This window comes from Phacochoerus africanus, chromosome 15 (assembly GCF_016906955.1).
Source record: "Phacochoerus africanus isolate WHEZ1 chromosome 15, ROS_Pafr_v1, whole genome shotgun sequence".
Taxonomy (NCBI): Eukaryota; Metazoa; Chordata; class Mammalia; order Artiodactyla; family Suidae; genus Phacochoerus; species Phacochoerus africanus.
The window spans coordinates 130,561,071-130,849,428 of NC_062558.1; the positions used below are offsets into that span (position 1 = coordinate 130,561,071).

The 288,358-nt window shown below is 45.7% G+C and overlaps 1 protein-coding gene across 2 annotated transcripts; it reads left to right on the forward strand.

Moving 5' to 3' along the window:
* The first annotated feature begins 39,682 nt into the window (after window positions 1-39,682).
* On the forward strand, window positions 39,683-187,855 carry PLPP4 (phospholipid phosphatase 4). Of its 2 annotated transcripts, none has more exons than XM_047760732.1 (7): window positions 39,683-39,932; window positions 93,076-93,184; window positions 104,050-104,140; window positions 109,341-109,404; window positions 111,400-111,524; window positions 175,320-175,490; window positions 187,292-187,855. In XM_047760732.1, exons 1-7 carry the CDS (start codon window positions 39,877-39,879, stop codon window positions 187,489-187,491), a joined length of 816 nt encoding a protein of 271 aa, XP_047616688.1. In that variant the 5' UTR covers window positions 39,683-39,876; the 3' UTR covers window positions 187,492-187,855. The 2 variants fall into 2 exon arrangements, with proteins under 2 accessions (XP_047616688.1, XP_047616689.1); XM_047760733.1 differs by having other exon boundaries at window positions 39,799-39,932; window positions 111,435-111,524.
* The last annotated feature ends 100,503 nt before the right edge of the window (window positions 187,856-288,358 follow it).

The following is a 288,358-nucleotide window of genomic DNA, read 5'->3' on the forward strand; positions in this document are numbered from 1 at the left end:
TTTCTGGCTCATTTCACTCAGTATGAGATTCTCTAGTTCCGTCCATGTTGCTGCAAATGGCATTATGTCATTCTTTTTTGTGGCTGAGTAGTATTCCATTGTGTATATATACCACTTCTTCCGAATCTAATCATCTCTCGATGGACATTTGGGTTGTTTCCATGTCCTGGCTATTGTGAATAGTGCTGCAATGAACATGCAAGTGCATGTGTCTCTTTTAAGTAGAGTTTTGTCTGGATAGATGCCCAAGAGTGGGATTGCGGGGTCATATGGAAGTTCTATGTATAGATTTCTAAGGTATCTCCAAACTATTCTCCATAGTGGTTGTCAATTGGTATATTTTTCGTACTCCACGGGGAACTCAATTTAACCTTTGAAACAAATGCAGCTTTATCTGGACCAAGCCCAAGTGACGTTTGTTCTCCTTTATTCATAAGTGACAGCCTTGAGAGCCACTGTTCCTTGAAAGCCACTGTGCTGGGTGCTAACATTTGCAGCCTTGTCTTAGCTTGGTTCTAAGTTAGATGACCAGCAAACAAACAGTGGGCCTAATTCTTGCTCAGTAGTCAAGGAATTATTTTTTATTTTTATTTATTTTTGATGTTTTTGCTTTTTAGAGCTGCACTTGAGGCATATGGACGTTCCCAGGCTAGCGGTCACATTGGAGCTGCAGCTGCTGGCCTATGCCACAGCCACAGCCATGCCAGATTTGAGCCATTTCCTCAACCTACACCACAGCTCACAGCAATGCTGGATGCTTAACCCACTGGGCAAGGCCAGGGATTGAGCACGCATCCTCATAGATACTAGTTGGGTTTGCTACCACTGAGCCACAACAGGAACTCCTAGGAATTAATTGATCAAACAGGCACACCTTGCCAGGAACCTACACTGCTACACTTGGCCCTTGGGATATAAAGACAAAAAGGTTATGGATCTGTCCTCAGAGTGGGGGTAGGGGGCGGGGAGACAGATGGGTCAGTGCTGTGTTAGGTTATTATACCAAGAGTCAGTGTAGGAGGCCTTTGCTTTCTCGGGAGGGAAGGGAGTTGGCTTGAAGTAAGTCCCTATTCATTTTTTAAATTTCATGTCATTGTTTTGAGGCCAGATAATTTGTTTAAACGGGATGGAGAAGAGAGCTTATATCAATACAATAGCATGGCTGTTTTGACACCTAAGTGCTTTATAGACGCCATAGAAAAATCCTAATTACAACGGTTTGCAACTTCTCTGATGCTCAAGCTGTTCCAGGCTCCCTACTAAATATATTATTCTTAACCCTCAAGTAAACTCTGTAACCTGGTGGGGCGAGAAAGAAGCTTCTCAGCCTACTTTTGGGTTTAAGCGGCTGCCTGCTCCTGTCACTGCAGTCAGTGACAGGGTAAAAATGAAAGTGAGAACCTCACTCCATAATTAAAGGATGCAAATCGAGGCAACTGAGAGATGCCATTCTTCACCCATCAAACTGGAAAAGAATTAAAGGAAGTGTTGCTGGGGACGGGGAGGGAGGCCATGGGGCTGTCAGTTTGGGAAGGTTGGTGGGAGTGGACATGTCTGCAGCCTCTCAGGGGGCCAAGCTGGTAAGCTGGTAACATCTAGCAGAATGTTAAATGTGCAGTTTCCTGTAAATAACAGGGAAGTTCCTGCACAGGTATGAATGCACCTTACGGTTATGCTTTGCAGAAATTCGCTGTTTCATGTGCAGGGATGCTCATTGTAGCCCTCTCGCAATGGACAAAAATAACTAGAAACAAATTGTGATAGTTAATTTTACGGGTCACCTTGACCAGACTAAGGGATGCCCAGATAGCTGGTAAAGCATTATTTTGGGGTGTGTCTTTGAGGGTGTTTCTGGAAAATATCAGCATTTGAATTGATAGACTGAGCAAAGATGATCTCCCTCATCAATGGGGGTTTGGGGGTGGGGGGGCAACATCTGATCCATTGAGGCCTGAATAGGGTGAAAGGGCGGGAGCAGGGCGAATTTGCTCTCTGCTGATGCGGGGACATCGGTTTCTCAAACGGTAACGCACTTTCAGACTTTGGTGCTTCTGGTTCTTGGGCCTTCAGTCTCATACCAGGACTTAGACGATTGGCTGTCCTGGCTCTTGGGCCTTCGGATTTAGACTAGAAACATGCCAGTGCCCTTCCTGGGCCTCCAGCTTGCAGACAGCAGATGGTGAAACCTCCCAGTCTCCAAAATTGGATAAGCCAATCCTCCTAATAAACCTCTTTCTACCTATCCACATATATCTTCTTGGTTCTGTTTATCTGGAGAACCCTGACTAATGCACAGCCTAAGTGATTTTCAGTAGAAGGGATCAGTTTATCCTACACGGCTGTACAATGAAGTACTAAAATGAATTGGGATTCTTACTCTAAGGCAACGGCGCCACTGGATGGAGTAAAACTAGTTACAGTCACCCTGGGAACTACCACTAAGGTTGAACAAGCGTGCACCATATAACCCAGCAGATCCACTCCTGTGTGTGTAACCCATGGATAGGCCTGTGTATGGTTAGGTGTTCCTAACAGCTCTCTTTGTAATGGCCCAAACTGGAAACAGTCCAAATATCTAAAATTTGTAGATTGGATCAGCAAACTATGGAATAGTCCTCATATTGGAATACTATACAGCAATGAAAACGAATAACCTACTGCTCCATGAAGTAACATAGGTAAATCTCACAAACATAATATTGAGTAAAAGAAGCCAGACAGAAAAGAGAGAGTAACAGTACACACCCATGATTCCTTGTGTCTGGGGCTGAAAATCAGGCAGTACTAAATGATAGTGAAAGAAGTACAGGTAGGGGTAATCTTTGCTGGGGGTAAGTAATGAGTGAGATGAGGCATGAGGAAGCCATCTCAAGTGCTGAGTAATATTCTGTTTCTTGACAGGTGGTGGTTCCTTGAATGTGTTAACCTTGAAAATTCAGCAAGGTCCACACAGATGATTTTGGCATTTTGTACATGTACAACTTCAATTGCAGATTTACTTGTATAGGAATTCCTGTCGTGGCTCAGTGGTTAACAAACCCAACTAGGATCCATGAGGAGGTGGGCTTGATCCCTGGCCTTGCTCAGTGGATTAAGGATCCGGCATTGCCGAGAGCCGTGGTGTAGATCGCAGACTCAGCTTGGACCCCACATTGCTGTGGCTGTGGCGTAGGCTGGCAGCTACAGCTCCATTTCGACTCCTAGCCTGGGAACTTCCACATGCCATGGGTGCATCCCTAAAAAGACAAAAATACAAAAGAAAAATTGCTTATATGTAGATTCAACTCAACAATATAAAAAGAACATACAACCCAATTCAGAAAGGGGCCAAGGGTTTGAATAGATATTTCTCTAAAGAAGATATGCAAATGTCCAATACACTCATGAGCAGATAGTCAATATCACAATCTTTAGGGAAATACAAATCAAACCCACAAGGAGATACTTCACACCATGACTACTATTAAAAATGGAAAATAACAATTGCTGGTGAGGATGTGGAGAAATTGGTAGCCTTTTTGTACATTCCTGCTGGCTAAAATTGTGTAGCTGCTGTAGAAAATGGTTTGATGGTTCCTCAAAAAGTTAGACGTAGACTTACCATTTAATCCAGCACTTAGACCTCTAGCTATGCACTGGAAGCATTACAAGCTTAGACTCAACGATACTTGCATATGGCTGAAAGGTGGAAGCAATCTAAATGTCCGTCAACAGGTGAATATTATCTATCCATATAATGGAATATTACTCAGCCATCAAAATGAATGGAATTGTGGGAGTTCCCATCGTGGCTCAGTGGTAACAAACCCAACTAGTATCCATGAGGATGCAGGTTCAATCCCTGGCCTTGCTCTATGGGTTAAAGATCTGGCGTAGCCATGAGCAGCAGTGTAGGTTGTAGACTTGGCTCAGATCCTGCGTTGCTGTGGCTGTGGGGTAGGTGGACAGCTGCAGCTCTGATTTGACCCCTAGCCTGGGAAGCTCCATATGCCGCCGGTGTGGCCCTAAAAAGCAAAAAAAAAAAAAAAAAATGGAATTCTAACACAAGCTGCAACATAGATGGACCTCAAAAACATGCTAAGTGAAATAAGCCAGACACAGAAGGACAAATATTGTATGATACGTTTGCCTAATGTATATAATATAGACAAATTCATAAAGACAGGTTATCAGGAGCTTGGGGGAGGGAAAGACTGAGAAGTTATTATTATTATTTTTTTTGTCTTTTTTGCTATTTCTTGGGCCGCTCCCGCGGCATATGGAGATTCTCAGGCTAGGGGTCCAATCGGAGCTGTAGCCACCGGCCTACGCCAGAGCCACAGCAACGCGGGATCCGAGCTGCGTCTGCAACCTACACCACAGCTCACGGCAACGCCGGATCGTTAACCCACTGAGCAAGGGCAGGGACCGAACCCGCAACCTCATGGTTCCTAGTCAGATTCGTTAACCACTGCACCACGACGGGAACTCCGAGAAGTTATTATTGAATGAGTGTGGCATTTCAGTTGGGACGATGAAAAGTTTTAGAGATGGACAGTGATGAAGGTTTCATGTAGTTATACATTCAGCAGGACGAATGTACTTGATGCCACTGAAGGGTACTCTTACAATGGTAATTTTTATGTTACCTATATTTTACACCATAAAAAAGTAAAACAGACCAAAAATAAAAAATAGAGATGTATGTGATATGCAATGATCTTCAACACATATTAAGGGAAAAATCAAGAACAGCATATATTTATATATATATGGAATATAATGGAATATATATATAATGGAATATTTTAAGAGCATATGCAAATATATGCAGTTACGTGCATTAATATTTTACTGGAAGGATGTGTAGGAAATACTGATAGCTGTTGCCTTTGTGGAGGACTGGAAGGAGAGAGAAAGCCAAGGTCCTTTTTTGTTTTAAATTGTCCTCTGTACAGTTTGAGGTCGTCTCTCCCCTTCCTGGGCAGGCCTGTCTTTCTTTCAACAATGATGATGCAGGGTGGGAACAGGGCAGCCGTGAATGTTCTCTCAGACTCTCTCTCTCATATTCACAGGCCAGTCCTCTGTGGAGCGGTCCTGAGCCCAGAGGGGAGCCAAGCCCAGCAGAGCCACTGGCTTCACTGGGCCTGGCATCCCTGAGCCTCCCCAGGATTGCAGGACACAGGGCAGGCCCGCTGCTGCCGTTGCATCCTGGAAGGAGCCGAGCCTGTTTGCCTGGGGCTCCAGTTTATGGAGGACCCAGTGCATTTCACTTTACAGGCCAAGTTATAGAAGAACTCACCTTTGTTTTATATAGTCATTTCCGACATCGATAAAAGGGCACCATATGTTTACTGAAGTATCTTGCCTGAGAGAGTGAGAGAGAGAGAACCAGTTAGGGCTTTGAACAATCATCTCTTGTATATTTAATGCTTGCAAATCACTGATGTTAGCAGAGTCACTTTCCTGGAAGAGCCTCCCACGCTCCTGCATGTGTTTGGACTTTGCAGAGATACAATGGAACTGTTTATATTAACATCACTGGGAAGTGCAGTCATTCCACCTCACCTGGGACAACTGTGACAATCCAGTGGGGCCCTGGTGTCCCTCCCCGCCCCCCCTTTCTGAGGGGAAAGCAAATGCCTTGGGCCTGAGCTATTTGGTTCAAGGAATTCTTTGCTGAAGTATATCACAACCGGACGAGGAAGAACTACCACAGTGTCCTAGAAATTCAGGGAACATGGTTGTCACTTGTATAGGACAGCTGTTCCAGGAGTGATCATCGCCTGGAGTTTTTGAGCATTTCACACCATCAGGTGGCCCCAGAAGACCCAGACAGACACCACTCCCGAACCGCAAGGATAGGGTTTTCGTGAAATGTCTGATTACTAAGACGTTGCCAATCGATTCAAAAGTTTAACTCCTCTTTGGAGGAGCACTGATAATTAAAAATATATATATATATATTACTGGGTGGGGAGAGAATCAAGTGTTTCCATAGCAGATTTCAAAGCTGGATGGAAAACATTTTGTTGCATAAACAGAAGCTTTTCGTTGTCCCCAGTCAGGGGCCTTTCGGAGCACCCAGTCAGTTTCTGCGGTGCTTCCCTCAATGATCTCAACATAAACTTAGCTCTAGCAACATCCTCCTTGAGGCTCCCTCCTTCCTTCCATGAGATGCTGCTGTGAGGGTGCTTAATGACAGAGCTGGCATTGCCACGTGGCAGTTAACACTTAGAGGTGGGAGCTTTTTCTAGCAGGAAGGAGGTGCCCGTTCATTTCATTGGAGGAGGCATCGACTCCAGGTAATTATCACTTCTCCAGCTCCCCTCGAAGGGGGCCCAGGAATCTGATCACCACTAGCTCCTTTGGTGCCTGCACTGTGGCTCCAGCTCTGTGATGGCAATGAGCATGTTTGGAATTGATCTGGATGTAAGGTGGCATCCTTGTTCCTTGTCACTTAGCTTTGGTTAATCTCCTACCTCAAAATTCGAAGTCCCCAGGTGCGCTTTCTCTGCAAACACCTAACACGCAGGGAACAGACTTGACATCGGTGTTTGGTGGGGAGACAGGAAGGTGACACAAACCCAAATTCTGTGATGCTTGGCGACTCAGAGGAAGTTGCAGCCTCAAAACTGCATCTTCCCCTCCTTGTGAAAGCAGCCAGGATGAGATAGATGGAGGGCCGATGAGAGGGCTGACCAGGCGATGGATGCTTCTGGTAACCAGGCCTTGCTGCTTTGCTTGTCAGAGCTCTGCTCTTGCAAGCTGATCTCACCTGTGATGAGAAGAACACAGCGGGCCTATTAGCAAGTATAAGTTAGACTAATGTGGTCATGACTGTCTGCCGGTCCTTTTAGGCAACATACCAAGACAGAGTACAGCCTTTTTTTAGCAGAATAATCTGGAGACAAATCATGATTCATTGTTGTGTGCAGTTTTATCAACCGTGAGTGTTCCCTCCCCCCACCCCCTGCACCTAAGCTGTCATGTGCATCATTTCTTGGTTTTTATTAGCCTGCTTTTGTTTTAGACTCAGCAGTTTTGTTTGCTCACTGACTCAACATTGTCGTAAAGAAGGAAAAAGGAAGAGCAGATCCTTCCAAGGTTTAGATCCACAGGTATTGGGGTGGGAGGGATGGGGGCAGTGAGTTCCCCATTGGAAGTTTCCTGGGATCTTCCTTCTCGACATTGCCCGTCTCAGCCCCTCAAGCAGGCTGATGTCCTGCACGGCCCTGACCTCACCGTGCACGCCTGTGACCCTGCTCTTTCTTCAGACGTCTCCCTGCTTACCCCCCGGGTGTCTATCTGTTCATGTTGAAAACATCGGAAATTCTGTAATAGGCACTTGCTGGGCACTGGAATGCCAGGTGGATAGAGCAGACCTAGCACCTGGAACTTAGAGGTTAGTGAGGGTGTAAGACAAAAAAAGTAAGTAAATAAATAATCATAAATGGTTTAAATGGTGGTGGGTTATACAGAGATAATTGGATGCAAGAATGGAGCATGAGAGAGGAAGGCATAAGTAAGGGGGGTGCCTCTTAGAGGAGGTAGCTTTTTTTTTTTTAGGGCTGTACCTGCAGCATATAGAAGTTCCAGGCTAGGGGTAGAATCAGAGCTGCAGCTGCCAGCTACACCACAACGATGCCAGATCCAAGCCAATCTGTGACCTACACCACAGCTTGTGGCAACGCTGGATCCTTAACCCACCGAGGAGGCCAGGGATCGAACCTGCATTCTCATGGACACTATGTTGGGTTCTTAACCCACTGAGCCACAACAGGAACTCACACGATGGGAAGAGGTGACTTGTAACTGACCCTCAGAGGGTGACAAGGGCCAGCTGTCCTGGAGCAGGAGGAGGGCATTCCAGAACCCGAGGAAGCAGAAGGACAGAGCCTGGGGACTCTGAGGGACCTAAGGAAGCTGGTGGGGCTGGGGAGAGCCAGGACTAGGGACTCCCCGTCTGGGCCCTTGAACCGTTTGTGGATTCTCACAGGCAGGGGTGTTACACTTCCCCAGGTCCGGTGTCTGAAAGTCTGTCGCCTGTCTCTGTGATCTAATCACCTGGCGGCATCAGCTTGGTCACGTGCTGGGCACAGGGCAGATACACAGCGGTTTTTGAGCGGAGGAGTCCACGGTGCCTTGTCAGTGCTGGGGACTGGTTGTGTGCCTCCTTGGAGGCTGCTGCCTGCAAAGGGTGTTGCAGATCCCCTGGACAGTGGCCCCAACAGGCTGTCACAGTTTCTGGCGGCTGGGATCATCTCTGATACCCTCAGTGGACACAGAATTGCCCAGGCTGTGTTTTGTGGTTGGTGTGTTGATATTTCCACCTGAAATCCCTGCTCTGGTTAATTTTGGTTGCTTGAATAATTTTGCAGCAATGTTGGCTTAATGCTTTACGTGAATTCCATAGCCAGCAAGGCAGGAATAATGTAGATATGCTAGGATTGGGGGCTGGAACAGCCATGGGAGATCAGCAACCCAGCCTTCTCATTTTATGAAAGCAGGAAGGTAGAGTGACTCATCTAAGGTTACCCAATGAAGTATTGGCAGGAAGGAAGCTTGTGCCTGGAGCCCTTGACCCCCAAGCTTTGTAACTTCCACTGCATTCATGGTCTCCCAATTAAGCCTCAACTCTCTCACTGTCGTGGGAGAGTGGGTGAGAGCTTGGGCTCTGGAGTCAGGCTTCCCAGCTGCCTATGCTTCCCTGCCTGTGTGTGGCTATGACATTGAGCAATGCCTCAGTTTCCCTGTCTGCAGAATGGGGTAACAGATAAATTTATCCTTTCGTGCAGTGATAATTAAATAAAATAATGTGTGCAAAGAACCTGGCCTTTAGTAAGAGCTTCATAAATGTCAGCTATTATTATTCTTCTTCCAAACGCTGTCCTGGAGTTAAGTCAGTACAGGCTCAGCGCGTATTTTCAACGACATTTTCCTCTATTTATGCATTTTTTTTCTAGCATATTGAACTGGCTCTAATTTCTCTGCCTCTCCCTGGGCAAATGCCTGTACTGTTGGAAAACTTATAAATCCTAAGCTATTGTTTCCTTATTCGATTTGAGGAAATGACACAATGCGTAAGATGTGTTCTTGCCTAATGCTGACAGAGTTGGAGGGAGGCTTATTATAATTAGAGAAGTTAATTAGTCATGCACGAGCAATGCAGACAGTGCAGAGGAGAAGGGGCCTCTGTGGAGAGAAGAATGGCTTGCAGTGTGGTCTTGAAGATGAAATTGTAAATGAGACAAGGGATTTACGTGCATAAAATCCATCGTGATAAAGAGGAATGGAGAAAATGCAACTGGAAATGAAAAAGTGTGAAAAGGCTTCAGCTGTCGAAATGAAATGCTAAGCCTCATGTCTTCGATTTATCAGGCGCTTAATAAGGGTATAGAGGGGATGGGAAGATGGGTGAGTGGCAGACCCAGGGGACAGCTCTCCAACCTGCCCACAGCCTCCTGGTTCCCTGCTCAAGGCTGTTCTTTGGCCCTGGGCGTGGGGACCAAGTGAAACAGCAGAGCCATCCTGGGTCAGTAGGGGCTGGGAGTAAGAGAATAAATGCTTTTTTTTTTTTTTTTTCTGGCTGCAGTGTGCAGTGACTTGATGTGGTATTTCAGTTCTCAGACTAGGGACTGAACCCTGGGCTGCAGCAGTGAAAGCACTGAATCCTAACCCCTACACCACCAGGGAACTCCCAAGCAGTTCTGATTCTCAGACTCCTGGCTGGACTGAGCCTCAATGTCCACAGCAGTGAACACAGCCTCTGTTGACAACTGACCTTTCCCTGAGTCCCTTTCCCAGGCTCTCATTGTGCTTTTTCAGATCCACCTCCCGAGCAAACTATTTGCGCCTAAATCTTTGCTCAGGGTTTTCTGTCTTCAAACTATGTCCCAAACCCACTGGGTACCCCTTTCATCACCACCACCCCAGCCTCCGCCACCTTCATCTCTCTTCCCTAGAACCTCTGGGAGGAATACAGTCCTGCCAACATCTTGATTTTAGAGCTCTGCCCGTCAGAAATGTACGAGAATAAATTTGTGTTCATTTTAGGCACTGAGTGTGTGGCAAATGACAGCAGTGACAGGAAATGAAGACACCCTCTGCACACCTTCAGCCTGTGTTATCTGCTCCCAAACCTGATCAGTAACCTGTATGATTTATGTGTTTGCTTGTTTATTCCCCGTGACCCAATTACAACATGAGCTCCATGAAGGCAGGGACTCTGGACTGTCACTGCTCTGCTCCCAGCAGCATGTGGAGGGTGGAGGTAAGCCCAGCTTTGCATGGTCTGTGGTCATACATGGGCCCTGCCAATCTCATGCCTGACAGGACTCATCGAATATGTGATGAAGACTCTTCTCCAGCACAACCATTGAAACAGGCTCTCCTTTGCCTCCAGAGAGAGGCTGCCCTCCCTCCCTTGATCACACCTGCAATTGAGTTGTTTTTCTCACCAGTATCGGTAGGTTAGCTTGAGCCAGCCATACCTGCCACCTGATCTCCTCATGGGACCGTGACAGCAGCTTGGATCTTTTGCTTTCCAGGACCACCCAGGTTACCCCCAATGATGGGGGTGGTTATAAGTAGACTTCCCAATTAGATAACTCAGTGGAAGAGCTGGGCCTCCTGGGGGAGTGGGAAGCCACTTGGGTTCCACTGCCATTCTCCAGGCCACATTATTAATCTCCCACTCAAGGTGGTCGTTCACTGTTCCCTTTTCTGGAGTTCAGCCTTCATGGGACAATCCTTTCTGCCTCTGTTTGCTACTGCAGTGAATGTCTCTCCATGCTCCTTCTATTCGCCTTAGAGCTTCTGTGCACATGGAATTTCTACCAACTCACAGTTCCCATCACCTAAGATTACTACACTCTGCCTTTCAGAGAGGAGTAGACGCTTGATTTACCACCAGGCAGGTTCCTTGTTGTGACCAACCATGAAGGAAATGCAGGTTCTTGTAGGTTCGCAATGCAAACTACTCTTGATCAAATTAACACATAAATGAGCCAAACAGTTTACATTGGAGTCAAAAATTTACCAAGTCATTTCCTCATTAAAGGAGAAATCACCTTGAAGAGCCACTGTAGACTTGGCGAAATTAGCATTTTAAAACAACTGAATGCATTCTTTCATGTTTTATGCTGTTAGAGACTTTAATGAGTAAACACAGAAGGAAAAAAGTTAGTAAAATATGAAAGGGAGAAATTAGGCAGACTGCTGCTAATCCTTTAGCAGAATGAAACACAGATGCCTCAAAGGTCCTTCTAGGCTGCTTTACAGAAAATAGCTAAATAATTAATTCACTTTATGAATCCTCTTGTGGCCGCAAACGCTAAATCTCTTAAAAATGTTGCAACCATTTCGTTCTGAGTTTCTCTGGGAAGCTACAGGAGGAAGGGCTTTTAGGTGGCGATGTTCAGACTCTCTAGACCGTTTCAGCCCTGTCCTGTCATTCAGAGGAAGTGGAAACTGTCCTGAGGGACTCTGCAGCCATCCGTGGCCCCAGGGGGCTGTGCTCGGTGGAGGAGGAGGCAGCAGATGGCCCTCACTCCGGTTTTCTGGGGGAAACATCTTCCGATGACAGAATGGGGAGACGTGTTGACTCTGTGCAACTGGAAGCTTGGTTCTGGGATTGTGGATCCTTAGGCAGGACGGCTAGAGCATCAGAGGCAATCCTGGCGCCATCCCCAAACCCGAGTCATTGACTTTGGGCAACGCATTCATTCACCCACAAATGTTTCTGAGCACCTGCCTAGTGCTGTACTGGGTGCTGGGTGATGTGGTGGTCAGTGGGCGCTGCCTTCTAATGAGACAGTTACTGAGCCCCAAAATACAGTTTGAGCTGGGCTGGGGAAACTCTGTGTCATGATGGGGATCAGCAGAGGCAACTTATTACATTTAAGCTGAAACCCGGAGATGAAGCTGGGCAGAGATGGGGGTCCTTTCTAGTGGGGGATGAATTTGCATGGGAGCAGAGAAGAGCTGGGGAAGGCGGGCATGGCTGGGTCAGAGCAGGCAACTAGGAGACTGTCAGGGAGGAAAGACTTTCTTCTACCCTCTTAGGTGCAGTGCCTGGGGGCTGTGAATTTAACCGAAAAGATAGATTAACTGGTTACTATTTCATGTGCAGAGGTTTATAGGAAGGAAGTGAAACTCAATAAAAGCATCCTGACTCAGGGGCTTATATACCATTTTAACAAAGGAAGGGGGGTTTGCATTCTAAGAGATGATAAATTATGAGGACGTGACTAGGGAATATATGGGAGGAGCACGCAGAAGATAAGGGTTATGGTAGTGAGGTGTGTTCATGCAAATTCATCTTGGTGCTGACTTTCTATCTCAGGTGATAAAGTGTCTGAGGGAAGGGCACCATCGCCAAGGGACATTTATGATGTGATTTTAGGCAGAACGGGGAGGTGAGAAAACTCTTCCTGCATCTTTTGACTGAATTGAACAAATCCTTCAGTTCAAAGTAATCTTTGTGCCAAAGGGGCATATTTCAGCACCTTACAACCCAATCCCCTTCAAGAGGCACAGATGATGGTGACAGGGGACAGAGGCTCTACTATGGAGGGCTTGGGGGCCACGGTCAGGCTTTAGGACTTGGTTCAGGATGTGATTGAAGGGTTTTGAGCTATAGGGAGTAACATCATCTGATTTACATTTTAAAAATGTCCTCTGTTGTCTGAGTGGAGAATAACCCTCTCACTCCTCTTTGTTGGGCTTCAGGGCTCCTTCAAGGAGACTGAACTCAAAGCCTCTGGCCAAGACAAGAACGACCAGACTCTTATCATCGCCCCACCTGTCTCCACTGTAAAGCCCCTTCTCCCACCTTGAGCAACTCCTTCCTTCCAACCTTGGCCTACTCCTTCCTGCCCCTACTAGGAAAGCTATGTGGCCCACCCCTCACCCCCAACCAACCAGCAAGTGTATCCTAAGACCCCTCTTTCTCCAGCCAATCAGCAGGTCAGCAGGTATATCCTGAGCCCCCTCCGATCCCTGGGTGGTAAAAGCAGACACGACACCATGCCCCCCTTGTCAGCTCTCCCCAGTTGTCCTGCTGTGCTTGGAGCATCTCCTGTCTCAATAAACTCTACTTCCTCTCCACCTCGCCATACTCAATAAACTCTTCTTTCTCTACACCCGGATACAAGTCCAGAAATTCGTCTCCTGACCCACCTGCACAGACCCTGTCCTGTCCATTTGGGAAGAAAGCTGAGGACACCGGGTGTGGAAGCAGGCATGAGGTCAGCCAGTCAGCGGAGAGCCACGGGGGTACTTGGGGCAACTGCTGCCCCTGGCCACTAGAGGCAGAGGCTGAGCAGGCTGCCTGCCGCAGTGGCTACTGCTGAGATCAAGTGCAGAGGACACTCTGGAGGAGGGAAGAAGAAGTCAGGGTCACTGTGAGGCAGACTCTGCTATTGTGCCTTCAGTCCCCCTACTGGGAAGAGGGCCATGGGTTGGGCGACCTCTATGGGACCACAGAGAGCTCCAGGGCTCCTGGGAGAGGAGAGGAAAGGAAAACCACCTCCATCAGTTCTCAAAGTTTGGAGAAACCCTTGGGGCCAGAATGATGGAGATCCATGGAAAGAGGGCAGATGTAGTCTTTCCCATCTGCTGGGCCAATGCCACGGCCAAACTCACCTTTTTTGCCTAATTCCTGCCTGCGTGAGCGCACGTGTGCGTGCGCGCACACACACATGCACACTCACCCCCCAGTCCTGAGAGTGAAAGGCAGGCGTGGTGTGGAAAGTGGACCCTGGACCTAATTAACTCTGGTGGGAGCTGGAGGCTCCACTCTGGGTCAGAGAATGTGCCCGACGTCTGAGGTCCTCTCCACAGCAACGGGGTTCATAGCCACCTTAGAAAGGGGGCCCAAGGGCCTGACCTTGAATAAAGGTGCAAAGAGCAGGGCACAGTCCCTCTGCCCCAGGGGGAGCTCTCCTCACTTCTTTCCCTTCTCGGGAAACCAAAAAGAAGGGAAAGGCACAAAGTTCCCAGGCCTCACACCAAATCTCTCCCCAAACTGAGTCTCTAGTGGGCAACTAAGTGGGTCTTAAGATAAAGATTCACTCTGTTGAAATATGAGCTCTTAATCACAATGAGTAAGTGGGAAAAAAACAACCAGGAAAACTATGTAAAAACACTAGAGAAGAGATCAATGGAGGACGGACAAACGTGCAAAAGAAGGAAGAGAAAGAAAGGGAAGATTTTCCAACAAATGCTTTGCTAATAGAGAAGAACATATATATTCAATGAGATAAGAGCTTAAAGAAGAGATAAAAAATATTTTATTGGATTACAACATATAAGGGAGATTTTGAACTTAATAATGAAACTGCAAGAAAGAGAGTACACAATAGAATAAAATGAGCTAGAATAAAAAGCTGATGTAACCTTAGGAATGAAGAGACTAAAAACAAAGATGTTGAAACATGATCCAACTCAGGATTACTGGTGTACTTGACAGAGAATGCAATAAATGGAACAGAAATATTATTTAAAGATATATTGTAGGGAAAAAGAAAAAAACCAAACCATTTTCTTTGTAACTTTGTGTTCTTCTTCCCAAGTACACAACTGGACTACGTTTAGCAGATTCCTTTGCAGCTGGATATAGCCATGTGCTTGAATTCTAGCCAACATGAGATAAGACATTTCTGGACCAAGGCTTTTATTTTTTAATTGCTGCCTCTGCAGCATATGGACGTTCCCAGCCCCAGCATCAAATCAGAGCTGCCGCTGAAGCCTACACCACAGCCACAGCAACAATGGGTTCGAACTGCATTTGCAACCTACACTTCAGCTTAAGACAACACTGGATTGTTAACAACTGAGTGAGGCCAGGGATTGAACCCACACCTTACAGAGACCACATGGGGATTCTCAAAACTTTTTTTTTTGTTTGGCCATGCCTGTGGTATGCAGAAGTTCCCGGGGCAGGGATCAAACCCTCACCACAGCAGCGACCTGAGCCGTCGCATTGACAGTGCTGGATCCCCAACCTGCTGCACCACAAGGGAACTCCTGGGCCAAGACTTTGTAAGAAGGCCACTCTGCTTCCTCTTCCCCCAAGGCAATGGCAAGACTTGGGAAATGGAGGAAATTCAAGATGGGAAAAGCTGGGTCTTTGAATCACTGCCTGGAGGAGATCCATCTCATGATGAGGACGTTTTAGGAGAGCAATTCAAATAAACTTTGAATTGCATTTGAATCCATGTACATTTTGAGGTCTTTCTGATACAATTGTCTAGTTTAAGAAGTAGGTGAAATAGAGGAAAACATACCCAAGAACTTAAAAAACCTAAGAATTAAAGTGAATCAGGTCAATTTAATACATATATTGGCATATCGGCTGATGGAGACCATCCTTATTTTCAAGTAGTAAATCACTAGATAATACTCATGGAGAAAAATCTCGATAAATTCCGTTAAGTCTAAAGGGTAAGACCAAATTTCTAACCACTATCCAGTAAAAAAACAAAAAACAAAAAAAACTGACCAAAAAAATAAAAAAATAGGATTCTGCTTTTCCTCCCAACCCTAGAACTTTCACAAAAAAAGAAGGAAGTATTTCTTAAATTACTCTTTCTCTCTCTTTTCATACCTGTCTGTAATATTTGAAGTTTCTTACTGAGTAAGTGGGATGGAAAATTCAGTAGTATGCATTGGTTTCCTGTTCGTATTTACCAGCCTTCAGAGGCCTTTTATCTCGTGGCTGGCTTTAGGGAAGTCCTCCAGAGGAAGTCAACCCTCCACCCAGGCTGAGTTGGCCTGTTTGTTGTTGTTGTCATTTTTTTTTTTTATGACATCTTCTTGTTCATGAAACTTTCTGAATGTGAAGTGCAGGGTTGCCATGGCAACTGGTGTAAACAAAAAACCTCCTGTAACTTGAGGAACAGCTATCTGGTACCTTTCTCCCTCCGGGGCTGCCTCTGCCTCCCTGTAGTCATTGCTTTATGGGGGCTTCGCAAGACGCAGCTCTATATTCCAAGCCTAATATAGGTCACACCGGAAGCCCCTGCCATACTGCAATGTCAGGACCAAGTCGGTGAATGGCTTACATCTTACAGTATCTTCACCACTATTTTCATTTGTGTCGTCATTGGACTTGGCAATGAAGTGAGAGACTGGAGTGATGGTAGAATTAATTTTCTGCCTGCAGGGATGAAAAAAATCATTTCTTGACCTATAGGAGCCTGACCTGAAAAACCAGAGAATAGGAGAAAAGTTCATATTTTTCTTAGCTTTACCTTTTATAAGACGGATGGCTCTAGAAAGGGTACGAACAATGCTCCCTAAATGGGGAAGGAAAATGGACCATCTTTCACTTAACATATATTTATTGAGCACCTGCTGTGTGCTGGACACTGTTCTAGATGCCGGGGACTCAAGGTGCTAGAGGCAGGTGGTCTCCAGGTTAGCACCTTGCTAGCCATGTGTGAACAAGGGTACTCAGTGGAGACAGGGCCCTGGAGTCTATCTTGCATAATGTCCTGCATACAATAGGTGCTTAAACACTAACAAAGAGCAGGAAGGCACAATGGATTTCAACCTAGAAAGCCTGGGCACCCCAGGCAGGTCATTTTGGCCTTTCTGAGCCTGCTTCATTTTAAAGAATGGGAACAGTAATATGTCAGTAGCAGAGGCACTGTGGGAATTTGCCCAGGTACCGTCCCTGAGGGGGTGCAGTGTAGTGGCAGGTGCTTGGGAGCTCTCTAAGGGAATGTCTGTGAGGCTGGAGGGGGGTGAAGGGAGGAGAATGGGGGAGCACCAGGAGCCAGATGGAGCAGGCTGCTAAAGGGGTCATATTAGCCATTTTGGACTTGCTCCTAAAAGCCACAGGGAGCCCTGGAGGGTTCTAAGTGACAGGGCCAGCCTGGCTTGGCCTTGTGGGAAGCACCCTCTAGCTGCAGCCCGGAGAGCAGCCTAGAACCGGAAAGGACAGCCAGCAGGCGTCTACCCAGTGCCGATGACTTCTGATGATGCTCTGTGCGAGGGAACGGGTCTGGAACAGAGAGCAGTGGGTGCATCCAGGTGGGTGCGTTGGAGCCAGAATGAGCGGGACTTGGAGATGGTGAGGTCTGGGGAGGGGCGGGGATGAAGGAGCCGTGTGAATGCAGAGGCAATGAGACAACATCCCCACATCCGGCTGCTTGGCTTGATCTGCTGGGTGGAGAGTGGTGCCTCCAATCTGACATGTGGAATGAGGAGGAGGAATGAGTTTGTGGGACGAGGGCAGAGTTTAACCTGGAACACGTGGAGAGTGAGGGGTCTGCAGGCCGACCCTGGTGGGATGTCCAGGAGCTGGCGCCAAGCCAGCCAGCCCCGTGGGAGTGAGGGAGCATGTGCTTCTAGAGCCTGGAGTCAGCAGGTCTGGGCTTGTGTTCCAGTCCCTGCCGTACTAATTACATCACTCCTGCTTACAGGTACTCACCTGTGCATGGGGGGCAAAGGCAGGTCTGGACCTCTGGAGTCTTCAGTCTGGTGTGGGGGCAGATAGCCAGCATGGGACCAGGATGTGGATAGGGTAATTTATCCCCATTTGGGGAAAAAGAGGCCAAGAAGTTGGAGTGTCTGACAGTCACTCTGTGGGTGGGCGCTAGGGTGACTTTATATAGGGGGTCAGGGGAGACATTTACTATCGGGAGGAGGTAATATTTAAAATCAGATCAGAAGAATGAAAGACTTCGGGCAAGTCACATGTCTCTTGGAGCCTTGGTTTCAGCATCTGTGGGGATGATGGTGCTTTCTTTACAGATAAATGATGCTGTCTATCAAGGCCAAGTCTGAGTTCCATAAATGTTTACGGGCAACATGGAGGTGTGGGAAGGTTTGGGCCCTGTCCTAAAGTCTTTGGTGGCAGCGGAAAGAGGGAAGGGCATTTGCTTACTGCCCAGCAGCCTCCTTAGAATCAGAGGTTCTGGCCTGGTGAAGGAGTCAGGCCTCAAACTCAGACTCTAGCCCCCAACACCACCTGCTCCAGGACCGGGGGGCGGGGCTTGCGACGGAGGCCCTGGCTGCGCTGTGCTCTGTGGCCACAAGAGGGCTCACGGCTCACAAGCTTTTCCTCCAATAAATCTTCCATGTTTTCTTTGGACACAGTTTCACTGAATGGGGACAGTCTTGTACGGTTTGAAATTGCTGTCTGATTATGGATGACGATTGTAAGCACTCCCCTAATAGCTGAACAGTAGTTTTAGCATCTTAATTTTATAAAGGTTTCAATGAGTTGCTCTTGCACAGCTATTCAAATGCAGATGGTTAAATCCGATAATCACATTTATAATTTTCTGGAGGTTTTTCCCTTTGAAGTTAAACGTCCCCATTAACAGTTTTCTTTGTTGGAGTTACCACTGCGGTTCAGTGGTACAGGCCAGCGTCTACAGCCCCGATTCGACCCTTAGCCTGGGGACCACCATACGCTGAGGGTGTGGCCCTAAAAAAGACAATAAATAAATAAATAAATAAATAAATAAATAAAGCATACATAGTTATCAAGGAAATGTTTAAGGAGTTCCTGTGTGGCTCAGAGGATTAAGGATCTGGTGCTGTCACTGCAGCAGCTCAGGTCACTGCTGTGATGCAGGTTTGATCCCTAGCCCCCAACTTCCCCATGATGCGGGCATGGCCAAAAGATAAAGGGTTTAAACTACGAGAAAAGAAACGACCCCCTGGCATTCATAGGTGAATTAAGTATAAAGCAATAATTTATCAGCAGGTTGTGTCCTTAAAAGGTACCATAAATTGTGCTCTTTGTGGCATGAAATAGCATTGACCCACAAAATGGGAAAAACTTGCTTTCCAGTTCTCTTTGGGGTCCAATGATGTCAATGAGGACGCTTCAGTTTTGTGCTTTTTCCTTTAACACCTCTCAAAAAATGCTCTTTAATTTCCTCTTGCAACAAAGCCTCGGGACAGGCAACAGTAGCCTGAATTTAATACCCTGTCTGTTTTTATTGATGGGGTTTGTTTTGCCTTTAACTCACATATACCCTATTTAAACAGCGTGGCACACATTGTGAAGACAGATCGCCTGGGCTTGAACCGGTTCTGCCATTTCCCGGCTGCGGACAAAGTTCTGAACCTCCCTGGGTTTCAGTTGCCCCAGTTTTCAAGGAGGATAGGCTCCACTTTAGTGTTTTTATAGGAATGCAATGAGTTAATATTTATAAAGCACTTAGAAGATCGTCTGGAACAGCGAAAGTGCTGTCTAAGTACTTCTACGTAAATCAGTGAGTAAATAATTCACAGAAGTATGAAAAGTTTTGTCTTAAAGCAATTAAAGGGCAGAGAGGGCATCCTGGAAACCAGAGTCTGTGCTGTCTCTCGACCCGTGCCAGACATCGCAGGGCCACGGGATGCCCAAGCAGCCGTTGAGGCTTAGTACACAAGACAAAGTCCACTTGGTAGCCCTGGTCCAGCCTCTGCAGCCGACCTGGAGGGGGTTCTGGGTGAATGAGGTGTGGACTGGCAGCAGCTCTAGTCCAAGCAATGCCCACAGGGGTGAGGCCAGTCAGGAAGGCTAAAGAAGGGCGGTCGAGGCTCCTGTAAAGTTTGCCATTACTTTTTTGTCCTCATGAACGAAGGGTCCCCATGGAGCAGTGCTCTGCTGTCCGCTCAAAGCCAACCAAGGGGAGTGTCTACAGTGTTGGAAGCGGGGGTGCCAGGGTCAGGAGGGACATGGGATCGTCACCAGGGGAGGGGTGGGGGCTGTGGAGCCAGACAGGCCCGGGGCCCAAGTTCCTCACTAGCCAGGCTTTTGACATGATGCCCTTCTGACCAAAACCCAACTTCCTCATGGCTACCATCTTGCTTACCGTCTGGCCTCCCCTTAGTTACCAGGGAGCCTGTGTAATACAAAGCCGAGCCAGGGCCAGAATCCTCTGGGATTCTGATTCCGTAGAGCATCTGGATCTTTCATCAGCACATCTGTGATTCTGATCCACATAGTTCATGGGACACACTTTTTGGAAATCCTGCTTCTTTCTCTTTTTAAAGGGGGATGTTCCTTTGTTTCTATTGTTTTCGAATTTCCTGTCAAATTGTTTGCTGGCCCCAAGTCCCTTTGGAAAGTGCAAAGTGAAGAAATGTGAAATAATGCTGCCAGATAGATATGAGTGATGGCATTATGAAAAATGAATTTATACTGTGTGGAGAGCTTCAGAAGCATTAAATCACTTGCTCCACTTGACCGTTTCATTCCTTATATATTATGAAAAATTAGACATATTGCTCTTAGGTTATTAAGCAGAAAGTTGCGTCTGCCTAAAATCTTTAGCCAAAAAAAAAAATCAAAGCTTTTGTTTAACCTGGAGTTCCTGTTGTGGCTCAATGGTTAATGAATCCGAATAGGAACCATGAGGTTGTGGGTTCGATCCCTGGCCTCGTTCAGTGGGTTACGGATCTGGTGTTGCCGTGAGCTATGGTATAGGTCACAGACACGGCTTGGGTCTGGCATTGCTGTGGCTGTGGTGTAGGCCAGCAGCTACAGCTCCGCTTAGACCCCTAGACTGGGAACCTCCATATGCCGCAGGAGTGGTCCTAGAAAAGGCAAAAAGACAAAATAAATAAATAAATAGTTTTACCCAGTGAGTTTCTGTGCCAGATTTCTAAAATAGGAAGCCTGAGGTGTAAGGATAGTACAACTTTTTGCTTTTTTTTTTTTTTTTTTTGCATGCAGTGGAAAGTCTATGGAGCTTCCAACTTAGAAAATGTGAGTTGCCAGAAAAGAGCACCTTGTCAGGCACAGAAAAGAGGAAGTGAAAATGCAGATGTGAGTGCAGATGAAAACTGAAAGGATAAACAATAAATATGAGCTTTGCAGGATGCTGAGAATCATCACTCTACATGGTTCCCCGGTTGATGGGAAGACACCAAGATGGGAAATTCTTCCGGCAGGGGATTTTTTTTCCCCCACTGTGGTAAAATGGAAATAACATAAAATTCACCGTCTTGGAGTGGCTGTGGTTCAGCAGGTTAAGGACCCAATGTTGTCTCCATGAGGATGCAGGTTCAATCCTTGGCCTCACGCAGTGGGTTAAGGCTCTGGTGTTGCCGAAAGCTGCAACATAGCTTGTAGATGTGGCTCGGATCCAGGGTTTATTTTTATTTATCTATTTTTTTTTTGTCATTTGTCTTTTCAGGGCCTCACCTGTGGCATATGGAGGTTCCCAGGCTTGGGGTCTATTCAGAGCTATAGCTGCTGGCCTATGCCAGAGCCACAGCAACGCCAGATCCAAGCTGTGTCTGTGATCCAGCAACGCCAGATCCTTAACCCACTGAGTGAGGCCAGGGATGGAACCCGCAACCTCATGGTTCCTAGTTGGATTCGTTTCTGCTGCACCAAGACGGGAACTCCCTGGATGCAGTGTTTTGGTGGCTGTGGTGAAGGCCTCAGCTGCAGCTCCGATTCAACCCTTAGCCTGGGAACTTCCATATGCTGCACATGCAGTTGTAAAAAAAAAAAAAGTAAAAACATATACCATTTAAACCATTTTTAAGTGTACAGTTTTGTGGCATTCCGTTCATTCTCATAGTTTTATAACCATCACCACCATCCATCTCCAGAATGTTGTCAGTTTCCCAAACTGAACTCCATACCCATTAAAACTACCCTTCCATTCTCCTCCCCATCCCCAGACCCTGCTTCTCTCATCTCTACAAACTTGACTCCTCCAGGTACCTCTTATTAATAAGTGGAATCATACAATACTGGTTGTCTTGTATTGGCTTATTCCACTTAGTATAATGTCCTCAAGATTTATCCATGTTGTAGCCGGTGTTGCATTTCCTTCTTTTTAAAGGCTGAATAATATTCCATTGTATGTATCATCTCACTTTGTTTATCCATTCATCTGTGGACGTTTGGGTTGCTTCCATCTTTGGCCTATTGTGAATATTGCTGCTATCAGCATAGGTATCCAAGTCCTCCAGCAGGAGATTTTAATAATAAAAAGCAATGACCCTTCCCCACCTCCCCCTGCCATGTCTGGCTTATATTCCGGAACTGGCAAGACTACTGTTTGAGTTCCACTCAGCTTGAGATACACTGAGTGAATGGCTGAGATCGGAGTCACAGATCGAGCTCTTCATCATTTCTCTGGAGGCTGAGTTTACTCATACTTCAGCTTGGATGTTCTCACATTTCCCCCAAAAGGAGACACTCCACAAATCCTGTAGGCAGAGAGGTTTGTTTTTGTTGTTTGTTTTTTATTGAATAAGACCTAAAAATGCCATCAGATGATTGGAAACCACAGAAAATAATGATGATGGGATGGAGCTGATAACATTGTCAGCTGCAAGCTTTTGCATTAAATGTTGCCCCCTGTCTGTGTGTTGCATCTGCTTTGCTGATTGCACCCAGAGTTGGATGAACCAGGCTGGAGTGGAAGAGAACTCCTGGGGCATTTTGTTTGATGTCAGGTGAGAGAGGCGTGCTCCTGGCTAATTGACAGATTTATAACGTGTGGATGCGAGGGTCGCTAGGGTGGCATGACCTGCAACACAGAGGTGGCAACTTGTAGGAAATGCCCCCTCCCAAAAAGACAAGGAAGGAAAAGTCAGATGAGAGCCATGGTGTGGCCGTGTAATGTACCTCTGTCTGTACGGCTGTGGTCGAAGGGAATGGTGGTCAGCCTGTTCCCTTTGAAGGCAGTTTTCAAAGTTGTAGGCTTCTCCTTGGGAGCCGTGGTGGGTGGTCAGACCACAGCACTCACTTTAAAGGATGTTTTCCTCTGGTTGGTTCTGGCCCCTTCAGGGTGCCTCTGCCTCACTCCTCCCTTTAAAACTGGCACAAGCCCTCCCATGCAGCGCTTCCTGGGAGGTTGGGCTTTTTTCGAATTCAGATTTTGAAAAGGGCTTTGAAGATAAAAAGAGGTGCTTTCTCTTCAGGCTGCTCTCCCCCTTAATTGAATCTCTCACAGCCCCTCCTTAAAGCCAGCCTTCTGTCCCAGCAGCCATGGCAGGAGCGCAGCGAAGATGCTGCAGCACCTGCCTTCACAGACCTCCTCCTCCTCTACCTGCTAACTCCCCAGGGGCCACAGAGCCTTCCCCCAAAATGATCCCCTTGGCCCTTCAGCCATTTCTTTCCATCTGTTCCAAACTCTCTTCACTGCCTTGGAATTCTGCAAGGAGGAACCCAGCTCTGCCAGAGCATAGATAATCCGGATTGTTGAAATAGACTCTTCCTAAGCACAAACCCGGATGGGGCTCGTGATGCTTACCGGAAGTCTTTCAGAAACCATGTAGCATCCTTATGTTCCATTTAAAAGAGGAGTACTGAACACACTTTAGGCTTTATGTGATTACTTGTGCCGGGTGTTTGTCCTCAGGCTGAGCAGTCCTGCAGCCAGATTGCCTCCGCCGTCCCTGAGTGCTGACACGCAGCCGCCGCATGCCTAGGTGTGGCATTTTCATTTCTAATCTGCCATGGGATAGAAACTAGAGTAACCAGTTAGTTAACATCATACGAGACTAAATAAGACTGAAATTTAGTGGTGTCATAAAGGGCCAAGATTTTTGAGATCAGAGAGCTCTGGGTTTGAAAGCTGAATCTGTACTTGATTGAAGATGGCATCACAGGCTAATTATTTAATCTTGCCAAGCCTCAGTTTCCTCATCTTTAAAATGGGCATAGGAATAGGGTCCTTTTCATGGGGTGGGTGTGAGGATCACATGACGTGTCGTAGGCAAGGTGCCTGGCACACTGAACTGTCACTATAATGGGGGGGTAGCAGATACTGTTTGCGCCTCACCCGCACCCCACATGGTCACCACCTCTTGGGTAAGGGGATCCAGATTCCAGCTGCAAACACCTGCAGCTTTTTGCTGGGGGCTTTTTCTGGTTATTGTCATGTGCTTGGCCAGAGCTCAGAGAAGGCCAAAAGTGTCCAGAAGTACCCCTCCCTTGGCTCTCCAGGACTGACAGTAGTTGGCGGGTAAGAACCCTGGCTCTGGGGCAAGGCTGACAGCGCAAGCAATGCTGAGCTGCTCTCTGCTGGGATTCCCAGCAGGACCGAGTCTCAGAGGTGCACAGTGGTCACGTGTCTGAAAATGACCTTGCATCAGCTTTCCCCTCTTCCCTGTCTCATCTCCTCACCCCCCTGCAGGGCTTCCCAGAGTCACTTCCTAAATAAGCTGCAAGCACTTGCACCCTTGTCTCAGGGTCTGCCTCCAGACCGAGTGTGTTAGGATGGATAGAGGCCGCCCCACTTCCCTCTCGACGCCCCATTTACTTCGTTCAGTGTGTTGTTTGGTTTGCCCTGAAGAGAAAATATTGTGTTTTCACACAGGTACATAGTTACAAATCTAACAATGGTTTTTAAAGATCTCATTTTGCAATCAGAGTATATTTTCTTCAGCTAAACTTCCAGAAGCATGAGAGACCAGTAGTAACTGTTTTAGGAATTGACAAGATCTAATGATTAGCAAGATTGAACAAGCACTTGTTGGATGGGAGGCGGGTCACTGAAAGGACAGGACAGTCAGCTGAAACACAAGCTGGACCTGAGAACCAGGGGCTCCACACCCCCCTCCGCTCGTCCTTGGAATGTGCATTCTGCCCCACTGTTCCCATTGTCAAGGACAGCAGCCCCGAGAGAGTCATGTGTTGGTGAGACCATCTGGCCGGTACACGTGACTGATCCCCGTTAAGGCTCATGCACAAAATTTTAAGATTCTGGCAGGTGGGTATGGAGATCAACTCATCTTACTCCATCCAAGACAAGCCTGGCAGTTAAGTCTCCTTGCTTATTAAACTGGCCACCCATCCATCTGGAGGGGCCTGCCTCTTTCTCCCGTCTTTCCTTGGCCTCTGTGTGGGAGCCAGTTTCAGATTTCACCCAGAGGAGCGCCCCAGATTTTGAACAAACATCGCTTTCATTCCGTGCATCTTAGTTCAGCCAGAAGCAGCAGAACCTTTCGAGGAAAGCAATACCTGCCCGGACACAGTCTTATCTTGATGCAGCAGCTCACAGCATGCTGGCGTGAGTGCCCCTGCGATCACCTGTGCTTGCACAGCTGACTCTTTCGAAGTGACAAGTGCACACACGGGGCAGGCAGTGGAGTCCTCACTTGTGCATTGGATGCAAAGAAATTTGCAGAGGCCGGATTTTGAAAAACAACCAGCCAGAGTGCAGCGCACCTAATTTGTGCCACCATCATGTGAAGGTCAGACCAACACAGAGATGGAAGATGGGTTCTTTCCTCACGTTTGCCCCAAAATGAGCCTCTGTAGCTGCACCAGTTCATGCTCTGGCAGTCTAGGATGTATTAAGATTTAGTATGCCACCCAGGCAGGTGTGTGTCCTTCATGCATCAGTTTTGAAGGTGGTTAAACTATATTTTAAAACAACACCCATTTGACTACAGCCCCCTGAAGCAGTGCCTGCTTTGAAACCACCACATTCTGGCGAACAGTCTGCAGAAAAGCCGGCCCCTCCCTCCTCCAGTCTGCCTTTGGCGCTAACTCTGCTTCCCCAGCCCTGGCCGTGTGCCACAGGCCAGGCATAGGGCTCAGCGCTTACACGCTTCACCTGGCTGGGTGCCCCAAGGGCTCCGCATGGCAGGTATAGTTACCATCATCATTTTATAGAGACCAAAGCACAGAGAGGTTAAGTCACTTGCCCAAGGTCACACAGTGAAAGAGGGGCAGAGCTGGGGTTCAAACCCAGGTCTATCCAACTCCACAGGTTTCATCAAGACCACACCCCCGATGGGCCTAACTGCAAAGCACATGTTGTGTCTCCTTCATTCCACAGCTGTGTTAACTGCTCCTAATGGCACTGATGAGACAAGGCTGAAAATAAGGGACTTTCTCCTCTAGGAAGAGGGTGTCTTTGGTCTACACATTGTTGGTGGGACTCGGTAAAAATTGGTAAAACTCATGTCAAATCATGTTCCGTTTTTATTTTTATTTATTTATTTATTGTCTTTTTGCCTTTTCTAGGGCTGCTCCCGCAGCATATGGAGATTCCCAGGCTAGGGGTCTAACTGAAGCTGTTGCTGCTGGCCTACAACAGAGCCACAGCAACGTCAGATCGGAGCCATGTCTGTGACCCACACCACAGCTCATCGGATCCTTCACCCACTGAGCAAGGCCAGGGTCTGAACCCACAACCTCATGGTTCCTAGTCGGATTCATTAACCACTGAGCCACGCATGACGGGAACTCCTTCATGTTCCCTTTTTAAACCAAGCCATTCAATGTATGGAATATACAGCCTCTGCCTCCCACAGAGATCCAACTGCCCCAAATGTTTATCTATTATCAATAATTCTCTGGAGGTGTATTTGCAATAAAAACAATGTGGTTGTTGCTAGTGCAGCCCCCGCCCCCAGGGCGTTTCTGCTGGTGACTAGTGGCTCATGCACTCACCTGCCCATCCCCCTCCCCAGGGGCTCCTGCTTTGGAGATGCTCTTAGTGATTAAAGGGACATCTGGTCACCCTGCCTGGTGTGGCCACTGGGACTTTGTCCTATTATTAACCTTCTGCTTCAACTCACCAGGACAAAACCAAAGAAAATCTTTGTTGGCATCTGGAGTTTGCTTTCTCTCTGTATAGATTAAGGATGTTGGTGTCTAGACCTACTGATGATGAACTTGAAACAGGGGGAGGACGGTTGCCTTACTACGCGGACAGAGGCTGCAGAGGGGAGGAATGGCACCCGTTCTATTAGCACCCTTGGCATGGAGAAGGGGAAAACATCTTGTGAATATCACTTATTACTCAAGTGTCGGAACATCTTGTGTCCTGGAAAGTTGTAACACAGACCTGTGAATTGAATAAGGAGATGAGCTTCAGGTAAAGTGGTGCTTTGTCTTGGTGCTGTCACTCTTTCCTACTCTGACCTCTGCTGACAATTCCTGGTCATGTACATGGGTCACTAGAGGCTCAGGAGGGAGGGGTCATTCTGGAACGTGGAGTTTTACTCTGCGGCTGATGAATGGACAGAAGAGCCACTCTTGACGGTCCTTGCCAGTGTCTGCGAATGTGGCTTTTTGCTTTGGGGGTGTCGATCTTCCCAATCCCTGTATCCCCGATACCTCTGCGTCCCCTGCGTGTCCCAACTGTGCTTGGAACACGGAAGATATTTGGCAAACACTCTGTGACTGAGATGAGAGATTTCAGTGATTCAATCAGGTCTCAATGACAGAAAAAATTCCTAATCTAACACTCTTAACCGAAACCAGGAATGCAGTGGCTTAGAGAACTGGGAAATCCACAGATCAGTAGGTTTAGGCATAACGTCCCCCAGGGACTCTTACAGTGTCAGTGGGGCCTGATCTCTCTCAGGCTTGTCGCTTCTCTCCTCCATACCAGCTTCATCCTCAAGATCTTTGTGGTGAAATATGCCAGCTCCAGTCCCACCTCCTCCAAGGTCTATGTTGAAACAAGAAGTGGCCTTTCTCATCGGTAGGAGGAGTTGTTTGTATCCCATTGGTTCTCACCAGGTCACATGTCCATCCCTGACCAATCACTGTGGCTGGAAGAATGTGTTCTCTGATTGGCCAGGCCTGAGGCAAATGCCAATTCCTTTGTTCACTCGGACTTGTCATCCTTATGCTGACTCATCCTTATGAGTATCTTGCATAAATGCCTCTAAGGTCTCGATGGAGGAGGTTGGGCAAGAAAGGTGGATGGCACAGGACAAAGCCCTGGGGACACCCCTCCTGAGAAGGTGGGTGAGTCCTTCTGGGAAGAGAGCCCTAGTTACAGACAGCACTGTGAAATGTCACCCTTTGGGGACACCCTGGATGTACCCACTTCTCTACCCAGGCCACTTCACTCCTCTTTCCTCATAGTCAGGAGCCTTTGACCTACCCAAATATAGTTTGGTATTTTGGTGGACTTAGGTTAGATGCCCAGGTGGACCTGAATCCAGGTCTGACTATGGGAGGAAATCTTTGCTATCTAATTAGAATCATTTTTTCAAAAGTCTGTTTTTTTTTTTAATTAAGTATAGTTGATTTACAATATTGTGCTAATTTCTGCTGTACAGCAAAGTGATTCAGTTATTCATATATATATATTCTTTTTTATATTCTTTACATTGTGGTTTATCTTAGGAAATTACATATAGTTTTCTCAGCTATATAAGAGGACTTTGTCATTTAAAAAAAAAAAAGCTATTTATTGCCTCTGAGGCATGAAGCTGGAGTTGCTGTTGATCAAAGCTTATTGAGGTCATAGGCGGTTTGATCTGATAATTACTAAAGCAGAGGTACTTGACTTTTTTTTCCCTATGAAGCTTTCTGAGAATCAGATAAAAATGACAGGCACTCTTATCAGAAAAATAAACACCTAGTCCAAACTTTACAAAGAATATGGTTTTTTTTTTTTTTTTCCTATGGCATTCTGAAAATCCCAGCATTTTACATACATTATGATGAGAGAACTCCGTAGCTTCGGGAGTCATGTGTGGAGAAGTTGGTGAGAAGCAAGTCAGATAAGGCCACTTTTATTCCCAGGAGGGAGGCAGTTTTATGTTCATGTCTGCAAAGACTGAAGCTTTGGAAATCCAGAAGCCTGTTCTATTGGTCACCTGCAGTGCCGTTTGGGGACCCCGTGCCAAGGTGTGGGTATATCTGCCCAACTGCTGCTCTAAACACACTGTCCCCTTGTGACAGGTTCTCCTTAATCTCTTGGTGGGAGAACAAAGGGTAGAAAGAGTTCTTTAGAAGTTGGGCTCCAAGATGCAGTCTTAAGATGTATATTAACTTATGAGACTCATCACTGTCACCTGCACCATGATAGAAAAATGACGTGTGTGGCCCGCTTTAAGCTCAAGCAGCAAATGGACTTTTAGACACGTGGATTTAATAGCAATAAGCATAGGTGGGGCGGTGGATGTGAACCCAGCTTTTTCCTGAAATCTTGGTTTGGGCAAAGGAAGAGATGAGCAAAACAAAACCATATGATTTAGCAGCTCCTCTGAAAGCCTGAGTTTCACTCATTTATTTATTTATATGACAGATATTACTGGTTACTGGGTACCTGCTCTTTGCAGGTATTTTTCTAGGGCATATGGCAGTGAACATGGAAAAGGTCTAATTCTACTGGTATTTCCTCCTAGTGAGGTCTGTGCGGTGGGCATTTGAAATTTGACTTTGCGTATCCATTCACCCATCTTTGGTCATAGAAATGACTTTAGTTCAAGGTTCAACCTCTTTTTCCACTCTCAATCCTCTTGGTTTGAAAGATGGGTTTATGACCCAGAGTTATCCCAATCAGCATAGTCCCCCATGGACACATGACCCCAGCTGGTCTAATCAGAGCAAATCTCAGGACTTTTGCAGAAGCTAATTGGAAAACAGACACACACACTTTTTTTTTTTTCTCTCTCTCTGCTGAACTTGAAACTGAGAGACTATAAGTTGGAGCTATCCCTCAAGGAGAGAACTCATTTGAGTATGAAGACAACAAAGAAGTAATAATTGAGTGATGTGCAGAAGAGACTGAGTCTTTCTGACATTGTTTGAGATCTGGATCAAGCTATGCCTGAATCCAGCCATTCCACTCTGGACATTTTCCAGGTCAATTTGAAATGGGTTTTGTTTGTATCAGTTGCTACTAGAGGAACTGTAATTGATTCACCTCCTGGCCTGGAAGACTTGGTGAAGTAGTTTCAGCTGTAGGCATTTTCTGAGTTCCTGGTGTGTTTAAGGTTCTCTGAGAAGAGATTCGCCAAAGTGTGGAGTAGGTGAATGTGGGCCTGGTCACCCCTTCCTTCCTTCCATCAAGCCCTCTTCTCACTTCCGACTTTTCCCAGGCACGGGCCCTGTGTTCCGTTTCTTCTCTTCCAGTAGCCCATCAGTTGCCACTTGGGGGACTGGGAATGTTGCAGAGGCAGAGGGCCTGTTACTGGAAGGTTTGCCCCTTAATTCTTCTCTGCAACTGACCATCTAGATGGTCTGGGTGAGCCACAGAAGCATAAGTTTTATCTTCCTCCCAAAAGAGGTGGAGAAGAATAATAATAAACAACTTTTCCTCCTTATGAGCTTGTGGTGAGGATCAAAGGAGGAGGGTGTGTGTATTGTAAACAGCAAACTGACATATAAAAAAGAAGATATCCTTGTTAATAAACAGCCTACGGAATGACTCTGCTTGGGAGAATTTGTACTTTAAAAGGGGATTTTTGAAGATGAAAGACCTACACAAGTGAAGCTGTAAAGGTGAAATACCAACCTTTAGCAAGGGTTGATGTTCTGAGGGTATTAGACCCTGCCTCGCTCTCCGTTATCTGATGTAGGCACCTGCTCCCCCGCTCAGCCCTGCCGCCCTTCACCCCCGGGATAGCAGTTATGACCTGGAGGAATCTGGTTCATAAAGGAGAACAGTCTTCTTTGCCTTGGTGGATATTTTTACAACACGCACAGAGCAAGAGGTGATAGTGAGGAAAAAGGATGGCAGCCTGGTTTCTCCCGGGGACAGGAAGGTAGGTGGGGAGCTGTGGGGAGCTGTCCTTGACTTCTTTTGGAGGTAAGGAGGCAACCAGCATGGGAAGATTCCAGGAGGAAGATTTCTGGCTACTGAAGGCTAAAAACTGGAAAACAAAGGAAGAGCTGTTCCCAAAGAACGGGCTGGGAGCACTGAGTCAGATCAGGTCCTTTGCTGCGGAAACCACCTGTACAACAGCGCTTGCAAGAAGCATTTGAGCAGCTTCCAGAAACTCCTGGAAGTGACCATTCATTTTGAGTCACTGCAAGACAACCATGGCGTCTTTTTTTTTTTTTTTTTTTCTGAATGCATCTGATTTCGTGGCCGTGGCAGAGCCAACACTGGACTAACTGAGGTGTTGCCTGGGGGAATCCCACTGAGAATTTCCTCTGCCTCCCGTGACCTCTTTTTTTTCTTTTGTTCTTTTAGAAAAAAATGAGATACAACTTACACACAATTAAACACATCAATTTCGAGTATACAGTTTGATGTATACTTTCAAGTGTATGCACCCATGTAACCAGCATCTCGGTCAAGCATTGAATATTCCTAATACCTCAAGAAGTTCTCCTGTGTCCCTTGCTTGTCTCCACCCAGAGGTAACCACCTTTTCACTTGCTATCACCGTAGCCCAGTTTTGCCTGTTCTAGAAGTTCGTATAGATAGAATTGTATGCTATGCTCTCTTTTAAGTTTGGGTTCTTTCGCTCAAAATATGCTTTTCCGATTTATCCACGTGTTTGCATGTATCTGTAGCACATTCCTTTTTGTGACTGAGCCGTATTTCATTGTATGAATATGCCATCATTATCTATTTCTGTTAACAAACACTCGGGTTGTTTCCAGTATTTGGTGATTATGAATAAAACTGTCCTGAACATTCGTACAACATCCTTGGTGTTGCTTAGCCCAGAGCAGGACCCCAAAGAAATGGGTGGAGAAATAAAAAGAATCAGGGGGATCTACACAAATTGTCAGTTTTTAACAAAACACCAAAGTAATCCAACCTGAAAAGATAATACTTTTTTTTCCCCCCATACCCACAACATGTGGAAGTTCCTGCGCCAGGGATTAAACCTGAGCCACAGCAGCAACCTGAGCTGCTGCAGTGACAACGCCAGATCCTTAACCTGTTGCACCAAAAGGGAACTCCCTGAAAAGATAATATTCTTAACAAGCAATGCTGGAGTAACTGGATATTCTTATGAAAAAAAGAACTTCATACTACATGCAAAAATTAATTTGAGATATAGCATAGACCTAAATATAAAAGCTAATATTATGAAGCTTCTAGAAGAAAACATAGAGGAAAATCTTTACAGATCTGGAGTAGGCAAAGATTTCTTAGGACACAAAAGGAAAAACCATAAAGGAATGAACTGATCATTGGACTTTATCAAAATTAAAAATGTGTGCTCTTCAAAAGGTCCTATTAAGAAAATGAGGAGTTCCCATCATGGCTCAGCAGAAACGAATCTGACCAGCATCCATGAGGATGCAGGTTTGATCCCTGGCCTTGCTCAGTAGGTTAAGGATCTGGCGTGGCTATGAGCCGTGGTGTAGGTTGTAGACATGACTCAGATCTGGCGTTGCTGTGGCTGTGGTGTAGGCTGGCAGCCACAGCTCAGATCTGACCCCTAGCCTGGGAACCTTCCTATGCCACAGGTGAGGCCCTAAAAAAACAAAAGACAAAAAACAAAAACAAAAAAAATGAAACAAAAGAAAATGAATTTAAGGCACAGGTAGAAGACATTTGTAATATTTATGTCTAAGAAAGGACCAGGATCCAGAGTATATTAAAAATTCCTTCAAATCAATAACAAAAAACCCAATTTTTAAAACAGGCTCCAGACACACAGCGATACTTCACAAAAAAAGATAGACAGATGGCCAAAATGCACATGGAAAGATGTTCCACATCATTGGCCATTAGGGAAACACAAAATCACAATGAGATTTCACCCAAGACACAGCTAGGTACCGTTAAAGGACCCAGGCCTGTGCATGAGGATCCTTGGGCTCTGGACCTGCCCCGGACCTGCCCCTGACTCTCTGGGGGGTCTTGGGCCCACCCACAATCAAAGGAGCAAAACCAACTGTGCACTGAGGACAAAGGCTTCTTAATATTATTTTTTTTCTTGCACTAATATTCCAGGATTCTAACTTGTGCCACAGTCTCATTGGCAATGAGCATCCTACTGGTGGCTCCCACGCAAAGATTTCTCTTTGAATGAAGTAAAGGTAGTGATACTCTGACTTTTCATGTAATGAATTTGAAAACGAGAGACAAAATCCTCCAAAAACAAAGTTTCTAACGTAAAGCTTTCTAAGGACTGAGGGAACATTTTCCCCTGAAGCCGTCATTGATTCATGTTGTCTCCATTGATGGCCTACTAGTCTAAAGATATGGAAGGGTTAAATCACTTTCACTGTGCTTTATCTCTTTCCAGGAAGTAGGAAAATTACCTCTTATTATGTGGAATTTGGCTTAATGCACTTCAGTGCTGGATCTGCAGTGCAATATCCTCCGAGGTCTTACAAATGTTACTGCCCAGAAAAAGGTGAAAGAACTGAGAATATTTAACTTGGGAAAGAGAAGGCTTGCTCTCTCTGGCTTCTTCCACTCTTCTCTCCATCTCTCTATCTCTCTTTCCAGTTGTAGAATAACTAAAGGGCTATAACATTGAAAAAATAGGCATTAAATTCATTCTATGCGGTTCCTGAAGTACAGTCAGGACCCATGGATATAGGCTACAGGCAAGTCTCTTTGTACTCAAATATGAGCAATAATAGATCTCTCCCAGGATGGAGTGAGTAGTGAGTGAGTTCCACATCCCTGGAGGTGTTCAAACAGACAAATCGTTTTACATTCATTCATTAATTTAAACAATTATAGTTGACTTACAATAGTGTGGTAATTTCTGCTGCACAACAAAGTGACCCAGTCAAACATATACATATATTCCTTTTCCTATGTTATTTTCCATCATGGTCTATAGAAAGAGACTGGATATAGTTCCCTGTGCTATGCAGTAGGACCTCATTGCTTATCCATTCTAAATGGAATAGTTTGCATCTACTAACCCCAAACTCCCCATCCATCCCACTTCTTCCCCCTTGGCAACCACAAGTCTGTCCTCTATGAAGCAGACAGATATTTTTTGAGACTGTCGTGGAAGATATCCATGGACCAAGTTGGACTTGGTGACCTCTTCTGAAATTCCTCTTTGATCCCTGGTGTTTTAGGCACATCAGCAAGTTTATACTAGGCCATCACTGTGGAAAACCCAGATGGGTGGGTCTTCATAGTTAAGGGTCTCCATGTTGGCTGCTTGTTGCCAGGAGCAGCTAGGTGGGTGTCATTGAGATACAAAGTATAACTTTTAGAAATGACATTATAAGAAGTTGTTGCAGGAGTTCCCGTCATGGCTCAGTGGTTAGTGAACCCGCCTAGTATCCATGAGAATGTAGATTCGATCCCTGGCCTCACGCCGTGGGTTAAGGATCCAGTGTTGCCATGAGTTGTGGTGTAGGTCACAGATGTGGCTCAGATCTGGAGTTGCCGTGGCTGTGGCGTAGGCCAGCAGCAACAGCTCCGATTAGACGCCTAGCCTGGGAACCCCCATATGCCGTGGGTGTGGCCCTAAAAAGACAAAAGACATAAAATAAAAAATTAAAATTTAAAAAATTATCTTAAAAAAAAAAAAAAAAAGATACAAGGAGTTCCCGTCGTGGCGCAGTGGTTAACGAATCCGACCAGGAACCATGAGGTTGCGGGTTCGATCCCTGCCCTTGCTCAGTGGGTTAACGATCCGGCGTTGCCGTGAGCTGTGGTGTAGATGCGGCTCGGATCCCGCGTTGCTGTGGCTCTGGCGTAGGCCGGTGGCTACACCTCCGATTGGACCCCTAGCCTGGGAATCTCCATATACCGTGGGAGCGGCCCAAGAAATAGCAAAAAGACAAAAAAAAAAATTATCTTAAAAATGGAAGCACAGGAGTTCCTGTTGTGGTGTAGCGGAAATGAACCTGACTACCATCCACGAGGATGTAGGTTCAATCCTTGGCCTCACTCCATGGGTTAAGGATCTGGCGTTGCCGTGAGCTGTGGTGTAGGTCACAGATACGGCTTGGATCTGGCATTGCTGTGTCTCTGACATAGACAGGCAGCTACAGCTCTGATTCAACCCCTAGCCTGGGACCTCCATGTGCCGTGGGTGTGGCCCTAAAAAGGCAAAAATACAAAAAAAAAAAAAAGTTGTTGCATAGTGGCTTTGGTCTTTGGAAATGGTCAAAAGTCTGATCACTATAGGATCATTGTATTGGATGATACCAATGAAATTTAAAGAAAAAAATGTCCAACAGCAGAGGCAAGACTACAGAGGGATGAGGGTGACTTCCTTGGCATGTCCGCAGGCTCAATATGAAATATGAGAGATTTTCCCCAAGTGGCATTTGATAGTGAGTGCAGCCACAGAGTCACTGGGGGAGCTGCACTCATTTGAGTGTCTACATTCTTAGTGATCTTTCAAAGATCAACCTGACACTTTAGAGTTAAGGCGCTCATGTTGCCTTGGCAAGGGATGGACGTGCCTATTTTAATTCTTATGATAGAATGTTTCTGAGGTTACTGGAACCTCTGATCCATGCTTCTTTCACTAGAGAACTCATCAATTCTACGGCAGTCTTCTGAAGACCCAGCAGGGGCCTCCCAGCTGGGCCCCTGGCTGCTCTGGCTGGATGGCCATATCTGTTCTCTGCAGCAGCCCTGGCTCTTTGAAGGGCTCTACTATTTGGCACATGTTCACAGCTAGACAGCTGCTGAAGCCAGCCACCTCCAGACTCACAAGAGTGACCTCCTGCTTTATGGGATTTGGGACATGGAGGGTGCCATCTTTAGTCCATTTCCTAGGGCCTGCCCTTCAAGGGGGACCTGCCTTTAATTCTAAATTCTGTGTGGGCACGAGAGCCCAGAGAATATCTTGATCCAGGCTTACATAATGAACAAGGCTCAAGTTTCCCTGGACAGCTGACTGGTAAAGGAGAAAGAAGAGAATTAGGGCAGATGACAGTATTGCCAAAGGGAGTGGAGAAGTAAGAGACTGGGCAGCTGAAGGGAAGCCTCTGGGTGACATCATAGCTTTGTTTAAGGGCACTTAAGCAAAAGAGAGCAGCCTGTCACGGAGCCCCCAGGCTAAATCTTCTGCTGCTTCAAGATGGAGGGACTGGACGAGAACTCAGGGAAGCACACTAGTTTTCCTCAACCTGCATGGTTGTGGCAGGGGAGGGGATGTTCCACCCTATGTTTGTTTGCTTTCCATCAAACATTTTCCCTCCTCCAAAGCACCAGTTCTGCCTTTGTGGGTTCTCCTCCTCCCATTCTCAGCCCTGCAGCCTTGGGTGAAGTTTCTGTTCCCAGCTTAGGGATGAAGCATGAGACCCAGTCCTGAGACCATCATGATTCCCCCCGACCAGAGTGACTGGTTCACGGCTGGGCAGTGGCAATGACCTTCAGTGAAACTTTTGTTGGGACTGCAGGCATCAAGGTAGAGGTTTTTCCCACCAGATTTGATCCTGAGAGGCTGGAAAGCTAGAATTCTTTGTGTGTGTGTGTGTTTTTTTTTTTTTTTTAAATTTTTAATTTTTTTGCTTTTTTTTTAGGGCCATACCTTCATAATATACAAGTTCCCAGAAGTTCCCATTCTAAGGGTCAAATTGAGCTGCAGTGCCACAGCCAGGGCAACATGGGATCCGAGCCACGTCTGCAACCTACACCACATCTCGTAGCAATGCTGGATCCTTAACCCACTGAACAAGACCGGGGGTCAAATCCAAATCCTCATAGATACTGGTCAGGTTTGTAACCTACTGAGCCACAACAGGAACTCCTTTTTAAAAAAATTTAAATTCATTTTTTTTTTCTTTTTATGGTCATATCTGTGGCATATGGAAGTTCCTGGGCTAGGGGTGGAGCTGCAGCTGTGGCTGCCAGCCTATGCCACAGCCACAGCAACACCAGATCCTTAACCCACTGAAGGCAGGCCAGGGATTGAATGTGCATTCTTACAGAGGGAACACTGGGCCTTTAACCCTGAGCCACAGTGGGAACTCTGAAAGCTGGAATTCTTGCAGTTATCTTGCGACTACCAGGAACCTGCGACGGAAGCCAGTATAGTACAGGCAGAGCAGGGGGTGGAAAGAATCCAGTCCTGGTGACATTGTTTGGATCCTGAATCCAGCTGTGCCTGAAGCCCAATCTTCCCCTGAAATTTTAATTCTTCTTCTTCTTCTTCTTTTTTTTTTTTAACAAAATTAATTTGGGTTGAGCCATCTGTTCTATGGCATCACAAAATTCTGACTGTGTCAGTTCTGTGCATCTGGCAGGCAAGGGGTGGGTGTAGGTGGGGCAGGACTAATGCATTGATATAAGGTACAGGATTTTTTTTTTTTTAATTATTCCCTGTTAGGAAGAGATTTCAACAGAGCTGTCTGAAAAGGGTACAAGTTCCCTCAAGGGTGAGTTCCTTATCCGTGGTGAGATTTCCAATACGAACAGGATGACCATGTGGGAGGAGAGCCCAGAATAAATGCAAGCAACAAATGGGGTTTTGCACTGGGCAGCTCTTTAGAACTATGTGCTTCAAAATCATTTTTTAATGATGACAACAGTGAGGCCACATGTCCTTTTTCTAGGCATCTCTGATACAAGCAAGAAATGATCAAGAAAATGTGGTGCAAAGATTCTAACGCTGTGATCTTGGTAACAGTCCCTGGTGGGCAGGACCAAGACAATAAGGTCTCCACCAGGAGCTTAACCTTTGTCTGCCCTCCTGCTCTGCCAGCGAGGTCGATTCATTCCACCCTCTAAACCCCCTTCATCTACTTCTGCTCTTGCACTCACTTGGGATTCCCTCCCTTTCCGTTTTCCTACTTTGCCTGCTAAGCACCAACTCTCCTGGAAAGGGTTTGTGCTCTGGCCACCCCAGAACAAAGGAATGATTCTATTGGAAATTACAATAACTCTGGCTCGGGTCGTCAGTGTCAGAAAGTGAGACACATGGACAAGGAAAATCTCGACAAGGCTCTTTACTTCTGCAGAAGGGCACGGGCACTCCAAAAAGTGTGCACGCCAAACAAAGGACCCTCCCCTATTTGTTCCTAATGCAGGTGATTTACCTGTCCCCTTCCCATGGGTCAGGTCAGGGCGCACACTCTTCCCTGTTGGCTAATTTGAAACACGTTGTTACTGGGAGAAGAGGAAAAGAGGAGGGGTGGGGGTCACAGGAAGGCGAAACAGGAGCAAAATGGAGTCACCAAGATTTCCTTTGATAGCAAAGACATTATGTTACTTTCCACAATTCCAACCTCTGATCTCTGAGTGATCATTTTCTGAAGCACTCCTTTGGGACTGATTAATACTGCTTTGCATAGTTCCTTGATGTTTCTTCGTGGCTCTCTGTCTCTATATCTTCTTGAGGGCAGCTTTGGATTACGAATCCTAGTGCCCAGATGTGGCTTGACAGAGACTGTGCTCAATTAATGCTTATAGGTAAGTGATGTGTTAATATCATGGGCTCTTGTTAGTAACTCCTCCTGGAATCTGGCCACCTGACTGTCTCAGATCTGGGTCATTGGAGTTCACTGAGTTGACCTTGGGCTCTTCTACATGACTTTGCCAAACTATGGGAGCCCACTTGTATCAAGAGTAGTTGCAGGGCCCGGACCACACAGAGGAGACAGACCCACACCTCCTTCCTCCAAGTCCTTCCCACTCCACCCACACCTGACACCCCATGTGCCTGATTTATATAGTCATTCATTCCTTCATTCATTCACTCACCAAATGCTTATTGCACAGCGCGCCAGGCATCATGTATACGGTAACAAGCTAACTAGATGTAGTTCCTGCTTCTGGGGCTTCAGGGATGGAGTCCCTTCCACCCAGAGCCAGGAATTTTCCTCATCTGTCTTTCTCTCTCTCCCTAGACCCTGCCATGTCTGGACTCAGGAATCTTGAATCTGTCATATGTCCTTTGGGAGGCATGGTCTGTTTGCCTTTTGCTGATGCTTAAGCCCTCCTCCTAAGGTCTTCTTTCTTCCTCCAGTAGCTCTCATCTAAGGCTGAGCTATGGCTCCGTATTCCCAGGAACCACCTTCTAATCCACTTTCCCTGCTTACAAAACCCAGGGGAGGTCTGAGATCTCCAGGGACAACCTAATAGTTAAGGTTAATGCGAGTTTTGCATCTTGACTGTCCATTTGGTTTAAATTAGTAAAGGCAAGAAGTTCAAATTCGGAGAAACATGCATAATCCTGACCGGTGATGGGAAAGCAGAGCGAAAACGTCTTCGCTGGGCTCTGGCTTGAGGTCTTGACCCTCAGGCCAACGGAGAGGATCTGGCCTTTGATCCTGAACCCTGAGGATGAGGCTCCTGGTCCTACCTGCAGCCCCTACTGCCTCAGGTGCTGGCGACAGTGCTGTGTCTTCCCTGAGGGACTCTGACCCCCTGCCGGGTAGGGACTGTTCCAGGTTTTTTTTTTTTTTTCCCTTTCACATTTCACATCCCAGTCCAAAGCTGCTGGCGGCTGGGGCAGGGGTGCGCCTCTGGCCTGGCGCTGGTGGCATGGCCAGGACCTAAGTTCCCCTTTGCCTTCAGTCTGTGCCAGGACCCTCAAGTCTGCCTGGCTCTTCTAAGCGCAAAGCAAAGACTGCGAGAGATCTCGGGGGAACTTCCTGGGGCGGGGAGGTGGGATGGGGGTGGGAATCCAGGTTGGAAAGATGTAGGAAGGGCAGAAAACGGGAGGAAGGCTGCGCTGCTTGGCAGGAACAGTGGGTGCCAGGGCTGCCCAGAGCCTGAGAGAATCCCCAAAGCGCTCTCCTACTACCTGCCCACGTGCGTGCGTGTGCCAGGGAACAAGTGACCGGAGCCGAGAGCTGGAGGCCGGCCGAGCCAGGAGACGCAGAGGGGCCGCAGACAGAGACCCAACGAGCGCTGCCCCGGCGCGGAGCCCAGGGGCCGCCCACTGGCGGGGGAGCCGAGGAGCGTGCAGGGGCGGCGGCGGCCGGGCTTCCCCGGGCTTCCCCTCGCCTGACCGCGAGCGCACGGCGCGGGCCCGGGGCGCGGAGGCGGCGCCCGGTGCCGGAGAGCGGGGAGTCCCGGAGGCGCCTCCCGCTTGGCGCCGGGCCGCGGGGCCGCGGGGCGGGGAGCATCGGGAGCTGTCAGCTCGGCGTCCGCTAGCCCCCGAGCCTGAGGCGGGAGGTTTGGGCTGAGCCCCGATCCGCCGCCCGCCCGCCCCCTCCCGGCGCCCGCCTCCCGCCTCCCGCCCCCGCCCGCGGCCTGGAGCGCGCCTCCCTCGCCGCCCCGGGTCTGGCGAGCCGGCGCTGGCCGAGCTGCGGGAGCCGCCGAGAGCACCAGCCACCGCCGCCGCCGCCGCCGCGGGAGCTGCTCCAGCCGCACCATGCGAGAACTGGCCATCGAGATCGGGGTCCGAGCCCTGCTTTTCGGGGTCTTCGTGTAAGTAGTGGCGCGCCGCGGGAGGGAGCGCACGGAGTCGGGGACCCGCGGATCGAACGTCCCTGCGCCCCAAGTTTGCCAAATCCCGCCGGGCCTGGATTCGAGGGCCCTTCCACGCCCAGTGCCCCGAGTGTGCCCTAGGGGATCAAAAAAGACCCTCCTTCATGGGACTCTGCGAGCGAAGGGATCCACGCGCGCGGGGCTGAGATCTGCCCCTGGCACCCCTATGGCGCCGGCGAGCGGGTCCGGCAGCCGCTCGCGTTCCTCGCCTGCGCCTTTCGCCGGCTCCGCACCAACTGCCCGAGGATCCAGGGCTGCTTCCCGGGACGCGGACGCGCACCATCGCCGGCAGCCTCGCTGGCGCCCTCGGGAAGTTTCTCCCGATGTGTGATCTCCCGAGGAGCCCGACGTTTGCAGTCTTTGCTCCAGGCTGCCTCTCTCATTGCCCCCCGCGGTGCCCAGGGCCAGGCTCGGTCTCCTTTCGTGTCTCTGCTTTGGCGCCCGGGGTCCTGGTGACCGTTTCCCCAGGAGACCTTTGCCGTATTTCCACGGCTGGAAAACTGTTGCTGCGGAGGCTCACGAGGCGGGGGCTGCAGCCTGAGCTGTGGGCTCCGTACGCCTGCAGCTCTGTGCTGAGTCCCTGTCCTCTCAGGGCTGCAGCGAAGTGCCCCGAGGGCCCTGAGCGGCACGTACCTGGAAATAGCGGTCTTGGAAAGAGGCTGGGGCTCTGGCGCAGCTTCTTTCAGAGACGTCTGAGCCCCATTGCACCCCCCCTCCCCGCCCACCCGACCCGCCGCCCATCTGCCTCCCAGGTCCAAGCAGCAGGGAGCTGTCGTATCTCTTGCCTTTCAGATCCAAGCCCAGAACACCTGCTCAGACCCAGCGCACAGCCCCTGGTCATCTCCTGTCACCTAGGCACTCACTCACATCTCCAATTCTCTCTCCATTAGGAGGTCAGGTTCTCTCTCCTCTACCCATGACGATTTTCAGACATTTAAAATATATTCAAGTTGCCTGAACTTTCTGGATTTGCCAGGGTTTTTTGTTTTTAAAGCCCACTGAGCGATTTCCAAACAGGAAGCCCCTCTGGATGTCTGCCCCAAATCTGGAGCCGTTGGTGGCAGGTGGGAGGCTGTGAGATGACTTCTGTTCTGTGCAGTCCAGGGTACGCACATGGAAAGAAATGTCCTTTCTTGCATGTTTTCCTTTAGGAAGGACTGAAGGCATCCAGAGTATTTAGTCACACCATCAGAAAAAGCGGTGAGCTCCCCCAGATGCAGAAAAGCCCTCTCTCCTGGCTTCTCAGTAAACACTAGTGTTATTCACTGGGAAGAAGGAAAGGGAACTTTGGTTGGGTCCTGATGCACTTGGGAAAACAGAAAACACTTTTCCCTCCTCTTAGTCTGTTTTTCTACCTTTGGAATATACGTGAAAACTAGTACTTGCCATGTGGTCAGATGGGGGCAGTTTCCAATTGGTGGACAGGCTAATCCCCCTTCAATTATTGTGTGATGGAAATGATAGAATAGTGTTCAGTGCACAGTAAATTTACCATTTGTTGGGTGAATGTGTGAGGAATGCTGAAAGAAAGTGAGGTTGGCTTTTCAGCTGGCTTGTTTTGATTGCCTCTGGGAGTCTTCAGATTAAAAAAGGGGTCCAATAATATGTAAGTATTTGTATTTCCAGATATTTCTTCAGATAGCCCCCCCAAACATTTATGAAATGTTTACAAATATATAATGAATGGTTCGTGCAGTGGATTTGAAAGTTTGATAATCTTTTTATGTGCTTCTTGTTTCCTCTAAGGGTGTTATTTAAAAACCAAGCAATTTATATTCTTTTCTCCAAATTTCCCCTGTGTACTAATTACTCAATGGGGGGTCCACTGTCGCCCGAAGGGATACACTTGGGCACTGACAGCATTTTTGGATGATTCCCTGGTTTCATAGCAAATTGGAAATATTAGTGGCATGCCCAACCTGTGGCTCTTTTACATGCAAAGACCAGCTCTGATATGCCCAGTGCCCGACTTCCTGGGTGGGAATCTCGGATGCTCAGATGCTGTTATCAGCAGGCAGATAACCACTTCCGGAAGGACTGGCTTGGAGCACGCAGATACAGATGACCCTTTGTTTTCTCAGATAAGCTTCTGGCAAGATAACAGAGGCTGACTTTGGTGGGGGGGGTTTATTCTTCCTTTTGCTGGTGCTGGTCTGAGGGCAAGCTTCAGTGGCGTGTACCCACCTCTGCTTGGTGAAGATGGTAGTCTCAGGAGCAGGGCTTTACCCCAATAGGCTTAGAAAGTCCCCGCGGGCATGTTGAATCCAGTTTCTCTGCTCTTGGGTCCAACTTAGCTGATATTATCTGGTTCTTGTTAGTATATACTATTTCTCAGGATAAGCGAATAAGCCTTTTTAGGGGGATACCTTACTTCTTGGCAAGCTTGTGCCTCTGGGGAAACATCACCCCAAATGGACCTGTTCTCTGATCAAATTTACGCTGCCTGAGAGTAGAATCCCACCACCCAGTGCCTACCTGCTCCCGTAGATTTGAAGTTAATACTGATGAAGTGCATTTTTGGACCCAGGGGTAGTAGGATATACTGTTCCTCTTGTTCTCTTAAGGAATCAGTTCTCCATCCTTAGATCAGGTTTAGTACTGAGGTTTGATGTGCAGGATTCCAAGAGGATGCTCACCATAGATCACCTGGTAGGTGCTCACCTGCCTGAGAAGCTCTAGTCACTGAGAAGAAAATTAGTAACAAGTAATGCAAAGCCAGGCTAGCATATAAAGTTTAACCTAACAGGACATTAATTAGTTTGAGGAGTCCATGCTTAGGAAAAATCCAGGTACGATGTATAGCTTTGAGGTTGAATTTAGTCCTGTGCGGCTTAAGGGTTTCGAGGCCTCTTTGCTCTTACTTAGGGACTGTAAGCAGAGCAGAGAGAGGGATCACCCATGGGCCTCCTCCATGCTGCTGCCACCAAGACCCAACAGAGATTCCATGAGTGTTTCTGTACCTGCCAGAGCTAGCACTTGACCTTGCTAAGCAAGCGCAGTTTGGAAGCAAGGAGGCCCCACAACCACAGTGTAATGGCCCCATGACCAGTAGCACGTGGACACTGATGCTATTCTGCTTCCACTTTTACTACTGTCTCCAGTAGAAAAACTACCATTTATTGAACACTTACTATGTGCCCGGCACTAATGAAGACAATCGCATATGCCATCGAACCCGACACACCTCTGGTGAAGGGGGTGTATTTTTATTTCTGCTCATGGATGAAGAATCTGTAGCACAGACAGATGGAGAGATGCCTGCGTCACAGAGCTGGGAAGGGAGGTCTCAATCTTGATGCTCCAGCCATGTGGTCTGGACTCTCAGTCACCCCACTGAAGTGCTTCAAAGAAATAGCCGCAGCCAGGGTTGGTCAGTCGAGGGCTCGCTCTCTGCCAAAGGCATTCCTTGTGATTTCTTTTAAGCCTCGTTTCCCTGGAGGGGATCCTCTTCCTTTTCCCCACTTCACAAGTAAGGAGATCAAGGTTTAGAAAGGCTAAGTAACTTGCCTGCAGATCCTCAGCAAGAGGCGAAAGGTGCTTTCAAACAGGCAGTTACCCCACCCCCCATCCCTAAGCTGCTGAGCTAGACCGTGTCCAGCACCAGGCTTCCAGCTCAGAACCAAAGTGACCACCTCCTAGAAGCCTTAGGTGGCCCCTTATCCTCCAGAGAAGCAAGTGCACAGCCTGGACTCGTGTGTGGGGAGAGATGTCACTCGAGTCCTAAAATCCGACTCTCAGGATGACCCCTCTAGGATGGAGGTTGCCATCGTGGCTCCCATTCCCTGAGCAGTGGGGTTGTGCTTGTGGCAGATGCTGGGGGGTCTTCTGAGCCCAGAGGCCATGATGTGGTGAGGAAGCTGCTGGTAAGAGCGTGAAGGAGCCAGTGCTGCTTTGTCCTGCTGCTGCTGGCCATCGGCCTCCAGGACATCATTTAAATCGGAGAACCCAGAGCTCCTGTGGTGGCTCAGCGCGTTAAGGATCTGGTATTGCCACAGGCTGTGGTGTAGGGCACAGCTGCAGCTCCAATTTGACCCCTGGCCCGGGAACTTCCATATGCTGCAGGTGAGGCCTGAAAATGAAAAAGAATTCAGCAGAAAGGACCCTGGAATTGGATGACAGTCTGAAATGCTGGGGTCAGGGGTGGCGGGGGGAGTGTGAGCTGCCTGTTGCCCCCTGTTCCTCCATCCCTCCCTCCTTCTCTCTCCCTCCCTGTGGCCCCTGGAGGCTCCCTGTCTGCCATGGCCCTGCCCCTCTGGGAGCCGGGAGTCTGTCTACTCAGGATGCCAGGCTGTCAGGGAACCCAGCATCCTTCTTTGAGCACTGCCTGTGCAGGAGGCCTGTGCCAGGTGCTGGGAAGATGCAGGGAGGAAGGCCGGGGCCTCCGAGCGGCGTACAGCCTGGCAGAGCAAGCGCACAACGCACCACTATTTGTTATTTTTCCCGGTGCGATCGTAATCATTGGTCTTGAGAGTTTTGCCTCCAAACATTCCTCTTTTGTCATTCCTGTGGTTGACAGATGCGTCCTTGGCCTTTTCTAGGTGCCTGCCCATGTAGTCGTTTTCTTTCCCCTTCGTTAGTAAACTTGAGTTTGTGTTATTCCAATCATACAGCAGGAAACTTGGCATTTTTAGCCCATCCAGGTGACTTGCTTGAGGGCACTGGCTGTCAGGTGGGTTTTTGGAATACTGACAGGCACACATCTTTCTTTATTCCCTGTAAGAGGCCAGTTTAGGACTCTCGGCAGGGGATGGTTATGGTGGTTGGAGCAGAGTCTGTCCTCCGTTTTACTGACGTGGAGGAGGAGTTGATGAGTCTTGGGAGGAAGCAGAAGGAGGAGACAAGTGCCAGGCAAGGCTTTTTAGAGCTGCCGTCTCACCTGAGTCTTGAGCAGTGCAGGGCGCTTGGGCCCAAAGATGTTCCTGCAGATGGAGCGTCCTGGAGCAGGAGGCACATTTTGGCTGGGATCAGGGCACTATGTGGGGCCTGAGCCCAGAGTGCGGGTTTTGAGGGGGTGGTAAGAGAGGCAGGAAATGAGCCTGGAACAAGCACACGGATGGTCTCGGGGGGCCCTGCCTGGAAGGGTGGAGGTTCCCTTGGAAGCACTAACTAAACAAAACAGCACCTTGATCAGATCTGTGCCCCGTGGGGGGTCGGGGGGGTGGGGAGTGGCTGTTCCCTTGGGCACATAGGGCCTGTTTCCTCCGTGCACAGCTGTGCTGCTGCCCTTGGGCCCCACAGTGCTCTCAGGAACCCGAGATTATTCTGCTTGTCGGGCAGGTTACACACCTGGTCTGGAGACTGCGTCTCTGCTGTCTTTGTCTTCCCTGCCCTCCCACCTGGGCCTGGCGTGGTTGGTGCCGCCTGAGAGCTCCACAGGTGGCACCTCGTTTCCCTCGGTCATGTTTATAGGCCTGAATCTTCTGCGTCCATCCAGAGCAAGGCTTCCCGAATTACCTGGGGCTCGGTTCAGACCTAACTGCATCAACCCCTAGAGTAGAACCCAGGAATCTTCCATTTCAACAGGTGAGCCTCCTGTCCATCACCTTCGGGAACTACTTGTATGCAGTTTGTGGAGCTCGGGACCCTCTTGTGGTCAAGGGTTGGTCGCCTCTGGTTATTTTCTCTTTTCTGGCACACAGGAGACTGTCCTTCCCAAACCCCCACCTTTAGGTGGAGCCATGGGGACCATGGGTGGAATGACAGGTGTCACCCCCAGGTTGAGGCAGCACCAGTTCCCTTTAGTGGCCTGGCACTGTCCTTCTCCATTGGTGGCAAGCATGGGGCTCTGTGTTGAGATGGCAGAGCTGCCCACTGCCAGCAGCAGGACCGCTGCTCTTGGAGGCGGATTCTGTGGGACAGAAAGAAACATTTTGCATATTCCTTGCAGTTCTGGGACCCAGTAGCTGCTGTTGCAAACATCTATTCTATCAAACTCATGCACATGAAATAACTTTGCTTGTGCTCTCCAGAGCTGTTTGAGGCAAAGTGTAAATGACAGACCACGGGCTTTGGAGCCAGGCAGATCTGTGTTAGGATTTGGCTCTGCCACAAACCAGCAAGTTGCCTCAAATCGCTAAAGCTCAGTTTCTTCCTGTGGGAAATGGAGATAATTCCCCCCTCATTTCATTCTTTTTTTTTTTTGGTCTTTTTGCCTTTTCTAGGGTGGCTCCTGCAGCATATGGAGATTCCCAGGCTAGGAGTCTAATCAGAGCTGTAGCCACTGGCCTACGCCACAGCCATAGCAACGTGAGATCTGAGCCGCGTCTGTGACCTACACCACAGCTCATGGCAATGCCGGATCCTTAACCCACTGAGCAAGGCCAGGAATCGAACCTGCAACCTCATGGTTCCTAGTCGGATTCTTTAACTACTGCGCTACGACGGAAACTCCTCATTTCATTCTTTTAAATAAGGTGCTGTCAGTGCCTGTGGTACATATACCAACAATTAGCTGTCTTCTCCCTACTCCTGTGAATTCCTATTATACGTGGTGTCCTAAGAAGGGCAGGGTGGCGAAGTGGTTACAGTCTTGGCCTTGGGCCTTGGGTTACTGACTGGGGGCTTGAATCCTGGCATGGCCCCTTAGTGGTGTGAGCCTTTTAGCCAGGTATTTATCTGGCTTCAGTATGTGTTTCCCCATCTGTTCAATGGGAATATTAACAGCATCCTTGGACGTAAGGCTTGTGAGGATTAACCTGAAGCTCAGCAAGTGGCAATGTGATTATTATTATCCTTTTATTAAGATGAATCCACAACCTACACTAAAGGGACATGCCATAGGTAATTAGTGATGCTCTTATTATAAAGGACTCACTACCGATTTCTGTAAAACAACAAACTCCTTTAAATATACTTCAGACGATTCCTTTTTGCCTGCAGCAAGTGAGGTAGCTTGCCACAGGTTCATTCAGTGAGCTCTCCTTCCATATCGCAGTGTGGGCTGCTGTGTGGTGGAAGGGACTGGTCTCAGCTCTGTAGCTTCTCAATGGCAATAAACAGCTGGCCTTTCGCAACTGTGATTCTAGGACATTGAATCAAAAGTGTTAGTGGCGGAGTTCCCGTCGTGGAGCAGTGGTTAACGAATCCGACTAGGAACCATGAGGTTGCGGGTTTGATCCCTGGCCTTGCTCAGTGGGTTAAGGATCTGGTGTTGCTGTGAGCTGTGGTGTAGGTCACAGAAACAGCTTGGATCTGGTGTTGCTGTGGCTCAGGCGTAGGCCAGCAGCAACAGCTCTGATTAGACCCCTAGCCTGGGAACCTCCATATGCCTGCCACAGGAGCAGCCCTAGAAAAGGCAAAAAAAAACCCAAACAAACAAACAAACAAAAAAAACAAAAAAAAAGTGTTAGCGGCATAACTGCATTAGATAATGTGTAAGGAAAATGCTGTGTTCCCATCATTTACTTCCAAGCCCATGTTCATCATACAGAGTTCTGCTAGAAGCCTGGGGCAGACACAGCTCTTTCTTTTCATCAGACACTCTCGCCACCCCCAGGTGGTACGTGCTGGACCAAGCATGCCCGGTGCTTCTCCCCCGCCTGGGAAGGCATCTGCTTTGTCATCTGATAAATGGAGCATCCTTCTGTTTGAAATATTATTTGCCACTGTAAAATGAGTCGGCTGTACCGAGAATTCTGAGAATTGATGATGTTTTTGTACAGGGAAAGAAATGCTTAGAATGCCACAAAAAGCCCAGGAGTTTCCTAGCTGGATAAAGTTATCTCAATTAGTTATAAAGGTAAGATAAGGTTATGCCTTTTATGACGCCCACAAGGCTCATAAGAGCTCTGTACCTCTATTTTTCTATAGTGGGTTTTTTTTTTTTTGTTGTTGTTGTTGTTTTGTTTTGTTTTGTTTTGTTTTTTTGTTTTTTGTCCTTTTTGCCATTTCTTGGGCTGCTCCTGCGGCATATGGAGGTTCCCAGGCTAGGGGTCCAATGGGAGCCATAGCTGCTGGCTTGCGCCAGAGCTACAGCAACGTGGGATCTGAGCCGCGTCTGCAACCTACACTGCAGCTCATGGAAATGCCAGATCCTTAACTCACTGAACAAGGCCAGCAATCGAACCCGCAACCTCATGGTTCTTAGTCGGATCCGTTAACCACTGCGCCACGACGAGAACTCCTATGGTAGCGTTTAAGTATGAACATCATCTTAGTAATATTGCTTCTTTAAAAAATATAATCTCGAGGTTCTGCGGGTGCGTTAGAAACACTGGTGCACCATGAAGAAGGGATTGGCACAGGGCTTGGAGATGCCCGGCTTGGGTGAGCAGGAAGCGAGGAGCAGCTGGGGCTGTGGAACCCGGCACGACTTCCTCCCAGACTCTCAGCATGTGACTGTGAAAAATTGTCCCACCCAAGTGATGGACGGGTGGTTATTCTGTCTCCATTGAAGGCAGAGGAGCACGAAACAGGGTCAGAAGCTGCAGGAGTGTCTGGACTGGTGTTCAGGAAGGTAGCAGTCTGCCATCAAGGCTTGCTTTCTCCTTTACTGGAGGGTGTTTTGAACCTTATGTAATTGCTGATATTTGACAGTTTTGACCTACATGAACGGGAATTTCCTTTAGTTAGTCCAACCTAAAAATCATGCACACAAAGAAAAGGGCATGAGTCATAATTGTACAGCTGCCCAGAATACCCCCCAGCCTCCGAGCCCCCTTGCGCCACCCCAAAAGTCTCCAGCACTCTGACTTCTAACACCGTTTTTGAACCCTGGGGACACAGGATCAAACAGTGTGTCCTCGCTTCTGCGCTTTTTGGTTTTGCCCGGCGTGCTTTTGAGCCTTGAGTTGTGCATCGTTGTCATTTGTTAGTTCTCGTTGCCGTAGAGTGTGTTGTTGCATGACGGTACCTCTTTATTCATTTTATGGATATCATTTATGGATATTCAGGTTATTTGTCATCTTTGGCTATTAAGCCTAATGCTGCTGTTGTTTTTAATGAACATATTTATAGTTTCTGTGGGGTATATACCAAAATGTGGGAATGCTAGGTTAGTCATCTGAGGTTTTTAAAGAGGGTTTGGCCTCTTTCTGTCTGGCTCACATTCTAAAAGAGAGCAGCTAGTCTGTATGCTGCTTTCATCTCAATGCGTTGATCACTTACCCGGAGTAAAGCATGTGGTGGCTCTGGTAAATGACAGGAGGATGCCTAGAGTTCCCCTTGTGGCGCAGTGGGAATGAACCCGACTCGTATCCATGAGGATGCGGGTTTGATCCCTGCCCTCTCATAGTGGGTCAGGGATCCAGCATTGCCATGAGCTGTAGTGTAGGTCACAGACGCACCTGTGATCCCGTGATGCCATGGCTGTGGCTGGCAGCTATAGCTCTGATTCGACCCCTAGCCTGGGAACTTTCATGTGTTGTGAGTGCGGCCCTAAACAAACAAACAAACAAGCAAATAAAAATAACCAAAAGATGTCTAGAGCTGTGTCCCCATGGGAGGGCAGGCAGCATGGCCGGGAAGTCAGCTCATGGGTGTTGGATTTAAATCCTGACAGCTGATAATAAAGCTGTGCCCTGGCTTCCCCATCTGTAAATTGGGGACAGGATATCACTGCCCAGGAGGCTGTAAAGCTGAAGGTATGTTATGTGTGACAGGCAGGGGCCTACCACGAAGCTGGGACATGCATGGTAGGTATTAAAGCCAGTCTTTCCTTTCTCTGTCTCTCTTTCTTCCTATGGGGAGGTGGAGGGGCAGGTCAATAATAGATCCCTAATGTCACAATGTAATAATAATAATAAAATGAGTGCTGAACCTGGAACTAGGATTTTGGAAGTCCGAGGGAGATGTTTTGAATAATTGTTCAAGAAGCCATTGAGAAAAAGCAGTGGCTGGTGTGTGTTGTGTACGTGTGTGTGTGTGTGTCCTTTAACCTGTTTCTCCATCTTGGTTAAAGGAAACAGGCTTTAGCATTAACCATGTGCCAGCTTTGTACTAGGCACTGTCACACCCTGGATGATTTAATCTTCACAGCCCCTGACTCTCAAGAGGTGATACTGTTGTCCTAACTTACAGAGTTAAGAGTTGAATGCTCCTGAAATACAGAGGACTCTTCCCAGTCAATATGAGAAGGAAAAAAAAAAAGGACCGTGGGCAGGAACACATAACTAATAAAAATATAAATAACCAATGCTCATGTAAATATTTGATATCTGTAAACATGCAAGATATGCGTCTAAAACAGTAAAATACATTGCATATAGATTAGCACAAGGTTTTTATGGGCAACAACAAACAACTGCGCAGCCATTGAAGTTAGATTTGTAGATAACTATTTGTTAGCACAGGAAGATATCCATAAACTGTTGTTAAGTAATAAAAAGCAAGTTGCATAATTGTGCATAAAGCTACTGTAATGTGGTAATGTAATAAAATCAACTTGTGTCTCTATCTGTAAGAAAAAGAGCTATAAAGATAAACAACAAAATCTTAATGGTGGTTATTTTGGGCTGATGGGATTACATAATGTTTGCTTCTTTCTTTATGCGATTTATTGTCAAAATTATTTTACAGTAAACATTTATTACTTTCATACATAATTAGGAAAATTGATTTAGAAGTTTCCTGTTATGAGAAAAAAAAGAAGCTCAGGAATATCCTTAGAGTGCTGGATGATTCTTTTGTGAATGCTTTAGAAATATCTGAAGTGGGAATGTCCCCCAAATCAACCTTTCTATATTTTATATCAACTAAGATATTTAAAGGAAAATCAGAAAGTGAGGAGTAGCACGGAGGATGTGTAAGATCCTGGTGAAACAGATGTGATTGGATGCTGCAGGTGGAATTGTAAGTGGACATAACCCTTTTGAAGAGCAATAGTGCAGTGCACGGACAGCCTTAAAATTACTCTTGTCCTTGGACATAGAACTTTTTAAAAAATACGCCGAGGCACTGACGTAAAAGATGCAAAACCCTCATGTACAGAGATGTTCATTGCTGTGTTCCATACAAAGCAAATATATTTGCCAAATAAAAATAAATTGTAACTCAAATTGCCAACATTGATAAATTATGGTTACACATAATAACATGGAAATAACACAGGAACCCTAGATAGCTACTGAAGAAATACTGGATAGCTATTAAAATAATCATTTTGAAAGTCGTAAAGACCTGGTAAAATTTTGTGATGTAATGAAGAAGGAACTGTATAAAAATACATCATATTTGCAGACAATTGGAAATATGTCTGATTTGGGCAAATATTAGAAAGGAGGACACGAAAGTGAATGGGAATGAATTTGCTTCCCCTCACTTGAACGTTACTTTGAGATTATAAAAGAGTTGTAAAAATTGAAACAATGAAAAAGGCTGTTTCCCTGAACTCCTGACTTCTCTCTGCCAATTCCATTACTTTCACTTTTTAAAGGCAATATAACAACAACAACGAAAAAACCTGAGAACACATTTTATCTATAGTTTAATTTTTTTACTTAATGTATCTTGGAGATATTTTTTATCTCTGTAGATCTACTTGATTCTTTTTGCCGGCTGTGTGCTGTTCCACTGTATTAACCTATTCAAGGAATTTTAGAGTTAGTTTCTTTCTTTCTTTCTTTTCTTTCTTTCTTTCTTTCTTTCTTTCTTTCTTTCTTTTCTTTCTTTCTTTCTTTCTTTCTTTCTTTCTTTCTTTCTTTCTTTCTTTCTTTCTTTCAAACAGTATTTTATTTTATTTTGTTTATTTATTTTGTCTTTTTAGGGCCAGACTCAAGGCATATGGAAGTTCCCAGGGGGCGAATATAGCTGCCACCCTACATCACAGCTCACAGCAACACAGGATCCTTAACCCGCTGAGGGAGACCAGGGATTGAACCTGCATCATCATGAACACTAGTCGGGTTCGTAACCTGCCACAACTGGAACTCCTCTGGTTGATTTTTTTGTTTGTTTGTTTTTTTTTAAGGCCACACTTGTGGCATATGTAAGTTCCCAGGCTAGGGGTCAAATAGGAGCTGCAGCTGCCAGCTTCGCCACAACCACAGCAACACTGGATCCAGGCCATGTGTGCAACCTATGCCACAGCTCACTGCAACGCTGGATCCTTAATTCACTGAGTAAGGCCAGGGATCAAACCTGCATCCTCATGGATATTAGTTGGGTTCATTAACCACTGAGCCATGATGGGAACTCCTCCTCTGGTTGACTTTTAAGTTTGTTTGCAATTTCTATTATTGTGCACATTTTAATGATATAGTTAAATCTATCCGTCTCTTCCTTTACAGTTTCAAAGTTTCTGTCCTATTTAGAAAGTCCTTTCTCATCTAAAACAGAAATGGTATTTTCTGTTCAGATCTGTATTGCCTAGTATTTTATACTTTCATTCTTTAATTATAATTCTTTATGAGAATTTTTTTAATTTGTGAAGGGAGGTAGAGGTTTTAACTTTTTTTCTTGCATGTGGTTTGTCATTTATGAAACAGACATTGTTTTCTCAGTGACATCTTCATCACAAACAAATTTTCACATGTCCATGGATTGCAAATGAATTCTATTCTGCTTATCTGTTTGCCTGGTTGTGGCTCAATATAACATTTTAATTATTGTAGTTTTATAGTTTTTTAAGGTAGCTAGGGGGAGATGGCTCCTACTTCCTGAGAAGGAGCACAGTGCTTAAAACTGTAGGATCCTGTGGGTATAGATGCCGCTCAGATCCTGTGTGGCTGTGGCTGCGGCATAGGCGGTGGCTACAGCCTCCCGTTAGACCTGTAGTCTGGGAACTCCCATATGCTGCAACTGTGGCCCTAAAAAAACGGAAAAAAAAAAAAAAAAGAAGAAGAAAAGACTGCAGGATCCAGAGCCAGGATTCCAGAAAGCACAAATCTGCTATTTACTAGTTATCTGATCTTGGGCAGGTTGCTGTATCTCTCTGTGCTTCATTTGCCTAGTCCTAAATATGGGCATAATTACAGTGCTAAAATAGTTTCATAAACTGAGATCAGAGGCTGTGGCTTGTGTGATTTCTGTGTTTGAGTTTGTTATGATTTTCTGTAGGGCCACATTCATAGTCAATTTTAAAATATACATACAGTGTACATTTTTGTAAATTTACATAGTTCGAATATAATGAATAGTTTCTGTTTGGTGGGTACAAAGCTCTAAATGTATTAAAGCAAGTTAGTTGTGCTATTTAAATCCTCATGTTTTCACTTTTTTGAATTTGTTCTTTTTATTTGTTCTTTTTAATGTGAAGCTATGCTTGCTCCCTCTGTCAAACTAGGGTAATTAAAGCTTTCACAGTTTTTTGGAAATAACTAATATTTCATCATATTGCTGCCAGCCTCTTCTTTGTTGCTGTTCTTTAAGTGGTGCTTCATTTTTTATGTTTCCCACCTCTTGTTTCTTTCTTTAGCTGAATAGCTAGGATTTTCTTTGCTACCCCTCAGGGATTTGGAAGCCAAATTCCCATGTCTACATTTCTACTTAGTATTCTTAAATTTTCAGAGTGTCCACTGTGGCACAGTCTGTTAAGAATCCGACTGCAGCGTCTTGGTCCCTGTGGAGGCGTGGGTCCAATCCCCAGCCTGGCACCCTGGATTAAAGGATCTGCTATTGCCGCAGCTATGGCATAGGTTGAAACTGCAGCTCAGATTCAATCCCTGGCCTGGGCAGTTATATTTCTATGGGTGTGACCTAAAAAGCTTTTTTTTTCTTTCCTTATGCTGAATCGAACATTTTATTATTATGAGGTTTCCATCTGTGTGTTAATAGTCCTTATTTTGAAGTCTCCTTTATCTAAACATATAGCTACATTAGCTTTCTTGAGATTAATGTCTGCACAGAATATATTTTCTCGTCCTTTTGCTTTGAACCTATCTCTATTTTTATGTTTAATGTATGATTTTTGTAAACAGCTTGTAGTTGTACCTTTTGATTTTGTCTAGTCTGGCCAGTCTCTGCCATTTATTGGAGTGGTTAAGCCATTTACAGTTAATGCAGTTGATGGGGTGGGGTTTAAGCCTACCACCTTGGCATTTGATTTTCACTTTTCCATCTGCTCTTGTTCCTCTTTTTCTGTCTTCTTTTAGGCTTATGAAATACTTGTGTTACATTTTATCTCCTTTTATTTTAGTTATAACACTTGGAAAAAATTTTAGTAGATTCTGCATGCATTATAATATGCATTGTTTTACTCGTCATCTTTAAGTCAGTATTATACCGTTTCACATACAGTGTAAAAATCTTTCAAAAGCATTTTTCCTCATACCTTTTGTACATTGTCATGTATTTCACTTTTGCATATAAGTCCTGTAGAAGATTTAGATGATTTTTGTCTTTAGCCCTTGATATAGTTTTATAGAAATTAAAATTTTAAAATATATTTATCCACATGGCTACCATTTCCAGTACTCTTTTTTTAAAATCATTTATATATATATGTATTTTTTTTCTACTGTACAGCATGGTGACCCAGTTACACATACGTGTATACATTCTTTTCTCTTTATTGCTTCTTTTAGATTTGGTTTTCCCTTTAGGATTATATCCCTTCGGCCTAAATTACTTCCTTTAGCATTTCTCCTAAGGTAGGTTTGCTAGAAGTGAATTCTCTTAGTTTTTGTTTTATTGGCTTTGTCTTTATTTTGCCTTTAATTTTGTTTTTGTTTTTAATTAGTGCTTTCTCTGTGCTGGGCACCATACGGAATGTCTTTTAAAAAATTTCATTGAAATATAGTGCATTTATGATGTATGTTTCAGGCGCACAGCAAAGTGATTCATTTATATATATAGTATGTAGTCTATTTCAGCTTCTTTTCCTTTATTTCAAGATATTGAGTATGGTTCTCTGTGCTATACAGTAGGTCCTTATTGGTTACCTATTTTATATATAGTAGTGAGTATATTTTGATCCCAAACTCCTAATTTATCTCTCTCCCCTCCTGCCTTTGGTAACCATAAGTTGGTTTTCTGTGCCTGTGATTCTAGTTCTGTTTTGTAAATAAGTTCACTTGTATCATTTTTAAAGATGCCACATATAAGTGATATCATATGATATTTGTCTTTCTCTGGTTTACTTCACTTAGTAAGATATCTAGGTTGATCATGTTGCTACAGATGGCATTATTTCATCCTTTTTTATGGCTGAGTAATATTTCATTGTGTATATATAACACATTTTCTTCATCCGTTCATCCATCCATGGGCACTTAGGTTGCTTTCATGTCTTGGCTATTGTGAATAGCTATTTTGCCTTTACTTTTGAAAGATATTTTTATTGGTATAGAATTTCAGATTGATAGGTTTTTTTCACAACTTTAGAGATGGCTTTGAATTGTCTTGTAGATTTTATTATTTCTGATGAGATGCCAGCTACCACTGTTATTGTTGCCACATGCTTTTTCTCTTGGCTGCTTTTAAGACTTTCTCTTCATTTTTGGTTCGGCTATGATGTGTCTAGGCTGGCCTCATTTGAATTTTTCCTGCTTGGGTTCATGGAGATTCTTAGAGCTATGGTTTGATGTCTTTCATTAGTTAAGTATTTTCAAGACATTATTTTTTCAAATATATCTCTTTTGCCCCCCTCCCTTCTCTATTTCTGGTTTCCAATTACACATATAAAAGACTGTTTGGTATTGGCCCACAGATCTTGAGTACTTTGTTTATATATATATGACATATACATGTATTATTAAAGTATAACTGATTTACAGTTTTGTGCCAATTTCTGCTGCACAGCATAGTGACCAAGTTATACATATATATGCATTCTTTTTCTCATAATATCTTCCATCATGTTCCATCCCAAGAGATTGGATATAGCCCCTTGTGCTGTACAATAGGACCTCTCATTGCTTATCCATTCTACATGTAATAGTTTGCATCTCCTAACCCAAAACTCCAAGTCCACCCCACTTCCTCCGCCTCCCCCTTGGCAACCACAGTCTACTCTCCACATCTGTGAGTCTGTTTCTGTTCTGTAGAGAGGCTCATCTGTGCCATATTTCAGATTCCATGTCTAAGTGGTATCATATGGTATTTGTCTTCCTCTTTCTGACCTGATTCACTTACTATGAGAATCTCTAGTTCCATCCATGTTGCTGCAAATGACATTATTTTGTTCTTTTTTATGGCTGACTAGTATTCAATTGTGTATATGTACCACATCTTCTTCATCCATCCATCCGTCGTCAGTGGACATTTAGGTTGTTTCCATGTCTTGGCTATTGTGAATCATGATGCAATGAACATAGGGCTGCATGCATCTTTTCAAATTAGAATTTTCTCTGGATATATGCCCAGGAGTGGGATTTCTGGGTCATATGGTACTTCTACATTTAGTTTCCTGGGAAACCGCCATACTGTTTTCCATAGAGGTTGTATCACTTTACATTCCTACCAACAGTGAAGGAGGGCTCCGTTTTCATCACACCCTCTCCAGCATTTGCTATTTTGTAGACTTGTTAATGAGGCCGTTCTGACCTGTGTCTGGTGGTATCTCATTGTAGTTTGATTTGCATTTCTCTAATAATTAGTGATGTCGACCTTCTTTTCATGTGCCTCTTGGCTATTCATGTCTTCTTTGGAGAAATGTCTATTTAGGGCTTCTGCCCATTTTTCAGTGGGGTTGTTTATTTTTTTGTTGTTGAGTTGTATGAGCTGTTTGTATATTTTGGAGATTAGACCCTTGTTGGTTGCATTGTTTGCAAATATTTTCTCACATTCTGTGGGTTGTCTTTTCATTTTTTTCATGGTTTCTTTTTCTGTGCAAAAGTTTTTGAGTTTAGGAGTTCCTGTCGTGGCGCAGTGGTTAACGAATCCGACTAGGAACCATGAGGTTGCGGGTTCGGTCCCTGCCCTTGCTCAGTGGGTTAACGATCCGGCATTGCTGTGAGCTGTGGTATAGATTGCAGATGTGGCTTGGATCCTGTGCTGCTGTGGCTCTGGCGTGGCTACAGCTCCAATTAGACCCCTAGCCTGGGAATCTCTATATGCCATGGGAGCGGCCCTAGAAAAGGCAAAAAAAAAAAAAAGAAAGTGTAACTTGGGGAAATTTCACCCCCACACTCAATCTCCTAGCACTGGGTAGCTGTTGAAATCTCTCCTTCACTCTTTAGATTGTGGCTGTTACTTTCCATTGGGGTCTTATAGACTTTTCCTGCACATGGAAATTTCTGCATTTGCCTATGTCATTTGAAGGAAATTTGTACATGGAATTTTGGCTTCCTTCTCTCTGTCTAAACTCTTTAACAGGCATGTCTCTCCTTTCCTATTATCTATTATTTTCTTTCCATCTGCTTTGTCTTTTCCATAATTTTTTTAATATTCTGCTGATTGATACCCCTTGAGGCTCTTCAGCCTGATTACGGATTTTATGTTTTTCATTCTTTTAAAAAAAAAAAAATTAAAAATTTTGTGGCTGCACCCACAGCATATGGAAGTTCCCAGGCCAGGGATTGAATCCAAGCCACAGTTGTAACCTATGCTGGCAGCTGCAGCAATGCCAGATCCTTTAACTCACTGTGCTGGGCCAGGGATTGAACCTGCACCTCTGCAGCAAACTGAGCTGCTGGAGTTGGATTCTTAACCCACTGTGCCATGGTGGGAACTCTGTTTTTCATTCTTTTTTAGTGGGGATTTTGAAAGGGAAGAGATTTACAAAAATGTATGGATTCAATTAGCAATCTTGAACTAAACATTTGGTTAAAAAACATATTCCAAATTTTCCTTTGATACAATGTTTACATTTTTATATTTAAAATTATGTTAAAATCTGGAGTTCCCTTTGTGGCTCAGTGGTTAATGAACCCAGCTAGGATCCGTGAGGATGTGGGTTCGATCCCTGGCCTCACTCAGTGGGTTAAGGATCTGGCATTGCCGTGAGCTATGATGTAGGCTGCAGATGCGGCTTGGATCTCGCGTTGCTGTGGCTGTGGTGTAGGCCAGCAGCTGTAGCTCCGATTCAATACTTAGCCTGGGAACTTTGCCACACTCATCATGCCACACTCATCATGTAAGTAGCTTCTTTGCCTATCTAAAATCCTACCTATTTTCTAAAACTTGGCTCAGAATGTTCTTTTTTACTTTTTTTTTTTTTTTTTTTTTAGTCTTTTGTCTTTTTAGGGCCACACCCACGGCATATGGAGGTTCCCAGGCTAGGCGTCTAATCGTTGCTGATGCTGCCAGCATGCACCAGAGCCACAGCAACGTGGGATCCGAGCCGCGTCTGTGACCTACACCACAGCTCACAGCAACGCTGGATCCTTAACCTACTGAGCAAGCCCAAGGATCGAACCTGCAACCTCATGGTTCCTAGTCGGATTCGTTTCTGCTGTACCACGACGGGAACTCCAGAATTTTCTTTTCTGTGATATCTTGTCTAAATATATTAACTCTGGCTAAATGTATGTAATACTGATGATAGAATGATATAAAGGGCCACATATATCTTTTGCGAATGCATGAAATACTTGCAGTCCTGGATGTATTGTGTTTTAATTCAATCTTCTGGGCCAGTGAAAATATCTTCAGTCATGTAATGATAATATGTTAAATCAGATTTTAAGAATATGAATACCATATTTATGAAAAACCACGAGAAACAGAGACACTTTGATTTTTTTCTGGCATAAAAGATGCTTTTGTTGTTTCCTAAATGTAGCCAACTGGGGTTGTTTGGCTCCAGAGACGATGATGATGGTGATAAGAATGGAAATAACTAATATTTATTGAGTGCTTTCTGTATGTGAGGCAGTGTGATAAGGCGTTTTTACTCTTAAAATCTTCAAACAATCCCGTGAGGCAGGAATATCATAGTTCTTCACATTTTTGGATGAGAAATCCAAGGCTTAGAGAGGCCAAAGAACTTACCCAGTGTCACATGGTTAATCAGTGGGAATGAAAGTGCTTTCAGTGAAACATTTAAATGGAGTGTTTAATGTGCTGGAACAATTTACATCAGCTTTGGGTGGGGAGGGAAGAGAAGGGACTGGTGGTGAGGCTTTCTGATAATTAAATGGCCCTGACAACCTCAGTGAAATCACGGACCTGAAGGGGATTGACATACGCTGAGCAAATGGAACGCTGACATTTTATCAGAAGGCCCCACAGAGTGAATTATATTCCACCCTGTGTCTGACCTGGGAGCACCTCTAGACCTTGTCTCATCTGTCTTTCCTTTTTTTTTTTTTCTTCTTTTTTTTTTTTTTTTTAACAGAAGGCCTTAAGCGCATCTTCATTGTTCAGTGGCAGAAGCAAACCTAGAACTGCTGTCTCTTGACTCTTGTCCCCACAGGCTGCTTGCTGTCGCACGTGACTTCCTCTGTCCCTAATAAGGCACCCATCCTGCCTATGGGGGCTCATCTTTTCCCCATCCTGTTGTGATCATTTGAGTGCAGCTGTGTTGCCCCACAGCCTCTGGGGGGCAGCCAGTTGGGGAGCTGCTTCATTTATTTATCACAACACATTCTTGCTCAAAAGGAATTCCTTTGTGCAGCATCTCCCCATCCTCCCCTTCCAATTATAAGATGAATAAATGCCGGAGATCTAATGTACATGGTGATGATAGCTGCTAAGACTCTACTGCGTCCTTGAAAATTGCTCGGAGCCAAGATCTTAAATATTCTCTTTGCAAAAAAGAAATAGTGGTTGTGTGACATGACCCAGACGCCAGTAACATTCCTGCAGTGATCACTGGGCATCATATGTGCATCAAACCAATACGTTGTATACCAATGTCAATTATATCTCAGTCCATCTAGGGAAAAGAAAAGAAGCCTTGACAGTTCCTTCCCATGTATTTATCACGCTTCCATAGGACACGAGAGAGAGGGGGTGTCCCCAGGCTGAGAGAACGTGAGGTGACAAGCTAGCCATGCCTGAGGGTCACCTCCACATTGACCTGAGGCTTCCTGGGGACTTTGTTCTAAGTGTTGGAACAAGGGATGGAACCTAACGTTCAGGGGTGGTGTTTCTGGAGGTATTTTCTCTACAAAGTCCGGCTTTAAAAACTGGGGTAGGGGCGCCACATGTCGCTCAGACACCTTGGGCAGAGTATCTGCAGATGGTGACACATCGCTTTCTTTGGTCCAGTTCCGTTGTCCCAGGAGCACAAGTAGATACACGTGGGGCAGGGAGTCCACTCCCCTCCCTGAAGATGGTGTTGAGATACCTTCACTCTTGCAGCCCCAGACTCACTTCACCAGTGTCCCACGGTGCCAGATACCGTGTCAGGCCTGGGACCACAGAGATGGAGAATGCCACACTAGCCCGGGTCACATCGCCAGTGGCTTGTGGATGTTGAGGTGCAGCCAGGCCAGTCTTGCTGGCTGGGGAATTGCTGGTGCCAGAGGACTTGCCAGGAGTTCTGGGGCCGAAGTGGAGTTGGGAGCCTGGGGGGGAGAATGGCAAGGCTCCGAGTGGGATGACAAAGTGGAGTGGAGGACATCAGGGAGCGCTGTGCCTGGGGCCAGCTGTGCCCTCCTCCTGGTGACCTTGCTGCAGACTGTGCCCCCAGGGCTGCTCTTAGGACTGCTTTGCAGGGAGAAATGACAGCTTCTTTCTTTCTCCAGCGCTTGCTTTGTACCAGGTGATGTTCTTACACTTTGTGGGCCATTAGCTCATCTCATCCTTATAACTGGATGTGGGGGCTCTTAGTTTGTTTTTACTTGGCGGCGGCAGCAGCGGGGGTGGGGGGGAGGGTACTGAAATGGGAGGGGAGGGAACTGTCCCTAGTCATTTATTTGCCAACAAATGGCAGAGATGGAATCAAAGTCTAGACCTGCCTGATCCCATCCCTCTTTGTCCCCGTGGCTCTGTGGCTACAGTTGGGTGGGGGATTATCTTTGTCCCCAGCCACCTGGCCTCCTGCCCACCGTGCCTGCCGGAGGTCGCAGCAAACCTCTAGTCAGATGCGGCCGATTCCAGTGCTGAGGATCCCAAGATCTGGAGCCAAGGCTGCCTCCACCCCTGCTTGGGTTATGATCACCTCTCCTTCCTCAGTTTACTGATCTGCAAAGTGGGGTTAGAGGTAGGGCCTGCCAGAACCTGTCAGAGGGGAAATAATGCTGGCAGGTGGTGATGGGCACGTGGGGAGCATGCCTCAAATATACACGATTATTGTCATGCTTGCTGGTGTTCATCTAGAAATTTCCCCACCTTTCTTCTTGCCCCGTTTTCAGAGCCAAGTGTCTTTTTCTGTGTCCTTCTCCCATTGCTCTTCTTGTCACCATGATCTTATCTTGCCTGTGAGCGCTGTTTGTAAGGATTACGTGTCTCAGTCGTCCTTTCTTGACCAAGTGGAACCTGGCGCTGAATGTCGGCAGGCATTGTTGCCCTGGAATTGCCAAGATAAAAGCACTGGATGAAGCTTGATTAATTATCTGTATACTTTTTGCCTAAAGTGTGAATCATGATTTTCATTTTCCTCTCAAGAATGTCAGTCGTCTGCTTTGAATTAATCTGGGAGGACAGTATTTTTGTGTGTGTTGTTTTGTTTTGTTTTGTTTTTAAATCTCCCTGCTGCTATGTCAGCACTTAGAATTGCTGCCTGAGAGTTTTCTTTTTTCTTCTTAGAGACTCTAAAGGTGTGTCAAATAATTCGGGGATTAAATTTCATTATTTCAGGCTTGAAAAAAAGAAGGGAAAAGAACTTTGTGAAGGTTGTGCTCTAGAAAGATGTGCTCCCAGTGTCCATTTTGCTGGTTTGTTTCTGAGGTGTTTTGAAAATCGCTCTGGATTTTTCTGCTGGCTGAGCTGGAAATCCTAAGTCATTGCTTACAGTGGGAAATCAGAAAGGAGGGCTCGCTCTGGACTGAGCCGGGTTTGATTTCACGCTGAAAAGAGTCAGGTCCTAAGTACAAACCAATGTCAGGTATAAATAAGTCCTGGCAGAATCTCTCCATGTGGCCTTGGGCTATGAAAGCATTTTCCCACCTGATGGCAGGCTTCGCAACTGGAGGACCCTTTTGTGTTCACCACGCCCTCTCCCGCCCCTGATCTGAGCCTGGCACGTAGTAGAAGCTCAGGAAATACTCACCGAGGGAATGATGCAACTGGGGTGAGGTGACTTCAGATCACGCTTCCACCAGCCGGGACCTCCTGGGCCTGCATCCAGGAAGACAGAGGCCAAGACTTGTCCTTCAGATGTACAGAGAAGCTTGGAGGAAAAGCTGTGGGAAGACCGGGGGCACAGAAGGAAGACAGCGTTTCATCCCCAGCAATAAATGTAAGGAAGGGCCCGGAGCTGCATGGAGATACCCTGTGGGTTTGCAGCTCTGTCAGTTCCTGGGGAAGCATGGCAGACCCTTGGCATGGCCCCATCGGGCTCTGTCATTTAGAGGTTGTGCAGGCTAGAAACAAGCAGGGAGATGGCGAAAGTGGCAGTAGGGTAGTGTGGCCATGTGTGTGTTTAATTAAATATCCAGACATGCACCAGGCTTTGCTGGGGCTCCATTCCCCTCCCCCACCCCAGGGCTCAGGCCCGCAGCTGTCTGTCCGGCCTTCTCCTAAGGGGGCCTTAGTGGACTCACACCCCTTTCCCCAGGTGCAGGCCGCATGCTCAGTTACTTCCCGTCTCCTCTTAGGGGTTAGTTCTTTCATGTGGCTGCATTACATCTGAGCGGAGTTTACCTCTTCCGGAACCACAGCTTTTAAACACCTTATCTTTGCTAGAATTCTTTCCTTTTACTTTATTTACTTTTTTCTTTTCTTTCTTTCTTTCTTTTTTTTTTTTTTGAGGGCTGCACCTGCGGTGGTTCCCAGGCTAGGGGTCCAATCAGAGCTGCACCTGTTGGCCTATGCCACAGCCTCAGCGATGCCAGATCCGAGCCGTGTCTGAGACCTACATTGCAGCTCACAGCAATGCCAGAACCTTAACCCACTGAGCGAGGCCAGGGATCCAACCCATGTCCTCAGGGATACGAGTTGGGCTTGTTACTGCTGGGTCACAAAGGAACTCCTCCTTTTACTTTAAATAAATGCTTTTTAAACTTATGAAACAAATATAGGATCAGTACAAGAAACTTATTTGAAGAGAAAAAAAAGCTGAAAGAAAATGAAATCATTTCTGATCCTACTGCCCAGGGAAAACCAGACTTAGCATTTTGGTTTGTATTCTTTTAGTCTTTGCCCACGCCCCCATCCCCTACTCACAACATAATACATCTTACTTTTTTCTGTACAAAAGGCATGCCTCCTCTGAAATAAAATTTTGCAGGCTCCTGTCTTCATGTGGCATTACACCCTCAGCATCTTCCTCTACCAATAAATAGGCTTCTCCAAATTGCTTTTTTAAAAGCTGTGGGTGGTGGCAGAATATGCTGCCCCCAAATATGCCACTTTGGTATAAAAATTATTCGGGGCTGAGTACAATTGAGAAGAGGCAGATATAGGATGCAGGAAAGGCTCCCTGCCTTCTCCCTGTTTGCCTAAAAGCAGGACATTGACTTTCAAGGGTGTCCCTCCTCCCCTCTCTGCCGGGAAGGACAGGGATTGGTCCCTGAGGACAGCACAAGAGGAATCTACATAACAAACTCTATAACTAGCCTTTATCTTCCATTAATTTCCTTTTGTATACTGAACATCCCCCAGTTTGCTGCCTTGGAAGCCTAAAGCTTCTTTCACTTGTCCTATCGCTTCTTGACGAATTCATTGTTCCATATAAGCTGGAGTTCTAAGCCACTGCTTTGAGTTACTCATTTTTCTCCCTGGGCATCCCCTATCTATACATGAGGTGTACGTATTAATACGCTTCTGCTTCTTTTTCTCTTGTTCATCTTTTGTCTTTTATCATAGGAATCCCAGCCAAGATCTCAGAAGGGGAGAGGGAAAATTGCTTTTTCCCTCCCCTACAGCTGCACGGCCCATCAAGTTAGGCAGATCATCTCATGCAGTAAGGAGACCCAGGCTGCACCTTAGTGGTCTGTCTCCAGGTAGTAGAGTGCGGTTGTGAAGTAGACAACACTGTGCTGAACATCCTGGCACTTGCCTTGCCACGTGCATCTCCGAGGAGATTCTTGGGCTTCATTCTTGGATGAGGACGTTCTGGATCAAAGCATTTTTTTTCTCCTCTGCTTTCACCAAATGGCCCTCCAGAAAGTTTGAGCCAATGGACATCGCTCCTTGCAGTGGTTCTCCTCGCCATTTCTGCTCCAATGTCCCTTGCTGGAGAAACGCTCACTGAACATTTTGTTCTCTGTCTTACACCCGAGCCTATCGCATTATCATAGTACCCTGTTTTATTTTTTTAATAGCACTTATTTTAATCAGACACGGTGTCCATTATTTATTGGCATCCCTGCTCATTGGCAGCTCTCTCAGCTGCTGTAAGCTCTGTGAGGACAGGGACCTTGCCTGCTGGGGGTCACTGCTCTTCATAGTGCCTTTCACCCATTCAGCCATTTCTACTGCACTAGTGCGTGACCGTAGGCAGGACAAGATTGATGAATGAACATTCAATGGCACTTGTGTTGTCAAGATTTCTTAAAAAGGTGTTACCTTTAGTCTAAAACAAAGGATGCCAAACATAACTTAACACATCGCTGTGACCCCTGGCCCTCAGGTGGGCTTGTGATTCCTTTCGAGGTCCTGAGGTGTAAGGCTTCTTTCCCAGCACGAATGGAGGTTTAAAATTACTGCGGTCGGTGTGCTTCTTTGGGTTTATTTTTTTCTCTGTTCTCGAAAGGCTATAGAGAGTTTGCCTCCTTGAAGAAACTTATGTTTCCACTTCCATTCTACAGCTACTCATCTGCTAGGACTTTGAAAGGAGAGAGTCACCTTATTAAAAATGTGTATAAAATAAGAGGGAATAGGTTTAGCTTGAAGGTCTGAATAGCTCTGCTGTATTTAAAGGCTTGAGTATTCTCTGTGCCCAGAGGCTTTTTTAACTGTTGGCTGGCTTTTACAGGGGAATGGTGTCGATAGTTAAGGTCTAGAGGAGGGAGGTATTACCATTCCTGAGTCTGCACCTCCCTTGAGTAAAAAGGGAGAATGACTCCTTCTGGCTAATGTACTGGTTCAAGGTTGAGCAAGTATTGTATCCCGAGAATACTGGCAGTGGCCGTGCAGCTGGAACACAGCTGCAGGATGCTGTCAAGGGCCATGCCTGTGGACTCTGGCTCTGACCTCCTCTGTCCAAGGTTTTTATCAGCAACTTGGATAAAGACACAGAAAGCAGGCTTATCAAATTTGCGAAAGACACAAAACCAGGATGGAAGGCTAATATGTAGGATAATAGAATCAAGATTCATAAAAATCTTGGCAGGAATGATGGGTCTGAAACTAACAAGGTAAACCCTAACAGGATTACATGTGAAGTCCTGCATCTCACTTCAGCAGAGCCAGCGGCAGCCGCCAGCAGTGGGAGGGACTTGGCTCAAAGGCAGGTTGTGTACAGAAGACCGCGTGAGGCCCATGGGTTTGTTTCCTAGAGGTTACATTTAAACATTAATTATGCCTTATATACTATTAACAGCAGTAGGACCTCCAGATCTGCAGGACGGTGAACTGCCCCCTAGCAGCTCCCTCCTGGAGCACTTCTCCGGCTGTCCTTCTCCCCACAGCCTCATGCAACGCACCCAGTTTTCAGGCCCCAGCTAGACTCCTACGGCCTCTGAGGAACTTTCCCTGAGCCTGCAAGATGGAGCGAGTCACGCCCTCCCGAGGCACAGACAGCAGCTTGTTTTCCCCATCACAGTCTCCCCAAACGGTGCAGCCACTGTCTGTCTCGTTGTCCCTCTTCCTCTTTGGACCCGGGACTCCTGGATGGCAGGGACTGTGTCTGCCTTGGTGGTCGCTCTGCTCTGAGCAGCGCCACTGTGCGCAGCACACAGCAGATGCCCAGGCCGGGGGGAGGTCCAGTCTCAGACTATGCGCCAGGGTTCTGGAGCCCACACGGTTGGATTTCAGACCCTCCTCACCACCAGGTAGTGACAGGTTAAAAGACTTTGTTCCATAAGGGACAGGCAATGAAACTGTGGATGCTTAGCCTCCACGGGGGTTCCAGGGCAGCACAGGGGACAGTAGGGAGAAGGGGTGACTTGGTTCCTTGAACGAAAGAGCGTGAGAACAGTTGGAGCTTTCCAACCACGTAGAGACGGCTTGCCTGGTAGGGTCACTCATCAACTGTGAATGCTGAGTCGGGGAGAGGATTTTTCAGTGGGAAATGGAGGAGTTGAAAACTAATGATAGTAACAACCTCGGCAACAGCGAGCCTGGCAGGGCCTCCCCGGCTTCCGGCACTTGCTGTAACAGTCCTCACAGCCTCCCTGGGGGGCTTGATGCTCCTTTTGTCTTCATGGGGCAGAAGGACTCTCAAGACCTTGTGTCAGGCCACCTGACTAGTAAGCAGCAGACAACTAGAGTCTGCTCCCACGCCGTGGGCCTCCGATGCTGTGATTCTGGGGATTAAGCAGAACCTGCTTCAGGACCTGCAAGTCTAAGAATGCATAGGCTATGGAGTTGTGCCTGCCTGGTAGAGTCTCTTTCCGCCTCCTCCATCGGCAGCTGACCTCTCCCTGCCTCTGAGGGTGACTCACTCTGGTAGGACTTCCCCTTCCCCCACCCAGAGGCAGCAAGTGGCCAAGTTCTGCTGCATTTTTTTATTTTTATATTTATTTATTTAGTCTTTATGTCTTTTTAGGGCTGCACCCGCAGCATATGGAGGTTCCCAGGCTAGGGGTCTCATCGGAGCTGCAGCTGCCAGCCTACACCACAGCCACAGCAACGCCAGGTCCGAGCTGTGTCTGCGACCTACACCACAGCTCACGGCAATGCCGGACCCTTAACCCACTGAGCAAGGCCAGGGATAGAACCTGGAACCTCATGGTTCCCAGTGGGATTCGTTTCCGCTGTGACACAACGGGAACTCCTTGGCTGCATTGTTAACTCACGGACGTTGGCCTTCCATGGGCCTTGAGGTATTGTAGGGTCCTGGAAGACATCTGCCCTCTGACCTCGAGGTCAGACAGCCCTGGTTTTGAGTCCTCACTACACCTGCTGGCTGTGGGACTCTGGTCCAGTCGCTGAGCCTCTCTGAACCTCAGCGACAAAGTGTAGCATCAGTCTCCAGTTCAGAAAAGCACTTGACCCAGGGGGCGCCCTGAGAGAAGAAGACTCATGCTCCCATCTGCTGTCAGTTGTCAGGTTCTCAGCTGTGTTGCTCGTAGTTGGCGTGGTTAGAAATCTGTCATCCTGATCAGCCCACGAAAATGAAATTGCCTCAGGGTTTTCACAGTGTGTGTGGCACGTGGAATTTTCCCCGCCTGATAGATGTCCAGGCAGAAGGAAGGGGCCAAGCTCTGCTGGCCTCGTGCGGCTCGGAGGGGCCTGTATCCAGACCTTGCTGCCCTTTGTCATCCTGACTGCCCTTGGCCTTCCCTGTGGTCTGTGTGTGTGTGTGTGTGTGTGTGTGTGTGTGTGTGTGTGTAACCCCTCAAGGTGTAATACATTTTCTGTAACTCTTCTTGGTAGCCAGAAATACGGTTACAGACCATTTATTAGAGGTGATAGTAAATATGCGAGCTATTTTTCCCTCTGAAATTATCCTCAGCAAGTTCGTCTGAACCCCTGTTAGCCATCAGGCAGGACTCCAGACCCCAAGGATCCGGCAGCAGACAAAACAGATAAAGTCCTTGCCCTCATGCAGCTAATATTCTACTCTGGTGTGAAGGTGCCGGATTAATAACTGCAATCAAAATGCAGTCTCTTGGATGGTGAACAGTAGAAAAAAACCTGTGGGTGAGGAGGAGATCGAGGGCTGGTTTGGGTTGGGTGTTGCTATGTGAGGTAGAAATGTTTGAGGAACCCTGGCTGACGAGATGTTACTTGAGCAGAGCCTGGAGGAAAGTGAGGAGCCAGCCATGCAGGTGTCGGGAAAGAAGGAACAGCGTAGACAAAATTCCTGACACGGGGGCTTGCTTGGCAAGTTCAAGGAGCCTCAGGGAGGGCAGTGTGGCCAGAATGGAGTAGGAGACGATGGCTGCATGGACCGACTGGCAGTAGATTCTGAGCCCTGGGCTCAGCCGCCTTGAGTGTCTCTGTGAGTCCCCGCAGTCCAGAGCCCTTGTTCTCTGCTCAGAGGCAGGCTGGGCAGGTGACACACCGAGGATCACAGCTCCATGTGGGGAGCTGGGATTCTAACCCACACTCACGTGGTTCCAAAGTCCTCTCCGGTCCCAGCCTGCTGGGCTGGAGGGGCCTCCACTCTCCCTCTGCTCTGCAGAATCACACTCCTGGTTCCCTGGGCCACCGCCCCCCTCCAGCCTGGGGGCCTGAGTCCTGCAAAAGCCTCCCCCACCCAGCACTGTCCCTGACCAGAAACAGAGCCTCTCCCCTCCCCCTCTCCATGGGGCTCTCCCTGCCCAGGCTTCAGCCTCGTCCCCGTGGAAGTTCTGCGGGAAGAGTGTTCATCCAAGTTGGAACTGGAATAAATCAGAAATTACTGTTTGCAGAGAGGATACGGAGTCAGCACTGGCCTCCGTTAGCAGAGATGGGTGAGAATGCCAAGCAGCCCTTTCCAGGGCCCTGTGGGTGGCTTTGAGAGAGGTTGGCTGGAGAGCTTTGCTCTTGTGCAAACAGTGGAGCTTGATAATGCCACCCTCGGAGGGGGTCTCATCAGGATTGAGTCAGTTAATGTGTGTCAAGCCCTCAGAACGTGAGTCCTCACTCAGCATCCACTGTGGTCACTGCCACAGCCTGGCCCTGCTCTGGGCCCTGGGATGGGAGGACAGAGACAGACCAGGGCTGTGTTCTCATGGTGCATCTGGCCAGTGGTTAGCACCCATCTGCGTGGTAGTAAGTGCTTTCACATAACCATGTATTGTCACAGCTCCCGTGTGGCAGGCTGATGTTCCCACAGAGATGTCTCCATCCTAATCCCTGCACTGTGAATAGGGAGTTAATATAGGGAGTTAAGCTTTCAGATGTAACTAAGGCTGCTGATCAGTGAGCCTTGAGGTGGGGAGATTATACTGGATGATCCGGTGGGATCAGTCTAATTACGTGAGTCCTTAAAAATGAAGAAGCAGAGGCAGAAGATAGGGACAGGAAGATTCAGTGTGGGCAGGACTGGACCTGCTGTTGCTGGTTTTGAAGGTGAAGGGCCCACGAGCCAAGGATGCAGGCAACGTCTAGAAGCTGGAAAAGGCAGAGGAATGTATCTCCCATAAGAACTTCTAGGAGTTCCCGTCATGGTGAGGTGGTTAACAAATCCGACTGGGAACCATGAGGTTGCAGGTTTGATCCCTGACCTTGCTCAGTGGGTTAAGGATTTGGCATTGCCGGGAGCTGTGGTGTAGGTCGCAGACACACACAGCTTAGATCTGGCATTGCTGTGGCTGTGGCGTAGGCCGGCGGCTACAGCTCTGATTAGACCCCTAGCCTGGGAACCTCCATATGCTGCAGGAGTGGCCCTCGAAAAGGAAACAAACAGGAGTTCCTGTTGTGGCGCAGTGGTTAACGAATCCGACTAGGAACCATGAGGTTGCGGGTTTGGTCCCTGCCCTTGTTCAGTGGGTTAACGATCTGGCGTTGCCGTGAGCTGTGGTGTAGATGCGGCTCGGATCCCGCGTTGCTGTGGCTCTGGCGTAGGCCGGTGGCTACAGCTCCGATTAGACCCCTAGCCTGGGAACCTCCATATGCCGCAGAAGTGGCCCAAAGGAATAGCAAAAAAAAAAAAAAAAAAAAAAAAAGAAAAGGAAACAAACAAACAAACAAAAACTTCCAGAAAGGAGTGCAGCTCTGCTAGCACTTTGATCTTTACCCAGTGAGATTTGTACCAGACTTTTGTCCTCCGGAATGTGTGCTGCTTAAAGCTGCCGAGTTTGTGGTCATTCGTTACATCAGCAATAGGAAACTAATGCTGTTTTTTTCTTTTTCTTTTGCGGCCGCACCTGTGGCATATGGACGTTCCCAAGCTAGGGATCAAATCTGAGCCAGAGCCGTGACCTACACCACAGCTGCAGCACACCCACTCCTTGAACCCACTGCATTGGACCAGTGATCGAACCTGTGCCTCCACAGCGTTATGTCAGATCATTAACCCACTGCACCACAGTGGGAACTCCCATTCAGATTTTTTTTTTTTAATCTTTTTGTCTTTTTAGGGCCGCATCCACAGCATATGGAGGTTGACCGGTTGGGGGTCGAATCAGAACTATAGCTGCCAGCCTATACCACAGCCATAGCAACCCCAGATCTGAGCTGTGTCTGTGACCTACACCACAGCTCACGGCAATGCCGGATCCTTAACCCACTGAGCAAGGCCAGGGATCGAACCTGCGTCCTCAGGGACACCAGTCAGGTTCGTTTCCACTGAGCCATAACGGGCATTTCCCGCCCCCCCACCCAGCCATATTTTAAGCCTATGCCTTCCCCCTAGACGGTGAGCTCCCAGAGGCAGGGGCTGTGCCTCATTCACTCTGGATCCCAGGGCCTGGCACAGCCTTCGAGCTCAGCACACATTTACTAAACTCTGCACCTGCTAGGGAGCTGCACCTTGGAATTAGGGCTGGAGAAGTGTCTTTGATTCTCTTCCCCAAATCTGAATTCTAGTCTTGATGCTGCCCATGGGGAAAGGCTTCCACGGCTTAGGGACCTGCTGCCAGCCCATGCCAATCTCAGCCCATAACAGGTGACACAGATGGAGAGAGAACCGCCTGCTTGCATAGTTCAGCACTGATGGGGCCTCCTTCAAAAGGGGACTCCTCATGAAGAAGGATTCAGGGGCAGAGCTCAAAACATACGCATGGTTTTTTTTGATGCTGGATTCGTTACAATATTTTTTGAAGAACTGTTATTGATTCATTCAGCAGGGAAATAAATGAGGTAAAGACAAATCAAAGAGAAAACCCGAACAAAAGAGAAAAGAACAGGACAAATGGAGAGAATAAAAGATGTGTCCCATTGACCTTCCGAGTTGCCTCCTGCCTGCCTCTTTGTAAGGAGGCTTCAGAGCAGGGGAGCCCCATCCTGGATGCCCAGAGATTCTGATTTAATTGGTCTGGGGAAGGGCAAGGGCAGTGATATTTTTAAACATTCTTTGAGTGAGTGTAATATACAGCTGGGGTTGAGAACCACTGCTCTAGGGCATTCTTTTTTTTTTTTTTTCTTTTTTTCTTTTTATGGCTGTACTCATGGCATAGGGGAGCTCCCAGGCCAGGGATTGAATCTGTGAATCTGAGTGGCAGCCACAACCCTGGATTCTTTAACTCACTGTGCTGGGCCGGGATTGAACCTGTACTTCTGCAGTGACCTGAGTTGCTGCAGTTGGATTCTTAACCCACTGTGCCACAGCAGGGACCTCCTTTCCAGAGCATTCTTGCTTTTCTCTTTTCTCCAGTTAAGAACTCTCCAAACCCCAAAAATAGTATTTTTTTTTTTAATTAAAAAAACTTTTTTTAGGGCTCCAGGTGCAACATAGGGAAGTTCCCAGTCTCAGGGTCAAATAGGAGCTGCAGCTCCCGGCCTACCCCACAGCCACAGCCCCACCATATCCTTAACCCACTGAACTGGGCCAGGGATCGAACCCGTATCCTCATGGATACTCATCGGGTTCGTTTCCACTGAGCCACAATGGGAACTCCTAAAAATGGTATTTCTTAGGGACTATTCACGCATTTGACTAATGGAGAAACCAAGGTCAAAGGGCACTGGGTGGCCCAGGCTTTTTTTTCAGTTTTTTAAATGTTCTCTTGTTTCTTCCCAGATGCTCCCTTAAAAGATCAGCTGGTGCTTCGAGTGAACGTGACCCCTCTGTCCCCACCATTTCCTAGATGAGGCAGGACCACTTGGCGAGTAGGAGCACAGGCTCCAAGATCTGGCTGCACTAATACTGTGTGGCCTCAGTTTGACCATCTGTGAAATGGGTATAATACTAATAACACTCCATAGGGGTTGTGAGGTTCAAAAAACACATCTGAAGTGCCCAGAACAGTGTATGGTACGTGAATACCACATGTTATTAATAATATTAGTGTTTTCAATTACTATTAACATGGGGGAGAGAATGGGAGTGGAAGTCTCAGAGCCAGCGTCCAGCGTCAATGGGTGTGTTTTCACTGTTGCTTTTTGGCTTGCTTTGGCCTTTGCCTGGTGGTGGTCAGTGTCCACTCCTTGACCAGACACAAGCGAGTCCTCTCTCGGAGGTGGTAATTGTGAGTTTTCAAGCGAGGGTAGGGCACCAGGAGCACTCGCTTTGGAGCGAGGGCTCCACAGGCATTTGTCCCGGTTTATCTTGCCCGTCTTGTGGGCAGCCTGCCCAGGGCCATCTCCTGTAGGGGCCCAGGCTCCTTGGACAGAGCTGAGCCCATGCTCACTGCAGGATTCAGAAGGGCTCTGCTGCCTTCTCCTGTGTTTCCATTACATAAAAATTTTCCATGCAAGTAATTGCAGAATGGGGTAACAAGGAGGATAATAGGGGGAGATAATTGTGGATAAATCAGCTTGATTACACTCTTTCCCAAACTTGATTATCCAAATTTGCAGGGCTGTGCAAAATCTCGAAAGCCAATTAAGACCTTCCAATAATGACTGCGGATACTGAGGCAGCCTCTCTCCTCAGTCTAGCAGGCGGGCCCGTAGGTTGAGAATGGTGAGGGTCACTCTTCTGCTTTTGATTTTTTATCTTTCAGAGAGAGCCGAGGGAGTCTGACTGTTATGCTTTTAAACAAAGCAATTGCATGTACAGGTGGGAGGGTACCCTCTCTCTGGCTGATGGGGCATACAGTGATTTAGATGTACCTTTGGTATTTTGCAAGGGGGCCATTCTGGTGGGCAGTACTGCCAGTTGCTGATTTATTTGACGACACATGGTATCACTTATAAAATAAAAAGTTAGAGGACTTTGGGAAGTCATTTAAGGAGAGAAGCAATAGTTGATTTATTTAGTAGCAGACTGTTAGCCTCCTTTTACCAACACTGCTTGCCCTTTAAACTCAGGCTTGGTCCTTTTTTCCGCTTCGTTGGGGCACAGTTGACATATAACGTTTATGTAAGTTTAAGGTGTACAGGGTATTGATTTGATACGCTTATATATTGTGACATGATTGGCAGTAGCTAACCCCTGCATCACATCACACGATTAACATTTCTTTGTGTGGTGGGAACATTTAAGATCTCTCTTGGCCAATTTCAAGTATATGATGCTGTATCGTTAACAATAATCACTGTGCTGTATATTTGATCCCCAGAACGTATTCATCTTAATAGCTGGACGTTTGCACCCTTTCACCAACATCTCCCCATTTTACCCACCTCCTTGGTCCCTGGAAACCACCACTCTAGTCTCTGTTTCTATGTGTTGACATTTTTTTTTGTTTGTTTTTTGCTTTTTAGGGCCACACCAGAGCATATGGAAGGTCCCAGGTTAGGGGTCGAATCAGAGCTACAGCTGCCAGCCTAGGCCACGGCCACATCCACGCTGGATCCGAGCCGCGTCTGCGACCTATACCATAGCTCACAGCAACGTCAGATCCTTAACCTGTAGAGCAAGGCCAGGGATTGAACCTGCATCCTCATGGTTACTAGTTGGGTTTGTTACCACTAGTAACAGCACAGCAATGCCACAGCTCACAGCAACGCCAGAGCTCACAGCAACGCCAGATCCTTAACCCACTGAGTGAGGCCAGGGACTCATGGATCCTAGCTGGGTTCATTAACCCCTGAACCACGAAGGGAACTCCTGTGTGTTGACATTTTTTTTTTTTTTGAGTCTTTTTAGGGCCACACCACAGCATGTAGATGTTCCCAGGCTAGGGGTCAAATAGGAGCTGGAGCTGCTGCCTTACACCACAGTGCATGGCAACACCGCATCCTCAACCCACTGAGCAAGGCTAGGGATTGCACCTGCATCCTCATGGATACTAGTTGGGTTTGTTACCACTAGTAACAGCACAGCAATGCCACAGCTCACAGCAACGCCAGAGCTCACAGCAATGCCAGATCCTTAACCCACTGAGTGAGGCCAGGGACTCATGGATCCTAGCTGGGTTCATTAACCCCTGAGCCAAGAAGGGAACTCCTGTGTGTTGACATTTTTTTTGAGTCTTTTTTAGGGCCACACCACAGCATGTAGATGTTCCCAGGCTAGGGGTCAAATAGGAGCTGGAGCTGCTGGCTTACACCACAGCCACAGCAACGCCAGATCCGAGCCGTGTCTGTGACCTGCACCACAGTGCACGGCAACGCCGGATCCTCAACCCACTGAGCGAGGCCAGGGATGGCACCTGCCTCCTCATGGACACTAGTCAGATTCACTTCTGCTGAGTCATGACGGGAACTCCTATGTGTTGACATTTTTGATTCCACATGTAAGTGAACTCCTATAGCATTTGTAAATGAAATCATATAGCATCTGTGGTCCCCATCAGGCAGTGGGGACCACACCTGCTCCCAGAGCCAGGCCTGCCCTGACTCCCTGTCTTTCCAGATTGACTTCTCCATCCCTGAATTCTCACTCCCTCTCCTGGACCAAATCTCCAGGTGCTTCCGAGCTGACAGCCCTGGGTTTCCTTTCTGACCAGCAACCAGCCTGAAGCAGCCAGGAGAGGGGAGCACAAATGCCACATGACACAGTTGGGCTGGGGGGAGTCACAACAGGAATGGGTGGGCAGGACCCTGGACAGGTCTCTGTTCCACCTGTGGGGTGGGGTGGGGTGGGGGTTGGTGCTGCTTCTCAGCTCTCCTGACTCTGGTGCCCTGCAAGGACCTAGGCCCAAGATTGCTCGACCACATTCCTCAACGGAAGCCAGAAATTCAGATTTTGCTGTCAGAGCTCCTGGTTTTCAAGTATTGGCTTCAAATTATACATCTTTTTTTTTGTCTTTTTTTAGCTATTTCTTGGGCCGCTACCGCGGCATATGGAGGTTCCCAGGCTAGGGGTCCAATCGGAGCTGTAGCCACCGGCCTACGCCAGAGCCACAACAACTCGGGATCCGAGCTGCGTCTGCAACCTACACCACAGCTCACGGCAACGCCAGATCGTTAACCCACTGAGCAAGGGCAGGGACCGAACCCACAACCTCATGGTTCTTAGTTGGATTTGTTAACCACTGCGCCATGACGGGAACTCCCAAATTATACATCTTTAAACAACATTGAGCAGCTGAAACCAAACACAGCCGCAGACTGCATCCAGTCCAAGGGCGACTAGCCACCAGCCTCTGACTTAAGATTCCATGTGGCTCAGGATTGGATTTTTGTTGAAACAGCTGGATTTATTTGTTTAGTCTTGATTCAACAAATATTTATTTTTTTTGTATTGAGCTACAGTTGATTTACAATATTATATTAGTTCAGGGGTACAATACAGTGATTCAGTAGTTTATAGATTATACTCCATTTACAGTTATTACAAAACAATGGCTCTATTCCTTGTGTCATGCAATATATCCTGGTAGCTTATTTATTCCATACAAAGTAGTTTGTGCCGCTTCATCCCCTCCCTCTCTCTTTCCCCTCCCTGCCCTTCCCCTTGGTAACCTCTAGTTCGATCTCTTTATCTGTGAGTCTGTTTCTGTTTTGTTGTATACATTCATTTGTTTTATCTTTTAAGATTCCACAAGTGATAACATACAGTATTTGTCTTTATCTGACTTATTTTACTAAGCTTAATACCCTCTAGGTTCACCTACATTGTTGCAAATGGCAGAATTACATTCTTCTTGATGGCCAAGTAATGTCCCCTTGTATGTGAAATCATATTTTCCTTATCCATTCATCTGTGGATGGACACTTAGGTTGCTTCCATGTCTCGACTGTTGTAAAAATGCTGTTATGAACATTGGGGGTGCATGTATCTTTTCGAGTTAATGCTTTAATTTTCTCTAGATGTATGTCCAGGAGTAGAAGTGCTGCGTCATATGGTAGTCTTGGTTTTTTGAGGAAGCGCCATACTGTTTTCCATGGTGACTGCATCAATGTATGATCTTGGCCAACCGTGTACTAGGGCTCCCTTTTCCCCACATCCTTGCCAGCCTCTGTTATTTGTAGACTTTTTCATGATTGCCATTCTGATGGGTGTGAGGTAATATCTCACTGTAGTTTTGACTTGTGTTTCTCTGATGATTAGCTATGTTGAGCTAATCTTCACGTGCCTGTTAGCCATCTGTATATCATCTTTGGAAAAATATCTATTCAGGTCTTCTGCCCCTTTTGAATTCTTTGAACTGAGTTGTGTGAGCCGTTTGTATATTTTGGATATGAATCCCTTATTGGTCATATTGTTTGCAAATATTTTCTCCCATTCAGTAGGCTGTCTTTTTGTTTTGTTGATGGTTTCCTTTGCTCTACAAATATTTATTGAGCACCTACTACCTACCAGGCACTGTTCTAAGCCCTGAGGATATGGCTATGATTAAACATAGACAAGAATCCCAGGGACCTTTTGGAGCTGATGTTCTGCTCTGGCCTTTCTGCTCCGTGCTGCTGTATCTTTGCAGCTGTGATGATGACCTGGTGTCTCCATCCCCTGCTTAGGAAGATTTCTAGGGAGCAGTGCCATCCCAGCTATAGAGCCCAGTCATCCTGATGGGCAGCCGTGGCTTGGTCCTTGACTCAGGAGCTGGCCGTTGTTGGGGCCCTAGACCCAGCATGTCCAAGGTCCAGAGACCCACGTGTCTCAATGTGACTCTGTACCGAGGTGTTCAGGGTTGGCGGTGCAGATGGCCACGAAAATGCTTAGTGATGCTCAATGTCAGCAACAAACTTTGGGGGCAAAAATGAGGATTTATTTGCTTAAAAACCACAGAGCTGGCCATTCTTATTCTCAACCCCTAACCTGGGCCCTGCCATCAGCGTCTCATCTCATCACTGCCGTCTTCAGGCCTTGGCTTTTTGATCTGTGGCTCTTCCATCTCATGCATCTGCCAGCCCCACTGAAGACCACTTTAGGACCGCACGGCCTCATCCCTCCCCTGGGAAGAATAGGTCACAGAGAGAAGGTCAGGGTCTTATTTCAGGTCAAGACTTGGCTGATTTCTGCAAAGGACTCCGTAAGAAAGGCTCAATGTGGTCTGTCACCACTGCTAACTGACACCAGGGGACATCCGATGAAGTTGGAAGGGAGAAAAATATCAAAGTCGCATTGCAGGCTCCTGTTTAGGAACAAGTGCTCTCTGGCTGGTGTATTTTAATTAAAAATTACATCTCTGAAGCCTCTTCAGATTAAGCTCTGTCTTCACTGTGTTTCGCCTTGAGTGCTGGGGGCGGGGGGGCATTTTTTCTGTCCCAGTCTTCTTCTCAAGTGCTGTATTCTGGGATCTTGTTGTGACCTGGTCTGGAGGTGGATGTGCAGGATGTTCCAGAGTGCTTTAAGCTCTGGCTAAATTCCTAAGGACTCAGGAATCCTTAATTTAATCCAGGAATGAATGGTTCACTGGGCATTGCAGAGTCATAGATTAATTAGAGACTGAGGTCCCTTAGCAAAGAAGTATACACTTTTTCCTTTTTTTCCATCTTTTACCAGTTTTTTCTTTGGAGTGGCTTTTGTTTGCCTGTGACTCAGATACAGCACGGTGGTCCCTGCACCAAACATCATTTCTGTTGGGAAGTATGTCTGGCCCAGAGAGTCAGTCCTGGGGGGTTCTGGGTTGCCAGTCCTGCTGGGAGAGGAGGCCTAGCCTGTGCTGGGGTGAGGGTCTGGGCTCTAGGAAGTCCTGGTAGCCACGTTTCCTTGTGTCCCAAGCCCAGCAGCCTGGCTTAGTCATTGGCCACTGCAGGGCTCAGTTCCAAAGGCCCCTCTTTACCCAGCTTATTAGGCACCTCCTTTCCAAGGCAGCATCTGAGCCAGGAAGAGGGTTCCTCATCACCCCAGACCCTGGGGCACCTTTAACCTGAGGGTTTCTAGGTATGTCCAGGTGTGTGGATTTTTTTTTTTTTTCTTTTTGGGGCTGCACCTGCAGCATATGGAAGCTCCCAGACTAGGGGTTGAATTGGAGCTGCAGTTGATGCCTATGCCACAGCCACATGGGATCCAAGCTGTATTTTCCACCTCCGTAGGAGCTCATGGCAACACCAGGTCCTTGACCCACTGAGCAAGGCCAGGGATCAACCCCACATCCTCATGGACACTATGTAAGGTTCTTAACCCACTGGGTCACAACGGGAACTCCCGGTATGTGGATTTTTGAAGGCCACTTGTTTTGTGAATGACCTGATGACCTCTTTCCATTACTCTCCTTTCTCCTTTCTGATTTTTTTCATTCCTCTTTCCATTGTCACACTTTACTGAAATCCATTTAAAGCTAATGACACTTTCCAAGTGTATCGGTGTTCCTTTGGCTTTTAGGACATTTAATTTTGTAGTGTCCTCATAGCCAATGAGCAAAACCATGAGGAAAGAGAAAATCTTTTTGTTGTGGAGTTTTACAACAGTGTCCGCCAGTTGTCAGCACTTTTATTTCATTTGTTTCCCTCCACTGCCCCCCTTCTTCAGTCTTTTTGTGCAGTATATTACGGCAAGTTCCAAATATGGCATTATTTCTCATCTAAATACTTCAAAAAGTTACTTTAACCAATGGACACTGAAAAAATAAGCAAAACCCTCGATTCCCACCCCCCCCAGCCCCCGCCAGACCACAAGACTGTTCGTAACACCCAGTAGAATTCACGCTAATTTCGTCGAATCAGGATTCAGATAAGATCCACGCATGGTTACGTGGTGTTCCAATATTTTAGGAACTTTTTTTTTTTTTTTTTAGTTTGGACTTTTTCAGTAATTAGTGTGTCAGTACGAGTCGTCGAGTGCTTCTTGTGGGCCCTGACAGTGATCCCCAATCCTCACCACACCCCAGCAGGGTGTTCTGCCTGATTTACAGATGCAGAAGGGGATTCAGCAGTTGGCCCCAGGTCACGAAGTCCTAACTAGGCTTGGTGGCTTGAATTTCTGTGGACCAGAATGTTCTGTTTGCGTGCAGGCAGTGTAAACAGTTTCATTTTTCTGTTGCTTCCTTCCGAAGGGAAGGAGGGCACCCTTGGTAGAAATGTTTGGAAATAATTGCTCTAAATGTTTGGACTTCGGGGTTGATGCATGTGGTTTCTCAGCATTGTGCTTCTGCAGAATAAGCTTCCATTTGTGCCCGTCCTCCATGGCAGGTGTGCCCAGGTGTGCTCTGCTTCTCTGTGAAGCAGAAGTCGTTTTGATTATGCCATTGCTGTTGGAGGTGATGCCACGAGGAAGGGCACGTCTAAGCAGAGAGCAGCCTGGTCTTATGCTGAGTCCCTGCTAAGGCCTCCCATTGATTCCTCATCACAGCCCACCAGGGAGGCGGTCAGGTTGTCTCCATTCCCAGAGGAAGCAGCCGGGGCTCAGGGAGGAAAAGTAACTCCCCTGAGGTCGCAGCTGGTTAGTGGGGAGGGCACACAGTGTTGGCTGCCAACATTGTGCCTTCCTGGCAACACCACCTTCCATGCTGCTCCCCCCACTCTCAGGGTCCTGCTCGGGGACCACCTGTGCCAATGTTTTATTCTGGAAAATTCCAAATATACAGAAGAGTTGGAAGAGCCCAACGATGCTCCGTATACTCCACCTAGAGTAAGCAATTAACGTTTTACCCTGTTTGCTGTATCTCTGTATTTATGCTGAGGCTTTATCTCTGTATTTGTGCATACATTTTTCTGAGTGATTTGAAAGTAAGTTACTGACAGAGTATGATCCTAAATGCCCTCCATGTTCCAGTTACTTCTCCACAAACATTCTTCTCCATTTCGCTGTCGTGTCCACGTTGCGGGAAATTGTAATATTTCCTTATTGTCACCTAATATCCAGCCCATCCTTCAGGTCCAAAATGGAAAAAGTCATTCTCAAAGTTTCTTTTTAATAGTTTCTCTCTCTCTCTCTCTCTCTCTCTCTCTCTCTCTCTCTCTCTCTCTCTCCCTCCCTCCCTCCCTCCCTCCCTCCCTCTCTCTTTTTTAAGCTACTTTAGGGCTGCAACCTCAGCATATAGAGGTTCCCAGTGTGGAAAGTGACATCATGTCTTTTCTATCAAAGGAAACCTTGGTGACTCCGTTTTGCTCCGGTTTTGGCGGAAACACCCTGGCGAGCCCCTTCCTCTTTCCCTCTTTTCCCAGCAAGAGTTTGTTTCAATGAGCCACCTGGGAAGAATGTGCGCCCTGACCTGACCCATGGGAAGGGGACAGGTGCATCACCTGCGTTAGGGATCCATAGGGGAGGGTCCTTGGTCTGGTGCGCGTGCTTTTCGGAGTGCCCGCGCCCTTCTGCAGAAGTGAAGAGCCCTGTCGGGATTTCTCCTTGTCCACGTGTCTCACTTTCAGACACGAACCACCCGGGCCAGCATTATGTTCATTTCCAACACTGGTCTAGGGGTCCAGTCGGAGCTACAGCTGCCGGCCCACGTCACAGCCACAGCAATGCAGGATCCCCAAGCTGCGTCTGCGACCCCACAGCTCAGGGCAACACCAGATCCTTAACCCACTGAGCAAGGCCAGGGATCGAACCTGCAACCTCATGGTTCCTAGTCAGATTCTTTTCTGATGAACCACAATGGGAACTCCTTTTAATGGTTTCTTTTTAAAAGCTTCTTCTTCTTCTTTTTTTTTTTTGGACTAAAGATTCAGTCAGAACACATGGTTACATTTGGCTGTTTTATCTCTTTAGATTCTTGTAATCTGGAACATTCCTGCCCACTGTTCCTTTGGGAGTCCAAAGTCCTAATCAGGTTCAGAGTTCGTGTGTTTGGGAAGATGCTGCATGGGGACCCTGTGCCCTCCATGTAGCCTGTGTCGGGCATCCAAGAGGGGTCTGTGGTCCCGGCTTTGGGGACCTCAGGTAGGGCATGCAGGTGCGTGTCGTTTTTCTAAATGCAAAGGAAGAGTTGGTGTGAGCATCTCTGAGTCCATAGCTTTGCTTTATCCATGCAGCCTGTCTGGTCCTCTCCCCTCCTTCGTGAGCCGCGGACATGGAGACTCAGGCTTGGAGGACATCTCCAGGCTTGGCCCCCATGTTGCCACTGTCCCACCATTCTCCCCGTCAGATTTAGGAGGGCACAGCCCCGTTGGCGAGGAAAGAATTCCTGTCCTGGAGTTCGGGGGGTCCTGACTGTATGCGACAGCCACCCCTGGACAGATGAGGCTGAAAGCAGTTTGTGAGTAACACACTCCCAGCCCAGAGGAGGAAGACGCCGCATGCCACACGGGCCACACAGGAGCGCAGTGAGCAACCAGGGCTGATGGGAGGCAGGCTTTCTAGCATCAAAGGGATGGGATGCTCCCTGGTTCCTGCGGGAGGATGTGACTGGCTTGTGAGAATAATCCCACGGGCTGGCAGGGGACTGAAGCCTGCTGCTCGAGGATAAGCAGGTACCGTATCTGGTCCTCTTGATAAGGAGGGTCGATTGTGTAAGGGAACAGGGCTGGGGGGACTTCAAATGGTTAGGCCATTTGAAGCTTTTGTAGTTTCAGATGTCAAGAGGGGGCATAACATGGGGCCGTAATTTAAGGCTTTTCTCTGCGGTTCAACATCACACCCGCAGTATGTTTTCTATATGCAGGCACCTCGCCTCCCAAACCCTTCATCTTATTCACTCTGTTACCTGTCACACCGACCCTCGCAGGTAGGAGCTGTTATCAGCACCCCTTTATAGATGAGGAAACCAAGGCCCAGGAGGTGACGTCCCTTGACCAAGGTCCCAGAGCTGGAAGGGGTGGTGGGAGAGCTAACCCAGAGTCTGCTCTCCGGAGTCTGTGTCCATGAAGCGCAAGAGGCTGCGAGATTTAGAGTGAGGACGGGAGGATGTGGGTGTGAATCCGGGATCTTCCTCAGGTGGTTCTTACTCACTTGCTAATCCCCAGCGAGGCTTATGGCAGAGCAAGAGGGACCATCCCCAAGAGCCGGTCCTTGTCTGGTCCTTGGCTGGTCTCCTGGATGTAATTCTCTTCCACCAGGTGAGGGGCAGGCAGCTTTAAGTCAACTGCTGCCAGGCACCTGCTTCTCCAAAATGATAGGGAGGCGGGAGGAGGTGGGAGCAGCTTCCTGGGGGCTTCATTTCTCTTTCCAGCTCCTTCCCAGTGTGTTATTCTTTCCATCTCTCCTTCGCAACAGCGAACTGCTCTCTGCAAGAATCTGATCTCCGTTGTTCACACTGCGTGAGAATTGAGGTCGACACATTGTGTTTCCCAAAAGGAAGGAAATTGTATTTCTAATTGTGGGAAAGCTTATCTCTTGTTAAAGTAATTGCAGATGCCATCGCACTGGTAGGAGATGTATGTGTTTGCATGTTCCTCGACCTCCAATTCTAGGGTCTGTGCTAAGGAGGACGTGGAATAGTGGACATTCTGTGGCCCAGAGACCTGTGCAGACTTGGGCAAAACATCCTATGTCTTATGGCCTCGGTGTCCTCATCTCTAAAATGGGAATAACAGTAATTTCTACCTCATAGGATTCTTTTTTTTTTTTTTTTGACAGGACGCATGATTTCAGTTCTTTTTATCTTTTTAAATTGAAGCATAGATGCTTTACAATGTTGTGTTAGTTTCAGTGCTACAGCAAAATGATTCTGTTCTATATACACACACACATATATATTATTTTCAGATTCTTTTCCATTATAGGTTATTACAAGATATGGAATACAGTTCCACCTCATAGGCTTCTTATGAAGATTAAATGAAGCAGTGTTGGAAAGCAGCAAGCACAGGGCTTGGTACAAGATGCTTCCAACATGATAACTCGTTATCCTTATTCTAATGGTTACTTCTGTGTTTGCGGGTGGCCAACCTCCCTGACCCACAGTCTAGCCTGTCCAGAGGCAGGCCGCTGGTTTACTGGCTCCCAGAGAGAATCCATCAATATGTTCTCTCAATGACTTGTCCCCAGGACTAATGGAAAATCCAATACGCCTCCTCCTGCCAGGAGCGGAGCTGCCTGCCTGTTCTGCTGACCGCATCCGATGCCCATTTGTGAGCGCTTTCCCTCCTGCCTGGGAGAGGCCACTAGAGGGGGGAAGTCAATAGTGCTATTAAGAAACACGCTTTGCTGTTTGCTCTCACCTGGAAAGTTCTATCATGGGTCTCATTTGTGCCTCCTTGCGGAGTTCAGAAGTGACTTTCAGGGCCATTGTTTGCTCATAGAATAGCCAAAAGATGTGGTAGTGGTTGACATTTATCTGTCCTGTCCCATCTCCTTTCCCCAACAAGCAACTTCACTGGCCCCGGGTGGGGTGTGAAGCGGGAGAGGAAGGCTTCTTAGCCTCAGTCTTCATGTCATCAGCATCGCTTGTCCACATTTGTAAGGACACCAGCCACCCTTGATTGGGCCCCTTTTTACCCAGGTTCATGACCAGATCCTAAGATTTGTTACTGCTAATGACAGCAGGATTATTACTGCCCTCGGAGGGACAGCTACCCTCAGGGGCCGGGAGGGACATCTGAAATCTTAGGGTAAGTGGCTTTTTTTCAAGTCACCCAGTTGGCAAATGTCAAATCAGGGATTTGAACCATGCTTAAATGTCTGATTAAGTTTATATTTCCGTGTGTGTGTGTATGTGTGTGTATATTTGTGTAATGGCTGCACCTGCAGCATATGGAGGTTCTCAGGCTAGGGGTTGAGTCGGAGCTGCAGCTGCCGGGCTTCACCACAGCCACAACGATGTGGGATCTGAGCCACATCTGCAACCTCCGCTGCAGCTTGTGGCAACCCCAGATCCTTAACCCACGGCACGAGGCCAGGGATCGAACCCGCATCCTCACAGACATATGTCGGGTTCTTAACCCGCTGAGCTGCAATGGGAACTCCTTTCCATATACTCTTAAGTTATTTTTGGTGGGGGGAAAGCTGCAGAAATCTGAGTTTAGTATGTCACTGAAATGTTAACCTGTCTTGCAAAAAGCATATTATCAAGGTACATGAGTTAAAGGTCATTGACAAATCCCTGGAATCTTTTCGAGGATGATGGGAAGATTCTGGGCCTCGAGAACTTCACCTTGAGTCAGAAGAGGCCCAGGGGACAGTGACGTCACAGTCCCTTGTTCTAGAACTTGCTATTCCTGATAGTGTGATGTCAAGATCGACCTTTCCTGCATGGGAAGGTATTCTGAAAGAGAATGGATGTGTGTGTATGTAGGCGTCCCTTTGTGGCAGAGGAGAAATGATCACAACATGGTAAATCAACTGTACTTCAATAAAACTTGGAAAAAATTGACCAGTCCTCTGGGTCTCCAGCTTTGGGCTGAATCGCTTGCCACATTCACAGTGTGGACAGTGTAGATACACCCCCTGGCACATGCCTAGATGGTCATGGTCTCCACAGGTAGCTCCAGGTTGGAGGCCATCTCATGGGTCCGACTAGTGAGGCACCCCAAAGGAGAGTGGGGTGGCGAGCCCCTGTGTAGTCCGGGTTCTGACTTACAACTAAAGGCCTTGACGTCTCAGTCCCCAGTCGGTTGGCACTTAGCCTCCTTTACTGTAGTCCTCACAGGAGTATGTGGTTTATACACCAGGGTTCATAGGACAATGCCTGGTATATCACAGGCCCTGAGTAAATGTTTGTTGAATGAATAAACAACAGGCAAAGGGACACTCTCTGTCCCTTCCTGCACTCCTTCCTATGTAAGCAGATAGGCTCTTAGGCTGCGTGAGGTCATGTTGAGCTATGCAAACAGAACTAGCCCTCAGAAGAGTGTGTGTGTACATGTGTGTGTGAGTGTGATGTGTACCAGTCACCACTCTAAATGCTAACCTAGCTGGCTCTAGTTTGGGGATCCTCCAAGGGGCAAGGTATTGTTTTTATTTGATGCCAGGCTGGGCCTGAAGAGCCCCCCCGCCTCCCGCCCCCATGGGGCAGTCTGTGCCACTGGAATTGCATCCTCTGCTCCTGGGTGAAGGTTCAGATGACCAAAGAAGGGACAGACCGTGTGTTTGTAAATTTGCGTGGAGTGACCAGCCGCCTACTGGAGGGAAAAGGGAAATCCTAAGATATTTTTATCTGCTTGACTTTGGCTTCGCTTCTCCTTTAGCTTTTCTACCTGCTTTTCACTCCATGTTTCAGGTCTCCTCCTGCCTCTTTGCTATTTCAGATGCTTTTGGTGGATTCTCCTTATATTTTAAAAATTGCTTGCTTTTGCTTGTGTTCTGCTCAATTAAGTTCTGACTTTGTGTGTGTGTGTGTGTGTGTGTGTGAAATGTAGGTAAGAATCTGGTCTACGGAGGATTAAGGGTCTCTACTACGCATGAACTGCTCATGAGTTAAAGAGAATTTCTCAATGTTAAGTTACGAGAATGTCTTTGGGTTTTCACAGTGTATGTTTTCCAAATTCTTCAAACTGTATCATCAGAAAACCAAGAAGAAAACAAGTAACACTGTCCCAGCTTTGCCAGGGAGAAATTAAGTTAGATTAAAACCATTGTCCAATTCAGGGAGTTCCCATCTTGGCGCAGTGGAAACAAATCAGACTAGGAACTATGAGGTTGTGGGTTCAATCTCTGGCCTCACTCAGTGGGTTAAGGATCTGGCATTGTCGTGAGCTGTGGTATAGGTCACAGACATGGCTCAGATCTGGCATTGCTGTGGCTTTGGTATAGGCCAGCAGCTACAGCTCCAATTAGACCCCTAGCCTGGGAACCTCCATATGCCCAGTGTGCGGCCCTAAAAAGACAAAAGACAAAACAAAACAAAAAAAAAACCATTGTCCAGTTCAAACAGCAAAGAAATTGAAGGAGCATGTCTTAGATCAAAATCTCACCGCAGGTTACATGACTTTGGACGGTTACCATTTTCATGAAAGAAAATTATCTGTTTCCTTTAGTAGTAACTTCATGCTTTTCACATCAAAACAGGTTGACCTATGCAGTTTAGATATTTGAGTTTTGAATCCCTGTTAAGTGCAGTGATGTTACTGACAATAGTTTAGATTCAGTGAATCCTGGAGTTCCCGTCGTGGCTCAGCAATAATGAACTCAACTGGTGTCCATGAGGATTTGGGTTCAATCCCTGGCCTTGCTCAATGGGCTAAGGATTCAGTGTTGCCATGAATTGTGGTGTAGGTCAAAGACATGGCTTGGATTTGGCATTGCTGTAGGCTGGCAGCTACGTCTCCTGGGACCTTCCATGTGCCGTGGGTGTGGTCTCAAAAAAAAAAAAAAAAAGATTCTGTGAATGAACGCATTTTGAATGCCTCTGATGGAGGCAGAAATCATTTCATTTGAGGCCAAACTGGCCCTGGCTGCGGAATAGAATTTATCGATGACAGTGGAGAAAGCACTGCTTTCACACCTTTGCGTTCTCTTGAAGTAGCATTTTTTCTTTGAAACGATGAGTACATCCTTTCTGATCTGTTTTATTTTCACGTCTCTTTCTCACATAGTGCCCTTCCTTTCCTTTCCTTTTGGTCACCAAGCCTGACGAAGTCTCCACCACTTCTAAGCCTATCATGAGATGGAATGGATAACTGGGGGCAGTCAGCCACATAATTGGCATAGCGATCGTGACACCAAATCTCCTTTAAAAAAGGAGATTTGCTATTTGTTGGGCCACTCCCGCAGCATATGGAGGTTCCCAGGCTAGGGGTCTAATCGGAGCTGTAGCTGCCAGCCTACGCCAGAGCCACAGCAACGCAGGATCCGAGCCGCGTCTGCAACCTACACCACAGCTCACGGCAACGCCAGATTGTTAACCCACTGAGCAAGGCCAGGGATAGAACCTGCAACCTCATGGTTCCTAGTCGGATTCGTTAACCACTGCGCCGTGACGGGAACTCCTAAAATCTCCTTTTCTTGACACGTCTCTGCAATGATGGGGAAATGCCACTCACCGTGAGGACAGTTTTGATTTTCAGCCTTGGAGCATGAGGAGCTCTGCGTTGGTGGATCTGTCGGACCTTTTCTGGGCATCGAGATGTTTTTCTCTACATTGTATTTATTGGAAATAAAAGGAAGCTAAATGGTTTTATGCACTTGGTAGTGGTCAAACAGTTGCTACCCTTTCTTCAGCCTTTTCTTGAAAACTCGAGGACGTTGGTCTTTATACTGGTGCTTATCCTGGGATATGCTGATGATGCTGGCAGGAGTTGTTACAACCAGTGGGGCTATTTTCTTCTATGGCAGAGAGCATCCGATCATTGTGCTTTTGAGTTGTCATTTTTATGTTTCATCTTTTGTTCTGCCTCTCCTGTGACACACGTGGTGCTGGGGATGCCTGTTGGAGCTTTGCAAGGTAAGCGACCCCTGTGGCTTTGCACCACGGAGAGGTTTGGTCCACAGATGAGCAGCTTTGCTGCTGCCCCCTCTCTTTCCATCCCCCATCGTGTATAGGAAGGTCCTGTTGACCCTCCAGGGAAGGCAGGTCTCCACCCAGAGGCCGAAGCCTCAATGTAGAATTTAACAGCATGCCTAGGTTTTCATTGTATTTATTATAATGTTTACCAGCTGTTTATAGAGGGAATGGTGACTTCATAGTCCCGCAGTGGCATGACGTTTCTGCTAAACTAAACACCTTTTGGTAAGTGAAGCCTGAAGAAAAGTCATAGTGCAGGTGGAGGGGGAGTCAGGCCGCCTTGGTTCTTCAGTGGCCGCAGTTGGGAAGATCTGGTTTTCCACAACCTCCCCCTGCCACTTCCAAGCGCGCTGCGTCTCTCACTTAGTGCTCTCTCTCACCAATCTTGTTAAAAATGAATCATCTAGAAGTTCCCATTGTGGCTCAGCAGTTAACGATCCTGCCTCGCACCCATGAGGATGTGGGTTCAATCCCTGGCCTCACTCAGTGGGTTAAGGATCCGGCGTTGCTGTGAGCGGTAGTGTAGGTTGCACACACGGCTCGGATTCCACATTGCTGTGGCTGTGGTGTAAGCTGGCAGCTACAGCTCAGATTCGACCCCTAGCCTGGGAACCTCCAAATGCCAGGATGTGGCCCTAAAAAAGAAAAAAAATCATCTGATTTAGTGTATCTGGACTGGGGCCCAAGAGTCTGCATTTTTAACAAGCTCCCTCCTGGGTGATGCTGATGGTTTGGCCTCTTGTGGCTCCAGGTTTGGTCCACAGCTGAGCAGCTTCAGCATCACCGAGAGGCTTGCTGGAGAGGCTAGTCCTCGTTCCTGTCCCTGGACCTAATGTATCTGCAGTCACAAGACCCCCAAGTGGGTTCTGGGCACATTAATACTTGGAAGCCCTGATCGTGCATGCTGCTCAGGCACCCTCAGTATATAGTGAGCCATGCTGAGCTGGCAGCTGGTGCCCTGTCTCAACTTACTTGGAAGCAGGTATCCATTTGGTGGTTTGCAAACCACTTTATAAAGAGCTCATGGAAGGATGTTTCAAGGCCTGGCATGCCCTCTCTTTCATGCTTCCAGAGCTTTCCGTTCCACCACATGCCCACCTCTGCTCCCGTTTGCATTTTGAGACTCATGTCCTCTGCGTAGCTGCCTCGCTGTCTGGATTCTGAGAGGCAGGCGCCGGTGGCAGGTGCATGGCTGGAGAAGGGACATCTATCTTCTTGGTGCTGCTGCTCCCAGAGGATGTCATTTGCCTGACAGATGTGTTCAGGCTGCAGCCACTCCAGGTGGGGTGAGGAACTCTGCAAAGGGCTGGGCGCACGAGGCTTTCAAACACTGCCGTGAGGATATTAACTCCTGGGAAATAAAGTGGGCGAGGAAGGACAGGGCTCAGCGGTGGGCCAGGGAGGAACTGGGGATCCTGGTTCTGGGGTCTGCGAGTGTGGAGGCTGCAGTACCGTCACAGTGACGACAGCCAGTGGGCAGCAGATTGTATTTGAAAGGGGGCTGCCGCCCCATCTCTCACCTCCCCTGCTTTTCCACAACGGGGCTTTGCCACATCCCTGCCAAGAGGTGGGGTCAGTTCCCTTCTCCTGACTGTGGGCTGACTTGGTGACTGATAACCCAGTGACATCACAAGACTTCTGAGGCTGGGTCAGAAAAGCCACTCAGCTTCCACCTGGTTCTCTGGGGACCCCCATGGTGGAGGAAGCCAGCAGCCATGAAGAATTCTGACCGTGCTGAGACTGCAGTGCTGGAGAGATACGTGAGATGCTCAGGTGGCAGCTCCAGCCAGGCACCCATGGCGGCCACTTGAGCAGCCACCCTGATGTCCAGCCTCGTCAAGCCTTCAGGGGACATAGCCCCAGCTGATGACTGCCTGCTGTGACCACACGAGAGATTCTAAGTGAGCTTTGCCTAGCTGGACCCTTCTCGATTTCCTGATCAAAACAAAATGAATGATGGGTTTAAGACTCTATGTTTGGGGGCAGTTTGTTATGTAGTCATAGCAACTCGAGTATTCTGAAAGGTTTGGTTTTCAAAAGTAGGTCATATCTTACAAACACCTTTCTTTTTTTTTTTTTTCTTTTTGCTATTTCTTGGGCCACTCCCGCGGCATATGGAGGTTCCCAGGCTAGGGGTCCAGTCGGAGCTGTAGCCACAGGCCTACGCCAGAGCCACAGCAACGCGGGATCCAAGCCGTGTCTGCAACCTACACCACAGCTCACGGCAACGCCGGATCCTCAACCCACTGAGCAAGGGCAGGGACCGAACCTGCAACCTCATGGTTCCTAGTTGGATTCGTTAACCACTGCGCCATGACGGGAACTCCACAAACACCTTTCAAACCAAATTCGTTTTACTTAGTTGTGTTTAAAATGTTTTAAAAACACCCAGGAGCAGTGAGGAGGTCATCCCCCAAATTAAAAAAAAAAAAAAAAAGTCTGAAAACTGTCTAGTAAAACTTGCAGGAGGCTGAATGATAAGGGTGATGAAGTACTAAGTTTCTGTTCATTCTTTGTTAAATATTTTATATTCTTTCATTTAATTTTTATTCCCACTCTATAAGGTGTGCCCATTTTACAGATGGGCTGATTGAGGCTCTGAGATATTAAGGTACGAAGAAACTCACTAATCACAGCTAGGGCTGGGATTATGAACCCCGATGGGCCTGACTCCGGAGTCTGTCCTGCAGCAGACAGGAGGATTGTTAAGGTGGAGACTTCAATCTCCGAGTCTCCTCTCCTTGGGGACAAGGGTTCAGGACCCTGAGGAATCATCTGGTTTAGTGCTGGGCCCTTCAGGATCACCTGGGGGATGTTTTAAAATCCACCTGCCAGGCCCTGCCCACACCAAAACCATGGGTCTGGGGTGGGGTGTCTCCAGATGCTTCCAACCCACCTCCGTTTGTCATCTCTGACCTAGTCCAACCTCCCACATGGCAGGTGAGGACACCGAGGCCCAGTGAGGAGAAGTGACTCGTTTTGAGGCCCTAGAGCAGCTTCATGGCAGAGCTGGGGCAAGAGCAGTTTTCTCGGCACCCAGACAGCAGGCTCCCCTGTGCCTCATTTGGAGAAGGCTTGGAGGGCTTGGCAGAAGTTAGCTTGCCCATCAAGGAGGGATCTCAGTGCCCTTTTACAATAAGATGCTGCGGTAGAAATGTTTTGGGTTCAGGAATGGTGAAGAGTTGGCTCATTAAGTCGCGCAACAAACATTTTACAAGCAACCCTCACGTGCTAGGTGTGAGGGCCCCACGCAATGTTGAGAACAGTCTGGGGCTGGCATCAATTTTTTTTTCTTAAAATTGTCATAAGGGACAGCATTTGAGGACTTAAACTCTCAGCTGAGGGAGGAGAGAAGGGGGGGTAACAGGAAAGGAGAGAGACAGAGGGAGCGACATGAATAGAGACAGGTTGGCTTTCAGGTCTCTTTTAGATAGAGGGTAGATTTCAGTGGGAGGCTGATCTGAGGACATTGTCTGTGGAAGCTGTTCCCAGTCCTGAACAGACATCAGATTCTGCAGTCACCGAGAGGCCTGTCCTGCTGGGCTCTGAGGACACAACCCTGGAGGGGCCCCCACCCTCCACGCCCTCCCAGTGTAGCTGGACCTGCAAACAGATTGTGACCATACAGAGCCCCAAGTCGAGGCTAGAAACCGGGGCGGTGAGACCCTTAATTCTGTCTGGGGGCTGGGATGGTTTAGGTTGACCCTCCATCGAGGTTTGTCCTAAGACTGTGGGGTTTCCTGGGACGCAGGGCTTTTGGTGCTAAAACCAGCTGAGTCCTGGGCAAACTGGGACCTTTGGTCACCTGGGTGGTTTCCTAGATGAGATGAGAGCTGACCTCAAGGCCCCTCCCCCAGTTCCCCTCCTCATCTTGGCCATGGTACCCCTCTTCCTGGACGCCCAAGCCGGGGCCCTTGGAGTCCGTTTTGACCCCTCCCCACCTCCTGCGTGCCTGTTCTTTGTTCTGCCCTTGTAGCTGTACCCCGCCTCTGTACACGGACACCAGTTAAGTCTGGGAGATAGAGTTTTGGGGGAAACAGAAAGAACAGTTTTATTGGAGTTCCTGTTTTGGCTCAGTGGGTTAAGAACCCAATTAGTATCCATGAAGATGTGAGTTCGACCCTTGGCCTTGCTTCGTGGGTGAAGGATCTGGCATTGCCATGAGCTGCAGTGTAGGTTGCAGACACTGCTCGGATCCTGCATTGCTGTGGCTGTGGTATAGGCCGGTGGCTACAGCTCCGATTCGACCCTTAGCCTGGGAACTTCCATATGCCTCAGGTGTGGCCCTAAAAAGAAAAAAAAAAAAAAAAAAAAAAAAAGAATACCTTTATTGCTTTGGCAGGCAAAGGAGACCACAGCACGCTAACACACTCCAAACTGTGTCCTCCCTGGAGAGGGGATGGCAAGGGGTTTTAAAGGTTTAGCTTGAAAAAAGGGAGAGGGGGAGGGCTGTTGATAAGGCTTAGGGTGCCTGGATTCTTCTCCCTCCATAGATCATTTCCCAGTCCTCAAGGCTGGAGGCAGGTGGTCCAGTGATGGTTTCTGGTGGTCTTTGCAGCTTGACCTTCTCTCTGCAGTGAAGACAGCTCACAAAAAGGAAGGGGTGTTAGGGGGTGTTTCAAAGGGAAAGAAAACCGCCAGGTTCAATATAACTCTAACTACAAAGTAACCATTAGAAAGAGAAAACAATTAAATGAGGAAGAAATCATTTGTGGAAAGTCAGAGTAAGTTAGTGGCCAAGGCAGGGATGCCATCATGGAGACTGTTTTACCTTGTTTTTAGTTGTAACAATATTTCTAAACCCTTAACTCTCCGAGTCAGCCTTTTGAGAGGGAGGGGAGGCCTGGGAGGCTAAAGGAAAAAGCTGTTTACTTTAAAACACACGGCTCAGGGGCTTGTCCATGGTTTCCCCCTTTCGTCTCCCTGCGGGCGTTTGTCGCAGGGCCAGCTGTCGCACCTTCCTCGCTGTCTCTGCCTTCCCTGCCCTGTTCTCCAATTCCTCGTCCTCACCACCATCTCGAGTTGAAGCTTTCCTTCCATGCACCTCATTGGTTCAGAAGCCAAGCTCCTTAGCCTGATGCCCAACCCCCGAGTCACCCGGCCCCTGTGTTCTTTCCAGCCACATCCCCAGCCATGCTGAGCTGAAGTCACCAGGTGGAGAGCTGGACGGTTGGCCGGATGGCCGAGAGCTGAGCAAGCGAACGGTCCCTGCAGTCTGTCTGCTCTTCCCCCGGCTGTTTCCCTTGGTGGTGATTCTTTTCAACCTCCGGGGTGTCATGGGTCCCCAGAATGTGAGAGGGGTTGGCGGGTGGAGGCGGAGGCTTAGAGCCCTTTGGTTTCTTGGCAAAAGCCCCGAAGGCACCTTATCGCCCTCTTTGCTTCCTTCTTTCCTTTCTGCCTTTCACTCCTGTCCCAACCTTCTGTCTTCTGGAAGCGTTTCTTTCTCACTCTGCCCCCTGGCGGTGGCGAAGGTGGCAGGGCAGCGTCTGGGGCAACACGAAGGGATAAGCGCTGTGGTTCTTGCTCTCGCCCTGCCCGCCGCTCCCTCTGCTCCAGCTCAAGTCCATTTCCTTCCTGAGACTGTGCTGCTGGCCTTGCCTTGCCCAGTCCGAGCCATCATTCTGGACTTCAACTCTCAGTTCGCCTGGGAGCCCTAAGTTCTTAGGGTCTCCCTATGCCAGCCCCCCAGCTGTTCGCGTAAGCCCAGAATTGGTTCTAGCGGGTAGGTGGCCACAGAAGGTTCTAGAGTCTCAGTCATTCTTCCCCTCTTTCCCTGGTTGGAACCGGCCGAGAACCATCTGCCGCGCAGCCAGGCCGCCAGGCCTCCCCTCCCCTTCCCCAGAGGGTGGAACAGTTCCCCAGAGCGCGTGCTGGATCCGCTTTCTCCAGGGCTCAGCCCTCATGCCTCTTTCTTTGTTGTGTTTCAGTTTCACAGAGTTTTTGGATCCATTCCAGCGAGTCATCCAGCCGGAAGAGATCTGGCTCTATAAAAACCCTTTGGTGCAGTCAGACAACATACCTACCCGCCTCATGTTTGTAAGTACCCTGATTTCATGGCTAGTTTGACCACTCTCCCAAGTCGGAAGCAAATGGGTTTTCATTGCTGCTTTTCCAACCCTGGGCTGATGAGGGTGAGCAGCCCCCCAAAACAGAGCGGCCCATCAGATTAAAATTCAGTTCCAGATCAAGATGGGTGTCGCTTGGTCACGTGAGAAGTAATTACCTGACACGTTGGGAAAGAAGGGACCTGCTTGGCTGAGCTCTGCCAAGGAGTTTCCAAATACTTAGAGTGAAATAAGCAATGGGTGAACAGACTTTCCTGCCCAATGTGCTTTTAAAATCAGCCTCGACTTCACCCAGCTCAGGCACCATAGATGGTTGTGTCAACCACTTCTTTGGGTTTTGATGGTCAGTTGACCAATGACGAGGCCACTGTGTGTGACTCAACTTTTAGATGGAGTCTCTGCTCCTGGGTAAATGGGGGACCGCCCAAATAGCTAGTGGATCTACTGGGACCGTTTTTACCTTTTGACTCTGCTCCATGACAGTTACAGCCTTTTATACTTCACCTTCTGCGTGCTGAGCCCTTCGCTGAGAGCTTAAGAAAAGATGCTCTCATTTAGTCCTACTTGATAGCCCAGTGTGGAGGATGTCTCTCTGCCCGGATTTTGCAGGGGCAGAACCACATTCCAGAGAGGTGAAGGGACTTGCCCAAAGCCACACAGCTAGGGAGCTGCAGAGCCAGGATTCACATTGACGCAGCCAGGCCTGGGCCCCCCTCTCAGCCAGGAGGTTGCTCCGTAGTCAGGAGCTGAGTGTCCAGGACGCCTTGCTGATGCGCACTGACTCCTAGAGAACTGCCACCAGGCCTTCCTGTAGCAGAGAAAAGGTTGAAGCTCCCTCTCATTACAGAACAATAATACAGATTTTTTTTTTTTTTTTTTGGTCTTTATAGGGCCGCACTTGCAGCATATGGAATTTCCCAGGCTAGGGGTCGAATCGGAGCTATAGCTGCCAGCCGAAGCTCTAGCAATGCGGGATCTGAGCCACATCTGGGACTTAACACCACAGCTCATGGCAACCCCAGGTCCTTAAGCCACTGAGCAAGGCCAGGGATTGAACCGGCATCCCCACGGATACTAGTCGGGTTCATGTCCTCTGAGCCATGGCAGGAACTCCAATGATGTAGTTTCTGGGTGTGGGCAACCTTGTGGCTCCAAGTGTCTTCCTATTGACCAGACATTGTGTCTCCTGCCTCTGGGAGCTGAAGTGACGGGTCCAGAGCTTTCATAGAGCACGTGCAGAATATTTTTGCATTTTGAAAGAAACCCCTCTGATCTTGCGGAGTAAATCTTGTTCGTCGGTGATGATGGGAAAGATTGTTGTGTCTGCAAACATCCCAAAGGGCCCAGAAAACTACATGAGCATTAATGTATTATTTTAATTGCTTTTGAGTAATTATTTTTCTGCCGGGAAGTGAACTGGATTTTTGTAAATATCGGGGAAATTACAAAATGTGGCATTTCTTTGTTTTGTCTTTTTAGGGGTGCACCCTCAGCGTATGGAAGTTCCCAGGCTAGGAGTCTAATCAGAGCTGTAGTCACTGGCCTACACCACAGCCACAGCAATGCTGGATCCGAGCCATGTCTGTGACCTGCACCACAGCTCATGGCAATGCCAGATCCTTAACCCACTGAGTGAGGCCAGGGCTCAAACCCGTGTCCTCTTGGATGCTAGTTGGGTTCGTTAACCACTGAGCCACGATGGGAACTCCAGGCCATGTCTTACTTGAGCATTTAATACTCAGTTTGAGTCTGAAAATTAGGTTTTTAAATTTTTTTTTTCCCACTTCTGCTCTAACTCAAATCTTCCATAAACCCTAGGAATAAAGTAACTAATGTGTTTCTAACTAGTTCACTCCATGGTTTTAACAGGGGGAGCATCTATTTATCACTTATGCCCATTCTTCAAAGATTTCACATTTCATGTGCCGTGAGACACAATTTAGAGATGAATGTTCATGTAGGGTGTTGTGAGAAACTTGCGGCTGTGTCCTAGATTTATGAACAATGGGTTGTTTGGAAGTCTAGATACAAATGCCACAAATATTCTGGCTGCAGACACAAACAGGATGGAGCACATTTGCATGTTGGCAGTAGAGGGAAGGAGGCAGTAAAGGAGTTATTCAGGGCTGTGATTCTCAGAGAATAGAAGGGTATTCAGCCCCAAACACTGATTCATACCCTCTAATCTCCTAATGAAATAAGTTCAACCTTTGGTTTTGTTAATAGTAGTTGATGAATTTCATTCATTGGGTCACAAGATTTAGTGTGATTCCACAACCACACAAGGCAAGCAGTGGATACGTTTAGAATACGTGGAACACGAGATGAAAAATACTTTGTCACCACATAAATTAGATTTGTTCTCCTGGGTTTTATTAAGAGTTTAATACAAGGTATCATTTGTCTGCATTTGATCCTTTCAAACCTTCTGGTGTTTAGAGCAGAATCTGTAATACAATATATTTTCACTGTTTTTAACAAATAGCTTGATTTCCTTAGAAAGCTCAAATTTCCTTTTTTAATGCATAAACCCAGTCCTGGGGTCTCCTCTCTCTGGGTTGGGATATTTGAATCTAAAGGCAAACTTGGTAACTTTCTAACCCAAATCTTGGTAACTTGTTTGAAGGCAGCTTCTTTTAACCCAGATGTTTCTTTATCTGGGAAATTAGTGTTTCTGGAGCTGTGCCTGTGTGTATGTTTGTGTGTGTGTGTTTTAAAGGAGCTACTTGGTTAAATGGCACAAAAATCATACCAGAATGTTAGGGAATTAAGTGAGGAGTCAATGGTAGTGACGTCACCAGGAAGCCCCTGATTGGCTGCTTCTCTGTCCTTGGCACCAGCAGCTGAGGTGACTTGATCTGTCAACAGGAAACTTGGGGTGTGGTTGGGCCCTTTGGTTCCAAGAGCTTGTTTCTCTTGAGGACTCTGGGTTCCTGTTGACCAGAGAGCCAGGCTGAGAACTCTTCTCTCACCCACTGGGTCTTGACATAACATCTCCTGGATGTCCCCAAGCCATCAGTTGCTCCTTTATTCAAAAGAGGTCATGATTCCTTTCTGAACATGCTGAGTTCAGCAGAGCATCTTTGAAAGAGATGCTCCCGCACCTACTTTTCGGTGCGGGAAGCCTCAGTCTGTGTTGGGTATTGCTTTTTAGTACTCTCTTTGTTGTGGTCTGCAGTAGTTGCATCTTTGTGCGTGCAGAGAACGCTTCCAGGATGAGGGAAGCAATAGGAACTGCAGGTGATGGGTGGGTACTTGACCCATGTAGGTTCCTGGGGGCCATACTTCTCTAAAGCAAAAGAGAATCTGGAAAGGGCCAGAGGAGAGGCTCAGGTCCCTTTTTAGGGACCTTCGTCATCATCATTGTCATCATTGTCCTTGTCATTGCTGTCATCGTGGATGTAGCATCGTGGAGAACAGGCGCTGTGCTCGTCACTTTACAAACAGCATCTCAGCGACTCCTCTCAGAGTCCTTGAGGTTGGCCCTTTTGTTAGCCTGTAATTACAGTGGAGAAAATGAAACTGTCAGGAGATTTAACAACTTATCCAAGTTTCAGCACCGTCAGTGACTAGACCAGGATCCGAACGCTGCCAACTGCCAGGGTGTAGACCCTCTCGGAGCCATTCAGCTGTGCTGCCTCCTCGAGAGGCGCGGAGTGCAGCGTGTCACACACCAAAGAAGCAGGTGTAAAGGCCCAGACACAGCAGATGCCAGGGCCGTGTGGGCCGCGTGAATAGGAGTTCAGACTGCTGGGTGGCAAAGGGGGCTGGGATAGAGGCAGATCGTAGATGATTTCTGGTGAGTTAATTATTACCTAATTCAACAGGCATTTACATGAAGCACCATCCTTGAGCCAAGCCTGGCGGCAAGTAGTGGAGGTGCCAAGCTGCATGAGGCACAGTCTGGGGGGACACACATAGCAGCATGCGTCAGACTGGTGGGCATCACAGGAAAACCCCAAAAGGACAGGCCAGACCGAGGGAGGAAATTGAAGGTGTTTCCCAATTTCTTTCCTTGGCTTAAAAAAAAAAAAAAAATCTACCCTAGACCTGTCCTTTGCCCTGGTCTCTTTTTGCTCCAGCCATGGTTTATTTCTGTCAAGTAGTACTGATACCGAGCTGATTTGATGACAGGGTTTTCTCTTCTGGAATAGGATGCTTCTCAGGAAGACAGAAATCAAGTCAGTTTGAGGGGAAGAGGGAAGGGAAAGAGACAAAGCTGGCTTGTGAGAGACAGTTTAATTTTTAGACATGTTTGAAAAGTCTCAGCTCTTGGCTCTGCGAGGCTGTAATTGTTGGCCCGCAGCGGGCCCTTTCCCAGGTGTCTGCGCACCCCAAGTTGTTGGAAGCACCGTGCGGCACGCCCACCTGTCAGACGCTGGAAATTAAAGCACTTTGGGCCCATTGTTTTGTCTGATGTGGATGAACCCCAGTGACAAGCTCCTTGGCTGACATCCTAACATCCGGGGCTCTGGCTCTGACCCCTTCAGTGGTTCCAAGTCCTTGGCACACTCATGCCCTTCCCTTCAGACATGCTGCTCCCTGCTCAGCTGATTCCCAGAAGTGCCCCGGCAGCATCAGCACCCAGGGGTTACCCACTTCCTGGGCGTAGCAATGGCTGGGGACCGATGGCACTTCCCATGTTGTTTTCATTGGTTGCCCGTATTGGCGATGTTGGTCCTGGAGGGCATGGGCGAGGTGCCTGGGCCAACTAGGCTTATCCCTGTCCCTCCACACCCAGACCTGGGCACAGACGAACTGGAGCTTCCCATGCTCTATTCCCGTGGGTCTGGTCACAGGATCCTGGCTTGGGTCCTGTGTGCACAGGTTTCTCTGGGAACAACCATCAGCATGTCCTGGATGCTAACTCTGCTGGGCCCTGTGGGTGACTGTTGGGAGGGGCCCCAGAATGGACCTCCTCGGGCAGCTCCCAGCATTGCTAATGACTAGCTAAGTGCATTGGGAAAATCACCTCCCCTCTCGGTGCCTCAGGGACCTACTCTGTAAAAGGGGGGCTTCAACAGCACTTGCCTCCCTCCCCAAGGTGTGGAGAGCTTCAAATGCAATGACAGACTTGCAGTACTTCACTTCGTACACAGCAGCATTCAACAACTCAATGAATTTCAATCCTTGCAACCATCACTATTATACCCATTTTAGAGAGAGGACACTGAGACGCAAAAGTGAACAGGTTAAGTGACATATTCACGGTTGCAGAGCTGATACATGCTGGAGCTGGGGCTTGAGCCAGGCTGTCCTTAATCTGAGTTCGTTCCCCACATGTTCCTCCACAGAGTTCTGGCTTCCTCGCCTCTGGAAGAACATCATGCAAATCCGGCCATGTCCTAGACCCTTGCTTAATGATTTATACAGACTGTCCTGATCTGTGGCTACTGTGCGGTACCATTAATTAGCAGTTTACAAGATGTTCTTTATTATAGGAATGATCTCAGCCTCCGTTTCCCCATCTGTAAGATGGGGCTGTTGGGCTCAGGTGATCTCTGTGATTGCAGACCCCTGCCCAGGTAGCATGGCAGCCCAGTTGGGGTGTCCTGGTCCCACTAGCTGCATGCATTTGTGCATTCACTGTGTTCCAGTTCTGTTTTCTGTACAAGGAGGATTTTCCCATCCACAGAGTGGTTCTGGGATTAGACAATGCGAGGAAAGCCTCTAATACACAGTAGGTGCTTAATCCATGACAGCTGCCACTGCCACTTCTGTGACTTATTCACGCTCCCGGAAATGAGCCTCTTTCCTTCCTTCTCCAACTTCAGAGACAAGGCATTTATTACATTTTATTTGTGCTTCTTACTTCTGACACGAGAACTGCTATGACGCTGTGGTTGAAAGCACAGAGCTTGATGCTTGGTTTCAACAGTCTGAGCGCATATCTCCCCTTTACCACTTATTAGCTGTGTAACATTTAGCAGCTTGCTTCCCCTGTCTGTGCCTTCCTTTTCTATCCAGTAAGTAAGGAGCCTACTTCACAGGGTTGCTGTGAGGAATGAGTGAGTTAATTTACAAGAAGTGCCTGGAATAGACTCTGGCATTAGTAAGTTTTTAGAACATGTCAGCCGTTGTTGTCTAACCTCCAAATGTACATTCAGCGGCCCTGTTCTCATGGCTACTGCGGAAAACGCAAACACAGAGGGGGCCGGTGTGTTCTCTGCACCCTGAAGCATCGAGTGGCTCAAGTTCATTGTCCTGGTTTCTCTCAGGTCCCATTTAATAATCACAGACCATCCACTGTCTTTCCACGGGGCCACTCCCAGGATTTTCAAACGTTAAAAAGCCCTGGGAATATTAACCTAAGGGTAAACAAGCTAAGGACACGTTTTTGCTGGTCCCCTTGGGTCCTCCATGTCCACGTTTGAAGGTAGAAGTTACCAGCCTCCGCCTCGTTATCTCTGTGTCCATCTCCATCACTCACAGGCTCTGGCAGTGGGACCGTGGCTTCTAATGGCTTTTGTCAGAATGTGGAAGGGCTGTGCGCTGGGGTTAATGCAGTCTGGTTTTTGGACTGAATGTGGGGTGCTTGTTCTGTCTTCATTCCTCTCTTACTCGGTTCCGAGGTACTTTTGTGCAGGGGGAAAGTTGCCTTCCTAATGTGTCAGTTTCTGGGGCTCATCTCTTAATTCCAACTTTTAGTTGAAAAATACTGATAAAAGAGGGACAGGTGATAAACGTAGCTATGTGTTTGTCCTGTTTGAGGACTGCGCTGCCCAAGGATATGCCAGATGCGATTCCAGGAGGAAGACCTGTGACCAGAGCCCAAATGCCATTAGGATGAGAAGAGGAGAGAAGGACCACCCCCTACCCCACCCCAAGTCATGTGCAGACTTTTTTTTTTTTGCCTTTTTGTCTTTTTCAGGGCGCCACCTGTGGCACATGGAGGTTCCCAGGTGAGGGGTCTAATCAGAGCTGTAGATGCCAGCCTACTCCAGAGCCACAGCAAAGCAGGATCTGAGCCGTGTCTGCTACCTACACCACAGCTCACAGCAACACCAGATCCTTAACCCACTGAGCAAAGCCAGGGATCAAACCCGTGTCCTTATGGATGCTAGTCGGGTTCGCTAACCACTGAGGCACGACAGGAACTCCTCATACAGACATTTCTGTTGCAGCTGCCTGGTTGGGGCTGGGGCGCTTGTCTGATGGCTGCAATTCCCCACCTGCGAAGCTCCTGAGATGAGAAGCCCTGAGCCCTCCTGGGTGCTTCGCACTGGCCCAGGAAGCAGCCAGGGTGGGGATGTAATTAGAGCAGGAGAGCTGGGGCAGCGAACAGGGCTCAGAGAGACCCTCCAGCAGTGAGCCTGGAGCCACTGGGCAGCTCTATTGCCTTCTCCAGCCCCCACTCCTGGGCTTGGAGCCACGTGTCTCCCACACAGTGTCCCCACCCGCTGCTTGTCAGCAACATCGTGCTCAGGATCATCTCCTGTGAGCAGCCTCAGGAGCCTTGGCAGGAGCATCTTCCCAAATCATATTTCCTCTGGGGTTCCATTTCTGCCTAAGCTTAGACCGTGCCATCTGGGATTGTTCTACAGTATTTTCTTAAGTTCTCTTGTCTTCTCGTATTTAAGTTTCGACTCTAGGTGGGGTCATTGAAGTGCTATTCGCCATTCAGTGAGCTGCCTTCTCCTATTTGGGGGTGGGGCCTGGTCTGCGGGGCCCAGAGTGAGAGGCAATGAAAAGCCAAGGACGCCTTTTTTTTTTTTTTTTTTTGGTCATTTTGCCTTTTCTGGGGCCGCTTCCTGTGGCATATGGAGATTCCCAGGCTAGGAGTTGAATTGGAGCTGTAGCCACCGGCCTATGCCACAGCCACAGCAACGCGGGATCCGAGCCGCGTCTGCAACCTACGCCACAGCTCACGGCAACGCCAGATCGTCAACCCACTGAGCAAGTGCAGGGACCGAACCCGAAACCTCATGGTTCCTAGTCGGATTCGTTAACCACTGCGCCACGACGGGAACTCCACCAAGGACTTCTTTGACCTTGCCCTTCAGGCTCATGTAAGCAGGGCCTTCAGTCATCGCTCTTTAAGCACCTAATGTGTGAGTCAAAACCAACGCAGTTTCTCAGCCACCAGCATCGGCATCATTTGAGGTGCTTATTACATAAGGTAAATTCTCGGGCCTGTCCTATAAGAGTGTTTGAGGGACGCAGCATTGGAACAAGCCTGGCAAGTATTCCAGTGTGAGAGCCTCCCAGGCCCTCGTGGAGACTCTCAGATTTGCTGAAACTGTTAACTCACAAGTGAGTGTTGCCTTTTTGAGTCACTCCTGGGGAAACCCTCTTCTTCTCTGCTTCAATTCTGAATCTTCTCTCATCCAGCTGCCCATAGCTCTGTGCCCCTTGTCATCTAAATACTCTCCATGGCAATAGGACGCGCTCTCCATGGCATTTGCATGGCCACATCACCCAGGGTCACTGCTGATAAGGAGGATCATCTGGCTGATTACTACCCCGTGTGGTCAGAAGGAACTGGCCAGTGAGAAGGGATTTCTCATGAACTGACTCTGAAGACAGCTCCCAAACAGATTCCCAATGTCGCTTTGAGCTCTGGCAGTCTGGCTGTAGCAAGTGTATAGGGCATCTCCAGTTATTTTTTGTTATTATTTTATTTTATTTCTTTTTAGGGACTCACCCGTGGCATATGAAAGTTCCCAGCCTAGGGGTCAAATGGGAGCTGCACCTGCCAATCTATACCACAGCTCATGAAAATGCCAGATCCTTAACCCACTGAGCAGGGCCAGGGATTAAACATGCATCCTCATGGATAGTAGGCAGGTTTGTTACTGCCAAGCCACAGTGGGAACTCCATCTCCAGTTATTTGAAAAATCTGTGTTTATTTGGATGGAATCTTTTTTTTTTTTAAGGAAAGTATCTTCCAGCTGTGTCTTAGGTCTACTTAAAAGGCCCCTTTCCAGGAGTTCCCGTCGTGGCGCAGTGGTTAACGAATCCGACTAGGAACCATGAGGTTGCGGGTTCGATCCCTGCCCTTGCTCAGTAGGTTAACGATCTGGTGTTGCCGTGAGCTGTGGTGTAGGTTGCAGACGCGGCTCGGATCCCGCGTTGCTGTGGCTCTGGCATAGGCTGGTGGCTACAGCTCCGATTGGACCCCTAGCCTGGGAATCTCCATATGCCGCAGGAGCGGCCCAAGACCAAGAAATAGCAAAAAGACCAAAAAAAAAAAAAAAAAAGGCCCCTTTCCAAAATGTGGTGAGCACACAGGTGGAGACTTCCCAGAGCGTGAACACTGTTGCTCAGTAGTTACCACGTACCCCCTCCCACCACTGTCTGTGAGGCCAGTTGTAGATTTCTAAGATATTGAATCACTTTTGATATTGTTGCAATCATAAGGAAGTATCATCAATACCCTTTCCCTGGTTGTTTGAATGTGGAAAACAATGTATTAATTATAGAATGCTGAGCAAAGACTAGTTATCAGAGGCAGAAAACCTGGTTTCCAAAGCCTGGCCTTGCTACTTACCGGCTGGAGAGCTGAGTTCTCTTGTTTTAAAAGGTTTTTATTATAGTTGATTTACACTGTCCTGTCAATTTCTGCTGTGCAGCAAAGTGACCCAGTTATACATACATATATATACATATATATATATATATTCTCTTTCCCATATTCTATCATTTCTATCACAAGTGATTGGATATAGTTCCCTGTGGTATACAGTAGGAGCTCATTGCCTATCCGTTCTAAATGTAATAGTTTGTATCCACTAACCCAAAACTCTGAGTCCATCCCACTTCCTCCCACCTCCCCTTTGGCAACCACAGTCTGCTCTCCATGTCTGAGCGTCTGTTTCTGTTCTGTAGATAGGTTCATCTGTGCCATGTTTTAGATTCCACATATAAATGATATCATATGGGATTTGTCTTTCTCTTTCTGACCTTATTCACTTAGTAGGAGAATCTCTAGTTCCATCCATGTTGTTGTAAATGGCATTATTTTGTTCTTTTTTATGCCTGAGTGGTATTCCATTATGTATATGTACCACATCTTCTTAATCCATTCATCTGTTGATGGACATTTAGGTTGTTTCCATGTCATGGCTATTGTGAAGAGTGCTGCAGTGAACATAGGGGTGCATGTTTCTTTTTGAATGAAAGTTTTTCCTGGGTAGCCAGCTGTGCATTCTTGGGCACATTGTGGAGTCCCCAGGCCTGGCAAAGACAGTCCCAGAATAAATAAGGATTTAAGAGACTCTGGTACCTGTTGGTACCTAACAGTTCCTGCCTCATAGAGAGTTCAATAATGAGTGTTGCTCGCATCTGAATTAAGCACTTACTTCGCTTCTGAGTGCTTTGGTCCAGGGGAGGAAAGGGGAGGAAAGAAAGAGGAACGACTTCATGCAAAAGGACTAACTTCTGCTCTGCCATGGAAATGAATATTCAACAAAAGAACATCAAAGGGGAATGAACCAATTGACTCAAAGCAAGTCCCACATGCTGCCATGTTGCTGGGACACTGGGGATGCGAGGCTAAGGGTTCTCCCATCCCTCCGCAGAGGAGGCGGGGAGGAGGGCTACTGGCAAAGATGAGTCATTATAATGCCAGCTTCTTCTTTTCTGTTTAAAAAGTCACCACTTTAAACGTGAATCCCAGCAATTACAAATCAGTTATAACCCATAATCAGACCTCTGGTATTTCAAGTCTGTGGTGTCTCTAAGAGTAGATATAAATCCTTCTTAGTTTGAGGTTAAGAGTTCAGTAAGATCATTCAACTAGTAAGTCTAAACGAAGCTAACGGGAACTAATTATCAATCAGCTCTCTGAGAGCAAACTGCTGTCCTCATAAGGGATTATTTGTTGTTTCTTCCAGGCAATTTCTTTCCTCACACCTCTGGCTGTTATTTGTGTGGTGAAAATTATCCGGCGAACAGACAAGACCGAAATTAAGGAAGCCTTCCTAGGTAGAGTATTCACGGTTCCTGCTTTAGGGGATGGGGCGGAACTTGATTAGATTACTAGATTTTGAAACTCTCAGTGACACCCAACTGGTTTTTCTCTTGGCCAAATGAAGCTTGGGAGACACAAGACAAGGTAAACTTTTAGCCCCAGGAAGAGCCAGTGCAGGGATGGTTAACTGCCTTTATCTTCAGGGCCAGCCTGTGGCCGCTGTCCCTAGTGCTGAAAGTAAGCTCCAGAATCCACATCAGAGCTGTGCATCCCAAGCACAGAAGGGCAGCTCTTGGCTGCAAAGCAAAGTGAATCTGAAACTTTATCACCACTAAATGTCCAATCCCACATGTGTGGCTAATAAGCCCACATTATGGGCAATTCAAAAATCAGCCGAGACTCCTTGACCAATCACCATTGGCTTGAGGCAAAAATGTGCAAAAGCAGATGTAAGATATAATATAAATAACTCATCATCAGTTTGGGGACATTTTGGCAGTTAATCAATTGTTATTATGTAAAGAATGCTGCAATCTTTGCTACTGGTTATAAAACCACTGTTATAAATTCTTCCCAAGCTGAGCCATATCTGCATGTGGCATGAGTTGGACATTTTTAGGATTACATCCTTTTTTTTTTTTTCTGATGTGTATATTAACCAAAGGACTGAGTAAATGGCAGCATTAAGAGAAAGCAAACCTAGCTGGCTTGTTTAGCGACCAAAATAAAGTGCCTGGAAGCCAGATTTTGATCTTTTTGATTGCTGGGAAAACTGAATTAGGTTTATTTTTGGACATGACACATTCAAGTTACCCAGACCCTCACACGCATTCTGTTGTTGGTGTGTTATATATGCTCACCATTCAGTTAGGTAGTAAGTCTATAAATATGAGATTTTCCACTAAAGGTTACATTTGTTAATTACTGGGTTTTTAGGAAGTGACAGTGTAGTCAAATGTGACCTTCCCCCCTTTTTTTTGTAAGGGAAAGGGGTGAGGGTGAAATCTAGGGTGTGCAGAGCAGTAAAGGGATAGGAAACATTTCCTACATAACCAGGCTTTGGTCAGGCTCTATCTAGTTGAAAAGGACAGAATCCTCTGAAGTTTTTTTTTTTTTTTTTTTTGGCTTTTTATGGCTGTACTAGCAGCATATGGAGGTTCCCAGGCTAGGGGTCCAATTGGAGCTGTAGCTGCTGGCCTACACCACAGCCACAGCAACATGGGATCCGAGCTGCATCTGCCACCTACACCATGGTTCATGGGAATGCTGGATCCTCAACCCACTGAGTGAGGCCAGGGATTGAACCCTCATCTCATGGATACTAGCTGTTAACTGCCGAGCCATGACGGGAACTCCCATGAAATTAGATCAAATGTATCAGTAGAGGCTTGGTTCCAGGTCTGTTACAAGCAATCTCACAGACACTCAAGAATAGGGAAAAAAAAATGGGGAGCCTCATGGGGACAGAAGAGGGACCCAGGCCACCAGAGGTGGAGGCACCCCCATCACCTCGCATCTTCTCTGCGATGTGTCTTCCCTCTCCTCTTTCTCCCTGACTCCATCTCCTGTCGGCACCTTTGGTCTATATGAGGCTTGGCCATGGGATTGGGGGTGCCCCTGGCCTACACCTGCGTGTCTGTTCCGCTCTAGTGCCCACCTCTGAGTATCACTGCATCTCACGGTCCAGACTTCCCAGGCGGAGACTCTGGCTCCACTCATTTCTCAAGCCTGGACACAGAAGTCATGAGTCTCTGGCCAGCCTGTAGGTGGCTTTCCTGAAGTCAGGCGCATCCCCCAGATGCTCCTCTGTGGTTGAGGGTTTGATGGTCATGTCTCTGCCTCCCCAGTGGAGGTGGGAGGAAGGTCAGTTTTTCCAGGAAGGATGTAGGTGCCCCCCGTGCGTGGCTCGAGCAGCTGGGGAAGCCTTTGGACATATATCACTGTGGTCCCCAGAATGTCCCATCAGAAGCCCTCTCAGGTGTCATGGAAATTCCTTTGCCTCGATTGTAATTTTCATCACTCCCCTGGCACAGAATCCCAAGACATGTGACGGTAGGATTGTCTTTCATGGTTCTGGTTGTAATTTACTGCCCGCTTTGGGAGTCAGGCTGTTGTTATGGCAGCAAGTGGCTGACAGGTACTTTCTCTAGCCCTTTTCATTTTCAGCTAAATCTCCCGTAGGATGACATTTCAAAATTGCACACCAGACCCGGCCTTCTATATGTTCACAGAGAAGGTGGCGTTATTGGATGGTCTGTTTGTCTGAATAAACGAGAGCCTGCCTTGTACAAATGATGAAGAACTTCCCATTGCACCAGTTTTTTTTTTTGTTTTTTTTTTTTAATCACTGCTTTTAGGAAGCTTTGGAAGTAGAGGGTGGGAAGAAGTGATCTTTAAAAACCAAGGACAGAAATCTAGGTGTAGCTTTTCCACTGTTGTCTGGAATTGAGGACTTTCTCAGTCAAGGGGGTTTAGTGCTGAGATCCCTTTTTCATCCAGGCATCTTCGGCAGACCTGAACCCCAAGAGCATGTCCACAGCGGCCCCCTTTGTGAAAACAGTTGGATGAAAACAGTGAGGCCTGCCCCACCCTGCATCAGGCTTTAAAGGATTTAGGCTGCAGAACAGCCAGGTCTGCATAGCCGAGAGCCCCGTTTTAGAAGGTCTGCAGTGCTGAATTCCCAAGAACAACACAAGTGACAACTAAAGCTCTCTAACCCTTTGGGGTGCTTCTAGGCAGGAGTGCCCTCAATATAGGACCCTTGTGGGCCAACGCACGTCATCATATGTTGCTTTGAATTTCTTTATCCAATACAGTCTGGCTTGTCTTTCTGACTTTTAAGCCCGCAGTGGTGTGAGATGCTATAAACACAGCCCTTATGAACCCATCCCCCAGGTTATTGTTAATCAACAAGCTCCCTGTCCGCTTACCCCCGTGCATCTAATCTCAGCCCAGCCTTCTCTCTGCTGTCAGTGAGAGGTCCCCTGTCTTGGTCTCCTGGGGGTGTGCTTTTCAGATGAACATAATATTCGGTTCAATTTACTTTCGGAAGGCTGCGATGACTTCTGCCCTAAGTATCGTCGCTCCTGATCCCCGCCCCCTTCTGTCTCCTTTGGGCTTTTGGATCAGAGAGTGAAGCCGCCAGGTGTTGGTGGTCATACCACATCCACACATTTTCTAGCTCAGCTCCTTGAAGCTTTTCAGAGATCTGCTCTGTGCTCCAGCAGGCCCAGCCGGCGCAGAGGTTGGGGACACGTATGGTGTTCTGGATTGATATAGTGGTCTCTGAAGTTCCCCACGGGCATTGGGAGATCAGCTGCTGATGCTTGTTCCCAGAGACCTCTGTGCGGAGGCTGGGCTAGGACCAGAATAAGAAGGAGAAAACCCAGCAGGGAGCCCCCTGGACCAGCCCTAACAAGAAAAGATGCCAGTCATTTGAGGCTGTCTTGCAGCCTGTGAATTGCCATGGCTCTGGGAGAACACTGCAGTGAAGACAGCCCAGGAAATTTCCCCTTCTCTCCACAGAGGAGACCTCTCAGCAGTGCTCTGAGCTTGGGAGAGAAAGGGGAAGCCAGCGTTTTAGGAAGGAAGGGTCTGTGCCTGCAGAATGTAATCTGAACATCTCTCCAAGTCCCCCCATGCTTGCTCCCAGTTTCTGCACTCCAGTTGCATGCCTGGTGTTTTAATGGTGCTGCTGGGCTGCTGACTCATGCTCTGCTCTCCCTCCCAGTGGCCTAGCCATCCTCTGCTGCCACACTCAGATATGGCGGTGTTGCCTACCCCACGCTTAGTTGGTTCATTTCCCTTTGACAAAGCTGTTCATTTGCACTGCTCCCTCCTAAGCACTCTGTTTCCCCTGTCTTATAAAAGGCAGGTGGGTTTTGTCTCCATCTCAGTGGCCTGTGCCCTTGGCGACTGTGTTGACTGTTCAAATTTGTAGAATAACACATTTGTCTCCCTTGATGACCATGATTTGCTCCAGGCAGCTCCTTCCTGAAAATATCCCTCTATTGCTATTTTCTTACATAAATCTCAGCTGATCTTGAACAGCTAATATTTGCCAAAGGGAAATGGTAACTCGTATGCTTTATTATTCAACAAAGCAATGGAATGGGGCATCAATAGGTTTTTATTGCTTATGCAAAGCACTTGACCTTCCATCACATTGACCTGCTTTTTTGTGCCCTCTTGATAAACATGTGAGAGAGCTGCAGGGTCCTTACAGGGAGAGCTCTGTGACTCCTTTCATCTGCACCCTTTGGGCAATCTGTGCTTCATTCAGCAAAGTCCTTCCAAGCTGCTCCGAGAAAGTCCCCACGCTGTCTGTTTTTTGTTTGTTTGTTTGTTTGTTTCTTTAATCTTTTTAGTATTGCACCCATGGCATATGGAAGTTCCCAGTAAGGGTCGAATCGGAGCTGCAGCTGCTGGCCTACACCACAGCCACAGGAACGTGGGATCCGAGCGGCATCTGTGACCTACACCACAGCTCACAGCCACGCCAGATCCTTAACCCACTGGGCAAGGCCAGGGATCGAACCTACATCCTCATGGATCCTAGTTAGGATCGTCAACTGCTGAGCCACGAAGGGAACTCCCTATTTTTAAATAATGTAACCCAGAATTGCCTATTATTTCAGGTGGCAGAAAGCATCACCTTTCTCTGGGCAAACCTTTCAAAAACCTAGTGAGGCTTTGGGACACGTCACCTTCTCAGAAACAGTGACTGGTTGGATAACAAGTTGGCAGGAGACAGGTCAGCAGAGTGACAGTGGCCAAGGGGGCGCATCCTCCTTGCAGCAGGACTGCAGCAGCTGCTGATTAGAATTATATCTGAGAAGGTCGCTAGAAGGGAAAAAAACAGTTATATTTCTTGCCACCAGTAAAAGAAGTTCTACATGCGGTAGTATTAAATCTGTTCCTATCAGGCCAGAACATGATAGATGGACTTCTCTAGATACTGAAAATTTCAGTCAAGGAGGAGAGAGAACTTTCATGTTATAGGGGCTTGGAATCTTATGAGTCACTCTGCAAAGTCCTGTTCTAATTACATCTTACCCCAGCCACTCAAACTTCCCTTGCTTCTTTAGACTGCTGGTTCATATTTCTGTGGTCCATAAGTTGCACGGTATTACGATGGGGCAGTGAGGATGACAATGATGATGGTGAGTTGAGAGCCAGCTGGTTACTTTTCTGTCTCTCGCTTTTGTTTTGTAGCGGTGTCCTTGGCTCTTGCTTTGAATGGAGTCTGCACAAACACGATTAAATTAATAGTGGGAAGGTAAGTTCCAAAAAGAAACAAATAGTGACTTAAGACTCTCAAGGTCATCTCCATAGAAACCTGGGCCACAGGACACTGAAGGGACAGATAGGAGCTCTTCTGGTTTCCTCTTAAATTGTTGTCCTCCTGGGAGTTCTGTCCTAACACGGATCTTTCCTCTCCCATGTGAACTCACTCTTTCAGTAGCCAGGACATCAGCAGTAAAGAAGTATCCATTGATTATTCTTTCTTGTGGGTCAAAGCCCCCTGCTGGCACCCCCAGTCCATCCACTGCTGCCCCCGGGCCTCACCAGACACCCACTCAGTTGTTTGGTTTTGGCCTCCAAAAAATAAATAAGATTGCTTATCTGTGGTTCTCTTTTGGATAAGAAATATGGATTGGCATTTGAGCTTTGGCTCCTGGCACATTTCTCTTCCTCCCCTGGGACATGATTTCTGTTCTCCATTTATCTTGCCTTCTCTCCCAACTGCTCTGGAAGTGAGTTAGTCTCGGTGGAAACAAACAGTCAAAAGACCTGAATTCAAGACCTGACCTTGGCCCTGACTCACTGTTGGCCTTGAACAGGTTACAACCCCTCTCGGAACCTCAGTATTCAGCGATCATCTACTTGGTGTGGGGTGCTCGTCAGGTACCGGGGGCAGAAGATGGAGACAGACTGGGGGGTACATGACCTGGGACTGCAGTGTCCTCCCAGATTTCTGTGCTTGGAGTTGCTGTGGGGCCCTGATAAAATGCCAATTCCCAGGCCTCATCTGCTCTGAGGTTCTGGTTCAGTAGGTGAATAGCCACACTTAGAGAAACACTAGCCACATGGGGACGGGGGGAAGACAGTATGCCAGCTCTTCTGATAGATTAGTGATCACTGATATGTTATAGATATTGATTGATTGTTATTAGGCCTCAGTCCCAGAGCTGGAGGACCAGTGAGTCCGTTTGGGTGAACTGTAACCCAGTATGTGCAGAAAACAGGGACTGTGTTTATTCCATGGGCAGAACTTCGTCCATGGCAGGCAGTTGGCAAAGGTCAGTTGAATTAATGTGAACTCTCGACTGTCATTGTATCTGTGTGAGAATCTGCACTTGAAGGAGGCGGACAAGCGTGGGGGATGGGGAAGGGTGTAGGTGCAAGAATCTAAACGCCGGGCTTCAGAGCTTCTTTGCCACTTACTGGTTGTATGTGACCTTGGGCAGGAGTGTAATCTTTCTAAGCCTTAGTTCTCACACCTGTAAAATGAAGTCCCAGGGTCTGTCCCAGGTTTGTCATAAGAATCATATGATATGACCCATGGGCAGTGCTGAGCACTGGGGCTGGTACCCAGCGAGTGCTCAGGACATGTTAGCTGTGATTGCAGCAGGAGGCTGGACCTCAAGGCTGGCTTCTACCCCACTTCCCTGTAGAGTGTCCCCCAGCCCACCCCCGCCAACAACCTCCAGGACCGGGAGCCAACCTGGTGGCCATGTGCTCTACATCTTGGAGCTGAGTTTTCAGGTCTTGTCCATGAGCTTAGGTGAGACCTGCTCTTTAAGGAAGGGCAGGCACTTGGCCATCCAACTTCAAGATGTTGGGCCATGAGGAGCCTCTGAATAGCGGAGCCATAGATGCAGGCGGGGACTACCTTTCACTCCGCTGGTGCTGTGCTTAGGAGGCTCCTGTCAGTCATCATGCTTGACTCTCAGCTCAGCTTTGGGTAGGTATTGCTCTCCCTCTTTTATAGATGTGGGAACTGGGCTGGGGGAGGCTATGTGATCTTCTCAAGGTCATAAAACTAGTACGTGGCAGAGCAGGAGTTCTAACCCAGACCTTTGATCTGACGCTGAAGCCTGAGCTTTGCCCAAGCCCACGGTGTCTTCCTGGGGCTGGGGGGTGGCGGGGGGGGCTCCAGTGTGGATGACAGACAGACGAGCTAGGGCAGCAGGGCACAGCAGGGGTCAGCTTGGGGTTTGTCTGTGATGGCAGCATTTTATAGTGAAAATGTCCATGGTGTCTTTTGTAGACCTCGCCCCGATTTCTTTTACCGCTGCTTTCCAGATGGAGTGATGAACTCGGAAATGCACTGCACAGGGGACCCCGACCTGGTGTCCGAGGGCCGCAAAAGCTTCCCCAGCATCCACTCCTCCTGTAAGTTCAGTGCCTGGGACACTCTTTAATTCCTGGGTCACGGCTCCTGATCACGCTCTTTGGGCGTTTAGGTGGAGAGAGGAGTGTTGATCCACGAATGCTGAGCACAGGTCACTCTTCTTCCCTGTAGGCTGTTGGCTGAGACGCAAGATATTTCAGGGGAAGAATTAAGCCTGAGGACGAGGCTGTGGCGTTTACAAAACATTGCATGTGTTCCTTTTGTGAACTTGGCAGAATGTAACATGTGACACTTTTACCCTTTGGCAGTTCCATTCAGAAACTTGTCGGTGCCAGGCAGTTAGTGGTGTTCCCTGGGGCCGTGTGCCCTTCAGCGCAGTGTTCACTCTAGTTTACTCCTTCAGCGAAGGTTGTGTGTGTGTGTGTCTGTGCGTGTGCACACACGCACACCTCACCATACAGTGTATGTATATGTATATCCCTGTCCTTACACCCGAGGATACAGTTTGATTATGGGTGTGTGAGCTGGGACCAGCCTCAAAGCAGAGACTAAATAGCATGAACCAGATGCAGTGTGGTGCAGTAGAAAGTATACAGGTTGTGGAAGTGTGACAAAGCCTGGCTCCGCCAGGTATTCGTTCTGTGACTTAACCTCTCTGTGGCTCAGTTCCTGTTGTCTAACGTGGGGATGACAGGGCCTTGACTCTCGGTTGGGTTGGAGTGAGCGTTGAAATAAGTCATGGGACACACCGATATTTCTGGAGTGTCCACCGTGCCAGAATGTTTAGGCGCCTTATTTAATCCACCCAGTGTATGCCAAGTACTTGGTCTCATGCTTTTAATAACCCCCGTTACCCCTATTATTGTGCATGGCCAGAGCTGAGGTTTCCAGAGTGTCCAGGTCATGTCTTCATTCGTTCCGTCAACATTTACCGAGTGACTTATGGGTCACTTTATAGGTACCAGAAACAGTGACGGGTGGTGGGGAAACAAAGATAAATGAGACACAGCTGGTGTCCCGGGGAGTCCACAGACCACGGCAAGTGTTGTTTTGTTTGTTTGCTTGTTTGTTTAGGGCGGGCGCCCCCGTGGCATATGGAGGTTCCCACTAGGGGTTGCATCAGAGCTGTAGCTGCTGGCCAACCCCACAGCCATGGCAACTCAGGGTCTGAGCCACGTCTGTGACCTACACCACAGCTCACGGCGATGCCAGGCCCTTAACCCACTAAGCAGGGCCAGGGATTGAACCTTCGCCCTCATGGATCCTGGTCAGGTTCATTACCGATGAGCCACAGCAAGAACTCCTGTGGCAAACTTTATATTTAGGTTGGTGATTCTGGGACCACTGGACAGGAATGACCACTGGGGAGAGGACTGACTGGCTGCTCTCATGACCCGAAGTCCTTGCTTCCCCACAGGGCTGGTCACTGTTTACCTTTGGTAAGCCTGTTACGCTGATCCTTGATAATTTTTCTGAGTACCTAATACATACCCTGATGGTGGTTGGATTAAGGAATAACTGGACGGCCTTTCCTGCAGAGGTGTTGTTGAGCATCTTGCTCGGAGTCATTAGAGACTAGGGCCTGTCAACAATATTGGGGTGCCAGGCACTCTCAGTGACTCTCCATCAACCTGTGCAACAGTCCTGCCAGGTCTGGTGGTCCCCACTTGGTGCACAGGGACAGTGACTTAGACTCAGCAACTTGTTTAGGGCCACTTAGCTGACCTTCATGCCAGCCTCTAACACCATAGCGTCTTGGGCTTTTGGTAACTAAATACGGCAAGATACTCATGGTCCATGTTCATTTAAATAAATACCCCATTTTTTCCTCTTGCTTTTTGGAGACTGTAGTGGGTTGAATAATGCCCCCCCCCCCAAAAAAAGATATGTCCTATCCCTAGTCCACAGAATCTGTGAGCTTGACCTTAACTGGAAAGAAAGTCCTTGTAGGTGTAATCAAGTTCAGGGGCTCAAGAGGAGGTCGTCCTGGATTTAGGGTGGCCCCTAAACCCAGTGGCAGACGTCCTTGCAGAGAAAGGCAGAGGGATGTTTGAAACACATTCCGGGGTGTGTGTGTTTCTGTAAAATGCCGTCTGAGGTTGAGATGAACAGGGTCACGGCAGGGCTGGAAGCTGTGGAGTTCATGGTTCGTCCACGTGTCAGTCATTCCTGTTACTTAAGGCTGCACCTCCATTTGGAATCACTTCCTCTCTGAGTTTGCTCTTCCTCTCTGAAGTCATGTTTGAAGTGAGTATCTGTTTTGGGAGCAGGGTAGGTGCCAACTGGAGGAATGCCTGCTGTATTGATTTTCTGCCTCCTACTGTCCGGGATTCCTGTGCTGGCATTGTTTAGAGGTCCCTGGGGTGGTATCCACCTGGGGCCAGCTGTTTGGAGGTCCCTGGGATGGTATGCGCCTGGGGCTGGCTTCCATCTGCTCTCCATCTGTACCCTTGTGGTGTCACTTCAGCTCTCTGTTCTCTTCTCCCAAAGACTTGGTGTTGGAGTTCCTGTCATGGCTCAGTGGTGAACAAATCCGACTAGGAACCAAAGACTTGGTGCTGAGCTTTAAGGACCTTCAAATATTAAAACTATCTACCAACTCCAAATTCTGAACTTAGAATAGATAAGCAATGAGGCCCTGCTGTACAGCACAGGGAACTGTATCTAATTCCTTGGGATAGACCATGACGGAAGGCAGTATGAGAAAAAGAATGTATGTAGATGTATGACTGGCTCCCTATACTGTGCAGCAGAAATTGGCACGATACTGTAAGTCAGCTATGCCTTAATAAAATAAATAAATTGACCTCATCAAAAGCAAAATTTTCATCATAGTCATTAAATCACTAAGAGCAAAAAAAAAAAAAAAAAAAAGCCATCAGAAGTGAAACCTTATGGGAAAAACCTTCATCCTGGCTTTCCAGTGGTTGACTGAGGATTGCAGCAGCATTTTGTTATCCACTGTTGCATTTGAACTTGGGAGGGAAATAGCTCTCCTGTGAATAACTCGAGTTCAGAAGACTGCTGGACTCAGGGAGTAGAGGCCAGGACCCACAAGAGTGTGTGTTTGAGAGACACAACCTTTCTGTCAAATGCATTTTCTGACAGGTCTATCCACCAGCTCCCTTGTCAGATGCAAGGCTGGTGTCCCATCTGTGCCAGACAAGCTTTTTGACAGGGGCTATTACTGTCTTTTGCTTAAGACATACTTAAAATGTTACAGATTTTTACTAGTTGGCAGACACAGAAACCTTCCCAAGCCTCTAGGCTTTGGTGAGTATTTTCATCTGCTCTCTTTCTCTCTCTCTTTTTTTTTTTTAATGACAGGTCAATGATTTTCTTGCAGGGAGCTGCCGTATCCACTTAGAAAATCCGCCAGGGCTGGTTCCTGGATTTCTAATTGTAGCTGATCAGAAGCCTAGTGGTTGGTGGGACTTCTTACTCTTTGGAAGTGGCATCCTCAGAGGGGGTGGCCTCCGGGGACTCCTACTATGACACATGCTCTTCCTCCCTTTAATAAAGTCAACTTTGTAGGGTGCCCTTGAATGAGTGGACTCAGGACTAAGGGATCTCCTGAGATGAATTCCTCATTCTAGGCAAACATGGCTTTGCTTCTGTTCTGTTCACAGATCATTGGTGGCTGGAAGGTAGGCAGTGTCCACCCTGCGGAACAGTTGGTTTTCTTTGAACTTAAGAACAAACATTGATTTCTTTTGGAAACAAAAGCCTCTTATCCTTAATGTACCATAAGCAGTCAAACAGCACTGCCCTGAAAGACTCAGGTGACAGACTTTTGGCAAAGAACTTGTTCCCTCAGCAGCCATGACATTGCAGTTTCATAGAGCGAGTAGTTTCCTTCAGAGTTTTGGGACGTTTGAAAAGTGGAGAAAGGCAGTGTGGCTTTAAAAGCAGGGATACTCTGAAAAGGGGATTTTCTTTCATCACAGGATCTCAACTTTTGATTGAGTGTTAGTTCAACTTCCAAAAAGAGGATAGATGGCAGAGAGAAAAATGGGGGGGGGGAGACACCTTATTATTGCTAAGTCAAGCTACTAAGGAACTTCTTTTCTGTAAAAATGGTGGGAATGAATAAAGTGGTGCTCTTGTCCAGGGGTCGACAAATGACAGGACATGGGCTGCCTGTTTTTGTAAATAAAGTTTTATTGGAATGCAGAGATGACATCATCTGCATATTATCTATGGAGGCTTTCTGCTTTAAAGTAGCAGAGTCAAGTACTTGCAAAGGAGACCTGGCCCCCAAAACTGCACACATGTTGCCATGCTCCAACCAAATGGTATCAACAAACATGACCACAGGGCTTGGAGTGGGGGAGGCATCAACAGGCAGAGCACAGAGATTTTTAGGACAGTGACGCTACACTGTATGACTCTGTAATGGTGGATGTGTGTTATTATGCACGTGTCCAAACCTGTAGAATGTCTAACACTGAGAGTGAACCCTAATGTAAACTTGGACTTTGGGTGATTATGATGTGTCTGTGCAGGTTCATCAGTTATAATGAATGTTGTTAATGAAGGAAGTTATGCGTGCTTGGGGGCTAGAGGGTCTCTGGGAAGTCTCTGTGCTTAATTTTGCTGTGAACCTAAAACTGCTTTTAAAAAACTCAGGTCTTAGAGTTCCCATCGTGGCGTAGTGGTTAATGAATCTGACTAGGAACCACGAGGTTGCAGGTTCGATCCCTGGCCTTGCTCAGTGGGTTAAGGATCTGGCGTTTGCCATGAGCTGTGGTGTAGATGAAAGACACAGCTCGGATCCAGCGTTGCTATGGCTGTGGCGTAGGCCGATGGCTATAGCTCCGATTAGACCCCTAATGTGGGGACCTCCATATGCCGTGGGAGTGGCCCTAGAAAAGGCAAAAAGACAAAAAACAAACAAAAACCGAAAACAAAAAACTCAGGTCCTGGGCGTTTCCAGTGTGGCTCAGTGGTGATGAACCCGACTAGTATCCATGAGGATGTGGGTTCCATCCCTGGCCTCGCTCAGTGGGATAGGGATCTGGTGTTGCCACGAGCTGTGGTATGGGTCACAGATGCAGCCCGGATCTGGTGTGGCTGTGGCTGTGGCATAGGCTGGCAGCTACAGTTCCAACTAGACCTCTACTGGCAACTTCCATATGCTGCACATGTGGCCCTAAAAAAAATAAAATAAAATAAATAAAAATTTTTAAAAATTTAAAAATAATAAAGAAAACCCTAAATCTAAAAAAAAAAAAAAAAAGCATTGCTAAAACAAGACCAATGCACTTGAATTGTGCACATAGAGGTTTCATTTTTATTTATTTTTTAACTTTTCTAGGGCTGCACCCGCAGCATATGGAGGTTCCCAGGCTAGGGGTCTAATCAGAGCTGTAGCCCGCCGAATCCTAACCCACTGAGCAAGGCCAGGGATCAAACCTGCAACCTCATGGTTCCTAGTCAGATTTGCTAACCACTGAGCCACGACGGGAAGTCTGAGGTTTCATTTTTAAACAATCCCTTTGTGGTATAAAAAGGAGGTGTTTATAGAATAATCAATGCTTGTGGGATGCATTCTTTAAATGACGGAAAATTTCAGAGGTATATCTGGCTGATGGTGATTTAACAGACTCTTCTTGAGCATTTAGGGTTTTGTAGTGTTTTCTAAGTACGAGGGAACAAGATACATCAGTCTTTTTTTTTTTTTTTTTTTTTTTTTTTTGGCCACTTGGTGCCACCTGGAGTTCCCATTTGCCATCTGGCAGGGATCAGATCGGTAATGCCGGATCCTTGAACCCACTGTGCTCGGCCAGGGATCGAACCTGTGTCCTGGTGCTGCAGAGGTGCAGCCAGTCCCGTTGCACCACAGCAGGAACTTCAATGGGACCATGTCTTGTTTAGGGCCAGGACAAATCCAGGTGCTCTAACACAGCACTCTGGGGTTGGGGAGCTGAGAATGAAAGCGAGGGGCACAGGGAGACCCTCTGGAGGAAGAGCACTTTCTCCTGTCCTTTCCAGGAGCTTACTCTTGAGCTGCATGTTTGGAGATACTTACATGTGAAGTGTCTTTGTTCCCCAGCTGGGTGTCATTCTGGGTTGAAAATCTTTCTGCGCAGGATCCTAGGTTCCCACATGCTCGGCAGAGACCCACTGACATTGCCTGCTTTTGTTTTCCTTTCCTCTTTCTCTCTCTTAAGAACCTCTCAAGAGCCTTTATCTCTGGTCATCTGAAGTGTCACAATCAAGGGCCTTCCCTCGATTCTTTCTTTGTATTTGTCGTTCTGGTCCCTCCACGGGGCCTTTTATTCTGGAACTTTGTGAACCTCTCTCCGTGTATTTCCTGCTTTTCTTTGGATCCTGTGTTAGGGAGAGGTTGAATCTCCTGGAGTGATTTTTCTATCTTTTAATTTTACTTCCTACTGTCTACTGCATTGTCTTTTTTGTTGATCTCCCTGGGAGATTTTGAAAATTTTATTTACCAAATCTTCTATTGAATTGTATTATGATTTTTATATGCTTAATTTCCAAGAACTCTTTCCAGAACCCTGATGTTAAAAAAATAACGTCTGGCTCTTTTTTTCAAGAGTCCACAATTTGCTCTTTGTCTGCGGGTTTCTCCTGCTTTTGCCTGCTCTTTATTTTATTTTATTTTATTTCATTTTATTTTATGTTTACTGCTGTACATGAGGCATATGGAAATTCTTGGGCTAAGGGTTGAATCAGAGCTGCAGCTGAGACCTAAACCACAGGCACGGCAACACTGGATCTGAGCCATACCTGCAACCTATGCTGCAGTCTGCAGCAATGCTGGATCCTTAATCCACTGAGTGAGGCTGGGGATTGAACTCACATCCTCACAGAGACAGCAGTAGGTCCTTAACCTGCTGAGCCACAGAGGGAACTCCCCCCACCTTTCTTTATTTGCATATTTTTTGGTATCTAGCTTTCCTTAAATAAATATCTGGTGATCTTTGAGTGGATGTTCTTATTTACAGTGGAAGCACTGGAGCTGGCTGGACGGAGCTCATGAACTGGGCTTCACTGAAGGGTGGGTAGGGAGGGAGTGAGCTAGGGTTTCCCTGGTTGAATGTTAGCATCTGGCCTTGACTTAGAGGCTATTGCATTCCCTGGAGGAGGACCCCAGGCTCTTGCCAGGTGTACATGAACCAAACCCTGGGGAGCTAAACCCTGGGGCTTGGATTCTCACAGACCTTCCCTTAGTCCCTCTGCTTTCAGTCTCATTGTTCAGCCCTGTTCTCTACTTGCTGCTTTCCCCAAGCCCAGAGCCTCAGAGGATTGAACCTCCCATCATCTTCAAGAGTTGGGGAGGTGGCAGTTTCCTGGTTCACATGTGGAGGGGGTGGGGGAACCTGGAGAGTTTAACTGCTCCCTGGGGATTCTCCATCTGCTTTCCTGTCCAGCACACGTCTCACCTTGGCCTCCTGTGGTATCTGTGCCTCCAGTTCACAGCTTGGCAGGGCCCTGCCTGGTGAACGTGTGCTTCTCATCAGCACCACTCTCTATAGATGTGGAGACTCCCGGGCTCCCTGAGTCAGTGTCTACTCTGCCAGCTGCTTCCCATCTTCATGTATTGTGGGGTGGAGTTGAGATGCTTCTGGTCCCATTTACAATAGAATTTGTTCCCGTATTTGCATTAGTCAGGGTTCTGCAGAGAAACAGAACTAATAGTGTATATACAGAGAGAGGGAGAGGAATAGTTATTTTAAGCAGTTCGTTCACAAGATTGGGGGGCGGGTGGCAAGTCTGAAATTTGTAAGGCAGGCCAACCAGTTGGGAACTGTGGCAGGCGTTCTGTGTTGCAGCCTGGAGGTAGAATTTCTTATGTGGGAAACCTCCGTCTTTGCTCCCAAGGCCTTCAACTGATTAGATGAGACCCACCTACATTAACATCAACTGATTATAAAGGCTCACCACATCTAAAAAATATCTTAGAAGCAACATCCAGCCTGGTGTTTGACCAAACATCTTGACGCTGTGGCCTAGCCAAGTTGATGCATAAAATTAGCCATCATGTTGTTGTTCCTTCCTTCTCCTATCATTTTAAAATCAGGTATGCCATCATAATGCTCTAATACCTTAGTGGTAGAGGCACCATATGTTGGAAGATGCTCATGAAACCTTGATGTTGCTTTGATGAACAGAGTCATTCAGAGCGGAGTACATATACTGAGGGGTCTTTGAAGGCTGAGTGTCTGGGAATTTTCTTTTTCAGAATGAATCTAAATGGGTCTTAACTATGGATCAAGAAATTATCACAAAATATCATCTATGCTAACCTTAATGGAGACTTAACTCCATCAAGCATGAATATTTAATATTATAAACCAGCTAGTTCTTGGAGGGGTTTAGGCTTTTTGCATAAAGAAACAGGAAACAGGAGGGCAGAAGACATTGTAAGATGCGTTTGTTTTGCATCATTTAATGAGATGAAATTGCCCTCCCAGGGTTTTGCTGGAAGATAGGAAGGTTGAAAAATGCCACTTTGCTCTTTTAAAAATGGTAGAAAATGGCATGGGCTGCTCGGGTCACCGGTTCAACCAGGACACATTGGTGGGCATTTGTCTGAGTCCAGCTCGATTGTTGTGATTGGTCTTCTGAGAAATGAAAGCTTCCAGGTTCACTGTCATGTCAAGGGACTTCATCAGACTTGGCAAGAGCCTCTGCTGGCTTTTTTCCTAAATGTATATCATCCTACATCTCAATCTCCCAAGACAACTTCAGAGGTGCTGGGAAGCACCTGCGTTTATTTGCCACTTCGTTCTCATCCAAACGAAGATGGCCCTGAAGCTGAGAAGACTTGCTTTGTGGACGCCAAACCCCTGGAGGGCATGATTGCTTTAAGAAGAATTAGACCTCTTCATCGGATGATGTTTCTCAATCTTTTCTTCATTATCACCCTTCCTCGTTTTTATAGGCTTTTTTTCTCCCTAATTGTTCTTCTCCACCATGAAATATTAATGCCACGGATATACTGTCTGCTTATGTATTGTGGTCCACTGGAGGGCCACAAGCAATCATGGTAACTAAGATTTTCTCATCTCTGCAAGAGCGAATTTTTGTCCCCTTAGGGTCAATAATCTCCTGGTTGGGAGTGCGTGGTCCTGGGCAGTAGTTCTCAACTGGACAATTTTACCCCCGGGGCACATGAGCAACATTCAGAGACACTTTCGGTTGTCACAAGTGTTGGGGACTTGTTACGGGCATCTAGTGCTTCGACACCAGCGATGCTGCTAAACCTCCTTCAGTGATAGGACAAGCGCCATGCAGGGAAGGGAAGGATTCAGCCCCAAATGTCAGTGATGTCCAGCCCGAGAAACCCTGTCTAGGATAATTAGGCAAATATATGGGAGAAACTGATCACTCGTGCGTTAACTTCATCTGCTCTCCAAGTTCTTGGTCTGAATAAATAGAGTATTTTTAGAAATGGTTACTGTTTAATTAATTGAAAATGCTCTCCCTCAAAGATGTGACTCACTATTTGACTTCTATGAAAAAAAAAATCAGGGTTGGATTGAAGGTTGCAATTAAAGCCCATTGCCTTTTCATTTCTTTTTAAAATTTTTGTAAACATTTTCATATGTAGCTGATTCACTTTGCTGTTAACCTGCAACTAATACAACATTGTAAATCAACTCTACCCCCAATAAAATGTTAAAAATGTTTGACACATAAAAGAAAGCAAATCTGATGACTCCCCGCATGCCTCAGGTAGAGCAGGCTGCCCTTCCTGCTTCCTGTTTTGTTCTCATTTCCTACTACTACTCAGTAATGCTGATGATTTTTTAAAAATTATTTTGGCGCTTTAAGGTAAAATGTCAGCTGAAATGCGTAACTCATTGCCATTCAGTTCTGACAAATGGACACACATGTAACTCATTTTCCTGTCAAATTATAAAATATTTCTATCACCCCAGGAAGTTCCTTTATGTTCATTTCTGGCCAGTCTTTATCCCTCTGAGACAACCACTGTGCTGGTTTTTTTTTTTTTTTTTTTTACCTTCCATGAGTTTTGCCTGTTTTAGAACTTATAAATGGAATCACATAGCGAGCTCTTTTAGAGTCTGACAGCTTTTGTAGTATCTTGGCGTTCATTCATATTGTTATGAGTATCAGTAATTTGTCCTTTTTTATTGCTGAAAGGTGTATCATTGCAATGAATATTCCACACATTGTCTGTTTTCTCTTTGATTAACATTTGTGTGCATTTCTTTCAGTGGACTGTATTGCCATTTATCTTGGCTAAGCGTCCGTGCGTGATATTGCAAGGTAAAAAGTTAGATATGTGTTTAACCTTAGGAGAAATTGCCAAGTATTTTTACAACGTGGTTGTGTTAGTTACATTCCTACTGGCAGTGTGAAAATTCCAGGTACTTTGTGTCTTCACCAATATTTGGTGTGACTGGGGTTGTTTAAGTGTGTGTAGTCATGAATTTCCCTGGTGACTGATGATGTCATGTGCATTTGCATATTGGCTGTTCGCATATCTTCTTGGTCTATTCAAATCCTTTGCCCATTAATTTTTTTTGTCTACTTATGATTAATTGGCGTTTCCTCGTATTCTGTTTACAAGCCTCTTGTTTAATAAATGTTTTGTGAGTATTCTAGCCAATCAGCAGCTTACCTATTCATTTTTTTTTTGTCTTTTGTCTTTGTTGTTGTTGTTGTTGTTGCTATTTCTTGGGCCGCTCCCGCGGCATATGGAGGTTCCCAGGCTAGGGGTTGAATCGGAGCTGTAGCCACCGGCCTACGCCAGAGCCACAGCAACACGGGATCCGAGCCGTGTCTGCAACCTACACCACAGCTCACGGCAACGCCGGATCGTTAACCCACTGAGCAAGGGCAGGGACCGAACCCGCAAGCTCATGGTTCCTAGTCGGATTCGTTAACCACTGCGCCACGACGGGAACTCCCCCATTCATTTTTTTAATGATATCTTTTGATGAGCAGTAGTTTTATGTTTCAGTTAAGTCTGTTTTATCACTTTTTGTCTCTTATGGTTTTTGCTTTCTGTGTCCTGTTTAAGAAATCTTTCCCATCCTCTAATTCTTCATATGTTTTCTTCAAAAGCCATGTGTTTTTAGTTTTATTTATTTATTTTTTGGCCACACCCATGGCATGTGGAAGTTCTGAGGCGAGGGATCAAACCCGCGGCCCAGACAGCTGGATCCTTAACCCCCTGTGCCACAAAAGAACTTGCAAGAACTCCCAGTTTTAGTTTTATATGTAGGCTTTTCTCAAGCTGATTTTTGTTCATGTGTGAGATAGGGTTGAAGTTCATATTTTTTTTTGCATTGATATCATTATTTTCAGCACCGCTTATTGAAGAGATTTTTCCTTTCACCATCAACTAGCTTTAGTACCTTTGCAAAAATTAATAGTCTGTACAAGTGTGGGTCTATTTCTGCACCTTCTATAATGGTCATTAATCTGCGTGCCTGTCCTTTTTCTAGAACTGCATTATGTTGATTGCTATAACTTTATGATGGTAGGTCTTAAAGTCAGGCAGTTTGAATCCTTCATCTTCTTTTTTTTCCTCAAGGTTATTTTGGCAACTATAGGTTCTTTACTTTTCCATATATATATATATACATATATATATATGTAATCAATTTATACATTTCTATAAGAAAGCTTTCTGGCATTATGATTAGGATTGCATGGGATCAACAGGACTCAGAGGAGACTCGTATCTTAACAATATTGAGTGTTCCGATCCATGAACACAGTATTTTCTTCCCTTTATTTAGGTCTTTAATTTTTCTCAGCAATGTTTTTGTAGTTTTCAGTGTTGGAGATAATTGAACTTTTTTTGACTGTGCCTGTGGCATGTAGAAGTTCTCCAGACCAGGGATTGAACCCTTGCTATAGCAGCAACCTGAGTCATAGCAGTGACCACACCAGGGGCTTCACCTGCTGAGCCACCACCAAGGAACTCCCTAGATCTCACACTTTTTAAGAAACAAATTCTCTTAAGAGCTTTATTGAAATAAAATTTATATTGGATACAGTTCACTCATTTCAAGTGTTTTATGGCATAATTTTATAGTATATATTTTATAGTCTATTCACAGTATTTACAACATGACCACAATCTAATTTTAGAGCATTTTTCTTTAGGAAAGAAAACCTGATTTTATTAGCTCTCACTTTCTGCCCTCCATCTTTTCCCCCAGAAGACCTAAACAGCCACTAATCTGCTTTCTGTCTCTATAGATTTGCCTACTCTGGACATTTCAAGTAAATGTAATCATACAATATGTAGTCCCTTGTACTGGCTTAGCTCACTTAGCATAACATTTCTGAGATTTACCCATATTCTAGCATGCCTCAGTAGTTCATTTCTTTTTGTTGCTCAGTTATGTTCTGTTGTATGGATCTGTATGATATTTTATTTCTCCATTAGTCAATTGGTGGCCCTTTGGATTGTTCCCAGTTTTTGATGATTATGAAGAATGCTGCTGTGAACATTTGTGTATAAGTATTGTTGTGGCTGTATGTTCTTGTTTCTCTTCTAGGAATGAATCTATCTATCTTGTGAATGTATCTAGGACTACGTATGTCCAGCAATTGATGGATCATTTCATTTTTCTTTCCTCTTTTTTGCTGTCATTGTTATATACTTTATTTATTTATTTACTTATTTATTTATTGTCTTTTTTGGGCCATACTTGCAGCATATGGAGGTTCCCAGGCTAGGGGTTGAATCAGAACCACAGCTGCCAGCCTACACCACAGCACAGCAATGCCAGACCTGAGCCGTGTCTGTGACCTATACCACAGCTCATGACAATGCCAGATCCTTCACCCAGTGAATGAGGCCAGGGATTGAGCCTGCATCCTCATGGATGCTAGTCAGGTTCATTTCTGCTGAGCTACGATAGGAATGCCTATATATTTATTTCTATGTTATAAAACAAATAATATAATAATATTATTATATTATTTTATGTCTTTAAAGAGGCTGAGAAAAAAAGACATCAAGTATTTTAGTGGAGTTTGTTATATTTACTCTGTTTACTATATCTGATTATTTTCCTTTGTTCCTGTGGATTCAAGATACCATTTGGTGTCATTTCCTTAGTCCAGTACAGCTTCACTCCTCCCTACCTCTTTTGTGCTGTTATTGGCAAATATATTACCTATTGTATGTTATAGGGCCCAAGAAGGCAATTCCACGTATACTTGTTTTACTAATTGCTTTCTGAATCAGTTAAGAAAATAAAAGAGAAGAAATGTGCATTGATATTGTTACAATTACATGATTAACTTTATTGCTGCTCTTTGCATCTGTGTGAATTTGAATTACTATCTGGGATCATTTATTTTCAACCTGAAGACTTCCTTTAATATTTTTTTATAAGGTGTGTCTGCCAGCAGTAAATTTTCTCAATTTTTGTTTTCAGGGAACATCTTTATTTTGCTTTCATTTTTGAAAGATGGTTTTGCAAAGATGAGTGACTTTTTTTTTTTTTTTTAAGTGCTTTGAATTCCATTTCGACTTCCCTTCTGGGATTGTTTCTGATGAGAAGTCAGCTGTTAATCTTCCTGGGGTTCCCTTGTAAATGACAAGTCATTTTTCCCTTGCCACTTTTATTATTTTCTCCTTGTCTTTGACTTGCAGCATTTTTTGCTAGGATTTGTCTTTCTTTGTGTTTAACCTACTTGAAGTTCATTGAGCTTCTTGGATGTGCCCATTAATGCTTTTCCTAAAGTTTGGGACATTTTCAGGCATTACTTTGATTTTTTTTTTCTTCAAATATTTTTTCTGCTCCTCTCTTTCTCATTTCTTCTGATACTCCCATTACATGTATATTGATGTATTTAAAGGTATCTCACATTTCTCTGAGACTCTGTTCATTCATTTTTCTTCATTCATTTCTCTCTATTCTTTGGCTTGCATAATCTCTATCAAACTATCTTCATTCTTGCTGATTCATTCTTCTGCCAGTTTTGATCTCCTGTTGAGCCCTTCTAGTGAATTTTTCATTTCACTTATTGTGCTTTGTAATTCTGTAAATTCCATTTGATGTTCTCTTGTAATTTCTATTTCTTTATTGATGTTATCTCTTTGATGAATATTGTCATCATATCTTTCATTCTTTAGGCACGGTTTCCTTTAGTTACTCTAAACAAATTTATATTGGCTACTTTGAATGTTTATCTATTAAATTTGACATCTGGTTGCTCTTACAAGCAGTTTCTGTTGCCTGCTTTTTCCTCCCATGTATAGGTAAGAGTTTCTTTTTTCTTTTTATGTCTCATAATTTTGCTATTGTTGGATATTGGACAAATTGAGTAATTTAGTGGAGCAGTTGTGGGTACTGATCATTGCCCATTCTGGAGCTCATGAAGGCTATTTGCTTGTTTATTTCTTTAGTTATTGGCTAGGTTATCTTAGTGAAGTCTATTTTCCCCAGAGTGTGAAGCCTGTGTGATGTGGCTCCTTAGGGGTGCAGCCTTGGGCATGTGCAGTCACCTGGGTTGACAGTGGTGTTAGTAGGAATCTCTTTGACTGTGTTTTCCCCTGACCACACCCCAGTGTTGAGTTCTACTAATTAATGGCTGATTGTACTATTGTTTTCAACAATGCCCTGGGACATAAATTCCTCCACAGATTAATCTAATTAAATTCAAGATCCTTTTCAGGAGTAGCTTTTGAGGTCATGTTTGAGATTTGTCCATCCCCCAAGATGAACACTCCCCTCCTTCTTTCTTTGGTCATAGCTAGTAATATAGTAGGCCTACCATTTAGTTTATATCTCTAATGAAGCTACTATTCTCCTCTTAATTACTTTTCATCAAAACCTCCACTGTTTGAAGAGCACTTTTAGGCTTGAACTTCACCACATGGTTTCAAATAAAGTCAGTTCCTTTGAGAAGAGCTCCAGAGCTCTCTGTTTTAAAGTCTGCCTCTCTCTGAAACTTGTCTCTGGAGTGGAAGGGTGGGACAGTGGCAGGTTCTCTCTGAGTGATGCCCATGCTAAGGATTTGAGCACTGCAAGGTGGGGAGCACAGTAGCTTCTGGTCTTATTAGGGAGTGAGAAATGCTAGCAGCCTGTCTCTCCCAGCAAGATACCATTGCCCTGGACAAGGAGCTGGGAGAAGAGTGTTCTGGGATGTACCCATCTGGAGTGAAGCTTCCATCACACTAGGCTGGGAGGGAAGGAGGAAGAATGGATCAAAGTTCAGATGCCACAGATTCTCGCTGTCCTTACTGAGTTTGAGTATATCTTAAATAAATGTTTCTTCATTTGTTGTACAATCTTAGGACCACTTACAGAGACTTAATTTTTTTTAGAATAATTTTCTCCATTTTATCTTGGAAGTGAGGACCACAAAGCTTCTTGTGCCATTCTAAGAGTGGAGGTCCCTCACCTCAATTTTGATAAATTGAGTTTTTAAATTAATTTGTACATTTCATCTAGATTGTTGAATTTATTAGTATAAAGTTGTTTGTAATATTCTCATATTGACTTTTTAATGTCTGTTAAGATCAGTAGTGATAGGCCCACTACTTTTTTTGAAAAGATCAATTTTAGTAATCTTTTCAAAAAAAAAACCAACTTCAGTTTTTGTTTACATTCTCTTTGTTGTATCCTTTCTGCTTCATTAATTTTGACTCTTCATTATTTTCCTTGTTTTTAATTTGTGTTTAACTTGCTCATAACTGTCTAGCTTCTTAAGTTGGAAATTTAACTAATAGTTTTTAAAGTATTTTTTCCTTTCTAAATGTAAGCATTGAATGCTATAAATTTCCCTTAAGTCTGCTTTAGCTGTACTCCACAAAATTTGATATATTGTGTTTTTATTGTTTTAATGTTCAAAATATTTCCTAACATACCTTTTGATTTTTTTCCTTGATCTATGGGTTATTTAGAAGTGAGTTTTTTACTCACCAGATGCTGAAGGATTTCCAGCTATCTTAAGTTTATGAATTTTTAATTTAGTTTTATTGTGAATAGAGAAAATTCTATGCAGAATTTCAGTCTTTTGAAATTTATGGAGATTTGTTTTATTGCCTAGTATATACTTTATCTTAGTGGATGTTTAATTTACACTTGAAAACATTCTGAATTTGTTGGGTGTGGCATTCTATATGTGTCAATTAAGTTAAGATTGTGTCATTGAGAGATTTTTGGTTTTTTCTCTTTGTCTCATTGTTCTATGAGTTGAGATTAGAGTTCGATAATACTCAGCTAGGATTATAGATTTTGTCTGTTTCTCCTTTTAGTTTTACTGAGTTTTGCTTCATGTGTTTTGTAGCTTTTTTTATAGGCACATACATATTTATGATTGCTATGTATTCTTATTATTTTGACCCTTTTATCATTATAAAATGTCCTCTACTCTTTATTCTCTCTCCTCCTTTTTGATGTAATGAGGTGAGGCCCTTAGAGCCATCAGAGATCTTGTTCTTGGCTTGTGGTGACAGAATGGACTTGAGTTGTAAAGGAATTGTTAGATAGGCAGCTATTTTGTGTGGGTTCCTTTTATTACTGTTTCAAACCATTAGCTTATTATTATTTTTTTGACCTTGCCCACAGCATGTGGAATTTCCTGGGCCAGGGATCAAACCCGTGCCACGGGAGCAACCCAAGCCACAGCAGTGACAATGCTGGGTCCTTAACCTGCTGACTAACCATCTAACTCAGTCTTCCCAATTTGGGCCCAGAGGTCATCCAAGATATTAGACATGTTCTAAAAATAGAAATTCAGATGACCACATGGCTTCTTAATGGACATCTTTGGAGATATAGATAGATGGAAGGAAGGGAAGAAGGGAGGGAGGGAGGGAAATAGGTAGATAGTTATCATGAGCCAACACTGTTCAGCAATCCCCTTCTCTGGAAATTGTTGCAGTCTTGAGGTGTGTGTCCAGCCTCAACTGGCGTACCTGCCACAGAAACATTATCTTTTGGGTTCAGAACCACCCCAGGTCTGGTCCTTTCTTTGTGTTTTTTCGCATTCATATCTAGTGTGCATATCCTTAGAACCAGTTTTTTTTTTTTTTTCCCTTCTGGATAGAGCTCATAAACATACATAGGTTCTTCCCATGAGTGCCTCCATGGAAGACACTTTATTCCAGACTTGCTTCCCTATGTCTCCCACTGGGTCTAGGGGTCATCTCTCTTGCCTCTGTTGGCATCTCCTTGGAAAATGCAGTCATTGGAATGTTAGCTGGAGCCACCATCATTAGGAAGTTAAGTCTGCTGAAGGAAAATGAAACAGATGGCACTTCAGCTGAGTGTGTACAGTTGTTGGATGATTCAAACCAATGCTTCTTTGTGACCATCAGCCTCTGGAGTCTGCTAATTGGTGCTAAATGGCACCTTCCTTCTATGCCAGCAGTGGAGTTATTAGCACTGAGGATATAGAAGTAGAGAAAGCAGAGTTCCCATTGTGGTGCAGTGGTTAACGAATCCGACTAGGAACCATGAGGTTGCGGGGTCAGTCCCTGGCCTTGCTCAGTGGGTTAAGGATCCGGTGTTGCCGTGAGCTGTGGTGTAGATTGCAGATGCGGCTCGGATCCCGTGTTGCTGTGGCTCTGGCGTAGGCCGGTGGCTACAGCTCCGATTCGACCCCTAGTCTGGGTACCTCCATATGCCAAGAAATGGCAGAAAGAAAAAAAAAAAAGAAGTAGAGAAAGCATTCCTAGCCTTTAAAGAGTTCTAGAATGATGATGTCAGGTCATTCCACAGCTTAAAAGTCTTCAGTGGCTTCCAGTGCACCTAAAGGATAGTCCAGTCTCTTTAACAGTCCTCAAACCTTGCATGATCTGGCCCTGCCACCTCTCCACCTCGTGTCCTGCTCCCCTCCCCCAAGTCCCTGCTTTCTACATTCCAGCAACCCTGGATGCCAGCAGATGTTATTTGTTGAGCATGGAAAGCATATCAAGGGCTGTTGTTGATGGCTTTAAAGGACTTATCCCATTTAGTCCATACAACATACCCATGAGGTCAACACTATTATTAGTCCTCTTGTCCAGATGAGGAAACCGAGGCTTAGAGAGGATAATAATTTGCCCCAATGTCACACAGCCAGCATGTCACAGAATTGGCTTTTATACCCAGATCATCTGTCTGGAGATCCCAAACTCTTGATTTTGGAGCCCAACCCTTGACTGCTCTCTCAACACGAGCCATTCTTGTTTGTTTCTTCCTTAGCCTTTGAACTTGCCATTTTCCTGTACCTCTCAAATGCTGTCAGAACCCATGCATATTCCTTTCGCATTTACTATGCCATGCGCACCAATTCCCAACTACCAGCACCTGCTTCTCTCTCTGAGGACTTCTCTTGGCTGCCAGAAACCACTCTGCTTGTGCTCATGATAGACTGGGCGTGTAGGGGATGGACACTTAGCCTGTCCCCTAAAGCAGCCCTGAGCCAGTGATTACTGGGGGATGCTATGTAACTACTCCAGCCCCTTGTCCCTTAGGGATGGGTCCGAGGTGTGTATTTTACACTGTCTCCCAGAGTTCCCCAGTGGGATTGAGCTCTTGCTGCCTACAGGGGTAACTTGCTTAATGTCACAGGCTTTGCTGTCTCCCTTCTCATTCCTATCTCACTTCCCCATGGCCGTTTCCTCAGACCATCTTCCTATTCAACTACTTGCACTGGAATCCATCTCAGGGTCTCATCCTGAGGGAACTCAAACTAAGACTGTACCATGGATAGCTCCTGCTCATCCTTGAGTTTCAGCCTAAAGGTGGCTGAACTAAAGGAAACCACCCTGAATACACCAATTTGCTTCTCATCATTTTTGTTGTAGCACAAGGTTGAATCTGTAATCATCCAGGTTGTTTACTTGGCTTTTTTCTGCTTCTGCGGCGTGAGATCAGGGACCTTGATTGTCCCCAGCACGGATGTGTTCTTAGTGCCTAGCACAGCAAATGGCTCATTATAAGTGCCTCTAAAGAATATTTATTGAGCTAATTGATTTGATAGGTTCATTGAATAAAGATGCAACTGAAGCAACATTTGTGTTATAAACTTGTGTTCAGGCCCCAATTCACTATTGATGCAGAATTCACAGGACACCCGTGCCTTCCTTGGTTTCGAGTAAGAAGGAGACCCAAGCTGTTCAGAGAATGTGGTCAGCTCTCCCGCTCATGGGCAGTGTCCTCTCATGGCACACCCTCGACCCCTGAGTCTTCTCTTTTGATCTTAGCAGAGGAAGGGATGTAGTTGGGATAGGGTTTTATAACTCATTTTGAATGATGAAATTCTGGGTCTTTTTCAGTCTCTCTGTCATCAGCTTTCTAAGAGGATTAAAAAGTACCTCTCAAAGTTGTTGCCGTGAGAATCGAAAGGGATAAAGGCTTCGAAGCCCCTTGCACTTGTGCCAGTTGCTTCATGACTGGAATCCCACTAGTGCCTGGAGAGGCTAAAATGACGCTGTGACTTAGGGTCCTTTGTGCCTGGGAGCCAGGGGTGGGATGTGGGGACTGGGGATTCCAGGGAAGAGGGCACAAGGAGCTTCTTTACTCCAGAACTTTGATATTCCTGAGTCTTTTTTTTTTTTTTGTAAGCACACATTTTCAGGAGTTAAAACTTATTTGGGAGGCTTTCTGTGCTTATTTCCACCAATAAATGAATCCAGTTTATATTGGTTATCTCTCATAGGATTGTCTGCCTCTGTTTTCTGAGCCATGCAGAACTCTACAATTTTTTCATCAAAAAGGAAGAAGGGAAAGAAGGGAGAAGGGAGGGAAGGGGGAAGGGAGGGAAGGAAGGGGAGGAAGAGAGGAAAAACCCTTACTTCATAGTCCATTTACTAACTAGTTGCTAGGTGAAACGACATCCTTGAGTGCCTCCAGATCCTATGGAGGTTAGTAATGTAAAAAATTATGGCTCATATTTTTGCCCTTCACTGATATGGCCGTCTGGTCATATGTTTGAGTATTTTGGCCTGGGTATTATTTACCACCCCTTACAAATAAAATGAGACTTTATTTTATTTTCTTTCAAAATGATCCCCTTCTGGAAAAGAAGAAAAGTGACATTTGCAGACTGGCAAGAGCCAGGGAGCCCAGTAAAAAAATGCCTGTGCCTCCTCCGTTCTTGATCTTATGGTCTGATGGTTTGTCTCCTTCTGTTATCAGGCTTTAGCTGATAACAAGTGAGTTGCGGCCGCCTATTTTATAAGCCAGTCTTTGGCATGATATTGTAGGCAAAACTCCCAGTACCCTGTCAGTGCTTTGGAAAGTACCCATCCACGCATTTCCTTAATGGTTCAGTCATTTATCCAACACACGTTCAGTGGATACGTACTGCGTGCCGGGTCTGCACATGGTGGGCGAGGGGACAAATCCGATCCCTGTCCAAGCAGCATTTACAGGGCGGGGCCACTGCGGGCCATATGGTGCCTGATGCCAATTAGGAGAAGGCATCTCCTGCCCCCAGCAGGTGCAATTCCAGATACAGGGCATCTTGAGCAGAAAGCAGGTGACCTTTATCAGGTGGGAGCCTTTAGGCAGTGAGAATTCTGGACAACCATTCTTGGCAGTCCTGATGGACAGTACCGGACATTAAAGAAATTATTACTCAAACAGCCACTTAATTACAAGCCTGACATAAACATGTAGGAAAAGTACACAATACATAATAATTAAGCGGTGTGTGTTGCATAATCAGAGGCATCTGGAACAATTAATTCTGAAGGAAGAGTGAAGCAATACCAGGAGAGAAGGGGGAAGAGTGTTTCTGACCAGAAGAAGAACCCCAAGGATCCCTGCCCCTTGTCATGTGGACGAGAGGGACAGTAGTCAAGCTGGTGACGGAGAAAAGGTCCCAGGCACTTACATCATTTTAAGACTTGTGGATTTCTGATCTAATTACTATGAGCATCCATTTTTTTCTCTCTTTATGTTCCTAACTGCATATTGATAGATGTCAAAACAACGACATTTTAAGATCTAGCCTAGGGCTAAACATAATAAATTTGTTTTTTATAATCATTAGAGAGCTCTATATAAATAAGTGAAATTATTTTCTATTCAAGAATGTTTCACTATTGATTATAAGAGAAGATTGTGTTCAGACTCAGACAGACCTGAGGTTGGCTTGGCTCCGCTGCTTAGAAAGGATGTGACCTTGGCACGTTGCTTCATGACTTTCTGCCTCAATTTACTCATCTGTAAAATGGGAGTTCTAATCCCTACCTTTCAAAGTTTTGGGGGAAATTAAATGAGATGATTTCATGTCATTCTACCTTGAATTCTCACTCTGGGAAAGATCAGAAAAGCCTGGTCTCTGTCCCCTTTGGCAGAGATGGGAGAACAAGAGTGAAACAAAATCTGCTCGCAAAGGTATCTATTCAAATATGTTTGTTTCTGACACAGCAGGATAGCAGGCTGCAGATGTAGCCAGTTGAGTTCCCTCCTGAAGGATGTGTTTTTCGTTATTACATCCTTAATAATGTCCTTCGTGGCATGTGAGTTGCTGTGAGTGTCCTGAAACATATTGAGTCAACATATTCCTGAATGGCATGCCATAATTCTTAAGTGCACAGCAGGTTGTGATTGGAGAAATATTTTTTCAACTTTCTGCTTTTGTTTTGAAAGATTATATGACAGTGAGTTTCTGAAGTATGCAGATCTGCATTTAGAATCGAATCAGTACCATAGGTGTAGACATGAGAACCAGTTGGTAAGGAGGAGCTGTGAGGAGAATCCAGTAGGACCCACTAGCATCCAAGACCTGTCTGCGACAAGCTGAGTGAGTAATGTCACAGAGTCCCAGCAGCCAGGAGGCCCTGGGGAACTAGAGTCAGTATCTTCAGGACCAACCCTGCTTGAACAGGAAGGACCTAAAAGGGGTTGGTGCTGAAGATACCAACTCTAGTTCTGTATTGAATAGCAGAAATTCACAATGAATAAATAGGTCTAACATGAATGTCCAGTATTTTACTGGAGTTCAGGGAGACTGAACAGCATCTTCTTTTTCCTAAAATGGGTATCACTGAAATAGTTGCCTTTTGTTTGATCGATAAGAGTGATGAGCAAAGAGAATGGGAAGGAAAATTATTTTTCTCCATTTTCTAAAATGAGACACAATAAAAATAAGTACTGAAATTAGAGTTTAGTTAAACTCCAGTATTTCTTGACTAAGAGGAAAGAAATGCCTTTTAAAGAAATGAATAGAAAGTAGAGGGGAAAGCATAACTCTCTGAGGACCTATTATTAGATAAACGTGGCGTGATTTTAACCAAATATAGCATGATATGAGCTTGCAGGTAACATTTCCCATCCTCATCAATCATCACTTTTGAAGTGAAAGTTGAAAATTGTACTTGAAAAAAATAATTGCCAATTTGGAGGAGAAATTCAGTAAAGAGAATGATTGATCATCAATAAGTCAAAAAAGAACTACATTCATTTTGACTTGGCCAAAATGTTGCTTTCTGTCATTGCCATCAACTATAGCATTTTAGTCAGTACAACGTGACCCTTCTTGGCCACGTGAAAAAAACCGAGGGACATCTTTTCTTTTTATGTTTCTTTTTCCAACTGTTTTTAGCCCTATTTTATGACGAACAATAACTTTCCAAAGGCAGGTTGTTCAAGTGCTGGTAATAAGATCCTGAATCATTTGCTCATGGAAGCTTCTTGGTTGATTGAAAGGTTCATGGGTGTTAGAATCAGAAGGGCATGACTATGAATCCAAAATAGCTTTCGTGACTTTTATAATTGCTTAATTTCTCTAAGCTTTGGTTTTCTCGTCTTTGACATGGATAAAATAATATTTCATAGTATTATTGTGAGGAGTGTATCAAACTTCCAAATTACACTAATTTAAGTATTTATTTTAGGAGTTACCATTGTGGCACAGAGGAAACGAATCTGGCTAGTATCCATGAGGATGTGGGTTCGATCCCTGGCCTTGCTCAGTGGGTCGAGGATCCAGCATTGCCATGAGCTGTGGTGTAGGTTGCAGACGTGGCTCGGATCCTGTGTTACTGTTTCTGTGGCGTAGGCTGGCAGCTGTAGATCTGATTCGACCCCTAGCCTGGGAACCTCCATATGCCTTGGGTGCAGCCCTAAAATGCGAAAAAATAAAGTATAAAAGTTAAAAAAATAAAAAAAATTTTGATTCATATCTCATTGAATTTAAGGATAATGCATACATATGATCCAAGATGTGTTAGATTTGGGTGATTGATTTAGATGCTGGCAATTGTTTGGAATGCCACCACTTTTAAATAAAGGATTTCCAGATTCCAGCTATGGTGGAGAACCTGGTGTTGGACTTTCCCTTATTAATTTTAAGGTCAATAAAATCGATCAACTCCTAGCCAGAGTGATCAAGGGGAAAATAGAACACACAAACTACTGATATCAGGAAAGAAAGATGAGCTACTCCTAGAGATACTAAGTACATTAAAAGGACAATAAGGGGATACTGTTAACAGTCTTATGCTAATATATTCAACCATGTATATAGAATGGTTAAATTCCTTGCAAATCATTGCTCACCAAAACAGATAGAGATGAAATAGGAATCTAATTTGTAATTAAATACTTTTATAGAGTAAAAACCTCCAGGTGTAGATGGTTTCACTGGTATCTTTCATCAAACATTTAAGGAAGAAGTGATATCAATCTTACAAAACTTTTAAAAAGATAGAAGAGGAGGGAACACTTCCCATCTGGTTCTGTAGACTATACAGATAAGGCTATAGAGTAATTCTGATAACAGTATCTGACAAAGACATTGCAGAGAAGAAAAGTTATAGGCAAATATTTCTCATGAACATAGACCCAGAATCCCTTAATAAATCATCAAGTTAAATCCAGTAGTACCTAAAAAGGAATTGGAGGAATTCCCAAATTCCCACCATGGCTAGCATCCATGAGGATGCAGGTTCAATCCCTGGCCTCACTCAGTGGGTTAAGGATCTGGCATTGTCATGAACTGTGGTGTAGGTCACAGACATGGCTTGGATGTAGCATTGCTGTGGCTGTGGTGTAGGCCATTGGGCTACAGCTTCGATGCAGCCCCTAACCTGGGAACCTCCATATGCTGCTGGTACAGCCCTAAAAAGACCAAAAAAAAAAAAAAAAAAACAAAAGAAGAAGAAGAAAAGAAAAGGGATTTATCCTAGGAATGCAAAGTTTACTTCAAAATAGAAAATGTTGCAACTGACAAAATTAATAAAATGTAGGGAAAAATTGTAGTATCATGTAAATAGATGTAGAAAAAGCAACACCCATTCATGGCAAAATCTTTCATTCAACTAGGAATAAAGCGGAACTTCCTCACTTTGATAAAAGGAAACATCTGTGAAAAACTTAATGCTAACTTCATACTTAATGGTCAGAAGCTTTTCCCTTTTGGAGTTGTTGTTGTGGTGCAGGGGATCCTGAGTTGCCGTGGCTGTGGTGTAGGGCATCAGCTGTAGCTTGCATATGACCCCTAGCCTGGGAACTTCCATAGCTGTAGCCCTAAAAAAGCCAAAAAAAAAAAAAAAAAAAGGCTTTTCCCTTTTAATTGAGAACATCATAAATGGATGTCCATTTACCATATCTATATAAATGTTTTCATTTAATTAATTTATCTATGTAAAATATAAAAATTATGTATAAAATTGTGATGGTAGTCCTGGTCAGTATAGTTAAGCAAAAAAGGAAATAAAAAGCAAGAAAGAAATAAAGTTATTTTTATTTGCAGATAACATGGTTATTTATTTAGAATATCCTAGGAAATCCAGAAAGTGTATTAGAATCAATCATTGAATTTTGAAAGATCACTGGATGCAATAATATAAAAAACGCTTTTATTTCTATATATCAAGAAACAATTAGAAAATGAGTATTTTAGAGTACCATTTACAGTAGCATCAACTTATGAATACGTAGAAATAAACATAAAAATTGTAAAACCTGTATATTGAACACTGTAAAACATTTGAGAAAAATTAAGGAAGACAAATAAATGAAAAGATAGACCATGTTCATAAATAATATGATCTAATATTTTTAAAATATGGTTCTCCTGAAATTGCACTATAGATTCAACATAATCCTATTAAAATTTTTTGTAGGCATTGAAAAGCTGATTATAAAATTTATAAGAAAATTCAAAGGACCAAAAATCACCAACCAATTTTGGAAAAGAGGGATAAATTTGAAGTACCGACCGTACTTGATTTCAAGATTTCTTCTAAAGCTACAGTAAGCAAGCCAATGTGGCTTAAGGATAGATAAATAGATAATGGAACAGACTAGAATCAAGAAATAAACCACAAATATATCGTCCATTTATTTTTGACAGGGGCGCCAGAGTAATTCAGTGACAAAAGGAAACATTAAAATCAATGGACCAGGAAACCTGAAAGTATGAAAAAAAAAAAACAAAACCTTGACCCCTACCTCACACTATATGTAGTAATTAAATCAAAATGAATTATATACTAAAAGGTAAATCTTTAACTCATCTAGAGGATGATATAGAAGCGTGTCTTTGGTACTTTGGGATAGTCAGACTTCTTAGAAGGAATACAAAAACACCAACAATGAAAGAAATGATAAATTGAATTTTACCAAAATTGAAAAGTTTTGCTCTTCAAGACATCATAAAAGTAAAAAGGCAAATCACAGACAGAAAGAAAATATTTGCAACTCACGTATCTCACAAAGGACTTGTGTACTCATACCCAGAATATACAAAGGGCTCCTATACATAAGCAATAAAAAGACAACCTAATAAAAATATAAGCAAAGACTTGAACAGAGACCGCATAAAGGAAGATCTATGAATGGTTGGTAAGCATATGAAAATGTGCTTGATTATTATTCATTAGAAAAATGCAGATTAAAGCTATAACGAGATACCCCTTCTCAGCCATCAGCGAGTGGCTAAAATGAAAAACGCTGACAACATCACATTTCATGGATGTGGATTCAGGTGGAACTCTCCTGTGTTGCTGATGGAAGGAGAAATTGCTATAACCACTTTGTAAATCGGTAGTCAGGTTTTGTGCGTGTGTGAACGTGTATTTATTTTACTTTTTTAACTCAGTGAATTTTATTATATTTATAGTTGTACAACCATCATCACAACCCAATTTTACAACATTTCCATCCCAAACCCCCAGTTCATCCCTATACCTCCAACCTGTCTCCTTTGGTAACCATAAGTTTTTCAAAGTCTGTGAGTCAGTTTGCGTTTTGCAAAGAAGTTTCTTGTATGATTTATTTATTTAGTTATTTAGTTTAGCATTTGCCGCACCTGTGGCATACGGAAGTTCCCAGGCTAGGGGTCAAATCAGAGCTGCAGCTGCCGGCCTACACCACAGCCACAGCAACGCCAGATCCTTAACCCACAGAGTGAGGCCAGGGATCGAACCTGCACCCTCATGGATACTAGTCAGATTCATTTCTGCTGAGCCACAACAGAAACTCCTGTATCCTTTTTTTTAGATTCCACATATAAGTGATAGCATATGATGTTTATGTCTCACTGTCCAACTTCACTTAGCATGATAATTTCTATCTATGTTGCTGAAAATGCCATTATTCCACTCCTTATTATGGCTGAGTAATATTCCATTGTGTATAAGGGTAGTCAGTTTTTTTATAAAAATCAGTCATATACTTATTCTTTGACTCAGCAGGTCCATTCCTAGGTGTTTACTCAAGAGAAAAACACATTCATAAAAGGATTTGTACAAAGTGTTCATAGTTTTATTACTAAAAGAGTCAGTTCGAATGTTAATCATTAGGAGAAGAGATAAGAAGTAAAAGGAACAAACTGCTAATACACACAACGTAGATGAATCTCACAAACATATTGAGAAGCCAGACACAAAAGAGTATATATTATAGCAGTCCGTTTATATGAAGTTCAAAGACAGAAAACTCGTCCCTGGAGTAGAAATCAGAGGGGTTGTTCTGAGGTAGGGATGGGGGTTAGGCTGGGAGAGAACTAACTGGAACAGGTTATACTAGCATCTTATTGGGGGAGCGGCGCTTACAAGAATGTCTGTGTTTTTCAGGACTTGAGATCTGTGCGTTTCACTGTATATAAATTAATGTCAATTTCAAAAACTAGACAAAAGGAAACATTTTCGGACACTCGGAGTGGTGTCTGCATATCAGTGAATCTTAGGGATACTTCTGCACAGCTTGATAGTTGATGAAGGTTTTCACATAGCATTTCCTTTAACTTGAGGAACAATCAGGTTGTAAATTGTAATTACATTTAATAGGATTTGAAATGACACCGTGAGATGGCGGGGTGGCCTGAGGTCGGTGGCTGTCCACTGATACGGTTGTCCAGACCCGGGGGCTCTCATTACATCTTCCGTCTTCCGCTTCATCTCCAGGCCAGTCACACAGCCGCCAATTGACTTTCTGCCTTTCTTCTCTTTTAAAGTCTTAGCATAAAAATCCAACTCTTAGAATAAAATTCAAGGGACTGTTCATGTTCCACAAAGCCCCACAAAAATCTAGCCCCAGCCTAATCCTCTGGCCTCGTCACAGCCGTGCTTTACCCCCCAGCACTGACCTGACAGTTCCCTGCTTGTCCCAAGGTCTCCCTCCTTGCTGTTTACTACCTTAGACACTCTCTCATGCTCTTTGCATATCTCGCTCCTTCTCATCTTTCACATTTACGTAAAGCAGTGCCCCCCCCACGCCCACCCCATCAGCCATTCTCTTTTCCAAAAGCCTGTTTGTTCCTCTCCTAACACTTTTTTTTTTTTGGCCTTTTCTAGGGCTGCTCCTGCAACATATGGAGGTTCCCAGGCTAAGGGTCTAATCAAAGCTGTAGCCACCGGCCTACGTCAGAGCCACAACAACACGGGATCTGAGCCACGTCTGTGACCTACACCACAGCCTACAGCAATGCCGGATCCTTAACCCACTGAGCAAGGCCAGGGATCGAACCGGCAACCTCATGGTTCCTAGTCGGATTCGTTAACCACTGTGCCACGACGGGAACTCCATCCTAACACTTTTTTGTGGTTTGCAATTATTTCTATTTCCAGATTCCATAAGCCCAAGACCCAAATTTGTCTCATTATCCCCCAGACCTGAGCATAATACCTGGCCAGGCACATAGGAGGAATGGAAGAAATATTTGTTGAAATAATGGCTTCATAAGAAACTCTCATCCTGGAGTTCCCGTCATGGAATCCTGTGTGGCTGTGGCCTAGGCTGGCAGGTGCAGCTCTAATTGGACCCCTAGCCTGGAAACCTCCATGTGCCTCGGGTGTGGCCCTAAAAGGAAAAAAAAAAAAAAGAAACTCTCAAACTTATAACCTCAGGTAGTGATGTTGATGGAAGTTGTTTTGTGTAAATGCTGGTATATGTGTGTGTGTCTCTTGACGTCCATGCCCTTTTTCAAAATCCTATCAGGCCAAATTCCTTATTCATTGACAAAGACTGTATTATCAGAGGCAATAACGTCATCTGTCTCTAAGCTCAGATATTTGGCTGCTTGTAGTTAGATGATCTTTTACTCAGTTGTAGCTTCTTTATCTACCAGATGAAACGCTGAAGTCGAAATCAGGTCAAACTCCATCATCCCCTCCTTTGAGAAAGTTGAAATCTGATTTGACTATAGCTTTTTGACATTTTTTCCATCCTCATTGGTCATCAAAGTGCTCTTTAGTATCTGGGTAAGTCTCAGGAATTTTATCATTTCCTGCACTCCAAACACGCATGCTTTTGTGCGTTTCCCCAGGAACGTAGTCTGGTCTGGCTGGTGGACCAGATGGACCATTTTGATTGACTTGACAAGTGCCTGCTGTAACTTTTTTTCTTTTTTAACTGAACTGACTGAATCCATGACCTACTTCAGCACTGCAGAACACCTGCTAGCTCACCTCTGAGCCTCATTTCCCCAAGGCTGTAGGTTTGCATCATTTGTAGGAAAGGCATGTCAACTATGTTGATTTCCAGATCTCTTCAAAGAGCTGAGGGGCAGAGCCTGGAGTGGATGGCATTGATTCACAAAAAAGCCTTTGAATTCTGCAGTGAAGGGAGCAGGGACCCCACCTCTAAAGTTCTCTTCTTCTGATGATTGGTACAGTATAGACAGAACTCCACTCCATTTGAGAAGGGTAAGGTCATTGGCGTTCTCAACATTCAAATTATTGTCTGATTTCTTTACAGTTACAAGATTGTTGCAGGAAAGGAAGTCAGGACACCATGAAAGGAAAACTATAGTAACAAACTGACCATCTCTCAAACTGACCTGCTTTCAAACATCTGTTTCTCTTCTTTCCTCCTCCTTGCTCCGTTCTCATGATTACCGAGTGTTTTAATATGACAACATGGTGCGCAGGGCAAGTTGATGGTAAAGTCAGATCACACATCTTGAGAAAGAGACAGGCTTTCATGAAGTCAGTGAAAACGATGTTGCAGGATTGGTGGGTCAGACAGACCAGTTAACAGTTGACACAGGGACAAATCCAATGGAATGAGGCCAGTAGCGTAGCTCTAAAGAGACTGATTTAAATATTAAAGAATTATGAGATGTAATTGAGAAAAGAAAAGTGAATATTACCAATATTTCTGTTAAAAAAGCTCCTCCTGGTGATTTTGAGGGAAAAGTGTTGTACTTTGTGGCTGAGCATTTTTATTTTTTAAGTTATGTCAAAATCATCAAAACTTGATGTATCCTTTTCCAAATATTAGCATAGTTGCTATTATAGCCCATATTTTATTAAACTTAAGAGAAAATACATTTATTTTAGAAGTTTTAATTTTTTTTTTCAAGTCAGATCTCAATAAAAAGCTTTTTGGACTATTTAATATGAAATGTTGCTCCTGGTTTTGAGCGGATCCACTTTAAGACATTTTTGCTGGGAGTTCCCTTGTGGGTCAGTGGTAATGAACCTGACTAGTATCCATGAGGACTCGGGTTTGATCCCTGGCCTTGCTAAGTGAGTTAAGGATCCAGTGTTGCTGTAAGCTGTGGTGTAGGTCACAGATGCAGTTCAGATCCCGAGTTGCCATGGCTGTGGCCGGCAGCCGTAGCTCCGATTTGACCCCTAGTCTGGGAACTTCCATATTGCCTTGGGAGTGGCCCTAAAAAGAAAAAAAAGAGAGAATTTTTTGCTATCCAGGAGATTGCCTGTCCCTGACAGTAGCCTGGATTCTGTGTAACTGGGGCCACCTGATGCCTGGGGGTGTCTGAGCCTCCTGGAGAATCACAGAGATGGAGAGAGAGGTCCGAAAAGACCAGTACAGTGGCCTGAGCTGCGACCCAGACTTGGCCATTTCCCTCAGTGTCCCCAAGCCCCACCCACCTCTAGATCCAGAGCAGACAACACTGCTTGCCCACTCCAGGTAGCGTATGCCTGCCCTTGTCTATGTCTACACCTACCTTGAGGAGGTTCGGGGAATGTAGTAACCTCCCAGAAGCTATTAGTTAAACTGAGTGCCAAATTTATGGGATGTGCATGGAGAATGGAACCAGAAAGGGAGAAATAAATTCCAAACACCAAAACCCAGAAGAACCCAAATAGCAAAGCACAGATTTTTGCATTTAGAGAAGAAAAGGCAAAACCCAGCTCCGTGGAAGAACTTTTACTCTCATGGCAAGATTGAAAAAAAAAAATTGACATTGTACTATAGGTGACCTGAGTAATTAGCTGCCCCCCACTGGCTTTTGTTTCCTTAGTGTTTGCTCACATTTTTTACTTTCCTTGCATCGTGCACAGGGCTTGTGAAACTGCTTAGGTAGAAAGAACTTTGACTGCTCATCAGCACCACCAGGACTTTAATTTGGCAGCTCCCTTATTTAGTCTCTTTCGTCTAAATCATCCAGGAAGACTGTGGACAGAAATAAGACCAAGGGCTCCTGGTCAGTTTGGTATTGGTACTTTCTTAGTTTTGTCTTTAAGTCAGCTACTGAAAACTCCAAAATAGCCCTCTGTTGCTCAGCCTGCTCAAGTTCTCAGACATGGCTTTGGCAAATGCCTCACTAAAATTAAGATCACCGAGTGACATTGTGCAAGGCACAAGGTGGGGGACTTGGGGGGTCTGAGCAGCTTAGTACCTGTTTGCATGCATGCATGCATGAATGAATGAATGTAACTTTGAGTCTATATCACTTCCAGGGGTGACCTTGAACGGGGTATTGACTTCTCATTTATTTACACAACAGACATTTATTGATTGCCCCTGGGTTCTAGGCACTAAATTAAGTGTTGAGGCTACAAAGGTGAATAAGACAGCAGCTGTCCTCAAGGTTTCATAAGGAGGTAAATACAATAAAAGAGGGATTCTTCCAGGAGAGTCACTGGCTCTGTGTACCAGGAGACCAAGATGTACGAGAAGTTATCCGCCCCCCCCATCTGGTGTTTCTACAGACCAGTGGGTCGCATGCCCAACTCCCTCGCTGTCTGTCCTTGCCTTAGGAAAGTAGGAAGCACTGTTAGGAAATCACACTCAATTCCATGAATATTTCCAGAGGCTGATCTCAGATGTTTCTGTCTTTAACTTCCAGATTCTAATTTCTTCTTTAGGCCTTTTTTTTTTTTTAAAAAGAAAGACAAATCAGGATATTTCCCTGTCATCAAGCTTCCAGCACCTTTCCTATTATCCGTGGTTTCACAGAGATTCCTAGAAGTAATTTTTGGTCCCCTGGGAAAGGGCTCTTTGGTCCTGGAAAGACATTGTTCTCTTTCTTACGTTGGAAATCACAGCGAGAGGGCCACAGTTAAACTATTTCTGGCCCAAACATCTGTTTGTGGATGCAAGGTGTTCTCAGATTTCACAGGCAGACTGTCAAATGGTGTGGACATGAGTATAAAATTTAAGCTTGCTATTTGCAATCGCGGGGACACAACGAAAGCTGTCTTCTGCTGAGCGTATTAAAATAAGCAGAGTCTTTCTACTGACTTTATACAGCTGTTTATTGAGCTTTTGTTATATTCTGGACATGCTCCAAATGTTCCATGTGCATTGTCTTAATCTTCAGAAAAAATGCTTGAGGTAGATATTCTTATTAATCCCATTTTGCAGGTGAGACTCAGGGGGTTAAGTGTCTTGCCACAGGTCACACAGTAAGTAGTAAAGCTAGGATTCAAACCCAGGCCCTTAGATGCTACTTTGCCTAACTACCTATCCTATATGGTAATTCAAGATGTTAGTTAAGAAATCTCCAACTGCTCATTCTTGCACAGAGGAGCTATTTTCTTCCTTGAAAACTTTGTAACAAAAGTATTTTATTTTAGGAGTTCCCATTGTGGCTCAGCAGTAACAAACCCAACTAGTATCCATGAGGACGTGGGTTTGATCCTTTGCCTCCCTCAGTGGGTTAGGGATCCGGCCAGCATTGCCATGAGCTGCGGTATAGGTCACAGACGTAGCTCAGATCTGGCGTGGCTATGGCTGTGGTATAGGCCAGCAGTTGCAGCTCTGACTTGACCCCTAGCCTGGGAAATTCCATATGCCACGGGTAGGGCCATTAAAAAAAAAAAAAAAAAAGACAAAAGCAGAACAAGAGTAACTACCTGGCCATTGAGAGTTGGTCCAGATTAGCTGCATATAAAGCCACCCCTACTCCTTTCCTAAATAAAGACATTTGAGTTTTCACACTAAAGCTGTTGAATCCATGACTTTAAAAGACACTAATTGGCATAAAAAAAAAGTATTTTATTTTAGGTTCATGTTTGTGGGGCATGCTTTCTTGATAATGATTTTCAAAGAAAAGAAATAAACCAAGTCCTGGCTTAGCATAGTTCTGAGCCTGGGCAAATCATGCGAAACATCCTAACAAATGGCGTAGCGTCGCAGACCTGTGTTACAGTGAACAGAAGTAAAGAGATGAGGTCTGTCTTTTCACCCTTAAGAAACAGCTACATTAGAAAAATAAAATTCTGGCAAAGCTTGAAATACGTCCTGGTGTAAGATCTGTAACAGGCAGCCTGACCAGATTCATTTATTCTGTATTTATTCCCATTATAAGCCTTGAGTGCTCCCTGGGCTCACTCTGGCTGAATCAATGTTTTTCGAATTCTCAATGGTCTGAATTTTGTAATCTGAGAAATCAATCCAGTGCCTGGGGAGAGTGCTATGTCTTATTCTGCTCAGAGCCTCTGCATGCCTCTCGTAATTAAGTATTAGTTGGAGTTCATTGCACTTGAATAATGAGGTGATGTTTGGCTAGACTTCCTTTGTTGTGTTTTCTTGAGGAGCATTGCTTCTGTTTTCTGGTTAAACAATCACTGTCATCATAAAAATGCAATTTAAAGGGTGCATAATCAGGACACTCAGCATCTCCTAAAACCAAATCCAGTCCATTATGTTCACGGTGGTATGTGGAGCTCCTGCCTGGGATCATGGAGCTTTTACAGTTAAGCGGTTTTTTAATTAAAGTAGAGTTGTGTCAGTTTCTGCTGTTGTGTCAATTTCTGCTGTACAGCAAAGTGACCCAGTCATATATATATTATATATGACTTTTTTCATATTATCTCAACGTCATGTTCTATCACAAGTGACTGGACATAATCCCCTGTGCTATACAGTAGGACCTCATTGCTCATCCAGTCTAAATGTAATAATTTGCATCTATTAACGACAGACTCCTAGTCCATCCCACTCCTTTCCCCTCCCCCTTGGCAATCACAAGTCTGTTCTCCATGTTTGTGAGTCTGTTTCTGTTCTGTAGATAGGGGCATCTGTGCCACATTTTAAATTATGCATATAAGTGACATCATATGGTATTTGTCTTTCTCTTTCTGACTTATTTCACTTAGTAGGAGAATCTCTCGTTCCATCCGTGTTGCTGCAAATGGCATTATGTTCATCGCAGCACTATGCACAATAGCCAAGACGTGGAAACAACCTAAGTGTCTATCAGCAGATGAATGGATTAAGAAGATGTGGTACATATACACAGTGGAATCCTACTCAGCCATAAAAAGAACAAAATAATGCCAGTTAGGTTTTCCAATGAAAAGAGACCAGGGCTGGAGGACTTGAACTTGTTCCTTTTTTAATGGCTGGACTTGCTTGATGACCTAATGAATGGCTGAATAGTTCCTATTCAGGGTGAACAGTTTGGTGATTGGTTCTAATTCTGCATTGGCTCCAGGATGGTAGAAATTTCTTGGTATCCTGCTGTTGTTTTATAGGGATAATTAGTTAACGGTGAAAGATATATACAAAATCACACACAAAACATATCCATATGGTCTACATAATAGTATTATTATTACTGTTAAATAATATTAATACCCCTCAAAATTATAATAGAAAACAGACCCTCATGTACCCCCCCACTTGGGTTAAAACATCGAATTTAACTATACCCTTATATAGCATAACCCCTGGCCCCTGCCATGTGGCTTATTGTTCTTATTCAAATAATTTATTTGCTTTTCTAGTTTTACACACACACACATACACACACACACACACGTGCACACACCCCCATTCCCCAATACTATATTGCTTAGTTTTGCCTGTTTTTGAACTTAAATGGAGTTGTAGAGAATTTTTGTGTGATCTGCCGCTTTTGCTCACCATTGCTTTTGAGGTTCTTCCATTTATTGATGTATGTAACAAAAAGTTCTTCCATTTATTGATGTATGTAACAAGCATTTGTTTATTCATGTTCATTGATGTATGGTATTCTATGACATGACTATACCACAGTTTAAAAAAAATCATTCTAATGTTAATGAAAACGTGGATCGTGTCCAGTTTGGACCGATTATGAAACAGTGTTACTATGAACTCCTTTTTGCAAAAATAATTCTCAGATGTATTCCTGACATTGAGATTTCTGGTGCATTTGCTCATCTTCAGCTTCAAGAAGTAACACCAAACTGTTTTTATACCTTCACCAGCAATTTATGAGCTTGCTCACTGCCCACAGCCTTGTTAGCTCTTGGCATTGTCAAAAGCTAGTTTTAGCTGCCCAGGAGGGAGTGATGGTAGCCTGGAGTTGTAATATGTATCTTCCTGATGACTAATGAGCTGGACCATCTTCTTGTAAGTTTAGTGGAATTTAGATTTCCTCTTTATATGACATTGCTTTTCATGTCTTTTGCTGATTTTTCAATTAGGTTGTCTGCCTTTGTGTCATTGATTTACAAGGTTAAAACAATTCAGGCTATTAGTTATTTGTAGGTTATGTGTGTGGCAAACATCTCCCTCTCTGTGCTTGTCTATTTCATTATCTTTGTTCTGGCCTCCACAGTTTGTGTATTCATTCTTCCTTTCATGTACATATTCATTCATTTATAATTATTCATTATTATAGAAATAGTATGTGCATTCTATAGAAAGTTAGGATATATAGAGAAGCAAGCATTTTTTATGATTTTTATTTTTCCCATTATAGTTGATTTACAGTGTTCTATCAATTTCTACTGTACAACGAAGTGACCCAGTCATACATATATATATATATATATATATATATATATATATATATATATATACACATATTCTTTTCCTCGTAATATCCTCCATCATGTTCCATCATAAGTGCCTAGATTTAGTTCCCTGTGCTATACGGCAGAATCTCGTTGCTTACTCACTCCAAATGCAATAGTTTGCATATATTAACCCCAAACTCCCAGTCAAAGAACTCTATATTCCTACTGACCTGAGGTCACCAGCCTTAGTACCTTACTGCACATTCTACTGGGTTGCATTTTCACTTGTGTGTGTGTGTAATCAAAATGAAAGTGTGGTCACCAGGTTGCATCTCTGCATTTGAGTAAATGTTCATCTCATGGCATATGTAAACCATCTTCAGAGTTCCCCCATTAGCTGCTACTCTCCTTTGGTCAAGCCAGTGTCCAATCCAGGATGTACTGTGTTTTGAAAGAAACAAGGTTTTAGTATAAAGTGTAGTCAGTTTTATCATCTATTTCATGTATAGTTAGTACTTTCTATGTCTTCTTTTTTTTTTTTTTTTTGCTTTCTAGGGCCACACCAGAGGCATATGGAGGTTCCCAGACTAGGGGTCTAACTGGCCTATGCCACAGCCACAGCAACATCAGATCCGAGCTGGGTCTGTGACCTACACTATAGCTCATGGCAACACCAGATCCTCAACCCACTGAGCGAAGCCAGGGATCAAACCTGCAACCTCATGTTCCCAGTCGGATTCATTTCTGCTGTGTGAGGACAGGAACTCCTCTGTGTCTTTTTAGACATGTCTTCCAACCCCAAGGCTGTGTTCTCTTTGAATTGCTCTTTAGTTTTGTTGTCTCTCTAATCCATCTGGAAGTGATGGTGGATAGAGTTCAATAGGATGGCGGAATAGGAAGACTGGAGCTCACCTTCTCTCCTAAAAAACAACAAAATTTACAACCAAATAGTGAGCAATCTTTAAACAAATGGACCGGAAACTTTCAAAAAGATATCCTACTCCAGAAGATAAGATGAGGCCACATCAAGAGGTAGGAGGGGTGATTATGTGATATAAGCAACCCCATACCTCCTGGGTGGGAAGCCCCACAGACTGGAAAGTAACTGTATCACAGAGACTCACCTACAGGAGTGAGAGTTCTGAGCCCCACATCAAACCCTCACGTGTGGGGATCTGGCACTGGGAAGAAGAGCCCCTGGAGCATCTGGCATTGAAGGCCAATGGGGCCTGTGCGCAGGAGCTCCACAGGACTCGGGGAAACGGAGACCCCATTCTTAAAAGGCGCACACAGACTTTCACGTGCACTGGGTCCCAGGGCAAAGCAGGGTCTCCATGGGAATCTGGATCAGACCTGGCTGCAGTTCTTGGAGGACCTCCTGGGAAAGTAGGGGTGAATGTGACATGTTGTGGGGGAGGGACATTGGAAGCAAAGCTCTTGGGAATCTTCATCAGCGTGCCTTTCTCAGTAGGTGGCCATTTTGGGAAAATCTGGCCCCACCCACCAGTGCTGAGAAGCCCCAGGCCAAACACCAATCCAGGTGGGATCACAGCCCCACCCAGCAGTAAACAGGCTTCCTAAAGACCCTGCACCCCAGGCACACAGCCACCTCTAATCTCTCCCATAGAAAAAGCCCCACCCACCAGAGGGATGGGAATCAGCTCCACCTACCAGTGGGCAGGCATTAGTCCCTCCCATCAGGAAGCCTACAGCAAGCCCCTGTACCAACTTCAAGGGGGGCAGACACCAGAAGTAAGAGAGGCTACAGCCCTATTATCTATAAAAAGGTCACCATACCAAAGACCTAAAAAATGAAAAGAGAACTGTCACTCAGATAAGGGCGAAAGAAAAAAAAACCCAGAAAACAGCTAAGTGATCAGGAGATTCTCAGCCTCCAGGAAAAAGACTTTAGACTGTTGATGTTGAAGATGATGCAAGACATTGGAAATAAACTGGAGGCAAAGATGAATAATTTACAGGAAACAGTGCACAAAGAGATACAAGATATAAAACTTAAACAAGAAGAGATGCAAAATACAATAACTGAAATAAAAAATTCATTAGAAACAGCCAACAGCAGAATACAGGAGGCAGAAGAACAAATAAGCGAGGTGGAGGACAGATCAGTGGAAATCACAGATGCGGAACAGAAAAGAGAAAAAAGATTGAAAACAAATGAGACAGTCTCAGAGAACTCTGGGACAAGGTTAAATGCACCAACATCCGTATTATACGGGTACCAGAGGAGAAGAGAGAGAGAAAGTGACAGAAAAAATATTCCAAGAGATAATAGCCAAAAATTTCCCCAATGTGGGAAAGAACCCACTCATGCAAATCCAGGAAGCACAGTGAGTACCATATAAAATAAACCCAAGGAGGAACACCCCAAGATACATATTAATCAAACAGACCAAAATTAAAGACAAAGAGAAAATCTTGAAAGCAGCTAGGGAAAAGAAACAAGTAACATACAAGGGAACACTGTTAAGGTTATTGGCAGATTTTTCAGCTGAAACTCTGCAGGCCAGAAGGGAGTGGCATGATATACTTAACGTGATGAAAGGAAAAAACCTCCAACCAAGATAACTTTACCCAGCAAGGCACTCAATACAGATCTGAAGGAGAAATCAAAAACTGTACAAATAAGCAAAAGCTGAGAGAATTCAGCAACACTAAACCAACTTTACAACAAATACTAAAGTGAATAGAGTTCAGTATAGGTCCAATTTATTTTCCCTATGGATACCCTCTCTCTCAGCACCATTTATTAAGCTAGACCATGACCTCTGCCATATCTTGTGTCCACTTAAGGATAGGTCTTTTGCTTGGCTCTTACTATTCTGATCTATGGATCGGTTTTTTTCTTATTTCAATACCAATGCTGCAGTGTTTTTAGCATTATAGCTTTGTAATGACTTGAGATTTAGTAGGGCAAATCTCCATATTAGACAAGGTACATGGGGCTATCTTCGAATATAAATCTCAGTGGCTTAAAACCAAAAGGGATTGTTTTGTGTTTATGTTCCATGTATAATTGTCATCATTCGGGGCCCAGACAGACAGAAGCTCTGTTGCCTTCTCAACATTTGATTTCAGAGGGGAGAAGAAAGCATGGGGAGTCCGCTCTTTATGCTTCCTCCAGGAAATGACACGTGTCCATTCTACTCGTGTTCCATTGGCAGAACTAGTCACATGACCACACTGAATGTCAAGGGTGTAGGGGAGTGTAGCTCTTCTGTAATGGCAATTAGGGGATTGTCTGCCCTCTCTGACTTTGTTCTTCTTCAGAAGTCTTTTGACCATTCTCAGCCCTTTGTTCTTCCATAGGCATTTTAGAATCAGCTGGTTAAGCTCTATGGAAATCCTTAATGAGATTTTGATTGGAGGGTTTTTTGGATCTATAGCTCAGTTTGGGGAGAAATGATATCCTCTATCCCAGTGCATGGTGTATTTGTCTATTTAGCTCTTAATGTCTTTTAGTCATTTTAAACTTCTCCCTTTAAAAGACTTACCTGTTATTTATTACATTAGTTCTTAGGTACTTTATATTCTTATTGCTATTGTAACTTTTTAAAATTACATTTTCTATCTGATTGTTTCTTGGTGTCCAGAAATGTAATTGATTTTGGTATGTTGATTTTTTAACACAGAATTTTTACTAAACTCTCCGAGCAATTCTCGTTATTTATTCATGGATGATTTGGGGTTTTCTACAGACAGTCATACCACCTACAAATGACAGTTTTATTTTTCCTTTCCAATTCTTAAGGTTTTTATTTAGTTCTCTTATTTTACTTTACTAGCTAAGAACTGACTGTAAAATGTTTTGGAAGTGGGGATAGCAAGTACCCATGTCTTATTACTGATACAAAAAGAATGCTTTAAACATTTTATCAGTAAGTATACTTCTTCCTTTTTTTTTTTTTTTCGGTCTTTTTTAGGGCCACACCTGTGTCATATGGAAGGACCCAGGCTAGGAGACAAATCAGATTTGTAGCTGCCAGTCTACACCACAGTCACAACAACACTGGATCCAAGCTGTGTCTGTGACCTACACCACAGCTCACAGCAAAGCCAGATCTTTAACTCACTGAGCAAGGCCAGGGATTGAACCCGTATCCTCATGGATACTAGTCAGGTCCACTACCACTGAGTCATGCTGAAAGTCATGCTCTGAGTATGACTTTTTCTTTCGGTAGACATTCTTTATCAAGTTCTTTTTATTTCTAGTTTGCTAAGAATGAATTTTGAATTATGTGCGTCTGACAAGTTAGTATTTTTCCCTTTAATGTGTTAATGTGGTAATTAACTTTTAAAGTTTTAAACCAATGTTTATTGCTGTAATTAGCCCACTTTGATTAATATGTATTCCCTTTTTACTTAGTGCTAGATTTGGTTGATAATATTCTGTTTACATTCGTACATATATTTTGAGTGATATTGATCAATAATTCTCATTTTTTGTGCCACAGTTGTCAGGTTTGTATTCACTTATCAAACCAGACAGAAGTGCAAAAAAGAAATACAAGACTTACAAAATCCACCAAAAGGGTTGGAAACTTTAAATATTCATTTCAGTGACTAACAAACATAAATGGGAAAATATATAAGATTTGAACAGCACAGTTAACAAGCTTCATAAAATGAATGTTTCCTCATTTTTAATTCTCTTTAAAGAGTCCATGTAAGATGATACATTTCCTTTTGGAATGTCTGGCAGATATGCCCATAAAATATTTGGCCCTAGAATTTAAAATGCTAAGTCAAGGCATTCCCGCTGTAGTGCAGTGGGTTAAGGATCTGGTCTTGTTGCAGCTGTGGTATAGGTTGCATCTGCAGCTCAGATTCAGTTCCTTGCCCAGGAACTTACATATGCCATGGGTACAGCTATTTAAAAAAATGCTAAATCAATTTAGTTAAGGTTATAAAATGCTTGTGTTTCAAATTTTTTTTCTTGAGAAAGTTTTGGTAATTTATTTTTACAACTTAGTTTTTTTTCAAATAAACTGTCAAGTGTATTGACAAAGTATTTTATAATATCATTTGTTTTCAATTTATAGCTGCATTATTCACCTATGTATTGCTTATATGTACCTTCTTTCCTCTAAATTTTTTTTTGTTACTCTTGCCAGTGGTTAATCTATTAGTCTTTTCAATGAGCCAGCTTTTGCTATGAGCCTCTTCACTGTGTTGGCTTTATTTTTCATTATTTCTACTGTCATCTTTATTATTTTTCTCTATCAATTTTACATTTATTTTGTTCTTTTTTGAACTTATTAAGTTAACTTAAACACACTGCTTAATAATGCTAGCCTTTCTTCTTTTCCAGATTAAGCAATTTGGGCTATAAATTTTCCTACAAATATTTCTTTAGCTACATCCTTTAAATTTTAATACATGCTGTTTTCATTAAATTTACTTTTTGAAAATTTCATATTTTTTTCTTCTGTGACTCTTAAAAAAATCCTAAGCATATGATTTTTTTCTTGTTAGATTTTTAAATTGATACATAGTTTCATTGCGCTGTGGTCAGATAATGTGATGTGCAAAAATGATCAATCCTATGATCTTAAGACTGCTTTGCAGCTTAGCATATGGTCAGTTTTTAAAAATGTTCATATGGTTAAAAAGAATATACAGTTTTAAATTGCTAGAAATAAAGTTGCATATTCCATTGGACTAAGCTTGTTAATTATACTGTTTAAATCTTAATATACTATCTAAACTTTTGGTTTATGATTGATTAGTAAATGCTTAATTCATATAATCAATCAAATCATTAATATTAATTTCTGCTTAATTAATTAACATGTACAATAAATTTTTCTGCTCTTATAGTAGATGTCTGTGCATAGTTCTGTGGTCTTTGTAATTTTGTCCATTTTTGTTTTATGTATTTTGAATCAAATACAGTTTAGAATTTTCATACTTACTATTATAACTTCTACTACCTTTATAATCAAGTCCATGACCGTCTTTATTTCTAATGCTGTTTTTTACAAAAAAAAAGGAACATCTGACTTTAATGTTGAGACCAAATTTCTGTTGGTTAAAATTTGCTTCTTGTATCTTTCTCTGTCCTGTAACTATTGGTGCTCTATGTTTTATCTCTGTATTTTTTAACTTTTGTCTGGGGAACTAATTTCAATTATGGTTGATTTTATTACTCATATATTAGGATTTAATTATATCATTCATTATGTACTGTTTTCTCCTTGCTTCTTGTTTTGTTTGCATCTGTTGATTCCATTATTTTACTCTTTTTGTTTGGAAGTCCTACCAAGCCTCTTGGTTAACACATGTAGTTAACAAAATCTCAATTAATATTTTTGTTCTTCTTTGAAAATGCTTTAGTTGTGATAAAAGCATTCTAACATGTCTGGGAGTTTTCTTCTGTGTTTTAATTCTAGCCTGATTCCTATTCTCTCTCCCCAAAACCACCAACCTGTGCAGAGTTTAACTATATATATATATATATATATATATACCCTTCCCTTTTCCATCTCAGCTTTTCTACTTTCTGCCAAAAAAATACCCTTTATATTTCCTTCTTTGATATATTTTTTTTATGATAAATGCTCTATTTTTGATTTTTCTACATTTTCTTTATTTGACCTCATTCTTGGAAGGTAGTGTTACTAAATATGGAATTCTAATTTGACAGTTACTGTCTCTCTACTTTGAAGATACTATTTTGCTGTTTTCTAGCTTCAATTTTCTGGCATGTTTGAAGTCAGATGTCTTACTGCTGCTCTTTTATTGGTGTTCTTTCTGGATGCTTTTAGCATCTTGCTTTTGTGCATGCATTGTAAAGTTTTATTACAGTGTGTCTTGGTGTGGGTTTCCTTTATATGTCTTGTATGAGATTCATTGGGCTTTCTAAATCTCAGGTTTGTCTTTCAGCATGCTGAGATATCCTTAGTCGTTATCTTTTGAATGCTGCTTCTTCCCCATTCTCTCAATTATCTTTTCCTCTAATTTGAAATTCCGGTTAGACAGCCTTAGACTTTCTCACCATATTATCCTTGTCACTTAACCTCTCTTCACATTTTTCATCTCTCTTCTAACTGCACTCTGGAAAAATTTTGAATCTATTTTCCGATTTACTAGTTTTCTATTCAGCTTTGTCTCACCTGCTGTTTAATTAACTTATTTCTTTAATCTATGTATCAATCTATTTAAGTTCAATATCATTTTTTATTTATAGGAATTCTATTGGGTCTTTAAAAAATCTGCTTCATTGTTTTGATAATGCTTCTTCTTTGTCCTTATTTTCATGCTTCCTTAGAATTTCCTTAAACATATCGCAAATAATTATTTTATGTTCTGTGCCTTGTATTATCTAAAGTTGTTGTGAATCTCTTTTTCTTATATATGCTCTGAAATCTTTTGTGTTTTGAGTTTTCTTATGCTGAGATTTTAATTTTTTCCTAGAACTTTATTTGGGGGAGTATTTTGATGGCCGAGATTGAAGATGAATCTTTATGAGAGCCCTACGTACTTCGGGGCTTTCCAGAATTAATTCTCCAATTAAGGTTTTTGGGGGACTATATGAGCAGCATGAGCTGGACAGCAAAAATCTACCAGAATCGTATTTATGAAATCTCTTCACACCGCAAGCAGATGGAAACAGCCACATTTCCTTACTGCTTCCTTCTGGAAAGTAGACTTCCTTTCTTATTTACTCTTGTGCTTTAGGATCTAAGGTTTATTCAAGGGTCTTCTGTTATATTCTCTACCTTGAATAGTCCTGGGAATTTATGTCTTCGCTCCTGTGCCCCACGGAGACGTCAAAGCAAAGCTCAAGGTCTGCAGCTTTCCACAGACACTCTCAGGGCACAGTCTGGCTTGGCTGTTCCCTTGTGTCTGAGCCTTTGCTTTTCTCTCATTTTGAGAAAACTTGCTTTGATTTACTCTTCTCTTAGTGTCAACTCAGTGATATGTTTAAAAGCTAGTTTGTTTTGTGTTTCATCCAACATTTAATTATTTCTATTGGGATATATAGTCTGCACATTGCTGGAAATAAAGTCTTGGGTTTGGGAATGGCTAGGTATTTTCTGTATTAGAAAAGAGAAGTAAAGTCGGACTTAGAGGCAGATCTGGTCTCAAGACCAGCTTCCATATTTCTAGGGACCCATTTCCTCAGCCTTACTAACAACACATTTCATTTGTGTGTTGAATTTCGGTTTACAAAGCACCTCCGTAAATACCACATCTTTTGAGAGCTGGGTGATGTCCCCATTTGGTGAAAGATGAGACCTCTGTTCTCAGACCACTGAGAGGTACACCCTTCTGACCTGGAACCCAGATCTTTTAATGCCTAGAGGAGTTCTATTTTGTGCTGTCCTGGATGAAGTGATTTAAAAGAAGCCAAGGTGGATTTCACCTTGTTGTGTGGGGCAGGTCACTACCTGGATACTACCTGGAGGAAGTTTCTGAGTCCAACGCTAGCTTCTGGATAGAGTCCTGTGATCAGTTAGCAATGCTGCCAATATCACAGGAGACGCGAGGCCACATATTTGCTTTCCAAAATTTAAATGGCCCTCGTAACTTAAAAAAACACCCAACACAATCCTCATATGAATATAAAACACATCTTTTTCGAAGTAACAGGGGGAGACAACCTTTGTGTAAATCCAATAAATGAGGCTCTTATCCTCCTTATAGTCAGTTTCCTTAAGGGTGTAAGTGAGATGAACCTGGATGATCCTTGGTAACGGGAGTTTGTTGTCAGGGAAACAAGGGTGGGGGGAAGGTTGGGAAGCTGCCTCATCAGCTACCTGGTCATCTAGGGCTTCAGGCCTGAGACTGGCAAGGGCTGCAGTTTTCTTCCGTAGCCAAAACACCGGCGTAACCTAGCTCAGGACAGAAATGTGGAGTCCACTTGCCTTCCCCTTTTCCATTAACACAGTATTAGGAGCATTTGATTGGGCCGTGTGGTCAGCACCCATCACAGACTGCCCTGGTGGTCAGCACTGGAGGCAAATACCTCAGAGGTGATGGATCTTCTTAATGCCCAGCCATTTATAGTCTGTGCAGAAAACCCGGTCTTCCTCCTGTGTTTCTTCTGTCTTTTCACACTGCTCTCACACTCCCACTTCTGACACCAGATGTGTGGGGTTTCCCCATACCAAGCAGTTCTCTGCTGAGTGTGCTACAAGTTAACTCATTTTCAACACTCTGTACCCGGGGGCACCTCAGATCCCATGGGTAAAGGACTCAGTACTGCAAGAATATCCCCACCTCCTTCAGATGCCAGTCTCAAGTCCAGGTTGTCACTTGTGCTTCTGATTAATCAGCTACACATCTGAAGTCCCCTTGACCCCCTCCTTGCGCTGGAGTAATTTGCTAGAGCAGCTCACACAACTCAGGGAACCACTTCCTGATACTTATAAGAGACATGATAAAGGATACAGATGAACAGCCAGATTAAAAGATACACAGAGTGAGGTCTGGGGTCCCAAGCACAGGAGACTCTGTCCTCGTGGAGCTGACGTCACCCTCCTGGTATGTGGATGTCTTCACCAACCCAGAAGCTCTCTGGATCCTAGACTTTCGGGATTTTTAAAGAGGCTTCATCAGCTAGGTCTGATCAATCATTAACTCTGTTTCCAGCCCCTCTCCCCTCTCTGGAGAATGGGGAATGAAAATTCCAAGCTTCTAACTACGGCTTGTTCTTTGTGGTGGCCAGCCCCCCTCCAGGAGCCCACTCAGAGTCACCTCAATAGAACAAAAGATGCTCCTCATGCTCTTATCACACAGTAATTTACATGGATCTTAAAGGAACTCTGTGCCAGGAACCAGGGACAGAGACCAATATATACATTTTCTATTATTTCCCACATTCCTTCCCATGTGGATGAGATCCCCCATCAAGGCTGCTAGTGGCAGGTTAGGAGGAATCATACTGTGGGTGATATAACACTTCACAAAAGGCAGATGCCGTTGAGGCCACTTCCGTAGATGACGGCTGGGCAGCGACAGTCATTAAGATTCCCAGAGCCTCTCCTGAAGTCCTGCACCCCACAGAAGGGCTAATCAGATGAGCACGCACAATAGATCAATGGCTAAATCCTTTTTAGTTGTTTCTCAAATGTGTGCGTTACTATTCACATCTCACCATCAAATTTATGTTCTACTAAGGCTGTTGGAAGTAAAATAAAATTATTTTCCGGAGTTCCCGTTGTGGTGCAGTGGAAACGAATCTGACTAGGAACCATGAGGTTGCCGGTTCAATCCCTGACCTCGCTCAGTGGGTTAAGGATCTGGCATTGCCGTGAGCTGTGGTGTAGATTGCAGACATAGCTTGGATCCCGCATTGCTGTGGCTCTGGCATAGGCTTGTGGCTACAGCTCCGATTCGACCCCTGGCCTGGGAACCTCCATATGCTGTGGGTGCGGCCCTAACAAAGGAAAAAAGACAATAAATAAATGAATAAAATTATTTTCCATTAAAATGTTATCTTTATCTGAATCCTGCCCAGGCTTTTATCAGCTCCCCTAACAGTGCTATGGAAAAAAAGGTAGTTTTTCTCCCTTTTGAAGGCTTATTCGTATATCTATATTTCAGGTCATTGTGGCATATGATCAAGATGGAAAAAAAGCAAAGGTTGTCTTGGGGACCTAGACCTTCTATACATTAGGATGTTGTGTTCACCAAACTGTATCCCATCCCGTGACTGTACTTTCAGCTCTCCCTAGGGGGTGGAGTAAGGTTCATCATTTCCAATAGGCGTTTCTCATCTTCAAAACCCTTAATCCTCACCCTTCCCTGGATGAGTGCCTCGGGGGTTGACAAAGGACTGCCACCTTCTTCTCCCAGAGGCGGTTTCTTCCCTGCTACTCGTGCTTTTTGTGCAGTATGCCTGAGTCGGTTCTTTTTTTTTTTTTTTTCCTCAGAATAAAATCCTCTTTGGAAATGCAAACTGGGGTTAGGCAAGGAGTGTACAGTCTACTTTTTTTTGTTTGCCATTTCCTGCCTCTGACATTTGCTTTGAGAGTAATTTTGAGCTTTTGGGGTGCTTTTTCTTTTCCCCATGTCTCATTCGCAAACAGGGCAGCAGCAGCATCTCCATCATGAGGTGGAAATCTCATCTGCCTCAGGTAGTGTAAGTATCACCCGGTCTAGAAATGGGGGCGGGGGTGAAAGACATGACCTTTCATGGTCATATATGTCTTTCCGTCCCCAAGGACCTTGGCCTGTTGCCAGAGTACTTAATAGAGTCAAGTTATGTCTGAGAAAGGAGTGGATGGTCTCCACCATTTATATATCCATTCGGTCACCATGTGTCCTGCCAGGCAGTGTGCTGGGTCCTAGTGATGCCGGAAAGATGATACCAGAATCCGGGTTCTTGTTCACGCAGTCAAAGAGTGAATTCCACGAACACACAGGCAGCAAGCAAGCAAAGTCTTTACTACAGGAAAGCAAACAGCTCCCAGGGCTGCTGGGAGGCCGGGAGAAGAGCCCTGCTCTCTATTGTCCTATAGGGATTTTATCTCTTAAAGATGGCGGGGGGGAGTAACCAACATGGGGTCCATTGGCCTTGCCCAGTTACCTATGTCGGTCCTTGTCCAATATCCAATAGGGGTTTTAGGGGTGGAAATGTCCCATAAATTTTCTGGTTTCTTTGTCCTTCTCTTCCCTTAGACCAAGTCACCCTTCCTCTCATTCCTTTCCATCAGTTGAAGAGTGGGTTAGAGATCAAGGTCCATGCGGGGGAAGGCACATTTCCTGTAGTAAACAACACCTGTGGGGAAGGTACACTTTCTATAATACAACAAGGCCTGCAGGGAATTGCTCTCTGCAGCCCTTAAGCCACAAATGTTCATCAGTGGCCCTATCGAAGAAGGCATCAAAGCCCATGCTCCTACAAGGACTACCTGAGTCAATATTCTGCCTCAATGCCCCCCCTTCTAGAGTTGGAGACTCTAACTGTGGGGAAAAGGGGCCACTGCTGCTCTGCTTCCTACTAAAAAGGAGCATCATTAGGGGAAAGTAGTTAGGTCTCCACTCCTGGAATGATTGAGTGGGATTCAATACATTACACTGGGTACCCCTTCCATCACCATTTGAAGGTTGATAGCTTCTAATCGGGATGTAATGAAGCAAGAAATACAATTAATTATACAGGGTCTGCATAAAAGGGTCGAGATCACAGTGGTGACCATGGTGAGAAATGTTTCCACCAGCAGGAGGAGGTCAACCGGTTCCAGAGGGCAGCTCCAAACGCTGGAGCTGGAGACGACATCTCATGAATCTGCTGCTGGAGATCTCACAGGGAATCAGACACATTCTGTGAATAATCAGAAATATACACACCACATTCAGATTTTCTAATAACACAGGTCCTTCCTTGAGCTGCAGTGAGTATGTCTAAGGCCATTGGGTTTTGTAGCACTGCTTTTCTTATTTGTTGTTCCATATTTAGAGTAGAAGTAGCTTTTGTAGTATTATTAAGAGCTTGTTGAGTAAAATTAATTAAGGCTTTCACCTGCAGCATTATGTCAGTGGTTCCCAATGAAGGCACACATATCGCTGCTGAGTAATCATACCCATGGAACACTGATCCGGCCCATCTAGCATGTAATGTTGATTTTGCTCCCAGCAAATAGACGTGGGCTGGGTTAAATCACCCTTCTCAGGAGTGATCCACATATATTGATCCCATATTTGATGAAATTGATTAAAATACCTATAACCTGTATGAGTTTTCTGATTTCTCTGGCTGGTCATGAAATATTTGTATATATACAAATATTTCCTTGGTCAGTGTGTAATTGAAAATTACCTTATGTCCCTGTGAAGACTGTGGTTTATGGCACCACCTTACTTTTAAAATTAATTTACTCCATTAAATTTATTTTAAACTTAGTCCCCACCATGCACAAAATTCTTTTCTCAGTATCCACTTCCCACACACTTTGCATCACTTTCTGTATCCATTAGTCTGCCCCTTATTTTTCCGTCCAGAGCAACGAGAGAAAGACTATCTTTTCCGTTAAGAAAATGCAGTTCCATTCTTCATTCCTTCTTTACTGGAAGCACATACATTTTGCTTTTCAAAAGCAACCATGGACTGTCTTTTATAATTTTTTTAAAAACGCATGTTTATCTTATAGAGAACATCTCAGAGTGGCACTAAACATATTGATTAATTGTCCTAAATACTTTTCGTTTTTCTGTTTGGTAACTGATCTCAGGGTTTCATTTGACTTTTGTTAAACCTAGATACACTAAGATATTATACTTAATGTTGATAACTGTAACGACATGTCTGCATTAACTAGATCAACAAACTTCAATTTTAATATGACATTAATTTAATACTGAATATTTTCCAGGTTACGTGCTGCATGTGTAAGGAGGACTAGATATGCATATTTTGAGCCCGTGTAAACATTTATCCTTTTTCCTGACCCCAATTCCAATGCCCTAGTTAATGCTATTAATTTTGCTAATTGAGGAGTTCCCATTGTGGCACAGTGGAAACAAATCTGACTAGGAGCCATGAGGATGCAGGTTCGATCCCTGGCCTCGCTCAGTGGGTTAAGGATCGGTGTGGCCATGACCTGTGGTGTAGGTCGCAGATGTGGCTCGGATCTGGTGTTGCTGTGGCTGTGGTGTAAGCCAGCAGCTACAGCTCCAATTGGACCCCTAGCCTGGGCACCTCCATATGCCACAAGTGCGGCCCCCAAAAAAACAAAAAGACAAATCTACAAAAAAAATTTTGCTAATTGAGCACTTGTTCCTGGTTTCAAAGGTCCACTTTTTAGGGTCTCATATAGAGTTACAACTGCATATCTTGCCTTGTATTTTCTCTTTTCAATGAAAGAGCTGCTGTCTGTAAACACAATGAGATCAGGATTCGATAAGGGCTCATCCTTTAAATCCTCCCTGGCTGCTTAATTAGCAGCTAAGGTCTGGTGACAATCATGTTTAACTTTCTGATCTAGTGAGTGAGGAAGAAAAGTTGCAGGATTTAAAGTTGAGTAGGTTTTTAATCTTTGACAAAATGTCTTTTCCTAAAAGAGGAGTTGGGCTCTGGAACAATCAGAAAAGCATGAGAGAAGACGACGGACTCCCAGTCACAACTCAAAGTCTATGTAAAGAATTTTGTAACCAGCTTGCCAGAAATACCACGAATAGTGGCAGATTTCTTTGAGGGGGCCCAGGGTTGGAGAGGAGGACCAACAAGGGGGCTCCCGTGTCCAGGAGGAAGTCGATAGGCTGCCCTCCTACATTTAGAGTCACCCGGGGCTCCTGGGTGGTGATGAGGACAGGGGCCAATATGGAAAGCCCCCGGTCCCGTCGGTCTGGATCCTGGGCCTGTGGGGTCGACCCCGGGGACCTTCGTCTTTGGGGGCAGTCCTTCTTCAGTGATCTCCCCGACATATGGGACACGGCCTAGGTGGTGGGGTCTGAGCCTTGGGGCATTCCCATTTAAAGTGTCCCTTTAGGCTCCGGGCTTAGGTCTCTGCCCTGGTCCTCTCGCCTTGGCAGCTGCCAGTTGGACTCCCTGTAGCGCCGTAACTAGAGCCTCAGCCTTTTCTCTGTCTCTCCTCTTGTTCTCCTTTCGTTCTTCCTGGTCCCGATTACAACATACTTGAGTTGCTACTCTAAGGAGATGCTCCAGGTCCTGATCAGGGCCAAAAGCCAATTTTTGGAGCTTTCTCCGTATATCTGGTGCCAACTGAGTTATGCACTTGCCTGTAAGAATTACCTGGTCTCGGAGTTCCCGTCGTGGCGCAGTGGTTAACGAATCCGACTAGGAAGCGTGAGGTTGCAGGTTCGGTCCCTGCCCTTGCTCAGTGGGTTAACAATCCGGCGTTGCCATGTGCTGTGGTGTAGGTTGCAGACGCGGCTCGGATCCTGCGTTGCTGTGGTTCTGGCGTAGGCCGGTGGCTGCAGCTCCGATGCTGTGGGAGCCGCCCAAGAAATAGCAAAAAGACAAAAAAAAAAAAAAGAGAATTACCTGGTCTCCATTGATTCCGGGTCCACGGATGTATGCTTTCTCAAGGCCTCTCTGAGTCTTTTTAAGAAAGCCAGTGGACTCTCCCTTTCCCCTTGACAAACCTCTGATACTTTGGAGTAGTTAATGGGCTTTGGCTCTGCTCGTGCGGCTTTTAGTCCCTCAACTATACAAGTAGTGACATGATTCCTCTGCCAGTTGTCTTTATCCCCCCTCCTCCGCAGACCAGTTGGGGTCACTCATAGGAACTACCTGACCCCCTGTGGGGAATCTTGTTCGTTCCTCTCCTGATCTGTCTCTGGCACTTAGAGCATATGTCTCACCTCCCCAGCCTTGAGAATTTCCTAAGACTTTGTTTTTTTTCACTTAGAGTCCATGTCTGGTTTAGTAATTACATGACGTGCTTCCAGGCTAACTCACAGGACTGTGTGAGACCCTGAAAGACCTCAGTATGTCTATCTGGGTCATCAGCAAGTTTTCCCAAATCTGTTTTTATCTGCCTTAGGTCCTGAAGTGAAAAAGGCACATGGACCCGTATTGGTCCCCATTCTCTGTTTGCCACCTCTTGTAAAGGGAGTAAAGAGGGCACGCGAGGGGGGCGAGGAGGGGCCTTGGGCAGTCTTGGAGAAGGCTGATTAACCGCGGGAGGGTCTGACCCAATTGGGCCGGGATATGGTGGGCACCTAGGTCCTGAGAGAGTTGGCATAACACCCTGGGGAAGTCCAGAAGCCTCCCTGAGTGTAGTGTCTTCCTCATTGTAAAGAAGATCTGAACATAAGGCACCCCTGACCATTTCCCTCCTCGTCTACACAATAGGTCTCATTGGAGAATAGTGTTGTAATCTAGAGAGCCTTCAGAAAGCATTGCTCCCCATCTGACAGGTTATATAGTGGCCAGGCTTTCGTGCAAAAGAAAATTGAATATTTCTTTCTCAGGGTCTGAGGGTCAAACGTTTCCCTGTTCTTTGTTTGTTTGTTTGTTTGTTTGTTTGTTTTTAAGGCACAGCTCAGAGGAGTTGCTATGGAGCCATGCACCAGGCTCGAGGGTGTGGCTTCTATCTGAAAAAGAGAAAAGGCCAGCGTGCACTGCCTGTTGTCCTTTCTCGGCTATGTGAAGGTGTCCCCTCTCCTGTGCGGAGCAGCTGGACATCAGTGGTCCGATGTCCATCCGGTCTTAGGCTGACGGGAATTAACCACTCCTTACCAGTGTGGCCTCTTTTCCTGTCATCCCCTGCCCATCCCCTGCCTTTGGACAGAGGTGAAGAAACCCAGACATGCAGCTACTGTCCTGAGTTTCAGAATCCTAGGATGTTTGCTCTGACATGCCCTGTGTTGATTTTAGGAAAGTTCCTAAGCCACAGTTAATGGGTAAACTGGATTTCTCCAGCCAGGGTGAAAGTAAACAGCAAAAAGCAAAACTGAGCATGTCCGGGCTCTGAGATGAAACACTTGGCTTAAATTGGATGAATACGAGTTACGAATTCCTTCTCCCCCCGCCTCCCCAGGCATGGGAACAGCGCAGGGAGGTCTTAACATCTAGAGGTCTGTTTCCTTTGCCCCCACAGCTCCATCTGAGGTCATAGCAAAGGAATGATAAAGAATCAGATTAGTCGAGCCCTTTAAAGGACTCCTCACGGAATCGGGCGTCACTTGACGAGAAGAATATACCGGTGACCGAGCCCAGCCCAGGGGCGAAGGCTGCATTGGCCTAAAGCCCAAGGGGTGCTGAACTGGCTAAAAATAGCGAGGGGTAGAAGACCAGGAGTGTGGTTTAATGGGATGGACCTAAAATTGAGGAGGAGCTGCCCAAGCTCACCTGATGGGATTTCAAGGACTGTGGTCCCATAGCCCTTAACGTTTTTCCCACAGGGCAAGGGGTCTCCTTGTGTCTTGTCCTCTTAAGGACGCCACTAAAAGATTTTTTATCAAAATTCGGACACTGGTCCCTCAACCAACATCATGTACTGTCTGTCAAATGCAGGCTCCTAACACACTGTAGGAAGCAGGGCAGGTGGAGACGAGAGTCTCGTAAGGGGTCAGGAACGGCTACTTTAAACCCTTCGTCACCCTTCAAGACTTTGCAAAAACAACATTTTTTTTTTTCCTTGCATGCCTTTCGGCAGTTGCGAACCTTCAAAAATATAGTAACTATGATTTCCCGAATGCTTTCAAAGACGAGAGGACCTAGAGAGAGGAGTTTGCCTCGTGCGTGACTCGTTTTGTCCATCTCCCCCTTGGGACACCCCGTTTGATGCCTCTTGGCAGATGGCAGGAGGGTATAAACCCCTGACCGGACTCCTGGACAGACTGGACTCAGGAGGGCAGCCCTAGAGCCCCTCCTGACACCTGCTCCCGGAGGCCGTTTCCACTGACCTTCTTTTCTCGCTCATTGAAACACCACCCCACCTGGCCATGCTTTAGACCCTTGGAATCTGCTTTTGCTTCCTGTTTTGTAGCTTCTCACATTGTTCCCTGGCATCCAGCCCAGGTGTCTGGCAGATAGTCTCAGGATACAGAGGGACTCTTGCTCTGAAGATTCCAGGAGGACTCTGGGGTCATCCTTGTAGGAGGAGCCCAAGGAAGTGTGTGTGTGTATGTGTGTGTTAGAGAGAGAGACACACACACGCACACACACACACACACCCCTTGTATCCATCTGGAGGATGGGAGGTGATAAGGAAGAATTCAGTGAAGGCCCAGCTCACCTCGCTCCCCCATGTTCTTCTGAGTCAGTGCTGTGCCAAGCCAGCCTCTAACCCTCCTCCTCCACGGGGAGCGTCCCTGCCTTCTGCTCTTGGGAAGCCCTCCTTGATTACCAGGCCGTCAGCCATTCATTCAGTGTTACGTTTATCGAGCGCCTGGTGAGGGCAGGCACAGGGGACACAGCTCTGCCCTCACAGAGCTGAGACTCTGGAAGAAGGGAGATGAACGCTAGACAATCGCATCAGCGAGAAGAGAGGTGTGAATGTTACCAAGGACAGATACAAGGTCAGAGCCCATTCCACCTGCTGGTGGGGCCAGAGAAGGCCTCGGGAAGTCATTTAAATGGAGTCTTGCAGGGTGAGTAGGCATCTGTGAGGCAGAAAAGGGATGCTCCTCAGGGGGTCTCCTTGGAGCCCCCAAGAGTGCCCATTGCCTGGTCCAGGTTTCATATTATCCTTCACTTGATTAAGTTGTTCATTCACTTGAGTACCCGTGATGCGCCTGGTGCTATTCTCGCTGTGAGGCGTCTCATGGCAACAGGCGCAGACGCCCTCTTGGTGTCTCGGTCCTGGAGCCATCCTGGCGCCTTGAGGCTCCCATCCCTGTTATCTTTGTGTGCACGTTTGCCTCTTCATGTTCTCAGACACTTTGGGGAGGTAGCATGGTTTTGAGAAAGAACGTAATAGGTAGAAAAAGAAGAAGAAAGGGAAACAAGAGCAGATTTTAACTGAGGGCCTCCTGCGTGCCAGGCACTCTGTCTGTTGTGCTGTGGACCCTCCGTCATTGGTTCTCTCACGTGCTCTCTGGAAAACTGTTGGTTTGCCATTTTATCGCTTCAGCAGTCAGCACCTTGCCCTAGGTCACACAGGCAGGAGGTGGTGGGGTCAGGATGCCTAGCTGGGTCCATCCAACTGTGCTACAAACGCACTTCTCACCTGTGCTTAGTCCCCAGCCCTACCTCTGACTAGCTGGAGGTTCTCACACTTTACCTCTCAGAGGTTGTATCTGTCAGGGCTTCTTGGCTACCTGGCTTCCTTCAGTGGCTCTCTCCATCTCTCTGGGTCTGGCTTGGGCAGTCCAGTGGCCTTGGTTTCAACAGCCTCAAACTCAGCCTGCCTTCCCCGAGGTGCAGAGGACCCACTCAGTCTCCTTTGTTCCAGAAGGTGGCTTTCAGCTTCTCACCAGCATAGCAATTCTTATTATATCTTAAGGCAGATGCTACGAGAGCAAGTAATTCTACCTGAGGCTGTTGGCCTTTCCGACCATTCCTAGAACCACAGGCAGCTCTGCTGCAGGGATGAATGAGTTTAACCTCCTCCCTCTGGATTCCAGATAACTGAGGTTGTCTCGTATCCCCCTTTCCTGTGTCTGTCTCCAGACTTCAGTCTTATTTCCTCCATGGCGCTCCTTGTTACTCTAGTTTTCCTCCCGCAAATAAAACTACCCCAGGAGAGGAACTGTGTCTTCTATATCTTCCTATCAATGGGGCCCCCCAAATCTTTGGCTTAGAGAAGCCATTAATAAATAGGTGTTGAGAAAAAGGATGAAGGCATGGGTGGCAATAACACCATTGGGCCACATCCTTCTTCCATTTAACAAGTGTTTATTAGGCACCTACTATGTGCCAATCAGTGTGTAAGACTATGAATATGGAGACGAAGAAGGCAGCGTAAGTCCTGCCCTCGTGGAGTTTACAGACCATCGAGGCCTCTACCTAGCTATTCACGTGCAAAGAAAAGGAATTGTGTGTAGATAATAATTAAGATAAATCAGCAAATCAAAACTACCATGAGATACCACCTCACACCAGTCAGAATGGCCATCATTTATTAATAACTCATGTAACAAATGCTGGAGGGGGTGTGGAGAAAAGGGAACCCTCCTGCACTGTTGGTGGAAATGTGGCTGGTACAGCCACTGTGGAGAACAGTATGGAGGTACCTCAGAAATCTATGTGTAGAACTACCATATGACCCAGCAATCCCATTCTTGGGCATATATCCAGACAAAACTTTCCTTGAAAAAGACACGCGCACCTGCATGTTCATTGCAGCACTATTCACAATAGCCAAGATTTGGAAACAACCCAAATGTCCATCGACAGATGATCAGGTCAGGAAGATGTGGTATATATACACAATGGAATACTACTCAGCCATAAAAAAGAACAAAATCATGCCATTTGCAGCAACATGGATGGAACTAGAGACTCTCATACTGAGTGAAGTAAGTCAGAAAGAGAAAGAAAAATACCATATGTTATCACTTATATCTGGAATCTAATCTATGGCACAATGAACCTTTCCACAGAAAAGAAACTCACGGACTTGGAGAATAGACTTGTGGTTGCCAAGGTGGGGGGAGAGGGAGGGATTTGGGTGGAATGGGAGCTTGGGGTTAATAGATGCAGACTATTGCCTTTGGAATGGATTAGAAATGAGACCCTGCTGTGTAGCACGGGGAACTCTATCTAGTCACTTATGATGGAGCATGATAATGTGAGAAAAAGGAATGTATACATGTATGTGTAACTGGGTCCCCATGCTGTATAGGAGAAGTTGACAGAACACTGTAAACCAGCTATAATGGAAAAAAATAAAAATCATTATGTATAAAAAAAGATACATAAGGAAACAAATCCTTTCCCCTAACTTATCTAGTTGAATTAATTTATGCTTTTTGAGGTTGTTGAATTATACTGATTGTGACAAACTCCTGTTTTTAAAAGGAATTCCAAAAATCATTGGGGTGAGATTCAAAAGACTTCAGAGATTTTGAGAATTCTTTTCATTCCAGCAGAGATAGACTTTTTATCTCCTACATCAGAACAAAATAGTCTCATTACTGGATTAGAGAGAGGAGAGTTTTTTTTAAAAAAAAATTACACTGGATATTAAGCCTAATCTGTAATTTTAATCAAAATTTGGTTTGGTCGCTAAATCAGAGGCTAATGATCTTCTGGTCATTTCATAAGGAATGAATAAATGAAACTATGTTTAAAGTCCCAAATCTCTTAAAAGGGCTAGTTTCTTAGTCATAGCTTCAGGTTCTGAGTTTCTCAATTCATGGTTCCTTCTAGACAAGATGTTCATTCTGCTTTCTTTCTTATGCCAAGCTATATGCATTAAATTTGTGCTATGTTATTAAGAGATTTCACTTTCCAAAGTGGATGAAAGGAGATTGCTACAGATCTTAGAAGGTGGGTCCACAAAACTAGGTTTCAACATGGTGAAGCTTGCTTCTGGGAAATTGTAGGAGAGACGCTACATGATGGCATGCTCATGTGGCATAAGAATGGCCTCCTGGCTGTCTAACCCTCTCACCTGAGAGCTTCGGGCACATGCAAAGTCGGGTGAGGACAGCATCTCCACTGGCACCTCTCATTGAGTCTAATTTCCTTCATTTACCAGCTAAGAGTATTTTATATCCGCTGAGAGCTGTGGGGGCTGCAGAAGTATCAGAGGCTGAGAACCCTGCTCCAGAATTCTCTGTAAGCAAGCATGCAGTTATATAATGGAAGAGCTGCAGATGGCAAAAGTAGAGCTTGGGAAGGCTTTTCTTTGAGGAAGGAACTTTACCGAACCGGGATCGGGCCCAGCAGCAGCTGCAGTAGCTGGCAGTGGTAGGAGTGATTACACTAAGCATTTTACAGTTCCTCGTGAACTCAGCCTCAGGATGGCTTTGTGAGTTGAGTGCTCCTAAACCCATTGCACAGATGAGGAGACTGAGGCCCCTAGAAGGGAGCTCGTATGGGAGAAAAGTGGCAGTGTCGAGTCTCCGTGTGCTTGATTTGCCTGAAAAGCCTGCTTCCTTCAACAGCACATGGTTGCATGGATTATTCAATCTCCCCAGTCCCTGTATAATGTAATTTGTTGTTGCTATTGGTTTAGACAAAATCACCCCCAACTTGTTAAGTGCTTCTTTGCTCTGGCGTGGAGAGGAGGGATGCATTGACGTGCATAACGTTCAGCTCAGGCGTAGGGGGTCCTTTAAGCAGGGGGCCATCAGCACAGGAAGGCCAGGACTTCAGGAAGCTCTCCCACCGGGGCCCACAGCCCCAGCCCTGTTGGCCCATAACTGAGTTTCATTTGGTCTGTATTGTATTCTTCTCGAGGAGTTGTTACTATTTTAAAATGGAGACATTTCTCATTTATATTGCGGTTTCCCTCTTCTTTGAGAAAAGCAAAACTTCTGGGAATACCGAGCCCACGTTTCCATGTGGCAGACCCCAGCTCGAGCAGACACAGGGCTGCACCTTTAAGCCAGTGCATGTTCCCTACTTTGCCTCAGTCCTCACTCCTCCCAATTGTTGCCCAGCAGTGAGGTCTTAGCCACTGTTTATCATCACAAGTGAACAGCTGAGTTTTTCTGAAAGTGAAGTGTTTCTTGAAACTGAGTGAAGTATTTCTTTTCTGAAAGTGGAGTATTTCTTGAAACCAGCAACAGAGGAGCAACAGAAGATAGACCAAGAGAGTTTTCAGGTGCAAAAAAATGATTCTAACATCCAACTGCTTTACTCAGGTTCCCTACCTGCTCGGTTTCCCAACCCCTTGTGGTTCAGCCTCTTATTTTACAGAAGAAACTGGGGCCCAGAGAGGAAAGTGACTTGCCCAGGGTCGTATATTCAATTATGGGCAAAGCCAAGTTGGGTACCCAGATCCCTGACCCCCAGCAGCACTCTCCTGCCTGTAAGGGGTCTCCAGGTACTGACCAGGTGTGCTTGTCCTACATCCTTGGTTTTGGATGGTCTGGTGGGGATGCAGTGGTGTTCCCCCCAGAACACCCCTCAACCCTAAGATTGATTCAACCACCCGGGTACTGTCCTTCTCCCTCTTGGGGGAGAAAATGCTAACTCTTTGAGCATCATATGATGAAAAATTTGTACACAATTCCTTTTGGGGTGCCAGGAATAATCGGTGTGTCCAGGGAAATTTATTACAATTAGCAGGAGTGAAGAATACAACACAAAAAAGCTGGGTCTGTCCCCCTGATTCTTATCTCATTTATTTGTAAAGCTTTTTGGGGTAGCAGTTGTCTTAGTTTTTGCCATTGTTGGCATCCAAACCTCTTCCACTTGGTTTGAAAGTGGCCTGGGGAGGGAAAAGCAAAATCATATCCTTTCACCTCAGCTGGCCCAGTAAATAGACTTTTTGTGGTTTTGTTGTTGTTGTTGTTTGTTTGTTTGTGTGTTTTGCAAAGGAAATGTTGTGAACTTATGACAGTTCATCGATGTAGCTGGAGAGACAAATCAGTGATTCCCTTTCAGCATCACCGGGTGGGCAGGTAACCCTGTTCGTGCGACGTGCCTGAACACATGGACAGCAAGTTGTATTGCGATGCTTTGCTTATCAGCTCTCCTTGATGACAGCCAAGCGAGCCCTGAAAGTGTTAGGAACAGAGGGGGTGCCGCCCACTTTCATCTGCCACCTAGTTGAGAGGCTCCAAGAGCATCTCTTCACAGCCAGATCAACACAGAAATATTTACAATCAGCTGCTTCCAGCCAAGAAAACCTGCCACAGGCTCTGAAAGCAGGGGGCATATGCTTTTCCCCACGATCACTGTGAGTGCTTGTGTGTGGGGAGGGTTGTGTGTGTGTGTGTATGGTGTGTGTGTGTGTGTGTGTGTGTGTGTGTGTGTGTTCTAAACTCTGGAGAGCAAATAAACACGTTCTGAGCCCCCAGGAGAGGGAGACTGTCAACTTTCTCTTGCCCCTCTGGCTTGGGACTGTCCGAATAATATTTCTGTTGTTAAGAGTTTAGCAGAGTTCCTACTGTGGTTCAGTGGCTTAGGAACCTGACATTAATTCTCTGAGGACATGGGTTTGATTCCTAGCCTCACTCAGTGGGTTAAAGATCCCAAGTTGCCACACATGTGGTGTATGTAGTTTGCAGGTGTGGCTCAGATCTGGTGTTGCCCTGCCATAGGCCGCAGCTGCAGCTCAGATTTGACCCTGGCCTGGGAACTTCCATATGCCACAGGTGCGGCTATACAAAAATTAATAATAATGATGTTAGCAAAATATGAATGCATGTATCCTATTTTACAAATCCTGTTTTCAAAAATGTCTAGTGCTCTGCCTATGTCTGTGTCTTTGAATGCTCAGTTCTCAGTTTTACTTCCTCATCGTTCTGGAAGCCAGGGCCATGCTGAAGGGGAAGGTAGTCATTTGGAGTGACTGTCCTACCCCTAGGTCCTCACTAGCATAAAAGGTTCTACTGCCCCTCCGTGTCTCAAATGCGTGTGTCTTTGAGAAGAGGAGAGGGTATCGTTTGGCTAGAGTTGGAAGGCATTTCTTTCAAGACCTTTCTGCTGTCTTTTTCTCCCAGTTGACCTTGAATCTGAGTGTCGCTAAGTCCCAGGATCTCTGAGCTGGAAGGTTCATGGGGAGGTTACATCTGGTCCCCAACCCCCAGCCTCACTGGAAGGAGGTGTCAGCTTAAACATATGCACAACTTAAACGTTGAGAGTTAAGTTTTATTTGGGGCAGAAGGAGGACTATAGCCTGGGAAGCAGCATTTCGGAGAGCTCTGAAAAACCACTCCCCAGAGGTCGGGGGAAGGTTGGTGTATGTGTGATTTTGCTGGAGGGGGAGGTACATGCAACCAGGCACGAGTTTTGCAGCAGGTTGCTGCTATTCTCTTGAAGTTTACGGTTAGTCTCGAGGAGCAGACGTCACCATGACAGATTTTAATGCTTTTTTGGATATGAGGAGATGCAGTAATTGGGCCCATAAAATCTTCTCCTGAAAATATCTAACTATCCAAAGACCTGTTCAGCCAGTTTTCCCAAGCACAGAGCGCCTCACTCCTGCTCTCCACTCTGAGCTCCTTCCAGGGGGTGTTGAGGCTCAGCAGCTGCAGTGGTTCATGATTCAATCCATGTAGAAGCAGATGCCAAGTGCCAAACTCTAGTTCAGAGGAAGCGGCAGAAAAACTGTGGGATCCTATGCATTCAGTATGGTATAGCAGAGCCTATTTTTTTTTTTTTTTTAATTTTCTTTTTGGCTTCCCCGTGGCATATGGAATGCCTGGGGCCAGGGATCAGATCGGAGCCACAGTTGTGACCTATGCTGCTGCTGCTGCAACGCTGGATCCTTAACCCACTGTGGCCTCTGCTGGTCCGGGGATCGAACCTTTGTCCTGGCACTGCTTGAGCCCTTTGTGCCATAGTGGGAATGCCAACAGAGCCTAATTCTTATGCAGATAATACTTGGGAAAGCAGGAATTTTGGCAAAGCACCTGAGCTGCCCACGGCTGGGACATGCCTCCCGGGCCAGAAGGAAGAGCCTCAGAAGCTCTTTGCCCAAGGACATTATGCTGGTTCAATACCTGGTATAAATATCAGTGAGAAAGTGACAAGCCTAAGGTTGAGCATGGAATTGCAGTCTCTCACGTCAGCTAGACAAATAAGGGTGTCCAGAGCTGCCTTGAAAATACCGCTCAGTAGAATGCATCAAAGGAGACCAGCTACTGCTGGAAGCCCACAGGATCTGGGCTATTAAACTCAGCCCTTAAAACACTTTGAATCTCTCTACCTTTTCAGAGAAGCAGACGCTTCACAGTTTTGGAAAACCTGCAGCTCGATTCCCATTGCGTGGAAGAGAATACGTTTTACCTGTTCTCCAAAGAATGAGCCACACGCCCCCCTGCCAGAGGTGGCCAGACCTTGCCTCCTGGGGGCAAGGAGGTGACCAGGTGGAGGCCAAGGGTCTGGCCTTGAACCCCTTGCCCCACGTCTTGACCTTGGAGGATTTTCAGCAGCCCCTTCCCTTGTCCATCTCATGGAATGTGCCCAGAGGCTCAGGTCTGTTGGCTGTTGAGTGGGGACTTACTGTCTGAGGGTCTCCAAACCTTTTTTTTTTTTCTTTTTTTCTGTTTTCTCTTTTTTTCCTGCACCCATATCATGCAGAAGTTCCTAGCCAGGCCGGGGATTGACCCCAAGTCACTGCAGTGACAACACCAGATCCTTAACCAGCTGAGCCACATGGGAACTCCCAAACCAGTTTTTAAAGGGGAACGTGTGCAAATTCCTGCTCAACATCCACCCTATGCTCATGGACTTTTTTGGGAGCCTAGGCAACCTCCAGGGCTGTTTCTCCTCTGATTCAAATCTTAGAAACTCTCATCCACAACTCTACAAAGCCCCAAGGCAGATCTTTTATGCTGTCCCCATTCAGTGTATCGTCCTCCCTGGTATCCTTCAGGGACTGGTTCCCAGACCCCCGAGGATACCAAAATCCATGGATACTCAAGCCCCTTGTATAATGGAGTGGCAGCATTAGGGCGGGGAGACTTGCTAAGCTGTCTGATTTGAACAAAGTCCATTACTCCTCCCGTAGGAGCTTAGAATGAGGCCAGTCCCCACCAGAGCCAAGGGTTCAGCCTCCGCCTCCCCCTCTGGTACCTCAGGGCAGAGTGTAAGTGGAGAGAAGGAAGGCATCCGCATGGACAAGGATGGGAAATTAAGAAGCCGCTGGGCTTGCTGGGATGGTGGCCCAATGGGGCCACTTTGGAACACCCTGTCTGTCATCTAATACCCTTCATCGGAGCAAACATCAACAACAGACGCAGGCAGTGAGCTTTTCTGCAGAATTGTGGTTGTAACAGGATAGTCAATATATGTTGGCACTGTGTTGCTGTTTATTTGAGTATAAATCCTTATTCAGAAGTGTTGAAATGCTTCATTTTTATTCCTGACATAAACCTGGCTTAATATTCTGTTTAAAAAAAAATACTCCATTACCTTGTTTAATTTGATTGCTAAAAAAGTTCCACTGTGGTTATAAGTTCATATTTGGGAGAATCCCATTTAAAAAGGTACTATTATCAGAGACAGCTTGTTAATGTTGCAGGTTATTCACTTTTATGTACTATGGCCATGACTGTCTGGAAGCTACAATTTAGGGGCCTGCTTTTGTCACTTTATGGCCTAAGTATTGTGTTTAGTGCTATATAATCAGAATAATTTCCATGGTTGCACCAGAATCCATTGAATAGAAGCGTCCCAGTTTGCTTTTCTCTGCCTCTGTATCAATCACTTTACATTATTCCATTATTTCAAATAACTTTGAGCAGAATATCCTCTCGTGGTTGGGTATTATTTTCTTCATATGGACTCTCAAGAGAAGTCCTGTAAAGAGGGCGGGTATGTCACAGGCCAGGCCTTCTCAGACCTCAGTGTGTGCATAACTCACTTGTGGATCTTGTGAAATGTGGATTCTAACTCAGTAGGTCTGGGCTGGGCCTGAAGTTCTGCATCTGTGACAAAGTCACTGTCACCGAGGCTGCTCCCTGGGCTTTAGGAAGTCTCTCAAAGTCCCTAGTGTCCTGGCACCAGGCCCATTCTGCAAAATCACCATGTTGGCTGGTTACCCAGGAGCTTTGCCTCTCGGAGAGGAAGGTTTTAAACAGGCTGGTGGGAGCTGTAGCCCCTGCTTTCCACCAAAGCATCTCAACTCACTCCTGCCATTAGAATCACCTGGGGGTACACGCCACACACACACACACACGCACACACACACACACACGAGGGTCCACTCCAGCCCAGTGTAAACAGAATATTGAACAACAAGCCTGACTACTAGTAATTCTGAACACTTTCCAGGTTTGTCTTTTAAAAATATTATTTTTATTAAATTATAGTTGATGTGTAATGTTGTGCCGGTTTTTGCTGTGCCGCAAAGTGACTCAGCCACACATATAAAACTTCCCAGGTTTGAAAGGTGACTCCATGTGTAGCCAGGGTTTTTAAGACCTTCCTTAAATCTCACTGAGTTCTAAAAAAGCAAAAAAAAAAAAAAAAAACAAACAAAAAAAACCCAAAAAAACCCCCAAACTGGGAGTTCCCGTCGTGGCGCAGTGGAAACAAATCCAACTAGGAACCATGAGGATGCAGGTTCAATCCCTGGCCTCACTCAGTGGGTTAAGGATCTGATGTTGCCATGAGCTGTGGTGTAGGTCACAGATGTGGCTCAGATCCTGCGTTGCTGTGGCTGTGGCATAGTCTGGCAGCTGTAGCTCCGATTAGACCCCTAGCCTGGGAACCTCCATATGCCGCAGGTGCGGCCCTAAAATGCAAAAAAAAAAAAAAAAAAAAAAATCACTGAATTCAACTCTGGTTTAAACTTGACTAGATGAACGGCTTGGGGCTCGTACATACTTCACCTGACTCCACACTTTTGGCAAGGGATTTAGCAAGCCCGTGAGTTGTCTTCGTAATTCTAAAAATTAATAACCACACTTTCTAAGAGAAAACAAGGAATTTGTCATCCCTGGCTTCTCTGTCAAACTTACTCCTTCACAGAGTTTGCGGGTCCCACCTTCCTGAATGCCACCAGGCCCCAAATCTCTTGCTTTCCCTCCCCCTTCAAAGCTAAGCGGTCATCCCAGTCATTCGTTCTCCATACACGGTTTTTCTTGCAGGAACTGAACCCGTCGTATTAAAGCTCTATCAGCATGGCCATGTCCTTCCACTGGACTGTGACCCCTTGAGACCAGAGACAGCCTCTGGTGCATCGTTTCATTCCCCATATCAGAGCCGTGCCTGTCTGTCACACAGTAAATTCCATTAAATCACTGCCGAACGAATGAATGCACGAATGACATAGAATAGATTTTGATCCCATGCAAGCCTGGAAGGTCATCCTCCCTGTTGAGAGATTCATACCAGCGTGGTTCCAGCAAGAGCACACATTGCCTAGATGGTGCCTCGTGACAACATGGCCTCGGCCCTGCGCGTGTGCAAGGTGGCAGACGGGAGGCTCAGGCGGCCCTGTGTCCCTGCCACTTACCACCTGCTGGGGTAACACCTGCTGTTTCTCTTTGGCAGTTGCCTTTTCAGGCCTGGGCTTCACGACATTCTACTTGGCTGGCAAGCTGCACTGCTTCACCGAGAGTGGGCGGGGGAAAAGCTGGAGGCTCTGCGCGGCCATCCTGCCCCTGTACTGTGCCATGATGATCGCCCTGTCCCGCATGTGCGACTACAAGCATCACTGGCAAGGTGAGTTCCTGCCCAGGGCCCACCCCGGCCCTCACGGTCTCTGCCCCTCTCCTGCAAGGATTGGGGTGGGGGGCAAGCACCTATTTGGAAAGTGCCCACTGTCAGAAATCAGAGGAGGCTGAAATGACAGAGCAGACACGTTTTTAAAGAAAGTGCACCTGTTCAGGTGAGCTCTGGCTTTCCTCCTGTCCTTGCTGGGGACAGAACTGGAGCTCCTCCCCCTTCATGCTCCAGTAGACCACTGGAATCCTGCCTTGATGGCAGGCCCTTGGTCATAGGCTCAGATGCGACTTCCCTGCTGGGTCCCTTGCCTCCACCCTCCGACTTAGTGCCAAGTGGTTGTTGGCTCGTTTCACATCGCAAATCCATCCCACAACGAGGAATTTTTCACCATGGTTGCTCTTCCAAAGGAGATGCCAGCAGCCACTGCAAGGCTGGGTGAGGCTCACCTGGATGTGTCAGTCCTCAGGTATCTGTGCAAAGTCAAACGAACATAGAACAAGGGAGGGGCTCGTTCCTGGGATAAAACTAAACCATGCTATGCCCCTCTGCGGATTAGCTGCCTGAACTGCAGCGACATCTGCCACAGCAAAAGGGGAGCCAAGACAGAGGTGGTGTCCACAGGACGTCAGAGAGACGGGGGTGCAGCCTCCAGGAGGACAGGGTCTAGGGCTCTCTCCCCAAGGCCAAACCTCAGATTACCTTGACCAGGCCACTCTTAGCCAGGCATTTGACTGGGGGTGGGTTTGGCGAGGGCACCAGGAGTCTGCACTATTAACAAGCAAGCTTATTTCTGATGAGGTCTGAGAAGGACCATGGAAGCTCTGCCGTGTCAGCTTTCGGCAAGCACGCCGACATTAACTGCCTAAATCCAGCTTCCCTGGATGAGTGGCCTTCCACAATCGGTCCATGGCCTGTGCCTCCTCTTCCTTGCCTGTCCACCTGCTGTCACCAGGCACCACTGCTGTCACCCTCCCTCCCTCCCCTTTTCTGTCTCTGCAGCCAGCTGCCCTGTGGGACTGCCCTCTTCTCACTTCCTCCCAGGCATTTGTCCAGGGTAGTTAGGCAGCAATTGAGTCCAGAGCGAGGGGGACTCCTGGGTGGGGGCTCCTCTCCCCATCTTCTCCAGGGGCCTCCTGCTCCTCCCAGGGCTTCCTCGGCTTCTCATCTTTTTTCTCCAACCTCAGCTTTCCCCTCCACCCTTCTGCAGTTCATGCTCTGGGTATCATGAGCCTACAACAGCGGGGGGGGGGGGGATGTGCAGGGGAAAGAGAGGCTGATGCGTGGTCTGGACAGGTGGGGGCTTCAAGCACTGATGGGGATCTGGATGCCCTTCTGATGGGGGTGCTCGGTAAGAGGCCCATCAGGCTGGCCCCTGAGCCCTCCCTTGTTCTCTGCTTGTATCTGTGACTTGGATGAAGTTCTGGATAACGTGAGGCTACATAATAAGGGAAGCAGGAAAAGAATCGCCGAGCCAACAGCACAGGGGCACATGCCCACTGAACCCTGGGAACTGGGGCTATTTTCCAACAATCGTTGTGGCGCCTGTGATTTGGGCATTTCCCCATGAGGCCTCTTGTGGGCTGGATGGCATTTTAGGGACTGCTTCTCATTTATCCCTTGTAAACTGTAGTGCCTTCTTCTGAACATGGCAACAGTAATCCCCCAGTATTTCCCAGAGCTGTTTCATAGGCAGAAGGAAATAATGGATCTGCGTGTACTTTGTAACTGAAAACGCATTGTACAAATACAAATTAGCTTCGTTGTGGCTTAGCGCACCACTTCTAGAGAAAGATGTGTTGGTATTTCCCAAACCGTTGATTGAGAAGCAGACATGCTTTTGGAACATGGTCTGTGTGTAAGCTACAAATCCCTGGTTTCCACTTTTATTCAGCTGCTTTGGATCCGGAGAAACGATTAAGGGTTTCAGACTTGAAGAGATTTGGGCTTTATCTAGGAAGGTAGTAAGAGCCTTTGTGTAGTGATTTTGTCCTAAAAACCTAAGACATGAGGTTGGCCTCTTGTAAATACTCTTTTGTGACTCCCTACCGAGCCGTGGCTAGCGCATTATGAAAGAATGAAGATTCACGGTGCTTGGCTTTAGGAAAACGGTGGCCTCGTGATGGCAGCTGGTGCATTCAAGGCCCGCTGGCAACGGGGCTTCAGCCCCATCCTATCCAACTGGCACAGAAAGGAACTCAGATCACTAGAGGGAGAATATTAATGCTCTCTGGGCTGATGTGGAAGCAGAACAAGAGAATTTATGTTTGGTAATGTTTAGGAGCATACTTAGGGGGGACAGACCAAAATTGCATCATGGTAGACTCCTGCAGCCAAAGCCAAATGTGCATCAGTTGGTACAGCTCATGGATGTGGCCCAACTAGCCATTCAGCTGTGCCATCGTCTGTTCAGTCTGTATCCCTAGAATCGGCCTGGAGCAGAGTGTGTCTTTCCTTGGATCTTCCGATGGGCTCCGAGTCAGGCTCTTTTTACCTGAGTTCCCCTTTAGGAGGCCCTCTGTCACTGTCTACACCAGTGATCTCAGTGGGGGTGACTGAACTCCCCAGGGGACATTTAGCAACGTCTGGAAACAGCTTTTGAGTCTTCCCCGTTGGGGGTGGCTGTGGGGGTGGTTGCTGTTGGCATCTGGTGTGTAGGATCCAGGAACACTGTCAAACATCATCCAGCATCCAAGACAGCACTTCCCTTACAATGGAGACTTATCCAGCCCCAAGTGTCTACTGATGAGGCTGAGAAACCTTGACCTAATCACACCTCAGCTCCATCTTTCTTTCCCTTATTCCAGGTGAAGACGCAGCAGTATTCAATGAGTGGACAATTTTACTCATTCAATACTCCTTTAGTATTAAAGGAATAATCAAAGAGGCCATTTGGGTTTCCCGCTTGGAAGAGGGCTGGACGGTGCGGCTGCTGGGTATGTGGGTGTTTGAGGCAGGCTGCCTGGCTGAGAGAAATAAGATGTTGCTTTTCTTTGGTGCACTGGGTTGCCCAGTGACCGTGGGCAGGGGCCATCCATCATGATGAGAATTGACGTGAAGCCCCAAAGGCAGCAGCAAAACCTGAATCCCTCTCAGTATAGACTTTAGTTAACAGCATTAATATTATGAGATTTTTATGACTGCATTTCAATTTTGACTTAAGCAATTGTGCCTAATGTGGAAAGATATCCAGTTACTCAATTACATAGTCAGAGCCAGTAAACAACCCCTCATCTCAAAGGCCTTGCTCTGTTCATTATTGTGATGTTTTTCTGTTATCGACACCCTTCTGGCTCTTCTGCCTTCTCAACTCCACTCCAAACACATGGGTCTATTGTTTTATTAAGCGAGGAAAATGGAGGGCACAGGCTGTGGACGAGAGTGACATTGAAACACACAGTAGGACTTCAGAAATGAAACCACTGGATGGATGATTAATCTCTGTGCAGCTGAGATTCTCCATGTCTTTGTGACACGCTGGCTTCCTGGTCAACTGGAAGCTGGTGCGCTCGTGGGTGATGCCAACTGCAAAGCCAGGGCTTCACAAAGGGCTTACCTTTGGAATTAACTGTGTGTTTTTGGCATTAAAGCTCGCAGGATCCCCATGCTGGAGAACATCGAGAAAAATGCACAGAAAGAATGGGGCATCCCACTGCACCCTCTTTTGCCTCGACTCATAGTCTTGTATGCTGATGGTTTCCAGGCAGTGGACAAGTATAGTGCAAGTGACAGGAGTGTGTTGTTTCTTCCACTTATGCCTTGTTCCTTCTTTGCTTAGTTCCCAGGGAAGATGCCTCTTGGCTGTTCCCAAGTCTCTGACAACCTGGCTTCATTTCACTCCAGGGAACCTCCCTTCTGCTTTCTGTGATGCTCTGGTTTCCCCTATTGGCTCTATGCTCACAGTATTTCCCGAGTCCAACTTCCTCTCCCCGCTCTCGTCCAAACCACCATCACCTGTTGCCTGGATTATGGCTGAAGCCTCCCTGCCCTCTCGCTCCTGCCTCCTTTGCCCCTCACACTGCAGCCAGAATGAGCCTTTCAAGCCCTGACCCACCCGATGCCTCTCCTCCGCCAAAAGCCTCCGGTGGGTGGTGACTGAGTCCCTCTTGCTGTCAGCATCAAAGGCGAGTCCTGCACTGGCTGCAAGATCTGGTCCCTCGTTTCCTGCCTCTCTGCTAGTATTCCCTACTCCCCTCCTTGCTCATGGCCCTGCCTTCCCACCCCAGGGCCTTGGCATGGCCTTTCCTGTACCTGGGATGCTCTTCTCTCAGATGTGTGTGTGGCTGGTTCCCCGCATCCCTCCTACTCTTAGCTCAAGCGAGCGAAGGCATCTTGTGGGGACCACTCTGCTGAAATCACAGACCATCCCCCACTCCCTGTGTCTTTCGCTTTGCTCATTGACCACCATCTGATGAAGTCATTTACAATGTATTGACTATTGTCCATTCTTACCTGCTAGAACAGGCATCTACATGCTTTCTATGTAAAGGGCCAGGTCATAAATATCTCAGGGAGTTCCTGCTATGGTCCAGTGGGTTAAGAACCTGACTGTAGCTGTTGTTACAGCTGTGGCATAGGTGGCAGCTGCAGCTTGGATTTGATCCCTGGCCCAGGAACTTCCATATGCTACAGGTGAGGTCATGATAGATAGATAGATAGATATATAGATAGATAGATAGATAATCTCAGCTCTTATGTGGGCCATATAGTCTCTCTTGTAACTAACTGACTTGGCTTGGGGTGAAAGCAGCTATAGACAACACGTAAAGAATGCTTCACACCATGTGCGGAGCTCTGCACTAAAATATAATCTTCCCGTGGGCAGGCATTTGTCTCTTTCTTTGGCATGACTCATAGCAGGTATTTGGGTTAATTTCCTAGGGCTGCTGTAACTAAGTGCCACAAACCAAGTGGCTTAGAAGAATAGACATGGTCTCATGGTTCTGGAGGCCAGAAGCCCAAAATCCAGGGGTCTGTGGGGCCACCCCTGCCTCTGACACCTTCCAAGTGAAAGGCCCTCCCTTGCGTCTTCTGGCTTCCTGAGCCCCAGGTGTTCCTTGACTCATGGCCGCATGTTCCAATCTCTGCCTCCATCTGTGCGTTGAATTTTCCCTGTGTTTCTTCGCATCACCTGTCCTCTGTTGTGTCTGTGTGTCCGAATTTCCTCCCCGGTCACATTAGGTTAGAGCCCATCCTATGGATCTCCTTTAACTTGATTATCTCTGTAGAGACTCTACATGCAAATAAGGTCACAGTCTGAAGTACAGCAGGTTGGGACTTCACCACGTTCTGGGGAGGGGACACAATTCCTAATGCTTAACAATGCTTGCTCAGTGTGTGGGGGGGTGAATGAAGAGTTGATTTTGACTCAGTCGTATTCCTTTCTTACTAGCTATCATTGTTTCTGTACACTGGTTTTACTAAAATGGCTCTTTTTTTTTTTCTTACAGGGCCGGCACCCCCAGCATATGGAGGTTCCCAGGCTAGGGGTCTAATCAGAGCCACAGCTGCTGGCCTACACCAGAGCCACAGCCATACCAGATCCGAGCTGCGTCTGCGACCTACACCACAGCTCACGGCAACACCGGATCCTTAACCCACTGAGTGAGGCCAGGGATGGAACCCGCAACCTCATGGTTCCTGGTCGGATTTGTTTCCACTGCACCATGACAGGAACTCCAAAATTGCTCTTTTTCTATGCAAGTGTGTTCCTTTGCAAAATAAACCAAAAAGTTAAGACTTTAAACATTGATTCATTACATCTCTGCACTTGTGTGCCCATGCCTTCTCTGATGGAGGCACAGAATTGTGGTGGACAGATATAGTGCTGCCCTTCCAGCTTCCAGTGCCCCAGGAAGATTGGGCATCCTCTGTACTATAGAAGTTCTTTTCTAGAAACTCAGAGTTGCAAAAGCATGAAGCTTCATTAATAGTAGAATCAAAAGGAATTCCCGAGGCAGCTCAGCAGGTTACAAACCCTACTGGTGTCCATGAGGATGCAGGTTCGATCTCTGGCCTCACTCAGTGGGTTAAAGATCCAGTGTTGCCGTGAGCTGTGGTGTAGGTCGCAGACGCAGCTCAGATCTGGTATGGCTGTGGCTCTGGTGTAGGCCAGCAGCTATAGCTCTGATTAGACCCCTAGCCTGGGAACCTCCATATGCTGTGGGTGCGGCCCTAAAATTTTTTTTTAAAAGTAGTAGAATAAAAAGAAGAGAAATAGTTACGTGGGGTTGTTGAGTTTTCCAGAGCTGGTATTTACCCTTGGAGTCTTGGGTCATGGAACCCAAGGCATACAAAGTCCCAAGCCAAACCAGCTAAGTGATGTTGGTTGTTTCCATGGCAATGGGAGGGCTGTCTTCTTCCCAGGGACTTGGCAGCACATCTTCAGAAGCCTTTCTGCTGGTTTGTGCCAGAGCAGGGGAGCAAGGCTGCTATGGACTGGTACCCTAGGGGGCCAGACTCCACGAGATCCTTTCTGTCCCTTGACCTCATGAAAAGGGGTGGGGTCAAGCCCATTTTACAGGTGATGATTCTCATCCAGGTAGCCTGATTCAAAGTCTCGCCCTTTCTTCTACCATTGGAGCCCATAAGTCTTGATTGGAACTGCCCTTTAAATAACTTTGTCGATGTATAATTCATAATTCATAAAACATACAATTCAATGCTTTTTATTATATTCAGAGTTGTGCAACCATCATCACTATCTAATTCCAGAAAATTTTCATATCCCCATCCATCTCAGCCCCTGGCAACCACAAATCTGCTTTCTTGCTCTACGGAATTCCCTCTTCTGGACATTGCATAAACAGGGCAGGACACAATTTGTGGCCTTTTGTGGCCTTTTGTGGCTGATGTAGTGTTTATTCTTTAGTGCATCCTGTGAATATTGTTCAGTGCATCTCAGCTCACCAAACATTTACTGAAGAATAACTGCTGAGCTCTGGGGAAACAAAGATGAATGAGGCAGGTCAAGGAAGAGTCAACACCGAGAGGCAGGTGTGTGCTGAGAGGTGCACAGACGGGAGCCCAGACCGCCAGTGGGGCCCTGACCCAGGCTGAGGGCTCAGCAGGGTCCTCAGGGGACATGGAAAACCTACTTCTCCAGCCACTCCAGAAGCCTGGTCACCTTCTGTGCTAGAGAATTACAAAGACACCAGCCCTTAAAGAGAAGGTGGACCTTAAACTTGCCACGTCCCTGCCTCCCTCTGCCTAGAAGACTGCGCTGCCCTCCTGCCCGCACTTCCCACTCCTCCTGGTTCCCACCGGCACCTCCTGGCTCTGGGTCTTGTCCTCAGTGAAACTTCCATGGTCCAGACAAGCCAGGCCACTCCCCTGGCTGCTGTCACACACCCGCCTTCTCCTGTGTGGTGCACTTCTCAGCTGCAGCTCATGGACAAGGCTGTCATTCTTCACTGTCCATCTTGCCCTGAAGATTAGGAATGGGTCTGTTTGGATCAGCCTCATGCCCTAAGACCAGATATCACCCCTGACCCCTGATCCCCATGCAGGATTCATGGTGGATGAATAGCCTCAGTGCTGAGGGAGGAGACTGGGTGTTGTGTACTCCAGGGACCCCAGGATCCACATATTCCCCCTTTGACACCCCCACCCCCTATCCCATGATACCATATGTAGGGTGAAGTCAGTCCCAAGTAGTTTTTCCCCTAATTGAAACCTACCTTCCCCCCTGCCTGCTTTTCTGCCAGCACACACCCCACAGGGTGCGGTTTCATCAAAATCACAGTCGTTCACTTAGGGGACTTGATGACTCTCTCATAAAACAAGTCACTTTTAAAATCGTGTTCACCACCTTTGCAATAAATGAAGCCCCGAATGCCTTTGTGAGAAGGCGGCTTCGCTAGACCTTTCACTGCCCTGGTTACTTCCGATAACTCCTGTGGCACCTGTTTTATTCATTCCATTAGATGGGGAGACAGCCTTGCCAGCCGTCACCATTCTTGAGCTTTTTCTGCCTTGTCAGTAAGCCCGGGGCACATATACTTGGAATGACCTAATGTCTTTTCGTCAGTGATGCACCTAGTAAAATGCCTTGTTACAGAAAATAGAAAGCCAGATGGCATTATTTGTAGGTTTTTGCTGTGTGGCCTCTTCAATAGTCAGTGGCTCAAACACAGGTGTCCTGGATCACTTCAGATGTTAATAAAAATAATGCCCCATGGGGCTCTTTTCTGAAGTTATTGGAAAACCAAAACAATAGTGTGACTCAAAGACCTGGAACTGGAAAAATACCCTGGTGAATTTCACAGGCTGCTGGCCATAGGCGATGCAAAGAGCTTCTCAATTTGAGGAGCTTGATTGAATCCCATTAATTATGCCTCGGAACCCCACTCAGCAAGTCATAGTAGGTATTCCTTTCCAATTTCTTGGGTGACAGATGTTTTTTAAGTTCACTGAAAGTTTATTTAAAATGCTCTGAGGGGAGTTCCTGTCGTGGCTTGGTAGGTTATGAACTGGACTAGCATCCACGAGGATGTGGGTTCGATCACTGGCCTTGCTCAGTGGGTTAAGGATCTGGCGTTGCTGTGAGTTGTGATGTAGGTTGCAGATGCGGCTTGGATCCCCCATTGCTGTGGCTCTGGCATAGGCTGGCAGCTACAGCTCCCATTCAACCCCTAGCCTGGGAGCTTCCATATGCTGTAGCTGCAGCCTTAAAAGAATAAAAAAATAAATTAAAAAAATAAACTCCTGTGAAAGTTTGGCCATGCTCAGGAGATGAGAACTCTAGACTGCTGAATTGCAGTTGTAGGGTGGGAAAGGCCTAGAAAGCTCATAACAGTGATGGACACTTATTTTTTTTAGACACTGAATTTTAAGGACATATTTTGTGACATGCTCTGGGTTATACTGTTCAGAAGCAGGTCTCCTTAAATCTTGGTCACAATTCAGTGATATGGATCTTGAGATTTCTGTTTGCGAGACAGGGAAACTGAGCCTCTGAGGTGCAGGGACTTGCCTTGGTAGGGGCTGCAGTGTCTTTGTTGGGGATTCCTCAGCCTTCATATAGCATTTCAGATCTAGGGTGAGGGTAGAGGGTGCCTGTTCTGGGGGCGAGGATGAGTCTCTGGGTTTCACTGCCGTCGCTCAGGTGGTCCCTTTGTAGCTACTCACCAGGGCTGATTGGCCACGAATATAGTTTCCTTGCCTTCCTGCCAGATGGTGGCTACGCAGCGTCACCGTGTTTGAGCTTCTATGGGGAGGAAGTAGCCACAGTGATTCAGCCTTTCTCTTTGACCAGTTAGAATGACTTTTGTTTCTTAGCAATGTTTTATCCCCGTCGAAGTTATGACCGACTTTCTGAATATGCCTTGGTAGAATTTCCAAATGATCAGAAGGCTGGTCTCAGTAGGCTGACCCTGGGGACTAAATTCCTGGAACACTTACATGCGAAGACCTCTTAGCTGCCATGCAGCTGTTCCTGAGGAGGGAGCCCAGACCCAGAGAGGGGAACGGGGTCTGCACAGGCCGCAGCAAGACAGTACCCAGAATCTAACCTTCAATTACTCTACACATATCTATTCATCCACCTCCCTCCACCAACCAAATACTGTTCCAGGTGAGCAAAGTGCTGTTCCAGGAGCTGAGGAATCAACGGCCAACAAGAGAGACACAGCTCCTGCCCTGGGGGAGTTTAGAATCCAATGGGAAATAGTACAGAATTGCACAGATCGGCATTCTTTGCCATTCTCGTCCCACGGGGGAAAATGAAAGCATTTACTTGGGGGGATTTGGTCTAATCTGGAGGGTGGGTGAGGCATCTTTGCACAAGGATGGTGCGTTGAGCTCCAGAGGATGAGTAGAAATTGAATAGGTGAGGAGATGAAGGAAAGGGATTCCCAGGATTGGGGCAGCGTTTGCAGGGAGGGAGAAAAGGGAGGGAGATGTATTGGGGTGTACTGGGGAAACAGAAGGAACACGGTGGCTGCAGTAGAGTGAGGGCCACGGGGATGGCCAGGAGGTCAGAGGGACCAGGTGCATAGCTTTGAAGGCCATGGGGACTTAATCAGGTCCCTAAGAACGGTGGGAAGGAGTTTAATCGAGAGGATGACCTCATCTGTTTGCCCTTGAAAAACCAGCACGAGTGACTGTGTCCACCTCCAGCCACCAGAGCAGTGTCTGTGCATTTGATTCATATGCAGCGGACCTTCAAGCCGCCCTCACAGAAATGCCTGTGTTCCTTACCTGTTTTGCTGCTGTTTCATAAGTAAAATTACATGCGCTCAACGACTATCCTTATTTAAAAGAGCTGAAAGCTATTTATGATAGAACTTTTAAACATTTTACTCTTGGTCTAGTAAAAATGTGAAGGTAGAAATAATTCTTCAAAAGATAATAACATACCACAATCATCCCTTTCCTCAAAAATGGTCCCAATTATCCTAGATGGATCCGGGATGCCTGTAGCAAAAGGCCTGCTAAGGGGGTGCAGATATCTACGACTTGAACAGTTTGTTTTCTTAGAAGGTATATTTCCTGGACAGCCACCCCAATTCCCTCACAGGAGACCCAGGAGAGTCAGCCTGTGACTTAAACTGAGGTCAGTCCACAGTGCGTTGCCTAATGGGAAGTGTCTGGAAACTCCACCATCCCGGGCACTGAATGGTTAAGCAAGGCCGTTACTGCTCACCTGAGCTCAGGTGCTCTACCTTTCCATCAGCCTGCTGTGTTCTGAAAGCTGGGACATTGCAAAGCCTGGAGTGAACCTGCCAGGGTTCAAGCACAGCCAAAGAGCAGTGCAGGTCAGAGTCAGGTCCAGTGCCATCATTAACGAGGGATGGGGTTGTGGAGAGCCCCACTGGCCTCTCTGATCCTGAATGTCTTCTGTAAAGTGGGGATGGTGCTCCCTGCCCGTAGCAGGTGTGGGCGATTCAACAAGATAATGAAGGGGAAAGTGGAAGCCCCCCAAATGGAGAATGACTGTGCAGCCTGGCAGCGACCTCCCCAAGCGTTCAAGGTTCTCTTGTCAAGGGGAGGTTTTCCATTGCCTTAGAATCCTTTTTGGCAAGAATAACCCATAGCAACACTGTTTAAAGGGCATGCATACACTTGCGTGCAATGCACACATATGCGGACACACACACACACACACACACACACACACACACACAAAATGAGGAAGGGGCCACCCCACGGTGGAAGGGTCTGTTTTGCCTGCAGAGACACTTTCTTGCCTTGTCTGCCACCTTCCCTCCCTCCAACTTGATGAAAATCTGCAGCTTCATGGAGAGATGGAGCCCCTCCCACCAGGACTGTCAGGATTGGCCATCCCGGTGTATTATAAAATGATTTCTTCACTTTGTGACTCAGAAGTTTCATTTCATCCCTGGGAAACCACTTCCTGGGAGGCAGGGACCTGCATGCTGGCTGGGTGACTGTGGCGCCCCAGCAGGACTCCAGTGAGATCTTGCTAAAGAAAAGGAAATTGCAACCCCTGGGGGTGTTTAGAACCCGTAGAGGTGGCCGAGCTCTTCTTCCAGAGTTTAGAATTGCTTTTCGAAACTCAAGAATGCAAATCTGAGTTTGTGCCACGCCCAGGTGCAAAGTACATAGAAGAATCAAGAACACACTTAGAAGGTATGTTTAACTTCTCAAAATGCTACGAGCTCACGGAGGTTGCCAGGATTTCTACCTCCAGTGTGATTTCTCTTCCCTTTAGTCTTCCAGGGGGTCCGAGAAGCAAAGCCATCCTTGGAGCCGGTAGGAAGAGGGCTTTCTGGAAAACCTAACGGGCGCATTTGAATGAATCATAATGCAAGTCTCCCGGTTTTGCTCTTCCCTCCTAGATTCTTTTGTGGGCGGAGTCATTGGCCTCATTTTTGCCTACATTTGCTACAGACAGCACTACCCCCCTCTGGCCAACACAGCTTGTCACAAACCCTACGTCAGTCTCCGGGTCCCCACGTCGCTGAAGAAAGATGAGAGCCCCACAGCCGACAGCGCGCCCAGCCTGCCCCTGGAGGGCATCACAGAGGGCCCCGTATGACCCGAGCCTTGGAGGATGGACGCTGAGCCCAGGGCACGCTCTTCCACCCCGACCTCATACCGCAATAGAAGGGGTTTTCTCTAGTGTGTTTCTCATCAGTTACTCCTCAAAGTTATCCTTCTGTTTCCATTTTGCCGATGGTGTTCCTGCTACTTTAAACGTCTCCTTTCAACTCTCCCGAACGTGCAAAGGAAGGACCCAGGAACATGATCCAGGAGACGCGTGTGGAAAGAGGCTGCAAGGGTGGGCGGGTGCAGCTTGGGCGGTTCCTCTATCTGAAATGTTTGCTGTCACAGCCCCCGTCCTATGTTTTCATGGGTGTAAAACATAATAAAACCTCCCACGTGGAAGATGTGGTGTTGGCTATTCCCTGCACAAGTCATTTGGGGATGTAGTGAGTTTCACATCCAAAGCCGGGTGGGGAGCCAGCCCAGCACCTCCTCCGGCTACAGTCATTCTAGGTGCTGAGCTTGGGGGGGGCAAAGGCTGAGACCCTTACTGAACTGTGAAGAGCCCTATCTTTGATGTCTCAAGACTGTCACTTTCCAGCAGTTCAGGTGACAGACTGCCCTTGGAAAGACTTGAGTGGCTGTAGAGAGGGTCGCCAGAGTAGCTCTGCCCTGAGCATGCCAGCTAGACCCATCAGGATGTCTGATCAGCCACCTTCTGTGGTAGGTTCAGCCCGGGAGCGCATGTACCGCCTTGCAAAGATCTTGTTGAATGAGCCCCAGGCTAGCCGTCTGTCTCCGGCTGTGGTCCCTCCTAAGCCGTGTCCACACCAGAGTGACAGCTTGGTGTGGAGTGACCATCCTGTTGCTGGGGCGAGAGAGGGGAAGTCTTGAATTGACGTCCTTCCAAAGTCAGATGTTTTTCAATTGTAGCAGCTACACTCACAAGCAACTTTGGGAAGTTCCTTTGTGGCGCAGCGGGTGAAGAATCTGGCCTTGCCGCAGCTGTGATGCGGGTTAGATCCCTGGCCTGGGAACTTCCACATGCTGCAGAGGCGGCCAAAAATAAACAAGGAAACAAACAAGCAGACAAGCAACTTTGAAAACACATGTGAGATACTTCAAAAACTAAATTGTAGTAATTCATAAGACATAATTTTAAACCCAGAGCAAAAATTCATATAACATTTAAAAACTTAATACTCTGATTTAACTAAAAATGCCATAATTTTCAAAATAAAGTCAAAAATAAAAATGCCGGAAAAGAATCCCTTGCTACCTACTGTTAAAAACAAAAAAAACAAAAAAACCCACTCAATGTAGCCCAGATACTTCTCTGACTCCAGTTTTGCACATACTCCGCATAGCACGCAGGACAAAAGTGAGAGAATTAATGATGACTTCAAATTCTGGACCATGAAATGTGAATTTAATACACACACTTATGTTTAAAGCTAAGTGGAAGGACTCTGAAAAGTAACAAAGAACAGAGCATTGTTAATGCTGATGATTATTAAATTGAAAGTCCTGAGACAGGCCATGTAAAGGCTTTCATTAAATTGTAATTAAAATTACAGAGGATGTAATAACATGACGTGCGTGGCAGGATCCTTAGGAGACATAATTAACAGTATGAGCCAGTTCACAAAAGGCAGGTGTTTTATGGATCCATATATTTTCATTTCACGCTCTATTAAGATGAAGGAAATGCAGCATTGGGCTGCATTACTGAAACGGCCCTGGAGGAAGGCAGTTGTTCCCCAGCCTGGCCTTTTTTGGATGTGAGGGTTACTCATTCAGTCTCTGGCAAAGCAAGTTGTCCAGGGTGCAGATAGATCCTAGCTTGAAACCTGTGGTGTGTGAGACTCTTTCTCCCTCAAGGGGTGAACCTGCTCGGAGTTTGTCTCCACTGGCTAGAACTCTTGTGCGGCCCGCCCAGAAATAAAGGGGCTTACAAAGGAGAGCCCCCAGCATCTCCAGGTGCTCAGGCTACCTGCACAGTGTGGGGGGGCAGGGGATGGGCGAGGGAGGTGGTTTCCTTGTTCATCTGATCTGATTCCTGCTGCCTAGCTGCTGCCCAGACCTCCTGAGTTAGACTCTGGGGAACTGGGGAAGGAGGACCAGGAATCTGTAGTAAAAACTCACATGTGATTCCCAGGCTGGGGACCCTGCCCCTGCCTCCTTTATCCCTGAGGGACAAGGACGAAGAGGAAGGCGACTCTTCTCTGGGGCTGTTCTTAGGGTTTCCTCTGCCCGGGCACAGAAGGGTCTCAGAAATGATGATGTTGTCTTGTTCGGGGTTGATATTTCGGGCAGCGCTGGGCGCTGTGTGCTGTGGGGCTGCTACTGACTTCTCTGCTGAAGCCCCAGTCCTGGGCTCTCTCTGGACAGTGTCTTTTCCCTGCTGCCCTTCGCCCAGTGCATCAGCAGCTGCTCTTGGCTCTACCTTCAAAATGCCCACCTGCCCCCAGCCGCACGCTCTTGCCACCCCAGCCTGAGATGTTACCCCCTCTCCCCTGAACTGCTGTGATGCTTCCTCCCTGAATCACCCCGACCCCCCCTGTGCCCACCCATGACCCACTCAGGAGTCAGAGTATCTGTGTGTGCGTGTGTGCGTGCACATGTGTGTGTCTCTCCAGACCCAGTGGGAGGCCAGGTAAGAATCACAGGACTGCAGATGAATGAAACATAGTCCATATTCAACTCATGACTCACATGGTTTATTGCACCCAATTAGCACACAACACAGGTGAGTGCAAGTAGGGAAAATAGAAAATGGGGGTAACGAGCGCCCCCAGAAGCACAGGAAGGAGGATCTTGGAGTCAGATCCTCCAGCAGAAGAGCCTTCCGTCCCTTCCAGCCCCACTTAGGGGGTCTCTTTTTAAGGAGCATTTTTTACCGCAAGGGGGGAGGAATCTGGGTGCTAACAATTTCTCCTTCTGTGCCAGGGTCATACACAGCCCATCAAGCTTCTCACGTGCCAGCCCTAGTCTCTCCCTCTAAGGCAGCCCCAGTCCTACAGCAGACGTTTCCAAACATCTCACGTGGATGTTCATGTTGGCTGCTGTGACTCCATTTTGAATTACTTCACACGTCTTAACATGACTTAAATCCTTTAAGTTTTGCATAAAAGAAATCAAATCATTTAACCGTGTCTTCCTTTTTTATTCAGGTATTGTTTACATAGAATAAACCTCACCTATTTTAAGCATCCAGCTTTGTGAGTTTTGATCATGGTACGCAGTTTCGTAACCACCACCACGAGGTACATACAGACCTGCTCCTTCAGCCTAGAAGTCTCCTTTTGCTCCTCTGCCATCACGCCCTCCTCCGCCTCTAGTCCCAGGTGACCATAGGTCTGCTTTCCTTTTTTTTAGTTAAAATTTTTTTAATTAAAGGATAGTTGATTTATAATTTTGTGCCAGTTCTCCTGTACAGCAAAGTGGCCCAGTCATACAAATATATGCATGCTTTTTCTTATATTATCTTCCATCATGGTCTCTCCCAAGAGACTGGTGTAACTCCCTGTGCTGTACGGTAGGACCTCACTGCTTACGCATCCTGAATGAGATGGTTGGCATCTACTAACCCCAAACTCCCCGTCCATCCCACACCCTTCCCCTCCCCCTTGGCAACCACAAGTCTGTTCTCCATGTCTGAAAGTCTGTTTCTGTTTTGTAGATGGGTTCACGTGTGCCATATTTTAGATTCTACCTGTAAGTGATATCATATGGTATTTGTTTTTCTGACTTACTTCCCTCTAGTTGCATCCATGTGGCTGCAAATGGCATGATTTCATTCTTTTTTTATGGATCTGTTTTCTGTTGTCACATTTGTGGCTTTTCCAGAATGTCGTATAAATACAGTCACGGTAAGTGGCTTTTTGTTCCTGACTTCCTTTTTTGAGATCCATCTGCTCATTGGCATCTCCTCAGGGCTGCCTCCTCTCTGGCCATAAACCAGCTGACTTCACGGCCTCTGCCTCCTTCTGCCCTCTGCCCCCAGCAGCTCTGCCTCCACCCCTCCCAGCCTGGCCCTTTCTTCTGGTCTCAGCTCAGACGCCTGCTCCTCAGACCTTCCATGCCATGCTGGTCCTCTGTTTCTGTACACACACTCACACACACACACACACACACACACACACTTATTTCTCTCTCGGGTTCTCCCATTAAGTTCCTTCAGATCACAGCTCTACTATTGATACGTTCTTGCAGATTGAATGGCATCTCTCAAAATTCATCTGTTGAAATCCTAACCCCCAGTGCCTAGGGCTGTGTGACCTTATAGGGAAAGGGGGTCTTTATAGCAGTAGTCAACTTAGAATGAGGTCATTAGGGTGGGTACGGACCTAGCAGAACCAGTGTCCTTATAAAAAGGGGAAGTTTGGACACAGCCTCCCACAGTGGGAAGACCCCGTGAAGATGGCCAACCACACACCAGGGAGAAAGGCCTCGACAGACTCTTCCCTCTCGGCCCTCAGAAGGAACCCACCCTACTGATAGCTTGGTCCTGGACTTGCAGCTCCAGAAACCTTTCTCTTGGTCATGGCACTCAGGTGCGGCGCTTTGTTGCTGCAGACCTAGCACACGAATACATCTTCCTTTTCTGCCTTCACCAGAGGCTGGGTCTGGAGGGAGCAGGGAGCCCCCGTGTCTCGCTTGCAGTTCTTCCTGCCCCCAGGGCTCTCACCGAGGAGGCCCTGGATATGTTGCTGAATTAATGAAGGGGCCACATCCTCTTATTTTTCCCCACTATTATCCCTCGGAGGCTGGCTATCCAGTTTAGGTTACCTGCTCAAGGTGGCACAGCTGAAAATGAGAGAATGCCTGATTCCTGGTCCTGGGTCATTCCAATTACTCCACAGTCCCCCTGAGGGCCATCTTAAATAAAATAAAATCTACCAGCATTCCCTTCTTATAGGATACGCAATGCTTGTTCTCTGGAAAATGTCTCAAAAGGTTCACATTTGGGGGAGTTCCCATCAGGGCTCAGGGGTAATGAACCTGACTAGTATCCACGAGGACGTGGGTTCAGTCCATGGCCTCACTCAGTGGGTCGGGGATCCCGTGTTGCTGTGAGCTATGGTGTAGGTCATAGATGAGGCTGGGATCTGGTGTTGCTATGGCTGTGGTATAGGTAGCTAGCCTGGCAACCTCCATGTGCCACAGGTGCAGCCCTGGAAAGCCAAAAAAAAAAAAAAAAAGTCGAATTTGGGCTGTGAAGGAAGAAGCAAAAGTAACAACAAAACAACATATATCGACCAAACCCAGACACCTCAGAGGAGCTTAGTTACATTAAACAAAGCAAACCAACCAACTTAACAAAAGCCTTCTTTTCTTAATCTAAATATTAAGATTTGACATCACACTAAAACCCCAACCCATCTCATATAATATGGTTTATTATAATTTTATTTACAAAGATCTTTCAAAAACCTGTCTTTGGCATCCTTAGAGCTACAGGCCTGTTGATTAAAACATACCTGCAAACTGTTGACCTGAAACAAATAGACTGCCAGCTCTTTTTCCAGCAAAGATGGGTTTATTCGGAATCAGAAGAGAATTGCAATTCAGAGCCTGCAAAAACAGTAAGTCTCACGCAAGCCTCCACATGGTAAGGGAAGGAGAACTCTTTTATAGAGGAGAAGAGGGATTTGGGAGGGCTACAGTCAGCAAAGAGCCCATAGCTTTCCACTGGCTGTGTCCTTGCCAGGAAAGGAGTCTTTCCTCTTCCTGTTGGATTCTATTGTCACAGGGTGTGAGAGCGCCTCCTTCTGGTCCCCAACTCCTGTTCGTTGAAGCTTCTCTTTTTTGGCAAAACCAAGAGACATTTGCCAGAAAGACCAGAAAAGGAGAGGCCAGGGTACTTTTTGATTTGAAACCCAAAGGGCTATGAAGGTGCAAATTCAAAACACCAAGTACCTTGTTTTATCGACCTCTGCTTTATTGCGCTTTGCAGATAACACAGTTTTTACCAATTGAAGATTTGTGGCAACTTTGCACCAAGCAAGTCTATCAGCACCATTTTTCCAACAGCATTTGCTCACTTTGTGTCTCTGTATCACCTTTGGGTACTTCTCACAATATTTCAAACCTTTTCACTATTATTATATTTGTTACTGTGATTTGTGACCCGCAATCTTGGACGTTACTCTTATGCCTCCCGGGAGGATCAGGGGATGGGTAGCACTTTGTAGCAGTAACGCATTTTTAAATTAAGGTATGTGCATTTGTTTAGACATACTGCTAATGCACACATAGTAGACTACAGAGTAGTGTAAACATATATTTTTTTTCTTCTTTTTAAGGCTGTACCTGCAGCACACGGAAGTTCCCAGGCTAGGGGTTAAATCAGAGCTACAGCTGCCAGCCTACACCGCAGCCACAGCAACATGGGATCCCAGCCACATCTGCAACCTACAGCACAGCTCACAGCAATGCCAGATCCTTAACCCACTGAGCAAGGCCGGGATCGAACCTGCATCCTCATGGATACTAATCAGTTTCCTAACCTGCTGAGCCACAACAGGGACTTCTAAACATAACTTTTCTATTCACTGGGGGAGGGGGGAGACAGCTGGAGTGACTAGCTGTATGTTCATATTTGCTTTATTGCTGTGGTCTGGAACCAAACCCACAATATCTCTGAGGTCTGCCTGTGCACGTGGAAAAATGTCTGGGAAATGAGGGCAGGCAAAAGATGGCAAATATATTATTTCTCTAAGTGGCTGAGCCTCGAAGCAGGTTTGCAGTGAGGCAGCTCATTAAATGAAATCATCTTTTTTTTCTCAGGATGCCTAAGTGGTAGAGCTACTGCTTTAATGCAAAATGACTTAGGTTTGGGGAGTCATAGAACATGTAATTTGCAGTTCACCGCTGGTGTGTTCTAACTGCTCTTGCTGTTTTCTTTTTAGTGGTTCCTTCCTTGCCTCTACATCCTGCCGAGTGTCTTTTCTGGGTTTCCGTGTGTTTAATGTATGTCTGTAACTTCTACCCCCCTCCCTCTCTCTCCCTCTCCCTCTCTCTGTGTCCCCATACTATTTGGTCGCCTGCGCTGGTGGGTGCCAAGGTCCAGTCGGTGTAGAACTTCATCTGCTTCCCCCTGCTGGAACCTGAGCTCCTTTGTTCCACAAAAGAGAGAGAGAAAAATCCCTTGAAGTGTGCGCATGCTATCTCATTATCCTGGGACCACAGAGAGGAACATCTCAAACTTTGTCATTTCCGTAAGAAAGACCTTTGAAATCTTTATAACTATCTTCACACACGTGTCTTTTTTCCCCAGCAGCTAAAAGATGGATAAATACAGCTGCATGCTCACTGGCTAGTCCAACAAGGGTAGGGAGAGTTGTTGATATATTAGTTTGGGTTCTGTCTTTGCTGTATGTGTCGGGGAATTAAAAAGATGAGAGTGTTTACTCATGTCCCATTCTCTGGGTTTCTTTCTCCCCCAGGCCCTAAGAGCCTTTGTTTCTTCATGGCCTGAGGTTACCTGGGGATGGTGCTGGGTGTTCCAGGGGGACAGGGAGGCAGGAAGCGCTTTCTGGGGGTGAGAGCAGCAGAAGCAGCACCAGTGTGTGTGTGTCAAGCTCTGACTTAGGCATCAAGGAGACATCAATGCACACAACAGACATTTCTGCCTGTGCGGAGCTCACACTGGGCGGGGCCCGAGAACAGTGGTCTCACTGAGGGTCCCAGGTAATGTGGGATGTAAGTGGAGGTTTGGCTGTGTGGTCTGCCTGGGGCGGGGAGGGGCCCCCACATCTTGGAGCCCCTGCCCCACAGTAAAGATTAACAGATACAAGAGCTGCAAAAGGCAGGAGAATCTCTGCACCTGAGGAACCTCCTGCTTTTGAGCTGGGAGTGGGTTGGTTGGCAAGGACTGGAAACCATGCCCCCACCCCCCAAATGGTCTCCTTTGCAGAAGACCCTCAACCCCTACCCAGAGCTGGGTAGGAACAGTTCCCCATTCACAGAGCCTGGATTCCTTGCCAGGCCAGAAGGATTGGCTGGGGACTCAGATTCAAAATTAATTTCATTTAAAGGCAATAAAGTCACTTGACATGTCTTGCCTACTCAAGTTCATAATTTCGGGTCTTAGCCAGCTTCAGTGGAGGGTGTGTGCTCACTGGCAGTGCATAGGTAGGTGATTTTTGTGCTCTTTAGAATATTGTCCTTTACTCCCTATGTATTGGTTCACTCAGTCCTGTGTTTGGGTCAAAAGCGTGTAGCTGAGTGGGTAAGAGTGCCAGCTCTAGAATTATCCAGATCGTAGCTCGAGCACAGGTTCACACTGACAGATCCATGTCTCACCTGCACCATGTGGCCTTGGGCAAGTGACCTCGATTCTCTTACCTTCCGTGTGTTCACCTGTAAAATGATGATAATGACAGTATTCACCTGAGAGATTACATGAGAATGAGGCAGATCAAGACATACAAAGTGTGTAGGTAAAATACTTGGCACCTGAGAAATACTGGCTCTAATTTTTACTCACGCTTATTGACCAGCCTTGGGGAAGGGAACAATTAGTGATCACCCACCATGCGGTTTTGAACTGGACAGCTTCCAAAGTTGTGTCTTCTAAATCCCATGGACGATGCGTCTCATGTGGTTTAGTCTCTTCTCTTCCTTTCAGGAACAGTGGGTTAAAGCTATGATTACAAATTAGACTAAGAATGCAGTGACTTAACGCCTTAACGAGGATGATCTGGGGGTCCCAGAAGACCAACCAACGATCTGAATCTTGTCAAGAAGATAGGGCAGGGCATGGGTTGTGTACACCGCAGCATTCTCAGCACAGTTCATAAACACACCTGCCCTACTTTGGAACACGAGGCCTTCCAGTAGGTAATGAAAACGTCCCCAAAGACTGAAGGACTCTTTTGACAAATAAATGAAAGAGTGCAGAAGACATTGATATAAAGAAGTTGGCTCCTCCTACTCCCAGAAAATTTTCTAGAAGACAGCTGGAACCTTGACAAAGACTTTCACTGGCATAAACTCTGGGTCTCTATTGGGATGGGCATGTTCCAGGGCCCTTGGGCTACCTCACATTTTGGCTTCTTGGAAGGAATGAAGGACAATGGCTTCAAATAGGCCCGAAGCTTGAAATTGAGTTACATGCAGTAGTGGTAGGGCAGGGATGGTAGCTGTCCTTAATTCGCAGATGATCTTGACCGACAGGTATCTGCAGACCAGATACCTCTGATCTCTCGATCCCTCTGAGATGAATTCCTCAAGTACCAGTAGGTGGGGGATCCAAGAGGGTTGTCTAGCACAAGCCTCGGTCTTCTGATCTGTCAGATGGCAATGAGAGCTGTCCTGTTAAACCCAACAAGGTGATTGTCATGCTCGTAGGGGAGGGGAAACATCGCTTCCCTCTACCTCTCTAGGTTCTCAGCTAGAACCCTGGAGCGAAACACAGATTAAAAGAGAAATCACGTTGATGAACTAGTTGAGGTAGCACATGGGAATACTCAGAAATGAGTAGCTCCAAGAGGTGGCTTAGGATTCAGGCTGATGGGGTATTCTCAACAAATGATAAATTTTTAGAGAAATGATGGGATTTTAGGCTCCCAAGGGTGGTAAACTGTGGGAAGGTAAATGTATGGGAAACTAATGGCAGGTAAAGCTAGTTGGTCAAGTTGGTTACACAGATCCCTCTGGGGCTTTCTCCAGACTGTTAATGAGTCTAAAGATGAGTCCAGTGATAGAGTTCCGCTTTTAGGCACGTAGTGGGAGGTAATTGTTTTAATTGCTTTCAGCTCAAAATAATCTTTATGCCAAAATGTCCTATTTTGGGGGTTACATATTTCGATTTCCTTCAAGCTCGTGTGAGACAATGAGTGTGGAAACTTACGATATGACCAGAAAATAGTTCATGTTCTATGTTCATGTTCTACCCTTCCATCTGTTGTGGAACACTTGTGGGTCGTCATGAAATCTAGTGTAGAAGTTCCAAGGACACCTTCGGCAGTGTCAGCAGGGCTGTGCCCATGAGTCAAGCCTGGTCTCTTCCACCTGACACCGGTCTGCTGCCTGCGAGTCACAAGATCGCTTTGCTTTATAAACGTCACTTTAAATTCTTCCATCAGTTGAAACAGCCACATGGTAGGCACTTGCCTCGAGGAAACTTCTGCTCAGAGAGGGAACTACTCAGAGTCCGTGGGAATGACTAACAGAGAGTCTGGAGAGAAGACATTGATGGGCAATGGCCTCATCCTGAATTGACCCATCGGAAGGCTCTCATGTGCTCTCCGTGACGTTCAGAACAGCTGTCCAGCATTACGAATGATAGAACACTTGGGAAAGACATCTGCACAAGTAACCAACTTAGAAATGATATCCCTGCCCTTCGAAGAACACGGAAAATAACAGAAATGGTAAAAAAGAATAACACACCAAAAAGTGTTGTTTGCCCTCCCCATGACAGCCAACCAAGACTTAATTGCAGTTTCAGTCCCTCTCAGGATTGACCTTTCAAAGAGTCGATGTGGAATTTCTGATCAAGGATCACCTGGGAGATACCTGCAGGATAAAGACCTCTGCTCTTCCCTTCCCCCTTAAGAAGATGACCTGGCCTGAAACAATCCTTTTTTCTGTTGCCCCACCTCCCTTCTGCCTGTAAAAAACCATTTCATTTGGTACCACCTCTCTGAGCTCCTTTCTGTTTACTAGATAGGGTGCTGCCTAATGTGTGAATCCTTGAATACAGCCAATTGGACCTTCAAATGGACTTGGTTGGATTTTGTTTTTTAACAAAAACATCTACAACTTTACAAGCTCACATTGGAAACACACCTCAAAAAGAGTGAGACATAAGAGTGGTTTCACTAGTAAGAGTCTGCAAAGGAAACTTGGAAAATAACAAGCTATCAAGAATAATAAAAGACACTTCCTATATATTTTAAACATTGTCAGTCCTTGGATCCTGCTTTGCTGTGGCTCTGCTGTAGGCTGTCAGCTAAAGCTCCAATTTGACTCCCTAGCCTGGGAACTTCCATATGCCACAGGAGTGGCCCTGAAAAAAAAGATTCCCCCCCACCAAAAAAAAAGAATATTTCATCCTCTGACCCTAATGATTAGTTAAGGGATGGACATGTGACCCAAAGCAGACCAATCAGAGCAGCTTAGACTCAAGTTCAGGACTTTTATGGGAACCATTGAAAAAGACAAGTTCTCTCTTACTAGAACTTTCTGTAAAGATGGAATGAAACCTGGATCAGCTGAAGCCATCTTACCAAAAGAAGAGGGCATTTGCTTATATAGAGGAAGTCAGAGGCAAATGATAGAGAAAAATGGAAGAGATGGCATTATCTGGGCCTCTCGACCCAGCTGTTCCAGAAACCAGTCCTGCCTCTGGCTTTTTAGTTACTTGAATCAATGAATTCCCTTTTCCTCTTTAGCCAGGTTTAGTTTCATTCTGCATTCCAGGTGGCTAAGTAAAATGGGCACTCATTTCAGGAAGGGCCAGTGAATCTAAGCCCTAAGCTCAAGCAGTGCCCACTCTGTCCCTGCCCAGTGGTCCCCTTTCTTTTGAGTGGGAGTCTCTCTGAACCTAGCGTTTCTTCTATGAGTTTCACTCACTCCTAGGCCCCTCTCGCTCACCTTTAGCCCTCCAGCCAGCCACGATGCTCCATTTATCCGGCTGATCCGTGGAAGATCCTGTCCGATGGAACTTCCTGTCATGCGATTTCCTTCCTCCTTAGCACAGTGTTCTCTGTATCTCGGGCGATGCAGCCTGAATGCAGAGCACGCAGCATGCTGGTTTGAATTCCACAGCCTTCTCTCATCAGCCCGAGTGTGTACCCACAGCTGGGCTGCGGCTTCCATTTCTATCTCATGGCTCAAAGCCACAATTTCACCCTGTTGGTGATGCTCACTCTGTCATTTTAGAAAATGTAGGGATATGGCTGTCTCATTTCTCCAACTATGTGTACCTAAATAAATACACATTTAAATCCCTTTTGCTTTGATTTGATGCCAAGAGGAAATGCAGGCCTTGTGGTTTGTTTCCCCCCAAAATAAGACGTTGGTTAATACCTTGTCGGTAGCTCAAGAACAATGAAACATGTTAAATACCATCGTGAGAATGATTTTTACAGTTAGGAAGCTAATTTTCCATGAAGAGTTGTGACAATCACCTTGATTTGGGATGACATAGCTCCCTGCAGGGGGGGTGGGGAGTTTCTAGGGAAAAGCAAACAGAACTGGGAGGGTCAGGATTCGTTTGCAGGGTCACAGTCTAGAAGGAGGACATGTGGGAGGTGAAAGGGTTGGGCAGGGGCTGAAGGGGTTGGAGCCGATTAGGACACAAGGGTCATGCCTGGGAAACTTGAGTAGACTCGCTTCTTGCAGCACAGAAGGAAGAATTAGAACCAAGAAGTCGGAGAGAGACTTGGGTTCCATGTTAAGAACTTAGTAGAGAAATGGACTTCCAAGTGAGGTAGTGAATTTTCTATCTGGAGATGGGCAAGCAGAGACCAGGCATATGTAGGGCGTGTGGACGAAGGAATTCATTCACTGCGGAAAACGTAAGAGTGACTCACTGCTGAGAGTCTGTGGTTCATGTTCAGCTCTTAGAAACTGGGGTGATCTGAATGGGATACCAGAGAGAAGCTTGAGCCACTTGGGAACAAATGTAGGCAGACCTCAGAGAGGTTGCAGGTTCCGTTCTAGACTACTGCAATAAAGTGAATATCACAATACACAAATTTTGGGGTTTCCCAGTTCCCATAAAATGTTGTGTTTATACCATACTGTAGTCTATAAAGTGTGCATTATATCTAAAAAAAAAAAAAGACCCAATATACATACCTATTTTTTTTTTTAATTTTTAAATGTTTTGGCTGTACCTGTGGCATGTGGAATTCCCAGGGCTGGGGATCAAACCCACACCACAGCAGTGACAACACTGGATGCTCATCAGCTTGGCCACCAGGGTATGCCTACATATCTTATTTTAAAAACAATTTGTTGCTAAAAACTGCTGTCAACTGAGCCTAACGTGAGTTGTAATCTTTTGCAAAAATAACATCACAGATCAAAGGTCACCATGTCAAAAATAATAACGAAAAAGTTTGAAATCAGGAGTTCCCATTGTGGCTCAGTATCCATGAGGATGCGGGTTTGATCCCTGGCCCTACTCAGTGGGTTAAGGATCCAGTGATGCCTCGAGCTGTGGTGTAGGTCACTTGTGTTGCTGTGGCTGTGGCTAGGGCGGCAGCTGCAGCCTCATTCAATCCTGAGACTGGGAAATTCCATATGCTGCACCTGCAACCCTAAAAAAAAAAAAAAAAAAGTTTGAAATGTTGTGAAAATTACTGAAATGTAACACAGAGACACGAAGTGAACAAATGCTGTTGGAAAATGCTGTTGGAAAAATGATGTCTATAGACTTGCTTGATGCAGGGTTGCCACGAGCCTTCCATCTGCAAAATCTGCAGTATCTTAGGCAATAAAATGAGGTCTGCCTGTAACTCAAGCTCATGGTGAGTTCAGAGGAAAAAACAAATATGGTAGCAATCACAAAACACACATCAAGTAACACTTTGCAATAATGAGGAGGTGATTACTTCCCTTCAAAAACCCCACCAGGAACAATCGTAGGTAGAAGTTAAATCACAGGTATTTCCCTTCATTATCTAGTCAATTACTTGAGTTGCCTTTCAAATTAGCCCTGTGCTGCCGGCTCTGGAGAGCTCTCAGACCTATTGAGATGACTTTAAATGTCACTCAGTCCCAAATTGTGCATGGTCATTTTGGGCCAGAACCCCTCCACCCACTCAATGACATGACGAAGAGGCACAGCAGAAGCCACTTCAACTCTGGGGTGTATAGTATAATAACACTGGGAACTGTTGACTGGCCCTGCAATTCAGCGAGCCTGGCATATTCAGAGAATGGGCAAACATCCTTCTGATGGTCAGAGATTTGCTTTCATACTCAAATCTATACATCAAGAACCTCGTGTGTGTGTGTGTGTGTGTGGCATTGGTGGTTGGGGGTGGGTGACATTTACAGTAAATGATCAAATTTGAATCGGTCACTTTTTTGAATGAAGTGAAGCAAAAGCTAAGTTCCTAAACTACCACATAGAAGCCAAGATGGAAAAAAGGTCCTTCTCTCACCTCTTCTTGGCCCACTGTAGTCTATGTACTTGGTGGAGGGCCACTTTCCACAGGCAGGGCTAGGTAGCTCTTTGTAATATCATTGTGATTGAATGTTGGATTACTTTTTCATGTGCTTGTTAAAGAAAAGAAGTACTTTGGTGTAATTTCTCAAAAGTGACAGAGAAAACCAAAGTACCAACCAAACAGGATCTCATTTTGTGTGTCCCTCCTTTCATTTTGGGGGATCTTGCCAACATTCGCTGTGTGTGTTCTCGTTCATTGGCTTTGAGATGACTGTAGGCGGGACGATGGGGACATAGGAGTCGGAGACAATTTTACAAAGCCTGGAGAAGCGGGAAAGGAAATTGGCGCATCACCTCCCTGGAAAGAATTCATCTAGTATTTATTATTGCATGTTCTGTGGGTGAGAAACCAGATTTATCTCAACCAAGCAAACCCAGCCTTGTTTTATTTTATTATTATTTTTTTCTTTCAAAGCAGAAGTTCTCAGCTGGTGTCTGAGGACTTGCTGTAAATTTTTAGTTAATTAGATGTCAAGCACATCAGATGGTAGGCAAACAAGAGTAGCCGTGAATTCAAAGAGTCTGCTTGGAATAAAATAAGTTGCTAATTATGAAAAAAAGAATTTGGATAAGAGACACAAGTACATCTAAAGGATTTATGTTCTTCCTCTCTATTTCTATGGACTAATTTTCCCTCCTGGTTATAGGCCACCATTCTTGCATCATCATGGCATGTTTAGTCCGTTTCAATTGTATGCCGTACACTCCACATTTTGCCTCGCTAAGCACCTGGGTTTTGTTGCCTTCCTTTAAAGAGACTTGCACTTTGCTCTGTCAGGCAGTCAGTTTATGTGCAGGGCAAACTACTCCTTTGGAGGATCCTTTGTGTTTAAGCTTGTTAGAAGGGGTCTCACGTACCTTTAGTCTAAGGCTAGTTTAGACCCATTCAATGCCGTGGCCTTTGGGAAAGCTCTGTGAAATACCCTGGGTCTCCCCACTCCGGCTGGTGGAACTAAAGTGTCTCCCAGCCTTATGCGACCTCTGGGAACCATTCGCAGTTCACAGGTTGCTATTCCCTCAGGCCTATGGAGTTTTGCTCTAAATACACGCAGCTTAGTATCCAGGCAGAGATTTAAAGCAGAACCTAAGCGGACTTCTGGAACTCTTGCTTCGCATACTTCCTTCCCCTCCAGTCCTTTCGCCTGCAAAGCTGCCTGGGTCTCTCTGGCGTATGATCTCTGTCTCCTCCATCTAGCAAGACGGCTCTGTCCTGCTTGGGATCTTTCTCTCTGCCCTGAGACGGGGAAGGTCCCTTCGGGCAGAAGAGCAAAGGTGATCATAGCTGTCACCTTGATCACCTGTTTATGTCCCTTCCCTAGAGGTCACATTCTTTCGCTGCCAGTTACCCAATGTCTGAAAACAGTTGTTTCACATGTTCTGTTTGGTTTTCTAGGGGTAACGGTGGGGAGATCAGTCTGCTACCAGTTACTCTGCCGTGACCAGAAATAGTTCTCTTTCAGAGTTCCGGTTGTGGCTCAGCAGGTTAAGGACCTGATGTTGTCTCTGTGAGGGTCCCTGGCCTGGCTCCGTGGGTTACGCATCCGGCATTGCCGTGAGCTGCGTAAGCTGCGGCGTAGGTTTTAGATGCAGCTCCAATTCGACCCCAGACCCAGGAACATCCACGTGCAAAAAAAAAAAAAAAAACAAAAAAAGCGGTTCTGTTTCCTAGTCTGAGGGTACATTTTTGCATTGTTTCTGCCACCAGCAGTTCATCAGAAAATAAGCAGCTGAATGGAAAACAGGACCCGGTGATCGGAGGCGATTACAACTCAATAGGAGGATAGTCATATAATTAACTCCACTGCGGGGGAGAAGAGTAGAGACACACAGGCGGACCGTGTCCTGATCTTCTGTGTCCAGGACTCTCATGCTGATACCCATCTAAGCCTGGCTTAAAAGTTCCCCTTTCCCATTGGCAATATAGACCCATGCTTGTCCCAGCCATTCTCTCCTGAGCTGTGACAACAGGGGCTAATTTGGACTATGTATTGTCTTTGTCCTGGACCCTTAGCGTAAACAAGATGCATATGGAAGAGGATGCCTTCCCGCAGTAGGGAAGGTCAAAGGGAGAGGCTGTCATCAGAGGTGACTTTTCTTAGGCGAGCCTCTGTCCCCAGACCCCAGTCAGGAAGACCCTCTCTGTCCTCTTTGCCTGCTTATATTCTAGCCTCAGGCTCAGTTCCAGCACATCCCACTGTGATCTTGCTCTATCGTGTGTTCCAGAATTCTCGCTGGGACCTCGTATTTCTTGCCAGCATATATTTTGCTCCCGGAACTAATTCCTAGTCAAGTCAGAGGATCCACTGCTAAAGTGTCACTGTTTGACTTGCATGGTTGGAACAGGAACTTGAAAACTCTTTGGGTGGAGGAGAAACAGAGTTTTGTTCGAAGGATAAAAACCGGCCTGAGGAAATTCCACGAAACAGTAAAAATAATGAATATTATCCTCAGATGGAATTGCATGATGACTATCTGTTCTTTGCAGTTGCAGTTGGAATTCCATCTTTTAAAAAAAGTAAAATCCAGGTTCCGTCTCTGGGCTGCATTTGCAATTCTCAAGACTGGTTGGAGAGTGTTAAAGTATCTTCACATCAGAAAAGCTTTCCAAAGCCTTTTCCTGTGGAAATCACCCCTGGGGTGATGCTTGTATTGCTACAAAGTCTGGTACCCAGTTAATGTTGCCTATAGATATATCTGCCTGAGTTTGAAACTGAGGGGGAAAAAAAGAAATGACCCATATTTTTTCCCTTATATCTAGTATTATACTCAGGAAAAAAATCCTTATTAAAACAGATTTTGTAGCAATAACTTGGTTTTAGCAAAGCTAACTTTCAGAAGCGACTTAATAATCCTGATGGAGTCCTTTCAGATGCTGTGTCTACATTCTTGGCTAAAAATCTCCTGTTTAGACAGGAGAATGTCTAAATATTCTGGAAGGACAGCTAGATACAGGTCAATAGCCTACCTATGTGCCAGCTTATAAAGGTTCTTGTGAGCTCTGATATCTGACTGCAGTTTTTCCTTCCCAAGAAACTGGTTAAAACACACACACCCACACACACCCACAACCACCACCATCACCACCACAACCACAACCTGTACTTCCACCACCACCAAAAACAGCAATTAGTTTGGATCTTTTTTTTGTGTATCTTTTTGTCTTTTCTAGGGCCGCACCTGCGGCATATGGAGGTTCCCAGGCCAGGGGTCTAATTGGAGCTACAGCCGCTGGCCTACACCACAGCCACAGCAACGCTGGATCTGAGCCGTGTCTTCGACCTACACCACAGCTCATGGCAAACGCCGGATCCTTAACCCACTGAGCAAGGCCAGGGATCGAACCCACAACCTCATGCTTTCTAGTCGGATTCATTAACCACTGAGCTACAACAGGAACTCCTAGTTTGGATCTTCTAGACTCTTCTTTTCCCCAGAAGTGGAACGTCTGGTATACCCCAGACCATCATGACCCATCCCCTATAGAAATATCCATGTCTTCCTTTTTTTTTTTTTTTTTGGCCTTTTTTAGGGCCGCACCTGAGCATATGGAAGCTTCCAGGCTAGGGGAGACAGCTCCAGTTAGAGCTACAACTGCTGGTCACAACCTCAGCAGCACCAGATCTGTTAACCCACTGAGTGAAGCCAGGGATGGAACCCACATCCTCATGGATACTAGTTGGGCTCATTACCTCTGAGCCACAGTGGGAACTCCCTATCCACTTCTTTCTTTAGGGCCACAGGATGTTGCCTGTGCAGTTGCTTCAAGCACATCCTCTAAATGACTATGCTTTTATCACATCACTTCTTTGGAGATGTCGCCCTGTTTTAACTGCCCTGCAGGATGCTAGTTACCTGCTGGAAGGGGATGGCTAAGCCCTTTCTTGCTGTCTGCTGTTCAAGTGTGACACAGTTTTGAATCTGTCTTTTCTTTAATAACTGCATTTTTGCTGTTGGCTGTTCTGACGGGAGGGGCATTTAGTGCATCAACTTTTTTGAGATATGATTTATGCTGATAAAGTAGTTTTAAAGTATACAGTTCAACAAGATTAGACAAATATATATATCTGTCTAACTGCTCTAATAAAACTATAGAACATTTTCCTTATTCAAAAAGATGCTTGTGGAGGAGTTCCCTTCGTGGCTCAGTGGTTAACGAATCCAACTAGGAACCACGAGTTGCGGGTTCCATCCCTGAACTTGCTCAGTGGGTTAAGGATCCGGCCTTGCCGTGAGCTGTGGTGTAGGTTGCAGACGTGGCTTAGATCTGGCGTTGCTGTGGCTCTGGCGTAGGCCGGTGGCTACGGCTCCGATTGGGCCCCTAGCCTGGGAACCTCCTTATGCCGCCGGCGCAGCCCTTAAAAAATACAAAAAAACTAACTAACTAAATAAATAAATAAAAGGCAGATAGTCTAAAAGTAAAGGAATATATTTTACATATATATACATATATATGTATATAGCAAGTAATAGCCATAGGAAAGCTAGAGTGTCCATATTAAATAGGCTAATGTTGAAAGGGTTGGTTTATCAGGAAGGCATATCCATCTTAAACGCATATCTCTAGCAACAAAATTTCAAAAAATATCCGTTAAATAAAAATTCAGAGAACTCAGTAGAGACATAGACAGGTCCACAGCTATAGCGGGCAATTTTCACACTCCTTTCTCAAGAATTTATAGAACCAATAGACAAAACCAAAAACAGTTAAGGATAAGGAAAGTTCGAATAACGCTCTCAATCAACAGCCACGCCCAGAGATGCATTGCAACCCTGGGGCCTGCAGGGAGAGAGGGTGGGGTCATCCTACTTTGCCCTGAGTACCCTTTGCATTTGCTACGTCTGGCCCGTGGGCCATCAGGTCACGTGAGTGAGTGAAGCTGTGGGTAAGGCGGGGCCTCGGCAAAGAGAGCATGAGCCTCCCAAAGCATCAGCAGCCTCTTTCCTCAAGCTCCTTTAGCCCCCGCAGCAACATGGCCGCAGAACTGCCAGACCTTCTGGTTTCTCTCAATGCCAATAATCTGGCTTTTTAGTAAAACTTCTTGATGCTTAACTATTGGCCCTAATTTAAACTTTCTAATAAAACCCCATGAAGGTTCCATCCCCTCCCATCCTTTCCACACAGAGCTGCCTATTTGACCTCCGTGAACACTGCTCATAAGTGATGGGTGGTCCAGTCTCTCTCCTCTTCCTCTTGCCACTCTTCCCCTGCACAAATCCTGCAGGCCTGTGCCCTCCTCCTGCACCCTCTTCCTTTTTGGTTCACTCTCTATCTTTGCCCAACATGTTCTTTCCTCCAAGAATACACTCCACCCTCTCTGCTGTCCAAAACACACCTTTGGGACTCGTCTAATCTCGATGAGACCTGATGCACACATTGTGTATCCTTTTTAGGGGGGCGTTCTAAATTTCTGTCCAACACAATTCCCATCATGCTCTTTTTTTCATGCTGAGCCGTTGCCTGGAAATCTCTCTGTGCCTGTCATCACCTCCAGCCCAGGAGATGGGCACGTACCCATCCCGCTAACGGGCATCATGCTAATTAGGAAGTTCACCTTTCCTTGGGCTTCTCCAAGAGTTGGAGAACATAACATTCTCCATAAAGAATGTTCACTTAACCCCCCAGCATGTGGGTTATGTACACCCCCTCCCTAAGTACAGCCTCTCTCCCTCTGTCATGTCTAAGAATAGTTTCTCCATTTCTATCCTCCTCCTAAACACAGAGCAGCACCCTCCATTCATCTTCCAAAATAGCAGTGGTTGTTTTATTTTAAAACCATCCCTCCCCTGTGTCTTTCTCAGCCTCCTCCTCTGTCTTCTCTCTCTCTCTTTTTAACAAACACAACCAATGGACTTTCTTCTTTAGTTTTTCTCCCAAATGTCCTCCATCCCTACCTCCTCCCAGAAGAGTAGCCATTCTCTCTTTCTGGAATGCCTACTTCAGAAGGAACTTCTGTCTGTTCCTGTCTTCCCTTTAGCTAGTCATTAACCTGGGTACCCTCTCAACTTCTAATAGGTTGTCATAATAATCTAAACTTTAGCCAGCGTTGACTGGGAGCCAGGCACTCCGTAGCTCATTTCACTTTTCCAACCTGTAAAATAGGCGTGATTCACGATCCCATTTCACAGAAGGGAATGTTGAGAAATCCTCTGTCTCAAGTCATGCAGGTGGAAAATGGCAGTGGGCACAATTCAAATCCAAATCTAGGTGGCCGTGACTCCAGCATTCGCATCCGATGCCACACCCCATGTAACTGGATCTCTAGCTACCGTGCATATGAGTTTCCTGTGGTTGCCATAGCAAATTTCCATAAACTGGGTGGCTTAAAACAACAGAGGATTATTTGACTATTCGCTCACAGTCTGCAGGCCGGAGCCTGAAGTCAAGGTGTTGGCAGAGTCATTTCTGAGGAAGAATTCTTCCCCTGCATCTCTTCTAGCTGCCAGTGGCTACTGGCAGTTGAGGTCGTTCCTTGGCTTATACAGACTTACAGCTTCTCCTTTTCTAATCTCTTCTAAAGGTATTTGTCATTGGATCTAGGATCCATCCTGATCCAGGATGCTCTCATCTTGAATCCTTAACATAAGTACTTCTGAAAGAGTCTTCCCGAATAAGGATACATCATAGGTTCCAGATGGACATATCCTGGCGGGGAGGGAGAGGGGTGGGCACCATTCAACCCACATAAGAGAAAAGGGAGGCAAGGCACGCGGTCACCAGCTGTTTCCAGTCTAGGCTGCCGAGCACTCGAAGAGGCCAAGTGAAAACTCAGTTTGTCACTTCATCTTCACAACAATATCCAAGGAGATTCCTTTTAATTCCAGACTTTTAAAAGGATAACAGATGGAGTTGTTGAAAATAAAATTTACATTGAAGAATAATACACACACACACACACACACAGAACTTAAGCAGATATGTAACAAATTTTAAATGCCAAGCAGATTTAAGGGATTAGTCTGGTGGGCAACCTCTACCTGTCTGAAGTGTTGGGCATCTGCCCCCACTTTGGCCTGGATCACTGTCTTCCTTCCTTCTCCTGGTTCCAGGTGTGCCACCCTCTCTACCCAGTTGCACACCCATCCCTAGCTGGTCCCTTCCTGGCACCAGATCTTACACCTTCACTGCCAAGTTCTCTGAGCTCCAGCCTCAGCAGCTCTCCTCTTGACAACATTTACCCAATGCACTATTTTTCCATGTCATTGTCACCACCACTCCAGTGACTGATTCCCACCCCCTGCCATGGAAATAACAGCCAGAGGTGCACTCTGGACCTCCGTGCTGCTGACACAGTGCCCTCTGCCACCTGCCATGGCATCTAGAGGAGGGTCACGGCCCACTGGGGATATCGCAGGAGGTGAATCCCTCCCCAGCTGTGCACTGCAGCTGAATTGATTTTTACAATTTAATTATTTCTGTAGTTAGTGCCTTATGGATTGAAACAGAGGCAGATCCTGCAGAAACGCCTGTAAATCTTGGCAGAACAGAGGAGTTTGTGGCCCTGGGCTATGTTATAAGGCTCTTCCTGAAAAGGTGCCATAACAGGTGCTCTGTGAAAAGGAAAACTATCTCCAAAGGGAGAGAGAGCCATGGGGTTGTCTCCAGACCCCCATCACCTCCAAGAGAGCGTGGATCTCTAGAGTTTGATGTGCCCTTTGGGGGCTGCTGAAAGCTCCAGAAGCCTCTGTGAGTTTGCAAGAACAGACAGAACCAAGTTGTCCTCCTAAGAAGGAGGAGGAGAACTGGGACTGATAGCCACGGGTAAGCCCCTGCCTGGGTTAAAACCCTGAAATACACCTGTGCCAGTGGGGACGGTTCCCAGCATCCAGAACCTCCATGTAATCCAGCCCGTGAATTAACCCCTGACTCAGCAGGGCCCCCCCTCCCCCCCGCCTGGCACCTGTCATGATGAGTTGGTGCTTTGTAATTGCTTCCTAAAGATTTGAGAAAGAGGAAAGACAGAAAACAGTGCAACTGCGAGTTCCCTGGGCTGGAGGGAAGGAGGGGGCCTGGCTCTGGGTTGCAGCCAGAAGCCCAGGGAGGAGAAATGTGTCAGCGGCGGTTTCTGAGCTCGTGAGCCATTTGCTGGCACGTCTGTTATCCATCACGCATTTGGACAGAATTCTGGCCTTGCCCAAGGTTAAGTTGACTTGCCAGAGCAAGGGGAATGGCATGTGCTTGCGACAGATGCCCGTGCATTGAGGTTCCAGGTGGTCAGGGACTCAGAGACCCAGAGCCCTGCTTGTCCCAGAGAGGACGTGTTCCAGCTGGTGAGTCCAGGGGCAGGTGGGTGGGGCCGAGCTCAGCAGGGGGGACAGTGGCAAACACAACTTGTCATATCCCCTTTGTTGGTTGGATCATCGGGGGAAGGAGGGTGTTGTATTTAGCCGTGCTTTCTTACACAGAGAGGAGACCTCTCCAGGGGCCAGGGAGACTGAGACAGTAGCTTCTTGAAATGCTCTCTCTCCTCCTGGACTGCCTGTCCTTTCTGCCAGGGGCCTTCCTGTTTCTGCCTCCATGATTTTTTGCCCAGAGTTGTGCTTCGTTGTGCTTCTGCTCTGTGCTAACATGGGCCAGGAACAAGCCCAATGGCCACAGAGCTGAATCAGAGCCTGGCCTTGGTTTTGAACTGATCCCAGTCCAGCAGTGACCATCACTACATTCTTCTCCAGGGACATTTTCTGTGTGGTCAAGTGCATCCCATTCCTCCTGGCTTCACCATCTTTCCCATGAAAGGTGATCTCTTACACCTGCCTACAAACTGGACTGTGCTGCTCCTGCACCCATGCAAGGGCCTGTCTCCAAAATATTCCTTAGATTTTTCCCTGTTTGATAGTCAAGATCCTTAAAGTCCAATGAACTTCTCCCTTCTTTTCTCAAGGTTTCTGTCTGAATTAAATGATGAATACATTCCTCAAAGTTATCCTCCCAGAATTTCTTGGGCCTCAGTTTTCTAATCTGTTAAGACAGAGGAGTTGAGCTAGATGAGTTTAGCATCTGACATGCCAGTCTTCTTATTTTAAATTTTGCTAATAGGTGATAGCCCACAAGGCACCTATGCATGAGTTCTCATGAGATCTCTTCCTCCAGGACACAGACACATTTCAGGGCTCATGACTTGGTAAGGAGAGCAAGCCAACCCTTGGCTGGGTTTTGGCTTTTCCTTACCTCTTTGGCTAGTTGTCATTGTGCAGTGAACAACCTGTCCAACCATACATGGCAGTCTTATTTTCTAGGTACCAGCAGAACATGCTGTTACAAAGAACAAGTAGATGATAGTCTTTGTTCAGAATGATGTTTCTCAACCATGTCCTCCTCTGCCAGAGGACATATGGCACTATTTAGAGACATTTTTGTTTGTCACAATGGAAGGATGGGTGAGAAAGTGGTGGGGGTGCTACTGGCATCTAGTGGGTAGAGACAGAGCTTCTAACCATCATGATATGCATGGGACAGCCCCACAGCAAAAATTATCCAGTTCCAAATGTCAGCAGTGCTAAGGTTGAGAGACATTGCTTCAGAATATTAGCCACCATCAGAATTAGGTATTTCATAAACAAAAATAAGTATTTATTTAGGAAATGGTAGCAAAAGTTTAAATCAGGAGTAATTTTAGCAGCTATTTCTGTACAGTGTGTCTGAACCCTTGTCTCCTCTATGCCTCTTTGAACTGTATGTCTGGTATTGCAATACTTTCACCTTTGGCAAGAAGAACACATTTTCATTTGAGAAACCAAAGGAAAAAAAAAAAAAAGCCTGAAACTTGTGGCCTGTAACGATGACTCCTTCAGTTCTTTCTTTCTTGTATCTTTCCAAATTTATAGGAACCCCTTGCTAAATTGCAGGTTAAAATTACAAAGAATACAGTGACAGTTTTATCTCTTCTTTTCCTGTATGAATGCCTTTTATTTCTTTTGTTTGTCTAATTGCTGTGGCTAGGACTTCCAAAACTATGTTGAATAGCTGTGGTGAGAGTGGGCATCCCTGTCTTGTTTCAGATTTGAGTGAGAAGGCTTTCAGTTTCTCCCCATTGAGTATTATATTTGCTGTGGGTTTATCATAAATGGCTTTGATTATGTTCAGGAATGTTCCCTCTATACCCACTTCGGCGAGGGTCTTGATCATGAATGGATGTTGGACTTTGTCAAATGCTTTTTCTGCGTCTATTGAGATGATCATATGATTTTTGACTTTTCTTTTGTTAATGTGGTGTCTGACATTGATTGATTTGCTTATGTTGAACCATCCTTGTGAACCTGGGATGAACCCTACCTGGTCATGGTGTATAATTTTTTTGATATGTTGTTGGATTCGGTTGGCTAAGACTTTGTTAAGAATTTTTGCATCTATGTTCATCAAAGATATTGGGCGATAGTTTTCTTTTTTGGTGTTATCTCTGTCTGGTTTTGGAATTAGGGTGATGGTGGCATCATAGAATGTCTATGGATGAGGGCTTAATCTCTAGAATATATAAGCAACTTATACAACTCAACAGCAAAAAAGCCAATCAATCAATGGAAAATGGGCAAAAGACCTGAATAGACTGTTCTCCAAGGAAGATGTACAGATGGCCAACAAACACATGAAAAAAATGCTCAACATCACTGATTATAAGAGAAATGCAAACCAAAACTACCATGAGATACCACCTCACACCAGTCAGAATGGCCATCATTAATAAATCCACAAATAACAAGTGCTGGAGGGGCTGTGGAGAAAAGGGAACCCTCCTGCACTGTTGGTGGGAATGTCAACTGGTACAGCCACTATGGAGAACAGTTTGGAGATACCTTAGAAATCTATACATAGAACTTCCACATGACCCCGCAATCCCACTCTTGGGCATCTATCCGGACAAAACTCTACTTAAAAGAGACACATGCACCCGCATGTTCATTGCAGCACTATTCACAATAGCCAGGACATGGAAACAACCCAAATGTCCATCAACAGATGATTGGATTCGGAAGAGGTGGTATATATACACAATGGAATACTACTCAGCCATAAAAAAGAATGACATAATGCCATTTGCAGCAACATGGACGGAACTAGAGAATCTCATACTGAGTGGAATGAGCCAGAAAGACAAAGACAAATACCATATGATATCACTTATAACTGGAATCTAATACCCAGCACAAATGAACATCTCCTTAGAAAAGAAAATCATGGACTTGGAGAAAAGACTTGTGGCTGCCTGATGGGAGAGGGAGGGAGTGGGAGGGATCGGGAGCTTGTGGTTATCAGACACAACTTAGAATGGATTTACAAGGAGATCCTGCTGAGTAGCATTGAGAACTATGTCTAGATACTCCTGTTGCAACAGAACAAAGGGTGGGGAAAAAAATGTATACATGTAAGGATAACTTGATCCCCTTGCTGTACGGTGGGGAAATAAAACTAAAAAATTACAAAGAAAATGTAAACATTAATGCTTAGGGTTTATTTATGCTGTGACCTCAACTATAAATCAACCTATAATTGAGTCTACAAAGTGCTAGGTACAATGTCTTAAATCTGTATTAAATCTTTAGTTTTAATAGTAATTGAAAGGTTAACTTTCAAAAGATACTGAAGAATGGCAGTATTCAGTATGTTACTTTTTTTTTTTTTGCTTTTTAGGGCCGTACCCATGGCACATGGAGGTTCCCAGGCTAGGGGTTGAATCGGAGCTGTAGCTGCCAACCTACACCACAGCCGTAGCAATGCAGGATCCGAGCTGCGTGTACAACCTATAGCTCATGGCAATGCCAGATCCTTAACCTACTGAGCGAGGCCAGGGATTGAACCTGCAACCTCAGGGTTCCTAGTCGGATTCGTTTCCACTGCATCACAACGGCAACTCCCAGTATTTTACTGTTGAAATTACATGTTTACTTAAGGGCAAATGTAGAACTTTTGATTGTGAAATGAAAACCAGGTTCACTCTTCACTTGTTTTTCCCCTGTTGGCTTTGACTTGAAAGAGATTCAAGAATTAGATTCCTCTTAGGTGGTAGAAAGATACAGTTAACAGTGAGGAAGAGGCAGCTGGTGTAAGCTACCTGCTGGCAGAAACTTCTGTCTTGTTCAATATTGTAACTTTAGCACTTAGAACCTTGCCTGACATATGGTAGGTTCTCAAAAAGCATTAGCTGGAGAAATAACTAAATGGATTAATTAATGGATCTTTCATTATTTTTAAACAGTTGTCTATTAAAAGGACATTTGGGTTCTCTCAAAATTTTGTGATTATCATGCTGCTCCAAATTACTTCCTACACATATTTTCCCAGGAACTGGAGCACACAGACAATCAAAGATTATGCGAATGGAGCCATTTAAAGTAGAACTGAAAAAAAAATAAAAGGAGTTCCCGTGGTGGTGGAGTGGAAACGAATCCAACTTGGAACCATGAGGTCATGGGTTCGATCCCTGGCCTCACTCAATGGGTTAAGGATCTGCTGTTGCCGTAAGCTGTCGTGTAGGTCACAGATGCAGCTCAGATCCTGTGTTGCTGTGGCTGTGGTGTAGGCCAGCGGCTGTAGCTCTGATTGCACCCCTAACCTGGGAATCTCCATATGCCGTAGGTGCTGCTCTAAAAAGCAAAAAATAAACAAATTTTTCTTCCTGAAGTACTACCTGCATGTCCCGTTTTCTGTTCCTCTGAACTGAACAAAGCCACCAACATTCCAAAGAGTCAGCCAACAGGTCAAGCAAGTAATGAGAAAATCCTGTTGAAAAGACTGATGCAATTGACCAGTTTGCAGTTCCAGTTGTGGCTCAGTGGTAATGAACCTGACTAGTATCCATGAAGAAGTGGGTTCCATCACAGGCCTTGCTCAACCTCTGGCCCGAGAGCTATGATGGAGGTTGTAGATGTGGCTGGAATCTGGTGTTGCTGTGGCTGTGGCCGGCAGCTGCAGCACCGATTCAACCCCTAGCCTGGGAACCTCCATATGTCATGGGGTTGGCCCTAAAAAGACAGACAGAAAGAAAGTGAAAGAAAGCAAGCAAGAAAGAGAGAGAAGGAAAGGAAGGAAGAAATTGATGACCAGTTCACCAGAGTGATTAATGAAGCACAAATCTAGATTGGCCTCATTTGCACCAATGAACACTTCTTAAAAACAACTTACCTCATCTTCCTCTCTCTTCCATAAACCCCCTGAGCCCCTCTGCTGCAATCAGGACCCTTTTTGGCTTTCTACCTATGTCTGTCTACTCTGAATTGCAATTCGTGGATCCCAGCGAAACGCTTTGCTTCTTACACTGGATTCTTGTTTTTGAGGTGGACAAGACATTGCTCTCCAAGCTCACTAAATGGATTAATGAGAAAGAACAGTAGAGAAAGGAGGGGAGTTATTTGTGCAACACAAAATGGCATTAAAATGCCTAGTGGAGGTGAAAGAGACGGAGGAAACATCACTTCTTCCACCTGTATTCTATGTTTAGCCCCCGGGGGCTCACCCCGAAAGCCCTTCTGCGGTCCCCTGCTCACCCGCCCCCTCCCCCACTTCATGCCCTTCTCCCCACCCCGCCCCCTTCATGCCTTAGCATCTGTGGGTACTTCTCTGATTCTACACGCTCCATCCTAGCTGAAACTTGGATTATGGGCCTTTCTTGTCCATCTAAATAATTGAGCTCCATTAAGACAAGGTTTGTGACTCACTGCAAACCACAGCCTTTAGTGCCTGGAAGAGGCAAATTATTTCATTCCAATAAAGGATTATTCATACACTTACCACATTCTGGCCACTGTACTAAGTATTGAAATTGACACCAACGTATATAGTATCTTCCCTAAGTGACATTCAGTCTAGATGTGAACTGTCACAGCCATTAGAAATTAGCAAGTAGATGTGGAATTGGCATCTGCTATACATGAATTTGCAAACTTATGCAAGTCTGTTCAAAGAAAAAAAGAAGTTAGCAAATATTCTGAAATGTAGAAATGTATGTCAAATATCCAATAAGTGATAGAGAATGAAGACTTGTTTCTTATGTAAAAGCTTGTAAACTTTGTTTTAAAAGAATATACAAGAACTGGATCAAGAAGAAAAGTTTTACGGATGTAAGAGACAAATAGTAATAAAGTCCATATACTGTTTTGTAGCTGTGATCCAGATTAAAGGCTACCTGACACAATCTCAACACAAGATTGACTCTTACTGATCATAAACTTGTGAAAACTGGAGAACAATAAGACAAAAAGAGAACCTTGCAAATATCTAGAAAGCAAAACCTGGTAACCCATGAAGGATCAGGAACCAGAATGGCTCTAGTCTCTCTAAAGAATCCCTGGAAAGTAGAGGGTGGTGGAATGATGCTTAAATATTCCAGAGGAAAACGGTTTCAGCTGCAGAGGCTGACAGTGCCTCACACAGATTCCCAGCCTTCCCTGAGTCTGTGCACAGGACCAGAGGGCTTCCTGTGACTCCGGCTGAGGGCTTTCTGTGGTCACTTTGGAGGGGGGTTAATGCCCCAGGAACAGTTCTCAACTGAGGGTGGGCTTTCTTATTCCTCAGGCGAGACATCATCTAGGCACGCTCTGTGCAGTCTCCCAGAGGCCCTCAAGGTAACCTGATGGACCCCTGAGTAGGTGTCCGTCCTTTTCCTGGCTCAGTTCCACACTCCCCTACAGTGACTCCTGGGATCACCTCCCAAAGAAACTACTCATAGTCACTTCCTTAACTTGGGATCTGCTTCCAGGGAGACCCAGCTGCTGAACAGCCAACCAAGTGTTATGTTAGAAGACCTTTCCAGACATGCAAAGCCTCAAAAAAAGTTACCTCTTCTAGGCATCCTTTTAAGGAAGATACCAGATACTGTGCTCTTCCAGAATGGGGCCATAAATCAAAGAAGAGGAAGACAAGGGATACAGCAGTGTGGTTACTGCACTGGTACCCAGGAGAGAGGAGGAAGGGGTCCTGAGGATGCTGACACGAGGACCACAGATGGGTGCGGGGCACATGGGGCCACCCAGCCAGCAGATGGGTGCGGGGCACATGGGGCCACCCAGCCAGCCCAGAGCCCAGCTGAAGGCCCCAGGAGAGAGGGCTCCTTAGGAAAAGGAACTTGAAAGAGAACAGAATGCATCTGGGCTTCTTGGGAGGACATTTATAAAATTGTTTATAAGTTTGATCTGAAATTAGTGATAAGAACATAGTGTATCATGCAATTTTTCAAAAAAGAAAAAGGATAATATCAACTCTGGGACAAAAAACAGTCATGAGTTGGCGATGCTATAAAATCATAATATTGTAAACAATGGATATTGATTAAATCAAGACCACAATAAAACTCTGCTGGGAGGATGGAGGCTAGAAGGGGCATCACATGCAGTAAAACCGAAGTCTTATCTTCTCCAGCATGAAGTCAATAAAAAATGCTTAAAGCTGAGTAATCCAAAGATAGCAATTCAAGAATGTTCTCTAAAGACAAAGAGGTAAAAATAAAAATAATCAGCTAAAGGGAGTGGATGTGCCTGTGTTCAGAAGAACGAGACACGGTTGGGGGGCAGATGGATCTAAGGCTTTCTGTAACAAAACTGGAAGACAGGTTGGCTCTTAACACTACATAGTTCTCTTAGTGAAAACAAACACAAAGCACGATGCCACAGAAAACCTCAGCTGAAGAGTCAGCTTTTCAAAAAGAGTCTGACTCCCAAGTCAAGAGTGTTCTCTCTCCGGGTCTCTCTGGGTGAGGGACATCAAAGCCTGCACATCTCATCCCGGCTTTCAGGTTAATCCCTCCAGTGATGGGAGAGGCGACGTCCTATTTAGTGCCATATGCCCAGCCCCACGCAGGGCCTGGTACGCAGCTGGAGCGCCACTGCTGCTCTTCAAATATATGCATGAATAAAGGATGTCCACCCAGAGAGGGGCACATGGCCATCAGTGACAAAGAGGAGCAAGGGCTCTGAGATCCTAGAGGACATTCCAGAAGGTGTTATGGAGGAAGTGATGTTTCCTCTGGAGGGACTGGTGGACGGGCAAGGTGGGCAGGGTAACCCAAATGGGCAGAGAGCTGTGCAGAGGCACGAGGGCGTGAGGACACATGTAGACATGTGTGCACGCACATTCTAGAGAGAGAGAGGAATGTTTTGAAATGAGGCCGTAGTGAAAAAAACAAAAGGGTGTTTCCCATCATGGCTCAGCAGTAATGAACCTGACTGGTATCCATGAGGATGCAGGTTCGATCCCTGGCCTTGCTCAGTGGGTTAATCTGGCATTGCCGTGAGCTGTGGTATAGACTGCAGATGCAGCTCAGATCCTGTGTTGCTGTGGCTGTGGTGTAGGCCCACAGGTACAGCTCCGATTCGACCCCTAGCCTGCGAACCTCCATATGCAGAGGGTACGGCCCTAAAAAAAACAAAAAAAGATTTAAAAAAAATAATAAGGCCATGCTGGTGGGAAGAGCCCAGCACAGCCTCGTAGGCACCTCGTGGCTCTTAGAGGCCACTTAGCCTCTTCATGGCCAAAGACCATGGATTCCCAAAGCTGATTTCTCATCAGAATCACCAGTGGAGTATTTTGACATACATGTTCAGTGGCTCCACCCAAGAGATTATTATCCATAGTGCTGGGATTGGACCCAAGAAACTGTATTTTTCAGAATATGCCCAGATGGCATAGGCTGGGGACAGAGGAACTGTCTTAGTTCAGGCTGCCATAGCAAATATACCATAGACTGGGTGGTTTATACCCAAACCATTTATGTCTCATAGTTTTGGAGACCGGGAAGTCTAAGATGAAGGTGGCAAGGAGCTGGGGGATCCCGTGCCCGGTGAGGACCTGCCTCCTGGTTTGCAGACACTGTCTTCCCATATCCACATGTGGTGGAGGGCAGAGCGAGAGGGGCTGAGCTGGCTCCTGTCTCTTCTTCTAAGGGCGCTAGTCCCAATCATAAGGGTTCCAACTTCATGACCTAATCACCTCCCCAAGACCCCACCTCCTGATTCCATCACTTTGGGGATTAGGCTTCAACTTTTGAGAGAAGGACACACAACTTCATCCCAGAGGAAGGAGGGAGAGGTGGAGCCAGATCTGGGCTTTCGAGTCAAGAAACACATTGGAGACTTTTCCTGAAGCCCACAGTTGGTGGGGTTTAACCTACTTGAATCAGAACAGGACAAATAACAATTCGGTGTTGATGTAAGACACAGACACTACGAGGACTTACTCTGTTAGCCGTTCGTCCTCACTAAATCTATCATGTCATTGCTGAAACAAGATGATTTAAACGCGGAAAATTAAGATCAATTTCCAGATGACCTATTTTCATTACTGGAATTTAAAACATTCTCTAATGTAAGCTAGTAAGAGTGAAGCAAGTTCTAAGGTAGGAAAATGTATTTCTTATCTAAGATGCGATGTTGATGCTGCTTAAAATATCCAGTTTTATTGAGGGAAAATGCTTTAAAAATACCCTAAGGAAAGCTGTTTCCTAAATATGCGTAGTTGATGCCTATCATGATATTCATTTATTTTGGTCTTATCTCACTTTACGATCAGCCAATACCACTGAGTTCCTGGTCTGTGCAAGGTCTTGATTTGGGAAATGAGGAGATTAACTGCCTAGGGAGTTTACAAGAACAAGAACCATGAGCTCTGCTCAAAAGGAGTTTACAAGCTGGCTGAGGAGATAAGACTAAAACACATGCCAAAATTACTAATGATTCACTATATCCACTTAGCTCTATATGCTAAGATCAAGTGAGAGTAAGAGCACACAAACTCTAGTTCAGATGAAGGAGAGAGAGCCGTGGGCTCCACTGGTTAGGGAAGGCTTCCTGGAGGAGGTGTGATCTGGGTTGGCCTTGAAGGCTCAGTGAGATTTCACTGGACCGCATTGAGGAAAGACTCCTGGGGGAGGGGGAGGGGAATGAATCCAGATTGGGGAAGAGGTAAGACATCTTTAGGAGATAATGCTTGATTGAAGGAAGGTCCTAACTTGGGAATCACCAAAGGTGTGGCTAGACAAATATTTAAGGGGTGACCTCGGAGAACTCTGAGTGCCAAGGTTCGAAACAACAGGCAGTAGAGAGTCGCTGATGGCTTTTGGTTAGGATGGAGAAGTGGCAGATGAATGAAGAACTTGGGGAACATGGACCTGGAGGAAACGTATCCAGTGGGTTAGAAGAGCAATGCGACAAGTTAGGGGGCTGTCGTAAGGGGGTAAATCTAAGGGAATTAGATTCTGAGTTAGACCATGGGTCTGGGATAGATCAGAAAAGTAGGAAACCTTGCATTGAACAAGCAAGCAGGTTCAGGACAAGCTGTGATCAGCAGAAGGAGGGGAGGAGGAGGCAGCCCCACAGGCTGAGGTTTGGTATGACAGTTGTTGGGTGAATGACGGTGTCACTGGCAGAAATAGGAAGGTCAGACAGGGATGCTGGTTTGGAGAGAAAGAAAAAAGATTTCTGTGGCAAGCAGGTTGAATGGGAGTGGGCAGGGCAAAGAAATACAGAGAAATAGCTGGAAACCCAGGGCTTTGTTTAGGAGAAATTTTGAGGCTGGAGTTGAAGCCACGGGGGAGAGAGCTGAAACCCAAGTACACAGAAGAGTCACTCATCGATTCAACAACTATCTGGTTAGTATCTATTATGTGTCTGGTTAGTATCTATTATGTGCACTTTTGGACATGCTGGAGGTACAGCAGATGGCAAGGAGACACTTCCCTTTGGGAATTTGTATTTTATTGTAGGAAGTTGGCCTTAAAACCAGCAGTTTTACACAGATCTGGAGAAGGAAGCTGAAAGAGAGAGCACAAGCAGCGAGCACTCCATTTTTAAGGGACAGGAAAAGAAAGCAGGAATTATTATGGAAACTTGATTATTCTGGACTGTCTCACGGAGAGAAGGAGTCAGGGAAAGGGGAAACTCACCCTCCTCTGCCCTGGCCTTTCTGGGGCACTGCCTGGTTGTTCCTCATGCATGTATTTTGGGCAGAGGACCTGTAATCAGAGAAGCAGCGCCAGCCTGCCTGGCTCCAGAGTCATTTCCAACCTTGGACGGTGATCTAAGAGAAGAAGCTGTATAGCTGATGTTTCCACGTGGGCTGCCTAAAGGGGTCCAGGGAAAGAATCGCTGAGCAGCAGCACCCCTTGTTAGCCTCATGCATTTAAAAGGAACCAATGAATCCATTGGAAGATGAATCAATGAATGGCGTTTCCCACATCAGCTCCTCACGAGGTCCAGAGATACCTTCAGAGCAGCTGGGGGACCTTTCCTGATGAAAGCCGGGCTCCTCTTCCCATTGGCTAAATGAGGCCTCTCATCCCAGGGTTCCTCTCCGAGGACAAGGGAGTGATGCTGATGTGACTGATACATATGCATCGACTAATTAATCATAACAGCAGAGAGCTGAGCTCCTCGTTTGAATGTTGCATGAACCCATAACAGTGATAGAAGTCAGTGATGGATGGCAGCTCTTCCCTTAGCACGGCTGGCCCTTAGCGGGTGCATGGGATACACAGTCAATAGAGGAAGAGGGATGCTCCAGAATATTCCAGAGTCCCCTCTGCCTCTCTGCAGCCTGTGTATCAGAATCCCCAAACACATCTGTGACATGTCATATGTGGTCCTCAGCAACGCAGTGAATCCTTCACTGCCTCTCTTTCCTCCGGGTCTTGGCATTGTTGTGTTTCATCAAGCCCAGCATCTTCAGTACTTAGTTCAGTACCTGGCACACAGCTCAAGTGCTCACAGAATGTCTGGACCATGTGTGAGCCCCTCTGGATGCCCCTCTTGGTGGAGGGGAGGGGGGTGGAATAACTGCAGGTACGGATGAGTAGTCAAACCCACCAAAGGAATCTTGGAGTGTAAGAAACAAGTCCATCTTTTCAAGATTCAAGAGTTACTGTCCAGCCCACCTGGAGGAAGAGGCGAGAGGGAGGGTGCACGTGTGCTGGAAAATCTCAAATGCCGGGTGGCCCAGGGATTTGCTGAGCTTCTAAAGTCCTGCTGGGAAAAGGGTATAAAGGCTAGAAGTGAATGTGCTCAGCTGGGCATGGAGGCTGCTGGGTAAATCAGGACCAGGCGTCAGGCAAGGGCTGGTGGCACTGGGGACCATGCAGGAGACATCAGACCTCTTCTCTTATGTGTTACTCCAACTCCCTGCTGTCTTCCAGAGCGCTCCCACTGCCCTGTGAAAGGGTGGGCTTCACTCCCACCCCGGGCCGGGCTCCTCAGTTGCAGGAGATCAGTGAGGCTGAAGTGCCTGGTGAGAATTGATAGCTACAGAGGCCGAGTGAATGGAAGATCATTCTTGGCAGCAGCTAGAGAAGATGAAGAGGACTGTAGGAGAGAGGGCTGGAGCTGGGGGAGGTCTGCCCTGGGGTTTTATAACAGGGGTTCCAGGACTAGCCGGGAGACTCAGGGGACTGAGGCAAAGCACAGAGTTTCATGTTGGGGATTTAGCAGAAAAGAGAAACAGAATTGGGGAGTTCCCAGAGTGGCTCAGCAGGAACAAATCCAACTAGGATCCATGAGGATGTGGGTTCTATCCCTGGCCTCACTCAGTGCATTAAGGATCTGATGTTGCCATGAGCTGTGGTGTAGGTCAAAGATGTGGCTTGGATCGCATGTTGCTCTGGCTGTGGCATAGGCTGGTGGCTACAGCTCTGATCCAACCCCTAGCCTGGGAACTTCCATATGCCTTGGGTGCAGCCCTGAAAATGAACAAAAAAGGGAAAAGAAAAGAAAAATGGAATCAAATGCCCCCTCTCCTAAAATATCTTCCACTCTGGGTCTTGGAAGATATTCTTTGCCTCAGCAAAGAATCAGCCCAACTTACTGTGCCTTTTACATTCAATTTCAGTCAACTCAAATTCTCTTGTTAAATAATATACTCTGCTGACATATGCACTATTGCATCTAATAAGGCAAAGGTGTGGGTTCTATAGATTTTATAAGGTTATTACAAAGACTGATATTTTAAAGGATTTCTGAGTAATAGTGATGGATAGTTTGGGTGCTTTGCTTACAAGTAAAAGAAACCAATTTAAACAATTTAAGACAAAGGCAGGGGTTGGGGAGCAGCTCGTATCACTGGAAGGAAAAGACTTGAAGGACAGTAGGACAAACAGTCCTGAGAAGGACGGGGCTCATGGCCGGGCCCCAGGGCTCTGGAGGTAGGAACTCGGGGACTGCTCTGAGGGCCCAGCCCTCAGAATGTCTGAACCGCAGCTGGCTTCCTGCTCGTGTAATTTGGCCCAATGTGGAGACAGAGAGCTAGTGGTTTAGCTCAGATTAGGTGGCCCTCTCTAGGTCATTGATATCTTCCAGGGACGAAGCTGCAGTGATTGGCAGGGCCCCAGCCCACATCAGGGGCTGTTCTCCCAGTGGAGAGCTGGGAGGATTTCAGGGAGCCGTCTATGGTCTTAGAGGCCTGAAGATCAAGGCCAGCTCTGCACTGATCCTTGGGGTGAACCTCCCTGTCCAACGGGAATGCTGCCATAAGAAGGTTAACGTGACAATTGCACGAAGATAAGGGCTTGAGAATGTCTGTTTCAGAGATACTCCAAATGGTCGCTTTTAATCTTAAAATAAAAATTGCCATACACCTCAATTAAACTCCCCACTCCATAGGATTTCAGGCAAATCAGGGCTTTCCCTTTCTAACTTGTTTTAACCCCTAGAATTTAATGGTAGCTCCCCAAACACACTTGGGGTCACAAAGAAAGCACTGGAGAGTCTTTGGAGTCAGAATGTTGCAGCCGATGAAAAGACAAATTGTCTTCAACATCATTACGTGGTTTGCCCAGAGGAAGAGCTTGGCCTAGGGGTCTGGCTGTTCCTTGGAGCCCCGGCTTCCAGGTGTGGCTCTGCCACCTTCCTGCTGGTGACTTCAGTCGGGTCACTCCCCTCTCTGGGCTTCGATGCCTGCATCTGTGAGAAGGGCTTTGAACTGGACAGCCTCAAATGGTGACTAACACCTCGATGCCACTTTTCAGGATGAAGAGTTCTTGGACGTCAGTCAGGACATTTGATTCTTCAAGGACAACCCTCTGTCACTGCCTAAACTTCGCATGAACCTCTACAACCCACCCATCACCAAGGAGAACAGCCGGTGTCTTGCTGTTCTTGCGGTCCGGGAGCATGGGGCTAGTGCCATGCTTCTCTGTAAACGTGTAGGCACAACAGCCTCCTCTCAAGCTCATAGAAATGTCACCGAGTCAGGAAGAAGCTGAGCATGACATGGTCCTGGGGGAAACGGGTCTGCACTAAGTAGGCTTCCCTGCAAGCCCTCATCAGGAAACGAAGCACTCTTGCGATATCTTAGGCGCAAGACTCTTCAGCTTCCCTCTGATAAAAAGTAATAATATATTCCTTCACAACAGGGGCAGAGAGCGTGTAGCATTCACTTCGTAGTCTATCAAAATGAAGTCACTCCTCCTACCTTTGCACACTCTTGTGTTCATTGTATCGGTGGTGAATGGGAGTGTGAACTTACCCTTGGAGACTCGCAGTACAGAAGTCACACAACTCGCGGAACACCTCGGTGCACAAATATTGCCTCCTTCGTGATGCTGGATACTCACATTTTTCATTTAATTCTTCCACGTTAGTGGCTTTTTCTGTTTTCTCTACTATTATTCTTTGCAAATGTTTCCTGTTCGCTTACTTGGAGTTATTGATTTGGGGGCTACGAGGGATCTTAGAGATAATCCTCTCCTTTTTAAATGTGAATTGAATTCTTAGGAGTTGAAATGACCTGCTGAAGGTCCCAGGGCTCAGCATTCAGGTTTCTGACACCCACCTAGAGTCCTTTATACGTCAGTGGACTGCTTGGAGGCAGGATTGCAGGAACATTCTTTTATCATCTCAGGTGTCATTTCATGAACCAATAGTGACAAAGAGCCAGAGATGAGAAAGAGTGAAACAGCGGAGGGCAGGCTTGGGACAGAGGACAGCGTTATACAATTAGATGCGGGTTATACATTACAGCAGGGCAGCTGATAACCCTGTGTTGCGAAGGCTGGCTGTGTCGCGCCCTCCCCCAAACAGCAGGTTAGAGGTGACCTCAGCCACAGCTTTCTCGACTGTCCACCATGCATTTTCTACCTGCTTCTGAATCCCCATGTTAAAACTATTTAACAAGGCACTGTAGCCAAGAGCCGACCTCTGTACACGGGCACCTCAGACTCTGGTCTCCGAGTCAGAGTTTCAGGTGAGGTGGAAAGAATGGCTTTATTGCTTTGCCAGGCAGTGGGGACCACCGCAGGCTAACACCCTTCAGAGGGGCTAGCAAGGGGGTTTATAGGTTTAGCTTGGAAAAACAAAAACAAAAACAGGGCTATTGATAAGGATTAGGAGGCCTGGATTCTTCTCCCTCCATGGATCATTTCCAAGTCCTCGAGACCGGAGGCACATGGTCTGGTGAATGGTTGTGCGAACTTACCCTTGGAGACTCTCAGCTCACAGAACACCTCGGTGGGCAAACATTTCCTCCTTTCCAACGGTTCCCGGTTGTCTTTGGGGTTAATTGTACCTTGCCTTTCTCTCTGCAGTGAAGACAGCTCACAAAAAGGAAGCCCATGTTAGGGGGTGTTTCAAAGGGAAAGAAAACCCCAGGTGCGATATAACTCTAACTAGAAAGTAACCATTCGTAAAAGAAAGCAATTCAGCAAGGAAGAGATCGTTTGTGAGACGCTGGTTAGAATACGTCAAGTCGGTTAGAGTACGTTAGTGGCCAAGGCAGGGATGCCATCCTGGAGAATGTTTTAACTTGTTTTTAGGTGTAACAATATCTCCGCATCATTAACTCTTGAGTCGGCCTTTTGAGACGGAGGGGAGGCCTGGGAGGCTCAAGGAAAAGTCTTCCTACTTCAAAACACAAGGACCCGGGGGCTTGTCCACGGTTTCAGCACTGGGCTGAGAGTTCCTCTGTGTACGCCGTGTCCTTGGCCATCCTAGTGAGAATGTGTTCTTTCTCTCCTGGGCTGGTCTGTGGGTTCATCAGGCAGCATGGAAGGACGGCCCCCCCGCCAGTCTCTGTTCTGGTCCTTTAAAGAAGGAGCAGAAAGGACTTGGGGCTGCTCTGTCTCCTCCCAGCCCCTCCTGAGGGCTCCACCTCTATGGGAACTCCTTTTGGGAGAGAGAGAAAAGGAGGGAAACACAGCTAAGGCCTCCTTCCTGTGCCCAAGACCTGTGGGGCTTTGCACGTTGCCAGGGTCCTAATGGGGCTGGACACCTTCACTGCTTGAAGAATCCACCACCCAGGCAAGACCTCATTCCCACTCCCACCCTCCACTGGCCAACCCCCTGGGGATACGTCAGGGATCTTGAGTGCCCAAAATGAAACGTGGCGCCTGGTTACTGTCCACTCCTATTGCAGGGACTACCTCTGTTTTGCTCTGTCTCTGCTTTGGTACACAGCATAGAAAATTACAGGGTGAAACTCCAAAAGTTTTGAGTCTAGGAAAAACCTATCATTGACTGCCTGAGCAGCTGGGGTCATTTTTGTCGTGGTCTGTGCACATGGATAGGAAAAAGGAATTTTCCAGCCTAGCAAGGTGAAAAGAAAGAGCAATTTATTGAGATAAGAGACACTGCAAGTGCAGTAGGATGACTGCCTTACAATCAGGGAGAGCGGACGGACCCTGAGCACGTGGTCATGTCTGCTTTTATAGCCCAGGGAGAGGAGGGGGCTCAGGATATACCTGAGGACCTGCTGGTTGGTTGGGGAAAGGGGGTCTTAGGATACACTTGCTGGTGGTTGGGTCGTATAAGGCCCTATAGAGGCAGGAGGAGGAGTGGGCCACATACCTTTCCCAGTAGGGGCAGGAAGGAGTAGGCCAGGTTGCTCAAGGTGGGGAGGGGGGCATTACCATGAGACAGGTGGGGCGATGATAAGGGTCTGGTCGTTCTTGTCTTGGCCAGAGGCTTTGAGTTCAGTCTCCTTGAAGGAGCCTTGAAGTCCCACAGTTTTCACCGCGGGGGTGTCGTCTGTCTGAAGTCAACCCTAGATGGTGACCCAGACAACTCCCCCCAGTCAAAAATACAACACATCCCCTACCTTTCCCCAGAGAGGACCCCTCTGAGCTGCTGTCCTTGAGCCACTGAGGCAGGAGAGGGTTTGGCGTGGCTCCAGGACCGTTCTGTAGCAAGACGATTTGGAGTCTGGCCACGTGCCCTCAGCCAATGGTTCACCTTTCCCGGAAGTGACTCCCCGTAAAAACAGATGAGTATCCAGCAAAAGAAAGCCTGGTGCTGAGGATGCTGCACCCCCATAGTTGATTTGGTCATCCTGGGTCTCTAAACTAGGTGTGGGAGATGGAGGGGGCTTTCTTGGGCAGTGCAGGTGTGGGAGACATAGGAATCTCTGCTCCCTGCTGGCTTGAGGGCAGCAGAGAATTCCTCACTGGAGACAGACCCCAGAAGCCGTCCTTTAAGAGCTACTATCTGATCACGTCAATGTGGCTCCTTGGTAGGGGAGCTTTTTTTTTTTTTTTCCTCTCCTGGAGATGGCAGAGGAGCCCAGGCTTCCAGAAGAAGCTAGTAACTTTTCCTTTTTACAACATTTAAAATATTACTACCAATACAAATGCTTAAATACTTAAATCATTGGAGAAGCTCTTGTAATCAAACCCTTTCTACTTGACTATGCGATTCCTACCAGGACACAGTGTGAAACTTCACCTTAAATCAATAATTTGTTTATATGATGATCAAGCCTGCTAATGGAAAGGCTTTGTGCTCAGTTACTGAGCTCCTACTGTGTGCCAGGCCCTGGGCTCAGCAACTAAGCATGTAACTGAGCAGGGCCTTGTGAGGCTCCTGGGCACACAGGTCTTTCTGTGTCCCCCATTTCTTGTTTTTAGGGAATAAGCTTCAGCCTCCATGGCCTTCCCTGAGTTCCAAAGGGCAGTTGCTAATCAGGGAAGGAAGGGGATGCAGAGACCAGAGCAGAGCCTTCAAGACACAATAGTGCAGCCTTGGGGTGGGATCCTGGTTCCTCCTCCAGGAATATACAGAACAATATCCTTGAGCCCTTCTGCAGAACTAAAGCCCCCAACAAATGGAAGATTTATTGATTGATTGATTTTTAGGGCCACACCCACGCATTTGGAGTCTCCCTGGCTAGGGTTTTTATTAGAGCTGTAGCTGCTGGCCTCCACCACAGCCACAGCAATGCAGGATCTGAGCCACGTCTTGCAAACTACACCACAGCTCACAGCAACGCCAGATCCTTAACCCACTGAGTGAGGCCAGGGATGGAACCTGCATCCTCATGGATACCAGTTGGGTTAGTTACCGCTGAACCACAACGGGAACGCCCAAATGGAAGATGTTAATGAAGCATTATTCATTCCAAAAGAAGGATCACCAGCTTTGAAAAACAATGAAAGCCTACTTCTACCCCAATCATTATCTGTGGCCCTATTTTTCCCTCCCAAACGATAAAACCCCCTCCTCGTCGCTCCCAAAGGGGGCCACAGTCTTTAGGGCATTAGACTACTGTGACTCTCCTCTGCCTAGCGAAGCAATAAAGCTCTTTTTCTCCTTCACCCAAACCTCTGTCTCCATGTTTCTGTGAGGCACCAGCAGACAGAGGCTGAGTTTTGGCAGCATAACCACCGTTGATAAAAGGTTACAAACAGCTCAGAGGGCAGAGGATGCCCAACTCAGTCCAAATGCCCTTGGGGTCCTCTTCCAGAAGATGTGGGTCACACAGCTTTGGCTGAGCAGCTCTTGAGTGGACTTTTGGACCCTAACTTGTTTCTGTCAAAGTTTTCTGGAATGTGGCACAGCAAAGGGAGTCAAATTTTAAAATGCAGAGGAAAAACAAATTGAGGGTAGAGGGGTGTGTGTGTGTGTGTGTGTGTGTGTGTGTGTGTGTGTGTGTGTCCCTTCTCTTTCCTTATGGCCCAGCTCTGTTTGAGTCTAGTCTCTAGTGGGTTTTTTTTTTAAAAAAAAACCTAATTAAATAGTTTTCTAAAAAAAATTCATCCATTTATTGAAATTTAAAAAACAAAACCAGGAGTTCCCGTCATGGCTCAGTGGTTAACGAGTCCGACTAGGAACCATGAGGTTGCAGGTTTGATCCCTGGCCTTGCTCAGTGGGTTAAGGATCAGGCATTGCCATGAGCTGTGGTGTAGGTTGCAGACGTGGCTCAGATCTGGCGTTGCTGTGGCTCTGGCGAAAGCCGGCAGCTACGGCTCCGATTCAACCCCTAGCCTGGGAACCTCCATATGCCGTGGGAAGTGGCCCCAGAAAAGGCAAAAAGACAAATAAATAAATAAATAAAAATAACAAAACCAAAGCCAATTCATCCATTTTTCCCACCCCAAACTCTCATCTCAGCCTCTTTTCTGCAACCTAGTGACCTCCCTTTGGGTATGAATAAGACTAAGTGTTTCTCTGACCTGGGCCATTTCCAGCTCAGTGGGTTTATGGATGTCTAGTAAATGACTAAGCTTGCCTCTCCCCTTTCCTGCCCCTCATACTCTACTGTGTCAAACTCTCCCAAGGAAGGAATGCTCGGAGCTTTGTTCTTTTTGCCTTTTCTAGGGCCACACCCTTGGCATATGGAGGTTCTCAGGCTAGGGATCTAATCGGAGCTGTAGCCACCAGCCTACGCCAGAGCCACAGCAATGCTAGATCCAAGCCGAGTCTGCAACCTACACCACAGCTCACGGCAACACTGGATCCTTAACCCACTGAGCAAGGGCAGGGATCGAACCCGCAACCTCATGGTTCCTAGTTGGATTTGCTAACCACTGTGCCACGACGGGAACTCCTCAAACCTTTGTTCTTAAGCTGGCACAAGGACCGGGGCAAAATCTGGACATTGTGCCATAATGTGGATAACATGACAAGATCACTGGCCCAAAGCAAGAGCTAAGAGGGAGCAAGGGATGTCAAATTTGAGTCGTAGCTCAGCCAAGGAAAGAAAGGAAACAGAGATGGCTTCTTCTGCCAGGTACCTTCAGGCCTGTACGGCTGCGCTGCCACGTGTTTCTGCTCCCCATGGTGAAAGACCTCGCCTGCTTCGCAAGAGGGAGCAGGATGCAGTGGCTGGTTCTATAAGTCTGAGAGGGGAGGGGCCAGAGCGCTTAACATCCGTGATCTTTCCTGGCTCTTGAAGCGAGTTTCCTGCAGCTGCTGAAGAAGGAAGGAAAAATGCAAAAGGCAATGAGGGAGAAAGCTGGCCTTTCAATGGTTTTTAGGGTTTTCACTTAATCTCTATAGTTTGTTATTCCTTGGTCAAAGTTCCGTTTCTCATTTACTCAAATATTGAAAATATTTCCCCATTGTGGCCAACGGAGATTTTCTTTGTTTTAAGAGAGAACTAGTGTTCCTGCTATGGCGCAGTGGGATCCGTGGTGTCCCTGCAGTGCCAGGTCTCAGGTTTGATCCCTGGTCCAGAATGGTGGGTTAAAGGAGCAGGTGTTGCCACAGCTGCAGTGTAGTTCACACCTGCGGCTGGCTTGGAGCTGATCCCTGACTTGGGAACTCCATACGCTGCACGGCAGCCAAAAATGAAAACACAAAACAAAGCAAAACATAAGGTGAGGAGTTACTGTTGTGGCTCAGGGGGTCATGAACCCGACACTATGTCTCTGAGGATGCAGGTTCGATCCCTGGCCTTGTTCAGTGGGTTAAGGATCCAGCATTGCTGTGGCATAGGCTGCAGATGGGACTTGGATCCTGTGTTGCTGTGGCTTTGACATAGGCCTGCAGCTGCAGCTCTGATTTGACCCCTAGCCTGTTGTAGGCGCAGCCCTAAAAAAAATAATAAATAAATAACATGAGGTGAAAAAAGAGGACAAAAATAAGCAAATGTCCTTTGGAGGTTATCTCGGGATGAGTGGAGGACATGGAGGGTCCCCGGAGCCATTCCCAGCTACTCATCGCAATAAGCAAAGGGCCGGGACCTCGTCTCTGTAGAGCTTCCTTGCATCACCTCATCTTTGTCCCAGTCAGTGTAACTCTTGACAGAGCATCACTTTGTGCCTTTTTTGCTCTCCCCACCAGACTTTTATCTCTCCTACCCCCCGAATGCCTATGACACACTGAGTTTGTTGACTTTGTAGATTTAGAACTCTTTATCCCTGGTCTACGGTTGAATCACTTTCTCATTCCTAAGAACATCCTACTACAAGCATGTATTTTTATTTTTTATTTTATTTTTTAAAATTTATTTAATTTTTTTTTTTGTCTTTTTGCTATTTCTTGGGCCACTCCCTCGGCATATGGAGGTTCCCAGGCTAGGGGTCCAATCGGAGCTGTAGCCACCGGCCTACGCCAGAACCACAGCAACACGGGATCCAAGCCGCGTCTGCAACCTTACACCACAGCTCACGGCAACGCCGGATCGTTCACCTACTGAGCAAGGGCAGGGACCGAACCTGCAACCTCATGGTTCCTAGTCGGATTCGTTAACCACTGCGCCACGACGGGAACTCCCAAGCATGTATTTTTAAAGTTATACATCTAAATTAATTTTATCTGGAGATTGTCATCAAGTTTTGTAAAATGGCTTGAGATGACATGGCATCCGAGCATGAGATAAGTTTCTCCCGGAAAGAGGACCAGGTTGTGGCCCAGTCTGGGCTTGCTTGGGTCCATCACTGGTCTAAGGACTGCGGCCAGGGAGGAGCAGGGAGATGTGGCACAAATGTGTGTCCTTGAAGAAAGGGGGGAAAAACAGTGGATGTCACAAACATGTCTGCTACGTGCAGGGAAGGGGCAAATGAACCCCAGATCTTAGGACGCTGATGAGACAAGATCTCCACTCCCTCTTTTGTTCTCATCTGAAAATCAGCTTTAAAAAAAAAAAAAAAGGAAAATTTATTTTCCTACTTTGTCAGTTCTTCTTTGCAATGTTTTAGGGGTTTGAGGTAGCCTCTACTTTCCACATAAGACTAGCTCACCTACTGAATTATAGCCAATGCCTCCCTAGGATGGCATCCTGTGCCGTCGGCGTTATCTTTGTTGTCATAAATCTTTATTTACTTGTAAAAATTATATGAAATTAGCCCAGTGCTAGCATCTATGAGCAGCAACTCTTCTATTTCTCACGCATATTAGGAGATAGATACTATCATTATCGCAACGTGATGGATGAGGTTAAGTTACTTGCCCAGAAGCACACAACTGGTAGAACAAAAATTCTATCTAGTTCTGAAGCACCGGCTTTGAAGCACCATGCTATGGCACCTCTCATGGTTTTCTGATGATTCCTCTATGTATCTGTTGCATCGTAATAAGCCAACTGTCTCTCTCCATCTGGCTGTGACAGTCATTTGCAAATTTATCACATGTGGCTTAATGGCTTTACTGATTTCCCTAATTCTTCCTCCTCTGCCTTAAGCATTGTGTGTCTCTGGACCATGATTTTGCCTCTAGAAAGATCTTACAAACCATATGATAGTCCTCGCCCTTTCCTTTTGTTTTCCCAAGAAAACGAAAATGAAAGAACATACTGGAAACTGCTCTCAAACACCCTGACAATAATCTGTGGGCCCATTTGAGGCAATTCTCTGGTGCGGCCAATTCAGAAAATTAGATTAGGCTGTAAATATCATTAGGCTGTAAATTGCCACTAGGATGTAATGTTTTTTAAAAATATATCAAATGCGAACGATTCTTTTTCTGTCTTGATTTGTCATGTAAATGGCTTTATATGAGTATTTGTCACCACCTTTGCTAACCAGCTTTAAAAGTTTTCGTGTCATTTTGGGGACACAGCTTGCGCGTAGTATAATATGACTTGCTCCCTCTCCAAAGACAGGCTGCGATTTTTCGGAAGTGTTCACAGATCTCTCCTCATTTTATATCACAAGGAATATTCACGAGTAAGCTATCAATATCCAAACAGGCTACGTTACATTTTGCTCTTGGGGAAAAGCTGTGCAAGGGTCAAACCGGCAGTTAAGATCTTGCCTGCTCTTAAAAAGGATCATGTTTGCTTCCTCCCTGCGAGAAAGACTCCAGATGGAAACTGAGATTTACAAAAGATGAAACTGCTCCCTGCTTCGTTTTTTGAGGGCTGAAGTTTTGCTCTCTCGTTAAACTCTTAAAGTGTTCAGAAGATGCTTGTTCAGATTCCTCAGAGATTTATGATGCTCTCAAGCTACCGTCTGCCTTCCTCCCCCTAAACCGAGATGAGTAAGTGAATATTTTCTCTGCTGAAGGATTTAGAAGGGGTAATTGCTTCCACACCAGGCGTTTTTATGAAATCAAACAATAAACACGGTCTTAAATTCTTCGTTTCCCTCAAATTTCATGAGCTTAAAAGAATTTCTATGCAGAATTTTACTTCTTATGCTGCAGCTTTACCAACTCCATTAAAGCCCTTACTCTCCCCGCCGCCCCCAATGCCCCACTGTATATATTTGGGTGTAGATGTAATTTCTTTGGCCACAGCTAAAAGGAAGCGTCCCAAAATGTTTCATTTCTTCCAAAATGTGAAACATAAATAAGTTTCTCCCGGGGAAATTATGGGCACGTATTGACCAATTCAAGTTGCCCTCCGTCTACTTGTACTACAGATCGTGAGGAGGCTATCTTATCATTTACCGTTTTTGTAAATATTGGCCAAGAGTTTTTGGCTTAGTTAGTATCTAGTTTCTTTCTTTCTTTCTTCCTTCCTTCCTTCCTTTCTTTCTTTCTTTCTTTCTTTCTTTCTTTCTTTCTTTCTTTCTTTCTTTCTTTCTTTCCTTTTTCCTTTTTTTTTTTTTTGATGGGAGGCCGTGGGATTCATGTAGAGTCAATGACTATTCCCCCAGTATTGCTGCCATCCTATTGTATAACCACCTGCTTAATCTCTTTTAAAATATTTCCCAGAGTTCCCCTTTGTGGCTCAGCGATAACAAACTCAACTAATATCCATGAGGACATGGGTTTGATCCCTCGCCCTGCTCGGTGGCTTAAGGATCTGGTGTTGCCATGAGCTGTGGTGTAAGTTGCAGACTCAGCTCAAATACAGCAGTGCTGTGGCTGTGGCGTAGGCCGGCAGCTGCAGCTCCAATTCGATCGCTAGCCTGGGAACTTCCATATGCTGCAGGCGTGGCCCTAAAAAGACAAAAATAAAATGAAATATTTTTCGGGGAGGGATAGATTTAGAATTCACACTATCATGACTATAGTTCTAGAGTGCGCCAGCATGGGAAAGAAGTATTCCTATCATCTAAGAAGTTCTGTCTAGGAGAACTTTCTATGATAATGGAGGAAGAGGAAGGAGGCAGTGGTTCATCTGAAGGCCTTGAATGAGTAGAACCCCAAATATGTGGCCAGTAGTGACTGGAAAAGAAAATCCTATCAACTTGTAAGCAGTGGGTAAAACTCCGAGTGAGTTAGCAGGTGAGTTCCTTGGCAAGTTCTGAAAGGGGATGAGGCAGTTTGATGAACGTGAAACTGACTTACCAAGGCTCCTTTCCGGGACAGAGACTCACACGGAGGAGAAGAAACATTTGGGAGTGGAATGCAAGTTGAGCAGATACGGACAGTAGAGAAAAAGAAAAAAGTCCAGATAGAAGTAGAAGAGGGAGACGACACCAAGAAAATTCTAGAAGTAGGCGATCAGGTTTTTGCGCACTTAAAAAAAAAAAAAATTTGTTCCTCTGCGGGTTAAGAACCTGACCAGTATCTATGAGGATGCAGGTTCAATCCCTGTCTTGGCTCAGTGCGTTAAGGATCCGGCGTTGCAGCAGGATAGCTTGCAGATGCGTGTCTTGGATGTGGTGGTGTTGTGGCTGTGATGTAGGCCAGCAGCTGCAGCTCGGATTTTAGGGCTAGGGTGCAGCCCTAAAAAGACAAAAAAAGAAAAAAAGAGAGAGAAAAAAAAAGGAAGGAAATAGCAATCAGGCAAATCTCAGCATGCAGAATGGTGGCGGGGTAGGGAGCTGACGTCCTCCAGGCTTGTTGGAAGCCCTCAATGACCCGCTTCCGTGAGAAGGCTCTTGGTGGGACCATTGAGGATGGTGTCAGTAGGGAAAGCCACTCTTCCCTTCTGGACTCAGGTGCCTCACAAAGGCTAAAGTCTGCTTGTGGGTTCTGCGTGCCCATCTTTCCCCTGCATCCTGAGAAGCAATTCAGACATGTAAATGCTCCAGCTTCCAGATGCACTTGGCTCCCATGAGTCAAACGGTATTAACCACTCAGCCACATTCACCTCCAAGCAGACATCTTCCTCACTCCCAGCCTGCCTCTTCTGCTCATTTCTTATTCTGTGGGCATGTATACTTCAGCCAGCACAAAATAATGAGGACCCTGAGGACTTTGCACTCTAAAAGCTGGGATGGATTCAGGAGATGTGTCACCAGGCAGCAAAATTCCCAAGCGGTCTGGTTGCTGTCCACTTCCACTCAGCCAAATGCATGCTCGGTAGTGGCCTTTTATGCCTTTAGCCTGGGGTGGCGATGGGGGGCAGTAGGTGGGGGCTGGATACCTACTTGCTCTTTGACTGCTGGCTGTGTCCCTGGTCCCTGATTATCTGGGGCATGGGAGCAATGCCATTAGTCAGAAACAAAACTTCCGCTCTGAGAGCTATTTGGTAAAGCCAATTAAGCAGCACTGGCCGAACACTTAGCGAAGTGGATCCTGCTGTTTTGTCTCTCTCATCCTTTCCTTTTGTGGCACTGTCCCTCTCCCACTTTAGGAATCCCAAAATCGACTTATAATTCCCACAGGACTCTGAGAGGGATGAAAGCCTTAGGATAAATGATTTCCTGACTCTGGGAGAGCAAATAGCAATTATAGAGAGGGACCTGCAGCTGGGACCTCCTGGGTGGGCACACAGGGCAGGTGGAGGCCCGGGAGGGGTGGAATCATTAGCAGGCCCGGAAACGGTGTCCAAGGCTTGTATTAGACCTGCAGCCACATGGCTACTCTGGTCTCAGGGCATGACTCCATCTGATTCATCTCTGTGGCCCCGGGCACGACCACTTAGGAGGGAGCCCACAAATATTAAAAGCATCAATAGAAAAACAAAACAATTAATAATGCCACTCCTGGAGTTCCCCTCTTGGCTCAGTGGAAGTGAATCTGACTAGCGTCCATGAGGACACAGGTTCGATCCCTGGCCTCACTCAGTGGGTTAAGGATCTGGCATTGCCCTGAGCTGTGGTGTAGGTCACAGAAGCGGCTCGGATCCTGTGTTGCTGTGGCTGTGGTGTAGGCCAGCGGCTACAGCTCCAATTGGACCCCTAGCCTGGGAACCTCCATATGCTATGGGTGCGGCCCTAAAAAGCCAAAAAATCCCCTACCATTCCTCATCCACTATATATCAGGCTCGGGGCTCAACGCATCATCACCTTGACTCTTACATTAACCCCAGGCATTAGGCATTAGGATCATCTTCCCTGTTGTAAAGAAGATGAGCGAGGGGACAGGAGAACTGCAATCACGTGCTGGGGGCACAACAGCTGTAGGGGGCAGAGCCAGGGTGGAGCCCAGGTCCCTGCGTACAAAGCCGGTGCTCTCGACCACAGGATGCAGAGAGAGCAGGTGGGGAGGAAAGGTCATAGCGGTGGGTAGGGAAGAGAAGTCACTCCCTTAAGCCAAGTTAGAGGTCACCACTGGGAACATCTGCTGGAGTCCCCTCCTCAGCCTGCCTCCAGGGCCCCTTTGGATGTTGTCTCCTTGTCTTAGCGCTCCAGTGCCTGGATGTCCCAGCATGCTCCACGCCTTTGCCCATCTTAAGTCAGGGCAAAGCACCACCTGGCATTTTATGCTTGGGCACCTGGGTCTTCGGGACACTGAGAGGCAGGCTAATGTCAAGGGTCAAATCTTCCTTTATCACAGGAGCCAGTGTTTCTCCTGGGGTTCATGGGCAAGCTCTTTCCAGAAGGAAAAGCATCAATAACATGACTGCTGAAATACTAGTGGATGTTTCTATTCAATTTTGAGGTTTTATATATATATATGTATATATGTCATCTTTTCAGGTCTGCACCAGGGGCATATGGAGGTTCCCAGGCTAGGGGTTGAATTGGAGATATAGCTGCCAGCCTATGCCCCAGCTCACAGTGATGCCAGATCCTTAACCCACTTAACCCACTGAGCGAGGCCAGGGATTGAACCTGTGTCCTCATGGATACTAGTAGGGTTCCTTTACTGCTGAGCCACAACGGAAACTCCTGAGGTAGTATATTTTAAAATCCATATTCTCACTAATATACGGCACAAAGGAAGTTTTCCACAGAAAAGAAAAGCATGGACATGGAGGACAGACTTGTGGTTGCTAAGGAGGAGGGAGTGGGATGGACTGGGAATTTGGAGGTAATAGGTGCAAACTATTGCCTTTGGAATGGAGAAGCAATAAGATCCTGCTATGTAGCACTGGGAACTATGTCTAGTCACTTCTGATGGAGCATGAAAATGTGAGAAAAAAAGAATGTATGCATGTATGTGTGACTGGGTCACCTTGCTGTACAGTAGAAAATTGACAGAACACTGTAAACCAGCTATAATGGAAAAAATAAAAATCATTATAAAATTTCAAAAAATGAAAAGTCCATATTCTCAGCAACAAATATCAAACAAAACAAAATTTTAGTTCAACTGAGATTTCTACCTACAGACTTAATACCTCTCAGGTGGCAAGCCTCTTGAATGACACGAACGCAAATTTAGCAATCCGTTTTTCTCCACCAAAAATACAATAAAGGCAGTAAAAGAATATCTGTTTTCATTTTCACTGAGTTCACATGAGGGCATTCGAACTTCGTCCAAACTATGTCCCTTGTCCATGGGTCTCAGCTGCCTTCGAGAAATATCCTCCCCCCACCCCAAATGTCTTTCAGTTGTTCTTTTCATTAAAACTCTTAGTTTAACTTTACTTTTATTGTAGTTTCATTAAATAAAATAGTCTTAAATAAGAAATAGTTTTATCTTCGTTTCATTAAAACTTTCAGTTTAATTCATTAGAACATTTAGTTAACGAAGTCATTTCCCCAGTGGAAGAAAAAACTTTAAAACGGTAATTAAAGCCCAAAAGATGTAATAATGAAATGATAACCTGGAGCAGTCCTCTTACAGCTAAGTCCTGGGTAGAATGCCGGTTTTTCTCTCTTGCTGGAGTTTGCAGCCGAAGACCAATATAAAGTGTTGGATTTTTCTATCTGCGTCACTCCTGTGAGTGAGGGCTCTCTGGTGTGCTTCGGGCAGGGGCTTCCTATTTTAGAGGGATGGAGAGAAAATGATTTTGATACAAATATATCCGTGCATTTTAATTTCAGTGCTCGCATCCTAACCTGTCCCTGCTTTGCAATGTATTTGGCTCAAGAAGACGCAACCAAAATGAGTTACATTAATTTATCCTTCTGGACGAAGGTGTTTCTAACAGAGCAATTATATATCTGCCCAGACTAAACACTCACCTCATTTCCATTCGGAGCCTCTGCCACTTTGCTTGCAAAATGGAAACTCCGAAATTGGTTATCTCACTTCTGAGAACAGAGGATGTGTTTAAATTACATAAAAGACCCTTCAGGCCAAGACATCCAGAATGGTGACTGCAAAAGTAAAACAGCCAGAGGAAGGAGTCCGCATAGGATCATTTGCCACCTCAGGGTGAATTTGATTCTATTTCCTCTTCCTATTACTTATAACCCTTGTTATGAAAATGAATCTACAGAATCTTACCGTTACATCTACCCTCATTCTGATGATGTGACGTTCTCATGACAAAAAAATTAACAAATGGAAAATGAGAGTCAAGTATATACTCTTGTTTCTTAACATTATAGGGACTGAAAAGAGTATAGGGTGATTCCATTTTTTAAAAGCTTTGTTTGAAATTATACCCAGAAGCACAAGGAGGGCAAAACAAAATTGATTTGGGGGACAATATAAAAATCTCTATTTCATAGTTATCCCGCATTGGGTAAATTGTTCCATAATACTAGCGAAATTAGAGTTCACCACTTCAACTCAGGAAAGCACAGGTAGTCGATGTTCTCTGGCTCTTGTAACTTGGGATGATGATATAGTACAATCTGACGTTTGGCAATCACTGCTTACAGATATGGAATACAAATTTAATCTCCGTTGTCTTCCTTAGGTGATGACCTTTATCAAATAGTTAAGCCTACAATGCATTTAGATGGTATGATATTCAGGAATTTTTTTTTTCTAAGTAATATGTGGACAGTACTATTTCTTCAGTTATCCAGCGTCAGACAATACTGACTTTTTTAGCATAGTAACTGCATATTAGCTCTTGTACCATCACTAGCAATTCACCACCTCCAGCTGTCCCATAGAGTTGTATCATAATTCCTGGTAAAATCATGTATTTAAAATGCTTATATTGGAGTTCCCGTCGTGGCGCAGTGGTTAACGAATCCGACTAGGAACCATGAGGTTGCGGGTTCAGTCCCTGCCCTTGCTCATTGGGTTAATGATCCGGCATTGCCGTGAGCTGTGGTGTGGGTTGCAGATGCGTCTCGGATCCCGCGTTGCTGTGGCTCTGGCGTAGGCTGGCGGCTATGGCTCCGATTCGACCCCTAGCCTGGGAACCTCCATATGCCGCGGGAGCGGCCCAAGAAATAGCAGCAACAACAACAACAACAACAAGAACAAAAAAGACAAAAAAAAATACCCATGCACAGGGGATAATCATCTTAGTCAATTTTAGCTACTATAAGAAAGTACCAGAGACTTAGTGGCTTATAAACAACAGAAATTTGTGTCTCACCATTCTGGAGGCTGGAAGTCTGAGACAAGTGCCAGTGGATGATCCGGTTCTGGTGAGGGTCTTCTTTTAAGTCACTTACTGTCAACTTTTCGTGGTGTCCTCACTTGGCAGAAAGAGGGTGGGAGAGCTCCTGGCGGTGGGGGGGGGGTCCTCTTTTTTAAGGGCAGTAATCCCATTCATGAGAGCTCATCTCCCAAAGGCTCGCACCTCCTAATGCCATCACATTGGCGACTAGGACTTCAACATATGCAATTTAGGGACAAACATTCAGTCCCTAATAAGATCTGTCAGTCCCAGTTTTTGCTGAGGACCTTCTTTCTACAGCCTTCTTTGATCTCATCCCAGTGTTCATGGATAGTTCTCTAGGACGAGGTCTAGTAGATCCAAGACTGCCCTTCACCTTCTCCTGGACTGGAATTTCTGCTCAGTGTCTCCTTTGGGTTTGTGCTCTCCTTTTGTGAAAGCACATTCTCCAGGAGCTTTCTAAAGAAATGTGCATTTTAGGTCAATCTTTGGGTCCTTATATACCAAAAAAAAAAAAAAAAGTCCTTATTCTATATTGACTCTTGGGTCAGTGTAGAAATCTAGGTTGAAAATAATCTTCTCTTATCATCTTTTAAAGGAATTTCTCACCATTGTCTACCGTGTCACTACTGGAAAGTCTGATAACATTCTGATTCCTTCTTCTTTGCATGCAACCTGTTAATTTTCCTCCTTGGAAATTCATAGGGTTTTCTTTTGATTCTAATGTTCAGAAATGTCATCACGAGGAGCCTTGTTATACCTGCTGTGCTCTTCCTAGGGCTGGACACTTAACTATCCTTTGCCCTGGAGACCCAAATTTAGTTCTGGGAAATTTTCTTGTGTTATTTCCTTGGTAATTTCTTCCTGCCTGTTTTCTCTGACCTCTCTCTTTAGAACTCCTATCACCTGGACCCTCACAGATCTATTCTCTCATTGCATTTCCCCCTCTCTCTGTTATTCATATTTTGATTTTATTTTCCTAGGTGACTTCTGGGTTATTCTTTAAAATTACCTTGGGAGTTCCCATCTTAGCACAGTGGTTAATGAATCCAACTAGGAGCCAAGAGATTGTGGGTTCGATCCCTGGCCTTTCTCAGTGGGTTAAGGATCTGGCATTGCCGTGAGCTGTGGTGTGGGTCACAGACGTGGCTCGGATCCTGTGTTGCTGTGGCTGTGGTGTAGGCCAGCGGCTACAGCTCCAATTCGACCCCTAGGAACTAGGAATCTCCATATGCCACTGAAGTGGCTCAAGAAAAGGCAAAAAGACAAAAAAATAAATAAAATGAAATAAAATAAAATAAAATAAAATACAAATCTTCAAACCCTTCTCAGATTTTCTAAAAAGTATAGGTTAATATATTTGTATTTTTAAGTGTTTTATCTTATTTTCTATTTGTTATTTTCCAAAAGCACATTGTTCTTATTTTATGGGTCAAATAGTTTCTTCATCTCCCTGAAGAAAGTAAAGTAATAGTTATATTTAAAAAAAAACCTTTTCTAAGTCAACTATATTTCAATTTAAAAAAAAAACCCTTTTGTTTCTGCTTCATCTCTGCTTTCTTCCACATTTATTTTTCTAAGATTACTTTCTTTCATTTTTCCTTAAATTTCTATTTTCTCACCTTTTCTTAAGGGGAAGTCCCTAAAAACACTCACTTGGATCTCTGTCTGCCTTAGTTTAGGGGTGGAGGCTGTTTAATTGGTAGGTTCTTATGTGGGTGATTGGTCTGATGTCCCTACGGGAACTCGGAAAATTGGTATATTTTCTCTGGGACTATTAAGTGTTCTCCTAAATGAATATGCCAGTCTCCAGCTATATCTCCTTTAGGGTCCTGGGCACAGAATTTGGGAAGCAGGCTGGGAATTCCAGGGTTCAGAATGCAGATCTTGACTTACCTTATTCCATCTGATTTTTATCTCTGTGCCTCCTTCCTTCCCTCTTGGGGTTCTTGGGCTTGGAAATTTCTGGATGCATTTCTCCAAATACTAAACAGCCCATTGTCTATAGAAGGAAGACAGGTAAAGCTAGTATGTGGCCATGTGGGATGATGCCACAATGATAGTGCAGGATCCTTAAACTGCTGCTCCACGAGGGAACTCCAACCTCCATATCTTAAACTAAGTGATGCCAGCACAGGCAGAGCCAGCCAAGGGCCTTCATCTCCATTCTAGTGCTGGTACCCAGGGCAGATGGCTGAGGAGTTCTTCCTGCCCTAACACCCCAGATCTTCCTGCCTCCCATCTTGTCACTGTAACTTCTCCTGAGTCCAGGCTTTGGTTTCCCATAACCCTGCCTTCTCTCTCTCTCTCTCTCTGGTGGGGACTTTCAGCTAGGTTCTCAGTATCCTTCTGCTTAAGTAACAACTGATTTAATTGGGAGCAATGGTATCCACAACCCAAAGTGAAATTTCCCCGCTTCCCTTGTGTCACCGTTCTAACAATAAGATGTGAGCAAAAGTTGTAGGTTGATTTTTTTTTTTAAGTAAAGTTTCCTGAAAAAAAGTGGCCTCTCTCTCTTGAATATTCATATCTATGCCTCAAGGAAAGACCCCTGGGTGAGGAGAGATGCCATGCCTCCTCTTAACTCTGGCCACGTAAGCATGCCCCAGCATGAGAAAATGGACAGATGCAAAGATATTAACTTATGCAATTGATGATCTAATTCATCATATTACTAAAAGTTTCTTTTTACCCAAAATACTATTCACTTGGTTCCTTTGAAGGTCACATCTCCTGTTCTAGCTCAGTTACATTTAATATAAAATTTCAGGAGTTCCCATTGTGGCTTTAGTGGGTTAAGAACCTGACGTAGTGTCCATGAGGATGTGGGTTTGATCCCTGGCCTTGCTTGGTGGGTCAAGGATCTGGCATTGTTGCAAGCTGTAGTATAGGTGGCAGATAGGGCTTGGATCTGGCATTGCTGTGCCTGTGGTGTAGGTCACAGCTGTAGCCCCAATTAGTACCCTAGCCAGGGAACTTGCATATATCCCAGGTGAGGCTATAAAAAGAACAAAATAAAATAAGATTTCAGAGCCACATAGGCGGAGATGGACTTGCGTACTAGGTCTGTTATTTTTCGTAAGCCAATAATACAGCCATCCTGAGCTTCAGGGTTCCCACTGGGAAAAAGCCATTTCAGAAATGCCATTACTTCAGAGGCTCATAATGAGGATGAGATAATACTCTTGAACTGCCTGGCTTAAAGAAATGATAAATCATGTGAGCTATCATTATAATGTTTGCTGTCAGTATTATTGATCACCAAATGCAAACTACACATTGATTCAAACCAATGCATGCACTAAGAGATTCTCATCTAATTTTCACCAGTAAGAGCAGAATTAATGGTGATTTTCTAGCTTTGATATGCATTTTTAGAATCATGTTTGGGAAATAAAAACATTGTATCACTCTTGCTCTCAAACCTTATAATTCTGACTGTCCTTAAAATACTATAATCATGTTTGTCAGTAGAAGTTCTAATTAATATTCTCATAGTTCCTGGGAAAAATAGCTTTTTTTTTTTTTTTACATAAAGTTACATAAAATAAAATGCCCCAACTATATAAGTATTCACATCAATGAGCTTTGGCAATCATATAAATCTGTGTAACCACAATTCCAAACATGAGGAGAGGTAGGTTTTTATTCTGTTTTAAATTTTACTTTGTCTTCTTCATTATGATGGACTTAATAAGTGACAGACATTAGAAAGTGACTCAAGTAGCCAGCAGCCACCCAGTTAAGAAAGACTCAAGGGTGACTCTGAAAAATGAGTTTACGAATCCCACTTTCTCACATTCTCCCCAGACCCTCAGAAGGAAGGCCGCTTCAGCCTTTCCTTCTGTGCTGCTTCCTCTCAGCCTAGAAACACACAACTCTCTTATTCCAGATAAATGCTCCGATCAGTCATGCCTGCTGCAGTTCCAGCCCAATCTCTCTTTACCTTCCCGAAGGAGAGCTCTCTGTTTCTTCAGTTTCCATGGGCTCCTCGGCTCACTGTAGTCTGACAGCTACTCCCATGAGATGATCTCTCAATAAAAGGTGGCTTTGGTGACCCACCCCCAACCCAGGAGAGGGCTCCTTCCTGACTGAGACTTACAGGTACCCACTGCTAAGTGATCAGCCCAAGTCCAGGTACAGTGGGTGAACAGGGAAAGGACCAAGGGGATCGTGGACCATAAACTTCCTCATCAATGGTCTAAAATAACTTGAACTTGTGAGACATTCCCTGAGCTGCTGTTCATTGTAAGGGAGACTTCGGAACTGGGCTTTGCCTGGACTGGCTGGATTGGGCAGTGATTTAGGCAGCCTTTCCTCTCTGCTCCTCTCCGCAGAAAACATAGCCTGCTCTGGGAGGCTGGAACAGGCATTGCAGGGTCAGCTGGAGAGAGGACGAGACCCTGGCTAGCTGGCCCCGGGCACCCCCCCACATTCACAGCAGCCACCTACGGCATATGGCTTCCCACGTGTTGTATGTAAAGGCTGGATGCAAATAGGAAATGTTAACAGTAGACACATAGAATTAAACCAAAAAAATTAGAAGGGAAATAATAAATGAAATTGTGTAGAGCAATTAGACAGCACAATAAAAATTAAGACCAAGCAGTGGGAAAACTAGAAGCCTTTTTATGCTGACCCCTGTGGGACAAGTGCATTAAGTACAGGGAATGAGCCTGACTCTGCTTTCATAGCCCAGCTCTGCAAGAGCGCTTATCTCCTTTGTGGACTCTAATTCAAACTAAATTTTGTATTCACGTCCCGCAGTTGTTTGGAAGGCTCCACCCACTCTGGAAGCGTCCATGCTGTGGTCATGAGGAAGCTTCCATGCCGTGGTTTGGAGAGGTAATGGGAGGGCGGCCGCTGCAATTACAATCATCTCTCGCCGCCCTGCCCACCGAGCATCTGCTGCCTTGAAAGCAGGCCCCGCAGGTGGAGAGCTCTTGACCAACCCTGGGATGAGGTTTCTTTGCTGAGGGTGGGAGGCTGTCTCCCACCCCTGCCTTTCTGGACACATCTTCAGACCACTTCTCCTTAGCTCCAGCCACTTCCTCGGGCTCTGCTGCCACAGGTCCTAGAGGCCTCTTAATATCCACTCCTTCCTCCCTCTGAGATCCTTGCCCAGACTCTACTTTCGCCTGACCCTCGGACTTTTAGAAACAAATTCCAGGACAGGAAATGTTTTGATGGCGACTTCTTTCTAGCTGACTGTGGACTCTTACTGGGACTGGGAAACCCAGAGCTTACGCTCTGCTTCAAGGGGTGGGACAAAGAAAAGGAGTAGGAACAGCGACCTACTGGGAGGAGAAATAGAGATTAATCTCCCACCATAGCTCCAGCTTCGTACTTTAAGTTCCGTCTACTATAACATCAATCCCTCAAGTTAATGACCCAGAGAGACGCTTGAGATGTACAAACTTATGGTCAAATAAACATGTATCCTATAAGAGAAGTGCTGAAATATATAAATATATGCATAGGGAAAATACAGGGAGGAAATCCACCTTTTTTTTTTTTGGCCACACCCATGGCATGAGGAAATTCCTGGGCTAGGGCTCAAACCCATGCCACAGCAGTGACCTGAGGGAGCCACAGCCGTAACAATGCCAGATCCTTAACCACAAAGCCACCAGAGAACTCTATTCCACTTGTGTTTTCTATAGAGAGCAGCATAGTAGATTCTTTTTCCCTTTTGAATATTTTGTATTTTTAAAAATTTTCGGGGGGGGGGCTTGCTTTAGTTGTGTGATAAAACAGAATAAAGGAGAACAGCTAAACAGATGTGTATTAGAGAAGACAGCCTTATCACACCTACTCTTTTTTCTGTGTCCCCAGCACATCTTTTTAGGAGAGGATTCGGGAGCCTAGGCCAGATGCCCTGCTGGGTGTCTGCTTCTGGTTGATTACTGTCCTGTGCTTTGGGGACTCGGCTTCTCTGCTGGAGAAGAAAGGGACCCACGGGGTCTCTGGCACCCACATCAGGCCTGTCTGGCCACCCAGGTCCTTCCATGCTTCCACCTGCTTTGGGATGAACCCATGCCCCCATCACAGACTCCACAGGTCAGGTGGAGGCAGGAAGCAGGCTGTGCTCTCTCTGGGGTGAGGACTCACACTGGATCAGCCACAGCATCAGTGTAAAAAGACACACATGGCAACCAGCCTTTGGTTCCAAGGGTGTTTAACCTGCACCTGTGGGCACCCTTTATTTGTAGGGGTCACTTGGGACTTAACAGCTGGCAGCCTCCTTGCAGCTGCTTCTAGCCTCACCTGATGACCTCAAAAAGCCAGGCAGTGAAGCACTAGCTCCCACCCTGTGAAAACCCTCTTTCAGCTAAAAACGAAGTGACTTCTAGAAGACAGTGATGGAAATAACAGGCCAATCGCTCTTATATTGCACCTTGGAGCAGAAGCCCCGAAGGAGTGGAATCGAGCCACCTTTCGGACACCTCAGTTGTTGGCATTGCCCCCTCCGAGAAGCAGAGCCCACATAATCCTCCTCTTTGAACATCCGTTCATTTACCTGTGGCTCCAGTGAAGCCAGCTCCCCAGATTATGTTTCAAATGATGGAGTGTTCCAGAATGTTCTCTGCAGACCAAACCGGGCTTTGTAAATGGAAGGGCTGATAGTGCTTGGCATTCAGAGCTCCCAAGTTGTAAATGTCTCTGCGCTTCAGGCGGGCTTTGAACGCTGCTGCAGCCGGGCTTCTGACTGCAGGCGGCATGATTAATGGAAAGCTCTGATGAGAAATAATTTCTTCTAGAAGCACGAGGACCCTTCCTCCTTCCAGCTTGGACCAACGTGCAAAGAAAGCAGCAGCTCACTCACCATTATCTGAGGCATCTTTGTGCTCTTTGGGCATTGATTTCCTTTCACCTTACACGTTGTCACCTCCCTGATGAGTCAATTTCAAGTAGATATCTGTCTGTTCAGCGGGTGATATGAATGTCCCTTGTATATTAGGAGTGGCGTAGAGCCTGAGGGGTCACTGTAACTTCCTGGATTGTTGGTTATTCCAAGTCGCTTCACAACCACTTGGTTGAAAATGCAATAAAGGAAATGAAAATTAACCCCACAGGAAGACAGCTTGTTGCAGGAACTTCAGTTTGTTAAAAAGAAAAAAAAAGAAGATTCATAATGGATTCCTTGGTCATCCAAGGCATTGAAAAATTATTTCTGGAGTGTCTAAGGCTGAAAATGTTTGCAGATTCTAAAAGTAGGTTCTGGCAGTTATGTCACGAGCTCCACTTTATGAGTGAACCCAGAGTTCACGCTAGACGAGCGTGGTGTCTGTAGCTCCATAGGATGGTTGGGGTGTGTCCTTTTGCTCTGCTTGGCAGGACCCTCAGGGGCAGCTAGAATCTGTAGGGGTAAATTGAGGATGGACGGACTGCATCTTCATTACAGCCTCACTGCCTCTTTACAGGTAAAGCCTCCTGCGCCCACTGTGTCAGGAAGATGGGCTCCATCACGGGCCAGTTCGTGTCGGATTCCAGGTTCTCTCATCCTTCACATAACCTCCTGGCACACTTTTAACATCTTCTTTTGAGTGTCTTTGTCTCTGTACCAGCCAGCCCAACCTGATTCTCCAAGTTTCATATTACAGATAATCAGCCAATACCCATCAAAACTGCATGGCCACCTAAAACATTTTTTTCCCAAGTGTAGTTCTGAGCCCAGGGGAGGTCCGTTATGATGCCGCTTGTGACCTCAACCAACTCAAACCACAGATCAAGTCATTTCCCCTAAAGGTACCCTTCCTACAGTCCAAGGGAGCAAGATGACACACAGCAGTCTGGGAATGATACTGCACACCAGACCCTAAATCTTTGTGTTTTGAAGTAAAAGGCTTTTCCTTTATCCTCCCAGACCTCCCCTCTGTCTCAAAAAGCTGACTCAAGAGTTAATGATTAGGAAATATTGTTACAGCTAAAACCTAGTTAAAAACAATCTCCGTTATGTTATGCTCTTCCCTGGCCACTAACTTATTACTAATATTTACTTAATTGTTAAAGTTATATTGCACCTGGTGTCCAGCTTTTCACAAATGATCTCTTCCTTGCTGAATTGCTTTCTTTTCCTAAGGGTTACTTTCTAGTTAGAGTTATATTGCACCTAGTGTTTCCTTTTGTAATGGAAACACCCCCTAACCCCCTTTCCCTATAAGCACTCTTCAATCCAGAGAAAAGGTCAAGGAACAATAACCCAGAAGAAAACCAGAAAACATCGCTGGACCAACTGAAGCTGGATTTGACGACTCTGAAATGATCTATGGATGGAGAATCATATAGACACCTTAATCAGTAACCCTGTCTTCTGAGCTAAACCTACAACCCCCTTGCCATCCCCTCTCAGCACAGGACACCGTTCGGAGGCGTTAGCTGCTGTGTCCTCCATTCCCTGGCACAGCAATAAAGCTGTTCTTTCTGTTTCACCGAAAGCTCTTATCCCTGAGGCTTAATTGGTGCTGGTGTACAGAGGCTGCGTTTTGGCGACAGGACGGGCGTGTCCATCATCTCACCAATGATGAGGCCGTTTCAGAATACAGACGGCTGTGATCAACATCCGCTTCCGGGTGAGAAGTGTCAAATCAAGCCCATCACTCGGTCTGGCTAAGGGAGTAGAAGGCAGTGGGGAAGAAAATACGTTAAAGATTACAGGACATCCGTTCAAAATAAACCTTCCAAGGGTATAAGAAGAAAGCACTGGAAATGACGGCTGCCGGGACCCTTGCTGTTTTGTACACTGATTATCAAGAGGACTTAAGGATGCAAAATGCTTAGGCAGCAACTTCTGAAATTGCAAAAAATCTCTTCCCGCTCATACTCTGCTAAGGGAACTTTTTTTTTTTTTTCACTGACAAAAGGGAATTGAATTATTTTTTCCATTTGGGGTAGAAAAAAGGAGAGCGTGAGAAACAATCAGGATTGAACCTAATAGAGTTTGCAGATTTTTCCTGAAGTTGTTTCTATTTTGATGGGTTTATGATTAAAGACAACTTTTGTCTAGCAAGAAAATAAATCCACTGGGGAAGTTTTTATAACTGACGGAATGCAGTTTCCAGAGGTTGGTTTTAACAAAAAAAGCCGTGCAATCATCGTCATCACTTTCGTTGTCGATATAATTTCCCTTCAGCACCTAGAAGATCCACCCCCAGAGGAGCTGATACATACGGAAAGCTGCACGGAACTCTCAGATGCCATTTACATGCCAAAGCTTATTATTACACCGCAGAGTCAGGCCTTCTTCTTCAGCAAGCTTCTTTGGGTACTAAGAAATTAAAAAAGATTTTTTTGGTTTTTAAGAAAACACACTGATTGGAGTTCCCATCACGGCTCTGTGGTAATGAACCCGACTAGGGTCCATGAGGAATGCAGGTTTGATCCCTGGCCTCACTCCGTGGGTTAAGGATCCGACGTTGCCATGAGCTGTGGTGTAGGTCACAGACGTGGTTCGGATCCTACATTGCGGTGGCTGTGGTGTAGACTGGCAGCTGCAGCTCTGATTCAACCTAGGGGCTAGGGCCTGGGAACTTCCATAGGCTGCAGATTCGGCCCTAAAAAGACCAAAAAAGAAAATACACTGGTGTGTGTGTGTCCACACAGTGTATGTGTGAGTGTGGGTTTCCTGAACACAGAGCCTTATTCTGACATGATTCTGGCTCTTAGTTCCCAATCATACCCACACAGGTAGGAAGTCACAGAGCACTGGCTTCTGTATTTGGGTTTCCTGAGCAGCTGGCATGTTCCATTCAACATGGAACCAGGATCTTCAACCAGGAGTAAAATTTGCCCCAGGGAACAGTTGGCAATGTCTGGAGATCTTTTTGGTGGATGGGCACTCCTGGCATCAAGTGTGTACAGACCATGGACGTAGCTAAACATCCTGCGATGCCCAGGACAGCTCCGCAGGACAGAGAATGGTCTGCCCAGCATGCCTGAAGACAGAAAGCTTTCTGCCAGGCAGTCCATGGCCTCACAGGAAGCAGAGCGGGGGAGAATCAAGCCTCAGCCGAGAGCAGCCGGTTTGCTATCCTGGGACAGAGTAAGAGCAAAGAACGATATTGTGGAAAACACACACGCAGATCAATAAGAGCCCGGAGCTGGCAGGTGTGACAAACCAGCCGGTAGGGAATGTGAGACACAGAGACTGCTTAAGAGAGGTGCCAGCTCTGGGAAGGGATCTGAACCAGAGGCTTGTGGTGGGCGAGAAGGCAGCCCACCCAAGTTGTAGAAGCGACAGGGTTCCCTGGCCTGGGAGCATCATTGCAGGCAGATGGCATGAGAAGGAAAGTGGTGAGAGGTCAAAAAACTAAAATGGGGCAGAGAGTTAGTGCTCCTTTTAACTGGCTGAAATAGCAGGAAGGAGAGAAGACTGCTGCAAAAGACAAAAAAGAAGGGGAACCAGTAGCTTAGAAAATGTTGCCTTTTTGGGCTGAAAACATTCCCCCCCCCCCCCCCGCCAGGAGAATCTGCAAAGTTCCTCTCATGGGAGAAGCTGTAGCACTGGGGTAGCTGTAGAGAATCCTCAGAAGCTGTAGAAGCTGAAGCTGAGTCTTGGAACAAAAGTCGTCCTTAGGTGTCCCTGTGGTAACAACCCCACTGGTGTCCATGAGGACTGGGGTTCGATCCCTGGCCTTGCTCAGTGGTTAAGAATCTGGCATTGCTGTGAGCTCTGGTGTAGGTCGCAGATGCCACTCAGATCCAGCATTGCTGTGGCTCTTGTGTAGGCTGGCACCTGAAGCTCCAATTAGACCCCTAGCCTGAGAACATCCATATGCCACAGGTGCGGCCCTAAGAAGATGAAAAAACAAAACAAACAAACAGAATTCATTCCTAGCAGGGAGGATGTTTTATGTACTCCACCATCACTGATCTGCTAAATAGCCTGTCAATATTTTGAACCCCAGTATCCTCTTTATCAAGCGGGATTGTGGGACTAAACTTGATTCAGAAAACTTGTTGTGAGCATCAACCTTAAGCAAGGGGGTTGTGAAGAATGCATAACTCAGCGAGACCCTGTCCCTGCACTTAAGGGGCTCAGGTCTACCTGATCTGGAAGTTTCTAGCTCTCGAAATTCCTCGGAGAAGTAAAATTCCATTTATGACGCCACAGTAGAAAAGCTCTGGGAAATTTAACATTCTTTAGGTCAGATTTTTATCTCTAGGAAATTGGAAATCTGGGGCTTGCAAAAGGAGGAAAGAAACGGCATCCAAACCCAAGAGTAGCAGAGGGTGAAATGACAAATGTCCACCAGCAGAAGGCAAAGGACAGGCTGATCTTGTTGCATGAGTGGTGTGCATGGGCTCTGCAGATGGGTCCCACTGCCAGCAGCTCAGACATTCAAGGCCTGGGCCCCTGTAGCCACTCCGTGAGATGTTCCCATAAATTGCCAGAAAGTCTGGAGTTCCCCCTGTGGCTCAGTGGTTAATGAACCCGACTAGGAGCCATGAGGTTGCGGGTGCGATTCCCTGGCCTCGCTCAGTGTGTTAAGGATCCGGTGTTGCCATGAGCTATGGTGTAGGCTACAGATGCAGCTTGGATCCCACGTTGCTGTGGCTGTGGTGTAGGCCGGCGGCTACGGCTCTGATTCAACCCCTAGCCTGGGAACCTCCATATGCCGCAGGAGTGGCCCAAGAAATGGCAAAAAAGGCCAAAAAAAAAAAATTGCCAGAAAGTCTGGGCAAATATCACAAGAGAGCAGGTGCTGGGTCCACAGCTGCACTCACCTGCCGAGGTGAAGGGACTTACCCTAGCTTAGACTTGAACCTCTGAACTGTGAAGCTCCTGTCCTCTGCTAACTTCACCCAAAGCCTAGAAGCAAAAGCCTTTCTGTTAACATGAAAGTGAATTCAGGAGACCATGGTTAATCCACTTTAAGGCTCCTTAACACATGTGATAACATTGACGAGTCTTCCTTTCTAATGAGAGACAAATGGAAGAAATAAATTGTGACTTTTGTATAGTTCTTAAGTCAGTCCCATCGAGACCTGTGTCCGTCCACCTTTCTCTGAAGTATAAATCTCTCATGATTGCACCACATGGAACACATGATGCTTGCAAAGTTCCAATGAGAAATCTTCACAAAGCTGTGCCAGGTCTTTGCCAAGAAAGATGGAGCAGGACCTGCTCCTCATCTCTCTTAGCAGAGGTAGTAGAGCTGTCACTGGTGTCAGGCTGTGGAGTAGCGCCCTGATCCTCTTCACATTACCTGCAAATGAGTCGGTCATGTGAGAATATTCCCCTCACTATCAGAAGGTCAAAGCCTGTGAAATTGGATTATATGGCTTTACAGAGAGAAAAGAGTTGGCGGAATAATATTTTAGTGGCGTGCCAGGTCTCCTGGTGTCATGGAATTTCCTTCTGTTGGCTTATTTTAGGAGAAAAAAGCTCAACCCAGAGAAAGAAGTTGGACCCCATGTTGTCAAGTGTCTGATGCAGTAAGATAAAAGTTGAGTTGTAAATTTTGCTGTATCCCTGGATGACTCTTCTCCCAATGAAGTAAGACTAGATGATTTTAAAGATCATTCATAACTCTAAGATTTTATGGTTTTTTCAAGGCCTGATAATTAATGTAAAGTCTACAATGCAGCTTATTTAAAGTGAATACTTTTACAAATTCCATCTACAAATAAGTTATATACATATTAAAACTAATACTGAGATGGGAGGCTTAGACCCAACCATATCACTAATTACATTAAATGTAAATGGAGTAAATACTCCAGTTAAAAAACAGAGCTTGTCAAATAGATTAAAAAACAAAAGGCTCAATTATGGCGTTCCTGCTGTGGCACAGCACGATTGGTGGTGTCTCTGCAGTGTTGGGATGCAGGTTCAGTCCCTGGCCTAGGGGAGTTCCCATTGTGGCTTAGTGGTTAATGAATCTGACTAGGAACAATGAGGTTGCAGGTTCGATCCCTGGCCTTGCTCAGTGGGTTAAGGATCTGGCATAGCCGTGAGTTGTGGCGTACGTTGCAGCTCGGATCCCGCTTTGCGGTGGCCCTGGTGTAGGCTGGCGGCTATGGCTCTGATTCGACCCCCTAGCCTGGGAACCTCCATATGCCATGGGATCGGTCCAAGAAATGGCAAAAAGACAAAAAAAAAAAAATCCCTGGCCTGGCACAGTGGATTAAGGATCCAGCATTGGCTGCAGATATGGCATAGATGACAATTATAACTCAGATCTGATCACTGGCCCAGGAACTCCATATGCTGCAGGGCAGCCAAAAAAAGGGGGAAAAAAGATTCAATTGTATGTTGTTTGCAAGGAGCATATTTCAATTACTTTCAAAAGTCGGAAAAACATTATGCAAACACTACACCTCAGAAAGCTGGTGTGGTTAATATCAGATTAAGCAGACTTTAAGAAAAAGAAGGACATTTCTTGTTGATTAGAGGATCAATTCATCAAGATCTAATATGGAACTTCTCAGTGAAGCAAGATGACTGAGTGAGAATTCTTCAAAAACCTTCAAAGCAAAAATTATTTTAACGTATAAGACACTAGGGTAAATCCATATTCAATTGCTTAATATTGAAAGTGAACTTGCATTGCCTGAATTTTTTATATGACCAGACAAAATATTGTCTTGGTAACAAGAACATATCTGCCAACAAAAGAATACAAATGAGCTTAAAACTGCTCTTTTCTCATTCCACTCTGAATGTGACTCCCATGGCTGAGAAATAAAGAATTAAAAAGAATGAACCACTGCTCATCTCAGAAGGAAGACTTTGGAATTTGTGTGTGTGTATGTCTGTCTGTCTATCTGTCTGACTGTCCTGCAGTCTAGAGGTTCTTAAAGAAGCAGAAGTACCAGAAAGATAGGATTCCCTCTCCTTGACTCAAACATAGGAGGTGAGAATAAGGGAATTGCCCCAAGTCCAATATATTCCAGCCTGATTGACAAGATTTCCTGGAGGAGTGATAAACACTTTAATCCACAAAGGAAATGAATAACGTTCTGTAGACGAGCAACAACCCAGAATAGGTAACCCAGCAAGAAAGCCCAGCATCTGCAGGCTGCAGCAGATTCTAAGAGACCCACACAGAAATGCAGGGAATACGAAAGCTTGGTGACAGAGAGCGTGGAAGCAGAAGGGAGACATGTAACCCAAACTAAGGAGAAAGAAGAGAAGCAAAGTGAAAGTGTCAGAAAGTGGAAGAGGTTCTAAGAGAGAAAAAGGCAGGTGGCCAAGTTGGGCGGGGGATGTGACGGTAGTGAGACCACACTTCCAGGAGACCCCGGAGCTTGCACCAGCTCAGGAGTGACTCGGGGGAGAAGGGACTGATGTGACCCAGGGGAGAGAAAACCCGGACTGAGGCACACAGCTAAACCCCAAGTTTCTCCAGCTATGTTGGTTTCCTGTAACTCAGATAACAAACGACCATAAATGGGAGCCTTACGACAGAGTTTTTTTCTGCTCTGGAGGTGAGAAGTCCCAGATCAAGGTAAATGAATCTGTGGAATCTGTCTAGTATCCAAATCAAGGAGTTGGCAGCGTTGATTCCTTCTGGAAGGAAAGGCCATTCCACAGCTCTTTCCTAACTTCTGGCAGCACCCCTTGGTGTTCCTTGGCTTGTAGACACATCCCTCCAAGTCTCCACCTGCCTCTTCCCATGACCTTCTCCCCTGAATCTCTGTATCTCCAATCTCTCCGTCTTGAATTCGTGTTGTGGTGCAGCAGAAACAAACCCAAGTAGCATCCATGAGGTTGCAGGTTCAATCCCTGGCCTCGCTCAGTGGGTTAAGGATCTGGCATTGCCGTGAGCAGGAGTGTAGGTCGCAGATGCAGCTCAGATCCTTCCTTGCTGTGACTGTGGTGTAGGCTGTCGGCTCCGATTTGACCTGTAGCCTGGGAACTTCCATGTGCCGCACCTGCAGCCTTAATAAAAAAGGGGCAAAAACCCCCTTCAAATCTCTCTTTCTGTTCCCTTACAAGGGTACCAGTCGCTGGATGCGTGGCCCACCCTAATACAGAATGAGCTCATCTCAAGATTCTTAACTTGGATATACCTGCAAATACTCTGATTCCAAATAAAGTCACATTGTGAGGTTCCAGGTGGACATGAATTTGGGGGGACGCAGTTCTACTCACCACACCAGGGGATCCCTTGGTAAAAGGAATTGATCCAAATGACCTCACACTCTAGACCAGCACCTCTTAAACATTAACGTGCCTATAATTACCTGGGGATATTTGTTAACTGGGGGATTCTGATGCATAGTCTGGGTGTGGCTGAGAATCTTCACTTCCACAAGATCCCAGTGATGCTGTGGTCTGGGCCACACTGAATAGCAAAGCTTCAGTGTGTATGCGGAAATGGGCATAATTAGTTGGCTATGCATCACTGAAGTCATGATAAAGCTGGTTACGGCCATGAATTGTTTGGAAAAAATAACCTGCGCACATGCTTTTCAGTGAAGAGTAAGAAATAAATAGAAATCCGGGTGCAGAACCAACAGAATAAGAAACAGCAAGTTGCAGGGAGATAGCATGATGTGAGCTGTATCTTTCAACTGTCATTAAAATCTCAAAACCCGTACAGTGCATCGTGAGGCTTTCTGCGAATCGTGAAAGCCCAGAGCTTAGTATCCAGGTTTTGCTGGAGGAGAGGGGCAAATGTCTGTGAGATAGAAGGCTCTGAGAATTTGCAAATATTGGGACAGGGAAATATCAGGGTGCATAAGAATTGTGAAACTGAGGGTTTAAACCAAGTAAACCAGGAGGTAGGGAGGGATCCGCCGATACCTGGGCCATGACTCCCTAGTATCTGGAGAATTGGTCTTTGGGACGGGGCTTTAGGGAACATGGCCTCTAGCCTTGTCACAGCAGAGTCTTTTATCCAGAGGTCAGGAAAAGGGCAACATGAAAAAAATAGATTTGAAAATAGTCAATTGAAAGAAGTGGTGGAAGACGTGGCTTGGGACTCAGTATTTTGAAATCAATATCCCATCTCAGTTACCAGGAGGGACAGTGCAGCCTCCGCCTTTGGACTTGGTTCAATAAGAGGAATCTTGCAAAATAAATTCTGTTACAAGAAAGGATTTTCCACAGAGAAGGCAGGGGACATGAGGGTTGGAAATGGGACCGGAGAATGCCCCGTTTTACTCTGGCCACATGGACTGTACCGCCCCTCCTTGAACCCAGAAAACAGAGACGGCTAAAGGGAGTTCCCATTGTGGTGCAGTGGAAACGAACCCGACTAGTATCCATGAGGATGCAGGTTCCATCCCTGGCCTCGCTCAATGGCCGGGATCTGGCATTACTGGGAGCTGTGGTGTAGGCTGGCAGCTGCAGCTCCGAATTGACCCCTAGCCTGGGAACTTCCATATGTCATGAGTATGGCCCCCCTCTCCCAAAAAAACCCCAAAAACCCCCAGAGATGGCTAAGAAATCTCCCACTCTGTTATGTTTCAGAACTGGCTTACTGCAAGGAGACATCCCTCACCATAGGGCTTCAATCAGACTCACAGATGCCACCCCCCTTGTTTGCCTAGGATAAGACTAGACCAAGACCCTCCAAATTTCCTTTTTTGCCTCATAAATGATTAATTGCTCTGTGATCCATTTGAACAATACTACTTATTTTTCTTATGGCCATACCCGCATCATATGGAAGTTCCTGGGTCAGACATTGAATTTGAGCCACAGATGCAACCTACACTGCAGCTGCAACAATGGCAGATCCATTACCCCTTCCTTGCCTGCTCAGGGACCTGAGCCGCTGCAGTCAGATTCTTAACCCACTGCATTGCAGCGGGAACTCCTGGACAAAACGCTTATTAACGAAACTTGGATTAATATTCCCTTGGTGCCCCAGCCCCAGAATTTGGCCCCACCCTCATCCTGAGCCAGCATACATACAAGCCCTCCTTAGTGGCCCAGAGGAAGAGGCTGACCTGGAGCAAACCATCCTCTCCTCTCCTGACCCCTCCACCACCTCCACTCCTCCCAGCTCCCCACACCTGGTTCTTTCTAGACCTGCTTATTCCTCCCCATAAGAAGAAAGTCTTGTACTGGCTGACCTTTGCGATGCTCGTAGATGTGGTCAGAGGTCCCCCACTGCAACAGTTTCCTTTTTCCTATGACACTAACCCCCTCCCCTTTATTCTAGTCCTTTGTAGCACAGTCTCTCAGTTCCTAAGTCTGACTTTTTTTTTTTTTTTTAATCTGACAGCAAGCGAAATAAAGAGAAACATTTCCTGGGTCATGGTTTGCCTATGACCTGAGTTAGTTAGGTCAGCACAATCTTCCTCCCCCTGCGTTTCTGAAATGGTCCCTTGCCCCCCCCCCCAACCCCCATGCGCCTTCTCAGGGGAGGGGGCCGTCTCTATCCCCACATCCACCAATTACAGCAAGAACCATGAGGCCGTGGGTCAGACCTGTGGCTTCCTGGACCTCCACGAATACTACCTGAGAGGAAATCTTGAGTCTTTTTTAAAAATCAGGTCTAACTGTTGCAACCAGGTAATTGGTTAGACTTTCCAACCACTAACATCTTGAATTCTAATAGCACTTTTGGTCTTTTACCAAAAGTTTATCAATAAACTCTACTGCTGTTTACTGGTTCTATGAATGTATGTGTGTCCGTGTGAGTGTGTGCATGTGAGTATATGTATATGCCTATGTATACGTGTGTGCATGTGTGTGTGTGATATGCTTAAGCAACTGAGAATGTTTACGATGTTCTGGACAACGTGTTCGATTCACTTTCTTCCTGTCAACACTTTCAGCTCAATTGCTCTGCTCTCTGGCATATCCCTCCCTTGCGGTGGTGAGTGGTGCTTGCTTGAGTGGCTGTGGAAGTGCACACTATTGGTGTGGACTTAGTGAATTTAGCCATGGTTTTCCTAGTGTGTAGAAAGAACTCTATATTTGGTGTCCAAGATACTTCTGCTTTTCTTGCTTAAGTCTCAGCAACGTTCTCTGAGCTTTTACATGTATTTCAGTAAAATGTCAGAGGAAAAGTCCCAGAGATAAAATGACCATACCAACTGGTTTTTTTTTTTTAATGTAGGTATTCAAATTGTATTTTATTTGTTACCAAAAGAAACTGTGTCAAACAAAATCACAGGACAAAAGACAAGGGAGCTTCTATGTTGGGACAAGGTCATAGGGGCTGGAGATCTGCCCTGGTTTTCCCTCTGGCGCCCTCTGTGGCTCCTGAAGTGCCATCAGAATGCAAACATCACTGATTCAGGCTAGACACTTATTTGATTGACAAGGAAGTTCAGGCTCAGACAAAGTGCTGGTTTATGACCAAGGGTCTAGTTGGGACAGTGCTGGGGTTCTTGGCCTTGGCTCTTCTTCACAAGGGCCCCCTCCCACCTCCAGGCAGCTACCACCCTTGCTCAGCTCACCTCCTTCACCTGGTTCCAAGCCCTCGCTGGAAAGCGCCCTCTGCTCTGCATGCCCTTCCTTAGGTGGTCCCCTGACCCCACGGACACTCAGACTGAATTATTCCAGAATAAAGGGGATGAAGGAAGAGGTGGAGGGGAGAAGGTTAATCAGTTTTTAAAAAGGTGTTGAAACAGGGAAGATAGCCAATATTTGTAACAACTGTAAGTGGAGTAGAACCTTTAAAATTGTGAATCACTCTGTTGTAAATCTAAAAATTGGAGTTCCCGTCGTGGCGCAGTGGTTAACGAATCCGACTAGGAACCATGAGGTTGCCGGTTCGGTCCCTGCCCTTGCTCAGTGGGTTAACGATCCGGCGTTGCCGTGAGCTGTGGTGTAGGTTGCAGACGCGGCTCGGATCCCGCGTTGCTGTGGCTCTGGCGTAGGCCGGTGGCTACAGCTCCAATTCAACCCCTAGCCTGGGAACCTCCATATGCCGTGGGAGCGGCCCAAGAAATAGCAACAACAGCAACAACAACAAAAAAGACAAAAAAAAAATAATAATAAAAATAAAAATTATATACATTCTTATAATCTACTTTTATTGAAGTATAGTAGATTTACAATGTTGTTCCAGTTTATTCCATTGTACAGCAAAGTGACCCAGTTGTGCATATTGTATATAAACTATACCTCAGTAGTGGTTGAATTGGAGCTGTAACCACTGGCCTACACCATAGCCACAGCAATGCCAGATCTGAGCCACATCTGCAACATACACCATAGCTCATGGCAACACCGGATCCCTGACCCACTGATTGAGGCCAGAGATTGAACCCGCATCCTCATGGATACTAGTTGGATTTGTTTCTGCTGAGCCATGATGGGAAGACCCCCAAATAAAATTTTTAAAAATAATCTGCCACTTAGTCTCTGGTTAGCCCTGGGCAGGTTGCTTCATCTCTTTGTGCTTTATTTTCCCAATGAGAAAATGAAAATAATAATAGGCTCTACTTCATAGAGCTTTGGAGAAGATTAATCCAGTTTATTAATATATGTAAAGAGCTTAGAAGAGCAATTGGTATTTAATGAGGCTCGAATGAATGTAAACTATTGCAGCTTTTTAGAAATATTATATGAAAGCATGGTTTTCAACAAAAAATAAAAATGTATTGAAGTCCTAAATTTTAGCTATCTATGACTCTCAAACATTTTAAAAATGCAACTTTACAAAAATACGAGAGTGATGTTTGCTATTGGCTGATTGACAATACACATTCTTTATTTTAGGATCACATTTCAGTCAGTTTTAAAACTGGACTTTTGTTTCAAAGAAAATGAATTCTATTTCAGAATTATCATGATCTCTCTGAAAAATAGCAGAGCATAGATATGTTAAGAATTTGAATAAAAATTTAAGCTCCAAATTGCATCATTAGTAATATACCCCTGCAGGCGACTATTACTTGGTGACAAAACATACATCATTGCCAGGAGATTATGAAGTGAAGAAGAGGCAAACAGTTTGCAGCCTGGTGGATTAAAGAAATCTATCAGGCTGATTTAGTGTTGTTCCCCAAAGAGACCCGAAGCCATAAATATTTAAACGTGTTGTATTTGGCTTGAATACACCCATTTTATAAGATGGTCACACACGAGATCCACTTCTGCTTCCAAAACCCAAAGATGTGGAAGCAGTACTATTTGCAGACCTCCCACGAGCTCCCTGGCAGTCCGCACTTCCTGTATCGTTAGGTGGGAGCCAGTTTGGACCCTGAGAGGGAATAGCCAGTGTCACTGCCAATCTGAGACCTTGAACAGGAAGGATGTGTCCATACCCTTCCTTTCATGGGCAATCCAGATGTTCCACTTGGCGGTGAAAGCAACACTAGAGGAAGACCGCAGAGGTAAAATGCTCCTTTCATTACATCATCTCAAGGGTACGAACTAGCAACGTGACTTATCACCTTGGTGTTGACCTTGATTGCCTGGCTGAGGAACATTGTATCAGCTTCCTCCACTGTTCTGTTACTCCTTTCCCACATTTCCATATTTTGTGCTTTGGGAAGAAGGAATAAATTCTCTCCCATTTACTTCTGTATTCAATTGTTTACTTCTATCATGGATTTGAGGATAGTTACTTAGTACTTTGGGCTATAATCTAATATGACTTTATTTCACTGCTCAGATTGTTCCAGCTATGGCCACTGAGAGCTCTCTCAGAGCCTCTTGTGTCTCTTTGACATATTTGTGAGTTTTGTTGGGGTTTTTTAGGCTCTCTGCACATTTTGGGATTGCAAAGCTATTCCAAGCTCAAAGGTGCTCCAAGCTCATTTTGTATCTCCACTGCCTCATACTAGTATCAGCATTTCTCAAAGGAGCCATAGTTCCTTCTGTTGGAGAGTGGCATCAAAAAACCAAGATCCAGTTTCCATGTACTTGCTACTGTTGGGTACCAGTGATTTTCGGCTACTTCGGCTTGCAGAACATGGAACTGTAGATGTATATATAACCCATGTATGCACATATCTATAAAAACTTCTATATATAATACTTAGTTTTAATTTTTTGGTTTTAAAAAATAATGAGATGTATATTTAATTTCTTGGTATTCGAACTTTCTCTCTTTTTTTGGTAATATCTGTGTTTAAGACTGTGAAAATCCCTGAGCATGGTATCAGCTGTATCCTACAAATTTTATATGCATTTTAAATTATCATACAATTCAAAGTATTTTGAAATTTTTACTTAAATTTCTTCTTAACCTATGGGTTATTTAGAAGTCTATTTTTACATATTCATGCAGAGTTTACAGTTATCTATTTTATAATCGATTTATAGATTTATAGCTTAATTATATTGTCATGTGAAAAGAGTCATGGATTATAATTACTTGAACTTGGCAGATACTTGCTTAACAGAACATCTTATTTTTAATCTTAACTTGGGGTAGATTTAGCCATCCTTAGACCCGAGGTTTCCCACTGGTAACTTGTGGATCAGATGTATTTTGCCTTTACATTGCATTTTTAAGTCTTCTGTAGTTGTTGCTAGCATTTTCAAGCTGGGAGATGTTATATGAAACAAAATCCATATTTCTGAGTTCTCTTAGAAAATTGGAAGAAGTGTACTGGTATTTCTCACATGACAATATAGCGTTGGAACTTAATAGATGTCACTCCTATTAGTTTCCTAGGTCAGCCCTAACAAAGTTCCACAAACTGGGTGGCTTAAACAACAAAGATGTATTACTGCAGTTCTCAGCTAGAAGCCTGAGACCAGGGTATTGGTAGGGTTGATTCTTCCTTGGCTGTAAGAACGTGTTCCACATCTTTCTCCTAACTTCCGATGGTGGTTCGCTAGAAATCCTTGGCATTCCTTGGCTTGTAGACCCACCACCCTGATCTCTTCTTTCATGTTCACATACTGTTCTCCCTGTGTCCGTGTCCCAATATCCATTTTTTTTATAGGAATGAGGTCTACCGAACTAGGAGCCCACCCAGTCCCAGTACAACCTCATCTTAACTAATCGCGTTGGCGACAACTTATTTCCAAAGAAGATCATGTTTTTAGGCACTTGGGGATTCTTCAGCGTATGAATGGTGGGAGACACAATTTAACCCATACACCCTGTTGAAAAGGGACATGCCTGCTGCCTCTGCTGCCCACAGTTGCCATATGATCAATTCTTCTTTCTGTTACTCCTGGACCCATTAAGGCATTGGAGTTTGTGACACTTACCTTAAATCCCTAGGTTTAGGAGGCATCTTAGGAGGTAGACTGAAATCTTAAGAGGATCACAAGGTCATGAAACATCTCAGATGGAAGAATCTGAGAGTAACTGTTGCCACTACTCGCTATTTTGCAGAAGGCCCCATCTCAGGAAGGCTCTCGGCAGTTCCATTCCAAGACATCTTTCACAATGGTCCCCATAATTCTTACTCGTTGTCCAAAATCTTTTTAAAATTCCATTGTAGTGAATTTTTTCGAGGAGGAACACAAATTTGGCAAGGCTTCTCTTGCAGTTCCATCGCACCAGAAGTAAATCCCTTTCCTCTAAACTTTTCCCGGGAGCTGACACTGTAGTATATTGTGCATTTTGCAGGGCCTAAGGGGTATTTTTTGTTTGTTTGTTTATTACAATATTGCAGTGGATTTATTCCTCAGAAAATAAAAAGGTTCTCCAAGAAAACAGAGCCACTGTGTACAAATTAGAGTCAGGAAATGATGCTTCTCAAAGCTTCACCTGTTTCATAGGCCACTTAACATACAGCCTGGGTAAACAGGAGTTCCATCTACAAAGGGTTTTTCTAAATTTATAGCTTCTAAATAACCATGAATTTTGCTACAGATGGGTCATGAGAGGCAAGCTGATAAATCTTTCCTCTGCAATGGATCATGTTTGCCCATATGCATGTTTATTTTCATAACTTTGTGTATTTCAGCCAGGGTATAGCTGATCTCCCACAAAAACCATGCTGGTGCATGAGGAGGAATCAATAATATCCGGTGCCCACCTGCTCTTGATAAATCATGACTCCTTGCCTTTCCAAAGAAGAATCTAAGGAGATCCTGACTTTGCCTGTCATCTCGTGTAACAAGTTATTGTAAAATTTGATGCATAATACAGCCTAACCTGTAAGCAATCAATGATTTGCATCGACATCAGTCAACAGTGATCAGGCCTTAATCAAAAGCCATTAAGAAATAAATGTTTGAAGTTTGACTTTTTCTTCCAGGACTATACTGGGATTGAATTATTTTTCATTGCTATCTCATAATAGCCTAAGTCAGCCCCTCCAGGTATTTGCTACTTGCCAATGGAGATCTGTTACACAGATAATACTAAAGCACACAGTTTTCTGCTCAACACATTCTTCTCTAACTATAATTTGCATGGCATAACTTGAATGCAATTTCAAGTATATGGCCCCATCAATATAACAAGACTTAGATGATACCTACATACAGGGCAGCAGGCTTCATATAATCATCAGTACACTGCTCGCTCCGGGGGTTCTGACATTCCACACAGGTGACTTCTTTTTTTATGAAGAGTGAAGGAAAGATGTCTTGTAATTCAAACAGTCTTTTATAGTTTGCTGAGTGTTTTCATGACCTCTATTACATGTTTCTCAAAAGAAAGAGTAACTGTAAGAAATAGATGATTTCTGTTTTCTGAGAGGGACTGAGGCTCCAGGAAGCTGTGACTCGTCCAGGGGACACAATCTAAGGGTAGGGCTGGGCTCAGGCTGAGGTTTTCTGTCTCGGCAAGTACAGTATTCTTTCTTCTATACCATATGGCTTCTCCAAATATTGTGCTTGAGTAATTTCTTTGCCCATTAGTTTTAAACAAGCCCACTCTACGCACTCTAAAAACACTGGCATGCTGTGGTTGGCAGTCACTTTTCTCATATTTCAGGGCAACTGGTGGTGTGCTGGGATTTTCTTTATGGCAACTCTGCATCATGTAGACGGATGCTGAGGATATAATCTCGAAGAATCACTGGCTAACATAGACTTGTGCGCTCTGTCCTTGGTCAAGGTGAGAGGAGGGTTTGGAGTTGAATCTAAAGGGAGAAAGAAGCTGTCCTTTCTTTGTCGGTAGCTCAGAACACTTCCAAGTTGTCTGGCTCATCTCTGTACCGTTCCTTTTTGTAGCTTCTTCAAAAGGATAAATTAAATTCCTACAAGAACATCTTTAAATAAACCACAGTCGTGTTGGCTTCCTTGCATTTGCATAGAAATTAAAAGAAGACAGTATTTTTGTTACAAAAATAACTTCTTAATAACAGCTTGATATGAACTAATGGCTTGCATGGCTTTGCAGCGGTGGCAGGAATTATCACACCGACTGTGCCCTTAAACTTCAGGCTCGGTCATACTTGGATGAGGACTCAGCTTCCACAGGAGCCCTGTAGAATTTCATCTTTCTAGGTAAAGGAACTCTCTGCCCTCTTTACAATATGAGAGTGGTACCGGCCCTCCCCTGGTAAATTGATAAGCTATGCCTAAGTGCTTGCCAAGCAATAGGAACACAAACTCTGAATCCAAACCACCTGAGCTTTAATCCTTCCTCTTCCGCTGACTTGATGTGTAGCTGCGGTTGAGTGGCTTGACCTGATCATGCCTCAGTTTCTACATCTGTAACGTGGAAACAATAGCAGGACCAGCTTTATTTTGGTTGTTTGGGGGGTACCATGTGTTATTGACATCAAGTGCTAAAACCGTGAGTGCATACAGTTGGAATGGAGCAAATGGTAGCTGTAGCTGGTATTGCAATGATGACAGTGATGACACTGAACCCGCTAACCTCCTGAGAGTTAAGAAATACATTCACTCTGACTTTACTCTTTTATCCCAACTTCAGGAAAATAAAGGCTTAGACAAAATTTAGAAAACTCTCTCAAGGTCTAACAGCGGACAAATGTCTGAGCCAAGAGGAGGACTGATTTATTTGCCTGGGACGGTCACACTAACTGATCAAATCAGCCAGTTCACTGGCCAAAGTAGTCAAAGAGCCAGTGACCAATGACCTGAAAGTGTGGCCGGGGGTGGGGGGAGTAGGGGGAAGGGGTGGCCAATGAGCTTGTTGGTGTCACAGGAGGGACATTGATTTGGAATCAGAAGATCTTGCCTTGTCTGCACCTTTCATTAACTCAAGTCAGTTAATGTTTCTGAATCTTAATTCCTTCATCTGTAAAATGACCCTTGATCTAATCCATTCGATTGAGTTGTTATGAGATAGAAAGAAATAATATATATGAGAGCATTTGGTAATGTAAAATGTCATGTAAAGTATCATTTATTAATTTTTGACTCGCAGAAGGAGTTTTATTTTTTTTCACTCTGTTGTTGATTAAACTGACTAAATCATCTGGTTATTTCTTGTCACATAGATGGAATCCAAGAGTTTCTGTAACTTATAAGCACAAATCAGCCATGAATCAAAGGTTGGAAAATGTCTCAGCCCACAAAAATAGGGACTCTGATCCTCTCCTGCAGGAAATGTACAGTTTATTTTTTTTTTTACTTGTTATTTGAATAATTTATCCATGTGCTTATTGTACTTGCTTCTACATACCAGGCATTATGCTGGGTGGTGGGATGAATAAGGCACAGTCCTTGCCCTCAGAGGTGAACCAACCTCATAAACAATTATAATCCACTGCATTAAGCGTAGTAATAGATAACTAAACCGGGCTAAGGAAATATTTATCTGGGAAAGGAATTCACAGAAGACTCCCTGGAAGAAGTGACAACTAAGCTGAGCCTTAAAGAGATAACACATACTAAGTTTAACTAATAGTTAATAGCAATAGCTAAATACGATTTACCCTCTAAGACTATGGGTAAGCTTTGTGACCCTCTAGGGACAGATGGCAAAACTTGGTTGATAGACTGACCTTACTGTGGACTCCAGCCCTGAAATGGCTGAAGAAAATGGATGGCTTGGCTAAGAATGTCCTTCAAGAATCCGTTGACTACATGGGGCTTCTCTGTTGCCAGTGTCTTGGGGAAGATTTTAACAAACCTGGCTTACTTAACAGGTAAAGTTTCTACCCTAGATCATGTTTTCCTTTCTCTCCTCAAGTGACTGTAAAGAAACATTCCCTTTTACATAGCACAGCTCCATGCTGAGGCTGAAGATAAGAATGAATGCAGATAGAACGCTTGCAGGCACTAAAACGAAATGAAGGGAATAAGATACGATCAGACCAGAATTCATGGGAGTGAGTCAAATACGCATTTTCACCCACAAAAGAAATAGTCTCATTATCACTTTAAAAGATGTTTGGCTTGGAACACCATGAGTATTGTTCCATAGATACCACTTAATATGCGGTGAAAAATAGTTGTGCTGACCCCAGCTTGAAAGTTTATTGACTTCCCTAAAGGCAAAGGCTTTTGGTCTCAGGATGGAGGGAGGGAAAGGTCAGGATCAGAGAAGAGACCAGAGGAATGTCAAGGTCATACCCATCTACTCCACGGTTGGGTTCCATCAGAGCCATTTCCGGTTCCAATTTGCTTGTGTAGAACTTGTTGGAAAATTGGCTGAACTTTGGGCATCTGCAGGCTATGGGCTCTTTGTTTATGTGACTAAGAAATGTTTCTCCCAGTACCCAAGGTAATGGGGTGGTAATGGGTAGTGTAGAGGGACCTACTTGCAGCTCAGATCTTAATATTGATTTTATGGATCCTTGACACTCAACTTTATATATGGATTTATATTCTGAGTATTTATTCCAATGATTAGTGTTCACACTGCAGTGAGTGGTGTGTGACAAATTCTGTAACGACTATAAAGGAAATGCAGACTTAATACCTACTTAAAGTTAAGGGAAGCTTGCTCTGATGTTTGCGTGTAAATTTCAATGCGCCCTCTAGTGGAACGAGGAGAGATTTTTTTTTTTTCCCGATTATCCAAGTGGTCCCTCCAGGTCCTGGGAGTTCGTACCTGCTTCCTCTCCCAGAGAATCAACTCAGCGTTTCAGGTAGTGTGTTTGAATGTTTTGAGGTCCGCTGAACTGTGTGAAGCTTGTTGCCTCCTCATCCCATCCTGGAAATCAATTTAGTCCTAACAGTCACTCCTCATCTGCTGAAGCCAATTTAAAATGGGTCTCAAGGGAGGAATTAGAATTTACAGAATTTAGAATTAAATTAGGATTTAACTAGAATTTATTAGAGAAAACAGAGGAGAACAAGGCAAAGAGACAGGTGAGCAAGGGCTAGAGAGTGTGCTGGAGCCCATGCCACCTGGAGCACACTGTGCCCCCTGGGGCTGCAGAGGGAGGCTCACGGTTGGCACCTTGGCCAGACTGTGAAAGGCATCACTGTCACTGCTAATGGTTGAAGTTTGGCTTTGAGGAGCCACTGTTGGGTTTAAACAGTGAAGTGGTGGGACCCGAGCTGAGTTGCAGAAAGATAACTTGGAATCCTGCAGGGAGAGGCCAGGGGAGGGCCCTCGTGCGCTGGACGTGACGGTGGTCCAGCCTAGAGTGGACGAGGGCCTGAATTACAGATATGCGATGGAGAGGACTGGAGGATGCAGTGGGATCTTGGAGATAGGATCCACAAAAGGGGATGACAGTTGGGATGTGGTACGTGGATCCTGGACATAGAACAAAGGACAGTCTAGGCACCACTGTGTCCTGGTGCCTTGCACAAGGCAGCAGCCCAGATTTGTGGACAGGTGCAAAGCATCAGGTGGGGGGGGGCCCTCCCTGATTATCTCCTTTTTCTTAATGAGGAGGGAGGTGGTGTGCAGTCTGGAGCTTGGGTGGGGGGCGGGGGAGCGTTGGAAGGGGGATCTGAGAGAGGTGAAAATGTGGACACGTGGTACTGCAGGCCTGCTGGGGCTGACAGCATTACAGTGGCCTGTCTGTTTGTCAAGGTCATGCCAACTCCCTGGTTACACCAGGCTGCTAGGGAAAAGGTAAGTTGCAGGAGGCCAGAAAAGGATGGGACACATACCACATCACCATCTGCCCTGTCCTTTGAGCACGAGCGGTTAGCTACAATCCAGCTCTTTGAGGTCTGATGACTTTGTTGTTAAGAACTGATCCTCTCAGCTATGTGCAAAGCAGCCCTTAACCTCTCCTAAGCTTCCGTTTCTTCATCTTTAAAGTGGAGATGATAATATATGCAGTGGAATATTACTCAGCCATTAAAAAGATGAAAGAATGCCATTTGCAGCAACATGGAGGGACCCAGGAATTAACATACTAAGTGAAGTAAGTTAGACAAAGACATACAGCATATATGTGGAGTCTAAAAAACAGAGGTAAATGAATGTATTTGCAGAAGAGAAACAGATTCATAGACTTTGGAAGCAAACTTATGGTTACCAAAGGGGACAAGTGGAGTGGAGGGATGGACTGGGGTTTTGGGATTGGCACACACACACGGCAGTATATGGAATGATTGCCTAATGGGGAACTATTGTATGGCCCAGGGAACTCTACCCCATAGTCTGTGATAATCTATATGGAGAAACAATCTGAAAAAGAATAGATGTGTGTACTTGTATAACTGAATCAGTTTGTTGTACAGCAGAAATTATCACCACGTTGTAAATCAACAATACCTCAATAAAACTTTTTTTAAAAAGGAAAGAATTTAGATGACTGTAGTGCAATGTGATCATTCAAACAAAGTGCTTAGCAGAGACCCTAGCTCACTGTTGGTGCTAAGTTGACAGTAGCTATTATTATTAATTATTATTATTATTAATGAGCATCCTCAGAGCACTCCATAGGTGGTCTATAAAAAATAAAGAATGTAATGCATCATTCCAGAATTTAATATTTACTCTCCTGTTTGAATCTCTGGGGCAGGAGGTTGGTTCCTCCTGCCTTTTGTTTGTTTGGTTTTGGTTTGAATAATGAGAAGGAGAACCCTGTCATTCTGAATATTTAAACATGCTAAATTTACTCTTATTTACTCCCTTAACTTGTAGACAGGTATTCTTGCACAGAGACAACCTCCCAAATCAAAAAGTTAAATCCAATCTTGGCTGATTTGGTAGTTAATTAACAAACCTCTTTAGGCTCTTCACGGAGAAGGAAAAAAAGAAATGATATTTCTTTCTGCATGTGCCCTATAGATGGGAAGAAGGAATAACTGTAATTAACACTGAATTTTGAAATATCCACATGGGAACATCTTCTCAATAAAGTGTGGGAGCCTGGGAGATGATGAGATGTTTGGATAAATGTGATTTACTAAGTACAAAGAAAAAACATTTGAAAAGCAATAAACAGGGAAACAAAGCCATGCACCAGCATGAAAATTAAAAGCCCCACTCCTGAGTGTTCAGTTGAATGAGTGCGTTTGTAACTCTGTACTAAATGCGCATATTCCTGCCAAAGAAACGGCAGGGGTTCTGCCCTTCCTGACTTCTTAACTTCTGGGTATCGTTTGATTTCTAGGAGCCATGATTTGGAAAGGGCCTGTACTTCTAGAATCACTAGACCTCCACCTACTGATTTTTGTAACATCCTAAAGAAGTAAGAATTAAAGAATCTCTTTAATGGAGCTCTGGGGACTTCTCCCCAAAGAGAGGAATAAATCCTTGTGGGTTCTTTTTTTCTTTTCTTTTTCTCTGAAATATTTTTTGTTAGAGTATAGTTGATTTATAGTGTTGTGTCAGTTTCTGCTGTATAGCATCGTGACCTAGTTTTATTATACTATGTTCCATCGTGTTCTACCCTCAAGAGATTGGATATAGTTCCCTGTGTTGTATAGAAGGACCCCATTGCTTATACTTTCTAAAGGTAACAGTTTCCTTCTACCAACCCCAAACTCCCAGTCCATCCCACTTCCTTCCTGTTCCCCCCTTGAAAACTACAAGTCTGCTCTCCACGCCTGTGAGTCTGTTTCTCGTTTGTAGATAGGATTGTTTGTGCTGTATTTTAGATTTTACATATCGGTGATATCGTACGGTATTTGTCTTTCTCTTTCTGACTTACTTCTTTTAGTGTGAGAGTCGCTAGATGCATCCATTTTTTAAAGGCCATCTGAAGAGCAATCAAAGGATGTTTGGGGAAGGAAAAAAAAAAAAACCATTGGAAAAGTACAAGCTAGAGAACTTAATAGGAGACAAAGTGAAGGGTGGGGTAAAGGACTGGAAATAAATCCAAGAGAAGCTACAGTCCATCAGGTTCAAAGTAAGTGCTTTTCCTGCTGGTTCAGAGGTCATTGGTTTGTGAAACAAGAAACAAAGAGAGATGTGAAACCAGGTGCTTGGGACGCAGCCAGCTGATCACTCCAGCTCCCTGCCTGGAACCTGCCTGCGCCGGGGCGGGGGCGCAGGGACAGGACACCAGGAGCTCTGAATCAAGGACACGTTAAGCAACAGGCTCTGATCCAGTGTCTCTGGGTGTTTTCTCCATTACTGTCCCCCCCACACTTTAAGGAGCCTTTTAAGACATCAGCTTTCCTAACTTCCCTTCCCTGTGAAATTGTAATATCACAGATGTGCTATCTGTTTATGTACAGTGACCTTCGGTCAACCACAAATCATTGTAATCTCTAAGATGTGTGCCCTCCAAAAATGAATTTTCAGTCTTGGGAGGGATGGTGCCCTAGGTTCTTACTATATGCCTGGCCCTGACGTGCATTATTTGTGTAATCGATTCCCATTTGGCATGTGAGGCTTAGACGGTTGAGTAAATTGGTCCAAGACAAAAAGAAAGGATTAGAAGCCAGAGCCGCCCACTCTCACAGCCTCTTCTCTTAACCACTGCTTCCTGCTCACAGCAGGATCCAGACATGCCCTGCCCATCACCACCACACTCTCCTGCCCCTCTTTCTAGATGTCGGACCATCATGGCTGGGACGCAGAAATAAGATCCCTGTAGTCAGCGTTCATGGGCGCATCACTGGGGCCAAGGAGCTCCTTTTTGAGCCTCTTTCTTTGGGGCTAAAAGCGGTTGTTGTGAAGACAACTCCAAGCTTTGGTACCTGGTTCCTGATCACTTACTCTCAATGAGATGCTGTGTTCTACATGGCAGGAAATGGTGGTGAATGAGGTCAAGACACACTTCCCCAGGAGTGGACACACAGGAGGATGTTACCTCGACATGAAGGAGACTATAACCAGTGCAGTAAGGGGGGAAGACGGGCATGTGGCAGCTGAGAAGGAGAGCCTGAGCCAGCTGGCGCATCATATTCCCTACCGGGACTGGGGACAGGGAAATGGGCCTCAGCTTGTCATAGAGACTGAAGCCTCACCCCACTTGAACCATCCATACATCTGGATAGAAGGATGCAGTTAATAGATACTGAACACAGTGGAAATGGAATCTCACCGTCATGGTACTGAGTTAATTTGTCTGGGTTGGGACCCAGGAATTGGTATTATTATTATTATTATCATTATCATTAATTTCCAAGGGGACTCTGATTGCAGCTGGGGCTAAGAGTCTCCAAACTAGCCTAAGCCTTTCTCCATCCCTGAGTCACATAGGGCATTCTTCTCTGTAACTGTGGCTCACTTCAGTGATCCTCGTGGTGAAAGTGGTGAAGGATGCAGGAGACACTAGGGGCAAAGTGTATCAATCACAGGTGCTTTTGACGACTACAAATAAGAAAAATTGGATTTGTTTACTTATTTTTTTACATATTGAAAAGTCTCCCCAGGGAGTTCCCATTATGGTGCAGTGGAAATGAATCCGACTAACATCCATGAGGATGTGGGTTGGATCCCTGGCCTTGTTCAGTGGGTTAAGGATCTGGCATTGCCATGAGATGTGGTTTAGGTTGCAAATGTGGCTTGGACCCCAAGTTGCTGTGGCTGTGGTGTAGGCCAGCAGCTATAGCTCTAAATCAACTCCCTAGCCTGGGAACTTCCATATGCCTAGGATGTGGCCCTAAAAAGCAAAATAAATAAATAAATAAGCAAAAAAATTTTTTTAAAAAGAAAAGAAAAAGAAAAGTCTCCAGGTATCAGATGGGTGGTAGCTGGCATTGGATCCAGTCACTCCACAATGCCAGCACCAAAATATCTAAAATGCTCTTGACTTTGATTTCATCATTGCAGGATGGCTGCTGAAGCTCCAGCCATCACATTCATAGTTCAGTGGGGGGGAAAAAAAGAAAAGCACCTATAGGAAGACAGTCACTTATATCTAATTAGCTGAAACTGGGTCATAGAGAAAGGGATTGAGGAATTAGTTGGCTAAGCTTGGTATCAGACATGGAGGGGGAGCATCTTTAGTTTCTAAAGTCCCTCTCGATGATTCTGGGGTGCTCTTCCTCAGCAGCCTTCTATTAATTAGGAATCACTGCTCTTGCAGACCAATGGTCTCAACCAAGGGCAATTTTGTTCTCCTTGTCTCAGGGCGGGGATGGCACTTGGCAGTCTGGGGACTTTTTTGGCTGTTATAACTGCAGGGGTTGATACTGGCATCTAGTGAGTGGAGTCAGGGATGCTGTTAAACATCCTATAATGCACAATCAGCCCTACACAGTAAAGGATTTTCTGGTCCAGATGGCCATAAAGCTGAGGCTAAGGAACCCAACTGTAAACTACTACAGAAATCTCTAGACCATTACAGAAACCTCCTGCTCAGTCTCTTTCTTGAGCTCTGCCTTACAAAGCAGCCAGCGTTACACCATTCTGCCTGAAGCACTGCTCTGATACAAATGTCCTCTATATATTTACCAAGGTGAGGAGCCTAACTTGGATCTTTTAATCCTAAAGTCCTAATGTAAAGAAACCTTTGCAATATCCCTAAGAGTCATCCACACGCTGCCTGAACACTTTCAGCTTTGAGACACTCATTCAATTTCTTTCCTTCCCCTCCTCCTCCCCCGCTTTCTCTTTCAACTGAAATATAAGTAAGTTACACAATTTGTAAGTGTACAGCTCAACGACTATAAACATATGCCGGAAACCATGCAGTGATGACCTGGATAGAAATTCCCATCACCTCCAGAAAGTGCCTGTGGCCCTTCTCAGCCATTTACCTCTTAGAGGTCATGGCTATTCTGGCGTCTGTACCAATAGTGATGGAGCTGAGATTGGAACCCACATCTGACCTCAGAGCCCAGGCCCCCAGCTCCAAAGATTATACTTTGACATAGGATGAAGTTTATAAATTATTTATACCTGAGAGTAAACTTTAGAAGATACGCCCCTCCTGCCTGTGTCTTGTCCTATAAATTTCCCTTTCCAGCAATGTAACTTGGAGTTTGTGTGCTGTGACTGGCCTTTAAGACTTCCATAAACCAAGGCAGTACTGAGGGCGACAGCTCCCTGTGCGCCGTGTGCAAATGCTTATTTAAAGACTTCTTCCTGCGGGGCGGCTGGACCGGGGCTGCCCAGTGCAAAGTGAGACTTATTACAGCTGAGATGTAGCCAGGCCAAGTATCAGCTGGGAGTGAATCTGCATTTGTCTCTCCCCTGGGGGCCTGTGCATCAGGCATTTCTTTCCAGCAAGCACACGTACATCGTTTTTCTCCAGCTGTCGTTAGGAGCTAGAATCTACTTGCCAATTTATTATCACCATGATAAAGCAAGTTCTGTATCCCTGGGGAAATGAAATTGAAACGAGGGCGAGGGAGGTCCCAGATTCTGGCTCAGTTAAACCATGCTTCTCTCTCTTGCAGTGAAGAAGGGAATTGGGTCAAACCAGTAATGCACAGGGAAGAATATAAAAGGTCCCAGTAAGCTTCTCTAATGACTGGTGGAGAAACTTCAAGATGTTTCCTACACGATTTAAACTGAGTTTTCACTACAGGAGAAAATACAGGCTGACGCTAGGCCAAGTTCATTAAAACTTACCCAGAAGGGACTCATGCCTTATCTGCAGTGCGTAGGTTGTTTTAGTCTGATGAGATATGGAAATAATTAGAATCCAAATGGTATCCAGACTGTCTCATGTCATGAATAGATGGCCCAGGATAAACCTTGGACTCTGTCTTTTATTTAGCTGTAATATCTATTTCTTGATGCATAGCTGGCATTTCCAGACTTGGAGTAAGAGGCCTGGGACACAAGTCCTTATGTGGTTATTACCCCATGTGGCTTCTCCAACCTCATCTCCTGCAACTTTCTCCCTGGCTCACTCTGCCCCATCCCACTGGCCTCGCCCTTCCATTGAACTTGGCCCCATGGTAGTAGTGCCTTCAACCCTTTGTACCTGTTGTGTTCCCCCCACCACCACCACATGGAACATTCTTCCTTTAGAGATTCAAGATTTTGCTCCGATATTTCCTTTTCAGTGAGACCCCCTCCTACCAACGTCATTGAAATTACAATCTGCCTCCACCCCCCATACTTCTGACTCCTTTTGCCCTGCTCTGCTTCTTACCTTCTAAATCTCTCTACAATTTCTTTATGTTTGCTGTCTGAATAGAAACAAATGGGATTTAGAAAATCTAGAAACGAGATCTAGAAAATCTCTTATCAAATGCACTATATAGGAGTTCCTGCTGTGGCTCAGCGGTAACGAATCTGACATGGATTCAATCCCTGGCTCCACTCAGTGTGTTAAGGCTCTGGCATTGCCATGAGCTGCAGTGTAGGTTGAAGATTCGGCTCTGATCCTGCATTGCTGTGGCTGTGGTGATTCGACCACAGCTCTGATTCAACCCCTAGCCTGGGAACTTCCATATGCTGTGGGTGCGGCCCTAAAAGAGAAAAAAAAAAAAAAAAAAGAGAGAGAGAGAGACAGAGGGAAAAAGAAAGAAAAGAAATGCACTATATATGTAATTCTTAAGCTATAAATCCCAATATTTTAATACAAATTCTCTTTTCACCAATAGTATGCATTATCTATTTTGTTTCCCAATATGTCTCAAGTGCCTAGAATGATGGCTGGCTCATAGAGGCATCCAGTAAATAATTATTTTTGTTGTTGCCATTTTAGGTTCATTTTAACCCCTTATCTGCTCAGAGACGTTCAGCAAAACCATTACTCCCCCGGAGCCTGAGTTTTTTCCAATTTGTAAATGGCAGTAATAGTAAGACCAACAAGGCTGGGTTGTGAAGCAGATTAACTGAGATCACGTGTATTCAAAAGTTATGTGTCATATTCATGAGAAGAGTGTGTGTTGAATTTATAGGATTAGGTATACGTAATATATTGGGTAAGAGGCTTTCCAGAAGTAGCTTCACAGAGGGCATTTTGTTCTTTATGTTTTATTGGTAGAGACACAGCCTGGAGAGGAGTATGGAGCATTCGACGTGAGATCGGGAGCCACAGAGATGGTAAGGAGACGGGCCGGGGGGGAAGGGTCAAAGGAAGGAAGAAGCCAGCCCTGGGGAGCAGAGGGTCCTGCTCCAAGCCCCCCCGAGGACAGGGGCTCTCCTTCCAACTTAAGCACGTCATCATGAGGAAAAGAGAACACAGGAAGATGAGGTCCATGGTACTCGGGGTCGAATGCATCGCGTGGTTGTCAGGGCTCCATGTTGGGGAAACGGTGGATGAAAACTGGAAGGGATTTGTCCAGAGGATATTGGTTGCAGTCACGTGGGGAAAGGGCCATCCCGGGACGGAATGCAGACAGTGCCCTAGAGGGTCCCACGCCCCGCCGTTGCGCTGCGCCGAGAGAGGGGCGCCCATGTGTCCAGGAACCCTCCTGGCCCCCTCTAGTTACCCTCACAGCGCAGAAGGCGCTCTGGCTGGGAAATGGCAGAGCTGAGGCTCTCGGTGGCTGGATCAGCATGTGCGGGTGAGTAGCTTTTATGACATTGCCTGTCTCCATTTTAGCTTTTATTAAACTTACTCTTTCCCTTTCGCTCTGCCCTTTCTCATGGCTCCAGGATTTAGAGTGAGATTGCCCAGAGGGAACGGGAAGGAAGGAAATAAAAAACGGCTCTGGAAACTAGAGAGGGATGTGCGGATGTTATTTTTTCCCCCTGCTGATCCTCTTTAGCTGTGGTTCTGTTCCTTTCCTGGGATGCCTGAGGTTCCTTACATCATGGAACAGCAAAACAAGAAAGACCTGTAGAGATATGCGGCCTTTCATTTGTTGAATGCATGTTTGTGCATCACATTTGTGTCAGACCTGGGGCTCAGCGAGGAATGTACAAGAAATGTTTTGGGGAGTTCCCGTCGTGGCGCAGTGGTTAACGAATCCGACTAGAAACCATGAGGTTGCGGGTTCGGTCCCTGCCCTTGCTCAGTGGGTTAAGGATCCAGTGTTGCCGTGAGCTGTGGTGTAGGTCGTAGACGCGGCTCGGATCCCGCATTGCTGTGGCTCAGGTGTAGGCCAGTGGCTACAGCTCTGATTAGACCCCGAGCCTGGGAACCTCCATATGCTGCGGGAGCGGCCCAAGAAATAGCAAAAAAGACAAAAAAAAAATGTGTTGTTTTCCTCCATGAGTTCACGGTTCAAAGGGGGAGCATAATAGGTAAAAAATGCACAACCGTGAGACACCTGCTGTGACAGAGACACACACAAGGTGCTGTGGTGCATAGAAAAAGGATACTTTTTTTTGCTCTGGGGCTGAGGGACACTCAGTGGCAGTGACAGTGTTCTGAAGGGTAGGTAAGAGTAACCCAGACAGAGAAGGGAGAAGACTTGATTTCTGGCAGAAGGAAGGGGGCTGGGGATCGACGGGAAAGGGCACCGTTTGTCTCAGGAACTGCCAGTAGTGTGGACGGGCTGGAATGAAGGGTGCATGTAGGCAGAGTGTCCAAAGAATGGATCTGGGCAGGTTGGCAAAATGTAATTTGTCGGAGTCCGACTCCAGCAGGTCCAGGGTTTCCCGAAGGATGGGCGGCATCGGTGAAAGAATGGACACAGACCCAGCGTTTATGTGAGACGGCTCGTTTATTGATGGAACCGACTTAGCTTATATACATTTTTTATTTCCTGCTATTATGTGTCATACATCCTTTGATATCTTTTAACTTTCCAATCCATCAACTATGTCCTCATGATTTTGTGAATGGTCTTTTTTCTTGTACTTTCCACTTGACTTCTCAGTATTCAATGTACTTAGAACTATGACCCGATTCTTATGAAACAGAAAAGAGCAAGCTTGTTAACTGTAGAAATCTCTTTGTTTAGTTTTAACCAGTTTTCATTAGCGAAGTTAAATTATATCATCAAAAGGTTTTTAAAGAAGGTCTTATTAGTCTTTGTGGTCAGATCAACAGAACAGATCACAACAGAAATGAGACGCCGTGACATCTACACTCTTTGGGGTATAGGGCTCATAGACGTACTCACAATTGGTTGGCCTTCTGCAGCAGCCCCACATTTACCTAACTTGTTTCTAGATGCTAGGTATAAGCAGTACCAGCTTTCTTCATGTCTATGCCCAGTGCCTATTGTATTTATCAGCCATTCCTTGGTAGGAAAACAACTTCACACATAGGGGTTAAATGGCCCATGTCTTGGCCTATTGTCAAACCTAAACATATTGTTTTCAACATAGCACTGGTCATCAGAAAACATTCTACTGGGGACTTTCTTAGAGAGGGGCAGTCCCCAAAGTGGAAAGGGGCATAGAGAAAGGGGGAACTGTAAGGACTTTAGGGGTTTCTTGCAGCTTATGAGAAAGCACAAATCCCCGGCGTTTACCCTCTCCTGGGCCTTTTTCTTGAGATCTTTATTAAGATGCAATTCCCCAGCTCCCAAAGTTTCCATTGGCTGTATGACTAAACAGAGAAAAAGAAGAAGAAGCAGGACTGTCGCTTTCCCAGACTTGCCATACAGTCTGGGGTCATCAGCCTCCTTGACCATGTCAGAAGGCAGACCTGCATGAATGGCTCCCAGCAAAAAACCTCATGTTTCAGGCAGATGGCTCAGAGCTTTGATCATGAAAAGAGGTGAGCCAAGAAAGTATTTTCAGGTGGAAGAGATGAGATTAGGTTTTTTTTTTTTTTTAATTTTATCGGATTGTAGTGGACTTACGATGTGGCTAGTTTCAGGTGTGCAGCACAGCCAGTCAGTCTACACAAACACGTATCCATTCTTTTCCCCCGTGTAGGTGATTATGGACTATTGAGTAGATTTCTCCTTGCTATGTAGTAGGTCCTTGTTTCTTATCTATTTTATATGCAGTAGTGTGTATTAGCTTGGTTTTTATAAAGATTATTCAGCCTACCACATGGATTCAGGAATCAGTTTGGGCAGAAAGCAGCGATTCAGGCAAGTAATTACAGAAAGTCTGGATTAAGGCCGTTGTTGTAACAGTGGGTTTGGAGGAAAGCAAAATCATGAGATATTCACCCAATGGCACTCAGCATTTCTATAGTCTTCTCCTTTCTTATGAGAAAGGAGCGTCAGGCACACTCCTGGACTCATACCTTTGCATTTTATTCCTTGTGCAGGAAGGTCAAGTGACATTTAGTGGGTGCATTGGAGAAGAACTGGGCATGCTCAGTTCAGCTCAGCTCAGCCCCTCCCCCTCGGGCACGAGCCTGTCTGCCGAGAACACAGGCCTTGCTCTGTTTCTCCTGCCCTTGGTCTTACCTGGACAGGCAGTTCACGCAGGAGGTCCTGCCCTACTGCTGGGACAGAGTGGGGGACCCTAACACATTGTGAGGCTCAGTCTCTGCAAGTCTCCTTGGTCCACAGATCTAAAGCTGTGTCTTCTGTGGAGCCTCTCCCTGGAGGAGAAGTGGCATTTTGGTGCCATCTGCTACTCTTTGTCTGAGTTCTCCATTTGTTCAGACCCCGGGGCTGGAAGAGTGCTACCGAATGGCAGGCCTTGCGTAGCCCACCGTTGGCGATGGTGGAAGGAGATGATAGGCAAGAGACCACATTTCGACATGATCCCCTTGGTTTTTCCCACTCCTGGGTGCTCATGAGGAAAGATGGGGAGACCTTACCGTGGGTCGGCACACAGGAGGAGGAAGAAATTTGGGGGCAGAAGATGACGATTTAGGGTTTGGCCGCAGTAAGTTCCAAGTGTCTGTGAACCAACCAAAGAGCTGCACCGCCTCCGTGTTCCCCTTCCTGCCGTCAGATGCACCCCATCTCTGTGCACTGCTGCCCTACCCACTGCTTGTGTTCTTTGTCATATGCATCAGAAGATGCACCTGCTCACCTGTATATGTTTCATCTTTGACTTCCAAAGGGTATGGTTTGTGTTTTTAAATCCTTCCAATAGGAGTTCCCGTGGTGGCTCAGCGGTAACAAACCAGAGGATCCATGAAGATGTGGGTTTGATCCCTGGCCTCGCTCAGTGAGTTAAGGATCTGGCATTGCTGTGAGCTCTGGTGTAAGTCACAGCTCAGATCCCACGTTGCTGTGGCATAAGCCGGCAGCTGCAACTCCTATTCAACCCCTAGCTTGGGAATTTCCATATGCGTCCTAAAAAAAAAAAAAAAAATAGCAGCTAGGTCTTTTCTGAGCCCAGTAGTTAAGCTGTCATATTTGTTGGATGAATGAATGAATTCAATGAACTTAACCACACCAACATGTTAATTCTGCTGGATTTCGTCACCCTGAGGGTTTGGCATTGAATAGCAGTAGAGAGGGGAAAATGCTTGGTGTGAGGGACAGTCCCCCTCTGGAAAGAGGCGCTTCCTCCCCTTGTCTCCTCTTCCAGTCGAGCCCCCTCTCCCCGCCACAGCATTCTGTACCCACAGTCTCCTATGAGTGTGGCCACTGTCGCCCTGTCCACAGAGCCCTGGACGCTGTCAGCGGGCTGCGGTCTATGCTGGAGAGTGAGCCTCCTGAGAAACACAGATCATTTCGGAACAGCTGACAGGCAGTGACGCCGCAAAAGTCAAGTGCTCTGCTGACGACAGGAAGGCCATGGCCAGCTAATTGTTTCTAGCTTCTGGGGCACAGGCAGACGCAGCAGCAGGCCCAGGTGATGGCGTGACGATCCCAGACATCTGCTATGGAGAGAAGCATGTCCAAGAAAACTTGACATGAGGCAAAAGCACTGGGAGATAGTTCCAAGAAAGGGGCAGTCTTTTTTCTTTATTTAAAATATAACCAGCAAAGAGAAAAGTGCGTAAGAACATGTGCACAGTAGAATAGCCATCAAAGAAATACCTTTGCTACTACTGCCCAGGCCCAGAAACAATACTTAGCACTTGCCTATGCCGCCAAAGCCTCCGTGCTCTGTCCTAGTCATAACCAGTATGTATGATTTCATTTGCCTTTTTTTTGTTGTTGTTGTTGTTATTGTTGTTGTTGTTGTTGCTATTTCTTGGGCCGCTCCCGCGGCATATGGAGGTTCCCAGGCTAGGGGTTGAATCGGAGCTGCAGCCACCGGCCTACGCCAGAGCCACAGCAACGCGGGATCCGAGCCGCGTCTGCAACCTACACCACAGCTCACGGCAACGCCAGATCGTTAACCCACTGAGCAAGGGCAGGGACCGAACCCGCAACCCCATGGTTCCTAGTCGGCTTCGTTAACCGCTGCGCCACGACGGGAACTCCTGCCTTTTTTTTTTTTTTTTTTCTATTTTTAGGGCCACGCTCTTGGCATATGGAAATTATTAGGCTAGGGATTGAATCAGAGCTGCAGCTGCCGGCCTATGCTACAGCCACAGCAACACCAGATCCAAGCCATGTCTGCCACCTATACCACAGCTCACAGCTAACGCCTGATCCTTAATCCACTGAACTCCGGGCCTTCTTCTTCTTCTGCCTTTTTTTTGGCAGCATCTTTGGCATAGGAAGTTCCCTGGTCCAAGCTACAGCTGTGACCTGCACCGCAATGCCGGATCCTTTAACCCACTGTGCCGGGTCAGAGGTTGAATCTGTACCTCCATAGCGACCTGAGCTGCTGCAGGAGGATTCGTAACCCCCTGCACCACAGCAGGAATTCCTCACTTGCCATCTTCATAGTTTTAACACTAAACAACATAGCTTAGTTTTCTCATTTTAGAACTTCGTATGAACGGCATCTTACCGTATATGAACATTACGCTTGGGAAGTTCATTCATGCTGGCATGTATAGTTGATGGAGTCTTCTGATTGCTGTAGGATGTTATGGAACCAGGTCATGATTTATCCATTCTACGTTCGTGAGCTGATGGATATTTGGGTTGCTTCCAGTTTGCTGATCAATTCATTCTTGTGCCTGTACGTTGGAATTTGAAATACGTGCATAGAAGTTTCTCTAGGGTGTTTCTCTGGGAATAAAATTTCTGGATCTTTCAGTATGTAGATCCTCAAATGCAGTAGGAACGCCAAAGTCTTTTCCAAAAAGGATCTAACTATTCACAGTCCTACCATTGGTGGATTTGGAAGATTTAAAGGCATCTAAAATTCTAACTGCAGGATCTGTAATAATGCGCATTACTTGCAAACAGGGAGCTTGTCCCTGGATCTTGTGTCACTTCTAGAAATGCAGCCATTGGTATCTTGCTACTAGAATTTAATTCCTGCTCCCCCCAACCCTGCCTTCTCCAGGGATAGAAGAGCATCACACATTATTTTTTAGTCGAAGTACCGCTTGTACAATCAGGAAAGGCAGAAGGACAATTTAATAACTATTGTGTAGATGCTTTCCTTCTAAAGTTGTAAATATAGAAATAGGTTCATAGCAAAAAAAATGAATAGAAAGCTGAATGCCTAAAATAGTAATATACAGTTGATTCTTGAATGACATGGGTTTGAACTGCATAAATCCTCTTATACATGGCTTTTTTTTTTTAATAGTAAATATTACAGCGCTATATGATCTAGGTTGGTTGAGTCTTCGAATGCAGAGCCGCAAATACAGAGGGAATAAATTACAAAGTGGATTTTCTCCTGGGTGGAGGGCGAGTGCCCCCAAACCCGACATTGTTCAAGGGTCGACTGGAATTTCTTCCTTGGGCTTGGCTGATTTGCTCCCTTTATGTCTGCTGAGAAAAAGACAGTTCGAATAATGTATTCCATTCAGGGTCTGAATGAAACGCCCACTGGCACGCCCTCGTGGTAATGGGGTAAGAGAAGTGAAAAAGCACATCCTGAGAAATTCAGCCCTCTATCCTTTTAGGGAATTTTTCTAAGAGAAGATAAAGCTTTGATTTGATTCTTTTTCAGAGCATAGTCAGAATCAAAGATCTTGCATTTTAGAAGAGCTTCAAAGAATCCTTACTGTCCTTTTGTTCAGATAAACAAACCAAGATATTTTGCCAAGTATCCCCAATACCTCACGTAAGCCTTGCATAATAGGTGCTCAGTAAACGTTGAATACATGCAGTACTTCTTATAATCTTTGTGTGTGTGTGTGTGTGTGTGTGTGTGTGTGTGTGTCTTTTTAGGGCCTCACCCGCAGCACATGGAGGTTTCCAAGCTAGGGGTCCAATCAGAGCTACAGCTGCTGGCCTATACCACAGCCACAGCAACACCAGATCTGAGCCATGTCTATAACCTACACCACAGCTCATGGCAACGCCAGATCCTTAACCCACTAAGTGAGGCCAGGGATTGAACCCACAACTTCATGGTTCCTAGCTGGATTCGTTTGCACTGTGCCACGACAGGAACTCCAGTTCTTATAATCTTGAGTTGAGGGGAAATTTACCCAAATGAAGAAATAAATTTGTTAAAAGCCCTGTCCTTTAAGATTCAATCCTACCCAATTAGTTCCCCCCGCCAAAAAAAAAAAAAACAAAAACAAAACATTGTGGGAGTTCCCGTCGTGGCGCAGTGGTTAACGAATCTGACTAGGAACCATGAGGTTGCAGGTTCAATCCCTGGCCTTGCTCAGTGGGTTAAGGATCTGGCGTTGCCGTGAGCTGTGGTGTAGGTCGCAGACGCGGCTCGGATCCTGTGTTGCTGTGGCTCTGGCGTAGGCAGGTGTCTACAGCTCTGATTAGACCCCTAGCCTGGAAACCTCCATATGCCGTGGGAGTGGCCCTAGAAAAGGCGAAAAGACAAAACAAAACAAAGCAAAAAAAGCATTGTGATTCTGAAGAAATGTGATGCCATTTTGGAAAAATCAAAGAAGAGGCAGGAGACTGCAGCGCCGAGACTTCAAGCGAATTTTATTGCCCAACAGACTGGCCAGGAGCACTGGGAGAGAACTCAGGCTCCCCCTGCTTAGGGAGCAGTTAGTTATATAGGAAAAGGGGGAGTTTCAATTTTTAGCACAGGTTTGCTCCTGGGCTAAGTCAGTATTCAAAGGTTAGGGGGAGGCAATCTCCTTAGGAATATGAGTAATGGTTTGGAGTAAGGGGTAGAGGGAAGTTGTAAAGAACATCCCATAAGAAATGACTATTGACATTTAACTGGTCTCCAAGGCAGCTCATTGTTGGGGGAAGAATCAGCCTTCTAGAATGCACGTCTGATTAGAGTTTTGGTGGAGCCTAGCAAGTCCTATCTGATTCCCCACCTAAGAGAAACCCTAATTCAAGGTCTAATTATGATCCTTCTAAATTTCAATCATTGTATTCAGTTATGCAAAAGCGTAAAGGAGAATCCAAGCCTCCCACTACCCTTCCCCAGTGTGTTATGGTGAGCATTTTCCTGTGCAGTTCGTGAAGCTGTTGCTTGGAGGCTGATATCTCTTGTTGATATGACGGAGTCTCCCTGGAGTAGAAAATACTTTCCAAGTGGAAGCCCAGACTCTAGGGCATGTCCCAGTGGCGGTTTAATCAACTCCAATGAGGATCTGATAATAATGAAGGAAAGATCACTGAGAGAGCAATAAATCCTCTTGCCTTAATAAATCTCTGACAGCAAAGAACCCCATGCTGTCTCAGTGTTGTCAGCCTACAAATTAAATCAGAGGAGGTATCTTGTTGATGGATAGTACAGGTAATCAGATAATTGACCAGGCATGGGCTGATAATGAGACGCTTTGAGCTAATTAGAGGAGGACCAGGGAACTGAATTTAGATGATAAAAGCCATTGTGGAGAAAAAGCCCATAACTGGAGAGATGGAGGATGTGGTCGTGCAGAAGTCGGGCCGAGCAGAAGTTAATCCTTCTGGTTCTGAAGTATCCTCTTATTCAGTGAACCAGGCTCAGAAATACCAAGAGCATGGAAACTTCCCCAGGCTGCCTTACCATCCAAAATCTGATGGTCCAGGAGAAGATTTGGAAAATGTGCTGGGGAAGATTTGGGGAAAAAATCATGGAAACAATATCCCAAAAATGTCTTTATAATTTTCATTCCGCCGTCCATAAAGTATGACTTGAGTAGGAACAGTCAAATATTAAGGGGGCACCATTAGAAATAAGACCTTTAATGGAACATGGATTTCAGAAATTAGGTCCCAGAAGATGCTCACTTGATCCACAGGGACACATTTGGAATGATCTGATCTGCATGTTGTGTTTGTACTTGAGAGTGTATTTTTTTTTTCATTTTTTGAAGTTTTATTGAAGCAGAGTTGAGTTACCCTGTGATCATCTCTGCTCTGCAAGAGGGTGACTCCCTACATGTGCGCAGACATCCATCCGCTTTCAAGTTCTGTTTCGCATAGATTACCGTGGAGTATTGTGTGGAGTCTGTGCTATAGAGCAGGTCCCTGTCGGCCAATCACTCCATATACCTCAGTGTGCCTGTGCCAATCCCACACCCTAGTCCCAAAGATTTCTAAGACAGCAGGCCTCTCCCACTTCACTCTTCAGCTTGCCTCCCCTCCCCCCACCAAAACGCTTTATTTTTAGTACAAGATGTATCAGTTAGATTTTACTTGTTCTTCGCTTTATCGTTATTTGTATTTTTCGCTTAGAAGAACATTCACGTACTTTCATTGATCGCACCTGGCCTCACCCCTGTCTTGTTGGTCTCATTGACTGCCATGGCGGTGCTTTGGTTTTCAAGGAAGAAGTGGTAGGAGGTCATTGCATATCTAAAGAAAAGCTTGTTACTTCCTTGACTCACCCATATTTCCCACACCTCCCCTCCCCCTCCGGAATTCGTTTCTCTTCTTTGGAAGTGTCCACTCAGCTCTCTATCTTGTCTATTGAGTTTTCATTTCTACACTTGCGCTTTTCATGCCCAGGATCTCCCATCTCTTCCACACAACTGCTTGTTCTTACTTTGTGTTTCAAATATCCCTTCTTCCCTTTTTAATGATACTTATTAGGCTCATTTCAAATTCTGCGGTAAAAATCTAAAATATGCCACAAGTGAACCTATCTACAAAACAGAAACAGACTCACAGACATGGAGAACAGACTTGTGGTTGCCAAGGCGGAGGGGAAGGGAGTGGGATGGACGGGGAGTTTGGGGTTAGTAGAAGCAAACTCTTAACATTTAGGATGGATAAGCAATGCGTTCCAAATGTACAACACAGGGGTCTATAGCCAATCTCTTGGGATAGACCATGATGGAAGATAATATAAGAAAGGGAATGGGTGTATGTGTATGACTGGATCACTTTGCTCTACGACAGAAATTGGCACATTATACATCGACTATATGTTAATACAATTTAAAAAATAAAATTCTCTAGTAGGGTTTCTCAGTTTACTGCCTTTCAGGGTGTTGTGCTCTGCAGAGGTCTCATTATTTCCCCGGCCATTGCATGTTCCCTTGGGCATTTCAGTTGAGGAGCATAACATGTGCCTGAGGGAGAGGCACAGGCTTAGGCTGTGAGGTAGGGAATGTATCTGGATACACGCTGGCATTGCAGTTAGGAATCAGCAGCTCCCAGTTTGCTCCCCCCACCCTCATACCCCACCAGGGAGTCTCACCCTCAGAGAAGCTTGGGAATTGCCCTTTTCCAAAGACCATCCATCTCTCTTTGCTTTGGGATTCGGGGACGTGGGAAGGAACTACTTAGGGGATGACCGGCCGTCTCATTTGTTATCACCACGGAGGGGCTCCAGCTCTGCCCCCATGTCACCTAATGACCTCTGTTGAGTGCTGGGCTGCAGGGGTTGGGGGGTGATCTGCACTCATGCAACAAGGTCAGGGTGGGAGAAGGAGAAGGTGCAGTGCGCCAGCCCTCTCCCAAGAGCATCTCCCACCTACAACCCTTGGCTCCTCCTGATCTGGGCTGTCATTTCCCTTCCACAGAGGGACTCACCTACCTTCTGTCTTCCCACGGGTTTTTCAAGGTGTTTATATTAAGTGCTGGAATCCAGCCACACGTCTTTTGCTTTTTTCCCTAAAATCTCCAGTGTAGGGTTTGGCTTCTGTTAATTTGCCATGTTGTCCAGAACTGAATTTTCTTCTAAAGCTTATGAGTGCCCATGATTACAGGAGCTATGAGGCGTAGCTTCCCATTAAATGCACAATGCCCAGCATAGAGCAGATTCTCACTAAAAGATTTCCTAAATAAATTGGTAAATTCGTTCAAAGAGATTTCAAATGATAAGTAAGTCATGTTTTTTAATTCTAACTTTTATCTTTATGTTTTGCTGGAGAAAAATAATATTGCTCCAGTAGCCTGAAAAAGGAGAGTGATGGCATTTTAATAACCTAATCACATGGGAGCCTCCAAAGAGGGTAAACAGTGCATGAAGATACGAGGCTAGGAGAGATTTCCAATTAAGTTTACATTTTTCTTTGTGATACCTAAGTTCTCTGGCTTTTCATTTCTGCCTATTTATAATGTTAATTTTCATGCTTCATATTGTAATGTTAATACAGTAAGACTTACAACATCTAATAGTGTTATTATTTCCCTCTATACAACCCCTTCTGAAGAGCTCAGTATGTTTACAAGAACCTACAGATTGAACATCAATCCTTTAAGTTCCACAAAAAAGATAGAAAACGCAGAAGAAGAAACAATTAAGAAACTCTCTGGGGAGTTTCTGCTGTGGCTGAGTGGGTTAAGAACCCAACCGTGTGTCCTTGAGGAAGCCGGTTCAATCCCTGGCCTTGCTCTGTGGGTTAAGGATCTGGCGTTGCCCTAAGCTGAGGCGTAGGCTACAGATGCGGCTCGGATCCGGTGCTGTTGTGGCTGTGGCCTCAGCTGCAGCTCCGATTCGACTCATTGCCTGGGAACTTCCCTATCTGTGGCCATTACAAAACAAAAAAACAGAACCCCCAAAACCTCTCTCTACTGTATGTTACCCCTTAAAGGAGAAAGAAAGAAGGAATGAAAGGATGGAGGCAGAGAGAAAGGGAAGGAGAGAACAAGAGAAAGAGAAGGAAAGACAGACTCTCCTCCCCTTCACTCCATTATCCTCCCTCAACCCCCTGCTCTGCCCCAGCCAGCACTTCTGACCTTGACTTTCCTTCTTAATTCAAATGGACTCCCATGGCTACTCTATAAACTCCTCGTTCAACCCTTGGGGAGTCTCCGTGTTACACATCAGTAATCCTGAACCCTTTTCTCTCTCTCCTCATTGTCCTCTTCTTGCTCTTGTTTCAAAGAAAACCCTGGCTGCTTTGTGGAGGCAATCGGAAGTGTCTCTCAGGAACCTCCTCGCCGGCCCCCCTCTTCGCCAGAGAGCACAGGCTCCATCCTTTTCTGTCTGGTGGCAGAGGGTTCTTTCCAGCTTCTCCAATACCGTCTCCTTCCCCTCCTCTGCCCTCTTCTGCTGCTTTGCCTGCCTTTTTCTTCCTCCTCCTCCTCCTCTGTGTGAGTCATCATCTTATTTATGGATCACTTCATGGGTGTCCGGTACTATGTAAAGCTAAGCATTCAGGGATTACTTCACTACCAATCAAATATATAAACTTGTCCACGACTGCACAGCTTGAAGCTAGCAGACCTCCTTAGCTCCTTCTCCTTGGCCTTGAAATATGGACAAGCTTTTGCTATAAAGAGAAAATAAATGCCTCACCTCCTTTGAGGCATTGTTCTATTCCTTTCCTTCCTTTCATTGCTAGTGTATCCATCGAACAAATGGGTAGGCACTTCTGCATTCCTTTCCTCAGCATCCAAACCTATCTTAGGTCTTGCATTCTGACTTCTGCACTCTGTCGTTCTGCCCACATTAGAATGATGTCTCCAGAGTCCCCAGTGGTCACCTCCTCTCTAAACATACGGCCTTCCGAACCCTTCTCCTTAACCCCTCGGTAGCTGTTGATGCTGCCAAAGATCTTGTCTTTGGAAGTTCAGCTGCCAGCTGAAGAGGCTTGCAGAGGAGATTTGCGTGATCCGTCACGTGTGCCAGGAGATGGGCAGTCCTCGACAGAGGGGTCCATCACTAGTGGATGCACCCCAAGCCTGTGGCCAGAAATCTTAATTTCCTTTGAGGGCCAAGAAGTATGAACTACCTTCAGGGAGTTCCTGTGGAGGCTCAGCAGGTTAAGAACCCCACGTACTGTCTGTGAGGATGTGGGTTCCATCCCTGGCCCATGAGGCTAAAACTTCCCAAACTTCCACAGGCTGCAGGTGTGGCCCTAAAAGAAAAAAAAAAAAATAGTATGATCTATCTTCAGACTGGAACAGATCTTTTATAGGTTTAAGGCTATTGTTTTTGAAGAAAACAAATTATTTACATTTTCTGAATGATATTGAATTATTTGTGATAGCCTTATATGTACAAATATTAAATCCCAAGGGCCTAGATACCTAATATTTATATTTGCAACAAAATTTAGGTAACCTTGCCAATACTACAAGGAATTTGGGTCTTCAGGGAGTGAGGTGAGGGCGTGTGGGAGTGATTCTCATCTTTGCGGAATTAGTTCAGTGGAAAAATGTATCTCCTGGGGTTATCCTACATATAACTTTGCCTAAGAGATTCTCTTAATTACTCTCCGAGGGGTACAGCTGTGACTATCACAGCATATTTTCTCTGAAGATGTCACAGTTTCTAAAATGAAAGTATCGTTCAAACAAAATAATCACAGGTTCTGTCCTGTGCCATGTAGCCCAGAAAAAGCAGGGTCCCTGGTTGATTGGAGCCACAGATGCATGTGGTTTAAGACACACCCAAGAGCTGGGGGCTGGCAGATATTAAAACGGAGAATACACTTAACACTTACCCGGCACTTTACGACGTCCAAAATATGTTGACACGTATTATTCCACCTGCCTTCTCCCGACACCTTCGGTAAGATGGGGCTTCTGATCCCAGTTTACAGATGAGGAAATCAAAGCCCTGACAGTTGATATTGGGTAACCAAGTTTCCATCAGTAATGAAGGCAGACCCAGGGTCAACACTGAGGCCCCTGACCCCCAGCCAGAGGCTCAGTCTCATCCATCTTCCTCCAGCCCATTGCGGGCAGGTGATTAGCTAATTGCAGGGAGTGGACGACAATAACGATGACCCTGCAGAGGCATGCAGGCTATCGCAGGCATTTGGTTCACAAATATTTATGAAACTGCAGGGAAGAAGAAAATGTACTTCCCAAGGAGGTAAAGCCTATTAAGTTGGTGTCAGAGGGTAGCGTTACTCTTTTTATTTTATTTATTTTATTTTTTTGTTAGAGTGTAGTTGATTTACAGTGT

Bases quoted from the DNA above. Each gene is read 5' to 3' on its own strand.
- PLPP4 (XM_047760732.1), top strand. From the start codon at position 39,877: ATGCGAGAACTGGCCATCGAGATCGGGGTCCGAGCCCTGCTTTTCGGG. The intron at 109,405-111,399 runs GTAAGTTCCAAA...TGTCTTTTGTAG, and splicing joins ATTAAATTAATAGTGGGAAG to ACCTCGCCCCGATTTCTTTT. The intron at 175,491-187,291 runs GTGAGTTCCTGC...CTTCCCTCCTAG, and splicing joins CTACAAGCATCACTGGCAAG to ATTCTTTTGTGGGCGGAGTC.